At 31.4% G+C, this 288,358-nt stretch overlaps 10 protein-coding genes and 3 long non-coding RNA genes across 16 annotated transcripts; 8 read left to right on the forward strand and 5 right to left on the reverse strand.

Annotated features, from left to right (window-relative positions):
- Positions 1–1,865: 1,865 nt before the first annotated feature.
- LOC121119489 (uncharacterized) lies at positions 1,866–162,825 on the forward strand. Of its 2 annotated transcripts, XR_011781022.1 has the most exons (10): positions 1,926–2,118; positions 62,653–62,972; positions 110,108–110,270; positions 112,150–112,358; positions 131,486–131,646; positions 135,012–135,182; positions 158,821–159,092; positions 159,164–159,284; positions 160,998–162,097; positions 162,396–162,825. XR_011781022.1 is itself a non-coding variant. In XM_040714160.2 (9 exons), exons 2-9 carry the CDS (start codon positions 62,684–62,686, stop codon positions 161,160–161,162), a joined length of 1,551 nt encoding a protein of 516 aa, XP_040570094.1. In that variant the 5' UTR covers positions 1,866–2,118; positions 62,653–62,683; the 3' UTR covers positions 161,163–162,825. The 2 variants fall into 2 exon arrangements, 1 of the variants encoding a protein (XP_040570094.1); XM_040714160.2 differs by having other exon boundaries at positions 1,866–2,118; positions 160,998–162,825.
- A 10,839-nt stretch (positions 162,826–173,664) lies between these two features.
- On the reverse strand, positions 173,665–176,083 carry LOC121120290 (uncharacterized). The gene is made up of 2 exons (XM_040715137.2): positions 174,675–176,083; positions 173,665–174,608 (listed from the first exon to the last, which is right to left on the reverse strand). The coding sequence occupies exons 1-2, from the start codon at positions 176,026–176,028 to the stop codon at positions 173,836–173,838; spliced, it is 2,127 nt and encodes a 708-aa protein (XP_040571071.1). The 5' UTR covers positions 176,029–176,083; the 3' UTR covers positions 173,665–173,835.
- A 2,908-nt stretch (positions 176,084–178,991) lies between these two features.
- On the forward strand, positions 178,992–182,426 carry LOC121119966 (nuclear exosome regulator NRDE2-like). The gene has a single exon (XM_040714820.2). The coding sequence runs from the start codon at positions 179,039–179,041 to the stop codon at positions 182,213–182,215; it is 3,177 nt and encodes a 1,058-aa protein (XP_040570754.1). The 5' UTR covers positions 178,992–179,038; the 3' UTR covers positions 182,216–182,426.
- Positions 182,427–193,743: 11,317 nt separating this feature from the next.
- On the forward strand, positions 193,744–194,521 carry LOC121119920 (uncharacterized protein SYNPCC7002_A0175-like). The gene has a single exon (XM_040714751.2). It carries the CDS (start codon positions 193,842–193,844, stop codon positions 194,337–194,339), a length of 498 nt encoding a protein of 165 aa, XP_040570685.1. The 5' UTR covers positions 193,744–193,841; the 3' UTR covers positions 194,340–194,521.
- Positions 194,522–196,521: 2,000 nt separating this feature from the next.
- Positions 196,522–197,674, reverse strand: LOC139905783 (uncharacterized). The gene is made up of 4 exons (XR_011780832.1): positions 197,408–197,674; positions 196,979–197,360; positions 196,788–196,926; positions 196,522–196,724 (listed from the first exon to the last, which is right to left on the reverse strand). It is a non-coding gene; the product is annotated as an uncharacterized lncRNA (long non-coding RNA).
- A 10,277-nt stretch (positions 197,675–207,951) lies between these two features.
- LOC121120796 (uncharacterized) lies at positions 207,952–221,763 on the forward strand. 2 transcript variants are annotated; one of them, XM_040715672.2, is made up of 7 exons: positions 207,952–208,205; positions 209,252–209,324; positions 209,574–210,035; positions 210,095–210,340; positions 210,436–210,595; positions 220,435–220,733; positions 221,448–221,763. In XM_040715672.2, the coding sequence occupies exons 1-7, from the start codon at positions 208,110–208,112 to the stop codon at positions 221,636–221,638; spliced, it is 1,527 nt and encodes a 508-aa protein (XP_040571606.1). In that variant the 5' UTR covers positions 207,952–208,109; the 3' UTR covers positions 221,639–221,763. The 2 variants fall into 2 exon arrangements, with proteins under 2 accessions (XP_040571606.1, XP_040571605.1); XM_040715671.2 differs by lacking the exon at positions 207,952–208,205 and having other exon boundaries at positions 209,036–209,324.
- A 6,429-nt stretch (positions 221,764–228,192) lies between these two features.
- LOC121119665 (uncharacterized) lies at positions 228,193–234,556 on the forward strand. The gene is made up of 2 exons (XM_040714400.2): positions 228,193–230,365; positions 230,447–234,556. Exon 2 carries the CDS (start codon positions 232,455–232,457, stop codon positions 234,399–234,401), a length of 1,947 nt encoding a protein of 648 aa, XP_040570334.1. The 5' UTR covers positions 228,193–230,365; positions 230,447–232,454; the 3' UTR covers positions 234,402–234,556.
- A 1,647-nt stretch (positions 234,557–236,203) lies between these two features.
- On the reverse strand, positions 236,204–238,865 carry Vps45 (vacuolar protein sorting 45). 2 transcript variants are annotated; one of them, XM_040715888.2, is made up of 3 exons: positions 238,653–238,865; positions 236,827–238,153; positions 236,204–236,758 (listed from the first exon to the last, which is right to left on the reverse strand). In XM_040715888.2, the coding sequence occupies exons 2-3, from the start codon at positions 238,064–238,066 to the stop codon at positions 236,352–236,354; spliced, it is 1,647 nt and encodes a 548-aa protein (XP_040571822.1). In that variant the 5' UTR covers positions 238,067–238,153; positions 238,653–238,865; the 3' UTR covers positions 236,204–236,351. The 2 variants fall into 2 exon arrangements, with proteins under 2 accessions (XP_040571822.1, XP_071745748.1); XM_071889647.1 differs by lacking the exon at positions 238,653–238,865 and having other exon boundaries at positions 236,827–238,169.
- Positions 238,866–238,981: 116 nt separating this feature from the next.
- On the forward strand, positions 238,982–241,669 carry LOC121121022 (eEF1A lysine and N-terminal methyltransferase). Its single transcript, XM_040715887.2, is given in 6 exon segments — positions 238,982–239,096; positions 239,098–239,227; positions 239,230–239,477; positions 239,531–240,577; positions 240,640–240,898; positions 241,358–241,669. Coding segments are annotated over 6 exon segments (1,932 nt in total). The 5' UTR covers positions 238,982–239,039; the 3' UTR covers positions 241,549–241,669.
- On the reverse strand, positions 240,904–242,719 carry LOC121121024 (uncharacterized). The gene is made up of 2 exons (XM_040715890.2): positions 242,197–242,719; positions 240,904–242,126 (listed from the first exon to the last, which is right to left on the reverse strand). Exons 1-2 carry the CDS (start codon positions 242,461–242,463, stop codon positions 241,659–241,661), a joined length of 735 nt encoding a protein of 244 aa, XP_040571824.1. The 5' UTR covers positions 242,464–242,719; the 3' UTR covers positions 240,904–241,658.
- A 691-nt stretch (positions 242,720–243,410) lies between these two features.
- Positions 243,411–249,177, forward strand: LOC139905661 (uncharacterized). Its single transcript, XR_011780617.1, has 2 exons — positions 243,411–246,619; positions 246,860–249,177. It is a non-coding gene; the product is annotated as an uncharacterized lncRNA (long non-coding RNA).
- A 3,291-nt stretch (positions 249,178–252,468) lies between these two features.
- Positions 252,469–253,629, forward strand: LOC121120224 (uncharacterized). Its single transcript, XR_005864962.2, has 3 exons — positions 252,469–252,813; positions 252,886–252,984; positions 253,035–253,629. It is a non-coding gene; the product is annotated as an uncharacterized lncRNA (long non-coding RNA).
- Positions 253,630–260,590: 6,961 nt separating this feature from the next.
- Positions 260,591–261,232, reverse strand: LOC139905634 (general transcription factor II-I repeat domain-containing protein 2-like). The gene has a single exon (XM_071889106.1). The coding sequence runs from the start codon at positions 261,230–261,232 to the stop codon at positions 260,591–260,593; it is 642 nt and encodes a 213-aa protein (XP_071745207.1).
- Positions 261,233–288,358: the final 27,126 nt, after the last annotated feature.

Raw genomic sequence — 288,358 nt, forward strand, 5'->3', positions numbered from 1 at the left:
TTTTACGTAAATTATAATTTATAACGATCTAGTAACATATTTTTTCATAAATATTTTGGTCCAATATATAATAAAGAAATTTGTAAAGAGAAACAAGACACAAAATCAATTTTTCATAACTATGCAATTATTTTCAAAAATTGTTCACAACACCGTAGTAGCATGAGCTAATTTGAATTCAACCAATCAGAGTTCATAATACTGATTATGGAAACAGACAAATGGCAGCTGACAACAACATACTTAATAAATTGTGATGCTTTTTTATCCCTCCATTCGCAGAATTTACTTTGTTATTCAATTCAACTAAAAAGGTAAATTCATTTAAATTTAAATTAATAAGATTTAACTCTCTGAGACATCTATCTCAACATTTTACGCCCAATTATAGCAAATAACAACCATAAAACCAAACATTCAATATTTTAACAACTATGCCAACATCATTGTAATTTAACACTGACGTAGGTATTAGTGATGTATCAGACTTCTCTTGACGTCAACATTTGTCACTTCAATTTATTCAAACTTTATTGATATTTTACCTGGGATTTGGAAAGCCTCCAGGCAAGTTCATGCATCAAGCAATATCATTTTTTCTTCTTATAATCTATTTCAGCATGGAAAAGCTCGTCTCTGTGGAGGAGATTGTAACAAGCAGAGTGTAGGCTATCCTGAGAACTACCCAAAGAATTAGTTAATGATCATATATTATCAAATCTTTTTATATATAATGAGTAAAGATCTAGAGAGTAACGATTTGATTGGTCCCCCACACCTGGACCGTTGATGACTTAATTAAGTAGAAATTATTACTACGTATCTTTGCTTTGACCTTAATAGAAAACTCATCCCCAAGACTCAGTAATTTATGCTCTTGATATATTTTACTTCATCCTCTCTAACGAAAGGGTCTCTCAGATCTGAAGTCAAAGGGTTTAACTTTTAGATGAATATATTTGTTGATCCTTTTTACATCTCCTAATTAGAAATTTATTTCTGATTCGAACTCAGAGGAGTATCATGTACCAAGAACCGCTCTTAGCAACCATAACATTCTTTTAGCCTAACAATTTGAGAAATGTTTATGAGAATATCAGTCACAATCAGATGTGACAAGGGAAGAGGGGGAGAAGGAAACAAAAAGGAAATTGGCAAGAATGAATCCGATGTCAATCTTCCATTCTACTCTGAGTCAACAGAAACTTACAACTATAACTCTGCACCAAATCATCAAGGTTACTCTTCATCTTCTATGAGCACACATGAATATTCAATCTAGGGTTTAATATAATTTGATTTATGTATTTAGGAAAATAATTTCACTACTCAGAAATTAAATAATAATTACAATTGCTACGGAAAAGAACATTCTTCTCCAGATTACCAATTCCTAAAAACCCTCCAGTTAATCACTAATGATTACAAAGAATAGGGGTTTCAGGGTAGATACGGGGGAGGATGTTTTGAGAAGGAAAATGATAGGTTGTAAAACGTAGTCGTACAAGAGGTAGTGGTCCACTTCCTTAGTGATGTAACCACTTGTTACTTAATTAAAAATCTATCATGGACTAACAGTTAATACTGAATATTTCTAATAAATAAATTATGGATATAAATTAATAAATATTTTATCTACTCCTTATATAATTTAATAACTCTATAATCATTTAAAAGAAGAATATGTAGAGAGAGAAGGAAAAAAAGAGCTACGCATAAATAGTATTATTATTTATAAGGAAGAGATCTCGAAGAAGCTGTGTTGTCGTTGAAGTACATGGGATAGACTTCACAGGCGCTTACACGGCAGTGAAGCCGGCTTAAAGAAATAATAATAAATACGACCTCGAATGGAATAATATAATATATATGTATTATAAGTTAAAAAAGAAGGAAAAAAAAACAAAAAACTTGACGCATTTTTTCTGTAGTTCTTGGGCATTTAACGGAATTTATCATTACTTATATTTTATTTGGAAGAGTTCTTACTTTGATTTTCAAGTGTGTTGGATAAAGTTGTTGCTCCAGGGAAATTATAAATAGATACATTTATTATCAAAAAGTGTTTTTAAATCTAATCAAATAAGGTTTATTCTAAACAACTAATATAATAGCAAGGTAAGATTATTTTTTTTCATAACGGTTAAATTTGCATTCTTGCAATTTACATATATTTATTATGCAAAAAATATCTTATTTAAACACACATCTCAATTGATAATTTATAATATTAATAAACGCACATAAATTATCCATCCCCCCGATCAGATTAAGGATGTGCAATCCAAACAGCTACTATTAGAAACAATATTTTGGGGATTTCACCATCATGGGAGCATAAAGAAGGCTTACATTTGTTATTTGTATTTATATACTTGGTATATAATGGTTGTAAACATAAAAGCAATCTTGAACAAAAATCAAGAAATGGTGAAAATCTCAATATATTTTTTCATTTGATATACACGCCAATATTTCATAGACATATTTGAGTCAATTATAGGCTTTACGTACAAATGACTGGGTTGAATGAAGATCCTTCAGAGTTTTAGCTATATCTTAAAACCTTTATTTGATTTATACAACTTGTATTGGACTCGATATGGTTTTTCTAAATAAAATATATCTATTTCTCATTCTATTATTAGAACGATTGATTTTGTATACTTTAAGTGCAATTAGCGGCATAGTCAGATGGTTAACAAGAATAATTTGGGGATTGAAATTAACGACAATTCGTCGCAGAGTACGAAAGTAATCCACACTCAATTTGAAGAAAAAACATTCTAACTTGCTTTTGTGTTAAGGGCCATCCATATATGTATGTTTTTATAAAGAATTTTGACAAACAGGGAGGACATGATCCCCTTGCCCCCTTCCAATTCCACCTATGCAAGGAGGGCCATTTAGCCAAATATCTAAGTATATGCCTTATATAAAAAACTTTTTGATCAGATAGACAGTAGTCCCGTACTTATATATATTTAATTAACTTTTTTTATATATGTATGTTACAAGCAAAAAATTTAAAAATAATATTTTATGACTATTTTTTTATAGAAAATACATTTTTCTTAAAATATATTCATTATAACACTCCTCTCTAGTATCAAAAAAGGGGGGGGGGGCAGATATTTAAAAAAGTAAAAAATTATTTAGCAAAAAAAATAAAGGATGTGTCCAAATTTTTCAGATATAGTAGAATAAAATAAAGTATTTATGCTTCATTTGAAGGCATGGCGTCCTAGTTCAACCACTCTGTAATTAGAACACTATATCCACCAATACCTACTAATTATGATCTAATGACTTTTAACTAAGAAATTAGCATTGAAATGAATCGGTAATTAAACGAAACTTGTGGGGGACCCAATAATGAGTGATGTTTTTTTTCAACCCTTTTATCTAGAGTACCAATAACACAATTTCGTATTTTCTACCAAAAAGTTATTCAATTATTATGAGCAAAGATCAAATCAGAGGAGTTCTAATCTACATTCATAACAATGAAAATTTGCCACCTAGACCTTTATGTTATTCAACTGTATTTACGTCCAAATAATACAGGTGGTCCGGATTTGGACCATAGGTCACCAGTTGATTAGTCTCGTTTTGCAATAATGATAAATTGCAATTTCACTGGAACTCGACAATAATTTTTTCCTGAGGGAGCATCGAGAACCAATACAGCAGTCGAGTTCCGTATCAATTTCCCCCTATAAGGTATTACTGTAAACAGATCAATCTGTTCTAAAACATCAATTTTGAGTGCTAGCGTTGCCTTTTTTTGAAAATAAGTTTTACAGAATGATTCTCAGAGATTTAAAATATAATTAACTAGGAAACACATAATTAAAATAGTAAATTCATCAACTACAGCAAAAGCCTGAAGTTTAAACCCCGCTAAACAACAACGCTATCCTGCATCATGTGACCGAAGCACAAATTGTATGGTGATTATCAAAATTAAAAAATCAAGTCGCATTCTGAAGTTTTGCTTGAGCTCAAAGGCAAATTTGTGTCCTTCTAGGAATATGTTTAGTCCTGAGGTAGTTATTTCTGGGATCCAACTTTATTCTAGTCATTTTCATATGGGCCTCCTGTGGCTATGTAGAAATTAAAATTAGGATATTATGAGTAATGCACTTTGAATTTTAAACTTCAAAAAGATATATTCTATTAATTAACAATAGAACTTCAACAAAGTTAATACTGTAAATAGATGTATGCCTCAGCTCTCTTTTATCAATGTAACCGCCTTAGCGGCAGTGATGGGTTCCAGACGGCAGCAGAAAGGCCTGACATCTGCAGCAGATGTAGTCCTCTGTCATAAAGTTATTTTTTTATTTTTTTTCTGATTAATTATCATCCCATAATAAGTCGTCTATCAAAGTGCTAACGTGTAATTTTCTATTTGATTCATACTCACAGGGATTTATAAAAATTTTTACATCTATCATTCATTATAATATTATCTATTTAGAAATATGAAACAAGTTCTCTCATCCTAAGTGGGTCACTTTGAATAAACAGTTTTGTTTATTGTATATCATGAGTTCCCTTTTTCTTGCATCTTTTGGATGAATATATAATTATTATAATAATACTTAGTATTTATCATCATTATTTAATTTAATTAGAAGAAGATAAGTGAGATCTCGGAAATGAATCGTAAATAACATTGCTTTAACTTTTCCTGCATAGATTGTGTATCTGAAGACTTGAATTGCAGACTTGAATGTTAATGAATTTATGTGACTCTACCGGACCTCAGTTTTGCAAAGGAATGAGTCAATTATTTAAACTCTAAGGAATTGTAGATAGTGCCGTGTTGATGATTGTACGACTAGACTCAAATGCTGAGGCAATTTTCAAATCCCAAAAAAATCCGATGTCACTAAGCCTCATCAAATGTTCTTTCGGATTTCCTGATACTGCTGTCTCTAAGTAATTTTATAATATTGGTCATATGTTTCGTCTAATTTCGGAGGATACAGAGTAGAAATGGGTATACAACTATTTCCTTATGAATTGTTCGATTGACGGAGGAGTGAAGAAGCTTACTGAACAACGTATTTGGTTATTCTGTGCTGTAAACACCTTTCAACAACATTCCCATCCTTAATTGACTTCTCTATGTTGTAAGTGGTCCGGATGGAGATGCCAATGGTGTTTGCAGCCTTCTTGGTGGCGTAGAGGAGTCATTTTATACCTAGATACATGTGATAATAACTAAAAACTTGTTTATTTTTGTTTGAGCTGTAGTATGGCAGCGTAATGAAACATATAAATTGAAATCAACGGGGATAAACGTGTCTTTCGACACAACTGCAAGTTTTGCGTCTCTGCTATGTATATTTAATTGGTGTAACTACATCTAACCAATTAAAGGAGACATTTAAAAAATTGCATGATTTTACAGTTGTTAAAAAGTAATAACTCATTATTGCATGTAAAGCAAAGTAAAATTATCGACAATAATGCACAAAGTACACACAAGTATTTACTTTAATATTCATTTTTAAATTAAGGATAAGTAACTACATGTTGTTCGGTATACCGGTATTATATTCATACGGGGTACAGACGCTTTTAATTTGGTTCTATACTACCTTTATATTGTAACCATTTATTAAAGCGCCATTAAATCATAAACAAATTGTGTCGTCAATAACGTAACCCTCCACCCTTGAGTCGAATAAGTATCAAAAAATATAAAAATATAGATACTTACTTTGCTATGGGAGCTAGTACAAAAATAATTCTATTATGCCAAAAGTACTTAAATTGTTTCTCTTTTTTGTTTCCATATCAAATTTATGAATTTGATTCGGTTTGACTAAAGCCGACACAGCACTAGTTTTGAAACATATTTGAAAACACAGCCTGCGAGGATCTTTACATCTTTTTACACATTAAATTACATTTAATTATATAACTAATGTAGTGTACGAAAGCACAGAGCATTACAGCAAATAAAAAATACAATACAGTCACGACCTTAAGAGTCTGTGCAAATACTCCATGCTTAATTCATTATAAAACATGCCAAAATGTAAAGTAATTATGTAGAGAAGAGCATATCCATTGTAATTAAAAACGTGAGTCTTATTACACCTCTAATTAATTCATTCATTATACGTTTCCTCGCTCCTTCATCATCACTTTGCAACAAATATATTATGTATATTATATTATAGGTACAATTAGTCCTACAAATTAATTGCGGTCCATGGGTTAAAAGGGTCATTGATTACACATGCAGATATAAATAGATCTATTTATAATGCCATTATGATGATGTATGGATGGATGGGTTAACCTTTTACGGCTGGATGATGGAGATTAGATTAATTTTGGGCGTAAATGCGTATATATACTGAGGCCTAGGGTGGCCCACTTCAGAGCATATGATCATAAGCATACCAAATAAAGCAATCATGTATTTATTCGGATTATACACGCGAGTAATAACGTTAACAAATAAATCATCTTGATATCAAAATCCCGACATGATGTCAGAAAATGCTGAGTTCAAGGTTCAATGGCTTTCACACACTTCAAATCACTCTTGATCATTCATAGGGAAAAAAGACGAGTCAAAGCAATGTTTTGTACATCATTTGTCTATACCAGTGATTCCTAAACTTTTCATCACTCCGTGAGCCCTAGGCGTATATATTATTTGGATGGAGCATTTAATTAGAATCGAGGACTTTTTGTCCTTCTAAAAACTTTATTATTACTTTTTTGAAAAGACTATTTGTTTATAATTCTGTAGTGATTGAGAGCTCGATAAAATTTCTTATATTGCAAATCCAAGTCGAGACTCAAGCTCTTGCTTACAAGTCCAAGTTCTCAAACATTTTTTTCGAGTCATAAGATTTATTTTGAGTCCATTTCAAGTCTATAGTTATCATATTTTAGGGTTTTATTAGGTTAAGTATGAACTAGTTTTTGAGTCCAAGTCCAGTCGCGAGTCTTTGATTATGAGATCAAATCGAGTTGCAGTAGTTCAAAATATGGACTCAAGTCTATAGTGAGTCGCAAGTATCGAGTCTTGCAGTCCACTACAATAGATAAGAGATTCAATAATCTTGGTGTCCTGAACATATAGTCCAGAACTTCAAGCCCCCAGCTCTGCAATAAATTGAGCAATGTTTCTCCAATACTATGTTTTTCGCCATTTTGTTTTTGTTTATCTTTGGTTGCCTTAGCCACTATTAACGCGAAGATTATTTAATTAATTATTATTAACGGTAGTATCCAGCATTAACTGGAGTAATTTCGCACCGACTAAGAGATAAACTTTACTTAGATAACAGTGTTTATCACCGTTTTTCATGAGAAGAATGAACTTAATATGATTTAATGAGCCAGGGAGTGCTTTAGTCGCTTGAGCGCTACCTGGCTTAGCTTTAACTAATCATGTTGATTGCTACAAATGAATCATCAACATACAGGTATTTAAGGCACGACACTACATAATAATAAAAAAAAACATACAGAGAACCTTTTTGCTTTTTTAATATAGATACATAAATGAATCATTCACGGAATAACACAAAGATACAAATATCTGCACAACCTCTCACTCTTTGCTAGTTGAGTTTCGTTTTAAAATCCCATAAATTATTATATAAAATAAATAGAATGGAGTAGTCAAACAATAAATTAAGTAGAGATGGGGGTTGTGGTGGCTCTAATAATAATGTATACAAAATTGTTTTCAAAGGGCGTCCCTCTTAATTCTTCTTTATTATTGCTTTGTTGTTGTTTTTCTTGGAGTACATAATATGTATAAGTATAATAATGTAATGGAGGAAGTCACTTGATCCCACTCATGCATCATAATTTATATGTATGTATACAAAATCAGGGCCAAGAAAATCAAATCAGATGGTGTTAATCGAATGAACACAATAGAGAATGAATATTCGACATCCAGTGATGAACATTTTTGAACTCGTCTGGGTTTTTGGAGTTGACAACTTGAAAAGTGAATTTTGATTGTCTAAGCTGCTATCATTATTATTCAAATTATGAGGAGTGAGTTTCTTTCTCTAATACATAGAACATTTTATTGATCTATACGAAACCGCATTGAACATTTGCATTTCCCCATAAAAGATTGAGACTATCCCCGAGTTATAATTGTAAATTTCTGGTTTGAATTGAGGATCAACATTGGAGTCATTCCAATCTATGTCCTTATTAATGTCAATCTCCCCCTCCCCCTGGTCACAGCTGATCTAATGAACGTCATGACACTAAGCTGCTCTCCTCTAAAGATTCTTCCATTTATCAGAGGTACCATGCTGGTTTTTGGCCCAACATGTTCCCAATACACTTGCCACGCAATTATACTTAAGTGTAAAACTATATTGAGCAGAAAATGTGCCCTGTTCATTTTTGAAACCCTGAGAGCCTGAACGGTGTTAATGATTGACAAGAAAAATCTGCGAACGACGTCCATTCATTTCTTCATTACTTTTTATTTTTCTACAAAGACATATTCTATCCAAAGAATAGGGCTAAAACCAAGTGATAAAACGACGGTGACATGATCAATTATCACCCAAATGGAATTGGCGTAAGAATATTTTTCGTCCTATATGGGCCCCGAGGGTATCATGAATAATAATATCATGTGGGTATATGATAAAATGTTGTCATTTGTGAGTTAGTTTGTAGCCAGCTAAATTTCGTATTTTCTTTAAAAAATGAAAGAATCAACAGAGGAACTGATTTTTTTCAAAAATAAACGGCAAAACGAACTAATAGAAAAAGGTTTGAACGTTTCCAAGCCTGTCAATAACACCAATAACAATATGCCCAACTGATTAATATATAAAAACTTAAAACATCCTAATGAAACGTACTTTGTTAATTGTAGTCAACATCGGCGAAGGGAATGAATAGGGTTAATTATTACAAATTATAAATTTGAACAGGGCCCGTCACTACTTCTCCGCTGGAAGTTATATATATGTGAAATACATGTCATTATTCCTTTACATAAAATTCATTTTTAAGGTTTATGTAACCTTGCCAATCTTGCCTGACCTTGTATATTTGAGAGTCTCCATCATGAAAATACAAAAGAAATAGCTCATATCTACCATGCCCACCGACACGAACGTTAAAATGTGTATAATTCATAAAAGTATTCAAATAGCTTTTGATCAAAAAATGGATTCAGATTCAACACTTTCTGTCTTGATACAGCAATCGGCTCAAACTATATATGTACTAATTATACGGTCCTAATAATTGGAACTACATTTTTTTATATTAAAAAAAACCATCAGAGAACGTATAAGCAATATTATCCATTTTTAATTTGAGTTTGTTGCTTAAAGTTCTAGCAGTTCAAAAATCGGAGCCGTTAGAACCTCTAGACCGATATATGTACAACCCCGAATGGTCAAACTTTTTGACGTAACGTTCTAAATTTTAAGAACAGACTTAAAATCAGTCGAATGGAAGGATCTTTGTAAAATGAAGTCATCACAGATTTCATCTTGGGATGTTAACATCAATCCATATTCAATACTTTAATTATGTATAAATTATACAATAATACTGTTATGTTATTTTCGTACATGAACAATACTTAAAGGTACACTAAAGTAATTCAAATGGTAATCTGATAGAGGTACTTTCATATATTATTATTGAAAATTATGTCTTGGCGAGGGCGGTCAAATTTTTAGGACTTTTTCAAGGACTGATAAGAGGGAATGGACGGTGTTTTGGTCCCATATTAAGGACCAAAACAACTCTAGTAAGTATGAACTCCAAACCAGGAAAATCAAATAAGAATGTACACAACACGGAATTGAAATTTGAAACCCTTCCATGGCGGGAATATATACATATGTATGTACATAGGGGTACATACAGACATATATTTATAAATTGTATGTCTGTATGTATTTGCCATCACTTTCATAAAGTTAAATATGCGTCATGGCGTAGATTTACGACTTTTTTTTTTGGGAAGTAATGATGCGGAAGTACTTGGTACATACTATGCACCAACAACACTTTGACACAAAATAATAAGACATTTTTTTCCTGCATATCAATCAATTGTATTAATCGACACATGAAAGTAATAAATATTATCCATGGGGTATGTTTTACTGTCTTACAATGAAAGGATCTTCTTGAAAAGAAGAAAAAGGACTCCTTCCGCTCTTCATTTTCCTTAATTATTCCTACCGTTAGACAACCAGAAAGAATCAGTTGTAAATGCCTATATGTATTGTATATATGATATATTAAATAATGCCATGACTTCAATTTCCTGTGTTGTATTTTTTATGTGAGCAACGCAATTACCTCTGAGCAAAATGTCAAATGTAGTTCACTCAGCAAAAGTGACTTGTGTTTTTTTAACGGGATACAGGATTCTTAAAGCTGTATTGAAGGGCACCTTTTCCGAGTCCAAGCTGGTATAGACTTAGGTGGGAAAATGTCATCATTATAGACCTCAGGCCTAGACCGTCTCACCAAACTGGATGTTCAAGTCGAGTCTCATGTAAATCAAGTATTTCAATGTTTTTATGAAGTTCAAATCAAGTTCTTTCATATTTTTATGGATTCCAATTCGAGTCCTCATATTTCTCATAGTTCTAGGTTTGTTCTTGAGTTCAGTACATCATAGCTTTGGAGTACAATTTAAGTCGAAATTCTTAGTTATTGAGTCTAAGTCAAGTCTTGAGTTTTTGATTGTGCAATCAAATCATGTCAAAAATCTTCAAAGTATGGACTCAAGTCCAGGTTGAGTTGCAAGTCTCGAACCCAAGTCACTATTTGTATTGAGTCAATCTTTGTCTTGTAAAGTATGAGTTCTTACTGTTATAGGTATCATATTAATTGTAATATAGTGTTGCTCTCTGTACCAGTACTATACTGCTCATGTCCGGTAAAACATGTACCAGGAAAAATTTTAATTTTGAATAATATTCTAAAAAAAAATCACTGGATATATGATTTTTTTTTACCGGTAAAACAATCCATCTTAACAGTATTGTCCCCACAATGTCTTAATCTCTGTGGATATGAAAGTTGTCTTTAACAGCATTTTTGTTGTATATACCAATACTAATTTTGATACTGGAAATTGATATCGTGGCAACTTAATCTACTATCCCAGTTTGAAATATTCGAGTTCACCTTTTCCGAATCAGAGGTTTGACCAAGTCAAGTCTTAGTACTGTACATCTCTCTTTAAATATAGCCCTTATCCCCCTCTCTCAGAAAAGAAGACAAACGGTAGTATATGCAGAATTATTTCATCTAAATAACTAAGTTGGACCGTGTATGTATGTAAAAATACTACAATCTAGGAGAACGTAAACTCCTCAAAAAATATCCGTTATTTTGAAACAACTCATGAGAACAAAGGCCAAAAATCTACAAAATATTTCGAGTACAAGTCCATATAGTTCCTTGTTAAAAATGATTTTGAATCTAACTATTAAAAAAACTAATTTTTTCAAAAGACAAATGACTGTCATATTGCTTCGAGTACTTTAGGTACCAAGTTGAAAGTTCCGAGACAATGAAAAAAAGGACTCTAATATGGACCCAAGTACTAAGAATCTGCTTTTATGATGGTATTATAATCAAATACCAGGTGTAGAAAAAGTAACGAGACCTTCTAAAAATACAGTTTTAAATAGGTGTTGTTGATTAAATCTTAAAGTTCCGATTATTTTTGAATAGCTATGATTCTAAACCTTTGATTGATGTAAACAAAAATTCCGGTTATGTCGCAATGGAGGCAAAAAGGGCCGTCATATCCCATTTAATCTGCGCCGGGAAGATCACATTAGACATCATTAAGGCCTTAAACGTCAGCAAGGCCATAGTCTGGCGGGTCAGAAATCATTTGGCTGAGGGAGACAACCTTATGGACAACCCCAAGAGTGGAAGACCCTACAAAGTGAATGGAGGCCTTTAATGTCAGCCCAACGATGAAGATTTCAGAGTACGCCAGGAAGAAAAAGGTGGAGGAAGGTTGCTTAGAAGATTTGAGAAGCAACTCCTGTCCCAACGTCAAACATAACTCCGTTTCCGGGATTTCAACAACTCTTGAATGATCTGAAGCACAATAGAGACCAGGTAATTTTTTTTTTCTGATGAAAATACTTTTACTGCCGTCTACAAAAGCAAAATGATCAGGTGGTATGCTTTGGCCAGGCTGACAAGAGCATCATGACAGTCACCCAGACCAAACATCTGGTATCTGTGATAATGTTGGGGGCTTTGGCATCAACTGGAGAAAAAATGCATCCAATTGGATTTCATGTTGGATACCGATTACCAGTAGCCAACTACTTGCTTGGGTTGAATGAAAATGTGTTCATATAGATCACCAAGACCATGAATGAGTCCAGAAAGGTCACGGACGCATTTTAACAGGAGGGGATCTAGTCCATTCTCCTAATATTGTACAAGAGTGGATGTGCAGCAACATGAACTTCTGGTCCAAGAAACTTTGGATCCCTTAGAGCCCAGATCTGTATCCGCTGGATTACTCCATTTGGTGACAAATAGAGAAGAAGGCCTGCAATGTTTACCATCCGAATATTGATGCTCTAAAGACCCCCATTTACTAGTAGTGGAGGTAAAAGGAAGACGTTGCCAAGGGGTTCCAGAGGCAGATGGTGGCTAGATTCATAATTAATGTGCATTGTTATAGTAAAAAATATTAAAAATAAAATTTTATATCCAGAACATTATCCTGATCAATTATGAGTATTTTAATGAATACTACCAGGCAAGGCTCAGTACTTTTTCTACGCCCGGTATATTATGACAACGTGTGGTCCAAGTGAGGGATTGAATTACAAGGAGTCTTTTATACAATTTCCTAAGATGAATAAATATAAAAACTATACACTTTATGTACATACAAGGTGTGGTCAAGTCCCCTTCCGAGATTTAATTACTTTACTTAGTATGTACTCAAAAAATTCAATTACATTTTTCTATTCCGAAGTAAACATATATAGCAATGAGTTCTATCTACAATAAATCATTGGACCCACATACATACAAATTCCACTAAAAAATACATATAATTAATGGAGTAAAATACCTCACTTCCATGTTTGATAATGGCTATTTGAATTTGTCGTTGAGAAAGGTTCCTATTATTAACCACATACCAACATAAAATCAAAGTTTGTTGTCAAGCTGGAGGGATTTATCTTAAATAAGACTAAGTGGAAATTTGATGCTTATCCTTCATTTTTGAATAGTGTCTGAAAAGAAAAGCCTGCCTTTATGTGGTATCCATTTAGCTTTGTGTTTCTTCACTCCTTTTCTGTGACTCTCCAAAGATATATTTTACCCCATGATCAAAGCTATATCCAATTGACGAAACAACAACCACGAGATCAATTTCTGACAAATTTCATTGTATACTATTTTGTCCTCTAGGGACACTGAGAGTATCATGGATTAATCAATTAAGTTACTCCTTTTAACTAAATATTACGAAGGTAAATTCTATGAACGAAAGAAAAAGTTGACTACTTCAGATGATTAAGTGATATCCTCCGTTATCCTTCCAGATAGACTTAAAGAAAAACGCTTTTTATCCACCAAATAAAAAGGAATCACTTGGTTATGATTTCGTTTAAAAAAACGAACGGATGATTGGAAATAAATTAACGAATATTCACATTTGATAAATGAACATTATAGATCTTTGATACAAGTTTAAAAGACCATGTGACGAAAGAGCTCAATTTTAGTAAAATTAAGAACAAGTTATTGGCTAAAGAGTAAAAAAACGTCGATGAATAAAAACTGATATTGCATTAAGTCCTTCATTTATCAGATGCCTAACGAAGATTATTTCCCTCTTAGACTCTTGATGTCACTCAACAGTTCTTGGAACTGTGGTTCATCTTTCGTGGATATGATGATGAGTCATCATCCCGAACCCACCAGAGTACATGAACTGAATTTTTAAGAAATTGATGTATGAACAGAAAAACTGCGTGACGGCCTGCTCTCATTACATGTAATATGTGGATTCAAGATTTGTTACAAACCGAAAGGATTCATCATAAATGTGACTGCTTAGTGCTTTTATCAATATATAATATCATATTAGAAGGAAACATTTTGTGATTGATGTATTTAATAATATGATGACATTTAACCAATGTAAGTTGTGGTAGGGGTCTAACCTTTTATGGAGACAATGGAAAATACAATATTTTTATTGTTGTTTGTTTTGAAAAGAAGTTACTCATTACTGTGAAGAGGATGAGAAAATAATTTAGTGATGTAATTGAAATTTATTTTTAAACACACAGCGATGTACCAACTAATGTATACAAAGGGCTTTTATTTATAGGACTATGTAATCATAATCACACATCCTTTCTTGCAGCGTCATTGTTCTTCAATGTTGCAGACAAACACTCCAAAGGACAATAGCCTACATAGTCATATGGGAAAGAAACACGTGGAATATATTCCTAAGTTGATCAAATAATTTGCAAGTCATGTGTCATGGGGTATAGCTTTTGGGGGTGCAAATCAATCAGCAGCTAAAATAATAGATTGGGTTTTGCTCTTGAAATTTTATTTGCATTTTTTTCTCAATCGTCGGGTGGAATCCGTTGTTTTTAATTGTTTTATGACGTGTGACCAAATACAATAATAAATATATAGAAATTATAATTGTAAGGCCTTGAATTTTAAATGAGGAGAATTATGAAAAAGCTCCAAGCCTTACTTATAATAATCCAGTACTGACAAATTTTTTTAATAAAACGGTAAATGATAGTTTGTAAAAATTATAGGATTCTTTTTTATGAACCAAAATAGGTAGAAACAAAAATCATCTCTATTTCTTTCTTTGAAGAAACATAAAGTAAAACTCTGCCTTGTTTTGGTTTCTGTATGCCTATATGATATGTATATTATTTATAGCTAATAAAAAATGAGAATTTTTATGACCTGTCTCTATAATGAAGTATTGAACTATTGGCCTCTTATATCAATTAAATTATTACTGTACCTTTTAAGAATCTCATCATCACTCAGAGCATGATGATGTATCCTAATCAGCAATCATCTTAGTATACCTAATAAATATGTAGGAATATAAAATGAATCATCATCATTACCTCCTTGCCTCTCAGTCATCATAACACATGAACTTGTTTTTAATCAATTCTTGAATGTAGGTATGCTCTTAAAATATATCACAGTCCACCCTCGATCATAACTCCAATTGGCTCAAAAGAACCAAGGAATTGCTTCTTATGTATTGTTCGATACTAGTTATATTACATATGTGTATAAGCAGGATTGGACCCCTTAAGACTTTTCCGTTTTTTTAAATGTTTATTCGTTCATTTTTCTTTAAAACCACGTAATTAATTTTGTACGTATTTAGTTGCTTACAAAAAACTTACTTGGAGCCCATGAACAAAGTATGTACTCACATTTTTTTTTTTTTTTTTTTTTTTGCAATTTCTGAATCCTTTTCTCAATGTTCCCATTTGGTATATATTTCTTTGACTGTCTCTCCGTATAAAGATATACAACATGGATTAATGCCTCTTTTCACAATTTCAAAAAGACAAACCCTTTTCATTGCGTACGTACTTTGTACATAGCTCCTTGCAATATCCTTTTGAAGTATCAAGATGAAGTTTCTTAAACTTTTTTTGTGATGTATAGAATTTCTTTATTTCCTTCTCTTGACAAACTCTAATACAAGGTTGAATCCAAAGAGGTTGCGTAGTTACTATGGGGTAATTCATGATACCTTCATTGTCCCTTTCGGATATTATTCCCGGGAACATCGGGAAACCACTGGATTTAGAGCATTGCTTGGAACCATGGAATTATAGACAAATGGATTAATCACTCATACAAATAAGCTTGTTATTCTTTATTTCCCTCATGAAGGAATTGAATAAAAAATGTCATGGACTTTTTTTTCTCGACTAATCACGTCTTTCATATTCTTTGTGATTATTCCAGGTATATAGAATACCATGGTTGGAATCAATTCATAACACAATTGACCATTACTCTATTTTGTTATCATCGGTCGATTTTTCTACTTTGTTTCTCCAATGAGTGTTGAGACTCGGTCTATCATCGATTTTTATTTCAATTCGGTCTTAAGTAATTTTCCAGATCAATTAATAAGCATGGGCCAGACTGTGGGCTCAGACCGTGGAGTAATGGACCGATATTTTTCGGTCTCATATACATATTATATGAAAGACCAAATTTCTTTTTTTTTAATAGATCAACAGTCATTGATGTTTTCATTATATTAAACAAAGATCTTACACAGATTATAAATATCTGGATAACTTTGAAAATCTAATAAGTATACGATCTCAAGAGATGCTTGAATTTGGAGTTCCGTTTTCCAAGAAGGATGAAAGATGAGAGTTTCTCCCAGCTATCTCTGTTTAAACTTCATATGACATCATTGTACTGTGTTTACAATTTGAAAACAGTCATGACGTCATAAATAATTTATATGACCAAACTTTAAATTAGACCCATTTTTTTCGGACTGAACTAGACTGAATTGTTCCTTTGGATCGATTTAGACCGAATTTTTCTAAGAGATAGGTCTACAATTTTTTAAATACCGAATTAGTTCGGCCCAAAAAATATTAGAATGGTCTCAGACTGGTAGTATATTATGTCCGGGCCGAAAACCAACACTATTATCAATGTTCTGAGCGTTAATTGGTTGAATTAGAATGAAATCTTAAACAATGCTATATAATTATTGAACCATAATTCCATACTTGGGAAGATTTATAACTATCAACTTATTTCGGGTTATTTTATTTATCTTTTTTTTTGCATTTTTTGAAGGGCGAGGTTGTCAGTTACAAAAACGTTAACGAGGTGTTCTATGATCCAAACAAATTCATGAGAGGGGGGAGAGGCGGGGAGTAGTTTGATAAAAATAACGTCATACATTGATGACATCATGATGATGTAATTTCTCATTGTTATGCTTTTTCAAAAAGTGAGAAGCCCAATAGTCTCTTGATCCACCCTGCTCCGGCGCCCATGATTACTAAAAACAAACTTTGGTTCAAGATAGGCCTGGAGTTGTTAAAATTGTTACGATAATTATTACTCTAAGTAGGTGCTTTGAGATCTGACAAACACCTTTAAGCAAATAAATTGTTGCCTTGATCCTTTTTCTGTGCATAAAATTAATTAGGACATAAACGTAAACATATGTAAATATTAGAACCTGAAGGGATACGAATCCTTCTCCAATTACAAAGAAACATCATGTTCTAGGATATTACGTGTTAGATTGTTAGTACAACTTTGTGGGTTTTTGTACTCAGTTTGTATATGTATGTGAGGAAAGAAGACATGAACTATTATAGAATGGGCATTGGGTATTTAAGACATACTTACATACATGCATATACACATACAAACATTTTTGATTAGTATACCTAAGGCACACTTAACTTGAAAAAGTACAAGGAGTAAGACAAATAGACTTTATATTTACTTTATCTAAACAATTACATCTGAAAGTAACCACCCTTGGCCTCTACCAAGGCCTACTTCACGTATTCCTCCATTAGATCAGTCCACTTATTCTCAACGGTAGTCTTTAGGGTATCCACATTCCCATGGGAAGTGGTGCATACCTTCTTCTCAATAAATGTCTGGTGAGGACGGGGCCACATTGATCAGTGCCCGAAATTCGTTAAATTGTCTTCACACCACTCTTGAGTTGTTGTTGTTTGTTTTTTAGCCGAGGGCAGTGTCTTGCATCAAAAGATAATTGTACTAGGAACAGTAAGCCTTAACTATGGAAATACCTCCTGATACACGTCCGCCCGGATCTTGAGATCCTTTGGAAACCAGAAAGAAGAGGAAGTCCTCTGGTTTTGTATACCACTTCTAGACTTTCTTTCAAGGTTCTTGTTGTCGTATTCAGCTTTTTAATCTTGATAATGAGACCCATGGAACAGGAGACGAAGGTGAATAACTCGTCATAACTCATTCTTCCGTCAAGCAGTGCTGACAGATGATTTCCTTTGTCATCCAACTCATTTTGACTTGGTGAGATGAATAAGTTTGTTTTACAAGAACTCTTAGTGTTTATTATTATACAATTTGATGTTACGGGGAAAAAAATAAGGTCAATGAAACATTTACAAAGTTTCATCCATGATTCGTTGGGACACGCTGTAGATACCTTCAAACCATTACCCTTGTTTATATGCTACGTCATTTTTGTTTTGTTTTGTTTACCATTAATTACTAATTACATTAGACATACATACATTAACTAAGAAGGTTGATGCTCAAAATGAACTTGAAAGAATGTGTAGTTTTATTTATCTATATAAAAATTGGAATTTAAAATATTTTTTATCACCTATATGTGATTTGTCAACACAAAAGCAAACTAGAATGATTATTATTATTTTTATTTATTTTTTCAAATTCAGTCTGGATTAAATTTGTGTTCATGTATATTGTCAATTTCCATGAACAAAATATTCTGATGGAGCCTTGTCACAGCGGCACGCATTGCCCTTTAAGGAGCAATTGCCCCACTGAAATAATTATAAATTGATATATTTTAAATGAAACTGACTCTATTGGGACTAAATTAAGTCTTATAAATCAAATAAAAGATTTAAACTAAGTTTAATATTTTTGAGTGCCACAACTCAACCCAGAAATTAGAATATGTCTATAAATTATAGGGCTTCCTAGCTTGTGTAATATGTAGAATAATAAATTGGACATTTTTTCCTTGTCGTGTTTTTGTTTAAGATTGTGTTAATGTTCACCACATATTATGTACTTTTCTCATCGTTTCTTGTTCTCAACAAAAGTTAGGAATTATTTAAAAGCGATATATAATTGTTTCCGTAAAAGGATGGAGTTCCTTTACCATTTTAAGAAGAACCCTTGGAATTGGAATCCTCTTAATGGTTTTTCTCCCTCTCCCCCCTCAGCTCCAGCTATTATGATTTATATTATCATCGTACTGGACATTTTATGGTATTAAATATTATGAATAATATATCAATTATTATGTAGGTGGGTAGAGTTCCTACATTAAGGATTGCACCCATAAAAATAAGAACGGATTAATTGAATATTACGTTACCTCACGAGTACACAAATGTCAGGGCCGTCCGCTTGGTTGTGGATTTTTTTTGAAAAAAGAATCTAAATTTTTAAAAAAATTTCAAAAATCCACAGCTATCCTAAAAAAATTAACAAATATTCACAAAAAATTTGAAATGTTATATTTGTGGATAACAATTTGAAAAGTCCAACGCTATTTACAGAAAATTAAATTTTTCGGAAAAAAATTTGAAGAATTAAATTTAATTTCAAATATTTAAATTTTTTGAAAAACATTTAAATATTAAATTATCCAGTAGGTAGAAAAAAATTCCTAAGTTTGGGAGTGGGGCAACACCCTGAATATAAAAGCTGTCAATTTGTATACTTATTTTGACCTTATCAGTGCTCTAAACGTTTATTATTAAATTCGAATTAGCTATTGTTATGCTGTGAACTTTTGTTAACCATTATTGAGAAATAGTTACATAGTTGGAAAGGATTGCCAACTGTTTGGGTCATGGCTATTTTGTAATTTATATTGACCTTATTACGTACATGTTCCATACGGACATGAATACATTTTAAGGTTGATTCTTCGTCGTCTATATTTACAAGGGTGGTCTGAAACGTTTCCTATCTGAACGTGTACAATACTGGCAATACTCGTAAATAAAAGCTAGTAACATCTATTTAGCATCCGTTGACAGTTATGCACCAAAGTTTCAGTCATTTTGGGCGTGCTGTTCTTATGTAACAGTCGTTTGTGTGAGTTTGTGTGAAGTGTGTAGAGTTTCAAGGAGACTATGTTGAAAAAATAATACAAAAATTCGGGAAAAAAAACACAAAATAACTGAAATAACTATTACCTAACAACTGCACTACTAAAATGGCTGAAACTTTCGTCACTACCTGTCAACTGATGCTAGATAGATGTGGCTAGCTTTTATTTATGTGTGCTACAACCTTCATGTTGAGGTGGGAAACTTTTCAGATCCCCCCCCCATAAATTTATCTACCATCTTATTATTTACATAAAGGAATTTTGTCTCGAATTTTCATTAAAGAATATCCCTCAAGTTCTTCATTAATTGCTTTAGGTACATACTTAATAGATAAAGAGTAGTTGGTAAGAATTACTTATTTGTCTAAGTACTTCCCTATGATTTCAAGCCCTTTTCCCCCCTCCTATTATAGTGAAGGCTGTGACATACAATAAAGGTAACGGCGTGGATAGCACAAAAAAGTTATGCATTATTTTTGAATCACTCTCCTCTCTCTCTCTCTTTCTTGAGAGGAGTTCAAATCCCTTTTAAAAAAATACATTGCCTACAAGAAGCAAAATAAATGTATTTGCAAGAGAATTAACGGTGATTCCACCCACGTTCTGATCAAGTATGAAAATTGGAAGCTTCCCTAAAGGTATGAACAAAGTAGATACATAGATGATTTGTCTCTGTAAAACCATCTTTGTATAAAAGGTCATAAATCATTATTTTAAGCCCTTATTTTTCTTGGCACAAACCATTAAGTCATTCGGAAGAAATGGGGAAGATGCTATATTATTAATAAATTGTAAATTGACTGAGGTCACGACTAGTGATGTCATGGATCGGGGATACCGAACTATTGGTCTTTTGGTTCAAGTGGTTCCGGCTGTTGAACTACTAGAACTGGAACCGACAAAGTCGAACTTAAACCGGAACAATTTAAGTATCCGTTACATCACAATTCAATAGTGTAGTGTCCGTTCTTACTTAGGACTGAAGAATGCAGATTAGTCCTGCATATCCTTGACGTCATATAACTTTTTTTTATCAGTCCTAAGTACTGGTTCCGATGACAAATAAGGCCGAATATTCGTAAATATGGACCGACCCAACACTAATTGTGACTACACTTCATTTATTTTTGGCACAAGTTAAAGAATATGCTCATTTCCTTGATTGTTTTGGTTTTTTTTTGTAGCTTTGTAAATGCGATGACTTTTTGACAAATGATTTTTTTTCCTTTTCAAATTTTTTTGGGTTCTTCAAGATTTTATCCATTCATTATTATTCAATTGTTTTTATATATTGTAAAAGAAAAACAAAATAGAACAATGAATATAGGTATCTTGTAATTAATTTTTGGAATGTGAGAATGGGCCTCTTCCTAAATGGTCCTGATAACCATCAATGAAAAGAAACACTAAGTCATACTTATTTGAGTATGACTACAACAACTAATGGATTTTTAATCTCAACTCTATTATTTTAAGTCAACTACTTACTGTATGTATACTTCAATTAAAATGCATGGAAGTTCTGTAGTTATTCATAGAATAATTTGCAAGTATAGAGCGTTTTCACATGACGTCACAATTTTGATATCGGCCATTTTGGGGCCCTCAACAACTTTGTTTTATAACCATGAAACCCTTTTTTTCTTATCAAAGTTAAGAAAAATAGTGAACTATAGGATGCCAAAATAGATCCAAATAATGTAAGGACTTAAACCTTACTGTCTATAGAAAAAATTATGCCTCTATTGCCTAATTTTATTATATATCATATAAAAATATGTTATTACATCGTTCACCAATCTTATTTTTATATTGTTAACAATGAACTCAAAATTCATATGGAAAGAATAAAATATTTTCCTCTTTTCTCGTTCCTAATCGATCCCAAAAAATAGATCAAATTCATATATTTATAGCAAATTTGAATACCTATTATTTTGATTTAATTCAAATATCACAGTTTGTCATTGGCATCAAGTAGTATTCAATGCATGTGTTAAGTCTTTGAATAAGTTTGATCAAAAAATTGGAAAATTGTCCTTTTTATGTTGTAAAAAAATCAACTTTTTAGCCTGTAAGATGGCGTCTCCTTCAATTATGATTAAATTTAATGCATCAGTCAACAACGCTCTATAATCAGTGTGCCTAGCGGACAAAAAAAGTGTGGCGTAGAACATTACTTTGGGCAAATATTAATCACGCGGTCTTCGTTTCCCCTACTTGACTTAAAGCTTTGCCCAGAATTAATTCCTAAATAAAGGGAAGGACAGTTTAAAAAAATGACGTAAAATATTGATTACACTATTATCACTCAACCTAACATTGTTATTATTTTTCAAATAGCTATTCCTTTTGTTTATGGGCGCCCAGGACTTTTAAAACTATTCGTAACATGGGTAATTTGGTTAGAATCATAATGGCATAATACATCATTTTCCCACTAATTTACATATTTATGATGAAATCCCAATTATGTGTATATCCTTGTAACGCAGTTCCATTTTGATGGATGAAGTCTGATTTATTATACATAAGAGGGCTGTCATAATATTATTAATATTGCTAGTAGTTTTTCCAACTAAAGCCAAGACTGAATAAATTAAAATTCTTGATTTTATATATATATATGAGGTACGTTAACACAAAAACAATCTTGAACAAAAAGCCAAAAAAAATGTCTTAACATATTTTTTTACATCATATAATCTGCTCAATATTTCATTGGTACATATTTTGGTCAACTATAGGCTATATATTGTAACCCTAGGGATTAGTTAAGATACTCAAGAGGGTTATCTACAGTATAGATACTTTATTTGATTTATAAGACTTAATTTCAACCATAAAAACTATCAATTTATAATGCTCCAACTTGTGACAATGAATGTTTGCTTAATTTTTGTACAATTTGCAGTGCATACAATAGGTCCTGATATTATGAAGTTTGCCCGTACGTCATGGTTTATATCGGAGACAGTGATAGTAGATAGTTGAAATTCAAATATTGCAACCTTTTAATAATATAAAAATAAGTTTGCAAAATAAAGAATATATTATTGAAGTATGAGGAGAAGTATGCCGACTTTTTCGAGATATTGAAATCATCTGATGGATCATGAAAGTAAATAAAAGGTTTCATTATGTTGAGGATGTTTGTGAGTTTGTCTCTAATGAAGTATTTCTGAAGGGTAGGGGGGACTTGGAGTTTATCCGTGGACTGAGGAATTAAGTAAAGCCCTACGACTTTTGCTTAAATCTACCATGAACTATTATATTATAATTACAGGATGAATGTATGTATCATGGCGAGGAACTTCTATGTCATCAAAAATATTATTTCCTGAAACTAAAAATTAGTATAAATACGCTTAAATAGAAAAAAAACATACAAACTTCAATGATTGTCTAATCCTACGTGGAAACTCATTCGAGCAATTTTGATTGATTAAGTCGAAATTCCTTCCCTCCTTCTCCAATCATATATTCTTTACTTTTTTCATAGGGGGTATTTAATGTATGAACACATGAATATAGAATAGAATAGAATTGAGGATCGATATCGGAATAATTCTTATTTATTTCCATCTCCCCCTCCTCCTTTGTCATAGCTGATTGTAACTGATCTAATGAACCACCATGACAGCTAATGTGTTCCTCTCCAATACATTCTTCCAATTGCCTAGGTTACACACGATTTTCATCACTAGGAATATGGACGAAAACAAGAGAAATAAATATCTATATATAATAATTAGTATTCATATATAATGGACGTCTAATGTTCATTTGATGACATTAGGCAGATCTGAACAGATTTAAAACATGTAAAATAATAGCAAAAAAGTACAATTAAATCTTCAACTAAGGGAAAAAAAAATTATATATTAAAACATGGTAATTGAAGATTATTCCAAATGAATTTTATTTGATTTGGTTTAGGTAGATAGGTGATTAATATTCAACCTACAGTCTAGCATAAGATATATTGTATAAAAAAAAAGGATTGAGTAGGAAAAGGCAATATAAACTAAGAAAGATATAATTGTAAATTGATGAATTTTATAACAGAGACTCATTGATGAATATAAAATATGGGAGTACTCTATAACTGTGTAATAATCGGAAATAGTTCCTCTTATTTTCTATCTTTGTCCTTCTGAAATACAACAGTAAAGACTAAAAGTAAAGGTATAATTTGAAAATCTAAAAAGGCAGGCTGCAAAATCTCCAAGAGGTGAAATTAGCAGAGGCAAAAATGTTGGCCGAAAAGTTATAGGTTACGTTAATTTTGCAGTTAATTTGCTCCAAAATTTGCTTTGGGGCCAAAAATATCTCATGTCATTTATATAGAGTATCAATGATTGAATTAAATCTAACCAATCTGCCAATGATAGCTTCCATGTAATTGGACAATTTCAGTCTCACCAATAAATCCTTTCAAGGGTCTTAATTGTTCGAACACTGCAATTGACTTTCGTAGGGCATGAACTGTAGTGTGCTAAAGGCTTTCAAACTTGCGGAGCATAGAATACCAAATCGATATTGTATAAATTAAAATAAATTCAAATTAACTTGAAAATGAAAAAAAGGAAGCAGAGTATTTAGTATTTACCTGTCCGAAAAGACAGGTAAATACTAAAATTTATCGTAGATGTTTGCCTATCTGTTTCTTTGTAAGCATATCAAAGTGAAACGATTAAGTTTAATTCCTAGGTAATAGTAAATAGCCTTTACAATTATATCTTAGTTAGTGTTGTGCCGGTCCTTATTTAGGACTGAAGACGGCAGTCCCGTTCAGTTCTGTCTTGGTCCAGTACGGTTCAATCCTAAAACTGATAAAGTTCGGTCCTTCATAATGTCACACAACTTTATTTCTCCTTTTGTTAAATCAGTTCTAGTTCTTAAAGTCTGAAGAACCGGTCCCAAGAATTGATAGGACCGGAACTAAGATCGCACTGGACAAAATAAATAAGAACTGACGCAACCATAATCTTAGCTATAGATCAGAACAAGAAGATGAAAGGAAAGTAGTGAGACAATAATGAAGGTGTAGTGTTTATAGGGGCGTCCAAGTTGAGGCTTGAAGAAATGTAAAAATCTTCATCTATAGAAAGATAGGAATGTTTCAATTGTAGAGACTAAAGGTCAAATGTGAACTTATAATATATAAGAATAGGCGAATATGTCCTACGGCAAAATCTTCACGAGTTGAAAATATTTTTATTTTTTGGTTTTCTTTTCAAAAAATACATGTTATTAGATGGAAATCCTTGTTTTAATCACTAAACATACTATTTGGAGCACATTTTAAGGTATTCGAGCTAAGAAAATAGTGGATTTCAAGATCTTTCTGTAGAATGTCATTGAAAACGGCTAAATTACTATAGGCAAAAATGAACTAGAACCCACTATAACAGAAATGAGCAACTGGCAGCCCAGGAGCCACACACGGCCCACCTCCACACTAAGTGCGGCCCGCAAAAAGCTCAATAATAATTTTAAAAATTCAAAAAACGTTTGTAATTATCCAGTTGAACGAAAGGGGGCGCCATACACAAATAATAGCGTCAACCTTTCTCATTAGAGAAGTAAAAAGTCAAAATCCATGGCCACAAAGCAGTATACATATATAATGTGTTCTTATTGAAAATCACTTGTAGCGTCTGTCATATCTAGTTATTTGAAGTGCCTGGTCATGTGGCCCTCCAATGATACTGCTGGAAAAAAATAGCCCTCTATATCTTGGAAGTTGCCCACCCCTGCTCTATAATATCAAGTTAAACCCCAAATTTTGATGTGACATTGATTTAACAAATTGTAAATATACTGTATTCATAGGTTTTTAATCAGTTAAGATACACACTAAAAAACTATCAAACTCTTTAACTTAGTGCTAGATTCATAGACCAAATGACATGTAATATTCCTATACTTAATAAAGGTTACTTCATCATCTTCTCAGAGGAGATATTTTTTGTGTAAACCACAGGATGTCTGACATACCTTTTCCTATATACAATGTACATATTGTCAATTTTTTGAATACAAGTACGACGACTCATTGGTTATCATGTATGATGTGTGTACCATGAATATTGGAGAGAAACAAACTTGTTTTTTTTTTTGGTTGTAAGAAGGACCGTTATTTGTACCATACAAACATATATTATACATAAGTATTATGTATGCTACATACCAGGGTTATTGTAGATCGTCGAGAAGGAATACTAAATAAGAAGTGAACTTGTTTCATTCAAGCATTCAGATCATCATAATATCATATTCAAATATGGCATGAGGGAGAACGTGCTACAATAAGTAGCGGAAGTAATTAACCATAGAACTGTAGGTATGTACAAACTATATCCTTCATAAAGATGCCAGCAGTGGCTTGAAACTCGATTTGGATTTGCAATATAAGGACTTTTCCCACTTCTAGATAGTCCGTACAGAAAATATTTGACTTGATGTTATATTAATAAAGTGAAGTTTTTGTGTCTATCTGTTTATGTATTTGTGTGTCAGATGAGGACACATTTTTAACAAAAGTCATTAATGTGACCAGAGATTCAAATAATATGAAACGCCGTTATGTTAGAAGAAAAAGAAACCAAACATCAGCATGGCCACCCTGACAATTTGAACGATTTTTGGAAGGAGAGCAGCTTAGCCTGTCAAGACATTTCATTAACTTAGCTTCGAGCAGCATAAATTATAGCGATGCCGATATTCAATTCTACTCTTAGGCCAATAAGGGCTTTCATTTATAATTCTACAACAAATCCTCGGGAGTTACTTTTCATATTTCATGCATTTGTGATTACTTTATACTTTTACTCTCTGTTCAAGTATAAAAGTATAGGGATGACAGTTTTGTTAAATAAAAACTTATTTTCAGCTAGCAATTATAGAAAGAGCGCGATCTTTAAATGTCATATTTTTTCAACCTCTGAACCTGACTTTAGATGGAGGTTTAGAAACGAACATGTATATGTAAAGCACAGATAGGTAGCGTCCTAGAGACGAAAGTACTCCCTGGCTCATGAAGTTGAAAAAAATTATCAAATTGTTATTATTATTCTTTAATTCTTGAGGAGAGAACATTGCAATATTGAGTTGCTTCGTATTAGTGTACATAGAAAAACGAAGAGTTACACTGTGGATCTATTGGGGGAGTTATTTTCCGTATTATTATAGCAAAGTGTGTCCCTTAATCGACGTGTGATTACTACAGGCGAACCGCTAGTACAATATATTCAACCACTTAATGGTCTAATTTTGTTTCCTTTTCTCTAAAACTTTAATAAAAGACATACTACCTGCGACAGCTGACTAAAAATCCCCTTCTTCTTCTCCCTTTATCTCCACTTAGTCACTTTATCTTCCTCTATGCTAATTCAGATGGAAGAAACACCTCAATGACGTAATGGGCGATTAAATTTTCCTTTTTTAAGGATTACAAAGTAAGAGTGGACTCGGTTCGACTCTTTTCGGCACATCCCTACATTTTTATGCATGAAGTACTTATGTAGAACTCTTAGTTAGGTAGCTCATTTTAATTACTCTTGAAGAGGAATATGGATATTGTCTTAATTGTATGTACAAGTATGTATGTCTATATAACATTTAATTTTATTGCACAATAGGGAACAACAAAAGACAAAATGGCTGCGTCATTAGTGTCCCTATTATTATTACTATGTTTATCCACACAATCAAAGGAATACATTAAATTATACTGTAAACACACGTTTTTATCAGTTATACACCCAGTGCTGTATAAAATATGTGATGTCGGTTTGTACAACTAAATCAAACCGAAAATGAACGTAGGGATCCTGACAATTTGAAGAATGTTTGGGGGAGTATAAGTTTAGCTGGCATGGCAAGGAGCTATGAGAGTAAGGAAATAAACACAAATTCCCCTCTGCGCATAGGAAGGCCATAATACTCCGATGTCGAGCCTTAGTTCTACGCCGATTTCAGCAAGAACTTAGACTTATTACTTCCGAGCAAAACCTCATGATTACTCTCTTTCTTTCATGATCAGACGACTACTGATTACTTTATACTTAAATGTTCCCTCTTCAAGGATAAAAGAATAATGATAAAACTTTTGAAAAATATAACGTATACCATATATCTATAAATTAAAAAGAAGAGATTTTGAAGGATTCAGAATTCAGATCTGCGAATGGATGTTGTGTCATTTCAGACCCAGTCATTCATTTTCATAGCTATAAAATTATCAATTCTTAATGATTGATACCTAATAAGTATTCTATAAAGAATAATCAACAGTTAGCAACAAGAAAAATACAAGAGGTTTAGTTAACATATGTGCTGTGTAAACATAAAAACAATCTTGAACTGAAAATTTGAATTATTTTTTTTTACTGCAAACAAACATACAAATCAATATTTCATGGACATATTTAAGTCAATTATCGGCTTTGTATTCACATTTGTAGGACGAGTTGAGCTACCCTAGAATTTTAGCTATAGTTTAAAATCTTCATTGGATTTAAGAAACTTATATTGGCCTCCATGAGGCCTTTCATATAAAATCTATTTCTCATTCCTTTATTGGGGAAATCAATTTTGTATTATTTAAGGACCGGGCGTAGAAAAAGTACGGAGAACTTCCTCTAAGTAGTTATTAAAATACTCATAACTTTAACTTATGATATATTTTACTATAACAATAGACATTAAGTATGAATTTTACCACTATCAGCCTAAATTAAAGCCTCCAGCCGCCTCCGAAACCCCTTGCACACATTGGAAACTGTAGTCCTTTTTGAGGATCCACCAGAGCTGGTTATCGGAGGTCTTGAGGGCATCAATATTCGGGTGGCAGATATTGCAGGCATTTTTCTCAATTTGTCACTAAATTGAGTAATTCAGTGGATTCAGACCTTGCCTCTGAGGGGGTCAAAGTTTATTGGACAAGAAGTTCATGTTGCTAAACATTCACTTTAGAACAATATTAGCAGAATGGGCCAGATCCCCTTCCCTGCTGAATTACGCGCGTGGTCTTTAGGACTTCTTCATGGTTTTGGTACTCTGACATCTTCATCATTGGGTTAACCTTAAAGGCCTCCATGACGTCTTCAGGCTTCACGTTGGTGGGACTTCCACTGATGGGCTTGTCCTTAAGGTTGGCCCCATCAGCCAAAAAAATTCTAACCGGCATACTGTGACGTCGCTGACGTTTAAGGCCTTCATGATGTCCTAGGTGGTCCTCCCGGCACATATTAAATAACTTATGATGGCTCTTCTGCCTCATTGACAGAAGTATGTATATTGTTTGTTTACAACTTGTACATCAATCAAAGGCATAGAATTAAAGCTATTTAAAAATAATTGAAAATTGATGATTTAATCAACATCACCAATTCAAAACTGTATTTTTAAAAGGTCTCATTACGTTTTCTACAACAGAAACAATTAACAATACGCCCATAAGGTTACTCAGAATAATTTCCTAATAGAAATGGATAATAATGTGTCGAAGAATACAAATATAATCTACAATTAATTATGTCAAAAATAATCATAATTGCTTTTGTGTTGACGGACCATATTTGGTTTTGTAATCCTTCATTTTTATTTTAACGGTTGAGGTTGCGATTTAATAAAAATCTTGACGAGAATTCCATATTCATTTCCAAATCGGCGGAACAAATCTTAGTTAACTCACAAAACCTATACACATAGTACATTTTTGTACTTGTAGGTTCCATTTAAACTCATTAAAATATCACTGTATTTCTTATTTAAAAAAGAATATATTCTTTTTAAATAATTAAGTGCCGATTTCATGAGAAGATATAGTGTAATTATTTTTTGAGGAAGTAATTATATTCTAAATGAAAGATATTTTATAGCTGGAGGCTAAAATTAACAATTCTATTGATATATCTATCTATCTTTCTATGACTAAATATTTTTAATGAAATAACATTAATTATGATCATTATTTCTTCTATAATTTTTACTCTATTCCAATGTATTGTCTATGTATAGAACCCTGTTTTGATCTTTTCAAATAATTATTATTGAATAATCCCTTAGGATATGCGTATATTGTATTACGCATTTTGCGGATCAGTAATTATATGTAACACAATATATATCATTATTTTTATTAAAACTAGCCTTAGAGGTTTGAAGTATACATCCAAGATAGACCCAATTACTTTGTTTTTGAAAGAACAAAGTAAGCAGGAAAAATCCTTAAAGTATCACTATTTATTACCCAAATGGAAGTTGTTAATTTATTCAAATAGTATTATGTTAAATTCATTCAAAGAAAAGGATTTTTAATGGATTCATTAGTGGGCCTATTTTTTACCCAAATAATTAAGTTTTAAATTGCAAAAAAAATGTTATATGGGAACCGTAAGAAGTAAACAAAAATTTAATTAATTGCATTTTTTAAAGTATTCGCATATTTGTGGTGTATGAACCAATCTACATCTTGTTCACGTGACATCAGCATTGTTGATGTATGCCATTTTGGGGGTTTAAACAACCAAGCTTAAAAAAACTACTCTCCATTACCTAGTTTTATTTCATTGTCTGACTGTAAAATGTATTTAAAATTTGTTATACAGTCTTATTTCTGTGTGTAGATGAAAAGTAAGTATTGCAATAAAAATAATAAGATATTTTCCCTAATTATCTTACTTTTCTTATCCCTAATCGATCAAAAAAAAATTATATATGTATAAATTTTGACATTCCATAGGGATTTTCCGTACACATTACTTTGATTTCATTTTAATATCAATGTTTATCATTAGCTTAGCATAAAGTAGTAGTATTCAATGTAGATATTAAGTCATTTTTGTTAACTCAGTGATTGGACGAAGTTTCATCAAGATTTATCAGAAATTTGTTCATTTAATATAGTGAAAATATAAATTATGAGCACAATAAATGGCGTCTTCCTCAATTATAAGGGAAATTAAAACGTCAGTTCAAACGTTCCACAATAAATACTAGAGATGACAAGGATATTTACTTGGTTGCTTAGCTTAGTCAGACAAATAGATAAATAATATTTTAATCTTGAGAAGTTTAGTATAGTTGTTGTGTTAGGTCTACTTTTAGATATAAATTATCAATGAGCTCTACTAATATTAAGAATGAAACAGGGATTATTCACTCAACCTTATGTGAGTTGCATATCATTATAAAAAGATAAGACCTCACTTCAAGAGGTAAAATTTATTGTCATAGATATGAAGAAAATTGATAAAGGCAATGTCTATAAAAACTTACTTAAAGTAAGTTTTTTTATTCAAAAACATTTATTTTTTCATTTAAAAAGTGTTGTTTAGTTAGAAGATACATTCATTGTAGTATGTGTCTACCAATAGTATGAAGTGTTGATGAATTGAAAAGAGATTGATGGTTGTATATGCTCACTTAGCTTTAGCCAATGAGATTTTAAGCAGAAAAAATGGATTTCTCCTACATGAGGTTGAGTAACTAAACCTTATTCCACTCCAGATAATAGTAGAATTCTTTAATATTATGTGAGAATCCGGAGGAAAAAATATGCTATTAAATTTATGGCTGTTTCAGCAAAATACTGTCCTCTAACCATACCAAAAATGAAGACAATGGAACAGTTTTGCATTCTTGTCACCTTTATATTTTTATTCATCTATCATATGTTCTAAACCACCAAGTTTTTTAATTGACAAAACACTTTTTAAGATTAAGAAAAATGGCGAACTATATACTTATGTGTATTTGGATGTTGTAATGACACCAAAAAGGACTTACTTTACAGTCCATCAAACATCTATCCCTCAAATACCTAGTTATATAATATATATTAAAAATATATTATTATCTCATTAAAACTATTTGATGAATTTTCAACAAGACTTATTTGAAAATTGCCCATTTTCTGTAGTAAAAATATCATTTTTGAGCCCCAAAAATTTATGATATCTTAGTGAAAACGCTCTATCGGTAAAGGTTTGAATGTTGTTCTCTCTTAATGTTCCAACGATTTAAAACATATGAATATTCGTCCTTAAATAACATTACCTTAAAATTGATGTTTGCATTCTCTTTTTTATATTTATTGCACGAGCCTCCTAATCCTAAACACCTTATTCAATCTTAATCCTTTAAAAAACAATTATTTATTATACCATGGAACCATTATGGGATTTACAATGTATTTAATCAATATATATGATCTTTATTGTTGCATTTAAAAGATCAGATAACACTTTTCAATTAAAGAAATACCTACAATTGCTTCGTCATGTTTTTTGTACTTTTATCCATTTGCGATTAAATCTTCATGATATCCCAGATTTTACATTAAACTTTTCTCATATGTGGTGAGTTAGCACAAAAAAAGTCTTTAAAAAAAGAAAAGAAAAAGTCAAGTGTCCAATTTATTGTTGAACATGACGTAAACAAACAACCCAATATTTCGCTGAACGATTTCAATCAATCATATGCTTTGTATCCAAATTTATTGGATAAGTTGAGGGCACTAATAATATTAACAAATATTAAAGCATTCATATGATTTGTGAGACTTATAATGTCCCTAATATGAACCTTTCCAAAGACAATATATCAATTGCTAATTCTTTCATTGTGACGGTACATTTTTACAAATTTAAGTGCAATTTTGTTGCATCTCCAATAGATTAATCAAAAAAAAAATGAATTGATATAAATTGTCCTTAATTATTCATTCAAGAATACAATATATGAAATCCAGACTCCATTTAGAGAAAAAATCATTTTATATTGTTTTAGTGTTGACAAACCACATATATTATAATCAAATAATAGTAGATTCGTGGACATGAGTCTATCAAATAAAGTCAAATTACCTCGAAGTAACATTTTTATACAAAATTTTAAGGGTAGTCAAAACATGAAATTGCGTGAGTTAATGAAATTAAAGTTTCGTCAAATTATATAATCTTAACAAATAATAGGTATTAAAATAGAAGCTATTAACCAGGAAGTGTTACTAATTGACTATTCCTATAATATAATATCATGTCATTTGGTCTAGTCATAAGGATGACGATCCTATAGGCATTTAACTCTTTCTACAATCTCAAATGATTAAGATATATTGAGAAAAATATACATAAAATGGGATGTCAATTCTCAAATAATAAACAAGCAATATTTGACCTTCCTATTATATTCCCTTTGCAAAGATAACAATGTTAGCACGCATGTTATGGTATATAAAGGTTTTAGCATTTTATAAATATATATTAATACATATACGTATATAAATTGATAAATAAATCTACATAAAGTATTTGCATATTCATATATATCCACGTCAAAGTCCAACGTACATCCATTAGGGCTTTGAATATCTTGTAAAACATCTCATGTCAATTCTTCTTGTACTAAAAATGAATAATGCAATATTAGTATTACTATTGGTTCTGGCAGAGATAAATTCTGATATGGAGTGTACCAGGTGCGGTGAAAAAATCTTTACACATAGTTTTTGCTACATAAATCAAGGTTTTTGTGAATACGTTAAAATTGTTCCTGTCAAATACTAAAGATAAACAAAAATTGATATAAACAAAACAAAAAAAACAACAACTAGATCTTCTTAAGTGTCTTAGAAGCCGAGAAATGTCATCTCGAACATGAACAACGAATTTCGGTCCGCGCACTTTTGGACGCTGGCAAGTAAAAAATGGAGATTGCATTGTTACCATGGGTCCAGACCAATTGCCCGGACAGGAACGTAGTGTTTTGGCACGATGATGAGCCTGCACACACGTCCAAAAAGGCCCAGAAATAGCTGGAGGACAACCTGCCTCTCTGGCTAAAGAAAATGTGGTCCCTCTACTCACCAGATGCCAACCCATTAGACTTTACTTTTTTGGGCGCATGTTGAGTCCAAGGCCTGTTTTGGTTCCAAATATTAATTGTCAATAAAAAATCAAAATATTCATTAGGGTAATTCCAATACACTTGCGTCCCCTGAATTTTTGTTTGTGGTGAAGTCTAGATCAAAAATTTGACTATTCTGATTTATTGACAAAAAAAAATTATGTTCATGTGTATTATCTTTTAATTACTGAAACAAAGTGGCACTCTTAAGTATTTATAATACCATTCCTTCAATCTAAAAGGATGCCCCATTAAGGGAATAATGGTATTTCATTATGTATTATACCATGGGGTACAATTTGAGTTTTCACTGAGTTGATACAATTTGTCTGAATTCTTCATTCACTGTATAACATGAATGAAATCTTGGAGGCTTTTAGTTCAACTGATATAAAAAAGAAAAAAGCGGGATAATTTAAATAAATGAACCTGGCTCTAGACGAGATTTATCAACGAGCTAAAGTACTTCCTGCGTCCTGAAATCATATTTATTTTTTCTCTCAATGCCTATCAGTAAATTACGTCATCGGTGGGCAATTTTTTGACTGCAACTACCGTTTTCAATTTATAATAGTATCCTTTAAATGTGTCTGTATTCCGGGGTCTCTATACTATGGTATAGCTAAAAATGTCTGTTAAATTAAACGAGAGATGTTCACGAATAATTTTGTTGCCAGGGGTTTAAAGGTACATCCAGACTATTTGTATGGAGTTCCACTCTCAAAAAGGAGAGAGATTTTGATACTTTTTAATAACTCTTCTGGCTCTTCTCTGAGTATCACGTCGTTGCCTTTATTTTATCTTGCAGTCCTTCCTCCAAAAAGAAACATGAAATAGGCCCAAAATCACTTGGTAGTTAGCCAATTATTCCCAACTATGGAATTATAGTTGATAATTGTTCATAGTACCTTAACAAGAGCAACTTCAAATTTGTTCAATCAACGTTCAAAACACTACAAAAGACGATGTAAATTTTTACGTTAGGGAGGTACCCCCCCCCCACCTTCCTCTCTCTCTCTCTTTCTGTCTCACATTGTTCCTTGTTTTAGTATCTCACAAGGAACAGAAAAAAGACCCAAAATCATATGGTAGTACTTTGAATCCTTTCCAATTATGGAATTATTAATCTATCCGATAACAAAATGCAGTCTAAATTTTTGTGTTAGTGATGTATTAAGTACTGAGAATTTAATCAATATCCGTATATTTTTAATAGTGTGAATTTTCTACGTATAAATGACGTCTAAAAGTACGACTTTCCTGAGTTTTTAAGCATTACTTGTCTGAAATATTTTATGGAATAAAAGATGTTTGCATGAAATAAAGTTACTTTACATACTTATATCTGACGTAGTCTATGAAGTAAAAGATGGATGCCTGAGAAAAACTTTCTTGAAAGTTTTCTTTTAGGTTGTCAAATCAACCAAAAAAAAAAAAAAAAAAATATGTAACCCGAAACTCTCAGATTTCCATGATTTTTGCACATCAAGCTCAAATTTATGAGTGGATCAAGTGTGCCAAATTTCAATGTCTAATTTTTAGTCGTTCATGTGATAAAGACACATGTCCCAGTCCCTTTTGTTTTTTTTTGCATATTTTTGTATTCAAAAGAGCTTACCTCTTGAAGTTTGGTAATTGCACATTTTGAAGTTTGAGAATTTCAAAAATGAAGACAAAAGCAGAATATTTAAATGTCTAATCATCTCAATTTGGGAACATGTTTTACATGTGTAGGGACACATCACTGTGTCAAAAATCAGGTTGCCTTTTTTATCATAGCTCTTAGAGTAAACCCGGATTTTATTACAATATCCAAAAACTTACAAAATAAATATGACTGAAATTGTATTTTTCACTCTTTCAAGGATCCTTTCAGCCACTTCATTTGCCAATGGGACACTGTTTGAATCCCATTCAACCCAATATTGAAAACAGACGGTGGCTTAATACTGGTTGGAAAATACCTTCAACATATACATACATATATCCCAATTTAAACTCCGTGTTACCAACTCCTTTAAAATAAAAATAAAACGAATTATTATATCAGATGTGAAGCAATCATAAAGTGAATTAATAATATTTTTCTGCATTTACAGAGTGTCAAAGAATTAAAAAAAAGAAATGTTTGGGTTATATGTACATATAACTTATAACAAGGGATTTAGGTATATATACCTATGCATGATTTTAGGGGTTATTGAAGGAGCGCAAGTCATGTTGAAAAACCGTTTGGTTTTGATTGTTATTATTATTATCTATAAAACATCGTAAGAGTGCAAAATATATAGACCTTACATATATATTAGTGATCCGACTTGGTCCGATTCTTTTTTCGGTTTGGTCTGGGGGGCTTTTTCTAAAACAATAAATAAGTTCTTTGCAAAACGTTAGGTCCAAAACTAATCTGGGTAGAGATGAGAATATTAATGAGAGTTGTAGAAAATATGATCATAAACAAGCATGAGGTTTTTTGTAGTTGGAAGTAATGTTGCATCTGTTCATATTTAGGACTGCAGTCTCCCTTCCAGTTCACTCGCGGTCCCTGGAGCGTTCGCAGCTATATATTTATAATTTTTTTTTCTGGGGGGGAGGGAAAATAAGTACTTATCAATTTTGATAAGGTTGCATGTGCTACATAAAAACCATTATGACAACAACAAAATTGAAGTTTTCTTGTTACTGACTATATTGATATTTCAGGAATATATTATAAAGAGTTATAACTTATTTAGGAGGAATTAAGGATACAGGGGCGATCCATAGGATTATATTTTAGGCAGGGCTTGGTTTTGGAATTTTTTTTCAAAAAAATTCCAAAAACCAGTTAAATTTTTGGGAAAGGGAATTTTTTCTAGAAAAATTTAAAAATTCCATGGTTATTCATAGAAAATTTAAAAAAATTGAGAAATTAAATTTCATTCATAAAATTATTTAGTAAAAATCAAAAAATTCCATGGGGGGGGGGCTACAACCCCTCTAGCCCACACCTTGTAGACACCCTTAGTATAAGCTAATAAAATCTGGATTGTGAAAAATTCCAATTCAAATATGAAGGGTTAAAAATGAATCGTCACCGTGTTACAATGTTTAAAGTCCGGTCTTGTACTTCCAAACCGAAACACATCACTAATATATTTAATGATTATCTGTTTTCATAGGTGATTATTGCATGACTTAAATAATAGCCAATTATTTGGTATGTTACGGAATAATCCCTAATTAATAATAACAATAATTATTATGCACTTTACTACCCAAGAAATGAAATACATTTTCTTGGTATATGTACTATACAAACACATAATTTATCAGATTTTTCTTCTCTTTTTTTTTTTATCTTTTTTATCAATACCAATAATGGGTGGCCTGAGTCAATATTTATGTTGCTTCTCCAAAGAAGCAGTTTGCAGAGGTGGGCTCAAACTGCAAGCCGATAAATAACATGAAATTGATAATAATTAATTATTACCTATTATTATTATATGAAAATTGTGGTACGTCAAGATTAAAACAATCTTGAACAAAAATCAAAAAAGGAGTAATGTCCCATTTACTTGCATATTTATGCCAATTATAGGTTTTAAATTTCAAATTTTAGGGTCGATTTTTACAGATCATTCATTTTGAAACAATGAATAACTGAGTTTTATAACTATTTGGACAGAATTATTTAAATTGTTTTTATAATAACTCTGTATACGTCGTGATCTATATTGTATCTTGCAATCTTTCCTCCAGAAAGAAACAACAAAAAGTCCTGAAATCATTTGGTAGCTAGCAAACTCCTCCAACTATTGAATTATTATTTAATATTAGTCGAAAAAAAACTTTTTGTAGGAAAATAAGTAAAAACATCGATAGGTCACTAGCAAATACATTGTAAATTTTTGTGTTACTGAGTTAACAACATGTGGAATAACTAGTTGAATGACCTCGCTAACACAAACATAAAGGGCGTGTACAGGAATATATTGGGGGGGGGGCGGGGACTGCTTGGTTATTGGAACTTTATAGGAAATAAATTTCAAATATTAAATTTAAATAAAAAAGGTATTTACAAAAAATTAAACTAAATTTTCTGTAAATTGCTATGGATTTTTAAGATTTCTCAAAAAAAAATTATATAAAATTTTTTGGAAAATAAATTTTGAATAATTAAATTAAGTTCCAACTATTAAGTTTTCTAGTAAAAAGCAAAATTATTTTTTTTTTTTTTTTGGGGTGGGGGAGGGGGCAGAGGTTACAGTCCCTCCAGCGAAACTCTTGCGACGCCCTTGAAAATATACAGAGTATTTGGCTGTAAGCTTCTGATATTTCCCCTTTTTTTCACAGGCAATGTTCTGGACATTGATCGTTCGAATTAGTATCAGTTCCTTCAAAGCTGTTAATAATTTTCAACCTCTATGGAATAATAATTCCATTTGGTTAAGAAGAATTGGCTAACTACCAACTAATTTTGGCCTTGATTTTAGGCGAAAAAAGTTGCGTACAACAATAAATGCATTCGATATGCAATATGTAGTTGTGACTCCAAGCACTAATCAAGATAAATACAGATACTATTGATAATATCTTTTTCTAAAAGTAGGATTAAGCAATACTATTAGCTTTATAAGATTTGATAAATCTCTTGGATCTTTTTTCAGATCTGTAAAATTTTGAGTACCTGAAGCCGTTTTGAGACCCTTTACATTCCATAAAATATATCAATATATAACTATTGTATATTGACGTTGAATTTTTGCTACTTTATTTGCAATTTGTAGTACCTTTAAAGAATTTATTATAATTATTTATCCATAGAAGTTGACGAGAATTGTTTAAGGTTACAGGTGTACTCTAATAGAGAAAATTCGTGTTGACAGGACACTTATGTACATTCCAAAAGGTGGGAGTTGGGAAAAAACTACAACAAATGAGTATTAATGAGGATACTACACGTAGTGAATGGGTCATTTTTGTAAATCTTTTTTGTGCAATTTTACAAAAAAATAAAAATTGGATAATAATTTATGAACGAATTGTTGCATCTAATAATATATGATATGACTCTATAACTCCAGGGGCCCTATAAATCATCTTAAAAAAATGCATTGTATTGGACTTTTTATGAAAAGTAATATTCAATCCTGTCACTCTTGATTTATTCAATATATGTAATAGTGCTCTGTACCTTTGATTGTCTTTTTCAAAGTAAGTGCCGCAGCACATTGGGATACCTACTGGCTGTACCAGTGGTGTATCCAAAAGACTACATATTAGGACATTTATTGTTGATCATAATGCGTGATGGTTGCTTTAAGATTGCAGAAAATCTACATGATTATCGCATTTTATATCAACTGTTGTAGAGGGAACTTTTGAAATGCATTTACACAGGGTCGTTAGAGGCTTTTTTTTTTTAAAGGGGGTTAAATTTACTATTATTATTGAATTTTAATTATTGAATGGGAAAATGCCCTATCATCTCCTCTTCACTTGTGACGTCACTGATATGATAGAAAAATAAATCCAATATTTTTCCAATAAATCGCTTTATTAATGTGTATCTTGCGTTGTATAAGTGCGATCAATTTAGGCAGGATGGTGTTAGAAATTACAGTTTTGTTATTGTTCGACTATCTATTGTTTGAGCGCACGTCAAAGATGTACAACTGCAGAGAGAAAATATGCCGTATTTTACAGTTTTTCTTTGATAAACGCAAAAACGAAAGGTAGGTTCCTGAAATTGTGAATATTTTTTATGGTCTTGATACTGTAACAACAAACTATGCACAATTTTGGTTTCGTTGATTCTGTTCAGGTAATTTTTGATGTCAAAGATGCACAATAGTATAGCAGGCCAATTGTCGAAAATAAAGATAAAATAAGAGAAGCTGTCAAGCTGTTTTGATTTCCATGTAAATGTAGATATTAATGGAAATTTTAAAATAATGGATTTCTTATAGACTTTTTTCATTACACCTAATATAAACTTGATAATCTGACCGTTTTACATGAGTAAAAATAAATAAAAAGAAACATACTTACACCCTGCATCAGCTGGCATCAAACTGAAACAGCGTCATGAATTAAAACTTAATCGCTCAGAATATTATATATGAAACTCACTCTAAAAAGAATGAAAACTTATTTAATATATATATTTATTTGTTAAAAAAAAGGATAACTTTTTGAGAGCTCTTGAAAGATCCTAACTTATTAAAAATGACAAATTAGTCTGTCAAATTGTTTACTCATTAAAGATGCATTGATAAAAATATCTACGAATACATATACGACATTACATAGTTATTGTAAAATATCACTCCTTAGTGATCTTATATAAGTGGGTATTCATTCCATACCTTGTTAAAAAATAAATATATCGTCATAATATGTATATAAATCATAATTTAAATATATATGTGTACATACACAATTAAAGTTGATTTGATTTATGCATCCTACTTACATCATGTCAATGTGTGGTTAAAAGATAACTATTCATTATATATAATAATCAATTTAAATTAAGTTATGTATTTCAATTTGCTCCAAAGTTAGGCTCGACTATGGATTTGACGTTTTTGTTACCTTGACCTTTCAAAATTTAAAGGTCTCTTACTGTGACCATATGTAATCTTCCTATCAAATTTGATTAAAATCGATTTTAAAAACTTTTGGCGTCGTCATAGTCACTAACAAACCTCTTGGGATAGTATCTGAGACTTATTCAGAGAAGAAACATATATTGTTTGAAAGACCTTTATCAAAGGACTCTGATAAGTTATAAATCAAAAATATTAATTACAGTCACTTTAAATAGATTTAACCAAGTTAATCATTATTCATAAAAAGCAAAAAAGATCGCACTATGCACGTTAGAATAATGCTTTGTTCTCCATTTATATCCAATAATCATTTAAGGCGAAAACTGAAAACAAGCTTTTGAAAAATTGTTTATTCATTTAAAATAGTAATTCATTTGAAATTGTTGTATTCTTACTTTTATTGAGGGTACCTATGTTGCAGGGTTGAACAGAGGAGAAAGGAAACAGAGAGATGGATCTAGAAAAAGACTCAGAGAGAAGGGGAGAGATTTGGAAACAGAAAAGTTAATTTAGGTTAAACACACCCTCTTAACAATCTTGAAGGCAAAAACTAATCACAGAAACATACTTAGTTATTTTAACACATGGGCAGAAAAGTCCCGGGATTAACAAAGAAAAACGATATTTCCCCCTTCAAAATTGTTTTTTTAAATTATGATTCTTTTTTATCTGCCTTATAGAAGGGAGTCCTCACGACGCATTTCAAGCCAGTGCATAGCTTGAACGGTATTTTTTAACATCACGAGGCATTGTAAAATTAAAACACAAAATTATTTTTGATACATTATTTTGGAAATAACATGTAGCACAATAAATAAAAAAACAAAAGCTCAGCTTGTCATAAAATTTGGAAACTGTCTTTTGAAAGTTGGTACTCACTAAAAATGAGTTGAATTAACAAATAGCGCCATCTATGTGTGAAACCTGGGACTTTTTTTCAGTCAATGTGTTTTACGTTTTCTTGATAAATTTCATACTGATATGTTAGACTGTTTTGGATTCCATGTGTGATATCAACACCAAAAACAGACATATATATATATGATTTTCAAATGAAAATGGCACTTATCTAAGAATAGTTATTTAATTGCAATCCTTAAGGCGATGCACGCAACCTTTACCATATGCCTTAAATATCGTATTTCTTCATTTTGTAACTAAAAAATTAAGAAAATAAAACCCATTTAAGAACCACTCTAAGGTATTAGGTGGTATCCGTCCTTAATTTGAAACTTGATTTTTATCGATCCCTGAGGAGCGTTCCAAATTTTAGAACGCCCTCTACTATTCATAATTTACTAATTGAATTAGTTATTCAAAAATTTTAAAACGAATCCTTCATTTATCAATAATTTTTCTGTGTGACGAATTTTGTGTTCAATTTGATACCGTTCTTAGAATTTAAGACAAGGCGTCAAAGTTTTGGGACTACTAATGTACATATATGAAGGAACTGTTTCTTTGGATTTTCCATTTAATTGAATTAAAAAAAAGCATCAACCACCATTTGAAAAATGAAATTTAAATTGATATTTTTAATAAATTTTTGTCTCATACAAATAAAAATGACTTTTACGGACAATCTAAATCAATTGATTTGCAAATTATCTTTTTTGTTTGTTTTTAGATTTGAATAAAACATATTATCTGCTTAATCAGTGCTTGAAATCTTGACAAATGATTCGTCTAAAGATGGGCAATACTGATTTGTTTTGTTGACATCAATGGTTCATCAAAAATAAAGTGGCGTTCTTACTAATGACATCATCAATGTTATAATGACAAACGATGCAATCAGAATACATTAAAAATAAAATCTCTTATTAGTGATTGATAAGGGTATTTTTTTCCTCACTCTTATGTGCAATATACATTAATGTACGTAGGTATATTTAATGGACCACTAATTAAATTATGTATTAATTTTTTTGACTCCAAATAGCTACTGTTTTAAGATCATTTTACTGTCTTTGATTTTACATATTGGACCATTCATAAAGAAAAATAAAAGCATTTATTTCGCGAAAAATTTGGCTTTTTACAAAAAAATTAAATTTTCGAATTTTTTTGATATTTCTAATTTAATTTAATTCTTTCCAAAAAATTAATTTTCTGTGAATAGCTATGCAATATTGAAATTTTTTCTCAAAAATATTTAATTTAATTTTTTTTTTAAATTTAATATTTGATTTTTGATTTTTTTTTTAAATTTAATATTTGATTTTTTTTTTTAAAATTTTTAATTTTTGATTTTTTTTTAAATTTAAGCTTTGATTTTTGAAAAATTTTTTTGATTTTTTTTTTTATAATTTTTGAATTTTTTTTCAAAAAATTTTTAAAAATTTGATTTTTGAATTTTTTTGTCAAAATTTTTTTTTTATATTTTGAATTAGTTTTGGATTTTTTTTTTTTTTCAAAAAACGTTTATTTTTAGAGAATAGTATTTAATTTTTTGAATTTTTTCCAACAAATTATTTTTTTTTGTGAATACCCCTTGCTGCCGCCGGTTTTGGAAAAAACTTGATAAAATATTTTAAATTTAAAAAAGATTTTTTTTTATTCTTTCTTTTCCTTCAAAATTTTTGTATCTTAAACAGATGATTGATTGAATTTGATTAGCCCTTATAAAGATGCAGGGAACACTTACCAACTGAATAATAATTATATTGTTGGAAATAATGGGGAGTAACTAACACGATATTTTGGGCCTTTTGCTCTCTATTTGGAAGAAAGGCTGCGAGATACGACAAAAGTAACGACGTGTTCCTTTATCTTTTTGAAGGAAAGGTAGAAAAATACAGTCAAATTTGCCATGTCTGTCTTCCTCGCTCAACAAATCCACAGATATAGTCAATGATGTTAATGCAGTGTGTTATTTAGCTGGCCTCTTTTTTGGAATTGGTTATCTGAAGAATGAATTTTATTTTCCTTAGCAATTTTCATTATTATATTATTTCTGAGTTGTAAACTTCCTTGCCTAAATAGAATACATTATATTCAAAAACTGTCTGAACGTTCATATGTGCTCATAACTGACAGAGTGTACTCGGAAAATTTGTTGAAGAGTCATAACTGTATGTCCCTGTTGGACTAAGAGTCGAATTGGGAATTGACGTCGGAGTAATTCCAGCAAATGTCCTTGTTTATATCATTTTCTCCTTCCTCTCTTGTTACAGCTGATTGTTACGTCATAAGCATTATTATTTATCTCCTCCAAAACATTCTTAAAATTGTCTGGGTTACCATGCTTATTTCCAGTTCATTTTTTTTTAATATGCCCAGTCTGTACTGGATTTTCATCTTTGGATATGGTTAAAGGACTCTACGGAAAGACCGGGAAAGGGAAAAATAATCCATTCATCTAAAACACAGGGAAGAATATGTTCCTAACGTAGTCGCCTAATTCTTTTTTCTTTTCACTAAGAGACTCAATCCTTCACTCCTCCTCCCCCCACATACACAGGCTGTGTGGAGCATGTAGCAACTTCAAATTTTAAGCCAATCAGACTTTAGAACTACTTAATCCTATCTACCTTGCCTTGAGTGTCCACAGTTTTCCTAGAGTCCTATATATATATTTATCTTCCATCAAATTATAATTAACGGAAGATTCTTTAAATCACATAACCTCGAAACAAATAAACAAACACCATAGAGATAAAAAAAAAATAATAGAGTGATGATGTAAAGAAGAAGAAGTTGACGCCGTCATAGTTGACCAAATCATTCAAATGGTAGTAGTAATAAATAAGTAGCAATATTAGCAATATGAATGCCACTTCAAATATGTTATGTTCGATCCTCATTGTATTTTACTCTTGATTATATTTTTCTTAATGGAACTCTCAAGTTTTTATGGAAGTACAGAATGATTCAATACAAGACTTGGAGTTATTCATGTATAAATTACTATATATTCCATTATTTTGGTCAACTAACTTTCGGCTTCAAAAAGTTCCCTTGCTTTTGCTCAGTGTACGACGCACTCTATCTAATTTATCTCTATGACAAACATACATTAACATAAATATTTATATGATTAGCGTATGATTGTTGACTTGAAAGCGAGAGGGAGAGAAAGAGACATGGAGATCATATCATTGATTTTTTTTTGTTTTTGAAATCCTACACCTGTTACCCCTTCCAGTCCATAAATGATATACTATATAATATTTATAAGATTTGTATCGATTAGCCACTACCTAAAATGATAGATGTCACAGAAAACTAGAAGTTCATACGTAGCAAAATATAAACTTATTGTTTGTGAAACGAAGAACAAATATTCGTTATTATGTATGACCAAAAGGCAATGAGTAATATTTATCCAATCTACGAAGCCTTTTCATATAGCTCCTGTATTTTGGAGGCCTAAAATAACCAAGCTTTATAAGAATAAAATGCAATTTTTCTTTAATATTAAGGAAAAAGATGAACTACTGCGCTGAATTGTGATGATCAGCATATAAAAAGACTGAAATATTAACTTATATCAAAAATCCAACTCTTTATCTTTATTGTATCATAGCACCTTTCAAATGTAAAGAAATAGAGAAAACGAGGTCTAGTTGGTAGTACTGGGTTCGGTCTAAAAAAACTGGAGTCCTATCAGTCCAGTCCTAATAAAATTTATCAGTCCTATGACCCGTCCATATCGGTCTTTTGTAGAAACTACAACATCCGAAATCACGTAGTTACTACTAACAACGTCATTTGAGTCGCTGAAGTTACATCATAATTCGTTAAATCTTTCAAAGAGACAAAATACTTGTAGGAGATGTGTGACTAAAACGTATTATTATACGTTTTTAGCTATCATTCATAATTTTAATCCTAGTGAAGAAAATAAAAAGATAGCTGGGACTGTAGGACTGAAAGACCGATGTATCAATCCTTAGGTCCGTTGATAGGATATTTTTTCTAATTTTTTGTGAATAACTATGGATTTTTGAAATTTTTAGAAAAAAATTAAAATATAATTTTTGAAATTTTTCTCTAAAAAAATTTTATATTTGAAATTTTTTTCTAAAAAATTTTATATTTGAATATTTTTTCTCCAGAAATTTCAAAAATCAAGCCCCCTCCCCCCTCCTCAAAAAAAATAATAAATAAATAAAAAATAACCCCATTTTTGCGTTTTTTTTCACCCTAACTTAAAAACAAATTCTATTAAAAACCAAAATTACCTTAATTTTTGGTTTTGGAGCTACATATCCTCCAGTTCATCCCTAGTCGACGCTCCTGAGTAAGAAATATCATCATTGAGCCTCCCGGATGGCGTCATCTTCAATTATGATGCAATTTATGACGTCCGTGAAACTTTATATAGCTAATATTCATCAAAATCAGAATCAGATACGAATCCTTGTCCAAAAATATCTCATATTTTATTGATGTATCATGAAATGTCCCTCAAAGGTATCGAATATAAATATATTGTATGTGTTTTGAGGTGCAAATATAAAATTATGCGTGTTAAAAATATTGGACAGTATTTACTTATTTGCAAAGAAAATAATATTTAACTACTTATTTAACACGTCCCTAACAGCCAAAATATAATGATAATTGCCTTCCAATTACAATAATACTAGATATGTAATAGTGATAATTATAAAAGGGACACTAAAATTACATCAAAGCCATCGAATATGGTTAGGAATGTTTATTCAAGAATACTTATGTAAGAATTAAACCTTTTTACCTTATAATATCTAGGTATTCCATTGTATAAATACATATTTTAAAGCAAATTAAATTCTGTCAAATTCATTGACCATAAATGAAACTACAAAAATGCATCTACCAAAGTTCAAAGGTCGTTTCAAAAGATCCAATACACCAAATAGTTATTATTTTTTTTACTCTTGTAAATGCACATTACAAAAAGAAACTCGTCAAGGTATACAAATATGGAGAACATAATATTATCTTCATTGCATCTCGCAACTTTTCACCCTAAAAGATAAAGAAAAAAGGTACAAAATGTTTATAGTAGTTGGCCAATATTGCAGTCATTTTCTCCAACTTTGAGTTTATTATTTATTTGATGGGCGGGATTAAGTGTTCAGTAAATCATAATTCAGGTCAAAAAGCACATTTTATTTTTATAGAATCTCCTAATCTTTCTTACAAAAAGAAACCAAAAAACCCAAGAAATCATAAAATAGTTCAGGGGCATCTGCAAGGGGTGTCTGGAGGGACTCAAATTAAGGAATTTTTGCTTTTCATTAGAAAATTTAATCTTTCATATTTAATGTATTTTTTTGAGCAACTGTGGATTTTTGATTTTTTTATCCTAAAAATTTCAATTTTTGGATTTATTTAAAAAATATTCCAAAAACTTAGTTTTTCCGAACGTATAATCCTGCGGACGCCCCTGTAGTTAGCTCATTATTTTTTACTATGGAGATATATATGAATAATTGTTGTGAATTGTTTAAATCTTAATCGATTATTTTCACTGACGACATGAATTGCATCATAATTGAAAGAGACAGATTCTTGGGGTCTCATAATTGATATTTGTTCAACATAAAATGCACAAATTTCCTACTAAAATCTTGATAAAACTTCATCAAATGGCTTTAAGAATAAAAAAGACCTAACATCTGCATGGAATACACTACTTGATGCAAATGATCAACGCTGATATTTGAATTAAATCAAAGTAACATATACTAAAAATGCATACAAATGTCTATATTTGCACTTTTTTTTTTTTGATCGATGAAGGACGAGAAAAATAGAAAAGTTAGAGAAATTTATCACAATCTTTCTATTGACAGAGTTAGTTTTTATCTACAAGATGGAAATAAGATTATATAACGATGTAATAGAATATTTTGTATACATTTTACGATCCGATATATAATAAAACTAGGTTCTAGAGGAATAAAATTTTAATAGAACGTAAAGTTTAAGTCCTTTTATTTGTTGATCTCATTTTGACATACAATAGTTCACTTTTTTCATTCATATCAATTAAAAAAGGGTTTTCATTCTTATAATACTTGTTCGTTTAGTCTTCCAAAACGACTAAGGAAAACTCTGTATAAGAGCTCATTCGAGTTCAACCAATTAACGTTCAGAATTTGACAGCTGAGACGAAAATACAGCGTAAGCTTTTGTTTTAACGAGGTAACCCTGGGATAGATCAAGGATAAGGCTATTAATATATAAGAAAAATAGACAAAAAATCAAAGGATCCAAAAAAAGCAAAAAAAAATTGTTGAATCTTTTCAGTTTTCAACTTTCTGACTATTAATGTATCTTCTTAGGATCCTAAACATTGGTGTGTTCAACTACAATTAGCTATTAATAATAATCTAAGAATAGTTTTGCAAAAATAAATAATTGGCTACTTTTCTTCTTTATTAGTAGTCTTATGGTTGATCTATCCTGGCAATATGATTAATGATTATTTCACATCACCTAAGAAAGGTTGTGCAATGCAATAAAGATAACTTCGAGCAGTCTTTTTTTCATCAGTAGATGGCGTTTGTAAATAAAGTGATTAGTTGAACTTTATCAAATAAATGAGCCTTAGATTATGAGAAAGTCATATAAATATGTCTCTAAAGGATCTCAAATTTTTTGAAAAGAGTAATTTATAAATGTTTTTGCCGTTTACTTTGGTGGTGGTCCCTTCGCAGGTCTCACCAGGAGACGGTTTACCTCGTATTATACCTTTTTTTTAATTAAATTAAAAATCTGTCAAAAGAAGCCCTTGCACAAATTGTTTCACATGTATAATGTGCAGTGAACTTTGACTCTCTAATAAAGGGACGGGAGGGTCGTTTGATCTTTGTTCACTTTGGCCTGGGAGTGCCGTAATATAAGTCGGTTGTTTAAGTAGTGATAGAAATACGTATAAGTCTATGGGAGTCGAACTCTAAGGGATTTACACTCTATTCAATTAGCACTTATTAGCAAAGTGTGTTTATGGTAATATAAAAGTTGCAAAAAGGAAAACCAAGCAAATGGCCCTTTTTTATTCCTCTCCTCCTCCTCCAACTATATGAGTAGGTTTTTGTTCGTCAAATGATGATGGCCTTTGGAGTAGATAAAATTAGATTAAATCTTTTTTGTTCCCTTCAAAGAAAGAGATAAAAGGTAAAATAATAATAAAATTTACTTATTTGAAAGATGAAAAATATATCATTCGATTTGAGAAGAAAAGGAGGAGCCCCTCAAAATTATGCATAATACTTAAGTACTTATTTCTTTTCCTTAAAAATATTTTGTGAGCTCTTACTATTTGAACAATTGGAATCAAGTCCAAATCCCCATTTAAAAAAATAAAAAGATTTAACGGTATTTAATAACTTGCTCATAAAATAAACGATTCCAAGTGAAATTCTATACAAATCCTTCCAGAAAAAGAAATGAGAACCTTTACTATTTTATATATATTGTACAAATAATCCAATCCCATTGTTTAAAATATTTTCCCCAATAAATGTACAGTGCGGCCCTCTAGGCTGTTTTGAATGTACTTTCAATGCGTTTCCTCACACGTCAATATCTTTATTCTATATTGTAACCTTTTATGCGAAAATAAAACCCAAAAAAGGCCCAAGATCAGTGAGTAGCCTGCAATTATTCCCAGCTATAGAATTATTAATCAATAATTGATAATAACTCTTCACCCCTTAACAAAAACTAATTGTAATCCTTTCAATCCACGTTCAAAAATACGAAAAGAGGTGGAAAGAAGCAAACACATCGACAATTGCGAATATATAAAAAAATCCCCTAATCAGCGTTCTGAACGTTGATTGGTTAAATTAGAATTAGCTCTTATTAAGCCGTAAACACTTCTTAACAATTATTGAATAGTTATACCATAGTTGGGAAGAATTGGCTAATTAAAAGCCAGTTTTGGACCTTTTTCCTATTTGAATTTGTATGGAAGGTTGCTGGATACTATAACAGTAAGGATAGTTTCATAAAAAGTAAATAATTCCATTGGTTCAAATATAAGGACCTGTACTTGGTTTGAATGTACTTAACAGATACAATCCTTATGACGTCGTTGTATTCCTGTCCTTTTGATTACGGAGCATCAGTTTAATATAACTAATTACTTTGTTTATTTCCCAAAAAGAGTAAATGATGAAATACCAATGACATATCAAGTCAGACGTGGGAATTCACAGCTGACAACAATTTATAAATACCCAGTTACATTGCTTCAAATATTTCCACAAATAAACATATAGTGCTGCTCCCTAGACGTTTCAAATCTACTATTGTAGGAAACTTGATCCGAGAAACTTACTATACAACTACGCAAAGATATGGAATTTGTATGACTATAATAAGACTCTCTAACTCCACTTATGGTCCTATCATCATCATCATTCCGTCAAATATATTTTCAAACTATGTACATATGTAAATGCGTATTTGAATATTATTATTATTATTATTGAGAATAATGGTCTCTGTATCTTCGTAAAGGGGAGAGAGTTACTTTGGGGGATACTACAAAGTCTCTATATACACATATTAGGACCTATAGGGGATACAATAATATGAGCACAGTGCAAAAATATTACATATGTCCGAATATGGAATAAAATCTTTCTTTTTATTATTGATATTCCTCTTATCCACATCAATGGATATTATCATTATGAGAATTGATATCAAACTGCGTAAAACGGGTATCCAATCATAATTTATAGTCATATATGTAGTCTTTTACTAGCAAATATACATTGGATATTGAGCAGAAAATGAGTGCCGTTCATTTTGAACACCTGAGTGTTTGAACGGTTTATCGTTTAATAGGACAAATCTGTGAACAGTGTTCATTTATTCATTCCTTGTATATTGTTCTCAAAAGGCATCCCAAGACCCGAGCTAAAACCAAGTGATCAAACGACGGTTATATTATCAATTGTCGTCCAAATTGAATCGGCTACAAGACTACTACTGGAGTCATAGTAGAATTAAGGATTGACGTAGGAATAATTCTTGCCTATGTCTTTCTCCCCACGTCATAGCTACTTGTAGGTGATATAATGAAACGTCATGACAGCTAAGTTATAGTCCTTCAAAACATTCTTCAAATTATCAGGGTTACCATGTTGATTTCCGTTTTCTTTTTGTTAACATACCCAATACGGGTCCGATTAGAATCACTGCTTATGAATGAGCCTTAAGGGATCATCAAGTACTAAGTAATAATAACTTCTAAGAGACTCCAAGGGATCTTTGGAAACCTTCATAAAACAACTCTCACATGATATAATCACACAAACTTTTGTTATTTCACTTAGAAGAAGAAGGTGCGCAGAAGGTTTTCTACCGCCCACACTATTGACTTTTGTAGACAGGGTGTCTATCACTCCAAAATAAGCAAGAGTCAAGTTAGTTTTTATATACTTATAAATTGTATATCCATTTTTTCATCAACAACAAAGGACCATATTTTAAGCGAGATATGTAATGTTCAATGTTCATCTACTAATATATACATATAAATAAATTAAAGGGTATTGAAAACTCAAACGTCTTAACGATTTGTTTGATTAAAAAAAACTATGATTGTTTTATTTATTTAAATGGGAGGCTCACCAAAAAACAAAGCAAAACAAAAACCAATAGAGCCTATAAATTTAAACTACAAACACGCACACAAGTAAACTCAAATAATACCTCCAGATAATTTGCATATATTTATTAAAACGCCCCGTTGTTTTAGAGGAGGGGAAGAAAAAGTAATTAAGCTTAAATAGTTCACGTAAACATTACACATCATAGGTATTATAATTATAGTGAATATTGAAAGTTTTGTTAATGAAAGAGAAGAATTATATTCTAATTTCTACCTACAGAGCCTCATACCTAGAGCAGATACCTAGATCTATTGGAATTCATAAAAATGAATGTTATATAATATATTTAAATAATGTTGAGGAGAGTCTTTGACAAAATATTTTGAAAATATCCTTGAAAAATGTTCCAAATTATAAAGCACCTCCTACAATCAGCAGGGCTCTTAAGTTTGGAAAACCGTTCGGAGTGAGATTTTTAATCAGACTACGTGATAGTATTGGATCGGTGCTAGGACTGTTGTCTAAATAATTTTTATAGTCTGATCTTCTTGATCATTCAACAGTCCTAAGGAATTATACGTAGATCCTTCAGTCCTACGATTCTAGCTAATTTTATAGCTATTCTTCAATCATAGCTGGAATTGAAAATTAAAAAATGGAGAAAATAATAACTGATAGCTGGAACGTATAATAATATTGTTATAGCCAGACACATCTTACTTCTTGCCTCATTCAAAGGGGTTATGTTGAACAGCTGAAATAACATATTTAAAAAATATTTCATTTTGGTTGGTGCAGTTACTATAATAAGCCCGTTCCAAGGAATTCAAAATTGTATTAGGACCAGACTGATAGAATGGTCTCTTTTTAGCTTTTTTGAGGACGACCCAACACTAGTAATCAATCTCTTTTTCTCCCCTTCTCAGTCTTCTTTACCATTTATCAGTCCTAAGGACCGATAAACGTAATTATACGTATGATACTTGACTATTGAAATTTCTAGCCACACACATCCTACTTAAAACTTCAGGTATCTAAGAATAAAACTTTTTCAACTAAAATGACTTTAGCATAACCGGTTCTAGGTCCTGACAAAGATAATCAGGATCGCACTGATCTGACTGCAGTCATTTTTAATATTTTTAGACCGATCCAACACTAGAACGTGACGTAATAAATTGTAAAAGGACGTCAATCAACTATGTTCTCAAGTTCTAAAATAAGGTATGGTAAATAAGGAGCAATGCTCGCAAGCAAAAGTAAGTATTTATTGACTTGGGATTAAGCATTGAAAGTCGGTTGTGGCTTGTTTTGAGGGCTTTATGACGAGGTTGGATGTCACATTAGAAACATTGTAGTTCTAAATCAGTCATTTTGAACTGTTTTTGATTGACAATTTAGTACCAATCCATGATAAGTGCAAGTTGTACCGTGGGATTAAGTATAAACGCATGAGTTTCTTTCCAATTGCAAGACACTAAGCCAATGCTACACTTTTATTTCTTCTAAATGAGTCCAAAAGTAAATCAAGTTGATGCATCTATTCGTAAATAATAGTGAATGATAAATAAATTATTCTTAGTATTAATTAATCAGATGAACCAAAATTATTACATAATTGTTATTAAATTATCCGCCTTATCGTAGATCATAATTAATTGATTTACAAAATGACAATTTTGTTTCAAACTGTTCTTTTTATGAAATTCCAAGGGACTGTTTTTATGTTCGGTTTGGCGCGTCCTGAAGATTAAGAACTAGGTAGGTTGCAAAGAGTTGTTTATCCACTTGCAATTTTTGACTTTCAAATTTTTTATAAAAACTTATGATAGGTTTTAAGAATTTAAGATATCTTCGAGGAGCGAATCCTTTGAATTCATAAATACGTATAAACAACGTTGACGAAAACAGCTGGAAATAAATTATATGTCATTTTTTTATCTCAAAAGTGAATAGTCTTAACATTGAAATTTATCAGACCGATTGTGACAAACTAAACAAGTTATGAATATCTCAAGTCGTTATTATTATTTTTTTTATGCAAACTTTTTTCATAAAATAAATAGAAAATAGGTCCAAACCCCGTTGGGAGTAGCCGAATCTTCTCAACTATGGAATGAATATTGAATAACTGTTGCCCCTTGCTCATATTTTTTCTTAATTTATTTTGAAACTTTTTAATAACTTTTTCTTTATAAAAACCAAAAATTGGATTATCTTTTTAGAAAGATTATTTTCTCAGTATCTAAGTTATTATTACATCCCAGAGGTATTCACTGGTATAAAGCTCACATTAAATAATAAAGGATTGTTAAGCATATGAATTTATTCTAAATTATGCAGTTTTAGAATTAGTATAATACAAATTCTATGGGGCATGAGCATTATTTACTTAATTAGTTTGTAAAGTAAGCGACAGAGAGTGGCGCCATCTGGTGGCAAAATAATATAACTCCAACCCTAATGATATTATTTAATATAAAATAGAAGTTGAATTGTTAATTACATAGATGGCGCTATGTAAATTACTCTCAGAATGCACTGCGTCCGCAGAGGGTGGGTGGAGGGGCGTAAGCCTTGTTCCATCAAAAAAAAAATCAAGAAAATCTTGTTTTTTGCAAGGAAAAAGATGGCCTTGTAATAGACAATTTGGAAATTTTTGGCAGAAAACTTGAAAAAAATTTGGACCCATTCATGCACGGCCCAAAGTTGATATAAAAATTAACCTTCCCCCCCCCCGTCAAAGCCCTGGCACAGACACAACACCTTGCAAGTAATATAAATATTTTTAGTTTGTTCATATTTCCCTTGGGGCACATGCATAGTTTGTGCGATCAAGTACCTCTGACTTACGTCACTGAACAATTTAAGATCACTATCTATGATTTAATTAGAAAAATATATTTGATCTTACAATATCCAATTCGTTTGATCTATCATTTGTTTTAAGTATATATGTATTAATTAAATAATTATATTCAATATGTATTAATTAGTAGAAACATTGTTGCATTTGTTTTTTTTTTTAGGGGGGGCGGGGGATTTAATCACATCATTTCAAGGTGGCATTGATTGTATAATAATTGCTTATACAAATGTATTTATAATTAGTCTTCCCACGATCTGTGACAATGTTATGTTTTCTTACAACAGAATGGCAGCTTAGTAATATTAATACTTATAAAAGGCCTTGAAACTTACATACTAGAGTTTCTCTGTCAGGGTTCATTTTCCCGGAATTATGGGGTTTTTAAAGAGTAGAGACCTCAAACATGCAGCAGTGCTTAATTTCCATTCCCCCCCCCTTATTTCTAATTGCCTAGTTTCATTAACCGACCAAACGACAGCTGAAACAAAAATAGACAACTTTTTTTGTATCTTTTGTCTCTAAGTGTAAAAATGTCGGACCTATAACAAAAAGGAGACGCGTGTGGCATCTCCTCTACGCTGGTGTCAGTCCTGATAAGTCCTATACAGCCCATACCTCCAAAAAGAACGAAAACATCCAAAATAAAACTGGCTTGTATCCATATAGACCTCCTCTAGGGATGATCTCAACCCCCTGGAATTTGCTATTTGAGATGTATTGGAGTAAAATGTCTGCCGCACCTCTAACCCAAAGTTAAATTCGCTCATGACTAGAGTTGATAAGTTTGTACTGCAAAAACTACTATAAAAAATTGAAAAGGAAAAACGGTTGTTGCGTGTGCTCTTTCTTTTTCCTCCCTCTTAAGTATTCATTAGCATTATTGCTAGTGATGTAAATTGTTTGAATTTATTAGCCCGCCCGTTTTTTTGGAGTTGGTAGTCTGAAGAATGATTTTTCTTCCATAGCAGTTTTCATTATGATTTAATTCCTGAGTAGTGAACTTCCATTCCTAGTGCATTTAATGACATTCCAAACCTGATGGAACATTAGTGTGGGCTCATAAAAGATAAGGAATAACCTTGAAAATTTGTTGTGAAGTTATAATTGTAAGTCCTTGTTGGATTTGGGGATCAATGCAGAAATAAGTTTTGCATTTATCATTCTTTTATTTGTTTCTTCCTAACCTCATTTGCCACAGCTGAATGCAGAGGATCTCCTCCGAAACATTCTTAAAATTGTAAAATTTACCATGTTGATTTTCAGTTGTGTTTTTTTTTTTAACATGCCCATTATACACTCAATTTTCATCAATAATTTCCCCCCTCCTTGCTGGAAATTGCTTTAAAAATATATAATATAATAAATTTGTATGATTGTAAAAATAATTAAAGCATTCTCCCTACACTAATGTTATTTAAAATGTAGAAGGTTCTTCACTTTATAGCAGTAATTCATTTTCTCCCCCATAATCATATATTAGGCAGATGATCTTAACATGGGTCTTAATTCAGGTATACCATACATCTCGCGTTTACCTTCTCCTCACGCCCATTTCATTTTTATACCAATCTACTCAACTTTAATTATACCAGAGTTGTACGCCATGGACATGGGCTTCATCGTCAAGAGCTGCCAATCTTTTGCCCAGCATGTAGAAGCTGTTACTGCTGTTGAAGAAAGACATATTTATAATTAAAAATATAGCTAAATATACGATTTTAACATATCAAAAATGTGTTTTGAGTTATCTTTTCTTGATTCCTAAAAAATCCAATTTTTGTAATTTGGTAATACTATTGCAAGTTTTGGGTCACTGCTCTGTACACCTATAGGGGAATTACCAGGAAATCCTGCAATGAATCATTGCTAAGTGTGAGTTTAATATATTATAATTGCGTGACTACTTGATCTAAGAAATAACTATGCAATCGGACGTCCCATTTAAAAATAATAATAATTGTCTATTATACGACGAATGCGAAAGATTTGATGGTAAAATGGGTTTAAATAACTTAATGTAAGACGGAAGTACTAAAAATATTGATAAAAAAGAAGTCCTTTGGTATCTTTCTTTGCAATTTGTAATATTTTTTTAGAATTTGATATTAATTATTTTTTTGGATCATCATTTTTGAATACATGCCTGAATAAAAACATGCCCAAAATGATTCATAAAAATAAAAAAAATTGATTGGTTTTTGTTTTCCCGGTAAATAATTCATTTAATTATTTCATAGTAAAAGTTTCATTTAATGAAATATTATTCATTAAATTAAATGTTAAATCCTTAAATTTGATGAATAAATGGGTTAAAAGATTATACGATATATCCTTTGAAAATGTTATCGATATACATATCGATAATAAATGATGCCCTAGGATGCGTAAGTTAACTTTTAGCCCGCAGTGCGGGTGGTGTCTTTCACAGTTGTACAACCCTTTCACAACTTACTATTTAAGTAAGTTTTTATGGTGTGTCGGATCGGATTACTAAATTCAAAAAAGTGAAACCGCAAACTCTAAAAAACAACTTACCTCTGCACTATTAGAGATAATAAAGAATATGAAAAATTGAGAATATATTATGTGTAGGGGCTAAGGCCATGGCAGCTATCATCATTGGGGGGGGTGAGGGCTAAGCACCAAAAATTATCAACAACAGTAATATAATTATTTATAAAAATATGTTTATTATATACATATGTTTGTACAAGTTGCAATGTCCGTATCAGTTGTTTATGAGTTATATCAATGTGGGTATTTGAATTTTATAGTGTGCCACAGAATACTTATATTTTAGTAATTTGTACTATAAAAGGTCAAAAATTTAATAAGTCCATAGAATATTCGACTACTTTATTTTTTTCATCCCATGTACTGTAAATCTTTCATTTAAAATTCTTCATCTCATATTTTGTTTGCAACATGTCCACAACATACAGTTTCAAACACTGTGGATTCCGCATGACGTAGTGTTTGGAATTATTTTGACTCCTCACATAGTGTGGTATATTTACCAGTTTTTTATAATATGATAATAAATTAAAGTAAACTATATGTTAAGTTAAACAAGTTTTTATATTGGTTGATGAGTTCGTTCATACAATGGATATATATTCATATAATAGAAGGGGTTGAGGAGAGTGTTCTCTAAGTATTTAATTTGATACTTAGTCCTAAAACTTTTGGTAAATACTTACTTTACAAACTTCCAATAAAAAAAGGTTGCTGAATAAATATGTTTTAAGTTCCGATTATTTAAATTTGAAAGTATTGGAATTACCGTATTAAAAATCAACTAAATACCAAGGTTAATGGAAGTACAAGGTTAGACCATCTTGTAAACGGGCTTGCTAGAATTTTCAATCTGATGTATTGTACCGACTGCTGGTCAAGACAAGCATATTTTGACACAAACACGCAACCACTTATAGTCTATGACGTCACCATTGTTATAACTTTCAATTTAATGTATCGTACCGAATGCTGAGCAAGAAAAACCTATTTTGACAAACGCACAACCACTCATCCACAAGAGCAGTCGCTACGATCATTAAATTGAAAATTTTGGCAAGCCCGATTATATGATAGTCTCACCCTGTATTTCTATCAATCTTGGTAAATATCAACTTAAGATTACATTTTACAAGTATCTTGTCTGGCGTACATAATTTATGATGAATAAAATGTTTTATCACCCTATTCAAACAAAGGAAACATAATCAAAAGTGAGCCCAACCAAAAAGGACCAAGCCACCCTTTTGGGCACGACTAGCTGAAAATGTATTATTAATGATTAAAATATAAAAAGAAATACTAAAATATAATTGGTTTTACTAATGGCCGGAAATACCTGGATTCTGCTGAAACTCAATTTCCCGGGAAATGCGAAACCCTATTACATAATTGTACATTTTATTATATATATATATATATTGAAATGCATTTTAATTTGTGTGTGGTTTCATCGTTTTGGGTTGATTGTTTTTTTATTTTCTTCTCTTTTTTTAATCAAAAAGGTCCAATTTGACATGCTGTAATATCTACATTCATATGAATAACAAAATACCTAGACTGAAGAGCGTCTTTTTGCATTCCAATTTATTTATAAATATACTATACATATAGTTTGTATAATTTACATTCTTTACGAAGAGACTCATTGGCTCCAACTCTCATTTATGATGAAGTACACTTATAGTTCCAAAAAAAGATGTGTGGGGATTAAACACAAAAACAATCTTCAACAGAAATCAAGAAAAATGAGAAATGACTAATTTATTTTTTTCATCATTATATATTTAATATTTATACAGGCCATAAACATATTTTGTTTAAATAATAAGGCCTGCATTCAAGCTTCTCGGATGAGTTGAGACTATTAATAAACAGGGGAACACTCATTTTGTATAAATGAATTCAAGCAAAAAAATAAATTTATTTTTGAGGACCGAATCCAAAACTGATCTCAGTTTTTCTCTTAGTCATCTGAATTCTTAAATATCTGGGATTATAGTAATTCAGTACTATTCTCGTACAGAGTTATTTTTTACTCTTAAAACAATGTCCATACTAAAAGTAGGAAGGGGGCCAAATGCATTTAAATGTCCTTAAGTCCTATAATGCATTGCTTATACGTAAGTATTCATAAAAAAACTTGATTTAAAAAGTAGTACTTATGAATACTTAAATACTTAACTACATGTTTTTAAGTTATTTCGAGAGATAATAATAAAATAAAGATTTTTCTTATTTTGCTTAAAATTTTGTTAAAACATTAAACATTTTTTTTTTTCAATTGTAATAATTACTTGTAAGTAATGTTAAATCGCTAAAAAAAACTGAAAAGACTGTAGTTTATAAATCCTGTCCTAATAAAATATGTCAGTCATAGGCCCGGTCCTTATCGGTCTTTTATGGTATCTTCAAAAGCTTAAATGACATAACTATTTTTCTTTTAGCTGTTCGACATAACTTCTTACAAAATACAATACGGGGGCATCCACAGGGGGAGGGCAGGAAATAAAAGGGGTGTGGAGTCGGTACAGAAAATGCCCGACTCTGATTCCAGTATTTACAATGTCACCTACTCCGACTACAACACATAGATTTAATTTATAGCTAAACGTAGTTATTAGTTTTATATAATAAATAATTGTACCGGGTATAAAGAAAATATTTCAAACATAAGGTATTTAACAAGATGAATAACAAATAAAATGGATCAAAATCTATCTATTTCTAATACAAGTTTCTGAACATTATTTATGCACCTGTAACTGAGGATTGACAAGTCAAACAACCTCTCACTGCAGCGTTAGTCTTTACTCTGATGACATTAACTATTCATAAAACTAAGTAATGAACTATCATGGCTAGTGGCTATGCTTTACTCAACATAACAATTTAGACTTGGTAGATTTTCAGGCATTGTGATTGTATAAACTACAGAATCTGTTTGAAATTTGTGAAGTAAACTTATAAATTAGTTAACTTTGAAGTTTTATGCTTTAATAGTACTTAATACCTATTTGTTTATAAGCATTTATAAAAAAAAACTTTACAAACACTCCATATACAGATTATAAATAAGGTTTATTTACATAAATTATAGTAAATTTTGTAGTTGGAATTGAATTTTCCGACTCCTGACTCTTACACAAAAAGGTACCGACTTTGTCTCCACGACTCCAACTCCCCGGTTAAAACTACATAAATGATTGCTTTTCAGAGAAAAGTTTAAATGTAACAAGCTTCGTAATTTTTTTTTTTTTTTGTTTAAAAAAGGTCATTCTGTCAAATTTAGCCTCTTACAAAAAAAAAAAAAATTAACAATTATTTTGTCTCTTCTAAAAAATAAAAGCCCACCTCAAAATAAAATCCTGGGAACGCTACTGCAATATAACTAAAGTTTTAATCAGGAAGTTTCTGGCTAGAACTTGTTATTATACGTTCTGGATATTATTTATTATTTTCTTCCCTTATATATTATTCTATCCTAGCTATGAGTGAAGAATATTTATAAAGATAGCTAGAACCGTAGGACTGAAGGACCGAGGTATTAAGGTCCTTAAGACAATTGAATGGGGGAAAAATAGACCTTTAAAAAAAGATTGAAAGGGCGGGAGAAAGACTGATTAGGCAATCTGTCCTTGGACTGGTCCAACACTACTTGTAAGTAATATAATGTTAATATTAGGGCGCCCTCTATCCAGTCAAATCCTCACAGTAGCTAAAATTTTAAACATTCAGAGGAAGTCAAATTTATGTCAAAAAAAAAAAAAATACTCATTTGTATCATTTTCTTGTGATATAAGCTTTCCTTTGAGCTTCTATTTGTCACATTTCAATATGTTTTCAGTGAAAATTATCTGCAGACAAGTCGTGCCAGATAGTCTCTATATTGAGCATTTGGCTCTTAACGCATTATCTATTCTTTCGTTTAGAAAATCTGCAATTACTACCGATTTGTTGAAGAATGAAAAACTGCTTTAATCTGACCGTATAACAAGATAGAATACTCAGTTTAAGATGTTTCGATCTGTTTTGTCTATTTCGGATGATAAATTTTCCTTTTGAAAATAATTCCTAAATTAACTCCCTGTAAATTACTTCTTTTAAACTAACTCATAAAATGGGATTGAGACAAAGCAATAAGCAACTTATTCATAGTTATTCATTTAAATACGTGTCAAGTACTTGTCAATTACTTAAATACCCCAAGAAAAGAAGCTGTATACTTTTATTTGTACTTACAAATTCAATGCAGTGCTTGTACTTGGCCCCATCTCTTATATATATCATCATTAATGTTTGGTTGTTCCAAAATGATTGAGACTGCTTCACTAAGACAAGAAATTACATTCAAAAGTTTAAAAAAAGTACTCAATTATGTCACATAGTCTCCTCCAATTCAGATAACATCGTATCAATGGTTCTCCAACTCCCATAACTGCCTGGAGAGCACCTCTGGAGTTCACTAACTTACTCACCCTGCATGTGAGGTCTTCATCACTATCAAAATCGTAATCCCGGAGAAGGTGCTTCAGCTTATAGATGAGAAATTGGTCACAGAGATTGAGATCTGGACTATAGGGGCACTGTTTGATCCTTTCCACCTTTTTACAGCACTTCACTCACTCATCCATTTTGGCCTTTTGGCACGCCAAGGATGTTTTTGATGTTGTTGACTGCCGAGACCTCTCCTTGTCTCACGTGGACGTCCTGATGGATCTCACCAGCCCACCAAAAGATGGCAGCGCGACTAGGGCAGGTATCAGAATAAACAAAAGTGTGGTCCGTGTGGATCTCAACCACTGTTTTGCCTAGTTTGTAGCGTATCAAAAAGTACGAGAGAATATTAAGAGTATCCATGTTCAGCAACGAATGGAGAAACATGTGCAAATATGGCCCGTAGGCATTATCTATTTAGTCTCTAAATAACTATGGAACTTTTTTTTGTACCATAAAATTCGATGCTTGTGGAATTTTGAAGCTAACTCTTCTTCTTTAGCTTAAAAAAACCTGTCTCAATCATTTTGGTACAGGCTAATATATTAATGCAATTTTCCCTATGTGGTGAGTTAACACCAAAAAAACAATAATGATCAAAATTTAAAAGAAGGAAAAATGTACAAATATTTATTTAATCATATAGGTATGCATACATCCCTGATCATTCAAAAGCCAATATCCATGAATTATGCCCTCTATATTTAAATTTCTGGGATGATTTGAAATACTCATAAGAATGTTAACTATATTTTTGAGTTAATATTTTTTCATGAGACTTACTTTGGAAACCATATGTTCGTTCAATTATAATGTATCAATTGTGATCATTCCTTAGTTGTACTTTTTGTGCAATTTTGTAGCGTTTCTAAAGGATAAATATGCAAGGTTGTGTCTGGTTCAGGTTCAGCTGTTCTACCGGTCTCGGGTCAGCTTTATCGGTCTTGGTTTTTTGTTTTCTTTGGTATTGCAGAGACTCAGTTTTGTAACAGGCACTTAAAAACTACGGGTGTCGCTAGAAAATTCAGACCCAAAAAATGAAATTATATACAAACAGGGCCGTAGCTACCCTATACATGGAGGGCGTTGTGCCCCAAGTTCCAGCAGGGCCCCCAAAAACTTGAATAAAGAGATTTAAGTTTAAAATGTATAAGTCTAGGGGAGCTGGGAATACTGAGGTTTGGGAAACTCTGGCGTAAGAAATATTATAGTTATCATACTATAGGGACCGGACAAACTTAGTAGTGGACCTGGATCCATAGTCTACCTCAACCCTTCGCTCTTGTATTTACTCTGTCTGGTCTGTAAAACCACTTTTCCAGATCCATAAGAAGCCCTTAGCAAGTTGGAAGTCAGATATAACTATATCACCCTGGCGACGTAAAAAAAATAATTGGAAAACGCTGTAATTGCACAAAAAAGTCAAATAATTAAATTATTGATTATAGCTAATTTATTTTTTATAATATACCTTTTATTTTATTTGTATTTTCTATAAAGGAACAAAAGCACAAGAAGCCAGACCGATAATCAATATATAGCAGTCTCAGTTCGACTTTGTCGATTCCAGTTCTAGCGGTTTAAGAATCGGAATCACTTGATCTGCAAGAACCGCAATACAGCTAAGGGCACAACCTTTTTAATATGAATAGTTTAATGATATAAATTAACAATAATTATTCAAAAATACAATTATAATACAGATTAAATTTTGATAAAACATATATATATGTATGTATAAAATATTTAATTATGTCTAATTTGCAGGAAAGAAGATTCTTCATACAAAACTCTCAAAATGGCTTCATCCCCTCTCGTAACAGAACTTAAAATGACTCCGACCCGGGACATACGACTTTCTCCCATGAATAGTCCCAAGATTAATCGCTCACGTTTCGCCACTCCATCTGATTCACCAAAGACCAGCCGCTCTGTTACACCTATGGGATCTCCAGCTCTCCATGTACGTGGAGGTACTCCCATCTATGATAGCGAAGCAGAGTTTGGATTTGAAAAAAATCGCCTCATTGGGGAGTTGACATCACGGATGAAGAAGCATGCTAAGGGATCGTATAAAAATCGTAGAGGTAAGGTATCATAGTGAGGGGCAAAAAATTATTACCCCTCATTGACTTAAAGTTTTAGGTTAGAGAATACTTTGATATATGAGCATCCATTCATCAGTTTCAAAAGGATCCTAGTTTCCATTTGTTTTGTGGTGAATTTTGAAACTCTTTCCAGTGTGCGTACTTTTGTGTGGGCAATTTAAATATGATCTCATATTTTTCCCTAAATACCCTTAACTTTACAAATTTGTTTTCCTTTATTTCAAAAATACACATTTTGCAGATATTCGTTTGTCTTTATTATATTTGAAAGTAACTCCCCAACAAATCCTGTGTAACTCACAATTTTACATGATTGCACTCAAACATAGTTTTCACGTTATCTCCCAAATAATAATAACAGCTTCAGAAATTAGATCGTTGCTAAGCCTCATCTACAAAAAAAAAAAAAAAAAAAACATTCATTTATTTAATTTTTTTTTTACACACACACGTTTCATGTGCTATACAATTTTCATGTAGTGTAAATGTATAAGATTTATGATATACATCAGAGAGCATTAATCTACAGTACATTATACTTCCCTTTTTTCGTGATACTGTATAGGTATATGATATAAATGAGGGAACACTATACTCACCTCGATGCTCGATACTACAAAGAAATCGCCTGCAAGATAGAATAAATATGACTACGTATTTATTTTTTTGATAAAAAATCCATTTTGTTCAAATATCCAATCATACATAGAGAAAATGTTTTCTTTATTAATTTAGATTATACATTGCTAATATTTTCTTTTTTTAAAAAGCAATAATTTTTAAAGATATATTCTATTATTCTATGCTAAGAATTAGAAAAATATTTTTTATTTACTTCAATTGTAACAGCTTATATTCAACTTGTACTCAAAAGTAATAATTTACTTTGAAGAGTATTTCTTTTGAGTAGGTATCCAAATAAAGAAGAAAAGAAAAAAACATTATTTACCTATATTTTGGGTTTTCAAATTCAACACAAAAGCAAATATAATGTTGGGCACGTTTGTAAAAAAAAATACATTAATCTATACTTATGTAACTATTGAAGTATTATCCAATCTGTAGTTGTTGGTAAATGACAGGCAATTTTCCTGGAATCCATTTGTATTTTGTATAAATTTACTTTTTGGGTGGATGTTGTTTCTCAATTCATAAATGGTTGTGATTTTTTAAATGATTAATTAATCAAATGTTTTGACATGACGGTTATGGTATAAGAGCTGAAAACTTACATAATAGTAAATTTATTTATGGGTTCTTACTAGTGGATAAAAGTATTAATATTTCCCACTATGCTTCATATCAAGGCCCCTTTCCTCTCTCTGACTCTCCAACATGAGTAAAATCCATAAAATGTATATATGTTTTTTATGCTTTTATCAAATTTTGATGCACTTAATGTGGAAAAGTTGAAAATAAGGTATCCTTTACAAGTTGGTCCATACGTCATACTTTCTATCTCAAAATTGGAGACAGCGCAGAGGATAGTTGAAATTCAATTCTCGCAACCTTTTAATAATAAGGAAATATCTTCAGTGCGTCAAGTGTAGGGACGCGAAGTGAAGAAAAGAATATAATTACAGAGGAAGAGGAGAAGGATCTCAACTTTTTCGTTTTATTCGGTTAATTAGCCCTTTGAAGGGTCACAAAATTAGATGGAAGATCTCATTGTACGGAAGGGGATATAAATAAAGAAAAGAAGCATTCTAAAATAAATCCTTCTCCCCTTTCTGAGTCAATATATTCTTCAATCCGTCTCCCTACGCTTCACGTACAGAAGTTATTTCCTTATTATTAAATGGTTGCGAGAGTAACATTTCAACTATCATCTGTCGCTGTCTCCAACTTTGAGATAAAAAGAAAAAGTATGACGTACGTTCAAACTTATATAGGATACTTAGAAAATAACCTAGGGGTGATTTCTATGTTAAATGACGTTATCTTTACGTCACACGTATTGGTCAAAGTTTTGAAGAACTACAAAGATATTTATTTTGTCAAAAAATATTCAATAGAAATATGGTTCGTTATTTTGTAGACAATCATCTCGTGGAGCAATAAATTGCATATTGTTCTCAGAGCTAAGCGGCGAAACAAAGCCCATATAATGAAAATTTACTTTTGTCTACGCCTCAATTTTTTTATCTACTGGGTGGTGTTAAGTATATTTTAATGCTGGGGTGTCCGCAGGTGTTGGCATGAGAGGCTCCAGCCCTTCCCAAATAAAATAATTTTTGCCTTTTATTATAACTTTTTTTGTCATTCGGCCAAATTATGCAGCAGAGCAAAAAATTGAATATTTGAAATTTTTTGCTATATATTTAATTTTTGTTGAATAGCTATTGATTATTGATACTTTTTTCCAGAAAATTGAATATTTGAAATTCAATTTTTGAATACCACAGCTGTGAATTTTTTTATTTTTTTTCAAAAATAATTCAAAAAAATTTAATTTTTCAATTTTTTTATCCAAAAATTTAATTTTTCAATTTTTATAACCAAAAATTTAATTTTTTATGACAAGCAATGGATTTTTGAAATTACTTTCGAAAAAATTTTATATTTAGAATTTAATTTTCTGTGAACAGCTCTGGATTTTTGATTCTTTTTTATTCGATAAAATTTAATATTTGAAATTTAATTTTTCAATTTTTTTTGTGAATAGCTATGGATGATTGAAAAAAAAATCAAATAAAAATCCAAAAATTAATCCCCCTTCAATATATAATCCTGCAGACACCCTTCCAATGTTACTCTATAAATAGGAAAGAACCTACATCAATGCACTCCATTAATTGAATTAACAAAGATAATTCTGGAAAGGGGAAAAAAGTTACATATACGTAATGAGGGGAAAAGATAAAGTGACGTATATCTTTAGTATTATAAAAATCAACATATTGGGTGGGAAAAAAAGATTTTCCGTAGACCATGATCCTACTAAAGATAAAAGGTGCATTTTGCTACTTGATTTTATAGCTTTGAGTCACCTTCTTTTTCTTTTTTCTTTACATTTTCAGATAGACAAGATAAAAATAAATGTTATGTAAATTGAATTCTAACAAATTGTTCTATGAAAATGACGTCATAGAAGAATGCAATTTTCCATAAAGGGTGGGCAGAAATAAACATAAATGACTTTGATACTAATTTACGACAGCTGGCAACATTTTTCTCATTTTAGCTTAACTAAGCATAGAAAGAAATGTTATTTTCCTTTCTTCCCGCAAAGCTTCGCTTAAAATCGTACAATCATTATCACTTTAATTCAAGCTCAAAAGGGCCCAGAAGTGATTGCAGTATATTGCGTAAAAAGAGAACAAACTCTCTAAAGCTTCAGGATGTGGCAGGAAACGCAAGAAGGGCGGGGAAACTGAAGGACAGGATGAACACTGACACAACGATTTTTCATAAGAGACATTCAATTGAAATGGGTATGTCCAAAGGATCCCCACTTTTTCTAAAAAGGGAGAGTCGGTCACACAGATGCCTACTACAATTATTTGTAGTAGCAGGGTGGACTTTTATCTGGCACACATTGAAGAAGAACGAAACCAAGCATGTTACTATGATATTTTTTGGGGGCTCCGAGGTAATTAAACGCCTGTTTTTGATCGAAAGTCAACCTCCTTTCCCTTTTATTTCGGCTCTTCTCCCCCTGTCTCTTTCTGCATCCCTCTCTCTCTCTCTCTGTCTCTTTTCTCATGCCTTCATTCTTTGTTTCTATTCCCCTCTATTCGCCCTGGAGCGAGGGCACACTCTGCTAGTAAATAATCAAGTTATTTGTGTAAAAAAATTAGTTGATTTTTTTTTAAAGTTTACTTACAACCACCCTGTAGGAGTATTTCTTAAGACATGACAATAACTTCCCCACATCCCTAGTCATAATCAAAATTCGAAAAAAGTTAAAAAACAAACCACCCTAATGTATGTATCATTATTTTGCAGAAGTTGAAAAATTGATAAATTTTCTAGTTTGAAAAACTAAGAATCATTTGAATAATTTTTTATAATACGTATGTAGTATGTAGGAGGCAAACCCATAAAACACACGTTCTGTTAGTGTATTTCAAACTCAAAAGCAGATAAAGAAGGAGAGAGAGAAACCATAAAATGTAATAAACATCACGATTAATCATCCATCAATGAGAAATAGTTTTTTTGTTTTTGTTGTTATTATTTTAAGGCCGCGTTTGGTAATGGAAGGGCCTACTACTAGTACAACTAATACTACTACTACACATCGTGATTGGTTTTATTAATCATGTATATATAGATGACAGTCAAGGAGGGATATGATCAATCAGTTAATGAATTGATTTTTACAATTATTGGACTGACTAATTGGGTACTTGTATGGGAGATTTAGTCATTCCTGAAATGATCTTACAAAGAATAACATTAATAGTATAATCACAGTGTTACCTCACTTACATAAACATGTACACGGTCTCAACTGTCAATTCCTTCGTTTTATACTACTTTATCTCACAACCAGACAAACATACACTACATTTTCTTGCCAGTTGTTCATATTTCTGCATCTTTTCTCCTAACCGTGCACTGAACGTTCTTTGAGCGAATTCGAAGCTTTTTTTTAGTCTATTGGCAGTTTACTACCATTATTATAATATATTTTTGTTATCTCATTATTTACTAGTGGCAGTACCCAGCATTGCTCGGAGTTATTATTCATGGGCACCTTTGGTGCAACAGTTTGGAAGATAATTCCCCTAGAAATCCTAAGTGTTACTGTTGCCATATGACAACGTTAGCAGATGATGAGATCCTTATTTTTGTAGATCAAGTATTCAAGCATTTCTAATACAGGGGCGTCTGCAGGGGCTGGAGGAATAATTTTTTTTACTACAAAATTAAATATTTGATTTTTTTTTTCCAACAAAAAATCACATTTAAAATTGAATTTTTGATTTTTTTTTCCAAAAAATTAAATTTTTTATGACTAACTCTAGATTTGTTAAATTTATGTTCAAAAAAAATTAATTTATGAAAGTTTTTGCCCAAAAACTCCAAAAACCAAGACCAACAAAACCCCCCAACAAAAATATAAATATCAATATGAAGAAATTTGGACACTACATAGTTCCTATTTGTGAATTACGCAGGCTAACAACTAATTTTTCAATTTGAATATCCCTTGGACTTGCTACTTTTGTATACAACAAAGTAAAGCTAGTTGTTGTTGTTGTTTTTTCATTAAAGGATACTTTAAGCTCTTGATTTATTTGATACTTGAGAGATAAACAGCAGTTAGTTGATTGAATTATTTGACGAATTACACACTGATTTAGAGTCTTTTTTCTTTTTAAGGAAAGATTACAAGATGCAATCAAGGTAAAGAGGTGAATATAGTCATAATATACATATGATAAAGCATAGGTATGGAAATCGTTTTAGATTATAATCAAAGTTTGTGGGAGCCAAAAGAAGAAGGATGAATCATTTTTCCTCATTTGACTATGTACGTTTCTAACCATGATTGCTACTACCAATTCAATGAGCCATTGCGTGTCTTGATTTGTGGTACTTACTCTTATCTGTGAGTGCGATTCTAGTTACGCCCTATGCATAAATATAATTTCCTTTTGATTTGATAAAAAAATCCCTCGTGATTTATTGAAATTTTGAATGTATTTAAAATTTATATAGGCTATAATAATAATCGAATATTTTGTTATTATTATTGTTGTGCTTCTTTATTTCGTCACAGTCTTACGTAAGTCTGTTACTCCAGGCCCTAACTCTACATGTTATCTCTTTTCTATCAAGACAACTTATGAAAAAGTCTTGTCAACTTCTTATAAATTATTATCAGGATTAGATTCGGATATTAATTCTTTGTAGTATTTATTTGTATATCATGGGGATATCTCATCATTAACAATAAAATGTGCACTATATTTGTATGTCAGGTATCAACTCTTATAATAATCATACCCTCGCATCTCTTCAAGGAAGGCCCCAAATATGATGAGTCTTACCAACTATGGATTCATCACTAAGTAATTGTTAGGAATTAGTCACAATACATTAAGAAAATTCACGTTTACATTGTGTAGCCAATAAATTTGTTATTATGTATATTCGCAAGGCTCAGATATTTTTCTCCGATTATCCTCCTATTATCCTCTCTAATCTATTCGGACCATAATTAGTTCTATGAATCAATCCCTATCATATTGGTTTCGACCATCTATTGATTTAATTAAATTAATCATCGATACCACAATTAAAATGTATTATATTTTGTGGTAGAATAGTTCGAAATGCGGTCAAAGTTGTAGATTTAATTATTTGACCATGTACTTTGTATTACCAAAACAAAAAATAACAAATTTAATATCCCTTTTTAATTGTTTTCTTCTGAAAAAGCTTAAAATGTACTTTATATCGCTGTCAATTTTTTTAATTATCTAATGTTGGTCATCGCAGAAAATGTTCTATCATTGCGCATTCTAAGTAGTGTTCTAAAGGTTGATTGGCTTAATTCAAATTGAACAATTTATTCTATTTAATGAATAATAGTTGTATACTAGAGAAATACCAATTTATGTTTTGTGGTGGAATAAAACAGGATTCAACTTATATTTAATAAATGACACGATTTCTTTTTATGGATTATTACCAAAACTAATCATCCGATTTTAATAAAAACCGTTGCCAAATAAGATAAGTCTCGATTCAAACTTGGAAACGGGAGTAGGTCTTGATGGGCAGATTTCAGAATTATTTCCGGATCCTGGATATCAGCTCATATTTTGTGTTCCAGGAGGAACTGTTGGTTTATGGCTCAACTGGACCCCACACAAAGAAGTCCGCTGAGTGAAACTCACTACCACATCAACGTTTTATTAGCAGTGTGGCATGAAGCAGAGTCTTGTTGCCAGACTAGACTGGCTTCCCAGCTGGAAATGAATCTCCAGACAATGTACCTCTCCAGGTTTTTTAGAAGTTGTGCAATTTCAAAATTTAGCTTGCCTTGTGCGGATCATAACAAGAACACTCTACCTTTTCCACAGTTTTGGAATAAATACGCTGTTGATGGATTCCATTTTTTTAATTGACGCCAAAAAATTATGGCTAGCCGCCAAAACAATAAACAACCTTCTATCTTCACACGTGCAGCTTTTGCAGGAACTCAAAGTTCGTTGTTAAACAATGGAGCCCCGCTACACATTTATAATTATGACACCAAGATGGGGTCTCCTTCAATTATGATGCAGTTTATGATTTGCGTAAAACACTCCATTAATCCATGTCTATTCAATAGATACTTTCTGTGGATACTTTGATTTTGAGATCGTACAATTTATTACAAAACCGTGATATAACACATGGGCTAAAAAGTCCTGAGTTTCACAAATAGACTGTACTAGTTTTTTGTTTAATTCACCTCATTTTCAGTTAGTACCACCGACTTTCAAAAAACAGGAGTCAAAATTTTATGACAATCTTTTTTTTAGTTTCTGAGTTATTGTAAGGCTACTTTTGTTATTTTTAAAACAATAGATGACAAATAATTTTATGTTTACATCTTAGACTGCTTTTATACTGTTCAAACTAAGTGATGGCTTGAAAAGTGTTATGGGGACTCCCATCCATAAAACGAAATAATAATCATTCAAAAATAGCCAATTTTGAACGAAAAAATATGTTTTTTTTCTTTTTTGAGCCTGGGACTTTTTATCCACTGTCCTTCGTATGTCAACAAGTCTGTCTCGTCAGAGATTAGAAAACTTTATTAGAAATAGAAATTGATTAGAAAATAGTATACGGTGCAACACTCAAGCTATTTGATGAGATTTAGTGCTAAAATTTAAGTCGACTCACTATAGTTTCACTAGTTATTGTGCAATCTGACATGATAAAAATACACCAGAGATTCTACTTCGTTAAAATCCAGAAGCTCAAAATAATACATATGGGTATATAATCAAATCTAAAATACATTTGTTAAAATAAAAAATGAGGATATCTGACATCCAATCTTTAATTGTTTTGTCTTCAATTCTTCTTATTTTTTATTTTTATTTTACGAAATAAATTACTAAAGAGAGTCAATCACGGATGGATGCATTTTTTTTTTTTTTTTTTTTTTTTTGATAAGATGATGATTACTGTCTTAGACTTATGAATAGGACGAACCTTGTAGTACATTCATATTGAGGTGCATTTTGTGGGCATCAGCACGAATTGTTTACATACATTGTGTTTTAAAAATATCATCATAATAAATGGTAGACTGTCATGTGAGTGACAGTGCTCCATGAAGGAGGAGTGTAAAAGGATTCGTTCAAAAGATAATAGTGCAGCTGGGCAATCAAAGAAACAAGATATTCGTTTTTTGTTTTTTTTTCATTTCAATCTTTTTTCTCATGAACAAACGTTGATCTCAGAATAGTATGCATATAATGACGGCCCATATAATGACATTACCTCACTAACATGGAAATGTACACTGCATTTTGTTGTCAGCTGTTGATTTTCTGTTTCTTTTCCCTTTATCCGTGTTATGAACAACGTTGATTGACAAGGTCTAATGGTTGTTCATAATAAAGAACCACTAAAACCGAATCCGACAAACTGGAAGCGATGTCATATTATACTTTTTATCGATTTCGGTTGAATAAATTTCCCATAATTTGTTACCCTCTTAAAAATTGTAATAGAACCAAAATGAAAGTTTAAACAAAGACCGGGAAAAAGCACTTTGTTGATTGGTTGAATTTGAATTGATCTTATTATGCTGTTAACCATTCAGGACCATTGTATTTATATTAATAAAGCAAACTTTGTATGCTTGTTTTCTGTATGTATGTGTGTCCACCACTCTTGCAGGGATTCCGAATTTTTTCATAACTTCGTAGTCCTTAGACATTTTTTTGAGTTAGTATTCAACACTTTTTATGAGCTTTCTTTTGTAAAAATCACGGCCATTTACTTGTCTTTTGTTAGAAATGACAATTCTTCGAAATTATCTAATGACGTAAATGTATAACCTTTACTTACAAAGACTTATTTTGATGGATGCCCTTTATGACCTTATAGATCTCTAGACATTGCACTTCGGAGGCCTGGGAATTACTGCCTTATTGGCTAACTGAACTGATTTGGTGGTTTGTTTATATTTCTTTTAGTATAAAGAAAGGCTGCGAGATACAAAAAAAGGGGAATGATGTGACCATCTAAGAACTTGATGTGGCATCTCTAACCTTTTGCCTTCTTGGAAAGGATTCATAGGGATCCAAAAACACGTTTAAATATATGTATATTAAATAAATGATATTTATAAAGATGACAGATCATATTTATAAGTATATTAAAAAGATGATTTGACTAACATCCAAAGCTCGTTTATTTTTGTATTTCTTTACCATTGCAACTTGTTAAATGTTTTATTTTTTTAATCAGATTTTTTGCAAATATAAAATCAAAATGACATTGGGCTTAATATATATATTGCAAAAAGTCAAAAAAATAAAATCCAATGTATAATTTATTTATTATATATAAATCAGCATCACTACATAATAAATTATAGTATGCCGTGGAGATATATCACTCAAATTGAACAGGCATCAAATTGGAGAATCAATTTATTTTATGATTTGGTCCATTACACATTTTTATTTCGAATATTTTAATTAATAAGGATGAATGGAGATATCTACCTCTTAATACAATACAAGCTTGTTTTTATTTATCTCTCAACTTTTCCTTCAAAAAAAAGGAAAGAAACATGATTAAATTTTTAAAGTTTGAGAATATTATCCGTGATTTGGCACTATTATGCTTACATATTATAATAAACAAATAAGTTAAACAACTACTAATCAACAAAAATAACTTATTGCATGGCTTTTGTTTTTACATCCTTAGCTTCTTTGTATCAAAACACCTTAATTCCAAAAAGAAACAGAAAATAGGCATGAAATCATCAGCTAATTAGCAAAATAAATAAATCACTCCAGCTGTTTTTTTAGCTTCTTATTTGCTATCAGACTATCATTGTTCTATTATTTCTTCACCATTTTTAAAATGAATGACGTATATATCTTTCATACCATTGGGATCCTATTTAGAATTTTATTCGATCCTGTAGCATATTGTTTAGTAATATTATATTAAAAGCATCGCTATACATTTGTGTTTGTGTATGATAGCCAAAATTTCCTCTTCACAATAATAAAATGGGCAATTTATATACTAAATATACGACGATGGATCAACAAGGAATTGTATTCCTGTTCTTTTGGAAACAGAGGTTTAGTATAGAATAACTTATCACTTCGTTTATTTATCAAAAAAAAGAATTACCAAATAGCCAACACGTATCAAGTGATACAAGGGAATCACCAGCTGACAACGAAATAGATAGTGTATTTTTCTATTAGCGAGGTAACGCTGTGTTTTAATCTCTTACGCCACTATTCTTGGCTATGTAACACACCTTGAGGTTTTTATACTCTCACAACCTCAACTTTTAAGAAGAAAGGGATTCATTTGAAGAAAAAAAGATATGGTAGCTAGACTTTTGTAATTATATAACCAAAGTTTCACTACTGAGTCTATATATTAACCTCAACTCTTGCTTCCGTCGATCTAAAAGGATGTTCATTAATGGATTTAGTATATTTCATTATTGTGAACAATTCGAGTACTCAGTTTGTTGACACAATTTGACAGAATAGAGGGAAACATTTGTGTTTTTTTTTTCCAATAAATCTTTCTAATTGCTATGAAAAAGTATTTAAAAAGTAATCATGATTCAACTTAAGAGACATCTAGCAAGGTAGAAATGTTGTTTATATAAATATTTTTTTAAATGATGAAAATATATCATTATTATATTTTTAATTAAAGAAATAACAATGTCATCATATTAATGAATTTCTAGTAAGTTTTGGATGTAGCATTGAGCATGTATATAGGGTGCTATATATATAGTGCTTCCTAATGTATATAATAAACTTTTTTTTTTCTATCTAAAAATATCAATGCAGTGATATTAATTAAATCTCACAGGCGTTTTGTTTGTAGCATCGCGAGTTTCTAGCAACGCCTCAGGCAGATTAATGTATTCCCTGACTCCTCATTCATGACGTCATATTAATTTCATTTTGGATGTCAGAACATATTTGTATTGAGTAACTACTTTTGAGGGTGCGCATGAAAAACAGAGAGTATTAATTAAAAAAATATATATATTTCCTCATTTTTGATTGAGGGTGTGTGAATGAGTGAGTGAATATATTTTATATATTGTGAATTACTATTTCGACCGTCTTCTTCTCTTTCCTTAGAGTACCTTTAGTCGTAGCAAACCATGAGCTATTTATTAAAGAAAGCCCACGTCCTTTTGGTAGCTGGCCAATGTTGTCACTCTCTTCAACTGTACTGTCATTCTTCACTTAATAGTATAAGAATATTATAGTTTAACTAGATCTAATTCGAGTTGGAAAAATCTGTATTTACAGATTACAGAACAATAATAAATTTAATTTTGGAGGAACAACAGTTTTGAATGTGTCTTCTTTTTTGTCAGATCTACCTGACACAGTTGGAAAAATAATGACTACTGATATATAGAGGTGTATAGAACATATCCTAGAAAGCGGAAGAAGCTTTTTTTAGTTGATAATCTGGACATAATTGTTTATTTTCTTAAGCTGTTGTCATTATTATTCTATTCTTAAAGACAGAACACGTAAGATGTATGAGACTAAATATTGCATGTGATCATGATAGGCAAAGAGTAACCCTGAGGATATGCTCAAGAGTTATAGGTGTGAGTCATTGTCGGACTTGGCGTTGAATTGAAGATCTGCAAGGGAATGATTCCAATCTATATTTAGTTTGTATTAATTTCCTTCCTCTCAGGGATGCTTGCAGCTGATCAAATAAATTGTCAAAATAGCTAAGTTGCTCGTCTCCCGAAAAATTGACCACGTTAATTTTCTGTATCTTTAATTTCAAAATACCGGTGGGACATTATATATTATGTATCACTGCTGGTAAGTGTGTAAGGTAAAGCCTTGATCTGTAACCCAATAACCCCCCTCCCTCATTTTTAATTGCACTATAAAAAACATATAAATAAGTCATTTTGATCTCTATAAAGATTTTTTATAGAAAGTAATCCGTGTCAAGGCATTGATTGCTAATCTTCCTTCTGTATATTTTAATTACAAAGTGCATTTTGCAATTAATTATTTATTTAATTATCATTTAGTTAAAAGTATTAAAGACTTCCTTATAAGACGTAGGTAATACGTACAATAATTCTATAATCATAAGTAAATATTATTGACTAACTCAGGTTGGTTGAAGTTTTCTCTTTTTGTCAGTCCTTGATGTATACCTAACTCCCCATTGAAAGCAAAATTTAATTGCATGTCCCATAAAACAAGCCCCATATACCTACCTATAAATACATCTTTTAGATGGGATGTTGATGATTGTAATAATGTGCTATAAATTGGGAAGGTTGTTGTTTTTGTTTTCTCTCCAAAGAACCTGATGTGTGACCTCGCGTTCACACATCAATTTGATGGATGATTATTACTTGTGTCATATTGCAAAAAAAGAAAAAAAGAAATAACCATAATAACTTGAATAAATATTTAATAACTGTGGAGTTACTATTTGTGCATAATTGAGGAATTTAAATCGGTCACGTCCAAATATTAAAATGCTCTCTATGAGGCATCATTTTGACTAATATATTGACAATTTTTGAAAAAATGTCTTGGTTTCTTAAAGAAAAAACAAATTTGAATAAAACCTTTTTCGCCAAAATGTGACAAATAATCTATTTTAGAAAAGAAAGATAGAATTTGACTAAAATTGATGTTGTTAATTTCAAAATTTGACAAAAAAAGGTGTATCTTTGACAAATTTGGCATCAAAATTTGTGTCACGTGAGGGGTGGGTACCCTCCCCTTACCCCCCACAGTGACAAGCTTATTAGAAAGCGATCAGATCGCATCAAAATTTGGTGTGAAGCCTATCTTAGCATTTAAAAAATTTAACATGCTAACATAATTTTGTTTTTCTTTGGAAAATGGAGATTGGGATTTGACAAAAAAGTTCGTGGTAATGGGAACGGCCTTGCATCCTAACAGACATGTCTGCAAGCTTTAGAGTACAACTACATTACTACGTTACTTTAGGAGGTTGGGAGCGTGGGTTTTAATAAATCTTTACAGAATGATTTTATTTTCTTTTTTTAGCAAATACAAATTTGACGTATACCATTTTTAGAAAAGAAAAACATTTATTCTTAATTTCAAAATTTGAACAAAAAAAATGACCAAAAAAATGAGATTTTTGACAAATTTAGCATCAAAATTTGAATAATTAGAGGGGTATATTATCCACTCCACTATGAACCCTGTAGTGCAAGTACCGGCGGCAGAATGTATTTTCATATGTGTGTGTGGGGGGAGGGGGGTAGAAATTTATAATGGTATTCAAATATATAAACGTTTGAAAGATTATTAGGTAGTTTTTTCCTTTTTTGATCATTTTGTTTAAAACTTTTTTTTTTTTTTTTTTACTTATAAATGCAAAATTTGACAAATAATTCATTTACAGGCGACAAACAATTTAAAAAAAAAGGAAATTATTATTTTTTCCTCAAAAATTAAGATATTTTGAGACAAGATGTTTTTTTTTTAAATATTTGGTTACCAGCTAAATTCCGCCAAAGGGAGTTGGAGGGTAATGACCACTATGATTCCAGCACCACTGATGAGGCTGTGAGAACGGGATCGGATCAAAATTTTGGTCACCGCTACATCTCTACTAAAGAGCAATGTCTTTACTTAGTTACAACAATGTGAATACATGTATTTTATCTTAATTATTCGTATTGTGCATGGATGATGTATGTGGAGGTCCATATATAGACGTCTAATTAGATGACTGCTGATACTAAATCTACTGCTACTCATGTTTGAATAACAAATTAATTTGCTTGAAAAACTAAGTAAGCAAGCCATTCACAATGTCTTGTATTATTATCAGTATTATTGATGTATGTTTTACGAGGTGATTTGTCCATTTTTGGGATGAGTCGTACCCTTATATTATATAGTTAGATATGATTGTACATGCATTGCTTAAAAGAGTTGAAGAACGTTTAGTGTAGTCTTTGCGAATGTACACAAATAGGGTGACCTTATTTTTAAATCCCCTCAAAATGTTTATGTCGCTCTAATAAACAAGCTACAATTAAACGAATTGTAGATTATATTACTATTCTTCCACGAATTACCATCAATTTATATTAACAAATTATTATTATTAGCCTTTGACTGCGTCACAAATTGCAATTTAAGTCCCCAAAATTAATCGTCAAAATGAAAGAATGAGCAATGGAGAGATTTTATTTGGAGGACGATTTCGTGGTCAATAAAAGTCTCTTAAATACACTTGAAATATAGCTCCTCCATATACGACTTTGGAGTTCGGCTGGAGTGTGTATTAAGTGAAAATTTTGTTTCAACAATATGGATATTAACAATGCATATATATTCAAGCAATATATGATGAACTAAAAGTCTTGTTATGATATAAGTGACTATAGTTACTCTGCGGTAGGGAAAATGAATCGCAAATTGCCTGAAATTCAATTGATATAGCAATACAAACAAAGCCTGAAGTTTGTGACTAAAAATTTAAAATTTTCACGCTTGCCTAATCTACAGCATCTCAGAGATAAATTGTGTCCTTTGCGAAAATAAATGGTGTGCATAATATGAGCTCAAAAAATAAAAAATTTCAATCCTCAACTTTATATTCGCTTTATATTAATTCAATATGTCTGATTTCGAAAATGTAATGGCTTCAACACACCTCCACCAGGTGTTGTTTTATTATAATCTATATACTACACATCAGGGGTGTCACTAATTTATTTCAACAAGCTATTATCAAAAACAATTATAAATTGCATGATAACTTAGTAATTACCTACACAAAAGAATTATGATGAATCGTAGCTCTCCGCCAATCTGTTTGTTTGTTTACGCAATACATCTAAAGGACTGGACAGATATATACTAAAGTTTGCAAGGACATGTATTTCTTAATTAAATATACCAAAAAGTCTGAATTTTGATGCCTTTGACCTTAATGGTCTTCTCTTTGTCATTACAAACATACCTATCTATATTACCAAAATTTAAATATTAATTAATAAAATAATTTAATAAGAGCTACTATTAGTTTTAAAAAAATGACCAAGGTTATTTGAGGCCGAAGGTAACGAAGGACTATATGCTTAAAGTATCATTTTACTCTTCCTAAGTATTCAAAGCTTATAAAATAACATAAACGTAATTTTAAGACTACTTAAATGTAGGTATTTTTATGGTTTAAATTTAAGTCGAAGTGCTGCAACGTAGACCATGTGTAATTCTTAATGTATATGTATTATTTCAGGACCATTAAGCTACTTTTAAATACCTTTCAAAATAGTTATCTATTTACGGATACTATCAATAGAGCAAAAGGCTCGCCTTATAAAAATACAAGGTTATACCATAATGCTTTTCCGACTGATATTTGACTTCCACCACGCTTTTTAATAGTGACGTCAAATAGTATATATGTTTCCACAAGTCGCTATATATCGACTGTTAATGTTAGATTACTGCTATTATACTCCATGGCGTCAAAATATGTTTGTCTTGGCCAGCAATCGGTACAGTCCGTCAAATTGAAAATTCTGCCAAACCCGATTTCCTGAGGGTATAATCTTGTATTTTTATTAATCTTGAGCAAACAGTACATTTTCAGACACTAAGCTTCCCACATATAGAAATTTAAAAAATAAGCTCACCCTTATATACATACATAGAATATTTTAAAGTAGGTATTATGATGCAACTTCTTGTTAAAAGTCTTGTTATAACAATCGAACTATTTACAGATGTACTTATTTGATCAAATCAATGTCATTTTTTAAATAGCCTCCCTCCGCTCATGAAAATATTCATTAAACGACAAGAAAAAAATAATGATAAAAAAAGACAGATTGTTCAAGCAATCACATTCCTTCAAACCCTTAGGCCTTTTTGCATCATCTTAAGCATATGCATAAATACCGATGGTGTAGAAGAAAAAAAAAGTTACATAAGACACATGAAACTTCCAGAACATTTATTTCAACTATTAGATTTTTTTTTTTTTTACAACTATTTGAAAATAAAAACTTACGGATGAATATTTTTAAAGCCAGAAATACTTGGAACCAGAGATATCTTGATTATTTATGAGAGAAAATATTTTATCCCTGCGCATTTGTACTCGGAGTCATATAGAGTTTTAATAAAATGGGTGTCGTACATGGGATATTACAATGGGTTAGCATCAGTGCTGTACAGGGCCTACATCTTCTTTTCCTACATATCAATACTTTCCTTGAAGAAGGGCTGGGTCTTTTTAGCTATGTCGGCAGCTGTAAAATCCTTAGTGATTTGATGAATTGTTGAAATCCTCACGAGTGTAAATTTAAAAAAAGTATATAATGTCGATAACTTTAAGAGACAATATATTTGAAGCTATAGATCACTTGCTTTCTAATATGCTTGCATTTTCAAAATAGGAAGTATTTAATAATAGGAACACAAATATCTTGGAGGTTACCAAAATAAACATCTTCTTTCTTTAAATTCCCGCTAATCATGATTTCGACCATTTTCACAACTCTAACTAAACTGCTGAGGATCATCCTGTTGCTATAGGGATAGTTAGATAGTTATCTAATAAATTACAACTCGTCAACACATTTATATAGTATGTCGAATTGAATTTATAGCAAGAGAGAATGAAATCTGTGGGATTTCAAATCAACAGATCTATTAAACCAAATCACCACCCATCTCAACCATTTCATTCTTCATAATATTGTTACAGTAGATCTGGGCCCTCTCAAATGCCTAAGAATATCTCTTAATGTCTTGTTTGCTTTCAAAAGAGCAGATTTGAATTTGTTTACCTGGTTTGAAGCCCATTTTCTTTTTATAAGAATGAAGTTGTTTTTTTTACTTTTATATAAATTGTTAATCTATTTATATAAAAGTAAATCATGTACCTAATTCATTTTTTAGTTAGTCTTATAAAGTTTCACTGCACCTGGTAAGTAAATTTTAAACAAAACTTATTTTTACTTGGATCATGTAATAAGACATTTTGTTTTATATATATAAATATAAGATATAAGATCATAAATTATTTATTTTTTTGAAAAGTATCTATTCTGCTTTAGGTGTAGAGGAAATTTTGATTCGCGAGATGTACATAATTCTGATGTTAGATACTGAATCATATGGGTTTGAAATAAGAGCGTCTCTATCGGTATCTCGGTATTTTCTGTTCCCGGGATTTCTTGAGGTCATAGACCCTTGAAAAGATCCTGGGAAATCTTGTATTTAATCATTTCATAATATACAATGCTTCTTTTAAGTAATCCACTCAAAGAAAAGCTCAATATTACATATTGAAGATTCACTTGGGATCAAGTTTTTGATCTTTTATGCTATAATGCCAATAATGGGCATCGACAAAAATGATACCCAAGAACAAAGCAACTAAGTTAAACCAATAAATACATATTTAAATATGACTTTACCTTCTAATTTAGGAAATATGAATGAATTTTGGATCCTTCACCCTTACTTAAAAATTTATGTTTTCTTTTATAAATCTTCGGTAATACAACTGAAGGTTTGTCTTTCTGTCTGTCGAAACTTCCTTTTTGATTGTTTGCTTAATATCTTAGAACTCCGTGACTACTTAAAACTCTAAAAAATAACAATGCAGTAAGGAGAGTTTGTAACTAAAGCTCAGCGTGTCATATTAAAAAAGACAAGAGGGGAGTACATATCTATACATAATTATGAAAATCTAGTGTATAATGGTCAAAATGATAACATGGTAACCCTTACAATTTGAATTATGTTTAGGAGGAGAGAAAGAATAATACTCATGGGGTTTCATTAGATCAGCTACAATCAGCTGTGGCAAGAGAAAAAGAAGTAAAGGATAGAAACAAGGAAATGTGCTAGAATTACACAGATGTTGATCTCTCCAATTCTACTCTGAGTCCAAGAAGGACTTATAATTACAACTCCGCAACAAATCCTCAGGGTTACGCTCCGTCTTTTAAGAGCACACACGAATGTACAATCAAGTTTGAATATAGTTTAATCTATTTAGGAAATGATGTTCACTACTAAGAAATTAAATAATAATGACAACTGCTAAGGAAAAGAAAAATCATTCTTCAGACTTCCAATTCCAGAAAAAAAAAACCGGGCCAGCTAAAAAATACACTGGATTTTGATCCGGATTCAGATATTCATAATTTAATATGTTGCTTATTAAATTTTGTATCTTTTTGTATAAAGTAACTATCCCTCTAAAACTTCTCAATTAAAGTTATTTAAAGAGAAACAGAAAAAATGAAAGAATCAACGGGTATTAAAATACCAAAGTTCGATTTATTCAGTGTATGGGCAATGGGAACACCATTGTTCTGATATAATTTTAAAAACTATAAGTATATTATTAAACAAAAATAAAACATTTCTCATTTAAAAAAATTATTTTATTGCATTTTGAAAAAACGAAGTTATGTTGTGGCACACAGTATATCGTTAAAGTAAATTTGGTGACCGTTTTGTCAACACATATTAACTCTGATCAATGCAGGATACTCGCGCTATTATGTATTAAATTAACTGAATCTGAAAATATTGATTGTGTACAATATCATCTAGGAATTGTCACATACCTCACTGAAGTACAATTTACCGGGACACGAAACACCTTGACTTGATTAAAAGGATGGTTTTTGTTGGGGGCTCTCTATGTTTAAAAAAAACTGCGCACTTCTGGATTATAAATAGTATCTTAAATACCTGCGCATAGACCACCTAAATTATTTCAATTGTAATCCTTTTTATTTTTGTAGGTGGTGTAGATGTCTATAATGCAAATTATCTGTCATAAAAGTGAAGTGGGTAGGCGGCGGAATAATATGTACTTTGAACACTCAGTTCTATATAATATGTATATCCCATATCTTCATAATTGTCTATTTTTTAGGAGAGGTGTAATAAATACCCTTGAGGCACTACGTTACTCCTGATGAATAGTCTTGAGGAAAACATGAATAAATATCAAGGGACTTTCATTGTTTTCTATCCAAGGTCTACCTAAATATAATATGGAAATTAGTGTACTCCATAAGTAGTAAGGAGAAAAAAAAGCTACAACCACAAAATTTAAGTTACAATTCTTTGAATAATGAACTGATTTTTATTCACCTTTCTTTGACCTATTTGAGAAAACTAATACCAAAAATATATAACATATTTTTGAAAGGGCATAATTATTTTAATAATACAATCAGATTCTTTTTTTTTTTTTGTTGTTGTAACTCAGATCACTTGAATTATTAACTAATACCAGTAGTACTCGGCATTGCCCAAAGTTATCAGGCGTCGTCAAACAGACAACCCGCATCCATCACCTAAATCTAGATTCGCTCTAAGCATCGTGACAGCGTGGTACGCCATGAACAGGGCCTTCATCTCCAAGCGCTACCAAACTAGTCGCCGGCGCTTATCGCTTGTGAAGTAAGACATATTGAATAACAAATATAGCTAAATATGGTATCTAAACCGTGCGTGGAAAACTGCTCTGGAGAAAATGGTCAGTATTTTGTTCATACCTTAAAGTGTGAATAATATTATTGTAATATAGGAGAAGAATAGTGGGGAACATGGCTTTGGCGGTGGTTTTTAGTAATCCCACAATACCCCTGGGACACTATCCAAATCCCAGGCCGGAGAGTATTCAACCCTATTCCCCAATCAAGAACAGGGTATATGTTACTTACCCTTAAACCCCTCCTCTCTTCCTCAAGATAAAAAGTATCGCAAACTTCCTTCTTGGTCTCCCCTAGGTACTCATTGTCAACAAAACTACTATTAAATTCCATCTTTTAAAAAGTTTCATATTTAAAATACAAAAAAACAAAACGTGTGTACATTCTGTTCAAAATTATACAACATCAATCATCTTACAAAATGCCTACATTCAACAAAAATAAAATGGGTACCTTGACAATCTGTCATTCAAATGATGTTAATCGTTCTAAGGATACAACTTATCTTACGTCTGTAGACATGATAATATTATTATATTTGCCTGAAATGTAGGGAAGAGAAAAAATAACATAATCCTTGCTTTAAAATAGTGTTGTGTTGACTCGGTTCGACTGGAATCAGGGTCAGTTTTAGGAGGGGGCACTGGAGGGTAAGTGTACCAGGCTCTGCTCTTTAAGGGATCCACACTCTGAGCGAATTTAATAAATAAAAATTAATACTAAATATACTAAGAAGGCACTTTTATAAAAAGAATGTAAAAATAGGAAAAGATTGACCTTTAAAAAAAATACATTGTATAAGTTTGAGCGCACGTCATATTTTTATCTTTCTATCTCAAAATTGGTAATCGACTCCAAATCCCCCCTCTCCCTGATACTGCATGAGAGACGAACTCATAGTCTCTCCAATTAATGAGACGGACGTCTTCCATCTAATTTCATGATCCTCTAAAGTGTTAATTGTCCAAAACTCTCGAAAACTCGAGATCCCTCTCCTCGTATTCCATTAATATATTCTTCACTTTTCAAAGTGAATTAATTGGTTGCGATAATAAAATTTCAACTAACCACTGTCGCTGTCCCCAATTTCCAAATAGAATTAGACAGTCTTATCTTAGATTAAGGAAATCGCTCCCATGGTATTAGTTTACTAACCTGAAAATTTGCTATGTATGTTCCTGTAGGCCGTCAATTTTCATTCTCCTTTTCCACTCTAAGCAGTGTTCCAAACAAATTTGATTGGTTGAATTCTAAGATGTCCTCGTTAAAGTATTGGGAGCAATACCCTAAAAATATTGAATAATAACTCTATAGTTGACAAGAATTAACTAACTGCTGCCAACTATTCTTGGCCCTTTCCCCCCCGTATTTGGAGGAAAGGTTTTCAGGTACAGTCAGCCCAGATCAATACCATTTAAAATTCAGTTCAGATCGATTATATAGATGAATTGTTGATGATGTCATGTGTGTTTCAAAATTATAAACATGTACATCATTTAAAATAATTCAGATCAGATCGATTATATAGATGAATTTGTTGATGATGTCATGTGTGTTTCATATTTATGAACATGTATCAACAACAACGTTATATGAACTTAAATTTGTGTCCATCAATCATACTAGGACAACTCATAAATAAGTATACGGGAGAAAATCGATACATAGATTCAGACCAAATAAATCGGTTCATAGATTGTGACAGAAAAAATCGGCCCACTCTTTGTAAACAATTAACTTACGGTCTACGGTCTGAGATCGTGGTCTGGACATAAATATCGATCCAAATCCATCTAGAAAAAAATCACTGAAGATCGAACCAAAAAAAATTCGGTCTTGGAAAAAGTATCAGCCCAGATAATTATGCATTTAACATGATCTAGTAAGAAAAGGATTTGAGACCATAATATTATGGAGAGAGAAGGGAAAATTAAAAGCCATAAGACTCGTTTTACTTCCCGACTACATTATGTACGCATTTGCATCTCCAAAAACAACACTACGCCCAGGTTTTTTTTTAAATGTATTGCTCTTGAAATTAGACATCATTAACTACATAAGTATCTTTTTTTTTTTTGGATTACTGACAATGTAACTTTGAAGATCTTTAAATGGGCGGAGATTTTTATGATATTTTTTTATTTAAAAATGCTGATCTATTCTAAACATCTTATCTAAGTAAAAAAAATTCATCACAACCATTTGCAAGTCTGAATATATGTATGTTTATGATCTACTAATGGCAGGGAATCCGTGCCTCCCACTGCAAAGTTAGAAGGGCACAAAATTTTAAATGTGATTCCAATTTAAAAAACAAAAAAGTTAAATTTATCGCAGGGATTTTTTTCTAGGATCAAACATAATTATTTTACAAAAAATCCGACGCTTAGAGGGATTAAAATATATTCTAGAAGAGGGTCTGAATTTCACTTCTAATTAAAAGAAGAATTGAAATTTATTTTATAAACAAAAAAATCGAAATTATCCTAAATAAAGTTTAATTTCTATGGTGTTCGTTAATTTTGCATTGAACTATTTTGCCTTAGAATATTTTAACCTAAAGTCATTTTGCCTCAAAGATAATGTAAATAATCGAAGTTTATACGTCGTTATTTTCTATTTTTGGTTGAAATTGATGTTCCCTTTGAATTTTTAAATATTCCTATAAAATGTTTTTTTTTTTTTTGTTGTAGTTGACATTATTATGGAATTATGTTCTTGCCTCATATTATACATGATTGTTAATCCATGAGTATTTCCTAGCATGAATAATCTATCATGTCTAATGATAGTTACTATTGGGGAATTGAATTGGTATCTTCAATTCTAATCGTTGTCCTTTTTATTTATTTTTATTTTCTTATTAAACTAATATTATTACCTATTTTCTCTGGTTCGAATTCATTACATAGTGACGTTTCGTTGGAGTATGCATTCAAAATTTTGGACATAATTCCATCATTTTTCTAAAAATAAATAAAAAAACATTTCATACATTTAATTATAACACATATTTTGATTAGAAAAATTCAATAGAACATCATTTTAACCAAAAATAACAAAAACACCGTCAAAATATCATTTATTTATTTATGATGGTTAAATATCCTGAGGCAAAATTGCCTAGTGCCATATATATAAGTTCTTGCAATGATTGAGAGACAGTAGTTTTAATAAGGTTCTGCCCCTTTCCCCTATAATGAATATTTTAAGAGTACCAAAAGTTAGAGGGCCCGTAAAACTTTCACTGAGCTTAGCGAATATATTTTTTTTTAAACAGATCCCATTTTAAAAAAACACGCACTGATCATTTTTTTTAACAAAATACAAAATTGCAAAAATATATCCATTACAAAAATGAATCAGTCACTTAGTGGAGGAAAAATAAATTTTGAAGAGTAAAATCATAATTTAGAGGGTGTTTATTCGAAGGAAGATGTAAAATTTATTGTCCTAAGGAATAAAAAAAAAAAAGATCCAAAATTTCCCTATAAACTAATAATTTTTACACCATTTTTTTAAAATCTTTATGGTAGATGTGTAAAATTTACACCTTCCAGTAAAAGTTTTGTTATTCTGTAGCTGGATTCTTGGACAATTTATCCATATCTGTTGCAGCGTGGACCGACTTTTTTTACGTTTATTTCTCTAAAGAACATTTCTCAAATAATTTACAAATTTACTTTGACGCCCGTTTGAAAACATTAGGCACAGGGAGCTACAGTCCTTTGTCACACACCTACTTTGGCAAAAAATACTGCAATATGTTAAGTATGATTCCCATTCAGGTTCCTCCGGTTGATAAAGAAAAAATAAATTATAATTAGTCTTTTTTATAGCCATCTATTAATTAATGGTATCATTTTATTTTGATCTATTTATTAAATTGACGCATTTAATATGTTTGAAGAATAATATAACTGTGGGCATTTAAGCTTTATAATGTGCCAAATATGATTTTTTTTCATCAATTAGTCATTTTTTTTTTTTAAAGTCACAAATTAAACAATCAATACCCATCCAAGGAATATTCAATTATGTGCAATATAATTCTTCACTGAATATTATTCATATTTTTTTTTTTTTTTTTTTGAGCAGAGGTGAGAAAAAAAGTCCTAATATTTCAAGTTCAAGTCATGTCTTAAGTCTTTGCCCAAAAGTCAAAATCCTTGAATATTTTTAGTGCTTCTACTCTAAGTCCTCAGAAAATATACAATACTCGAGTCGCGAGTTGTAGCTTTTGTGTCGAATCTTGATTTTGTGGTCAAGTTGAGTCGCAAGTCTTCAAAATATGGATTCAAGTTCAATTCTTGTCGCAAATCTCTAATCCCTGCCTCTGTTTTTAGTTTCAACTTGTACAAAATTTTTAGCCTGTATTAGTATTGTGTTAGCACCGAGGTCTAATCCAGTCATCCAGTTATCGGTCATTAAAGAAGATGAAATCGATTCCTTTTGACATCATTGAGAGGTTTTTTTCCTTTTTTTTATAATATAAAAAAATAAAATATATAACTAATGAATGATTAACAAATCGTATTATATTGCAATATAATGAAAACATGTATATTTTTTCTAATTTTCTGTACAATGCTTTAAATACATATCTAATATATATTATTTGACTTAATAAACCATCAACATTTTTATGAAATATTCCAAGGACCAGCAGTAAAGGACGGATCCTAATACTGGACCGGACTTAATAAATAAAGACCAACACAACATTATCTTGTATGAAACATTATATAATGGATATACGAAAAAGAAATCAGTTAATATTTCCAATAGATGGCTTAAGTAATGTATATCTTACGTTGTATAAGTGTCATCTGTTTACGCTAGATGTTGTTAGAAATATAAAATTTCGTACTAAAGAACCTGATAAACAGTTTTACGGTTGTTTGAGTCAGTATTGTTTGAGAAGTCGTCAAAGCTAAAATATGCCATACTTTACAGTTTTTCTTCGATACATGTGAAAATGCAATCCGAGTAGCGGAAAATTTGAATAATGTTTGCGGTCCTGATACTACAACAGCCAATCAAGTTCAATTTTGGTTTCTTCGATTATGTTCCGCTAATTTTATTTTGATGTCCATGATGCACCACACTCTGGAAGGCCAATTGTCTAAAATGTGGATAAAATAATGGAAGTTGTCGAGTTCGACCCTCATGTCACTCGACCGAATAAGTGTTGATTGCCAAGTAGGTAAAGATTAATGGCAAAAACAATATAATTAAAATCATTGCTTTATTTTAACTACTCCGCATACAAATAATAGCATGTAAAGATTTGTATATCCTTTGTCGTGTTTGAGGTCACAAATCTTATCATTCAAATTCTATCCATAAATGAGTCACATGCAGAAAATTATTTATCAAGGTTAAATGGATCTTATTTTTCATAGGTAGCAATAAAATACTTTTTTATATAATATTTTTTGGTCGAGTTCATTAAGTTATGAGTAAGTTGTTTTTCTATTAAATCCACAATATATATAATGGATTTTCATAGTCCCTTCGGCATATTACAAAGTTATTGAATAAATTTATTCTATTCTGCATTCAGGCGGATTATTATTAAATATGTTTATTTCAAGTTTCATTTACACACTCAAAAATGAAATTCATGATTGACCGTGGAAACGCTTTATGTAAACGAATAATTTTTGATAATATAACATCGCCTTATCTTGTGGTCCGCATATTAATATTTTTGAATGGTATATATGGTTAGAAATTACATGCAGAAGAAAAGGCACAAATCATTAACCACGATTGCATCCAAGATGGAGATCTTTAAAGTTGTATAAAACATGGGCTTGAAAACGGGAGTGCCGTTTTCTAGTTTGTAATTAGAACAGGATTTGTTATATTTAAAAGCTCTTATCATTACGGTTTATTACGGCTTGCTCACGAGCTATAAGTGTAAGCCCTTGTTGGACTCGGAGTAGAATTGAAAATCGACATGTCTGTAAAAAATATAATGACAAAAGCTGCTTCCCCCCCCCCAAAAAAAAAAAAAAAAAAACATTCTTCAAATTGTCAGGTTGACGGCGTTAATTTTCTTTTTCTTTTATCATTATTGATGCTAATTGGGAGCATTTTGGCCATGTAAAAAAAAAGAAAACCGCAAATTAACATGGTAACAGGAGAGGAGAGCAGCTCAGCTGTTATGACGTCTCATTAGATCAGCTACGAGCAGCTGTGATGAGAAGGGAGGGAGACAAGCAAATAAATAAGGAAAAAGGCAAGAATTTCTTCGAAGTGGATCATCAATTCTACTCCGAGTCCCACAAGGAACAAGAATATTCAATGTGTTGTATGTAGTAGAAATGAAAGTTCACTTATTAAAAATTAAATAATATTGACAACAGCTTAGGAAAGGAAAATTCATTATTCAGTATGCTGCTCTAAAAAACGGGCGAGTTAAAAAATGCATCCGATTTTCATTACATTATATTATGCATCATTGGAGATCTTACATTTTATTATTATTTGGTGTGCACTTCTGTCTGGACCGATCTCGCAGTAAAATTTGTGTATGTTTTTTTTATTTATTGAGGAAATAAATTTGAGGGGGAAAATGACGTTTATTTACAGACGGTCCAGATCGGTCTCGAAAAATTATCCCTTAACATAGAAATGCAGGAAAAAGTATGCCTCGGACCAAGTCTCAACACTAATCATTATATTGTTTAAAGTGAATTTTTTATCCACGTAAATATCACATAAAATTCTTCAAACTTCTTCAACTGTGGAGATTGGCTGTAAAAAGGAAACAGGGCAGTTTAAGCAAGAGTGATAATATCCATCTCACAGTTTACAATATAATACGAGTATGTCAACATTAAAGCAAGCTAATATGATTTTTCTCCACATTGAGTTTGGATTATATTTGTTTTCTTCGATAAATGATATTTTATTTGAGTCATAGACCAGGGGTGTCCGCAGGGAGGGGGACTGGAAGGCTTGTAGCCCACCCCCAAATTTTTACTTGCGACAAGAAAATTTAACTAAATTTTTCAAAAAAAAAAATTTTTAATTTTCAAATTTTTTCCACAAAATTTAATTTTCACAGAGTAGCTATAGATTTTTAAAATTTCCGAAAAATTTTCGTCAACTCTAGATGTTTAAAAAAAATTTGAGAATTGCTATGGATACCTGAAATTTTTTTCAAAAAAATTAATATATGAAAGATAATTTTTTTTTCAAAATAGAACTTTAAACCATACCTCTGTAAACTATTCCGATAAATTATTTGACTGCACTGGAAATTAAAGAATCAAAAATTCAACTACACAATGAAAGAGTTAGAAATTGATTTTATTTAAAAGGCGCAAATCAGGCCACATTAAGTCTCCCAAAGCAAATGAAGATTTTAACCAATAGCTAACACTTTTTTATATATCCCCCCATTCCCGGAAGTTTGAATAGAATGCAGATATTTAACCAAAATATTGGACTGCATGTATGTAAAATGATTTTGAGAAAATTAAATGGATATTTCTCATTTTTCTTGATTCTAGTTTGAAATTACTTTTACGTTAACTTAACATATGTATATATATTTTTTTTTTTTTTAAATATCAGTCTTTTTTTGTTACAAAGAACCAATCAAATTTTAAATGATTCTTCATAGACATTTATATTTATAAATAGAAGACATCATTTAATGGAATCATATTTCCAGTATCTTTTTGAAAATGTCTAACAACGTGTCATGGAAATTTTAAAGGGTATGGATTAAGTACTTATTATTCAAATGCTATGCAAAATATCTGATCATGTAAGTAATTGAATAAAATGAGTTTATTCGTCATTCATTTTATTTTTAAACTGACACAAAATTACTAGAAGAATTTTAGTTTTTCCATCTACATCCATAATATTAGTGTTGCGTTAGTAGGCTATAGCACTCCTCCCCAATTAATAATTTTTTGCATTTATTATTTAAAAAAATTTAATTTCTCAAAATGTTCCAATAAATTTAATTTCTCAAACTTTTTCCAAAAAAATTTAATTTTCTGTAAATAACTAAAGAATGTCGAAATTTTTCCCAAAAAAATTTGAATTTATCTTTAAACATTAATTATAGAAATTTTTTTCGAAAAAATTTAATTCTATTTCAACAGATGTAGATTTTAACAAAAAACATTCCGCAAAAAATTTAATTTTTTGAGAAAAGGAATGGATTGTTGGGATTTAATTCTAAAAAATTATAAATCTAATTTTTTTGTGAACAGCTGTAGACAATAGATTTTTTTTTCGAAAAAATTTAATATTTGAAATTTAATTTTTGAAATGTATTGTAAAAAAAATTGATTTTTCAAACATTTCTCCAAAAAATTTAGTTTTCTTTAAATACATAAAGAATTATGAAATTTTCCCCCAAAAATGTAATACTTACAAATTTTGAATTTATCTTTAAAATTTAATTTTTGAAATTTTTTAGAAAAATTGTAATTTTATGTGAAAATAGTAGATTTTTAATTAAAACTACGCAAAAAAATTAATTTTTTGAGATTTGTTCTAGATTTTTGGAATTTAATTGCAAAAAATTATAAATCTTAACTTTTTGTAAAACAGTTTTTTTTGAAAAACTTTAATTTCTGAAAGGTTTGTAATAAAAATTTAATTTTTGATACTTTTTTCCAAAAAATTAATTTTATGTGAACAAATGTAGATTTTTAAAAAAAAAGTCCGAAAAAAATTTAGTTTTTCAGCAAATAGCTTTTGGATTTTTGAAATTTTTTTAAAATAAATTTAATTTATTGAGAATAGGTATGATTTTTTAAATAAAAATTTTAAACAGCTGTAGACGTTCGATTTTTTTTTTGAATATTTTTATATTTGAAACTTTTTTGTTATGCTTGTAAAAAAACCATTTTTGAAATGCTCGTAAAAAAAAATTTTTTTTTGAAATGTTTGTAAAAAAAATTTATTTCCAAAAATACTTAATTTTATGTGAACAAATGTAGATTTAAAAAAAAAAGTCCGAAAAAAATTTAGTTTTTCTGCAAATAGCTTTTGGATTTTTGAAATTTTTTTAAAATAAATTTAATTTTTTGAGAATAGGTATGATTTTTTGAAAAAAATTTGTGAAACACTGTAGACATTTGAATTTTTTTCTGCAAAATTTTCATATATTTAATTTAATTTTTGTTATGCATGTAAAAAAAAATTATTTTTGAAATGCTTGTTAAAAAAAATACTTTTTGAAATGTTTGTAAAAGAAAAATAATTTTTCAAATTTTTTTTTCAAATAAATTTCATTTATGGATTTTATTTTAAATCCAAAAACCAAGCCCTCCCTAAAATACAAGCACGCGGACGCCCCTGAGTCCAGTCTTAGGAATAGTCTTATTGGTCTTTGTGACCGGTCCATAAGACTTTTGATGCTTAAACTGATTAAACGAAGAAAACATTATGTTTTATAACGTCATCACGGACCGAGCTCTACAAGTTTTTAGATCTGATATGCAGGACTGAACTTGACTTGACCAAGACTAATTTTTCTTCAGAAAAGAAGCAGGGGAAAAGGTCAGTTAGCCGATTCTTAACCCTTTGGAATTTTTATTCAATCAATGTTGGAAATTGTTCCCAACACATTAAGTGAAAGGAACTTTAGTGTTCAGTCCTAAATCAGGATTTACACCACACTGGATACTAGTTGTGAGAGAGACACTGATTTAACAAGAAGAAATAAAACTGAGTGACATCATCAATGACTGAACTTTATAGGCTTTAGGACTAATATGGATCGGACTGAGACGAAACTGCCGTTTTCAGTCATGAATAAGGACCGATACATCACTAACTACAAGATAAAACTCACCCCCTACCCCCACAATGTACATACTTCATTAAATTAATTTTGTTAGAAAAGAATACGATCTAAGATTTTCAGACTACAACCCTACATTAGTAAATCTGTCGAACTGAAGGAGGAAAAGGCCCAAAAATAGTAGGCAGCAGTTAGCCAATTCTCCTTAACTTGGGAATGATTATATAATAATTTTCAGGGAATTGTATATAACACATTAACTAGAACATCTTCGTATTAAATCAGTCAAATTTATTCAGAACATTGACAAGAGGGAAAGGGATCGGCATACAACTAAAATGTTACAAAAATCATCCATAATATTCATATTTCCTTTAATCACCTTATTTTATTCGAAAAGAATACGTTCTAGGGTTTTTAGACCGAACCCCAACACCAGTAAATACTAAGTATTAAATAAGTGCATCCAAACTCGTAAAGTATACCAGAACCATGACTAATTTATGATGTAATGTTTTACCATGAAATTCTATACACACATACCTACTATCCTGGAGCAGAGGTTTTTATATAAGCCTACTTGTTTACCATTTTGTTCTCCATCGATTATTTATGCAAAAGATGAAATATTTTTTGATTTTCAGCTATAAAAGTATAAAATAAGTAAATGGTCCAAAAATGCATAATTTTTCTTTTCCCAATTCATCATAAATTAAGCAGAACGGCTACATAAACCTCCTTTTCCATCATCATCATTGAGTAGAAATTAGTTTTGGACTTAATTCAAAATTTTCAAGTTCAATTGTTTGAATTTTGCATCGAAGTTAAGTCAATATAAGTGTTGAGACTCGGTCTTAGACTAACTTTTCCCCGTTTTTAACGATTTTTTTCTTGACTGATCAGGACCAATATTTTGGCCCACAGTGCGGTCTCAAACACAAAAGAAAAAAAGGTAATTAATCAAACTTTAACACAAAAGAAAACATCAATTTTTAACAAAGAACCGATCAAACCCAATTTTTTTGAAAATCGAGCTTTACTTCGAGATTGGTACAGAGCGAACTTACACAAGTTATACCATTTTTCAAATTTGGTGGAGTTCGAGTTTTTGAGGTTTATCATATAATAATGTCTTGTAGTCTCCTTTTGAATACAAAATCGAATCTTTTTTTAATAAGAAAGTTGCACTTGCTGTATTTTTTTACTGCCTTTTTGATTATTGATTCGAGAAATTTGACTAATCAATACTCAAATATCTGGAGCTTTGACTGTAATTGGAGTTCAAATAAAATCAAACTCTCCACCTAAAAAAATATATCCGTCGAGTCTGAGTAATTTTAAGACAATCTATGGCTTTTAGTAATAAAAAAAAATTTGGACTCTAACTAGAAAGAAAATATATTTTTTTTCATTCCCGCATGCCTTAAAATTGTCACCTGTAATATATTCCTATTTAAAATAACTTGAAGGCCCTCTACCTTGTAAATATACACCTTAATTTAATTATTTAGCATTATATTATAAAAATCAATCAGTCTCATCGTCCATAAAATGTTTAGCTTTCCAAAAGACAAGAATAGAAGGAAGTTCTGGATCAATGCCATCAACTGAATTGGACAGCAACCAATCTGGTTATTGATCTCATTTAATTATTTAAATGTATAAAGTTACTTTAAAAGAAGATTATAAATTAAATTGATTATTTGACTAATTGTAAAACGTAATGTATATTTCCGAAATTAAATATATATAAGTAGATTAGATTACTTAATCTGTAATAAATACTAATAAAATACATTGGATATGAAATATATTTAAATTGAGGTTAATCTTCTTGCCTCTAAAGTATTTATTAATTATAAAATATTCTTCTCGTTCCAACATTTGTGAAACATCATATAGATATAAACTAAAAAAATACCCGTAGGATAAAGTTATGAATGAAATCTATGCATATAAAAAATTAAAATAAATTGCTAACATTACCAATAATAATTGAAAGCTTTTTTTAAGTATCAATCATACATGAGAATAGATTGTCATTATTCTTAATTTAGGCTTAATCAATGTATATATTATTTTTTATAAAACATGATGAAGATTGATTGATGATTGCGTCATGGTCTGATATCTATAATGACATCATTTAGTAAAGATTATTCTATAAAACAACTTTTGCGTGCTATTTGGAAGTGTCCTTAACATTTAGGGTGGGAAGTCAAAAGTGTGAGGACACTTGTATATATTTATTATTTTGTAAGATTCGTTCATTGCAAAGGATATAATTTAGATATTGTTTTAACTCATTCGAAATGTCAAAATATGTATAATAATTCGACAAATGTACTCGCAAGGAATGTTAAAACAATGATAACAATCTAAAAATAAAAGATATACTCATCGATACTTTTATTGTATGATATTGCAATCTATTCATCAATAAGAAACAGAAAGGAGGACCAAAATCTGTGCGTAATTAATTACCTTACTAATTTTAAAAATTTAGAATGTTTTTGTCGTTTTTAATTTTTGATTTTCCTGCTTCTTTTCCACGTATCGGTGTTCTAAACGTGGATAAGTTGAATTAGAGTTACTTTTGTCGAGTTCAATATACCTACAAATAGTGATGTAAATCGTGTGAAATTTTTAGCTGGCCACTTTTTTGGGATTAATAATCTGAAGAATTAATTTTTTATTCCTTATAAATTGATATTATTATTTAACTCCTGAATAGATAAATTATTTTACTACTATTTTCTATTTAGTTCAAAACCTGATTGAACATTCGCGTGTCCTCGTTAAAGACGGAGAGTTCCCTTGGGGATTTCTTGCAGATTTTTAATTGCAAGTCCTTTTTGAACTACGAGTAGGATTGACATCGGAGTAATTTTTGGCCATTTTCGTGTTTGTTCACTTCTCCCCCTCCTCCCTCGTCACAGCTGATGTTAGCTGATGTAATGAAACGTCATAACATCTCCAAAAAGTTCTTCAAATTGTCAGGGTTACGATGTTGATTTTCAGTTTCTTTTTTTAACATGTCCAAAATAAACACGATGTTCATCACTACTTATGGACAAGCTATATGATTCATCCTTTTTTCTACCATGCCAGATAGACTTGACGTAAGGAAGATAAATTTAAGCTATCTTCTTCTCTTTGTTGAGTGTCCGTTGAGAGACGATATAGTATGTTGTAGTCTTTCTTTTATATTTGTAAGGCTTATACTTAGTACGTCATAATTTTGGGCGTACTTTACAATCTTTCTTGTCTGACAACAACAGTGTGACTGATATAACTTGTCAATTCCAAAGTTACTAAAAATTTTTTTCTTCTTTTCTTTTTGGAGGAAAGGTTGTGCATGACTTCATACAGATAACGATTTGATGTAATTATAAAAAAAAATATATTTTTTCGTACCTACTACAATATTCAATTTCAATTTTAAATGGGGATTGATTTTAAGCTTATCATCCATTTGTATATTCTTTTCAAGTATTTAAGTAACAAAATAATTTGGTTATGGTTAAGTTGTAAGAACGACAAGCAGATTTGCCCAGTCATGTTTTCTATATTTTATTATTCACAGAATTTTTTTTTTATAAATCGCTTTGACTGAAATATCATTCGTCTAGAGATCCATTCAATTGATATGTGGGACCAGATCTCTTTTAAGCTTTAGAATGCATTACATGAAGAATATTATTATAATGTAAAACAAAAGAAAAATAAAGAGTTGCATAAAGGTACATCATGAAATGGCACAAAACGAATGCAATGTACAGGATGTAAAAAGAAGACAGTTGGTCACCCTAAATAAACAGAGCTTTAAAACAAAGTGATAAAACGCGCCTGCTAGTTTGAGAATGTTACTTTTCTTATTAATAGCATTAATACTGCAAGAAGTTGCTTTTTATGGCACTGTGTATGACGTCATTGTATACATAGAGTAATTTTCCCATGACGTAATTCATTTTTTCTCCCTTTGCAGAATTCCCCTTGTTAATTCATGTAAAAAGGGTGAATCCATGTAGGTTATTAGTTATTGACTAATATTCATTACATTTTCAATTAGAGATAAGACAGGTCGTGGACCGGGATCTGAAATGTCCGGGTACGGTATAAGTAAACTTGTATTATCCGAAAAGATCCTAACCGGGCTCAGTTTCTCAAACTTCTAACGGATTTTAAAAGATGTATATTATATCGATATTGAACGTATCATTTCTATTTATCTTGATAAGTGCTTGGAGCGATATCTACATAACGGTTGCATCAGTTCGTGGTTTTCAACACGGCGTTTCCTCCCGATAAACCCGATACCGATTTAATATTTTAAATAATAGTTAAAAAATACCATTGGCTATAAACTTCTAAGAATTACAATTGATAAAATAAATCGCCTCACTTTATTTAATGTAAATAATATTAACATTAATTAAGGAAGGCGATTCCTCTTTCCAGCGAGCCTTTCCCAAGGCGAATTTTCACAGGGCCAGGAGACCCACGGCAAATTTAATAATATCTGCGCCGACCACATGTGCTTTGAACACTTTTGTTCACGATTGGCTTGTTTTCAATGTGTTTCTTATAAGTTTTCGAGCATTTTTTTATAATTAATTTTTTTATTACAACATTCATAAAAATTTAAGACTCAATTAACAAATTCATATGGTCGCTTTCATATCTTGACAGATATTTTTAATATTTTTTTTTCTTTTTCATAACTTAGAAAGGTAATAAATTTTTAAATACCAGTAATAAATAATAATACAAAAGATTTAGATCGCAAATTAAACATAATTTTCCCTATGCCAATTTCAGCTAAAACACCTGATTCTGATTAATCGTTCTATCACTAATTTTTGATATTAATCGGTTGGATTCGATTTAGTTCTTATTCAGCTTTGAACATTTATCAAAGCTTATTAATTTTAGTTGATAGCTTTGCTATACATTATTTACTTTGAGTAGAATATTTATTCTATAAAAGAATTTGATTTTATCGCAGATCGTATCGAATTAAAAAAAAAAGGAAAATATATAATTCACAATACAAATGCCCTTCTTTCGCATAGGTAATGAGACGTAGACCATTCCATGAATAATAAAATGATTCTTGGTAAGTGTGAACTACTCATCAGTATGCAAAATAGGTATTTAAGAGTAACATATAAAAAATTAACTTCTTGGAAGCAGTTATTCATTTAATATTTTGAACTATTCACAACATGACGTTATTTTATGTATTGATGAAGCTTGATTGGTTACTTGATATTTTGAAGGACTCGTTGGATATGACTTATATATACAATTATTAGTTATAACAACTTTGAAACAGATTAGTTGAGTAAGTTTTCATAGTGTTGTGTCGATCCTTATTGGGATTGAAGACTTCTGTCCCGACCAGTTCAGTCTTAGTCAGGTACGGTTGAGCCCTACATATCAGTTTGGTCCTTGATGACGTTGCTAAGCTTTATCCTCCTTTTTTTATCAGTTCTAGTACTGACAATCTGACGGACTGGTCCCAAGGACTGACATGAACGGTACTGACACAATATTAATATTCAGAGGTGAGTATCCGTATCTGCTAGACATGTATACTGTACACGAGACAATGTGTGTAATTTGGGAATGGGCCTATGAACAATTTATTTCGAAGAAATCTTTCAAATTGAAGAGCTTATGGTATTTTAAATGTTTTTGTTGGTAAAGATGAGCTTCCACATCTATCAGACTTATATGTTACACCTCAAACATATTTGGAAGGGATAACTTTTTTCTAAGAAATCTAATAGATCTGGAAACTCACCTTTAGAGAGAAAATATCACAATTAATTTAATTTAGGTAGCACAACAGTTACTAAATATGAGTTTTTAAACCTATAGAACGTTTTATGTTTAGATATGTATTGTTTTGGAACCAGTTATTTCTAGGAGTATGTCTGTTATTATGCGCCTAAACAACTCCCCTGTTCAAATTGAAGAGATTATGTAATTCTTGTTTGCTGAAGAGAACATTGTTTCTCCTGCAAACAAGAACTGTTTTAAATCACAGAACCTTTTCATTTGAGAAGGAAAATTGTTGAAATTTGAAGAATATAATAGGCAAAATTATTAGAAATAAATTGTTCATTCACAAATTGTTGAATCGTGTACTCGTCCAATGATAAAGTATTCAAAAAGTGTGGACACACATGTAAACAATATCCTCATTAGTGAGCTGTCGCTGGAGTTATGACAATAAAAATCTGATATATCATTCCATTGATAACAATTGAATAATTGTCACAAAAATAAAATTAACCAAAATCAGATGGTGGTTTGTCAATTTTTCCAAACTATGGAATTATAATTCAATAATTGTTAGGAATTATTCACAGTACATTAATATGAGCTAATTATAATTCAAATAATGAATATTAAGATCACTGATTAGGGAAATAAAAGCAGAAACGTTGACAGCTGACACTTAAAAAAGTGTGAGTTTTATATTAGTGATGTAACACAGTAATATACAAATTTAATTATAAGAACTGATTAAATCAAAAGAAACTCTCAATTTTTTAATTAAATATTATTAAAACCTGCTCTGTTCACACAATCATTTAATAATTATTTAATACGTCAAATTCGTGCGACGATAGCTTTATCAATCTGTTTAAAAGCGTAGAAGTTGTCGATGCGTCCGATAATTGTAAAAACTCATTTTTAATTGTCACGGCCGTCCTAATATTTACATATTAAATCACTTACACTACATAAACAAAAAACATTTTTAATTAAAGTATAGAGTTTCTTTAAATAAAAGTACATTAAATATTTGTATTTATAATGCTTGTTTGTTTGATATTACTTTACATGGACAACCAAGAATTATAATGAGTTCCTGGAGGGTCAATTTAATATTATTCCGCCTAGGTTACTTTGTGCAAAAGATAATTATATAAATATATGAACAGAGTTGTAGAAAATATATGATAAAACGTGTGTTAAAAAAAAAATGAAGTTGGCAATCTGAAAATGTTTTTTTGTTGTCCAAACAAAGCTTTAATTATATTATTTCATTGTTGACATTGTTGAGCGTGAGCTCATGAAAGACTTAGAGTAACAATGATGGTTTTATGATGTTAGACCCAGGGGATGAATTGAGTGTGTAGACATCGTAGTAATTCGTAACAATGTGTTAGATACGGTGTGGAATTTGTGTTTATTTCCTTTCTTTTATCATGTAGTCACCTTTATTGTACATTGCTTCCTCTCGTCCGAAAGGAAGAGGGGCCTTTGGGGGGGGGGAGGTCCAAATTCAGTTGGTAGTATTAGGCGAATTACTTCCAATTATTGAATTATCGAGAATTCTTCATAGCACGTTAACAAGATCTAATTCTAATTCCGCCAACCAACGTTCAGGACACTGACAACTTAGGGAACAGAAATATAATATACATTCTTCAATTTGTGAGTGTTACCATGTCATTTTTGGGACTCTTGTGTGTCATTTAACTTAAATCTTTTTGTATACATAAAATATAAATACTATTAAATGAATGATAAATTCGTAGTAAATGCGGTAATCATCTATTTTTGGATCAAAAGGTCACTTTTATATACCTAGACAGTAATATTATAACATATTTTACATTAATCAAAGATAAAATATGTAATTATAATCTTGTTATCTCCACCACACCGCTAGACAGAATAACATTTGCAGTTGGCCAGCATTTCTTTTACTAATTATATATTATTATATTTACATATTATATGCAATTTTCTGAAGATTAATATGATAAGGCATTTCATTCCTTATCTCAATTAATTGAGTAAATTAGACCGTGATTGTAATACAAATAGATAACATAGTCTACAAATATGACCATAGTTGCAAATAATATGATGTACATGTGTACTAAAAAAAATCGAAAATTAATGTGGTAACCCTGATAATTTAAATAATTTTTGGGAGAAGAGTAACTTAGCTGTCATGACGTGTATTAAATTAGCTGCGAGCAGTTTGAGATGAAAGAAATATACATGAATCCCACTTTGTACCTAATAATGATATTGTCCGGAATTACTGCGACGTCGATCCTCAATTATACTCTGAGTCCAACAACAAGGACTTACATTTATAACTCCGGAACAAATCGTCAGCGTTACTGTTAATCCCCCCCCCCTTTCAATCTTTAACAAGTGAACGGTCCTAAGAACCAATACCTCAGACCTTTCAGTTCTACGATAGTAGTTATCTTTATAGCTATTCTCTTAGCTAGGATTAAATAATATAACAATGATAGCTAGAACGTATAATAGTAAGTTCTAGCCAGACACCTCCTTTCTACAACTTCAGCTATATTTTCTCTTGAAAGAGGTTATGTAACTACGTCTTTCAGCTTTAGTAGTTACACGAAAACAGTGATTCTCAAATGGGGGTACGGCTACCCCTTGGTGTACTATGAGGCACTCCAGGGAGTACTTGAGGGTTTGAAAGAATATTTTACATGCGGTACATAACTTAAGGGCGTCCGTTGTAGCCCCCTCATTAAGAAGTTTTTGTCTTTTTACTTGAAAATGTAATTTTTGAATGTATGAAATTTACTTAATTTTCTGTGAATAGCTATGGTTTTTTAAAATTTTCTATAAAAATTTAATATTTGACATTTTTTATACGAAGATTTAATTTTTTGAGAAAAGCTAAGGCTTTTTGAATTTTTTTTCCAATTTTTTTTTTAATTTTTTTGTAAATACCTGTAGATTTTTGACTTTTTTTTCCAAAAAGATTAATTTCTCAATATTTTTTGTGAAAAAATCTAGTTTTATAATTTCTTTTAAAAAAGAATTACCAAAAACCAAGACTGGCTTGATTAATATAATCATGCGTACGCCCTGATCACTGAAGCTAAAAATGGTTGTGCTAGTAAGGGGATACTTGGGTTAAAGAAAATTTTGACAAGTGGTACATCACTAATAAAATGTTGAGAATCCCTGCCATAAAAGACCCATAAGGACCGGTTCGTTCTAGGACTGGACTGATAAGATTGCAATCTCTTTAGTTTTTTTAGACAGATCCAACGATACACACTAGTGATCACTTTATTCTTATTTGTTGTCTCTGGAAGAATAAAGGAATAATGATAATAGCACCTGAAAGAATAGAACATTTATTCAGATAGAAACTACAAAAAGATCTTCCATTATCATATAACTTTCATCTATGTAATTATAAGACCTAATCGGAAGCAAAGTCTGACCCATTGCACGTTGTTACCTTCATTTTTTCTCCCAATATTTCCTTCAAAAAAAAAAAAGAGGGAAAAGGCCCAAAATCAGTTGATCGCAATTATTCAATTTCCCTCAGCTATGGGAGCTATTATTCAATAATTGTTTGGGATTTGTACACAACACTTTAATACGAGCATATTCAAATTAAATCAATCAACGTTCAGAACACTAAATAGTGGGGAAAAAGCAGGAAAATCGATTGCACACAACCAATTACAGTGAGGTAACGACGTGAAAGAACAATATTTGTTAAATGATGTCATCATCAATTAATCTTCACCAAGAATTTTATGAGAATAATAAATACTTTAATTAGACTTAAATTAGGGTGACTAATATCTTTTTTTGCCAGGCCATCCGAGCCTAAATTAAGAATAATAGCTATTAACTATTCTCGTCTATGAGAGATACTTAAAGTTGGTAAATTAAAATACTTAAATATAATATTGGTGAAAATGTTTCTTCCTAGAGGAGATTTGAAGTTTGGTTACTTTTATAATTGGGACTGATTTTAATTACCAAATTAAGGGCGAAAAAACATTTTTAAATGAAAAATATTCAGTACATGAAAAAAAAAAAAATAACACAATAATTGAATATTCCATGAATGTTTGATATATTATTAATGATATAATTCCTGACTTTTTTTATGAATATTAATAATAGATCAGTATTTTGTGGGACATTATAAAGTTCAAATGCCGACGGTCAAATTAATTATAAATTCATAATAAATGCGTTATTTTAATAGATCAAATCTAAAAGATAGCATCAATTCATCGTTTTGACTTAAAATAACTGATGTTACAATTGAATAACATATTTAAGACGAAGAATCTGAAACTTGTGCAATTTACTTGGACAAGTTACAACTTGTAACAAATCGCAACTTGTACACAAAATAGCCAAGTTATTTTAGTGTGCATTAATTTTTTTTTTTTACAACCTATTTGTGTCTTGAAGAATTAAATAAAATAGTTAATTACTATCTGCCCCAAGTGTTTGTCTGTTTTGTTTTTTTGTTTTATGTTTTTATGATATGTATTCAAGTGTGCGATCATAGCAGGGTTTATTATTATTTAACACATACCTTATTGTACCTAAGTATTCCTATATGCCTCATATTACATATTGTGGGTATAAGTCTGAGTTTTGCCAAGGTTTCTACAAATTTCAATTTGTGGAATTGAGAATAAATGGATACCTTTTATGAACAACAATATATTTACTATTACTTGGTTAGTAACTAGAGCAAAGCTATGCACCAAGTGACTAAATGGAGACCAGGTGATCAATAGTTGAATACACAACAACTTTTTTTGTCCGCTAGGGGCGTTGAGTAGAGTTGAGTTAGTTACTTTATAGCTAGGGTTGGGTATTTCTGAGAGCGTATCAAGTGCATGGCCGCATTTTTTTGTTGGTTTGGTAATCTGAAGATTGAATTTTCTATTCCTTAGCTGCAGCCATTATATTTTAACCCCTGACTAGTAAATTTCCATTCCCAATACATTCAATTATCTTCAAATCCTGAATGAAGTTTCTTATAAAAGACGGAGAATAACATTGAGGATTCGTTGTGGAGTTATTCTTGTAAGTCCTCATTGGAATCAGAGTAATTCCTGCCAAAGTCGTTGTTTATTTCCCTCTCCACCTCCTCCCTCGTCAGAGCTGATTGTATCTGATCTCATGAAATGTTATAACAAGTAAGCTGCTCCCCTCTAAAACATTTTTTAAACTGTTGATTTTTTTTTCTTTTTAATATCCCCAAAATACACTCGATTGTTATCTCTACTCATTAACATCAGCCGACTGTCAAATGTTTTGGTGGGGAAAAAAGAAATTGCTGCAATAAAAAGGAGAATCTTCTTCATTTAAATTAGTATTAGTGGAGATAAAGTGTTATAAAATTATATTTAAAGATAAGCAAGAATTCTTGATGCAGAAAGAACACCACGCCGACTTATGTAAGAATGAACAAAAAAGAGAAAAAAAAAAGTATAACACCAAAGGATTCTCCTTTTCTAATCTTGAAACTGTTATTGTTATCTACGTTTTGCCCTATCCCTATTTATAACTAACTATGCAACATTCATGATAGAAAACGATAAAGTAACTTCATTTTTGATATAAAAACGCGCGAGGGAAAACATTTAACATCGAACATTAATCTACTTAAGGTAACAGACATATTTCGGCACTACTTCTTATTGCTTTGAAATTGACTGTTATAATTGACGTCACAAATTGCATCGTAATTGAAGACGACGCCATCTTGGAGTTCATAGTTGATATTTTTACTAAATATAATGGTAAAATGTTCAATAAATATTGATTTAACTCCATTAAATGGCTTTCTTGATATAAATAAGACGTAATATCTTTCCTGAAATATGTACACTTAATTTGTTTTAGGATCAATTAGGAACGATAAAAGTAACTAAAAATATATTACAAATCTAATAGTTAATTTATTGACTGACCTACATAAATTAGAATTTACAATAATGTCACAACATATTTTTAAAACCTGGTTTTTAAACAGCTTTGAAGATGGCCGACAGTCACAATACTAACGTCCAGGAAAACTCTCCTACTTATCATCAGTTATCAGAGCCACTCGTGAGTTGACAAACAGACGCATTTCCTACTCATTTGGTGAATGTAAATAGTTAATTAAGATTAATTTCCGGTGCTTTGCCTCTCTATATCATTACCTATGTATATTTAGAGGAGTCCTCAATTACGATTGAAAAAAGAGTGGTCCATACTACAGTGAGTGAGAATTGTTTCCTTCTTTATTACAAGAACAAATTATTTGTTGGAGGTAGATATTTAATGCATCAGACATATAGTGTTACAAAATTAAATTACAGTAATACCTTGAACTACGAGTTCAATTAGTTCCTGGACGGAGCTCGTTAGTCAAAGCCCCATAAAAAATAACTTACAAAATTAAGTTTCAAACTGCTCTTGCGTCTCTTTGACAACTATCAACAAGCTTGTACCAAAGCACAGCCTTAACAATCGTGGGACTCTAAGTGAAATAGGCCCAAAATTTAGTTTTGGTAGGGATAAATATAATAACTTAGGGCTGGCCCTGCATTAGCGTGATTGGGACCTAGAGAAAAGATAAAGAGGGGGGAGGCTCTTTTCTTTCTTTACTTTTTTTTAATTAGAATTTAATTTTGAACATTTTTTTAGAAAATAGTTTTTTTTTTTTGGAAAAGAAACTTGAAATTTAATTTTCAATCAAGCAATGGACATTATAGAAATTCGACGACATAGCTTGCAATTGCTTCAAGCCAGCCCTGATCGTATATATAAAGAATAAAGAATGTCAATGATAACAAAATTCAGGCCTCAGCTAAACCTCTTTTTATTATTCTTATTTTAGCCACCGAAAACGAAAATGATCTTTCTTTTTGACAGCAAATATTTTGAAGTTGTAATATAAGTTTGAATCTTTGGTTTTACCTATAATATGAGACAATTGAAAACAATATTAGCTTCCAAATATGATACTCTATTTAACTTGATTTTGTGACACATTTTGCAAATAATGTATAGAAGATAAACTTAATAAATATTTAATTTTTTGAATGTTGAATTCTGTTTTCTAGTGAATATTTAATTTTCGTGTTCTATGACTTAAATATCCATAATAAATCTGGATTTTAACCGGCTAACCAGCTAACATGCTGTTGTATAGTCTAATTTTTCAAAGAATTCAGCTCTTATAAAAAAATTAAGAAAAACCTCGTATGTTGAGGTATTACTTTATGCATGTTTGTTGCTCCTTCGATGAAGAAAAGATCCCCTCAATTATCACTAATGTGCTAAAATGAGGGGCCCACCATGTTACTCAATTTTTTTTTATATTATCATAAATTATAAAAAAAAATGTTAATTCGTCTTCCCTTATTCTGTTCTTTTTTTTTTTTTTTTAATTTCAATTTGATGTGCAGTGTAAAAAGGCGAGCTATGGGTAAACAATAGGGTGAAGCGTATTTTTCAAATATTTCATATATGAGGTCCTTAAGGTCTCAAAATGTTCCTTTTAGTCTATAAATATCATTGGCATGTTTTGAAGTATGTTAAAGAATATTTAGAGGTAGCTCGATGGCTCTAAAGTTTAAAAGTTTTACACTTTATTTTGAGAACAAAAATAAAATATTTTATCATATATAGAACACATTTATTTAGAATAACAAATTTATTAATAAACAATACTTTATAATTAATGGAACGACCTAGCTCAATGGACAACGCACTCGAGAGAAAATATTCTCTTGAACTCAATATGTGTATGTTCTTGTCTTAGTGGTTCACAGAGGAGGAAATATACATGATGCATATGAACTTTAAAGACCGTTCCAAAGTCGGAAAGAGTCATTGTAATAATATAATATTTACTTATACTTAATCACTGCAACTCCATATGACCAATAGAAGGAATATTTAAAATAATAATAATAAAGTTCATATAAAGGTCACCCGGGTGATAGTCATCCAAATTTGATTTTATAAGTTTATTTGACTTAACATTAAGTGTACTTGCAAATTTTGGTATATAAAAGTTGAATTATTTGGCTGTGATCCTCTAAAAACAGACGGGTAAATAGAAAGCTACAATTAATTCCATTACATTTTATTTTGGAAACGCAGATAGGGATTTGCCATAAAAATTTATAAAATAGTATTGATAAAAATGTGATGAAACTAAATTTATTATTTTACAAAAAAAAACAAAAAAACAAAAATCTGTATTCTGTACTATATAGAGGATATTGAAACAAAAACATTTTATTTTCTAAAAAAGTGTACAATTTCGAAACTTTAAGTCCGATGAGTAACCTATAAATATTTTTCAAAATGATTAGAAATTCGTGAATGATATCTGCAGATAAAAATGAATTTTTTGAGACCTTCAGGACCTCAAATTTCAAACATTCAAAAAATAAGTTCTACCCTAATATATAGCATAAATATTATTCACTTAAATGTAATATGTACCTATATTAAAATTGGTTGATGAATAATTAATTATTTGGCATCATATGTATATTTCAACTAGTGGAACATGCGTTCTATTCTTTTCACTTCTTATCAATTTGATTTATTTTGAATATCAGGTTCTATAAATCTTATTGGTAGGACATACGAAAAATATTATGTAGATTTGTCAACGGTTCTTAAAATATTTAAGCACAAATCATTGATCGTCCATAACAAACACAAAAAGAAACTGTGATTTTTTTTCTCAAAATAAAGTATGCATTACATTCATTGACGAAATATTCAGGTTAATCATTTGAAGGAGCTGCAAATTGCCCTTATATTAGGAAAAAAATCATCATTGTCACAATGAAAGAATGAAACATAGAGATTAATAGATTTTTATGAAAGGCTATATGGAAAGCAGAGGCATCCGCGGGAGTATATATATATATTTTTTTTTTTTGTGTGTGGGGAGGGGGAGGGGATTTTATTTTTTAAATTCAAAAATAATTTTTTTATAGAAAAATTTCAAATATTCAAAATTTTTTGAAAAAAAAATCAAAAATCGTCAGCCATTCAGAAAAAAAATCAAAAATCCACAGTTAATCATAAAATATAATTTTTGGAATAAAAATTTCAAAAATTATATTAGATAGGATTTGGATTTTTATATGGATTTAAATCAACCAAGGTGCTTCGACTAGAATTTGTGTCATTTGATACTCAGTCGTTGATATTCATGCTGATAAAATTATCAATTCAATAGATATTTGGTGTGGTAAACCCCTTGGGCCTCTTCTTTTGTTTCTGCAAGCCAGGGGATGTTCCAGTGCTTATGGAATTAATAAACAACGAAAATCTTCTTTTCCAAGAAAATTTTCCCAATTGACCCATTTGCCTTGATACATGTGAGGATTTTCTTGCGCCTCTCGAGCCTCCTAGCTTTCATGTCTACTGTCAGAAGGTGACGTGGGTTCCTTATGAATAAAAGTAATCCCAGTGGTGGTTTATAACACTCATGATACTCCTAGGAGCCACAGAGAAGTCGTTCGTAATGCGATTCATGGACTTAGCGGGATCCTCCTTTATAGTTTTCTCTCAACTTAACAAGAACTTTGTATCTTGCTTTAAATTATGCCCTCTACTTCCTGACATCCTGGAAAGGTATTTTCAATATTATTTTCCTTTTGGAAAACTTAAAAACCAGGCTCTTTGAAAACTTAACAATGTCCGTAATCTTTATCCTATCAACTACAGCCTCTAGGAGATCTGAGATGGTCTACCTTTTTGCCTGTTGCTTGCTCATGATGATGAAATGACTGAATGATTAGTATGGTTTGTAAATGCAATAAGGACGGAGGAAACACAGTATCAAAAATAATCACTAAACCTTTTCATAGTAATGAAAACATAAACATTAATTAACCGTCCCCGTTTTCCTGCCCAACTCTGAATACATATAATAATTAATAACTATCATCCAAATAATAATGAACAGTTGGCAACTAGAAAAATACAGAAGAATAGCAATCATATGTTGTTGTTGTTGTCTTTTTACGAAATTTGTCCCTTCCCTTTTGGTATTCGAGGTTGAGTGTGGATCAAGAAGCTGGTCGTGTCTAGGACTGACAAAATTAATGAAGATGACTCTGATGGGAATGCAAGGTCTTTAGTTTTTTTACAACCAATCCAACACTCCATATATATTTTATGAAATAAAATACTTTTATCTTATTTTAATTTATTTAATATTGTTTTTGTGTTGACGTACTGCATAATATTATTACAACTGGGTTGATTATATTTATATGATTATGAGGTTAGAACTATAATGTGTAGTAACAGATAATAATATAATGAAGGCTTTGTTTGTACTTATGTGGTTTATAATAAGGATGATGACATCATTGAGGATCTCAGGCGGAAAATTGGGTTTAGTTAGATAGATAACAGAGAGATCCACCTCTAACAAATTAAAATACGATTAAATTATGAATGTATGTATAAAAGTGTAGGTTAGGGTGAGGTGGATGTTAAAAAAATTTAAAATTTGGATTGATAACAGGGGCGTCCGCAAAAATTTACAATTTGAAATTTTTTTCAAAAAATTGAATATTTGAAATTTAATTTAATTTTTTTACCAAAAACTTAAATTTACTGTGAATAGTTACTGTTATGGAGTTTTGACATTTTTATCGAAGTAATTTAATGTTCCAATTTTCTTTTTTTTTTCCGAAAATGTTGTAATTAATTTTTGTTTCCAAAAAATTTAATATTTTGATAATTCTTATGGATTTTTCAAATATTTTGAGAGTAACTATGGATTTTTCAATTTTTTTAAAATAATATTGAAATTTTCTTCTAAAAAATTTAGTATTTGAAATTTTTTTCCAAAAAATTTAATTTTTTTTAAAGAGCTATGGTTTTCTGAAATTATTTTCTCCTAAAAATATAATTTTTGAGATTAGAGATTTCTCCAAAAAACTTAATTTTTGTGAGTAGTTGTGGATTTTTGAAATTTTCAAAACAAAAAAAATCACCCCCAAAAAAAAAAAAAAAAAAAAAATATATATATATATATATACTATATCTGCATATAATCCTGTGGACGCCCTGGATAACACAGAGCCATTAAGAAAATTTCCAGTCATTTACTAACAAAATCAGAATACTTTGGCCAAAATTAGTTTTTGTTCAATGGCTGGGCCACCTAGCAGGTGAAAAGCCACCACTGTTGCTTCAAAAAGAATATAGCCCCTTTCAAATATTCTAAAATTTATCCCAGGTCTATGGGTTGATTCAGACTACAACAGGGCCCCCAAGCAGGTTAAAACCAACCCCAGCACTTCACAAATAATTTCAACCCTTCAAATAATTCAAAAGGAACCCCAGCCCATGGTTTATAATCAGCTTGGTGTCTTTGCTGTATCCTTAATCAACCAATGGGGCGGCTGGGGTTCCTTTTGAACATATATGTATATAGATTTTCTCCTATCTTGATTTATTTTCAAGAATGTTTTAATATTGACATGGTGCAGATGCGTCGATTAGGTCCATCCACAAAGCCTTAAAAAAGTTAGACATTTGTTGCACAAATTTACCTTCACCCTAATGTACATATATAAGACTATAGTGTAACTTTATAGATCACTTTTAAATATTCACATTTTACCTATTTGATTAGCTATTTTTAGAAGTAGCAATTCACGAAAAGCAGTTGAGCGTGATGAACCATCAGGCCCTTACATGAAACTTTTATTTGCTAAAATAGCTTATATTATAATGTGGCTCAGCAATATGATCTCTTTTATTCAATTACTTGATTAATTTGTTTTAATTATTATTTCCTAGATGATGGAAGCAGTGACGAAGAGGATGATGAATCATGGAGAAAATCCACGAGTCCCCGTCCACCTGTGGCCATTACCACATCAACAGCTCTTCGTGTTAAACCAGGTGGTGGAGGAGCAGCACCCTCAAGAGCTCGATCTAAATCACCAATTGTTCTACATAGGTAAGTTCTTAATGATTAACTGCAGGGCTCTCTAGTCTTACGCAATCGGCGTGATACCGAATCTTACGATTCCAGTCTTTATATGTATTGTATTTCATACGTATTTTATATACAAACATAGTAAAATACTAATTTTCTCCATTAGTTGAAGTAAACAAGATAGAAATAGTTATGTGTTTAATAATACTTCATTTTGAGAGTAAAAATGACTGATGTAGAAAAAGACCAATGCCTCTAATATGAAATAAGCTCTTATAACTCGTTAATATTTATCAGAAGTTAATGAATTATTTTTTACTACTGGGTACATTGTCCTTCAGTTGTCTGTTAATATTTCTAAACTCAAAACCGGTATTAACTATAGCAGGGCCCCATGCCAAACAGTTTGCATGCAGGGGCGTCCGCAGGATTATATTGGGCGGGTGGGAGGAGAGATTAGTTATTGCAATTAAAAAAAAAAACTAAACTCTTGGGGGAAAAAAATAATCAAATATTTGATTTTTTGGACGAAAAATTCAAAAATCCATAGTTATTCACAAAAAACTAAATTTTTGGAAAAAAAATTCAAATACTTTATTTTTTAGAAAAAAAAAATCAAAAACAGGAATTTAAAATTTGAGGTCTTTTACAATATTTTTAAAATAATGTTATACATAGAAAACTGCCCATTGCATTTGCATAGCCAGGTTGTATTAGCCTAAGGCCAACCTTTTCAAGATTACAAATGTACAAAAAAACTACAGAGTAATTTGTTGTCAGCTGTGGATTTTTATGCATTTTCCCCCCACAATCGATGTTCTGAACGTCGATTGGTTTGATTATTATTAGTTCTTGTTAAGCTGTGAATAATTCCAAATAATTATTGAACAATAATTCCATTTTGGGAGGGCATGGGTTATCATTACCAACTGATTTTGGCCCTTTTTATGCATCTTTTAAGAGAAGAGGTTACAAGATGTCACAAAAGTAACTACGTGAGCTTGAAAAAGGTTCGCTTTTTGAAATAAACATCAGTTGCTCCCATTAATTTTCATATGTTGACTCTAGTATGATTTATATCAGCGGACTATACGTATTATCAAATCCAAAAGAAATATATTATATAGGATTTGATTTTTATATTAATCAAGTTCCTCCTTTTAGAATTCATAGTCTGTCATTGATACTTATTTTGATAAAATTATCAATTCGGCGTTATAATAACTAATAACTGCTCTCCAAATAATAATTTACAGTTGACAACTAGAAAATTACAGAAAACTGGCTACCATATGCTTTTTTCCAAATGTTTCCTTTCCCATATCATATGACAGTCGAGGTTGAGAAGGGTAGATAGTCGTGTTTAAAGGACCCAAGAGTCCTTTAGACGTGTTGAATGACATTATACGATTGATGACGTCATAAAAAGTATGACGTCATATAGTAACTAGTAAGAATAAAAATATACCACCGAACAAACTAATTTCCCAACTGGAGAGCCCTGGGATGGATCCGTGATTTTTATTATATTATTATAGTACCTATTTGTTGTTTTTCAACCACTCAGTCCATTATTTATAAAGACACACATCATAATTCTTTGTCTGCTAGCTGCGTCTGTAGTGTTCCTCGTTCCTCCTTTTTTATTTATATATTATTTATACAATACATAGTAAAACATTTCGTACGCGCGTTCTTTTTTCTGCATTTTCTTATGGAAAATAAATTTCTTCTTCATCAGTTGTAAATTGAATAAGTGGCGGAGGAGGGGCACAGCACGGCACTGACAGAGTCAATCAATACATAATTATTTAAATACCTATCTCTACTCAACAAATTAGCTCAATTCTATTTGAACCCATCTAACAACAGTCTCTTTATTATTCATTATGTCTGTTAGACCCAATACTCAACGAAGCCGGTTCCTTACTCCGGGACACACACCCCGTGCATCACCACGAGCTTCTCCTATGAGGAATGCTGCTCCGTCTCGTCAAGTAACCATGAGTAAATTAGCTACGAGTGGAAAGGATTTGAAGGCAAGTTTAGATCCAGAGATACAAGCCAAAATCGGAAATCGAGCCGTCAAAACTGTACAAAAGTCCATTGGTAAGAAGAATTATTTAATTATTGGGTATTTTGTGCAATCATTTCACTTTTAGATATGTAGGTAATTTTGGTGTTAGGTATTCTATTTTTTCAATGGATTGTAATTATGTTTTATGCGTGCAAGTGTATTTAAATTGCAATTTCTGGGTGCAGCGTACCCAAACATGATAAATTGTTTTAGTATTAGTAGATTATGATTTAGTGGTTTCTTTTTTAGGTAATTAATTACTCATAAATTGTTCTAGTAGTAATGAAAATATTCAAAAGTATATTAGATCCTAGTTGGAGGGCAAATTTGCATTATTCTCTAACCATCAAAGAAAATGTTCATTTATGAGCTCATATATAAAGAAAGTTCTAGGCTCATGAATCGCCATCATGATTCATTTATGTGGTTCTTTTGAACGGTTATATTATTATATTACATATATTAAACCTACTGAGAATACGTCTATTTATCCAGCAAATGTGTCATATGGCGTAGTATTTTTATTTTGCAATGTAAACATAGCAAAATGTTTGTAGCACCTTTATTTCATTTTACTAATACGCTTAGAATCAAATCAGCGGTACATTGTATTACATACTTACTACATGCAAGACTTGAGAAAGAGTTTTATATCAAGTTAAAAAGAGTAAAGAGGATTTAAATACATTATGTTTATTCATGTCTTTATAATAGAGTTTATCACTTACCGGGAAATCCCAGGGCTGAATCCCGGGAAACCATTTTTTTAAACGATGTGATCCTTTTATTTAATTATACATACTATAAAATTGAAGCATTTCTTTTTTATTTTAAGAAGACATAATCAGTTTTAAGCATGTATTACACGAATACATCCTTAATTATGATGTTCCTTACTGTTACTATTATCACTAATAGTACGCAGGTTATTTTTTCAGAGCTCACGAGTTGCGCTTTTTGAAATTCTGTAACTCAATCCCACCCGCAAGAATGAAAGTAACTTAAATAGTAAACGATTTACATACTAGCTAATTGTTGATGGAACTGGGATTTGTATAGCTATGAAATACCCTAGGAGTTTTTAGTTGCACAAGAATAACCACTTGAACATCTTCAATCCAGTAGAAACCTGACATGGTCTCAAATGTTAAACACTAAGAGGAAGTCCAAGTTTTGTCGGAAAATTCAAATGACTCTGTGGCATCTTTTTTTTTTTTTTGTGATGTAAACTTTGATATGAGTTTGGATTTTTGGCATTTCATAATGTTTTGAGTCATAATGATCTTTTAAAACCCTATTGAGTTTTGCTGAGATACCGTGTATCTGCAGACAAGTCGTGCCTACGTTAAAAGAGTCCTTATACCCGACCCGGAGGCTTTGCTTGTCACTAAAATCCATGTAACTCTTTTTTTAAATCTGAAATGTTTCTAAAGTACATATTATATTCAAATATTATGTACAAATCATTTACTAGACACATCTTAATGTGTGGATTTTTTGTTTAAATGCACGATAAAACCCTCATAAATCCCGAGATCTCGGAAGAAAACCCCTAATGTGTACACACTTAGTATGTTTATTGGAGGAATGAATCGTTATTCACTCTACTTAGGTACAAAATAGGTACCTACTTAAAACAAAATGAATGGAGTCAGTGTAAAGATTTCACTAACTGAATAGTATGTTGTACCTATTACTTTTCAAACTCATTTTCCAAGGCAATCTCATCTCTCCTATTATTTGTTTTTATAAAAAAAAAAAAGAAGAATAAATATTAAGAGTTCCATTTGTTATTTTGTAAGGGATTTTTGGGCGTATTCAGGGTTGTTAAAAATATACAAAAAATATCGATGACTGATGAAGGAACAATATACTAGTAGAGCCTTTTTACTTTTTAAGTCACAAATAGCGTCATAACTGAAGGTGACGCCATCTTGAGCCCGCTCATAATTGATATTCCTATTAACAAGTCAAATGAAGACATTTCCAGTAAATAAATACCGTAAAACTAGACAGTTATTACCAATGATAAACAGTGATATTTGAATTAAATTAAAGTAGTATGTATTAAAAATCCATATGAAATAGTTATATTTTTATAATTAATTTCATTTTGGATCGATTGGGAACGAAAACAGATGGAAAATTAATGAGAGAAAAATATCTGATACTTGTTGAGTTATTGTCTAAAATATGAAAATAAGAATATATAATTAGGTAATAATATGTATTAACAACAACAGTAGTTCCTAACCGGGGCTTATCAGATCCCTTGTACTCCGCGGGAAAGTGTTAAGGGCGCCGTTAGAGGTTACATAAATAAAATAATAAACATTTTGATTGAGCCTATTGAGCCTCCAGGATATTAAAAAATCATATAGGGCTCCACATTGATGAAAAGGTTGCTAATTACTGTGTTAGATAGAGAGTAAAGTTTAAGTCATTTTATTTGTTAGTCCCATTTTGACATCCAAATACATGGCAATAGTTCACTAGTTTTACTCAGATAAAATTTGACTTTTAAGCTCTTAAAATGGCCGACTCCAACTACTCTGACGTCAAATAAAAACGCTGTATTATACATATATGTAGATATAATAATTGTCTCTTCAGGATTGGAAAAATACTCCAGTTCACTTCTTCCCTATATATATATTTTTTTTTTAAATAACAATTTAAGAAACACATTCATCATAAATACATGAACCCATCACTGCCTTAAAAAGTCCAATGAATCAAAACATAACACATAGTTTTACTGATATTTAATCCGATAAGGGATTGCAAAATAATATAAAGACGATTTTTCTATTATTATAAGGGATTTTTTTTTGTATTTTCAAGAAAGAGATAAGAGGAAAGAAGGGAATATTTTGATGAGGTTCACCTTTTACTGGGTGTCGCGTGGAAATATGGACACTTGCAACTTTCAACTCATAGATTTAAAAACTTGAGTTGAGTACTAAACTTTATTAGTTTTTTATGTAATAAAACATACATGAGCAATTACTATTTTAAATTACATTATCTCTATATGGCCGTTTGGCCTTAGTGCGCTTGAAGAAGCCTGCGCCGACGTTGACCAGACAGGGTCGTGACTAAAATCTTGTCAAATTGGTCCGAAAGACAATTTCTTATTTTATTTTATTTTCAATTTTAAAATTAGTAATGGTAATTGTTGGCATTTTTTTTTTTATAAATAAAGGTTATTTGTCAAATTTTGCACTTTCTGAAAAAAGATCATTTGTTCCTTCTCTTGAATAAATTACTCAAATTTGGCTTTTCTAAAATTAAAAATAACTAAAATCTGTCAAAACTGTTACGGATTTGTCAAAAAAACCAACACAGTCTCAAAGAAAAGTCATGTAACCACAAAATCGGCAGACATGTTATTCTACTGCTGGTCAACCTGTGCTGTTAGGGCGGCAGTGTTACGGTGATGGGACAATAAATGCCTTGCTGGAAATGTGCGGATAGAATTTATAATCCAAAAGGATGCCTCCGGACTGTATAGAGACCACAGCTTCTTGGGCAAGCAGTCCATGGTATCAATGTTCTATGCGGTGAACTTTTGGGTGGTCTATAACAAGTTATATGATAAAATATAAACTTCTTATTAATTCAAAGAATGACTGTTCAGATTTCCATGTTACACCCGGTACTATTTTCAACTATTTTTGGAAGAAATGCGTTGGTTTCTCTCACTCACAATATGTTTATATGTTTCTTATCTTGTAAGTTAAATACATATGTCCTTTTAAGAGGAGAAGAAAATATTCAACGCCATTGAGCATTTATAGAGTACAATACATGATCCTCTGTGTAATTAAAATCGTCTACATACATTTAAGACATAATTATATTTATACTCTTTAAATCTGTGTTCCTGGATCAATAGCAGGGAAAGGTATACTTATTTTTTAGATTGCATGATGTCTATCTATTTATTTGCCGTGGTCTGTTATTGTTAGACTGGCAAACAAAACCACTTTTTTTTAGAAAGCTCGAACATCGCAATGGGGGAAATGAGTCATCCATTCCTCCCCTATTGATTTTCGACCGAAATTTTTTTCTTTATTGTCTGGATTACTAAATTACATTGTATGTAATGTAATGGACCCGTGCACACCGTCAACACAAAAGCAACCTGTTATGATTTTTATAAAAATTAAGCCTGCATTACAATTGTATTCATCGACTAAGTATCGTCAATTTCTATCTACAAATTAGACTTCGATTGTCAAAATTTAATTAGAAATGGATAGGTATATTTTATTGTTTGGACCATATCGGAACCAAATTAATTGCAATTAATCAAATGAAGGGTTTAAACTATCGTAAGCATTCTTGGGGGGGACTCTTAACGTATCCCAGCAATTTGAATATATGCCTATGATTAATTATGTAAATCCGGTGTGTTTTTTAGCTGCCCTGGTTTTTTTTTGTAATTGGTAGAATAAAAAAGGAATTTATTTTTCTGCATTTGTCATTATTATTTAATTCCTGAGTAGTGAACACCCTTCCCTGAATAGATTCAATTATATCCAAACCCTGATTGAACATTCGTGTTTGCTCATAAAAGACGGAGCGTAACCCTGAGGATTTGTTGCGGAGTTGTAATTATGAGGCCTTGTTGGACCCTGAGTAAAATTGGAGAGATCGTCATCGGTGTAATTTTAGTAAATTTCCTTGCTTATATCAGGAATGCGTCAATAAAAATTTGGGTTGTATGTAATGAATTGGACATTTTACATTTTTATATCAATGCCCAACTTCTCCATATACTCTGTTTTCAAAATTCGAAAAAGTTGTTCAAACTCCCTCAAAACAACCCACCCTAATATGTAATGTATCAAAAGGACAGCTTGCGAGGAGACAAGTTATCTTGTTGTATCCAAGAAAATCTTCTCAACCTAACCAGCGCGCTTGACCTCATTAAAACCCTCCATTGACGAGGAAGGACAGGAAATATGTGACCATTCTACAGAACAGTAATCTAGAATTATTTTTTTCATAATTGATTGTAAATTTGTATCCGCTGATCTTCAATTTATATCAACAAGTAATTCTTATTAAACCTTTGAAGAAGCTGCAAATTGCACTTAAATTAACGAAAAATGAACGTCACAATAAAATAATGTTAAATTGATAGATTCGATTTGAAAGGCCATATCGGGACAAATTAAGTATCTGAAATCAAATACAGATTCTAAAATATAATTATGATACTTGAGTATCCTAACTCACCCTACAAAATTGAATATAGAGCCAATAATTGACTCAAATATGTAAATGAAATATTGGGCTTATGTACATGGTATATTTTTAATAAGTAAACTGGGATTTTTTCTTTTTGTTTTTTGCTTTTAAATTGTTTTTATATTAACTCACTGCACAAGTTATTTTTATGCTTCTATAACTATGAAGAACTAAGAAACTTTTTATGGAAACGTCATAGCTGAGGAAAACACAATATTTATATAGGTAAACGTTCTTCATAAATAAATGAAGGACCTGTGAACTAATGAGGCATGTTTTATTTATTTAACATCATTTTATCATAACATTTTCACTCTATGCATACTAGAGTTGAAACAATATTGATTATTTGGAACGGATAGCAATTTATTTTTTTACTGAAAAAAGCAACCTATTAATCGGCTGATTTATTTATTAACTATTTTTATATTTTAAATAGTTTCAGTCAACTTTTTAGTGAATTTTCAAAATGATTTTACTAGATTTAAAAGTTAATAAACTTTATTCATAAGCGTTCTCAGCCTGGTGCCTTAGTGATAGGCCCTCAACTTTTTTTGCCTAAATATATAATAAAATTGTAAGGTTGCCTGACTTTAACGTGACCATTATATAATCCCCTCCCCCCCACGCACACACTTAAAATTCATTCCAGCACCGCTGGTTTGCAGGATTTTTGTTTGAGGGTGTAGTAAAAAAAATTCAAAGTTTTTTTTTATTATTATTGACTTAAGCCCGTATATTCACAGTGCATATATTTGTACAGTACCGGCTGTAGTACCACAATTATTATCGGTACTTACTTACTATTTCTACTAAAAAAATAACACTAAAAGTATTTTAAATAAACGAGCTTGTTTGATGCACACCATTTTGAAAAAAATAAAATAAAGTAAAAACTATTAAAACCACTAACGTAGCGATCAATACTAAAAATAAAAATAAATATTTTACAACAGTGTTAATAAATAAATAAAAAAGTCATAAAATTTAAATCTTGACGAGAAGGAATATCTGAAAGGAACATTTAACCGGGAACTTTATGATTATTTAGGAGTGGACTGAACGTGGCCTGTTGTTTTTTGTGTCAATATTTCCACGATGCTTATATTTCAATGGAATATGCAGGAATTAAAGCGCTGTTGTTCCTCAATTATATTTCGAGTCCAACAAGGACTTACACTTATGACTATGCAAGAAATCCTCAGATTTCTCTTCGTCTTTTATGCGCTAGTGATTATTTTATACATATTGTTCTCTCTTCAAGAATAACGATGTCAGTTTTCCTACTTACGGATATACATTCAGATAGCAACTACAAAAATATCCATTATATATGTTAATGAAACTACAAGTTTTAATCTTTATATAATCCATAGAACTGTTTTAACCCTTTATTGACCGACGTACCCAATTTGGTAGGTTAATTTTAAATACATTTAATGGTAATACAAAAATTGGGTCAATAATAAATGACAATAATTATTTGATTCAGATTATAAACCTGTATATATGTCTATAGCTGCCATTAAGGTTAATTACGACGGCCTTAAATCGTCAAAGCTAAATATATGTTTAGTAAAATACTCACTTTTTTTTTGTGAATGGGTTCAGGTGAGAAAAATATGTCAATTAAAATTGATTTTTATAACAACCTAATTCATACATGATGCAACGGAATTGGGCAAATAATTTTTTTCTAAAAAATATATTTCTTTAAATCATTTGGCAATGTCACAAATCCAAGTCCTTGAATATTTTCATGGGGCCCACTTTGAGTCCTCAGATTTGTTTTTAACTTATTTTAAGTCTCCTTAATTAAATGTAATATATAGTGATGTACATCGGGTGTATTTTTCAGCTGCCCCGTTTGTTTTTTTTGTAATTGTTAGTCTGAAGAATGATTTATTTATTTTCCATTATTGTGGAGTTATATTTACAAGTAATTGTTGGAAACATGCCCTTTTTTATTTCCTTTTCCCCCTTCTCTTTTATCACAGCTGATTGTAAAAAAATTCTTCAAATTGTCGGAATTGCAATGTTGATTTTTGAGTTTCTTTTTTTTAAGCATACCCATTATACACAAGATTTGCATCACTAGTAATATATGACACTTATGGTAAACATGTTTTTCTTGATATCGGTATAAAATAGCTGTCGAGTCCTAGTCAAGTCATTAGTCATTTATTTTGAGATGAAGTCTAGTCGCAAGTCTTCAAAAAATAGGGTCTTGAATCCAAGTTACCATCTCTCCCTGGTTCACATTTATAACACTTCATATAAGCAATTTTGCGGTCCACATATGATCTGTGGATCATTGTTTCTCTTACTCTTGCTTTTAAACGTCAATCATAGAGTCAAAATGTTACAAATCTCTTGATTTTGTCAGCATCTGTCATTCCAAATGACTGAATCTTCTATCTTAAAAAAAAACCACCATTAATTCTTTGTTTTTGTAATGTCTACATTATTGAGTAGTAATATTATTCATGTAAATTATGACATCTGAGATGTAACATACGACATAGGTAATACATATGCAGGCAATATTATTATGCAGATTGAAATATATACGCAAAGATGCAGGATTTGATTTTTTGATCTATATTTTTTCAATATACATAACATTATGTGGAAAAGAATATTAAAATTGTCAAAACACGTTACCATTTAATGACAAAGAAAGAGAGAGAGGTTTTTTTGTTTTTTTTTTACAATTATAGGGAGATGACAATGATCCCATTAAAATCTTTGGTCAAATGAGTTCGAGTGCACTACATCCAATCATATATTTAATTGTCCCTTGTTATTATCCACGACGAATGAATTGTAAAATTGATTAATACTAAAATGATTTTAATTTGATGATTGAACACGACATTCCTACGCCCAAATAGGGAGTTATGTTCTAAAGAAAATGAATTACTCAAAATGTCATCGTAAAAATATAATGGAAGAAGAGCTAAAAGTGCATTTCTTTTTTTCCTATGTGGTATGTCATCATAAAAACAATCTACAACAAAAGTAAATCCCAATTTTCTTTTTTGCTTCATTTATACATACAGGCAAATATTTTATATACATATATTGGCTCTATATTCCAATTACTGGGATAAGCTACGATATTAATTGATTTTAAATATATTTTAGAATCTTTATTTGATTTATGAGACTTAAGTTGGCCCCGATAGGGCCTTTGAAATAAAATCCATCAATTTCTTCTTCATTTATTATAACGATCAAATTTGGCCACTCCAAGGGATTAATAAGAATAACTTGTTGATAGAAATTGAAGATCAAAGAATAAAGATTTACAATCAAGTATGAGAAAAATCATTCTAGGTTACTGTTGTGTTGAATGGCCGCATATTTCCTTTGTTACTTGCTTTGTTAGCTTGAAGAGATTTTTTCTACTACAAAATAAACTTGTTTCCTCGCAAGATGGCCTTCCAGTGGGGATCACATTCTGCCTTTTGCATAAGCAATAACAAAATTGAATGTTTCCTTTATTTAATCAACGGTCATGGGACGATCACTTATTGCTCTCCATAATCAAGGGAAATAGATGCGATAATCGTATTTTGTTTGTGTACATATTTTATTGGAATACATATTTTTATATATAACGCACAACAAAAAAGTTTTGTTTCATATGAGTTGAGAAATTGTAATTGTGCTAGATGTAAATGTTAACCAAATTTGCTATAATTGTTTATTGGTGTTACGCTTATCTAGTTGCTGTACCAAAATCAGATTCTTCGGATTCTGATGCATAATATATTTTCCCCCGGTATGTAAAGATAAAAAAATCAGAAAATGAACGTGAGTACCCTAATAATTTAAAGAATGTTTGGAAGGAGAGCAGCTTAGGTGTCAACGCGTTTTATTAGATCAGCTGCAAGTATCGGTAAAAGGAAAGAAATGCCACTCATCCGTATATATCCTGAAATTACGCCGATGTGGATCCTCAATTCTAGTCCGAGTCCGACAAGGACTTCAACTTATAAGACCCGACCAAACCCTCAGCGTTACTCTTTGTTTTTAATGAGTAGTTATTACTGTACACTTCGATGTTCCCTTCTCAAAAATTAAATCATAATGATGGCAGCTTTAAAAAATAAAAAAAGGCAGTTCAAATTGATAAGTAGAAAAAAACCATTCCTCCTTTCTAGGACATATTTTATACACCTCTACTCCCCAATACATATATACTTAAAGTAATAATATAATTTATTTATTTTTACTAACTCCATTCACTATGTTCTATAATTTATTAGGTATTGAGGATGATTAATAAACATTATTGTAGAAAAAATGGAAATACTATGGTTCGCTCATGATGCATAAAGATGGAAATAAAACAAAATTTAACAGAAAATATAGATTTTGATTAATAGAACCCATTTTCTTCTTTTTTTTTTTTTTTTAATATGAACAAAACTTGAACAATTTTGATTATAATAGGGTAAAAATACCAGTCAATTTTCTCTCGGAATCCAATTTCTGACCATAATTGGTAATAATAGAAGAAAAAGATGCTTACAATAACATACCTTCTTAAAATGATGTAGAACAGGGATTTTAAAACTTGTTGATGTGATGTACTAGTTCCAAAATATTTATTTAGCTCAAGTACCCCTTACCAGCATAAATCATTTTTAGTTTCAGTTATAGGGGCGTACGCATGACTATATCTTGGAAGGGGGCTTGGTTTTTTGATTAATTTTTTTGAAAAGAAATCAATAAATTAAAATTTAAAGGAAAAAATATCATATATTTAAATTTTAAATTTTTTTGGAAAAAAAAATTCAAGTATTAAATCTTTTGGAGAAAAATTTAAATTCCATAGCTATTCACAGAAAATTAAATTACATTTTAAATATTAAATTTTCTAGTCAAAGTCAAAAATTCCTTAATTTGGGGTGCTACAACCCCTTAGTTATTTAACACTTGCAAAATATTCTTTCCAAATTTCAAGTAACCCCTGGAGTGCCTACAAGTACCCCAAGGATTACGCGTACCCCCATTTGAGAACCACTCATGTACACAATCAAATTAATTTACTATATAAATATGAATCTTACTCCTAAATAAACAACATATACTCTCAAATAATATTATTGTTTACTAACTCATGAGAATAATTAATTGACTTCTCAAAGAGTAAGGAGCAGAAATAGTTAAAAAATCCACAAAATATGTATAAATAAAGTTTCAACTGAATTGGGGAACCTTCCAAAATACGTTTAATCGTCCTGTTATTTGGCATGGAATAGTCTTTCAGGATATTACAAACTTCACTATACCCACATCAATGATATATCTCATTCTGGTTTTCGAGCACTCTATATAGAATGAACTTATTGAATCTTTTTTACTTATGACGTCGCCATTTTCAAAAATTGAATTTTTTTGAAAATCTCCTGCAGACGTCCCTCTCAGGTGGTCCATTATAAAATTCAAATGGGCACAGTTATATTTATCATGAAAACATAATAACCATTTAACTAGAACAAATTAAAATGGCTATACATAGTATCAATGTATAGTTGATAATTTAGAATTATCCATGTGTACTCAAATAATTCATTTAAAAAATGAAGGAATTACAATTTGTACAAGCACTTTGTACAATTTGTAACTAACTTGCACGCAATATTTAAATAGTTTATAATAAACATAGCAATTTCTGCAGTTTAATTTTGGAAACTTTTCATTGTATTAAAAAAAAATACTTTATCTACGCGGTCGTAATTACCGGATATATTTGATGATTAGTTAAAGCTGTAATCATCATATTTTTACTCAACCCCCCTCCTCCTCCGTTTATTTTTTCTCTTCATTATCGTAGATGATACTATTTTATTTTTTTAAATGATACACATAGGTAATATATTAGTGTTAGATTCGAGTATTACTCAAACTCGACTCAAATCGTAGACAATTTTCCGAAATTAACTCAAATTCGCCGGAAAATTTTAGTTTTGTTCGTTGTTTTTTGTTTTTTAAATCAGCTGTACTCAAATAATCAAAACCGGTAATATTCGAGTATATATTTCGAGTTTTTTTATATATTTTGATTCAGTCATTAATATCTAGTTTTTTGATTCAGGTGGTCAAACCAACATAGATTTTATCAACTCATTTTTTCTCCAGGGGTGGTGTCTGTAGGATTTCATTTTGGAGGGGGGTTAAAAAAATATTTACCTGTTGTCCTGTTTACATTTTTGCTACAAGCTGAAAATTTTGGATGAGTAAGGACAACAACTTTTCATTTAGCGGAGGGGGTTCAAGCCCTCCAGCCTACCCCCTCCTGTATAATCCATATATTCGAAAATGGACACGACTTCACTCAATGCTCAAAAACTTCAGCTTGACTCAATGCTCAGATACTCAAACTTAGCACGATATTCAATTATTCGAACTTTAGATTTAAAACTCAAGTATAACACTACTAGTATTTATTAATGATTCAACATCGTTAATATTTCCTTGTTTTTATAAATATAAAATCATGGACTGATTTTGCCATCTTTTGTTTTTTGATCATATCTCAGTGAAGCTCCCACGCCACAGAATTATATATAAAGGGGGCTCACAGTCATGGGTGTACTCTGTACTGCCTTGAATCACGTACTACAGCAATAGATAGAGTTGTTCAATTCTTTTTTACATTATTATCTGTATTTAAAAATAAATATATTTATCGAAAATTTATGATATTTTATAGTGTGAGACATTCGATTTGTGAATATTCTTCGGATTCGAGTCTCTTATTAATTGGAATAATGTACTTGATTGCTAGCATTTAAAAAAAAAAGTTAATAAAGTATGATTTTGAGCGGGTTCTTGCTACAATCATAGTTTTAATTTCGTCCGAATTTTTCAAGTCGTCTCATTTATTAATTATTGTATTTTTTTTCATTTTTTATAAAAATCAACTTTACCATTGGTATTCAGTTAACACAAATACAGTCTTAAACAAAAATTAATTGAAGTAGAAATGCCAAATTTATTTTTTAATATTATAGATATTTACATACAACCCAATCGTTCATCAGGAGAGTGTACAAGATTATATAAATATATATATTTTCAATATTTTGATTCAAAATTCCTCCACAGTATAATTTGATCGAATGATCTTTTTATAGAAAATAAATCTTAAAAAAACTTTTTTTTTTATCCTCTGCTTTTTCATTAAATTTTTTCCTCCTGGATGATCTAGATCAGAGATTCTCTACCTTTTTTTAGTAATGTACCACTTATAAAATGTTTATTTAGCATTTTTAGCTTCAGTTACAGGGACGTCTGCGGGATTATATTTTGGAAGGAGGAGGGGGGGATGGTTGGTTTTATAAACATTTTTGAGAAAAAAATCCAAAAATGAAAACTTTGAAAAAAAAAAATCCAAAAATTAGATTTTTTCAAAAAAAAAATAGAAAAATCCATATCCTGTCACAAAAAAAAATATTTGTAGAAACAAAAATTCAAAAGTCCCTAGCTGTTCACCAAAAATTAATTTTTTTGGGCAAAAAAAATCAAAAATCCATATATATTCTCAAAAAATTATTTAAAAAAAAAGAAATTCAAAATCCACAGTCGTTCACTAAAAATTAAATTTTTTGGAGAAAAATTAAACTAAATTAAATTTCAAAAAAGAAAAAACCACATATTAATTTTTTTTTTTTTTAATTCCTTCATTTGGGGGCTACAACTCCTTGAGTTATGTACCATTTGTAAAATATTCTTTCAAAATCTCGAGATCCCCAAGGGGTACGTTTACCTCCCCCAATTGAGAACCACTTAATATTATACACCGGCCCTGAGGTCAAATATATTAGTATCCTGACAACGCTATTCCCACCCATCCTTAAGCACATATTACATTGAGTCCCTTTCTCCCTCATGATGACCTAAGACCCAACATCATCATCATCTACTCCCTACGACAATCCTACTCATTCTTGTATCCCTAATCAAATTAATTGTCTATACCTATACTATCTACTTGCATAACTGAAATGACTTAAAAGTGTATACGTATTGTTAATGAATTTGTGTCTTGTCATCTGTCTTCGCCCACAAAGTTTTTTGTTTTTCCTTACATACATACAAAAGAGAATGAGAACTTCTTCCTTTATTTATTTGTAATGACTTAAGTTAAATATATATTGCTTATCTGCATTTATGAGGAGGGGGAAAAATACACACAGAGTTACCGAGTGGTTCCATTGAAATATGAAAATTCACTCATTCAATCATTAATGAAGGTTGAGTGATTTAAATTCATTCATATTTCGATAAATTTATGTATAAAGGATTAGTACCAAAACAAAACAGCCCTGAGCTTCCTAGCTTACATATAAGTCGAGAAAAGGGGACTTGAACGTGACAAACTGGACATGGAGGAGTGAAAGAAAACAGTCCAGATCAATCCCTTCAAGTCTATGATGACCCATGCAAGAGCTATTGGGGTTTCACAAACAAACTGTCCAGTGGGCTATCAAAATTTCTTGTGAAAGAGCCTTGGAAGATGGAGATGCCACCATTAACACTAGCAATGAAAGAACCATATCTCCTCCGTTGCAAGACTCTTATGAACTTTTAGCCCCCTTACAGGCTTGATGCCAACCCCTCGACTACCCCTTTTGGGTGCATGTTGAGCGTAAGGCCTACAGTGCCCGTCATCCAAACACCGAGGCCTTCAAAACCACTGCCAGCCAGCACTGGGACACTATGAAAGTTTACTACATCTGCAGTTGGTGCCAGGACTTCTGCCGTCGACTGGAAGCCATCTTTTCGGCTAAGGGAACCCATATGAATGATTAAGAGATTTGAAATTTATAATTCAATGTGTTCAGATTTTAATGGACCACTCAGTAGAACAAGAAAAAAACCACTCACAAAATATGCTTGATGTTGAATCGTTATGTATGTACATTCCTACGCGTGTATCTCAAAGAAAAAGTTGTATACTATGTATTGTAAATTTGTATATATAGATTAAGAGTTTTGAGCTCTCATTTATCAATCAGCAGTCATCGTCAAATGCAAACTACAAATGTGGTGCGCGTCATCATAAGAACAATCTACAACAAAAATAAGATAATCCCATTTTTTTCTCTATTAATACATATATACATAGAGGCAATGGCCCCAAACCATAGGTAAAGATGAGGTTTTTGAAAGATTTCGAGGAGAAACCATATATTATTCCTGCATGAAGACCCTTGTTACTTGATTAAATCCATCTTATATGATTTTGGAAGGAAAAAAATAATACTACTAAAAAGAGGAAAATCTTCTACATTTAAAACAGCAATAGTGGCGGGAAAATATTGTAATGATATTTAAATTCATATACATTTATTTGATTATGCATTTTTAAATCAATTTAGACCAAAGATAGACGATAATTCTTCTTTTAGAGGGAGATGTTAACACACCTCGACTTATTAAATAATGAACAAAAAAGAAGAAAAAGCACACGCAAGAACCGTTTTTCTCTTTCTAATCGCTATACTTGTTTTTTTTCTTTACACAAATCCCTCCAATAACCATACACTTTTGCGGAATTTTTACAGTTATCACAATAATTAAAAAAATCATATTCTCTAAAATTAAAAAAAAAAGTTTATAGTTTTTTCTAAAAAATAATCATTTGTCTAATTTGGCATTGACAAAAAAAACTTTAGTCAAAAATCATTCGGTCGCCTCTGATGAGTCCGCCGCTGGTGCATACAGCCCAATAATTTATTGACATATTTGAGTCAACTGTAGACTTGGTATTTAATTTACTGGGATGAGTTAAAATGCTCCAGAACTTAACCTATAGCTAAAAACCTTTATTTAATTTGAAAGCATTATATTGATCATTCAAACACAATATTTTCATTACTCATTTTTTATTGTCACGTTGAATTTTGGCTACGTTAAGTCCAATTTGTAACACACCCAAAGGGTTAGTACAAATAATCTACTGAAATAAATTGGAGTAAAATAATATGTCAAAAAAAAAATACATATGTAATCAACGCTCAATTTTAAGTAAAATAATTCTAGCTTCCGTTTGTCTTGATGGGCCATAAATCCACTTATTTCGAAATATTATGTAGTACATATTACTATTATCTATATTTTTTGACTGTCATGGTTTTAAATTGACTTGACAAATTCTTCAACCTGTTTATTATTGATGCGTGTTTAACTTAATTTTTACTAAACATATATTATATACATATTAGGGGTGGGTTGAAGTTCAAGACCATTATCATTTTCTGTCGGGCCGAACTATGTACTTTGATCATTTCATTAAGTACGGTCTTCAACGGTTGCATAGCTCTTGGCGATATTTCATAATCACAAAAAGTGACATTGGTTTTTGATTGTCAGCTGTGGATTTTATGGTTATAACCCCCTCCCTCATTCACGGTTCTGAACAACGGTGATTGGTTGAATTCCAGTGATCTAAGATGTTGTGAGCGATTCTCAACAATTATTGAAGGTACTCCCTTGGGAGATTGAATATGTTTAGATATTTGTCATAAATAATAGCAAGCGAATTTATAATGTGTTATTATTCATCTTGAAGTTTGAACAAAATACGTGCAATTATCCTCGGTGGCAGTTTTCTGCGCTCGATTCTTCACATCTAACTCTTAACAATTGGTTTGGCGACAAAATCGGTCCATTGAGTTAGACAGGGAAAATCGGACAGAAAAAGGGATTTTTAAAAAAATTCCTTACCTTTTCTACAGTTTGATAAGTTGTTGTTTACGCAAATGGGAACATCATAAGGAGGAAATAATGGCTGTTGATGTAAATTGGTTAACATAAAGCAGAATCCCATGATGATACTAAAATACCAGGGCGCTCGCTGGATTATATTTGTGGGAGGGGGAGGGTCCTTCCCTTGCGGATGCTTCTATGATACAACTGTGTTATAGAGAAAACTGAACTTAGTTTGCATTAATTGGGGCCACTTGTCCGTGAAAACTGCATATATACTCTATTAACCTGTCCGACAGAAGGATATTCCTGTTCAGTAGGGTCAGACAAGTGTTCATGTAAAGACCTGTGAGACCCTGGTTTGGATGGAAATTTCCATCCAAATCACTCTAGACAAAATGGATACACATCCGTCTTGGACCATGTCTCATCACGAATATCTCCATATGTACATACATCATTTGAAATGTCATGATTTTTTTTTTCTATTGAAGGAATCATAGAAGGTTTTTGCCACAATTTGAGAGTCCTATATTTCTATTGAGCATTATTCACGCCTGATCTTTGTTCTCCTTATCACTCAATCCATCAATTTATTTGAGAGTGTATAGAGTGTGTTTGTATAGATTCCTACATACTTACATTTGTATATGTATGAATGAGGAAAACCTGATTCAAATTATGATAAACTTTGAGTCTTGGATTGCAAATCTTGAAAAAGGAGAAAATAAGTTTATACAATGCATGTTTGTACCTTGGGCGTCATTTTTAGCAATCTGCTATTTTTTGCCTATTCTTTTCTTTTTTATATATATATTTCAATCCTTCCACATGCTGGGAGAAATTTTGACTACCTCATATTAATATAATATTTAATAGTGTTGGGTTTCGATCTGATATCGTTATGAGATTAACTGATACGGTCCAAATTCTGTTTGGACCGTTCTTGAAGTAAAATTTTCTCTACTAAAATAAATAAAAATGGAAAATTAATTTTCGGTCTGGACCGAAACATCGGTACAGACCTGTTAAGAATAAATCACTTTAGACCGAACTGGGGAAAAAATCTGTCCCAAGTCTCAATACTAATGTTTTATTGTTTAGGAATTAACATGAGATGGGGATTCATCGGTCTCAAAAGACGTCCTATATATAGATGTTTAATAGATAATGAATATTTGAATACTTGTCTTTCTAAAATTATTTTATTCGATCCAGAGATACGAAATTTAATATTTGAAATAGTCATAAATAAATACTTTATTATTTAAAAAAAAAAGTCGTTTAAAAAAATCATGTTATAATAGGTGCATTAAAAAAAAAAGAAATACATTAATTTTAGTGGATTATATTTTAAATTTATTTTCCCCTAATGTCAATCTCATTGGCAGTCAAAACAGCGCTTGCATGACGTTCAGACTCGACTTTTTCCATTATTTTACCTACATTTTCGACAATTGACCTTCCAAAGCCGTGTGCATCCTTGACATCAAAATTACCGCAACAAAATCCACAATAACAAAATACTGCGTGATTGGCTGTTGTAGTATCCAAACCATAAACTCTTCTCAAATTTTTAGAAGCCCGGCTTGCGTTTTTGCCTTTATCGAAGAAAAACTGTAAAATAGGGCATGTTTTTTTAAGTATGAACTCCTATCTTTGTAATGCCATTTAGTGTAAACGGGTTGCACTTATACAACGTGAGATACACATTATTAGAGGCATCTATTGGAAAAACAATGGTTTTCTTTTAATTACACCTAGTATAAACCCTATAAAAAAGGGCCCACTTTTATTTTTTAAACTAGGATTCAAAGTTACCTGCTAATCTAAGAATGATAAATTCACTTTAATCAATTCATAATTAAGAATACTGAAAAACTGTTATCCTGAATAAAATAACCTACTTTAGGCTGTATAGAAGGAATTCAATTAGTAAACTAACGTAGGTAGGTACTTAAATCAAATATTTGTGATAACGATCCCATAAACTAGAGGGGGTGTTTTAAAATATTATGAAATGTTTTTAAAGGAACGACAATAGGGACATGATCGAATTTTAAATTTTATTTTAAGGACTGGTACAATTCTAGTATGAGATATACGGATGCCTTAAAGTAAAAAGTGTTTGACTTCCCAATAATTGAAATTTTATAAGGATGTATCGGTCCTTAACATGAGACTTAAGATCGGTCCCGTCACGTCCCACTCATTCGTCCTTATAAATTTATTACATTATAAATATCCCTCTATAAGGCATTGTTTTGACTCTGTATAATATTTGAATCAGTTTAGTAAAACTTTATGTATCTTCCAAGCACGAAAATATTTTGCCATTATTTTTAATTTATACCTATTTAAAGTCACTGGTAGATATCTATGATTACTAAGGTTCTAAGGCTATTGGCTGAAAACATTTTAGCCGAAGGACCCTTTGCAGTATGTACATTTTGCTGAAGGACAATTGTCTGAACGTGTGAGTTTATAATTTTGATTAATTAGGTTCCGAATACAACAAATGTAAAGATTCGAACCACATCCTAAAGTGTTGTTGTGTTTATATAATGATCATTAATTAATATGAAAAATATTTTTCTGCAAAATAACACTCATTAATTCACCTATATGACAGTATATGCACAATATCTATTTATCATTTTAAACTGAATGAAAATATGTATGCAATCGCATATATCTATAAATTAATTTATCATTTTTCGAACAAATGCCCTTTTGGGAAAAAATGTTTTCACCCACTGATGACTTCATTTATGAAAGATTATTTTATGAGACGGTTTTTGCGTCCAATTATAAGACCTGTTCTTAAAATTAGGGAAGAGTCTTCATAATTTTGAGACCGATCACTAAAATTGTGTAAAAAGAAAATTTTACTTAGCATTTTTTTTTTTTTTCAAGAAAAAAAAAGCTTCCAACAGCCCCCATAAGAGACTACAATCACCACTAAATCCTTCAAACTCTATTTATGTACCCATAACTACAACATAGTATATATAAGCACGCATATAAATCTTTATTTTATATACAAGAAAAGTGATTTATTCTCCGGCCCATGATGTCAAAATCATATTTCTTGATTTATGATGCTCCTTGCCTTTCTTCATTTCATTTTCTACCGTCTTTTAATTATGATTTTATATATTTATTTATTTAGGAACATGCGGTATATGTAATAAGGTTGTTACACTCGAGGGATGTACTGCCTTTGGAAAGGTTTTCCACAAGGACTGCTTCAAATGCTGCGTTTGTAAGAAGAAGATAGATGGAAAATTTTTCGAGAGGGATGGAAAACCATACTGTTCCAAGGATTTCCAGGTAAAGTGTATTATCTAAATTTTCAATAACGTCACAAATTGGCATTATTATTAAAGGTAATGACATATTTGGGGGAGGGACCCATAGCTGATATTGTTATAAAAGACAAAGATATCATCAAAATCTGTATGTAACTTCATCAAATGGCTTTATATAAAAATATATTTAAAAAAAGACTTAATAAATGTATTGAGTACAACTTGATGCCAATGATAACCTTCGATGAAAATCGTGAGTATTTTGAGTATGTAAAAAAGAATAGAAGCCAAAAACCATCATCGATATTTTGAAGGCATTACAGTTTATCTGTAATGAAATTTCTTTAGATCAGTTACAATCAGCTGTGGCAAGGGAAGAGGGGAAGAAGGAAATAAAAAAGGACATTAGCAAGAATGACTCAGATATCGATCCCAATTCTACTCTGAGTCTAACAAGGCCTTACAACAACTCCGCAACAAATCCTCAAGTTAATTCCTTAATAAGGAGAAATAATTAATAAAATCACTAATATATTTAGAGGTGTATATAGAGCAGCTTTTTCGAATGATAGATAGTAAAACTGATGATTTGTTGAGGAGTTATTATAACTAGGGATAAAATCGTGTAAATTTTGGGCATGTCGCAAAAAAATAAGAAACCGAAAATCAACATGGTACCCCTGACAATTGAAAAAAAGTTTTGGAAGAGAGTAGCTAAGCTGTCATGACGTTTCATTAGATCAGCTACAATCAGTTGTGACAAGGGAGGAGGGAGAGAAAGAAATATTGGTATTGGGAAGAATAACTTCGATGCTAATCCTCAATTCTACTCTGAGTCCAACAAAGGACGTACAACTTATATCTTTGCAACAGATCCATAATGTTATTCTGCGTATTTTATGAGTGCACACAAATGGTCAATCATGTTTTGTATATAATTAAATGAAGTAGAAAATAAAGTTGACTATTAAGGAGTTAAATAATAATGACAAGAGTTTAGGAAAAGACAATTCATTCTTCAGAACACCTATTCCAAAAAAACGGGCCACCTAAATAATACACATGATTTACATCACTAATGATAATAATATGCAATAGCATTATGGTCCACTGGCTAAAGCCCCTATTTATTGAAACACAGTAAGGACCATTAAAAACATCAATGAACGTAGGTTTTTCAAAAATCACGTTTTTAGAGCGTCATTTCAATTCGAAGCCATACTTTGAAGAACTATATAGACGAAAATAGAAGTTAAAAGCAATTGGATGAAAACACTGCAGCAATTGAAAGATTAATTATTTATTATTCATTCAAAATGTGTCCAATCTTACAAAAATCAAGTAAAATGAGGGATACTATTGGAAGGTAATGTTTATTTCAATTGCTTTACGTTATAGCTCAAACCAATGAGTAAGTCTCATATTTAATTTTCTAAGCAAATATTTAGTAAATAAAAAACTTTTTTAACGCAACTTTTGATTGTTTATTTATTAAACATACTATAAGAAAATTAAATTTCAAAATAAATCAATTTAAAAAATAATCCATCGTTGATTTGAGACACAAAAACGTCGTCCGACCTTGGAGAGCGCGAGGAAAAGGCAGGAGCGAGAATTTAACTATTGTTTGGAAAAAAAATTCAAAAAAGGAAAATTGACAAAACATAAAAAAATTTTAAAAAGAGATAAAATTGCCTTGATAGAAGGCTCTTGAAATTGTTTTTTAAGTGTCCTTTTTTTTACTTTGATATTTATATTGAATAACAATTGGAACAAATATTATCGTCCAAATAAGACTCATTATTTGTATGATAAAAATCATTTTCTAAGGAGTTTTAATCAAGATAGCATAATAAATCATTCATATTTGATGTTATGCAATGTCTTAATCAAATGATTTTAATCTTTTATTTTCCTCTATATAGTTATAGTTATTCACGTCAAAATGTGAGTCTGAATCGAAATTATATTCAAAGGCTTCTAGAGACAAGATTTTAAAGTTTTTTTTGTTGTTTTTTTAAAAATAAAGTCGGTCATTTTAATACTACGTTCGAGGTTTGCCATCGAAAATAAATATTCCAAAAAATTGTCTGACATAATATTTTATAAAATTAAAATAATTGCAATTTAGTTCTGTAGGTTTAATTGGTGGGATTAATGAAAATCAGTAAATTATTTCAATCATTTGCATTTGCAAAATTCTTTAAACGTGAATTATTCTACGAATAATTACGCTACAGAGCTAAAATTGGTGTCATTCAAGTATTGGATTTATTTAGAAAAAACCAACATTTTAAAGACATTTTTAGATTCACTACTTACTATTTATTTATCAACTAATTATCCACAGCTATAAATTCAGATATGTTGGGAATTAAATCATGCATCTTTTTGTAAAAAATAACTATTCCTATAAAACTTCTCAATAAAAAGTTATTTTTAGAGAATTCAAAAATATGAAAAGAAATCACAGGGTATTGAAAAACTAAAATTCGGTGTATAGGCAAGTGTTATTGCCTTTTGGAAAAAGGAAGTTATGTTGCCTCACACTATATAATGAAACAATCTAGAGAGAGAAATGAATTTTTGATTGACGATAATGGTTTAAGTCCTTCTATTTGTTGTCTCCATTTGGAAATACAATCACACGGCTATAGGTTACAATTTTCCAACATAAATTAAAAAAGGTTTTACTTTTATAAAATTTGAAAGTTTAGGCTCCCAACATGCTGAACATGAAAACGCTTTATGGTATGTAGTTAGATGGTGAATTATCATTATTCATACAAATTACTGACTACTTGTGAGAGCGTAGGTACACCTCTTCAGTAGTTTTTTGTTATTGTTGAAAGCTTGCCAAATACCTCATACCTACCTTGTGCAATATAACAATCGAGTAAAGTGTGATGTCATAAATCATGGAACTTATTAGTAGTCTGTATTAATTATGAGTCGTCAATGGAATGTTGTACATTGATTCTTATCGGTCTTTCCTTTGATCTCTTTTCCTCTATTCTGTCAAAGGGATTCACGAACGAATCACAAGACTGACTTTCGCCCACGCTAAATGATAAAAGACCTTTTAATAAATATTATTTATAATTCATATTGCTCTGTGTTCAATTTTTTTTTTTTTTTTATAAAATATATTATCTTTTTACGAAAAATGAGCAGACTAATGATGTTCGAAAATGCATTTAATGGTCCTAAGGCTACCACTTAGAGGCTCGTTTTACCTTTTTCTTTTTTCTTACTTCTAAGAGGGGTATTTAATAATAATAATAATAAATATAATTAAAGTGCCTGTATAATGACGACGTTTTAAAAGCACATGATTGATCATTTCCCTCAATTTTATATATATATATTATTTTTTTTCCTTTTCAGAAAATAACTGAAACCTGCTGTGTCTGCAATCAGCCCATCAAAGGAGATTCTGTTGCCTCAAACAAAAAAGTATATCATCCTGGATGCATGACATGCTTCATGTGCGGAGAGGTCCTACGTGGATCCTACCTCTTCTATGAGGAGAAACCCATATGTGAAAGAGATTATAAGGTAAGAAGATGTTGTTGTTTTTTTAACTCTGTGTGTAGGATACCGGGTGTAAATTTTATTCTTATTCTAATACACAATAGATTATATTGACCCCCCCTCAATTAAGTAATTTGTGCTTCTTTCTAGAATTTTTTTAATATTGGAAATTTCATTTTTCAAATTTTCTAAAAAAAAAAAATCCCAAAACCAAGCCCCCCTCCACAAAAATTATATATATAATCCTGTGGACGCCGCTGTAGATTAATATATTTATTACTTGATAATATTTTCACATATTGTATTAAGAACATACCGCTGTTGCCATTTTATTCTATACGAGCTGAGGACTGAATAGAGGGAATAGAAACAAAGAATGAAGGTAGGAGAAAAAAGCTAAAAGGGAAGGATATACAAAGAAACAGAAGAAGAAGAAAGGAGAGGAAAGATAGATAGATATATAGAAAGAGTGAAGGGGAAAAAAGTTTTATTTCGGTCAAAATCGGTAAATTTTTAACTATAAGATAAAGCCCTTTACCCTAAGAGTGTTGTGCGGCCTCTGATAATAAAGCTAGGATCAAATATTGTCTATGGCTTATTTATTATTAATTCTTTTAGAACACTCAAATTTGATACATGTTTACCATAGATCATGTTCTGGTCTCAATACGCCACTATATGCTGTAATCATGGGACTGATTGAGGTCAGGTGAGCAAGGATGAAGGCCAAAAGTGCTTTGTTCATTAAGAAGCATTTTTACCCTTTAAAAAATTGGGAGATATTATCTATATGAAAAAAGTAGGCAGGGGTTTTCCTCTCTTAAGACGTCATTTTATTAGATGTACAGTTGACGGATAAACCGTTTAATTCTAACGAAATTTCGCAAATTTAAGCATTGGCTTTCCGCATAAATAATTTTGGGATATTTACAAACCTTTTTTATGTAAATACAGAAATGCTGAATGTAGTTATAATTATATTGAAAACTTTTGGATTTTTGATTCCTCATATCTTTACAAAAAAAAAATATTTAAAAAAGTGTGTCACAATTAAATTTATGTACACCCAGTATTTGAGTCGACATATATAATGTGTATCTTTCTAAGACAAAGGTTATTTCTAGTACCGGTTTATTTATTATTTGTTGAGGTTGTTTTTTTAGCACGGAGGGGATTCCATTGGGGGGTCATGAAAAGAGGCGTTAGAGAAACAAGCACAATGTAACAATAATATCATAAGACTTGATGCATACAAACTCTGAAGATTAAAGCAGGGATTTTTGTATCAACCCTTGTATATTCTTTATAGAAGAGAACTTAATCACTGAATCTGTTATACGTATCTTATGGTACCATGAGTTCCTTCTATGTAGACAATGAAATTGTTCTATTTATTTAAAAATACCCACGTATCTATCACATGTTTTTATTTATATGTGGTATCATTGGACCACCTAGGCCCGAACCACAATTTTAACCAAGTACCACGTACATTAATTAGACTGTCCTAACTTTAAGTTAACAATTTTTCCCTCTACTCAAAAATCCTGCTGAGAGCAGTTAAAAAAAAAACTGACTTGGCCAAAGTTTGAGGCCTCTATGACCTTTTTTGACGAAGGCAAAACTTGTCAAACTCTATTGCTTAATATTTGGTGTATTAGTAAAAATATTGTACGTCAACGATAATAGCGATAAAACATAACGATATTCAACAACTATCACTTCAAATAAGGGTAAATTTTCTTTTGTTATCTTCTATATTAATAAAGCAATGTTTGTCTGTCTGTAGAGAACTCATTTTTAGGAACAAGCGTGTGTAGCTATAACTAGAGAAGTTTTGTTTTTTTTGTAAGAAGGCAAAAAGAAGGCAGAAGCAAGACTAAATTTTTAAGATTTTGTTAAGAAGGCTGAGAAAAGAATTACTGCTATGAAGAAAAAGACTAAATTTAAAATAACATTAATGTTGGGAAAATGTTATTATAATTTTTAAATTCATTTATATTTATTTTATAATGCATTTTTAAAACAATTTACAGCAAAGATAGGTTATTAATGCATACTTTAGAAGTAGAAGTTAACACCAATTACGGCCTATTGAATAATGAGCACAAAAAAAGAAAGAGCACAAAGATATATTGTTTAGCTATGGCTTAGCGTGTCATATTAAAAAAAAAAACTTGAGTAAAATATCTATAATTACAAAGCAAAGTTGATTTGTCTGTGGAAAACTCTTTTTTGAGTGTGTTTTATGTCTTGGAACTGTATGATTTATGAAATAACAATAAAGCAACGAAATGCAAAATACTGAATGTGAAATTTAATGAGGTTTAGGAAGGAGCGGGTGTAGGTAAAGCACATACAGTGATCGCTCTAAAGACTAAAGTACTCGTTGGCTCATCCTATAATTTAAAAAAAAAAAATCAATCTCTAATTATTATTATTTTATTCTTGAGGAGAGAACATCTAAGTGTTGAGTAACTACGTGTGAGTGTGCTCATGAAAAACGGAGAGTACGACTAAGAATTAGAAACGAAGTTATTCTCTATATTATTACAACAAATTTTGTATGTTCGTGGACACTTAATAACTCCGAGCAATGCCGGGTACTACCGTTAGGTATAAATAAAGGGCAAAAAACAAACAAACATGTGCTTGCTTTACGTGGTACAACAGGGTTTTCTCGTTTTTTTATATATAAATAATCTCTTTTAGGGAAAACTGTATTTTTAAGTTTTAAAAGATTAACTATTCTTTTAAAATAGTTGTTTTGTATAAAATGCTTTATTTTGACTGATCTTGCTTATTTTCATAGTAATTATAACTTCAAGGGCCTTACTTGCAACCTTTAGACATTAATCAATATTGTCCAAATGTTATATTTCCTCATGTTTTACCATAAGAAACATTTTTGGACTACGTCTCCCAACATTGCCAAATAATATATTTTAAGAGCCACTCTTGTGTATCTATATTCCTAATTTTTATTTATTTTTATGAGAACAATTAAGTTATTCCTTTCATCAAGGTTTCTAATTGATCCAAAGGTGGATTATTTTATTGACTCCTCCATAGATTTTCCTTCTCATTAAGTAAGATTAGTAAATATTTTGTAATTTATTTATTTAATGCATTGCCACAACTTCTCACACCCCTTTTGATTACGTTCCATGCAAGGGCAAGCAACTATTAATTGGGCTTGTGTCGACTCTAACTATGGACTCAAATGGGGAGTCGATTTCCAAATTATAAAAAAGACAACTAGTGGATTTTATATTTTTTTGAGTCGTCTTAGTGATTATTATCACTTCAACATCGACATTTTTTGTGAAAATTATATAGGATCCACAATCCAGAAGCGGTCTCAAAGACCTGTCCTAGCGCTGAACTGGACCAAATTAATAAGGACCAACACAATACTAATAATATTTACTACTAGTGATGTGCTGCGAGCTGAATTTTGCTGCATGAGGCCACGCCAAATCGATCAAAAAAGGGACATTTTTTACGGCACCACCTCCAATTTTTTTGAAATTTTGCATATAGTTTAATATTCAATAGATACTCAAAAATCAAACATTTTAGTTTTGTTTGACCTCCATATCAGGAGTTAGAGGCTCCTAAAGTTCCACCCTCGAGGCCAGCACCCCTGTTTTTAAATAGCTATATCTCTTGTGTTTTTAAGGATATCGATCTACTTTAAACGAGGTTGGATAGATATTTACAAATTGATTATTCTATATTTTATACTTTTACCCAATAAAATGTATCTTTGACCTTAAAAATTTCAAACGGTGTACTTCATTTTTTATCAACATATATTAGTTTATTTCAAAGAAGTTTTGGGGCAGCTTTCAAATTTGGGTCAACGCTATCAGCGAAATACTAAGAATGGAAGGTACAAATCTTGGGTACAATATTAGAAAAGATGATTAATTTAGAATTGTGGCAAGACAAATTTACAATCCTTCATATATTTTTTTAAATCCAAATGACATAGATTTATTATACTACAATGGCCTTAAGTGTTTGTAAATATATAGGGTATTGTAAACCTAAAGTACTGCAAATTTTACTACTTAGTTCAAAAATAAAACTTATTAAACTCATATTTACCCAACCAAATTTACAATTTCAATGAAATACTGACTAATGAAAAGATCAAAAGATAAATTTCTAGCTTTATTTCTGTTATCAAGAATTCACAAATAATTTATAATGGCACACAATAATATTTTTTTTTCTTACAGCCGCTGTATTTTATATATAATTTATAAATCAATACTTAACTTTTTTTTTTGCTGAAGTGATAACTCTTTTAACTATCGATATCTGATGTAAAATGTTTCACCTGTAAGGAAAATGTCGACACAGGGGATAATGAGTGAACCTTCCTGAGTTCCAGGTATTGTGGTGGCACTTTTTTTGCCTATCGCTTTAGACAGCTTGATTATATTCACTACATTTGGAATATGCAAAATTTATATTCTTAATATTTTCTTCACAAAATTTATAAAATTCCATTGGAGTTAAAAATGGTTCCGAGTTTTTTTTCCTTCTGAACAACGCTGTAGACTTGCTTTACTCACTATCTGTTTAATTGTACAACTTAAACCATCACATAGTACTTTTCCGTGACTTGTTCCAAAATAAATTCCATTCTGCTGAGATTCCAAAATCTTCTTTGTGGTAGCAAAGTTTTAAGAAGTTCTTACAATTCTTATGTACATCCGTCAGAAAAGTATTTTATGTTTTTAATGTATGGCAGTTTCTTGAAGAAAGGGGATAATTTTTTTGATATATAAATGGATGCTCACAGTATCGTGAGTGTTACACAAAGATATCACTACAAAGTTAACATGTTTTAAGCTGGTGTTTTGCTTGAAATATCCAACGAAAGGTTGAAGTGTTTCCAATGAATTTTTCGAATGAAAACTATGCACCTCTTCAAGAACAACGAAAGACAAATTCTCAGAAAAGTCACTAACCACTACTATTTCTTCATCTTTTATCTCTTTCTTCGCTCTTTTAAAGCTGGAGGGTTGCATTTTGGTTATAAAAGCATGCGGTTGATATTTTTGTAGACCTTTCGTAAAATCTTCCACGAAATCATGACTAGATTTAACTAATGTTTCCAGTTGTGACCAATCTGTATGCGTCCATCTTCTATAAGTTATTTCATCAATCATATTTTCCTCCAAAATCTGGGACAATATATTTTTAATTTTAATTTCGTCACCACACATTCCACATTGACGGAGACAGCATTCTATAGAGGGAGGATCGCATTACAGAATAATGAGGAAATCATCGAGTGATTGAAGTCTAACATTATTATATTCTGAATTTTCCATCCAACACAATTAATTAAAATCAGCTCCATGGGCTTCATATTTTTGTGAATTATGCAAACGCATACAGAATGTGTTCCAGAACTTCCGACTAACACACATTCCTTGGGCCTAAGCTCTGCAAACTTCGAAAAACTAATTTTGTATCCTGGATATGTTTGTTTGAAGAGGTGATGAGCTTCTCGTAAGTTACATAATATGAGGTGATTTTGCTCTTTGATCTTGGCTCCATTCTTATAAACACTCACGTTATCTTTTTGTCCTGACATTATCCTGCTCACATTTTTAGATTTATAAAAGTTGATCATATCTTGAGCAACATGTTCATCAATTCTAGAGCCCCTTTTTGGATTTGGATCCACCAAAATTCCTTTGTCCATGGTCAACCTCTTGGCAAATTGGCAAAATGATATGTTGTTTTGAAAGTATTTTGGATTTTCCTTATAGGCCAAATATGCGAAACGATAGTCAAGACCTTAATTTTCTCGCTTTTTTTTTTGTTGAGTTATTAAATTTATCCAGTAAATCTTTGATGAGTTGATCAAACTCTTGAGCTTTTAATGCGTTTGTAGTTTCTTCGTCAACATTTATATCCGAAACTAAATCCAACCCTCCATAAATATTTATTAATTTGTTTTGAATGGCTTTCCATGTTTTGTGCCTTTTCTTTGGCATATTTTGGAGGCATATGACTAAACCTTTTTGTAGGACTTTCTCCTAATGCAGATAAACATTTATTAAAGTCCGAAACTGTAAGTTTGGTATTGCTAGGTTCGTCCGAACCACTTTCGGTAGAAGAATTTAAGACCATTGTGTCGTTTTCCATGGCAGTATCGATTTGAGGAGGTTTATCGTTATTTAGCTTCTTCTCACATGGGCTGCATATATTTTTTGACAAAGTTCTCGGGAACTAATTGCTATGTTGAAACTAAATAATTAACTTTCCAGTTGTTTGCTAATGTACGTGATTAAAGTATTCCAAATCATTAGTTTCAATAAAGTACTTGCTCATTTTTATATTCCTAACTTATTCCAGCTTTTTAAACTCATACAGTATATTTGAATGTAAAAATTCTTTTATACATATATAACCAATGCATTAGTGAGCGGCGCTCAAAATTAAAATCTCGACAGAGAGTGGGAGCGCGCTTGTAATATTAGAAGAGTGAAAAAATCGACAAATCAAAATTTCTTAAAATACCTATTTCAATTAAACTAAGTATTTGGATTATTATAAGCTATTGCAAATAATGTATGGTTGTCAGAAATCGTGTGGTACACTTGAACTTGTCTCAATACACACTGTTTGGGAACTATATTTGAATATTTGGCAGAATTGCCGTTCGATTTAATCAAGCCCAAATGTTACCTTCTGATTGATAGACTCGTACAATTAAGTAAATTTGTCTTGCCACAATTCTAAATTAATCATCTTTTCTAATATTGTACCAAAGTTTTGTACACCCCATTCTTAGTATTTCACTTATAGCATTGACCCAAATTTGAAAACAGCCCCAAAACTTCTTTGAAATAAATTAATATATGTTGATGGTCATTTCATGAAAATTTGATAAAAATTGAAGTATACTATGTTTGAAATTTTTAAGGTCAAAGATTTGACCTCGTGACCTCAAGGTAAAAGAGACATCTTATTGGGTAAAAGTATAAATATAGAATAATCAATGTGTAAATATATATCCTACCACGTTTAAAGTAGATCGATATAATTAAAAACACAAGAGATATAGCTGTTTCAAAACATAGATGCTGGCCGCCTCAAGGTTTGAACTTTAGAAGCATTTAACTCCTGATATGGATGTCGAAGAAAACTTAAAATTAAAGATTTTTGAGTTTGTATTAGTTTTCAGTATTTTCAAGTTTTTTTTTTTTTAAATACACTCAAGAAATTACGAGCTATACTCGTTACTCGTATGAATACTCGATATTCGTCTGAATCCCTCGTTAAACACTTTTTGGTCGCTAAAAAACCCCTAACACAAAAAAATAGTATCTTTTAGAGATTATTGAAACAATGGTTCAATTTTCTAGATCCTTGATCAGAATCCTGGCCGAACAATGGAATGTATGTCTATTTGTCTGAGGAATACTTTTGTGTGCGTAATTCCAAGCAATATTGAGTACTCCTGCTAGACTTAAAACATTCAAACAAAGATTTCCTTTAAAACGAACCAGATTGCCTCTGGGAAAACAGTAATTCTAAATTTAACAAAGAAAGGAAGTCAGTCAAAAGAAGACATACATGTTATAATGGGTCCAAAAAAACCAGAATCCTTAGTTTTGCCGAGTTCACAGTAACACTCGGCTTTTTTTGCCCACGAGTCGAGTTTTTTGTGTATCGAGTACCAATTTACGAGTTTAACTCGGTGTACATCACTACTTACTACAATTAAAAGGAGAGATACTCATCTTTCTCTATTATACGAGGATTTTTTTGTGGACATATCCGTCACTTATTTTTGACAGATTCAAATAAAAAAAATTATTTCCTTTACATTGTTGAAAAGAAAAATAAATTTAATATTTTGTACATACAATTTGCAATTTCGCTCCATATGTATATACTTGTATTATTTGAATGGATAAATTCGAGGCCTTGAATGAAACTTTTGATCCTTTTTCAACTATGTCATATATTAGACAAAACTTATATATATATATATATACGAGTATGTACAGGTTGCAACCTTTATTTAACAAACAACACGACTTTTTTTTATGGACTTTATCGTAAACTAATCTTTTGGCGTCAATAATGCCCTGGACTTGACCTCAGGAAACGAGAAAAGGTCTCCTTTGTCAAATTCCGAAATGTTTTCCAGATGCTGGCTAGCTGCTCGGATTTTGTGTTGCAGGAGGATCGTTGATGTGATGCTCAACTGCTGATGTTATCCGGTTGACTTTGAGAGCAAACACCAGGTCCAACAATCTAAAAAAAACGTTCTGACAACCGGGTCAACGTTTGTCAGAAGTTGAGCTCTTTACATCTTGTATGATTTGTATCGCAAATAATCTATCACACGCATCCTGATCACCCTTTCAGAATAGTTGAGATCCCTTATCGATTTGGATAACTCGTTATCAATATTTTTCTTTTAGATTTGCAATGAATTCCGTATCCCTCTAGCAGTCTGACTTCATCTATTGATCTCGTCGGGCGTGTATCGCAAGAAAGACACTCTGCCTTTTTGTTGATCAATGCCATTTTCTTAAAACTGACGCCAAACGCTTCTGGCTAGCCGTAAAACAATTGTATGTGCAGCTGTCCCAGGCGTTCTAAGTTTGTTTGGCTGTATTTAATAGTTTTAGTATAAAAATCTTATAGCGGTCTATGAGCTTTGTAATTAAGTGATTCGGTCCTTTCATGAAATTCTGTTTGGATCGAATACTAAGAGACACCACCTTCTTGATGTTATCATATTTGTCTTAAATTTAAATGACAAATTTAAAAAAAAATCCTGATTTAGTATCTTCTTATGGCTTTAATAATAAAAAAGCCTAACACATGCATTGACTTCTACTGGGAATACCATTGATACATAGTGATATTGAATTAAAATAAAATATTAGGTACTACGAATCCCCATGAAATGGTTAAGTTTTAAAAATTAATTTTGTTTCGATCGATTAGGGACGAAAAAGTAGTATAATTTCTTAAAATATCTTATTCTAGCAATAAGTTACTATTTTCCTTAATCTGAAAGAAAAAAAAATGCATATTCTCATAAAGTTTGAATGTTTTCGCTCCCCTTGATGATAATGCGCTATAGATGAAGAAGACTTGATAATGTCATGTCTGTTTCCAAATTAAGAGCATTGCTACAATGACGACATCTAACATTTTAAATGTTTCATACGTCTATAATTCGTTCAACAACTGGAATTGGAAGAAAATCCGCCCATAGAGTGAGTATGAAAATTGAGCCACAATTTTAAAACTGTTTAGTTTCTACTAAAATATCATTGCAAATCAGTAGGGAAAAAATCACTTAATTACGAGGTTCAATTATGTAACCAAACGACAGCTGAAACAAAAATATAAAAGTTTCGTTTTTATCCCGTGTCTCTATGTATTAAAATGCAGGAGAGTAACAGAAAAGGCACCGCGTATGCGATCTCCTACAACTCGGTTTCAGTGTCATCAACCCCCTGGACTTTTCAGTTTGATGTGTTTTGGAGAACAATGTCTGCTGCATCTCTCGCTCTGAGCTGTCATCACGACAGCAGAGTGGTACACCATGGACACAGCTGTCAATCTGTGTGACAATTTTGTTAAGGCAGTCATTGCTTTTGAAGTAGGACTTATTGCATAAAAGATATAGGTAAATATAGTATTTTAACATATCAATAATTGGTTTAGTTGTTTTTTTCTAAATTCAATAAAAATCCCATAAAATTTGGGAAACTAAAATTGAGGAAAAATATGAAATCCATATCAGTCTTGAAAAAATTTACCTGAGACGGAGCCGGACAAAAACTCTGGCTCAGCCGAGTCTCGACGCTAATATATTTATAAATATTTTGATTTATTTTAATTTATGTTCCTACCTATACATGTATGTATGTACGAATAATAATGGACATCCAGTTTTAAGGATCTTCCAGTGGTTTTATAGATTATTACTTTTTATTATTACTAATATCATCGTTTCTTTTTTTTAAATCTTCATTAATGTTAGTTTTATTTTGCAAACGAGTTTATTTTTTTATGATTTGCTTTGAAATTTATGATTTGATCTACTCAAAATGTATTCATAATTAAAAAATAATGTTAATCAATGCGATTCATAATTATTTTGAATTATAAATATAAAATAATTTTTAGTCTGATTAGTTTTTTATGAGCACTGCCTCTATGTATGTATGTAGAATATTCGGAACTTTTTAGTGTGTATGTGATTATTCAAGTAGTGCCGCCGCATATCCACCGTGAAATCTCTCTCAAAAAATATTCTATACTTGCAAGTCATTTATTCCTTACTTGAGGGCTTAAACGAATTGCATTTTTCCTTTGTAAATTGCGATACTTTCTTAGAATTAAAAAAATAAGTAAATAAAAGGTACTTGATTATTTTCAACAATATATATTTACATATATATACAGGATATAACAAAGAAATCCAGCGCTTTTGATCTATCTTTTTTAAATTAGCATAAAATTGTCATTTTTTAAAAATTGATTCAAGAAAAAAAACTGAGGAGCAGATATAATCATTGAGAATATATTTCACTCAATATATCCCCTGTTGGTTTCAATAACTACCTCAATTCGGGTCTTGAACAGTGCGGAGGGATTGACACTAAAAACTTGCATTCCATGTCGATGAGGGACTTGTTGATGGTATGATGACCTTTGTCGAACTTTGTCTCAATTTAGCTTGAGACAAAATGAGCAATCGAATTAAGGTTGGGGAGCTTTGAGGCCAAATATCGTTGGACACCAAATCTTAAAATTTGCTCATGAAACCAATCCTGAGTCACTTTGGAGGTGTGGTAGAGTCATGTAGTCAGACCAATGAACGTTTTCCGGCAACCTCCTAGTCTAGGGGAGTACCTCAGGCTCAAAAATTATCACAACAACGCACGAACGTTCTGGCTCTGTAATGTAAGCATGGCTGTGTTTTTGGCTACTAAGTAAAACGTTTATTTGTTTATTTTACCACTAAAAAAAAGCATTACGGTATTTTGTCATCATATATGCCGGAAAAATCTGGATTTCGTTTTTACACTCTGTACTTGCATTTTTGTATCTGGTCATAGTTATTGGAGACCGAGATAAAACCAGAATCTCCAAAAAATGTGTATTGAGTCCAATAACTAAGGATGTAGCGCTCCCAACATTTTGATGTCCTAAATCTTAAGGACGCGTCACAATTCAGGAAGTTGTTCTTTGCTAAATGATCATCAATCTTCATCAATTTTTATTGAAATCATAAATATTTGATTATGTAAAAATAAATAATATTCTCCTTTATAAGGCGTGAGCCTCGTTCACTTAGATTAGTTTCTAAACAAAGCGACAGATTATAAAAGTGCAAAATAATATGATAATATTATTCAATATAAATATAGATGTTACTCACATAGAGGGCGCCCTGAATATTATTCTCAGCATGCGCCATTTTTTTTTTTAAATAAGTAGCTCAGAACTAGCGACAGACTGTCACAACACCTTGCAGATAATATATATTTATAGTTTGTTCATCCCCTATTGGTAAACTCAGATACTTTAAACTATAGTATTATTAAAAATGATGCTTTTTAGAGAGTGCTTTAAAATTTGGAACTTTTTCTAGGGGGATAACAGTGATGAAACCGATTTTAAGTCTCATATTAAGGACCGATACAACCTTAGATGGTGACTCTTTTGCATAAATGAAAATTCCTTCAGTTCATCTTTGTTCATAATTTCCAAGCAGCATTTTTACCCATAAGTGGCCTATGTCCCAATTACGAACAAGTTGTGTAACTCCATTACCACCTGAAGTAAGTGTTTTTCTTGAATAACATCATCCTGTCGTTAAATGTTCCTCTATGTCAATGAACATTCCGTTAAATCACACTTTTAACTTGCAATTACATACAATAATCTTAGTTCCATCAATAAATTATTTAGTTGGCATGGAAACATTAAAATTACTATTTATCCAATATTAATCTATTTTATGAATAATGGCTATCATTTGATGATTTAATGTTATATAAATTATCAATCATAATTAATTTATCTATTTTGTTTACATGTTTAGAAATATTACCTAATGGAGTATGCCCATATCTTTTTCTTTTTTTTAAATGGAAAAGTATTTGAGTCTTGGTTGTTTATAGTTAAAAACAAGGCTGTTGTAAATATATTATTAGAAGAATAAAGTGCTCTGAATGTAGTTAGTAATAACCGGAGGTTATGTTTTACCTATGTTTGTGTATTGGCCACCAGGATTACAGCAAAAGTTACTAATCGATTTTGATCTAATTTTGTACGAATATTATATACGGTCACAATAAGAGGTCATTAAACTTTGAGAGGTCAAGGTAGCACAGAAAGTTGAAAATATATACTCCTCATAACTATGTAACATATTGATGTATAAGAGATCAAATTGATGTCCATATGTAGGTTTAATTAATATGCTTCATATAGAAAAACATCCAAATTAAGAACAATAACTATAGGTGTAGGTTTAGGCTTTAATATTATTGCAAAAGGAGGCCAATGTCCCCCTCCCCCAAGGATGGAAGGATAAGATTGGTTAGATTGATAATAACCAATATATTACTGAATATTTAATCTATAATTACTGAATATTACTGATTGATAATAACTAAAATAATTTCTGAATATATGTTTTTGGTGTATGTGGCTATTGTTTTCATTTTAGAGCATGATATATTTCAGAAAATATATATGATAGCGAGACAAATGGTGGCTTGAGAGACCAGAGGACAGGAAGTGGGGACTGTATGTTTCTTTTTAAACTAATTTCACATCGCTTTTCAATCAATACGGATACATAGCATGAGTGCCCCCTGAAAAACACTTTTGCCGAAAGATATGAAGGACCTGTTAAAAACAGGATCTAATCAAATACTGGTTGCCTCGAAATGTGGAGTTTCAAAATAACTTATCAACATAAGTTTCCAAAATCTCTGGATTTTTTAAAATTACTTTGGATATAATAAAATTCTGGTTATAGTCAACTTTTCATCTGAACAACAGGAGTTTCCTTTATCTTGATTTGACTGTATTCCTATCAAATGAGATGACGCGAAGGAGATGGGGATTCCCCACTTATGTCAAAAGGGACGACTTAGCCTCGAATATCATAGTGCAAAGGAGGCCAATGTCCCCCTCCCCGAAGGTAGAAGGATAAGATTGCTTAGATAACCTCGCCACAGAAGGTGAAATTATTTAGAAATAATAAAATTGCTGCGGCTGCTACTGTTCTTGAAGCTGCTTGAAGGCCTCCTCTTTCAAATCTCTTAACTATGAAGTACTAAAAATTACAATGGAAAGTATGAAAAAAAACTGTAGATAGCAAAAATTCACGTGGGAAGACAATTCTGTCATAAAATTAATCCAAATGAATTAAAAAAAATTATATTCATCAAATAAATACATTGGAGTAATTCCGGGTTTTAATTACTAAATTTATGATTATAAAATGGGGAGCAGGACTTTTTTATCTTCCCTCCTCATCACAGCTGCTTGTAGCTGATATAATTAAACATCATGACACTTAAGGTGCTCTCTTCCAAAAAAATCTTCAAATTGTCAGGGTTTCCATGTTTTTTTTTTAAGCCAAAAATATTATCAAATAGTATCACTGTACATATAACTAAAGAAGGGATATTTGTAAAGAAAAAACTAAGTTTAGTGATTAGAAAGAAAAAAAAAGTTAATGTTTTTGCTATTTCTTCTTTTTGTTATTTATTTAACATGTCATCGTGTTGTTAACTTTTCCTTCTGAAGGAAGAATTTTCGTCTACCTTTGGTGTACATGGTTTTAATAATGCATAATGAAATATAAATATAAGGATTTAAATACAATTATAATATTACCCTTGCACTAATGATATTTTGAATGTAGAAGTTAGCTCATTTTCTCCTTCCCAAATCATATTACAGCCAGCTGATATTAACAATGGTCTTAATTTAGTAGTACCATGTCTTGCTCCCGTGTTCTCCTCGCACACTTCAAAAATCCCATCTCTATATATAACATAAACTATATAAAAAATAAATCATTATGTTGCTTCTACTGGTAAATTGTGAAATGGCCAGATAGGAGATTTTCATTAAAATGTGAATTATTTACTTAAATTTTACAAATAATCCTTTGCCTATAGACGCCTCTCTCTCTCGTAACTAAGATCTCTTTTTTCTATTTGGCACAAAAAAGTACGAAGGTATTTATATCATATTTTTACAATAGATTGAATGAATGCATTTATGCATCATCAGAGGACGTATTTTCTTTCTAATGATTTAAAAGGTGTAACAAATAGATCATTCAACGTGGGAAGTTTAACTTTTGATACTTGTAAGTTGTACATCTACACCATAAGTATGTATATGTATACTTAAGAAATCCAATATCTTTGCTAGATAGTATACATGATAAGTATTCAGGGGTGCCCGTAGGATTTTTTTTCTTCAAAATCCATAGCTATTAAAAATAATTTAAAAAAATCACTGTTCACAAAAATATTTAATTTATTGGGGAAAAAAATTTCATAAAATTAAACTTTTTGGATAAAAAATTTAATTTCAAATATTAAATTTTCTGAAAAAACTTAAAATATCCACAGATATTCACAGAAAGTTAAATTTTGTTGAAAAAATTATCAAAAATTCTCAGCTATGCACAAAAAAAAATTTAAACATCCATAGCTATTCACAAAAAATTAAATGTTTTGCAAAAAAATTCAAAAACTCGCACAAAATTTAATTTGCATAATTTTTTGAAAAAAAATCAAAAGTCCTGGGATATTAACAGAAAGTTGAATTTTTTGGAATTTTTTTACATAAACGTACAAAAAATTAAATTTTCTGTAAAGAAATTTAAAAAATCGATAGCTATTCACAAAAAATTAAATGTTTTGCAAAAAAATTCAAAAAATCACACTTCACAAAAAATTTAATTTATCGGGGAAAAAAAAAAATTAATTTCCATAATTATTTTGAAAGAAAATCAAAAATCCCGAGCTATTCACAGAAAGTTGAATTTTTTGGAATTTTTTTACATAAACGTACAAAAAATTAAATTTTCTGCAAAAAAATTTAAAAAATCTATAGCTATTTACAAAAAATTAAATGTTTTGCAAAAAAATTCAAAAAAGCACACTTTACAAAAAAATTAATTTATCGGGAAAAAATTTAAAAAAAATTAATTTCCATAATTTTTTTGAAAGAAAATCAAAATCTGCAGTTGTTAGTAAAAATTTAAAGAATTGGAATAAAATCAAAAAATTATATCTATTCACAGAAAATCAAATTTTTTCGATAATGGGGGTTCTACAACCCCTTCAGCCTACCCCTTGAGGACGCTCCTGGTATTCTTGTATTATTCACAATCAAATGAACTCTAATTTTATAATAAATCAAATATAATATTTATCAAAAATATTATATATAAATAATGCATATATTTTAATATTAAAACATGTATTTTTACCTGTGTTGGATTCAAGTTACAACTATCAAGTTCGAGTTTTTGAGGTTGGAGTAAAGATGGGTTAAGTAGCGAACGATTCTTAATAATGATTGAATAATAATTCTGTAGTCGAGAAGGATTGGCTATTTACTACCAACTGATTTTGGGCATCTTTTTTCTTTCTTGGTTTCTTATGGATTGAGAAGTTGCGTGATACGATATAATTATTAGGCCATATTTGTATACGAGAGGGAGTACCCAGCATTGGTCTGAGTTATTAGGCTCGACAAAAAGACAAACTAACTTTATTTTAATAATATACATATGTACTAACCCTTTCTTTTTTAATATGACGCTCGTTACTACAATATTATGTCTTAGATGTAGTAGAATACAGTTCTAATATTTGCATTGGCAGAACCTTGCTTTATTAATATATAGATGACTACAACTTATTATTTCTGTGCCATCTTGTGGATAATTATGTTTTTATAAAATCAATTTCACTACATCAATAAGTCAGTAAGAAAATTAGGCGCCAATTAGACTAAAGAAAAAATATGCCAACGGAATGTACAGGGAATAAGTCCCAAAAAATGTAACTAGAGATGAGATTATTCGAGACTCGAATAATTCGATTTGTTTAATCATTTCTAGTTGGACTTTAATCTAGTTTTTTAAATCATATCTAGGGCCAATTGGAGTCATTTTCCGAAAATTGTCGTCGACTTTAGTAAAGTCGAGTTTTTTTCAAGTTCAAAGCCAACACTAATTTTTATATATAAGTCATTGTACTATTTGTATATTTATTTCTTCATAAAAAGTAGGAGAGAATGCATGAATTCTTAGTTTTGTTATTGTTATTTATGATAAAAAAGACATCAACCTTCATCATTTTTGTCCTAATAAATATCTATATTTATTTAGGAATAAATATAGATAAATATTCTGCAATTGTTTTTCACCCCAAAAATGTCCATGACTATATTTGAGTGATGAATCAATGCATTCGACCTACATACATAGGGCTGAGACAATCCCACGATTAATAAGATTCTGGATTGTGTAGCAAATTTTCAACACAAGACTTGTGAATCGATTTTGATGTCTAAGGAATCAATTTCACAAATATTTTGAGATACGAACGCTCCAACATTTAAGATACAAGCAAGATTCTGAACAAGTAGTTATGTATTATGAAGTAGTTCTTATAAATAAAATGTGTGGTGGGCTTCTCTCTCGTCCATACATAGAGCCCTTTGACGTGTTTTTTTATAAAAGTTTTATCTACGCAATGAATGTTTGATTTTCACTTCAATTTGGTTAGTTTGTCTCCATCACATAAATGAATTATCTTTGAAGGACTTTTTCAGGTATTTAGTTGGAGAACAGAAAGGACCAAGGACCTTACATGGGTAAAGAGGTTATCTGTATAAAAAAAAAAAAAAAAAACTAAGTGTAAATTGATTGAAAATGCATAATAAATTATCTAAGTATATATTTATTTAAATATAATTACAGCATTTTCTCTGCACTAATGTTATTTTAAATGTAGAAGGTTCTCCTCTTTACAGCAGTAACCCAATATATCTCCCTCAAATCATATAACAGGCATTAGAAATTAACAAGGGTATTAATTCAGGTGTACCTTATGGATCGCTCCTGCCTTCTCCTCGCGCTCTTATACTAATCCCGTCTCTGTAGATTGGTCCAATAAAAAATATATTAATATAAACTAAATAATAAGGAATTTTTGTCATTTGAGTAGGAAATTTTATCTCACGTACCCGTTGCAATGAGGGTCGCTGATACCCCTCCACGGATACAAACACGGATGTTATGGGGACTCTCCTACATCAAGTCATTAAAAAAAAAAAATATATATATATTTTTTAAATTGAACGAAAAAAAAGTGTTTTCTTTGTCAGTACATGTGTTAGATTATGACATTACCGTCAAGAAAAACGTCATTTGATTTGAAAATGAACGAAATTAGTATTTACTATTTTTACACTTACTATGTTGTCCCAATATTACTTTTTTCAAAAAAGATCATCTCAAAGTGTAGTAGTAAAAAAATGAGTCACCCCGGTGCACATATGTTGAACGTGAATGTTAAAATTTAAGCTCAATTCGTCACGAATCAGCCTTGTTCTAAAGCAGTCAGTTCTAACCTTTTTATCACTGAATATCCCCTGGAAGTAATTTATTTGGGAGAGGAGTCTTGGAATATTTTTATAATGGCCTTTATCTAGAAATGAAATCTATTGATGACCTCATGAAGCTCTAGACGACAACGCAAAAAATAACGAGAATGTAGAATGCATTTTTTAGATTACAAAAGAAAACACGGCTGGTGATTTTTTTTTTTTTTCCTATTTTGTTTATTCTTTAATAGATCGTCGTGGTGTTCACATCTCACACTGGATGATGAATCCCCTCCTATTTTTGATGTTATTTTAAAAAAATGCATAATAATATGTATAATTTTACACATATTCTCACATCTACCTTCAACTCAGGATCTACGAAATACCCACCCCTAATTATGGCCCATTAAGATATATTAGGTAAATAAAAAGTTCTATACATTTTTCGCTAGACGTCTTTAGTGAGCTATATCTCACGATGAATACATTGCATCAAAAAAAGCTAAAAGTATATTTAAAGGTTAAGCGTACACTTTGCAAAAAGTTCAATTACAGTTTTTTTGTTTCGCGAAGCCAGTTATACATATGTTACAGCGTTCCAAAATGGAAGTAAAAAAAGAGTAAATTCGATAGATTCTTCTGGTAAAAAAGAGGAACAGTGCCCAAAAAAATATGTGCTGTTTATGGACCCAATACAGTATGGGATGCAAAAGCAAAGCGGTGGTTCCAACGATTCCATTCTGGTAAATTGGATATCAAAAATGTAGATAAAATAATGTAAATTGTCGAGTTGGACCGGCCTGTGAACACTTATTCAATTTTTTAGGAACTTGGAAGATTTGCCAGAAAACCATTTAGAACAATCTAAATCGGATAATCATTAACTATGTTAATTTAATGTTCAAAATATAGAGAAAAAACGCTCAAACCTTTTTGCTTCACAAAATATTTTATGTGACTGAGGTCTCACTCTCCCATAGTCATCTTTAAGGCCTTGTTCTAGCTATGTACATTTTGTATTCTAATGAAGGGTAAATATATGTCATAATGATGGCAAATAAAGCATATAAGGGCAGTTGCAATTTGCACTTTGCTCTGAGTGTAACAATACCCCCAAATTTATACTGTATGAGTGATTTTGATCTTGTATAAATTAATGATAACAAGTTTTTGGAGTTGCAACCTGAACATTGTTTTTGTTTTCTAAATATAAATTAATTACGAGGACTCATGAAAGACGGAGAGTAACGCTTAGTATGTGTTAGGGGGTGATTAGTGTAAGTACTTGTTGGACTGAGAGTAGAATTGAGGATCAAAGTACAAGGGTGTCCGCCGGATTATATTTTGGGGGACTTGGTTCTTGGATTTTTTTTTTTTTTTTTTTTTTTTAAATCCAAAAATTCAAATTTCAAAAATTGAAAGCTATTCACAAAAAATAGTTTTGTTTAGTTCATTCACATCACACCTGCTCGCAGATAATTTAATCAAACATCATGTCAGCTACGCTGATCTCCTCAAACATTTAATAAATTGTCATAGTTACAATATGATTTTTTGTTCTTTTTTCTCATACCGAAAATGCTAACAATTTATAACCCTAGATAATCCTGGATGCAAAAAAAAAGTATTTTATTTTCTTGGGGGGAGACACACCTTTAATGTACCTATGTGAAGATAATCTTTTAGGAAGTCGAAAGGTAATCCTTACGAGAATTCTCAGTTATATCATATTCCTATTATTATAATTTTATTTTTACTTTTGAAGAATGGGAAGAGATACTCAAAAAAAAAAAAAGTATACGTACATACACAAGAATGATAATAATATAACAACAACCACTCACAAAACCCGTTTTCTTTTCTCCATAAATTAGATTGATTCCAGTGCTGATGTAATTACTAAGAGCTCGCTACAAACATATACTATAGTATATACATACAACGACGACGCACCCACGTATGAAAATGTATACGTCTTTGGAATTCGATATCTAATACGTTATGTTTTGTTGTGTTATTTCATTCCCTGGGATTTTTGATTGTTACATATGCATAATAGCTAAGTCAACCGGAAGTGAAAGGGGCATGGATCTATTCTCATCATTTGAACTATATATTCAGTGATGTATAAAACATATCCTGAGGGTTTTAAAAATAGTAAAAACAACCGAAAATGAATGTGGTAATTCTTACAATTTGAAGTAGAGCAGCTTAGTTGTTTCATTAAATCAGCTGCAAGCAGCTGTTAAAGGAAGGAAATAATAAAAATCTCACTCTGTTTATAGCAATGATATATAGGTTTTCAGGGGCGTCTGCAGGGATGGGAGGGGGGAATTAGCTCCCCCTCCCAAAAAATAATAAAAAAATAATGTATTTTCTAAAAAAAAGGTATTAAAAAAAAAATAATAATGTCTTTTTTTTAAAAAAAAGGTAATTAAAAAACAAAAATTATGATTTCTTTAATTTAAAAAAAAAAAATTAGATTTTCTTTCTAAAAAGGTTATCGAAGAAAAAATTTATTTTTTAAGGGATTTTCATTACTAAAAAAAGTTCATAATCTAGCTTCCTTGCCTTCATGACCTCTTTCAGAACGTAACGTTGGGTTCTCGTGTATGAGGGCAATTCCAATTCGTCCCTCACGGCCCTCTTGATAGTCCTCGCAGTCATCTCCTGTCCTCTAGCTGGACAGGTAATCCGGTTTCCTCTTTGTGCCCTTCCACTTCCTGCTTTTCTGGAGAGGTATTCTTCATTTTGGCTCCTGGAGCACTTTACAATCTCCATAATCTTCGCCACCTGAAGTTCAGAATCTAGGAGATCTGAAATGCGCTGACTTTTACGTTTTTGCTCACTCATGATGACGAGATGACGAAAAGCTTATTATAGCTTGTTTATGCACAAAGAATGGCTGAACCAGAATGTCGAAAATAATCACTAAACCTTCCTATATTAATGAGAAAAAGTTTTCTCTCCCAACCCTGCAACTCCAGAACAAACCCAAATTACTGTTCTCCATCTTACATGAACACACCATGATCTAAAAGGTTATAAAAATAAAAGAAACCGAAAATGAATGTCGTAATCCTAACTATTTGAGGAATGTTTGGGAGGGGTATTTGGCTATGAGTAAAGATAGGACGGATATACTTGTTCTCGAAGCGAAATCGGATCTTTAAACGTAAATATTTGAGGAGATTTTGGAACTATCAAATAAAAATCCGAAACCAAAATTAGACTGATACTTGTTTCTAATTTTATGAGCATTTTGCCAGAGTTTGGATCTTAATGAAATAGGTTCCAACTATGGAATTATTATTCAATAATAGTTGATAATTATTCACATCTTAATACGAATTCGAATCCAAACAATCAATATTGAGAACAGTGAAAAAGAAGAAGAAAAATTCACACCTGACAACTAAATAATGTGTAAAATTTTGTGTTGTGAGACAAAGACGATTGGAATAACCACAAAAAACTTGTTACCTGACTAACATATGAGTATTGCGTCTATTTTATTGTCAGCTGTCAATGTTTCTGCTTATTTTCCTATAATTAGTGTTTTTAATATTGATTGGTTGACTTCGAGTTAGTTCTTATTCAGGTGTGAATAATTATCAGCAATGATAATGGTAATGGCAAGAATTACTTTCCAATGGCTATCCTCAATTTTACTCTGGGTCCAACAAGGACTTACATCTATAACTCCCGAACAAACCCTCATTGTTACTCTTCGTCTGTCATGAGGACACGCAATAGTTAGTAGTATATACTTGCTGCATGTTCTGTCTTCAAGAATTAAGTAATAATGATAACAACAGCTTTAGAAAATAAAAAACCATGTTCAGGTGGCTACTTAAAAAGTCGCTGCCATTTTCTAGGACATATTTTATATACGTCTATATATATATATATAGGGATAGTTGTAGAACATTTGAACATTATTGCACTTAGCTGGTTCAGTCCTGAAATATCGTGCTTGTCATTTCCGAAGCGGATTGTGACTGGCCTTGAAAAATGGATCCCTTACATCAATGTCAAGCGATAGAGATCCGGATCGAAAACAAAAGATCCGGCCCAGACCATGGTCAAGCCAGGATTGACCACCAGGAAGGTGTTGCTTTATTTTTTGTGCTATTGGAAAGGAATAATCTACAATGCACTGCTCCCCTATGGTCAAACGCTCAATTATTCCATCTATTGTGGACAAATTGACCGTTAGAAACTGGCGATGGAACATAATCGGCCAGCCTGGGTGAATTTGAGAGGAATCGTGTTTAATCAAGACAACGTGAGGTCGCACATACCTTTGATGACGCGTCAAAAGCTCCGAGAGCTCGAATGGGAAGTTCTTATACATCCAAGCTGTAGTCCGTACCTGGCAGTAAGTGACTACCACCTGTTCCTGTATATGGCTAACGCGCTTTAGCGTACAAATTTGGTCTCAATAGAGGCCTGTGAAAATAATTGGTTGTCTGAGTTTTTTACCAATAAGGACTAGGACTTCTACGAGAAGGGCATTATGAGGTTGGATTTTCCTTGACAACAAGTTACCAAATAGAACAGGGCAGGGCTTTCTTTAAATCTTACTTCTTATACAGCATTGAAATAAAGTACATTTTCCCCAACCTTATCATAAGGTTTGCTTCTGGCACTGAGAATCGAAAAATGATGCAAATTACACGAATATTATTTGACAAGAACCAAAACTACCTGAATCAAAAAATTAGAATCCGATATCCATCAAGTGTTATCAAAAAAAAAAACAATCATGAACAAAAATCAAGAAAAGGGGGAATGTCCAATGAATTTCTTGACATCATATACATATACATACATACAGCAAAATACTTAGTAGACTTCTTTTGGTCAAACATAGGCTTTATATTTAAATTTCAGGGATAAATTGAGACACCCAAGAGTATTAAATACAGTTTAAATCCTTCGTTTGACTTTACTACTTAATTTGGCTCTGGTAATAATTTTTAATTATTCTGCAATAATTAAATGCAATTCATGCGGGTTCTTCAAAGGATTAATCAGTCATTTTTAAATAGAGTTAAAAAATAATTAATTTGTTGAACAAGTACAAAATATGTGAAGCGTTAATACAAAAACCGTTTGGAACAAAAATCATTAAAATGAAAAGTATCCAATGAATATTTTTGTACATCATAGAAACATACAGCCCAATGTTTCATAGACATATGTATTTCGATTAGGCTTTTTATTCAACAATTTTTGCTATGTGTTGCGATACACAAGAATGCTAACTTTAGTTCGGCTCCTTCATTTGATCTATGAGACTTTAGTTTGCTCTGATATGGCCCCTTCAAATAAGATATACTAGAGTAGGTTTCCCTGGCGTTTCCCGGGACATTAAAAATTATTTTGCTTAAAATAAAACAAAAAAATATATAAGCTTTAAGGTTTAGAGAAGAAAAAATACATATACGTGTTCAACTATCATCTTTCACATTATTGTCAAAAATCCTTTGTCTTATTCCCTCTTCTTTTTTGTTCTCTAAACCTAGGAATATTACCAACATACAGCAAAAATCATTTTTATAATTTTATAGTCTTTATTTTATATGAAAGAGTCGTTTGTTAGTCCAGAAATTTGTTTTAAAAAATGGTATTTTAAGGCCGACTTGAGCCTTAAAAACCTTATTCAAAAATTTCAAGAGAATCCATATGCTGGTTTGGCCGTGATTCCAGGACTCTCTCTCTCTCACACAGACATTCGCATTTAATATATCCATATCAATTTCTAAGTCTTTAATTATGACGATGAATTTTAGCTACTCTAAATGCAATCTACGGTATCTCCAAAAGATTAATGATAAATAATTTGCGGAAAGTAGTGATAGACGATAATATAATCTGTCGAAGAAGAGAAATGTAATCCGGGCTCAATTTTGAGAAAAATCATATATATATATATTGTATATACCTTTATTATTATTTCATATTGTTTTTGTTTTTTTTTTCATAGAAAATGGCTGAAACATGTTGTGAATGTGGTGAGACGATCACGGGAAAATGTTATAGCCTTGAAGGGAAATTCTACTGCGAAAAAGACTACAAAGGAGGCTGTGAGTCCTGCCCCAGATGTGAAAAAGATGTCATTGGGAATTTAGTACGCATCAAAGGAGGCGTTTTCCACCCCAAGTGTTTCACCTGTGTTGTTTGTGGGAAAAACATGGAGCATGATCCCTTCAGCAAGGATGACAAGCTCAATATTTATTGTCCAGAAGACTATACCAAGTAAGTGTAAATCATCAAACTTGTTACATAATATTGACTAACATATATATTTATTTAAATTATCTCCTTAGAAAATTCGCAAACAAATGCTCCTTTTGTAAGAATCCCATTGTTCCTGAAAAGGGACAAAAATCCGCACCACGAATTCGAGCTCTTAATCGGGATTTCCACCCAAAATGCTTTCAATGCGAGGTAAATATTTATATAGCTCATGAAGTGGCCAAAAGAAATGCACCATTATAAATATTTACGTGCTGGTGGTGGGATAAGAAGTGGGGAAAACAAATGACTTGCTAAAATATTTTCTATTTAGAAAAAAAAAACCTTTTTAAGTTTTGGTATATTTCATAAGTCATGAAGTGGAATTTTTATTTATTTATTTCTTTTCTTTTTCCTGCGTATGTTCCTTTTGTGTTGAGGTTCGCCCTGGAAATACGTGACGGATTACAAATTCAACTCATTTTGCCCTTTAATAGTTGAAAAAATTCGATCCATATCGGTCCATCAAAAAAATAGTTTGATCGATCTAATTTAAAATTCATTCTAGACTGGGGTGAAGAAGTGGTAGTAGCTTAATTGTTTTACCAATATATTTTTCCCCGCGTCGGATGACGTCATTTCATCATTCTCCCTCATGACATCTGTAATTTTGTCTTCCCTTCGAAGAATTCACCTTGCCCATTCAGTTAAAATTCAATTCATGGACCTTGCATAGTTAATTAATTATAGAGTTATATTCAAGTATACAGTACGCCCCTAGCGTACAAAAAAGTTATTGCACGGTTAACCTGGTTTATAGCTTTGAAGTGACCATATTCTCATATCCAAAAAAAGGATTTGTGGTCCAATTAGTTTTAGGATCTAACTGTTTGTTCAAAAATTTACTTGTTGAAGTATTTTCAAAGTGGTTCAGATGTTTATAAACTCTTTGGTATCAAATATCAATTGAGACTTTAAAAAAATGAATCCACTATTTGAAAACAATTTGAGTTTATTCCTCGGTCTGAGAACACAATATTGTTCGAAATGTTGGTCCAAATCGATTCATAAAAAATTATTTAAACCAAGAAGTGTGAAAAAGTGGCAAAATTAGGGTTTTTATTATTACAATCAGGTTAGGCACTAAACAAGATGTTGTTGAGGAGAATAAACTCATTTTGTTATTCGTTTTGACCATTTATGTGGCCACAAATGTGAGATTTAGACATTGTCATTGATTTTATAGAATATTACGACACGTTTGGAGGTCAAGGATACAAACATTTTAGGAGAGAGGTTGCTAAAATTTCCTAATTTTAATTATTTAAAAAAATAAAAATTTCCCTAATTAATTTTATTTTTTTTAATTTTATATGGGGCATTATTTTTTTAAAGTAACCGTTTGTTTCACAAAAAAAAAACCTAATTTTTTTGATTATCAAGATGCTTCAAATGTTCATAAACTCTTTGTTATTAAAAAAAAAATGAAAGCATCAAATTTAGTTCTTCTAAGAAATAAGCAATTCGTAACAGACATGAGACCAAAAAAAATTGGTCCAACATTTAAGACCAAAAGAATCTATTTACAATTTCAAAAGTAACCCTTTTGGAAAGAAATTTCATATAGTAAATTTTTTGGAAAAAATTGCAAACATTAAATTTTATGGGGAAAAAAATGCAGACATTAAATGTTTTGAGAAAATTTGTAAACATTTAAAAAAATTTAAAATCCACAGTTATTCACAAAAAAAAATAATTTTTGTAACAAAAATTAATATTATTAAATTTTTTGATCTGCTGCAAATTTTGCCGAATTACCTTTTCTTTAAAAAATCATCCAAAACCCCTATTTTAGCGGGGAAAAATTCATCCTGACCGAAAAAAGTTTAATTTCCCTAATAATAATGTTTACATAATTTTTTCTAGGACTGTGGATTAGTGCTCGATTCCAAGATCAAGGGAAAGGAATGTTATCCCTTCAAGGGACATATCCTCTGTATTAAGTGCAATCGCAAGAAGCTGAGTAGTGAAGAGGAGGACTCCTCTTCAGACGAAGAAGAAGAAAAAGAAGATAAAACTACTAATGCTTGATCAATCATAAAAGATTTAACATTAAGCTTAAAAATGATTCTCACTCCCCTACTAATTTAGATATGTTTTGTAAGACCAGCCACCTAAACAGAGAGAGAGACATGTTATGTTTAAATTAGGGCGGTTTGTTTTGTAACTTTTTTTCGAATTTCGATTACCTGCTTGTATGGAAAAGTTGTCATGTGGTAAGAACAACAACCTATTTTTTTAGTGATTACATCACGGTCTAAGTTAGAAAAAATGCAAAATATTATTTATTTAGTCCCGTGGTTCTTTACTCTTTACCCCTATAACACAATTTCTGAATCTCTAAATGATGAAGCCATTTCCTCCCAGACTTTTTACTCAGAAATGTAATAAACATTTTTTTTTAAAATAAAGACAAATAATTAAATGTCTACTTTTTACAAGTATATTTTTTTTCAATAAAATAAAAATAAATGCCCTTTATTTTTCATAAAATAGATTATTACTATTTTTTATAAAATATATCATTAGTATTTTCTTTTTTACATAAATAGAGTTTTATATGAGACTTGAATACCCTTTCAGACTGTTTAAATTCTTACTCCGTTCAGAACCACTGATTTAGTCAATCAGAATGTAAATAGCACATTATTCGATATTCTGCATAAAACAATGTTAATAAAACAATGTTATCAAGAAATAACATCAGGAATTTATGTATAAAAAAATATTACCAAAAATAGTTGTTTCTTCAAATAAAAAACTATACCTAGGGGTTTTGCAGTGATAAAAAAAAAAGGCTTAAAAATTACTTCTGTAGAACAGAAAACTTTTCTAGGGGATATGACAACTTTTCCATACAGCTGTAATCGAAATTTGATAAAAATAGTTGAAAAACAAACCTCTATAATCTATACATTAACATTAGTCTACCTATCAACAACACTATCCAATGTTATTAGAACAAGGTTCGTCAACAAGGAAATTGTAGAACAAACACAGCAGATCTATTAAATAATTCGTTCTGAGTACGTCATTGGGATCCTTTCTTTGGGTAAATGTAATATGTAAAAAGTAAAATATATAGGATTTTTTTTGATTTGATTTCCATTGATTCCTTATTTATTAACGCTAAAATTTGGTTTTTCAATTTTTCATTTTAGTTAGATTCCTGTATTTGGGGCTGCCAATGACGTGGTCCGTTATAATTGTAGTAAATTTTCAGTAAGAATTGAAAAAGATTGCTGACTAACCTTGTTATAATAGCATTGGGTCTATCAACGTCTTTCAAAACGACTAGTATTCAATTTATATACTTCATACACGTTGCTGTTCTTTCCCTCTCTTTTTTAAAAAAAGCATTCATGGTGCCTTTTTATTGGATATTATCCCTGTGCCGGTGTTCAGGGAGGCAAGAGAGAGGGTGGTTGGTTGGTTGGAATCTCTACGATTCTCTATATTATTTTCTATATCATAATTATTACTATATATTTCATCACTCATACAAGTAACAAGTACATACATACATGCTCCATTGCATTTTCCGTATTGGATACGCTACACATGACATTATTAAATTATTATTGTTCATTAATATAGTTTCATAAATATATATTTACATAGATTTATTATATACACAAGCATAATTTTATATCGTGTTTAAATAATACTTAGGTGAATAAATTTGAGCCTACCATCTGTTGTGTGTCTTTACTCTTATTACTAACTGTAGTCTGTCTCCAATTATTGGCCCTCCTCCAGCCCTGACGTCAAACCCTTGGGCTTTGTACTTTGGGGCGGCTTCGACACCTCTTATCCAATTTGGATTCGTTTTGAGCAGCATGGTACGCCATGGACATAGATTTCATTGTAAAGAGCTACCAATCTGTTCGCCGGCGTGTCGAGGATGTTATTGTTTGATAAGGAGAAAATATGGAAGAAAAGATATAGCTAAATATAGTATTTAAACATATCAGAAGTTGATTTTGAGTTGTCCTTTCTCTATACGATAAAAATTACGTTTTTCGTAATGTATTCATGCTAATGCAACTTTTGGGAACCCACTCTCTATTTACCAATAAGTGCTGGGTTTTGTTCTGGAAATCTTTGACCAGTCTCATAAAATTAACTAATTCGGTTTGATCCAGTCTTGTCGTAAAATTTATTCTTTAAAAAAAGTCAGTTTTGAAAAAAATTAAGAAAAAAGTTTAAATTATTGATCCAAATCGGTCTAAAAAAAATTATCTGACCGACCCTCAACCCCAATATATTTATAATTATTTTAACTTATGTTCCTACCCTATACATGTATCTACGTCCAACAATGGACATCCAATTTTGGGGATCTTCCCGATTATTAATTTTTATTCTTACTAATATCAATGTGTTTTTTTTGTTTTGTTTTTTTAAATCTTCATTAATGTTAATTAATTTGGCAAAACGAGTTATTATTTGAGTTTTTTCGTTTTTGTTCTAGCTTTGAAATATATGATTTAATCTACTCAAAATGTATTAATAATTAAAAAATAACGTTAATCAATGTTATTCATAATTATTTTGAATTATGAATATAAAATGATATTTAATCTTATTAGATTTTTTAATAGCGCTCCCTCTTTGTATATAGAATATTCGGACCTTTGTGTGTGTGTATAATTATTCAAATAATGCTGACGCCGATTCACCAAGAAATTTTTCTTTAAAAAAATTGCATATCTGCACGTAATTTATTCCATAGTTTGAGGCTTAAACGAATTGTATTTGAGTGACTTATTCAATATTTATTTTTGAAATGCAATGGCCCTCTGCAAATCAAAGATGAGTTGGATTCAGCTGCCCATAATTTCAATGTGGTTAATGGTGGTGCTAAGTCCCTATACACAGAATGCAGAAATACACATTTTTTATTTGCGTTGTCTCAGACAAAAAATAATAATAACTCATGTACACATTGAGGTAGGAAACGTTTCAGACCACCTTTGTAAATATAGACGACGAAGAATCTACCGTCAAGTGTATTCATGTCCCTATGGAAATAGAACATAACAAGGTCAATATAAATTATTAAATAGCCATTTCGTTAAACCAAAACAGTTGGCAATCCTTCTCATCTATGAAATCATTCACCAATAAGCTTAACAAGAGCTAATTCGAATTCAACTAATCGACGTTCAGAACACTGATAAGGAGAAAATAAGTTTACACATCGACAGCTGACCGCAAAATACGATATATATTTTTGTGTTTTTATTCATGAGTGCTGCCATCTTCATGTCGAGGTCAGATACTTTTCAGACCACCCTCAAACATAAGGGACCAATAAACAAACAGAAAAAGTGTTTTTGGTTTTCATGCACACGTCTTATTAAAACTTCTACATTATTATTTCTTATATAAACAATATTGATATAATTTACATATCAGGGATACCTATATCAGGGGGCAGTTATACAATTAAGATTTTTGTAACCGGTTTTTCTTGGAACCCCTTCGTCGTAGAGCTTTAAAGACCAGTTTATCAGATGCAGCAGACAATTTTGTATAAGTTCTGTTTACAAAACGTTGAAAATGTCCTCCGAGTACAACCGTCGTGCAGTGATCATTGTCGCCCTCCGTGCAGGCCCTGGCCCTAAAGAGATCGTCGACTTTCTCATGTTGTCCTCTGCCACCGTGTACAAACCTGCAAAGGAGTTCAAGGAGTCTGGAGGGATGAGAACACCAGCACGGAAGAAGGCAGTTCGGTTTGTGTACAAAAATGGCTTTTGGACAATTTGGAGATGTTCTGGTCTAAGGAAATGTGGCCCCCTAGATCCCCGGACTGCAATCCTTTGGACTATTTTGTGTGGGGCGTCTTGGAGAGGGAGTCCAACAAGCGTGCTCACAACAATTGGGCTTCTCTGAGAGCTTCCATTATTAAGGCTATGAACAATATGAATAAAAATCACCTGATCAAGGCGTGCAGCAGGTTCTGCAACAGGTTGCAGGCCGTGGTTGAGGCTGAGGGTGGTTGGATTGAATAATTAGGTTCATGGAGGGTCCTTACGTTTGTATATAAATGGATTTGTATACATATCTACTAATTCCAGAAATAAAAAGGTTTATGTCCTGGTCTCGAAAATTCTTAATTGTAAAACCGCACCCTGTATGCATATTATACAGTGCACCCTGTATGCATGTTATACAGTTTACCCGCTCATATATTCCCAATGAGAGAGAGACACCCAAGTCTCCCTCCTTAAAAGATGCTCCATTCATAGCAGACTGTAAGTTCATTAGGGTTTAGGATGTTTAGATCAAATTTCTACCCGTCTACCACGAATAAAGAGACTATTTAACGTTTGGCACGACTTGTCTGCAGATGCACGAAGCTAGTATCGCAGCAAAACTCTCTAGGATTTTAAACGATCATTACAGTGTTGGCTTGTGGCTGTAGTAATTCCTTGATTCCTTCCAAATGTTTTGAAACATACGTATTAAAGTTTGAACAATTGAGAATTTTGTTGTCGACATTTTTTGGTTTTTAATTTCTCAAAGCTGGAACACAATGGTTAAGATTCCAATAAAAAACCTAATATTAGTGTACAAGGCGGACATGTCAGAAGGCAAAAATGTTCAAGGCGAATGCTCATTGAACCAATTTTTAGATATATTAATTATTATATATTTTAAGTCTGTAAATTATTTTATAGAAAAAAAGTGTATGTTCATTAAGATTTGCCGATTTTTTACTCGTGCAAAAGTTGGTTCAAACATATAAACCTAGGTAGAAATACTCAAATAAGTCCGAAAATGAGATAAAAAAATTACAAATTTATTGATCAACGTGTCAATTACTACAAGAACTTAATCACTTAGTCATTTCAAAATTACGCTTCTGTTTATTTTAAATTTATGACATCACATGTTACAGTAGAACCTTGGAACTTGGCCGCCTCAGTACTCAAAATATTTGAAATCTGATCCGACTAACTTGGTATTTGGTAACAAAAAACATTTCGTGCTTGAATGACATCCCTCTTGTTGCTAATAGATGGAAAGTTGATTTAGAACCGAACTGTATCCCTTATCAGAGCTCCTTCCCAAACAGATTAAGGTCAAGTTCTGGGAGTTTATTGTTTTTATTCACCCAGAATAGTAATCATAAGTCCAAGAGTTAACTAAAATTATTCTGATTGAGTTTTCTCTCTTAACCAGATACAATATTTGAGGGAAATCAAGACAATAGCTTAAGCCTCTAGGTGAAATATAATTAATAAACAATGATTATCAACAAAAAAAAAATCTTTTATGTTGACACCCACGTTTAACTCCTCCGATCATTAATTCTGTTCTTGGATTCACGGCCATACCTAAAAAGTGTGCATCCTCTAAGTATGTGAATGTTCTTTAATAAAAAGTGGTTCTTAAATTATTATTTTATTTTCCGAAAGGTTGTGGAGGATGCAGAGGGAGGTTCGGAGTTATTTATAAAATATCGATAGGGTTGGCTGATTTTAATCAAGTTGATTTAAATCATTTGATTTTTTTAAATAAATCATTGATTTAATTCAACTTCATAAATATTTTCACTTGAATGCAAATTGATCATGAATTACATATATAAAATATTCAAGTTATTATTCAACTAATTTTGACCATGACTTCCCTGTCAACTTCACATATCCTCATAAGAATGGGCCAGTTATTTGTTTATGATTCAAACAATCAGGGATTGTGTTTTTCTTGTTGAATAATGAGGAATTGACCACCTTCCTATCAATATCGTCTTCCGGCGTGGTGATTATTCCGAAAATATTTAAAGACATGGACTACCTTACTTTTCACATCTTCAGTTAAGAGGTCACGAGCTAAAAGATTTAATAAGGGAGCTGTGTATCCATATGTAAGGACAAAGCTCCCAGGCTCTTTTGATTTTCTGAGCAAATTTATCATCTTATATACATTAGCTGCAATGTCCAAGTAGTTCATGGTTACAGTCCCTACATTTAGCAAGGAGTCATTTTCCAGATGTTGTTGGTAATTTTTGAAATAGTTCCAAACAGGCTTCTTTTTTCTACCAAGTCGAGAACATAGAAGACATATTTTACTAGTCAATACAAATTGCAACTAGATATTCAACCAAAAACTACTTTACAAAACTGAATAAATTATATACTATATACGTAGTACCTACAATAAAAACTACACATTATATTGGCTCTTAATAATGTCTCCTGCAAATAGCCTCAACTTAGAACAAAAGAAAAAAGTACCAGAACATAAACATAAAAATGGCTATGAAGTGAGCTTATCCTCACTTCATAGCCATTTTATTTTTTTGACACTTCTTATTCTTGTTCTTCATTGCATTCTCGATTAATTTTCAATTGAAAAATATAAATTTTAATCTCATTTCGCCACTTTTATGCAAAATACTTTACTTCACCACTTCAAAACCGACTCCACGCATTGGATTTCTGAATGACTTATAATTTTGAAAAACTTTTTTTCCATAAGTAATTTTATTGAAAATTTAAATTAATTAAAAAATTAGGTAAAATCAAATTGAAGTCTTAATGCGACTATTTTTAATTCTGCGACTCACGACTATATATAATTTTGTAACTCCACAATCCAGCAATATTATAACATCAACTTAGTCAATACGAATCTTCTCAGAATTATATTTGTTTTCATTTAACCGTTATTTTTGTTATAAACTTAATGATTTAAAGTAACTAATTCAAAATATGGAAATTATTTACACTTTGATGTTATGCTATTAGGACCTATGATTATTTTGAATAAAAAATCTTATTTAAATAAAAAAATCGATTTTTTCGCAAAAAGTAACAAAAAAATCACCAAACCTTTGAATTGGTATGTAAAAAGAAAACCAAAAATTACGTGATAATCCTGTCAATTAGAGGAGTGTTTGGTAGGAGAGCAGCTTAGCTGCCTTGACTTATTATTAGATCAGCTGCATGGAGCTGTGAGAAGAAGGAAATAAATACAACTCCCACACCGTATATAGTAAGGCCATATAGGCTGGAACTACTCTGATGTTGAGCCTCAATTCTATTATAGTTGAATAAGGATTTAAATATACAACTTCCGAGGAAACCTTTATAATTGGTTTCCCTCATTCATGACCATACACACTAGCATCTACATTATACTTAAATGTTCTCTTCTCAAGAATAAAATAACAATGATAACAGCTTCTGAAAATAACAAACTTTGTTCAGATTCACCATTGATAAAAGTCGCCTATCTCCATTATCTAAGATATATTTTATTCGCCTCTTGGACTTGGAGTCGAGACTTGCAACTCAACTTAGACACGAACCCATAGCTTAATAACTTACACCTTGATTTGGACTCGAAAGATAACACTCGATACTTTATGTGATATTATACCATGCAGTGGCGTCCGCAGGGGGAGGGCTGGAGGAGCGGTAGTACCCAAAAAAAAAAAAAAAAAAAAAAAAAAATAGAAATTTTTGATTCTTACTAGAATATTTAATATTTGAATTTCTAATTTAATTTTAACATTGAATATTCTATCAATAGCAATGGATTTTTGAAATTTTACTCGGAAAAATGTATTATTTGAAAAAAATTTGCAAAAAATTTAAATTTTTAAACAAAATTTCCAAAATATTTAAGTTTTTTCAAAACATATCTGGTTTTTTGAAATTTTTTTAAAGAAAATTTAATTTTTTGAGAATACATATAGATTTTTGTGATTTTGTGAACAGCTTTGTATTTTTGAAATTTTTTGAAAAAATTTAATATTTTAAGAATAGCTATAAATTTTTGAATTTTTTTTGCAAATTGTTTTATTTTTTGTAAATAGCTATAGATTTTTGAAATTTCTCTCCAAAAAATTTAATATTTGAAATTTTTCTTCTAAAAAATTTCATTTTTTCTAAACAGCCCTGGGTTTTTGAAATAATTTTTTTTGTGAATAGCTGAAGATTTTTGAATTTTGGTTTCCAAAAAATTTTACATTTGAATTTTTTTTAAAGAAAAATTTAATTTGAAATTTTTTTTACAAAAAATTGTAATTTTTCTTATTAAAATTGTAAATACTTTGAATATATTTTCTAGATAAAGATTGTATTTTGATAGACTGGATAACTCAATTCCAGTCACATTTATGGACTTGAAATGATCTCGAATGAAATTTATTGAAATGATAAAAATATTCAAGAACTTGGACTTATAAGGAAACACTCGAGACTTGACTAGAGCTTACAGTAAATTGACTTTTTCCCTACCTCTGAGGCATAGTCCAAAAAAAATAATTTGGTAAAAAATAGTGATGTGCCATGAGCTGAATTCTGCTGCTCGAGTATTTTCGAGTTTCCCCAAAAAAATATTATAGGATTTACGAGCTACACTCGTTACTCCCCCCCTAACACTTTTTGAACGTTAAAAAATTATCGGCCAAAAAATCATATTTTTATAGAGTTATTGACAATTTGCTATTAAAAAAATGTTTTCCCCGTCTCTTATATATTATTTCTTTTGGGATGAGTTGCTTTGACCTGACGAGCTCCATTAAGAAACAAATTAAACTCGAATGTCAAGCTATTCAGATATACATATATATTTATTTATTATAATTTCAACGACAGGTAAAGAAAGGAAGTTCATTGGCTAACTTTTCTTAGACCATCGGGACCAATCAGAGTTCAATATCCTTTCTTTAGCTGTAAATATGTGACGTCATATTATACTTTTTTCAGATGATATCTTTCCTCAATCATTCACGTATCTTGTCGCCTCTACGTATTTATTTCTCTATTACGGTGATAACTCGCTAGCACGAAAATCTTTTTTAAGTAAATGGTTTAGGTTAAAAACTGGTACCTAATTGTACAAAAAGTATTTAAGAATAGTTTTGAAATTTTTTTTAGAAGTAGCTCAACGGACGTAAAATTTTGAAAATTTACATTTTTAAAGAAAAAACTAAGATTTTGCTAGAATACTGCCCATATACTTCAAATGAAAGCTTTTTTTGTAAAAAAATTATATTGAGATTACTAAATTTACAATCAAATATATTTAATAATGATATCAAAAATGTATAGATATATGTAAATATGTTCTAAATAACGTCAATTGAAGTTGATTGAAATTAAGCTCATGGCCTTTTTTTATTTATTTAACATATCACAACCTAAGTATTGGACTGATAAAAATATGAAAATTTACAATTAAATTTCATCTCCATTAAATTCAACAAAAAAATTTAGAATTTGAATTACCATGGCTTTAGTGACCTTTTACGGAAAGTGACCATTTTAATTCAATTTTAACACATAAAAACCAAGAATAAAAATCTAGGACATCCTAGTCGAAGATGGTACCTACAATTTTGGATACATTTTTGTTCTTTTTTCTCCTCTATGATGTATCAAATAAATGATGAGTGAGTTTTAAATTGAAAAAAGAGTGCATACATATTTAAGAAAACACATGAAACTATATATGTATACATTGTATTTTTGAGAAACAAAAATACTTTTGAATTGAACCATTATATCTATCAGTTTCAAACAACAATAATGGCTACGTCTACATGACCCATATCTGCATTTTATCTAATTACATCTTGGAATTAGTTATTACAAATGTTTTCCAAGAGTGCATGGGTACTACGTTGTCACCAGACGTTCCTTTGTTCAAAAGATTCAAAGAAAGCAATAAAACTTACTATAAACTTGGAACTTCAGATGATGAGGTGGCCATTCCTTTGGAAGGCATACGAGATGGTACTATTGAATTTGCAAAAGATAATCTTCAGACAAAAATGAAGCATTATTAAAACAATTAATTATATTTCTTGGTGATGCCTCTGAGTGTTAAGTTCATGTCACCTGGTGCAATGCACCCTGCCCGTTGCTTTCAAAAGTGATATATCGTTTCATATTTAGGATATTTAGATTATAATTAAAATTGACTCCAAGGAAAAAATGAGGATTACGTGATGTTTGTGTTTTCATTGTGAGAGTATATATCAAAACTTTGGTCCATGCATCGCAGGCCTCCAATGTTCCTTTGAACAACCTCATTCTAATGAAGTTGTAAATCGAATATTCTTGAGTTAATAGACATAGTTCCAAATTCGCCCCATACAAATTTTTCAAACATTTAAGGTACCTTTCAGAGGAACTCGTTGGACTCGCTTTCTTTGATGATAGAGTAAGTTCAACTACAAAAAGAAAAATGCTTAGCTCACTCAGGAGGCCAAAAAACTTGACCAATCATTGTATAGATAAAAATATTCAATACTTTGTCAATAAGAAGTCAAAAACAATTCTGAAAATGTAAGAGCTCCCTGATAGTTTTTTAGAAGTTGACAAAACACTTTGGAATGATAGGGTGAAGACTACATAAAGACATGAGAAAAAATTGTTTCGCTATACGTATGCAATGATCTTGCTGAAAGAGGAATGGCGTTTATCAAAGAATATAGTGGATGAATAACAAATGATGAGTCACAACTTTTCATTTCTTCTACAAGTCCTGGAAGATCGTCGAAGGATCTACCCCAACACCAACAAGGTCATTCATACCAAAAGTCATTAGAATTTGTTTAAAACTTAATCATTTGAACTGAATAAATTTTGTGTCTAAATATTTAAATATTAAGAAAGTAAGTTCATTAATTTGATAACTCACCAAGAGAAGAGAATAAAAATGTATCCAGATGATTTTTTTTTGTAGGTACCATCTTTGACTAGGATTACTTGCATTTTTAATGCTGGTTTTATCTTTTTAAATTGAATTAAAATGGACATTTCCGTAAAAAGGTCATAAAAAGGTCACTAAGGTCATCAAAATGAAAAGTAATAAATTTTTTCGCTTCATTTAATCTGAATTAAAAGTAATTGCAAATTTTAATATCTATGTGTTGTAATATTCTAAAGAAATAAAAGAAGAGTCATGAGCTAAATTTGAATCAAATTCAATTGACGTTATTTTGAACATATATATATTTTTTTTTTGAGATAACTATAAAATGTATTTTATTGTAAATTTTATAAGCTCAATTTATTATTTTTATAAATAAAGCTTTAATCTGAAATATATGGACTGTATTTTGGCAAATACTCCATTTTTTCTTTAAAAATGCTACCTCTAAATATTTTTCAAAACTGTTTAAACTTTTCTTAAATGTTTTTTTGTACAATTATTTTTTAACATAAGGCATTTACTGTTCAAAAAAAATATATATATGTATATCTATTGTCTCCCTAATATAGAGTGTATTCGGTTGTGAGATGTCGTTGTGTCTTCTTCTTTTGTCCTAATCATTTGGAAAGTTGATTGGTTGAAGTAGAATTTGCATTTGTTAAGCTGTTAAAAAATTTTATATTTGAATTTTTTTTTAAGAAAAATTTAATTTGAAATTTTTTAAAGAATTTTCTAACTACCAACTGATTTGTGGCCTTTTCTTCTGTTTTTTTTTCGGTTGAACGGTTGTGTGATACAATAGAGATAACTACATACTATGGAATTGCCTATAATATGTGCTACACGTCGTAGGGAAAAGTACTACAATTCATTACATTAATTTCTATTGAATATATATAATTTGATAAAAATATACACTTTTTCACATTTTACCAAAATAAATATTTTGGTAAAATGTTCCCCAACATTTCGAAAAAAATAAGAGTACATTGTGTATGTTTGCCCGCTCGTCATACTTTCTCTTTCTATATCGAAATTGGAGACAGCGGATAGTTGAAATTTGAATATTGCAACCTTTCAAAATTGACCAAATAACTTTGCAATGCGAAGAATATATTATTCAATTAGGAGGAAAGGGATCTGAGCTTTTTCGAGATATTCGGAACATTAGTACTTTGGGATATCATGAGAAAAAATGGAAGGGCTCATTTTGTGGAGGAATTTTTAAGTTTTTCGCTTATAAAGTAGTCAAGGTGGAAACTCATTGGAGCAGAAGTCGAGATCTCTCTCCTTCTCCTCCAATAATACATTATGTGTTTTGCAAAGGGACGCTTGATTGACCTTAGCGTCCCTATTTTCTTATTATCAAAAGGTTACGATAATTGAATTTTAATTATCTGCTCTCACTGTCAACCAATTTCGAGATAGAAAGCAAACTTATACAATATATCCAAAATAATGATAATTCACTATATTTTATCAGTAGTCGATATTTCTTTTTTCCTTCATAAGTTTTTTTGTACCTTCATTGGTTGAATTTAAATTAGCTCCTTATGAGTTGTGATCGATTCCCAACAGTTATAAAATAATAATTCCATAGTTTGGAATTATGGAATATGAGCGTTGTTCACTTATATTAGTTTATAAACAATGCGACATAAAGTGTTGCCATCTTACGGCCAAATAGTTCAACTCCTCCAATAATGATATTATTTAATGTAAAATATAGTTATACTTTTTAGTTTGCTATTAGCTAACTACCGCCTGATTTTAAGCCTATTTTTCTGATTGTTTTCGGGTGAAAGGTTGTGTGGTACAATAATGGCGACGACGTGTCTAATTCTCAAAATATAGGTAATTTAATACATAAATGTATCTATGTGTAATTCCGTATAATGTGAAGACTTAATGTAATTGTTGAATATGTGGCAAAAGAAATATTATTTTGTGTTAGTAAAATCTAATAGTATATAAATAAATGACAACATGAATTCTACAATTTTATGATTCCTTTATGCGTTTAATAAGAACGAGGTGAGCCACTTGGAAATGTATTGCAGTATTTGTGCTTGGGTATACATATATCCTGATGAGGACAGCCCGTCATTTTATTATATCCTCCAGAACAGGCCTTTTGAATGCTCCAATCACAAGCAGCTGGACAAAAAGTTGCACAGCTCATATTGGGCATAAAATTATAGTGTGCATCGGCAGGGATGCAAAATTCGCCCATGGAAATGGAGTTGAAAGTCCCTCGGGAACAACTCAACTCATTTTGCTGACAAACCACTGGACAGTGAAAGGGGTGTCCCTCAGGTGTTAGTGTTGGTTCACAAGTATTCAAACGAGGACAGCCATGAGAGTCTGTTCCTCCAGAACAGAGTTGATATGAGCCTTCGTAGTCTCCGGTTTCGTAGTATGAGCAATTTTGGAGTTGTTTGATCTTTTTACAACCTTTTAAATTGAATGTAGATGGAGCACATTGATCCAGGTCCGTGGTACATACTGCAGGTCCAGTTGGACAACCCTCCCCATTGTAAATCGGTGGGCAGGTGAGAAGACCTATTTTTGTGCAGTGATTTGAACAAAATTGTGTACAGCCTTTGGAGTCATACAAGTCCACGCATTCGTAGCCCTCTGTTGTAGAGCAGTTGGCATAAGCTCCAGTATGGGGTGAAATAATGGGGCAAGCCTGTTTATTTTCATCGCAATGGGGTGAACAGTGATTTGGACAGCCATCAATGATGGAAAGGGAGCAATCAAAGCCCAGATCACAACCCTTAGCAGATTTACCTGAAAATAAAGAACAAATATATATAAAAAGATTAAAACGTTAAGATCCTTAATGATCATGCATACCTCTTGAACATTGGATTTCTGTGGAATTGCAAATCGGTTCTGATACTTCCAATAAGCAACCATTATGATCAAATTCTTCTTTTGGACAGCTACAATCTCCATGTTTGGGCACACAAGATTCTCGTCCAATACATCCTCTTTGATCTCGTACTCCCGGGCAAGAGATTTCATATTCTGGATCACAATTAATAGCACCATGAACGAAGCAACCATCTAAATCATACTGGCTTATTGGACAAGATTCTGCAATAGATACGCACATCCCTTGACCCAAGCATCCGTCGTCATCCAAGACACCGGGACAACTCTTTTGTGTATTATTGTTACAATAAACAGGACAATGAATTGGACAACCTTCGTCTGAGTCCGAACGATCCACACAAAAATGTCCCATATCACAGATTGGATCATCTATAGTCAGAGTTTGGTTTAAGAAGATTGTCAAGTACTCGGAATAGCCATACTCATCTCGAAACTCGGTTATGATTATACTCTTATGCATGGGTTCATTATGACATGTTTGTTTATTAGTAGTTGTGCAGTTTTTAGAAGGAACCACAGGACACCCAGTCCCTGGTTCAAATGAAGAGTCAGGACAATGAGCTAAAAATTTACTGCAAGACGCAGGAAGAGGACATCCATCTTCATCGTAGGTTTCAGGGCATTCTGTCTCAATACCTGGAATGCATGTTGCTGGACAAAATGTTGGACAACCATCAATGCCATTTACACCATGTTGATGCTCTGTTTTATTCTTTAATTCCTTACAGAAGGATCGTTTTCGACAACCCCTTGAATTGTAACCACCATGGCAATGAGTTTCGGGATACACACAACTGGGTGAATCAATGATGGGACAAGCAAATTCATCAAAAATCTCACTTGGACATTGTGTACCAATGGGTACACAGGTATCTGGACCTCTGCATCCATCATCTTTTCGGATTCCAGGACATATGTGTTGACCTTTTTCACAAGTAATTGGACAATAATTTGGACACTTGTTATTTTCATCAATTTTGGCAACGCAATTATCTTCTGTAGGACATTCATCAACCATGGATCCGGGACAAAACATTTCATGTTCCTCACAGAGAGGTGGGCATACGAGTGGACATTTCATTAGATTATGATAAATCCATCGGGGAAGGCAGTAGTATCCATGAAAACATCCTGTGATATCTCTGTCCTTTGGGCATTCCTGTTGAGTCTCTTGTTCACAGAGAGAGGCCATGGGGGACTCAGGACAAAAGGTCGGATGGGATCCTGTAATATAGGTGCCAAATCCAGAAGAAAGAGTCATTAAGAAGTAAACGAATGAAGGGAAAAGGATATAATGTATGTTTCCTGCCATGTTGTTGAAGCTTTTACTAAACACAACAGTAAACTGTTAAATGATGTAAGCTAGCTCAGGGTTTTTATACAAACAAACTTTAGTCTTAATTGTTATTCATAATCACATTATTAACATTTTCACGGCAATTAAATCCTCATTTCCAAATATTTCTTCTACAAAATGTTTCAAAATGCGATTGTCAAATAAGGATATTTTATCATCTATAATGTGGACAACAAAATCCTAATTTTCAAATTGTTGGGATTGAAAACAAAATTGTACTAAGGTAGTAGAATCTTTCAATAATCCAAAAACAATATTAAAGGCCCCTTGGGTATCATTTAGGAGAGCTTTTTGGAGAAAGTACCACCCAGTAATACTTATGTTTATTAAGTTAATGAATATTATAGTCATAAAAAATAATGAGACACGAATATTATCGATGAAAAATAAAATACTATTTAATTCAAATTTGTTGACGTTTCGTCTTTGATAAGTAGAAGAATTACAAGCAATTAATTTTGACATTCAAAATGTAATTTTATTTGTTTGGAGGAGATCAAGATCTTCCATTTCACCGCCTATTTGCATATTCTTACCAACAATTGTATTCAAAAATGCGACGTATTACTGAATATACCAGCTTACTTCAGTTCCTTATTGTGCTTTTAAATTTTATATTGAATGATTCAAATTTTTTTATTGAGGATATTGATCATGTAAAAACATCTTCACATATCAAGGGGAAAAAATTGATGTAAATTTCTTTAAATATGAAAGTGATGAAGAAAGACAGACTCTTTCCCGTCAAATAGGGTGGGGTTTACTTACTCGTCCATCTCATATGATTTTTTTTTTTATTTGCACTTATGCATTTGAAATATTTTTGGAAATTAAAAAAATAAGCCAATTTTATAAGACATCATTTCTTCAAAATATTTAAAAAAAAATTTATTACTTTTTTTTTTGAAAATGTTATCAGATGACCCTTATGCTTTTGACATTCTGGAATGAGAATGTAATGATGAGCATCGCTTTCACTAATGTTTCCCAAAGTCGGTGATACCACCACCCTGGGAACAGTACTATTATGTAGGGGCGGTAATGCAATAATCCTTTATTTCTTTAGTTATTTAAACCAAAAAGCCCCTGAGAGTCATGAAACCTATTTGTCTGCTCCTTCGAGAAATGTTCAAGGCACGAAAATCGATTGGAAATATGGTTTTAATCATTTCACAACAATCCACTAACGGTTTGCGTGCTTCATAGAACATATCTTTGTTGATTACTAGATTTGGTAAGGCTTACATGATTTGGCAGTAAGAAAGATTATGGCCACAGTTGTACATAAGTCACAAGGCCAAATTATAAAGTGTATACTTCTCATTTATAACTCAGTTTAAGGAAGAATAGATTAAGTGGCTGAAAACATAGAAGATAAATTGTGCAGGATTCTTGCTGTAACATAATTTAGCTTGCAGTTAAATGAGTTTATTTTACAAGGAAATTAATATGTGCTCCTTACTTATGTTTGTTTTTGTCAAAGATGAAAAGTTGTTTCAAGAAATGATAAATGTGAGAAATATTATAATAAATAATGATGGAGAGTCATTATTTGATATCATTGATAATTTTTTCCAAGAGAAAAATACCCCATTTCTGCAACCCATAAGATTTGTTGCCAATTAAATGTTACATCTTTTGAACTATTCCTCTGAAAAATTATATCAAGAGAAACAAAAAATGAAAAAATCATGGGTTATTAAAATTCCAAAGTTTGGTTTATTGCGCGTATGAACAATGGGGGACGTTACCTATCTGATTTGATTTTCTTATCTATGTAAAACAAAACTTTAAATGATATAGTTTAAATGAGTTAACTCTCTAGTTTTCTCCTAAAAAAATTGTTTTATCATTATGAATATGCGAGAATTTACAAACCTTTCATATCATATATTGAAAGCCTTTTGAGTTGTAAAAATACAGACAGTTCATCACTTTTCCCTTAATAATAATGTTTAGGGATTTTATATCTTACCCTTAAATGAAAAAATTTCTTAAAATACAACGTGATATTGATATAAAATTACAACTACGACAAATATCATTGCTTTATAATTGTACCAAGTTTATATGAGTTTATCAACAGGAATTTCCAAGGTAATTCCTATTATAGGTCTTGTATAGCGGTACAAGCGATTCCAGTTCTTGAACTTCTACATGAAACATGTGTACTATGTATGTGTAGACTGAAAGCAATCCTCAATTTTCCATCTATTAAAAGTATTATGAGTATTAAAAATCATTAAAACAAGCAATGTTTTATAACATTGAAACCCGTGTTTCATAAATATTAAGGAAAATAGTGAACTAATCATTAATTGGATGTCAAAATGGACCAACAAATAACAAGAATTAAATCTGACTGTCTATCGAAAATATATCCCTCTATTGCCTAAGTCTAATATATATCTAATCATAAAATGTATTCAAGATATTTTCCCCTATTTATTCTACATTTTTCATCCAAATCTATCAAAAGAATAGTAATGATAGGACAAATCTAGGTATTCTTAGTATATTTTACTTTGATTATATACAATTATCAGTGTTTATTATTGGTATCAAGTAGTATACAATCCACGTATCAAGTTTTTTTGTATCGTTAAAGCCATATATGAAGTTTCCTAAAAATTTATTGGAATTTTATCTATTTTATGGAGTACAAATATCCATTTTGAGCCCCCAAGATAGCGTCTCCTTCAATTATGATGCAATTTATGACAAAAGTGAAAAAATTCTATTCACTGCATATTTAGCTAAAAAAATGACATATTTTTCCGACCCCTTGTAATAATCTATTAATGATTAATTATTGATACAAGTTAAACAATCTTAAAATAAATTCTACTCATTTTAAAGGATGAAAGTTGAGGTTTAGTGAGATTTATTAGTATAAGTTCCGTTTTTAAAGATATGACGTCATTACTAGCAATATTTTGAAGATCATTTGAACATTTCTATTGGAATGAGTTTGTTCCCTGCATATGATAATAATGTCATTGACAAGGATCCGAAAGAACCAGAGGGATCATCAACAACATCTTGGTTGTCAAATCCAAGTTTTTCAGGTGCGGTTCCATCCTCAAAAGTAAGGCCAGCTCCGTCGCCATCGTCTAACTCATCGAACGAAGATGATCGATCTTCTTCATATCATCGATCCAGGAATAAGGACAAAAAGAGAAGGAAGAAGAAGAAGTCAAGACGTCGACGATCTTCAAGCAGTGATTCCTCCGTGATATCCATTTCTAAAGAAGAAATAATTGCAGAATGTAATAAAAATAAGACGTTTCTCGAAGAAACGGGTCTGAGTCCTGAATATGCATTTCGCTTAGACACTTCAGCAACAAAGTCATTAATTAAAGTAAAAGAACTCCCCATTAAATCCCTATATCATTGCTCTCATCCATATAAAAAGAAAAAGAGGCTGGAGTCCCCTCGTTTTTACGAGAAGAAATATCTAATGAAATTTATCAAAACTGTCCCTCCATTGATTAAACCCTCGAAAACCTTTGGTACTGCTGAATATCTACGATTTGATACATCCATCAAACCTGGTACTAAAAGTGCAGATAACCCTCTCGGCATATATGATCTATCTACTGTTATGTACCTGACCAAAAGTGGACATGCTGAGGCCCAGGAAGATGAGCCTCAAGACATTGTCTTGAATGAAGCTCAGAAAAAAATCAAGGGGTTTAATGAACATTTAAGAGGTCATCCGGATGATATAGAATCATGGATTGCGTATGTGGACTTTCAAGATGAAGCATTTGAAGCCTCATCTCATACTGAGGAGTTTACTAATAAAAAGGACAAGAAAAAAAATCAAAATAAAGTCATACGTCAAAAGGCCATTGTGGAAAAAAAGTTATCTATCCTTCAAGCCGCTCTGGATAAGAATCCAAAATCATCTCGCTTAGCTGTTAAACGTCTCGAAATATCTAGAGAAATCCTGGAAACCTCTACTTTGAATCGACAGTGGAAGGAATTACTCTATCTATTTCCTCGAAATTTTGATTTATGGAAGGAGTATTTAAATTTCAAGATCTCTCATTTTACCTCATTCAAAGTTAGTTCAACTCTGGAGGTGTTTCAAAGCATTTTTGAAAAAATAAAAAGTATCTCGGAGGATATGAATCGTCCAGCGAATCTTGAAGATATTTTTTTGGAATTCTTCACATATTTAATTTACTTTTTACGCTTATCGGGATATGGAGAAAAGTCTATGTCCCTCTGTCAGGCTTTAATTGAATTTAATTGGTTCACGCCACCCATTCCTGGATCCTACTCAATCATTGATAGATTGGCCCTCTTTGAACCCTTTTGGGAATCTGGCCTTCCTAGATTTGGAGAAAATAGTGCAAATGGATGGTCGACTATTTGCAAGGAAAAAGTTTTTTCATACAACGAATTTCATAATCCCCCGGCAGATTGGGAGGATGATCTCTTGGCCAAGGCAGGGGACTTGGCTAGACGACCCAACATGTGGTTAGCAATAGAGTTAGGTCGAACTCAAAAGAACTGGATTCCGTGGCGACGTATAAATGAGATGGATGATGACGATGATGATGTGGAGGATCCGGACCGAAAGGTTTTGTTTGACGATATTTCTCCCTTTCTGTATAATTTAGTGTCTCCGGAATCAAAAGTGAAGCTTTTATTTATTTTTATTGAATATTTAATTGGAGTGGAAAATGTTTCCCATTTTGTCCGTGAAGAAACATTTCTGAGCACAGGCTTTACTCCTCAAACACTTAAAATTGATTTTCCTTTTTTACCCATTCAAAAAATGGATCCTGAAGTAAAAGACTCTGTTTTTTATTCCTTTGTGCGAAATGTATTCACTCAAATTTTAAAAGTGATAGAAGACAAGTCTGTAAAAAGTCAATTTGCTGTTTTATGGATCAACTTTGAAGCAAAGGCAATCGAAGATTCGCCTAATAGCAATGCAACTTCCTTCAGTAATGTCAAGACTTTAATTCAAAAGTTTTTGGCTGAAAACCCTACTAATGTTAATTTGTATTTGGCATATGCTGATTTTGTTCTTCGAGCAGGTGGGGGTTACAAAAGTGCTCATAAAGTGCTGAAAAAGTGTTTAGACGCATCTGAGGGATTTGATTCATACTTGTATCACTCTGCAATTGAGTTCGAACTCTCACACCTTCACACTCATGGTGATACTAATCGTATCCTATGGCTCCTAATGTTAAGTGCCTCGGAAGAGAAATACAGAAATAAAGAAGAGCAAGAGAATATATCAGATTTGGCGCTCAGCTCCAAAGTTAAAATAATTCAAACTATTTACAAAGAAACCTCCAAGTATGACCGTCTTCCAATTCATACAGAATATAAAGGGGTCTTAGATAGGATCTATATTTATTTGTGGCTGGTGTACTTTTTAGAAGGAATAGACAACTTTGAAAAGGCAGTTGAGCTTTGTAAATCCGTGAATAAAGAGGTTCATCGAAATGAATATATTATCAAGTTCCGAATACGAATCTATAGCTTAGAATCAGAAAGAAATGACAATAAAGTCATTCTGAAAAGATTAAGAAATACTCTATTAAGTTCCCTTCAAGATTTTTCCAAAAATACATTTTTCCTTCAATGCATCCTAGAGCATGAGGATGTAGTGCACTCATGCTCCACCCTCTGGCAGTTCATTCTCTCTTCCGACTCCTCCTCACTTATTATCACAACGGCTCAATGTCTCATACTCAAATTCAAAGAAGCCATAGACAATGATACTACTGCCTCTGGTTATTTAAACAAAGCCTTTAATCTTTTAATTCATTCCATTGAGATGTCACAGAAAATTCGGACATCACCCTCCATTTGGAGACTGCTATTTTGGATTGGACATACGCAAAACACTCTTGGTGCCCAAATAGACATTTACACTCTCTTTTATCGAAGTGTACAGGAATGTCCTGGAGCTAAAGCACTTTATTTGGATGTTATATACTACTCTATATGTTCCAATTTTGATGCTGGAACTGAGGAGGAGTCCAATGAGCGACTCAGGAGTATATTGAATTTAATGTCAGAAAAAGAGATTCGTGTGAGGATGCCGTATGAAGAATTGGACGTTTTACTTGAAGCTGAGCCGGATGAAGGTGACTTGAGATGTGATGATAATTAATTCAAATTACCTTAAAATGTTATGATTTTATGTAATGTGCTATTCACACGGTATTTGTTGAGTTGTTGATTTGTTTAAATTTTTGTGTGAGTTTTTTTTTCTTCTTCTTTTTTTGTGAAGATGTTGTTCGTATGTGATTATTATATTATATTCAAGTTGTATTTAAAGTATGAAGGATATTTGTAGAAAACAAGCAATAAATCTTTCAAAATTGTGTTAGTTATTCGATTTACGATTAGTATATATAGATTCAAATCTCGTTACCCTCCCCCTTCCTTATCAATCTATATTTATTATACTTCATTCCCATATACGAGTATGTACATATGTATATTAAATGATATATGGCCTTTAATGATGAATTGCTACGATTCGGTGTTCGTACATGGTTTTTTTTCGTACTACTCTAGAATATTTGTAACCTGATCCGTACGTTTAGTTTTACAACACGAATATCTATGTTCCTTGGATGAAGTTGACGATTGAAATAGTTGTATTATTATATTCTAATTTCTATACCTAATGCACATCAACACACAACAAATGTGAGAACATTTTTCAAATCCTAATAGAGGAGGGAACATCAAGAGTTTGTTACTAGATGAAAGAAACTTTCAAATCTTTCCTATGCTTATTTTTAAGACCTCGTATGTTTGATCTGTTAGAAGCCAATTTTGTTTTTGACTCATTGATTACCCCTTGTTATAATTTATTATAAAATAGGGTGACCATATGTGGTGCGTCAATACCGAACAATTTTGAACAAAAATTAAGGAAAGAAAAATTCCAATGGATTATTTGACTTTATATGAAAACTAGACATTTTGAATCTGGATTTTTAATAAGTTTAATTTTGGAAACTATGGGGCATACATCAACTAAACTTTGTATAGATTAAGGCACATGTGATTGCATTTCTAATCTTCAATATACCCTCCACCGACTTTGATAATTGCCTTGATGCGCCGCTGGAAGCTCTACTAGATGGTAATAACGTAATTGGGCTCATGAAGTTCCAATGTTCCTCGAAGCATAGAGCTTCGTGGTTTGGTGCCCTTTTCCGGTAGGCCCTGCCCTCAACATGCAGCCAGAAGGAAAATCAGAGAAGTTTGACATCAAGCAAGTATGGTGGCCTGAATGCAATGTTGGTCTCCGAAAAGGGCTATGTGTCCCGGTGCACCGCCTTGTTGAAGCTCGTCTCAATGCAAATACTGTCATTAATGGCCTTCTTGAGGTTCGAAATAGTAATAGTCTGCCTGCTTGTCTATGTCAAGGATCAATGAAGCCCCTTTATTAATTAACAAAATACACTTGAACGGAAACTTTATTAATCGTTCTTTCATTGGTAAAAATATTAATAAATTCTTCCCTTGTTTTAGACCTCAAATCGGATATTGGGACCAGCGCCTGACAGGAACTAGGATATAGTTTTATGCCAATCCACATAGCTTTCGCATAAGTTAAATATCACTAAATATCATTATTATTTATTCAAAACGTAGTTACATATTCAAATTATCCAGAAAAATACATATAAAAATTCGTATTAGAAGAGCCTATAAGTCACTTGTTATGGTTCTCATGACTTGGCTTGATACATTGGTAGTATGAATTCACAGTCCTAGATTAACAACTTTGAGAATTCGAGTCCTCCAGGTAATTACGTAATGCAACCGGTTTCGTTCTCTTTGGACAAGAAAGAAGGTTTCTGAAAGACGAAGATTTTTTCTCCCCCATTTTTTCATTTATATTTTCTCCTTAACCCCTCTTTGTGAGATCATTTTTCGATGATTCATTGCGTTTATTTTTTGGTGGGAGATGTCGAACACACAAAATTTATCAGCTGTTGAGAGGGATAGCAATAAATTCCTCTAATTCTTATTTCTCTGTTTTATATATTGTGTCCAAATTTCAACTATGTACTCGGTATAGAAAGAGTCCAACATTTATATAGAAATTTTTGAGTCATTCATATTTTTTGGATGAGTTAAGAATAAGAAACCAAATAATTTTAGGTATTGTTTTGAACCTTTATTTAATTAAAAACCTTCTATTTGGTATAACAATCAATTTTAGCTACTTTTAGTGCAATTTGCAAGGCTCCAAAAGCTTCATAAGTAAAATTTGTAGATAAAAAATAGCGATAATTCGTTAAAGAGTACAAACGTAGTCCAACTCAATTTGAAGAAAAATCATTCTAGCTTGATTTTAGGCTGACAGGGCACATAAATTTGATTTCCAAAACAAGAGGACATTGTGTATAGGAGGGAAACTTATTAATATTTTCAATTTAACAAATGCAAGAATAAAATATTTTGGATTTTATTTTTATGTTTTTACGTTAAAATATTTAAATCTTTCTTTCTTTACAAAAGATATTTTGGAATTTTACATTTTTGTTGTTTAATGAAAATATTTAGTATTTTTGTTATTCCATAATCTAATTTTTTTTATGTCGATTTTTAACATACGACATTCAAAAACTAGACATTTCAAAAAATTATCAAAAAGTCCGCGGAAAAGAAGAAGACTGTCTTACACCTCCAATATCTTACTAACACAAAGATTTATATTGCATTAGGATGATCATATTTTGATTTACAAAAAAGAAAACTTTTGTCTTAATATTTTGAAATTAATAAATTTTTATTTTTAATTAGAAATTATATATTTTGTGTTTTGTTCTGTGTTTTTTTGAGAATTTTTATTTCATTTTTGTATTTTACATTTGTAGAGTATTTTCATGTGACGTTAACATTGATAATGTCGGCCATTTTAGGGGCCTAAACAACCATGTTTTATAACAATGAACACCCTTTTTTCATTTATATAAAACTATATTATGAAATATTGTATGTCATAATTTGACCAAGAAATTAAAAGACTTAAACCTTACTTTCAATTAAAAAATTATATATCTATTGCAAATTTTATTAAATAAATTAATAATTACAATGGAAAGAAATTGGTTTTTTTTTCTAATTATCTCACCTTTATCATCCCTAAGTGATCTGTCAAAAAAAAAATATTGTAGACATTTAATCATGTTATAGGGATTTTTTAGCACATATCACATTTCATCTTTGGTATGATGTAGTATTTAATGCGGCTCTTAAGTCTTTTTTTATTATTAATGCCATTTGATGGAGTTTGATCAGATTTATAGAAAATTTGTTCATTTGATATGACAAAAAATATCAAATTTTAGCCCAAAAAAAGACGTTTCCTTCAATTATAATGCGATTTAAGACGTGAGTGAAAATGGTCGATTGTTTGTCCTACACAACAAACTAGACATTTCATGGGTATACCTTAAAAAAGTCCCAGGAAAGCTTCAAACAGTTGAAAAATAGTTGAAGGATTACCAACTGATTTTGTGGCTTTTTTTTTCTTTAATTTTTTTGTGCACAGGTTAAGAGATACTATAGTCATCGCATCATGACTATGAAATTAATTTTGCCAAATTTTAAATACATTTAGGAAAAAAGTGATATTATATAAGGATACTAATCAGTTCTCGAAAATAATATTTTAACAAAGAGATTATATCCCATCATTAAATATGTGTGGCGATAACATAAAAGCAAGCTGGGTTACTTTTTCTTAATATTGCGACCGTATGATAAACATATCTGTTACAATAATTTATATTAATTTAAAAAAGTGATAAAGTTCTTAGGAGCCGCGGTTCTTAAGGTTAACTTAACATGATGAAAATTGGTTATTTGGTAACAATGATCATAAAATATACTGAGACGTCGTGATGTAAAAATTATTTTAATGAAGAGTGTATAAGCATTCACATTGCAAGAATAACGAAAGAAAAAAGAGATGCCTCACCAACTGAAATGGATTGTATTAATGATATCAAAATTTGATTTAAGTTCAAATACCGGATGATCAAATAGACTGAACTTGTATATAATATGTTCAACTAAAAATTGAATAAAATGCCTATAATATTAATAACTTGTTGGACAGCCTTCTAATGGTTTAATATTGTATTTGACACATTAAAAAAATCCACTTCGGTTTTTCATTACAGTAAAAAACTTATAATGCATTTGTTTCATCAAAAAAAATCCCAGGTTGCTTCTATGTTATCGCCAAACATCTATGCTCAATAGGTATAAATAAAAATAACTTTTAATCGTAAAAAAAAACAAAAAAAAACAATAAAAACTTATGTTAATTTTTCATTTCATGTTTTTATGTATATATGTACCCTCAACATGGGCGTCCGCAGGATCATATTTTGGGGAGGGTTTGGTTTTTGGCATTTTTGGAATAAATGGTACAAAAGTTAAAAAATTTTGAAAAAACAATTCAAAAATCCCTAGCTGTTTAAAAAAAAACTATATATTTTTTAAAGTATTTAAAATATCCTTAAGAAATTAAATGATTAAAAAAAAAAGTTAAAACATCCACAGCTATTTAAATAAAGTTAAATTTTTTAGAAAAAAAAAATTAAAAATTAAATTTTTCGGAATTTTTTTTCAAAAATCCACAGCTATTCTCAAGAAATTATATGTTATTCATTCAATTGTAATATTTAATTTTTATCTACACTATTTTATAAATTATTGTATGGAATTGTATAACAATGTAATAACATATTCTTAATACATTTTAGTTTAAGATTTATAATAAAACTAGGGATTAGAGGGATAAAATTTTGAAAAGCAGTAAAATTTAAATCCTTCTATTTGTTGTTTCCATTTTGACATCCAATTAGTTCACTATTGTCCTTAATATTAACGAAAAAAGGATGTTCATTCTCTTTGTTATAAAGATTTAGTTGTTAAAACTCCAAAATCGACGACATCAAAATCGTGAAGTCATGTGAAAATGCTCTATTCCAAAATATTAACTCTTCCGTCTCTAAGAGCGACATTGGTTCATGTCCGTGACTACGTTAGTAAAAAGGAAAAAAAAGTCTCCTGACTAATTTTTATTGTCAAATTTTGAGTAAAATACAATGTTTGTTGTCAAAAAAGGAAATGAGGTTATCAAAATGTTGACTTTTTGCCATTATTAGAAAGAATTCATAGTTGTCTAAAAAATTATTGACAAAATAATAAAGTATGGTTGCCATATCACAATTTTTTTCTTTTTTTCAAAAAGTACCCTCCCCACGAATAAAATCCATATTCATGGCTTTGTATTCTTTCGTCCTGGTGTCAAATTTTTAAATGGGAAATATTTTGTGTAAAAAGCGAAATTATATTGTAAAATTTTGACACTTATTAGTCATTACTATGAACAATTCATTGTTGTATATATATTCATTCTATCGAAAATGATTGCCACATTTAAAACGTTTGTCAAAAAGTACCCCAAAGAAAGATTTTAGTAGCTACTCTGCTGCTATTTATTAGAACAGAGACCATATTATTTGGATTTCGAAAAAAGAGAACAATTGGCACACTTTTTTCGAAATCAAAATAAAATGGTTTCCATTTTAATACATATCTATAGTTAGAAAACGGAGATTATATCACATTGACTCATGGGATAATAAAACATATGACCTAATTATCGTTATAACAAATAATAATTTGTTAAAATATATATATTTTTTTAAATGCAATTTATTGTTTAATTTTGAAGTACAAATATACAATATAAGTACACTTATCCATTTATGACTTGATAGGAGTTGTCCTTAAAAGCATGTGTATAATTTTATGTGAGCGTGCAATAATAGGCATTTCTCATACTTGAGGAAGCAAGCAATTGTAAAAAGAAAAAAAACAATAACTCATAACAATATTTCCCCTCTCTTTCCCTTCTTCGAACCTATTGTCTTCTTTCTTTTAAGTAGTTATTAGTGTTAGGGTCGAATGGTTATTTCCAAACTTTCGGTCTCAATATATACAGGGTGCGTAAATTAATATTAAAAAAATGCATTTTGAATCTAGATTTAGATAAAACGAAAGCTCTACCAGATGGTAATACTGTAATTGGGCTGATTTAGTTCAAATGCTAATTTATAAGAGCCTCTTCGAGATTCGGTCCCCTTGTCCGACAGGCCCTGACCTCGTCATGCGACGATAAAGAAAATACGAGTATGCAGACATCTTGTGAGTATGGTGGCTATATTTTTTCGGCTAGAATTTAATGTTGGTCTCCAAAAAGGACTGTGTAACTGTGTGTGCCGGCGCACCATTTTGTTAGAGATCCTCTCGATGTTAATACTCTCATTAAGGACCTTCTTGACGCCGGAAATAGTATGACTACTTACCTTAGTCGAGTTTCAGATGTCTGTTGGTAGATGTTTCGCGCGAAGTAGAGCAGTAAGACTGATTATTTTGTCTCTTTCTGAGCCCATTTTTGAATTAATTGTGTTCATTTGTCTGAAAACACACAGGGTGTTAGTTGATGGAAGGAATTATCAATTACTCTCTTTTATAGGTATCCAGATTTCAACTATGTACCTGGTAGATCTATTTTTTTTTGTTTTTGGTGTCAATTATTCTCCTATCCAGGTTTATCAGTTGTACAAATATGATTTATGCAACATACTTCATATGACGTTATGGTGCTGCACAAGTTCATTATTTTAATACACACATGACGTCATCAACCATTCATCCATAAAATCAGTCTAGACCGAATTTTAAATGAGACCGATCTCGACCGAATTAGTTTGTTCCAGTAAAAATCATAACGGTCTCAAACCGGTCTAAGATTTTCAGACCAAGAGCCAACACTAGTACGTAGTTATGTATTCCAAGTGAGTTAAAAGCATCCCACTTGAGATTTCAAACACTTCCTCTCTTGCGCATTTTTATTCTTTTTATTCCTTTTATTTTTTTTTTTTTTTTTTGAGTGCTCAACTGTTTCTTTCCCCCTCCTTCACACTGACTAATATACTGTAAAAAATAACTTTACATTAAGAGGTCAATATACATAATATATATATATATACTAAATTACTTACATTTTAAAGGCTAATTGGTTTCATTTCACACTCAATTACGTCTATTTTCTCTCTTGGAAGTCAATTTATAATGATTAAAATACTACCATAGCAAAATGAAGGCTTTATCCCCTCATCTATTGATTTATAATCTTATTTGAATATTATTTTGTAGTATATAATATTTTCACTGACGTCATAAATTGCATCATAATTGAAGGATCGCATTTTGGTGATCAAAGTTGATATTTTTACTATATAAAATGAACTAATTTCGATTAAAGTCATTGAATATTACTTGATACAAATGATAAACAGGGATATTTGAATTGAATCAAAGTACTAAGTACTTAAAATACCTAAAAATGGCTAAATTTCTACCTTTTTTTTTATAGATTAGGAACGAGAGAAGTATATAATTAGGGATAAATATCTCATTTTAGATTCGGATTTAAAATAAAACTAGGCAATAGATAAATTTATTTTTAATAGACAGTAGCGTTTAAGTCCTTTCATTTGTTGGTCCCATTTTGGCATTCAAAGGTTGATTATTTTCTTTAATATTGATGAAAAAAGGGTTATCATTGTTATTAAACTTAATTTTTTAGGTCCTCAAAAGGCTAACATCAGCAATGTTGACGTCATGTGTAAATATCTCTATAGTGATGATATAAAGAAGTAGGTGACGCCGTCAAAAATAAAGAAATAGTTGGCAAAAATATTCGAAATGGATTGTTATTGAGGGCTAGGGTTGTGACTATAATATTTCTTTGGGTTCAATACCTTGAAATGACAATATATTTATGAATTCTTGAAAATAATATACATTTACAAATGAACTTAATATATGCGAGCCCAAAATTTGTTATAATTTTTTTTTTTTTTAAAGACAATAAATTTTTCTCTATTATTTCACAGGTTTGGAGGCCAATTTAAAAATAAATTATCATTGAATATTTATAAATTTTGACCTTTAAAAAAAACCTAAAATACTCTCGTTAGGAGGGAGTCCAGGAATTAGCGCCAGAGGGAGTGGGTTGGAGGGGATGTAGCCCTCTCCAAATTAAGGAATTTTTGCTTTTTACTAAAAAATTTAAATTTGAAATTTAGTTTCGGAATTTTTAAAAATTGTAGTTTTTATTTTTTGTGAATAATCTGGATTTTTGAATTTTTTTGTGAATAACAGTAGATTTTTATTTTTGTCCCCAAAAATAATATTTGAAATTTTTTTTCAAGAAATTTAACTTTTTGAAATTTTTTCCTTAAAAAAAGCTCCCTTCTTCCCCCCAAAAATATAGTCCTGTGGATGCCCTTGGAGTCAATACCCCCCCCCCCCCAAAAAAAAAACCCCATTTTTTTTATCGATAAATATATATTATATATTTTGATGAATTTTTAATTACTATTTGCAAAAAATGAAACAAAATATTGTGTTTGTTCTTATTTGTTTAAGGATTGCATTAATTTATTAAAGTATATAAAATAATATTTTATGCCCCAGGGAAATCGATCTTGAGATAACTCTGAGAAATGATAATTATTCGGTTAAAATGTTTTGTAAATAAACTTATTACTACTCAACGAATTTTTAACGATAAATATTTGTTATTATCATTCAATGATTATGTTGATTGGCAGTGTTGGTTTATTAGGAGTTCATGGCAGATAATAAAAAACACTGCACTTAATTGTAAAAATATGGTACTCCACCCTCAATTGTAAATTGCCTAAACATATTTTCTAATTTATAGTTAAACAATAATTAGAATCCATAAAATTATTGAGCTAATATTTGTGAATTGAGATTTTTTCCAAAAGTTGGCTTCTTTATTAATAAATTGCTTAAATAATAAAAAAGTCCTGCACATCTAGCACTTGCCAGGCTCTGCATATTCTAAATGATAAAAGCACTAGTAAATTATAAAGATTTATGAGTAGATATGGTGTTGTTGTTTTTTAAGAGCGCGATGAGAAGGCCGGAGCGAGACATATTGTAAGCCTGAATTAAGACCTTTGTCAATAACAGCTGCCTGTTTTATGATTTTGGGAGAAGAAAATGAATTAAATTCAGATATATTTATTTTACTATAGATTTTTAAATCCATTTACCCCAGAGATAGGCGAGAATTCTTCTTTATAAGGGAGATGTCTTATTAAATAATAAACAATAAAGAAAAAAGAGCTCACGGATCGACCATTTTTCCTTTTCTAATCTCTATACTTAGTTTTTTATTTACACACATCCCCTCTTTACTTATGAGCAATTTCATCCCCCCACTAATTGCACCACTCCGTTACCTCATAAACAGTGTATTTTGTTGTCAGCTGTCGATTTTCTACTTCTTTTACACTGATCAGTGTTCTGAATGTTAATTGGTTGAATTCAAATTAGCTCTTGTTAAGGTGTTGTGAGCAATTATCAATAATGATTAAATTATAATTCCATAGTCGGTAAGAATTGACTATGTACTATCAACTGATTTTGAACCTTATACCCTGTTTCCTTTATGAGAAAAATCAGCAAGATACAATACAGGTCATTGATTTTTTTTTCATTCCAATTGGGTAATAAATATTTAAAAAATGATTTAATCAGACTTTTGTGAATATGTATATTCCTGATGGTACATTGTTTGAAGGCTTTAGGAATCATTCTGAAATATATAGAGTGAGGACCACAAACTTCCAGGAGCATGAATTAATTACAAATGACTTTATTTTTATGTAATCCAGAAAATACTACTCAACCCCAATTTTGTGATATATTTAAGTACCATATATATGTATGTATATTTTTTATACAATATGTTCTCCTTCACAAGCACGCCGGCGAACAGATAGGCAGATCTTGATGATGAAGGTCGTGTCCATGATGGTATTTGAATGAGTGGTGCAGAAAACATTCTTCTCCAAGACACCTCAAACTACAAAATCCAGGAGCTTAAGGTGAGGGCTGTAGGAGAGCCACATGGAGGCAGGCCAGAAGTTAGCCATATTGATACTGCGGAATTTTTATTTCTTCTCGGCTCTATAGGGCCGTATTTGACTTTGTGATGTTGTAGGTAGTGTTTTGTCAGTCTTTATTTAGGACTGAAGACTATGATATCCGTCAATTCCAGTTCAGTCTTATATATCAGTCATAAAAACTTATGAAGTTTACCCCTTGATGACGTAACTCAACCTTTTTTTTTTTTCAATACAATTACTGACAGTCTGAAGGACCGAAAATCTTAAGGACCAGTCCTGAGAACTGATAAGGCCGGCCCTTACAACAAGCAGTAAGCAGTTCGGATGGAGATGCCAACGATCTGCAGCCTTCCCTGAACCGGGGCGAAGGATATCGCACATGCGTTGCCTTTTTTTTTTTTTTTTTTTTTTTTTGCTCTGACCTTTTACATTAACAGATATGGTATAAAACAAACTTATTTGTGTTTCAACTGAGCCCCACCCAAATATCCAAATTATTTAATTCTTAAAATATATCTTCCAAACAATTTAATTTTTCAATATTATTTCCAAAAAGCTTAATTTTCTGTAAAAAGCTACGGATTTTTAAAAATTTAATATTAGAACATTTTTTTCAAACAAATTCACTATTTATAATTTAAGCTTTGGAATTTTTTTTCTGAACAGCTGTGAATTTTTGAAATTTTTCCCCAAAAATTAAACTATTTGTAAATAATTATGGATTTCTGACATTTTTTTCCAAAAAATTACATTTTTTGTGAGTAGATGTGGATTTTTGAAACTATTTTCGAAATAATTGAATATTTGATAATTTATTTCTGAATTTCCATTTCAAAAAATTGAATATTTGAAATATAAATTTTGCAACTTTTCTCACAAAAATTTAATATTGAAAAATAATTTTTGCAATTTTTTCCCAAAAATTAAATTTTTTCCCAAAAATTAAATTTTTTATGAACAGCTGTAGAATTTTTTCATTTTTTAAAAAAAATTAAATTATTCGTAAATAATTATGGATTTCTGACATTTTTTTCCACAAAATTCCATTTTTTTGAGTAGATGTGGATTTTTGAAACTATTTTTGAAAAAATTAAATATTTGAAAATTTATTTCTGAATTTCTATTTCAAAAAATTGAATATTTAAAAATAAATTTTGCAATTTTTTCACCAAAAATTAAATTTTTTGCGAACAGCTGTAGACTTTTTTTCAAAAAAATTTAGTGTTTGAATTTAATAAAAAAAAGTGTAACACCCCTGCCCTCAAATATAGTCCTACGGACGCCCTTGCTAATTTGTATATATGTATATTCGTAAATTCTATATATATATTATATAAAGTATATTTATTCATAATATACATTGAAATAAAAATTAGCCTTAAATTTTTTTTTTGCTTAAATGTCTTCTTTTTTTTTTTAAATGTATTTACAAAAACCATGGGGTTATATAAAATCTATATTATAAAACCTCTTTATAAAGAGGTGAAGCCCATTCATTGCATAGTGCCTACAAAATGTTGGGGTGAAGGTATGCATTGCAAGCAAGAAAATAAATAATGAGCGCACTTGAATTCTATACCTTGCAAAGTTATCAAATCCACAAAAGTTGTATAATATTAACGACATTTATATAACAACATTTAATGAAAGATTTCCTATAAAACAGAGCAAGGAGTCTTTATCAACCATCATTTGATCTGCAACCACCAACCAATAACAAGTACAGTGCCATCCACCATGAAATCCTATATCCCTCTTCTACTCCTTGCCTCCATCCTCTCTTCCAGAGTTGAGGCGTGTGGCGGAAAATGCAAAAAGGACTGCAACATTGTCAACGTTCTTGCAAATTATAAAGGATTCACAGGATTAGTAGCAGCTGTCCAAGCTGCCGGACTTGTGGATACACTCAAGAGTGAAGGACCTTTCACTGTTTTTGCTCCAGCAGATAGAGAGTTCAAGAAATTACCACTCACCGCTTTAATTGCTATTGTCTCGGATGAGACAGTTCTTAAGGATCTCCTTCTTCGCCACGTCATTCCTGGACAAAAGATCCTGGCTCAAGATATCCCAGAAGGTACAACCACACTTCCATCTGCGTCACCATCCGAGAGCATTACCATTGTGAACCAAGGCGGTAAAATAACTGTCTCTACCTCTGCCGGTACTGCCAGTGTTTATCACCCCAATGTCGATGCTGAAAATGGTGTGATTCATACCATCAATGGATTTCTATAAGAGATCCTCAAGGCTATGAATGTTGTATTTATTCATTCTGATTAATTAATTATTTGTTGTTTTACATATTCTTTCATGTTATGCTATGTACAAACACAGTGATTGAAACATCTACCTTCTATTACTCCATGTCTCTCATCTATCAAATAAATATCTTTTTTTTTATTATTTTTATAATTAAATGCTCTTTTTCTTTACAAAAATATAATGTAGTACTATTTCTACCGGGTGTCACATAACTAGCCCGATAACAAAACTTAAATATTCTCATGATCAATTTAAAGTATCATACGAGAAAAAAAATAGAATTTTGCCTTTTTTAAGTATATGTACACAGGCGGCTACAAGCAACGCTTTGAAAATGAAGGGACAATAACTGTAATTTAGATCAAAAAAAAAAAAATTCCTGATATATACCTCACGTTCTCAATTTTTTATAAAATAGCTAAAAATGTATTATAAAAAAATTCCAAAAAAAATAATTTTTTGTGAATTACTGTGGATTTTGGACATTTAATTTTATTAAAAAAATATCCAAAAAAATTAATTTTTTGTAAATAAAATTTAAATTTTAGGAATTTTTTTTTACTAAAAAATTCCAACAATCAAGCCCCCTCCAAAAAAAAAATATATATATATAATCCAACGGACGGCCCTGATAATTTATTGACAAAAAATAGTTACGTGACACCCAGTATAATATAATATCACAACTTTCATGTACTTGTCATCAAGTGTAGAAATTGATGATCAAAATTAAAAACAAAATCTTGAAACTGATGAATTCTACATAGTAAACATGCACCCAAACATTCGGGAACATATCATCATCTTCCCTTTTTTCAAAGGAAGATGTGGAGAGAGTGAATAAAGGAATTGTTAATTATTACATTACTTTACTCCAAGAAATGCGGCTTTAAAGACTTCAAAGACTTAAATGTAAATAATATGTATTTTTTAATATTTGAACGATATAAGAAACTCACTTCATAAGCATATTTTGATACGTTTATATCAATGTATTTGTGACTCATAGGTAGAGATGGGATTCGTTTAAGAGCACGAGTAGAGGGCGTGTGTGAGACAGACCTGAATTATGAACTTTGTTAGTGTCAGCTGTCTCTTTTATGATTTTGGGGAGATCCAATAAATTACACCTAGAAGGAGAAGAAACTCCTACATTTAAAACAGCATAAGTGGACGGAAAATATTATATTTATTAGATTTAACAATAAGCGAAATTCTTTCTTTTAGAGAGAGATGTTAACACCTCCACGACCTATAAAATAATGAAAAAAGGAAGAAGAAGGAGCACACGCATCAACTTTTTTTTCCTTTTATAATGGGTATACTTAGTTTCTCCTTGCACAAATTTCTTCTTTACTCATAACTATAGTTGATAATATTGTAGAGAAAAACGCGTGCAAGGAGAAGGGGGAAAAAATACATATGGTATCATTGTTTAAAATACTGATGTGATTATCATCTGCCTGCTTTATTATGATTTTTGAGGGTATAACGAAAGTATTTATTACAAAAATGTTTCATGAAGATATACTACGTATAATTGACTTAGACCTTTTTTTCCCGTTACAGTAGATTTGAAAACGTCACACTCCATGAAATTGTAATTCATTATGAACCTTATTCTCAGAATAATAGCTAATGAAACGACAAAGTAGAGTATTTCGAAATATATTTGAAGTTCCAGGTTTAAAAAGAAGGCTTTAATTAAATATAATCTACATAATAAAAATATACCATCATACATTTATGTTAAATATACAAAATTAAACAATTGGAATCAAATAACTAATAACAATAAATTATAAATACAGAATATTGAAATTATAGATTGATCCAAATAATATTTTCTTGTTCTGACACCGGAATCCAGTTAAATATGTCATAACTTTAGGTTGCAAAACACAAGCGAGACGTGGAGTTTAATCAAAACGATAATCACCCCTCTTCTTCATGTGGAAGTTGTTATATACAATTGTGCACAGGATAGATATATCTCTACCGATGAGATCTAACTAATTATTAATAATAAAGTAAATGTCAAAATCATAAAAGTAGACAATAAATATACTAATAAAAAAATGTTAGAAATAAATCCATCTTAAAGATTTAGAGCAAAAGCTAATTATGTAGTAATGTCCGGCGATATTACTCCTTATTAAGAGCATCAAAAAGATATTTTCCCCGTTATTTATGCTTATATAACAACATACTATTATCATGAAGGATATACACAATTGCTAATTATAATGATACACCCAATGTAACTATCCCCGTTGTTGTTACCATTTAAGTAGTTGTTTTTGCCTTTTATGAGTTTTCTGAACACCATTTCTTGGAGCCTATCAACCATAGCTAAGCCTTAAGTGATAAAAAGAGTAATATTTATTAGCTATGTAATATTGGCAAACCTAATTATCATACCCAAGTCTTTAAGTGAAGAAACTAGTCTCAGAAAAACTAGTTGCAAACCATCCAAAGCTACTACCCCGTTGTTGTGACCATTTAAGCAGTTGTTTTTACTATTTAATGAGTTGTGTATCATAATTCTTGATAAGTTTGGCTAAAATAGAATCATATTTTAGGGTTAGATTTAAAAAAAATTGAATACTTACTGTTAGATAGTACAAAATTCAGAGTTCTCTTTCGAAATTAGTAAATATAACTAATATATAGTAACTTTTTACTGATAACTTGATCGTCATTTGGTGTGGATGACTCAAAATTTTTTTTTATATGTATTTCTATAAATGACATCAGTACCAACATCCTCCATTAATTTAATGATGGTTCCTCGGGAAGGGATAGGTTTAGCCATGTATTTCTCCACAAATTTTTTGAACGTAGATGATTAGCAATGGATAAGATATTACATGCAATAAGCATCTTTGTGAGATCAGAGTTAAAGTCTGACTTGATGTATTCATCATTAACTTGATTTTTATATGAATATCCAAGCTCTTGATATGAGATGAGGATAATGAGTGGCGTGTAATTCTAGACAGGAGATTAAAGGCACATTTATATCGACAAATCCGACAAACCATCTGTTTCTCATCCGGTAAGTATTTCCCAAATTCCTGGGCCTCCATTTTCAGAAATCCAGACAGAAGGCGACGTTATTTTAGGAAATTTATTCTGTTCTTTATCGAATATCACCATCTAATATTATATTAATATTGAATAATAAAGGCGGGAATGATAACGTTCTTGATTAATAGAAGAAGATGTATATTATTTAATCAATGATGCCATGCGTATTTATTCTTTTCTCCTCGCACACTTTTCTATTCTTACCAAAATTATCACCCATACTCATAACTAAAGTTGATAATTCTGTAGAGAAAAACGCGTGCTAGGAGAAGAAGAGGGGGGGGGAGAGAAAGACTTATGGTATCATTGCTTAAAATACTGATGTGATTATCACCTGCCTGCTTTATCATGATTTTTGAGGGTATAAAGAAAGTATTTATTAGCAAAATGTTTAAAGATATACTACGTATACGTTTATACGACTTAGACTATACTATTTTGTGAACCTTTGATCATGGACTTCTAGCACCGGTCCTGACTATAGGGGATGGTTTAACATTGGATTTATGTACAGAGCAGAATATGTTGTTTACAGTAGATTTGAAAACGTCACACTCCATGAAATTGTATTTAATTATGAACCATATTCTCAGAATAATAACTAATGAAACGACAGAGTAGAGTATTTCGAAATATATTTGAAGTTCCAAGTTTAAAAAAGAAGGCTTAAATAAAATATAATATACATACTAAAAAATAAACCATCATACATTTATGTTAAATATACAAAATTAAACAATTGTAATCATATAACTAATAATAACAATAAATTATAAATACAGAAATTGAAATAATAGATTGATCCAAATAATATTTTCTTGTTCTGACATCAGAATCCAGTTAAATATGTCATAACTTTAAGTTGCAAAACACAAGCGAGACGTGGAGTTTAATCAAAAAGATAAATCACCCCTCTTCTTCATGTGGAAGTTGCTATATACAATTGTGCACAGGATAGATATATCTCCACCGATGAGATCTAACTAATTATTAATAATAAGGTAAATGTCAAAATCATAAAATTAGACAATAAATATACTAATAAAAAAATGTTAGAATTAAATCCATCATACAGATTTAGTGCAAAAGCTAATTATGTAGTAATGTCCGGCGATATTAATCCTTCTTAAGGACATCAAAAAAGATTTCCCCCCGTTATTTATGATTGTAAAACAACGTACTATTATCATGAAGGATACGCGCAATTACTAATTATAATGCTACACCCGTTGTTGTGACCATTTAAGCAGTTGTTTTTGCCTTTTATGAGTTTTCTGAACACCATTCCTTGGGACCTATCAACCATAGCTAATCCTTAAGTGATAAAAGAGTAATATTTATTGACTATGTAATATTGGAAAACCTAATGATCATACTCAGGTCTTTAAGTGAAGAAACTAATGTCAGACAAACTAGTTGCGAATCATCCAAAGCTACTACTCCCGTTGTTGTGAACATTTAAGCACTTGTTTTTGCCATATAATGAGTTGTGTATCATAATTATTGATATTTTCAGCTAAAATAAAATCATATTTTATGGTTAGATTTAAAAAAAAATGAATACTTACTGTTAGATGGTACAAAATTCTGAGTTCCATTTCTTAATTTAGTGTGGATGCCTCTAAACAGGCTGAAAATTATCTTAATTTCACAATTGACAATGGGGGTGTTTCAATAAATTACATCATTACCAACATCCTTCATTAATTAATGTTGGTTCTTCGGGAAGGGAAGAATTTACCCGTGTATTTCTCCATAAATTTTTTGAACGTAGGATGATTAGCAATGGATAGGGTGATATTACATGCAATAAACATCTTTGTGAGATCAAAGTTAAAGTCTGACTTGATGTATTCATCGTTAACTTGATTTTATAGATGAATATTCATACTCTTGTTATGAGATGAGGATAATGAGTGGCGGGTAATTCTAGACATGGGACTAAACGCACATTTATATCGACAAATCCCAAAAGACATCTGTTTCTCATCCGGTAAGTATTATCCAAATTCCTGGGCCTCAATTTCCAGAAATCCAGACAGAAGGCGACGTTATTTTAGGTATTTTATTCAGTTCTCTATCGACTATCAGCATCTAATATTATATTAATATTGAATAATAAAGGCGGGAATGATAACGTTCTTGATAGAAGATGCATATTATTTAATCAATGATGCAATAAGTATTTCTTCTCTTCTCCTCGCACGCTTTTGTATTCTTACCAAAATTATCACCCTTACTCACAACCCATAGGCAGAGTTGATATTTTTGTAATGAAAAAACAACCTTTAAAAATTAAAAAAGGATTTATTTTTATTTTTGTTCTTTATTTAAAAAGAATTCTCGTCTATCTTTGGTGTGAAATGTTTTAAAGTACATAACAGAATAAATACATTCATATTACGGGTAGCTGAAATTAACAAATGTCTCACTCCATCCTTTCCCTCGCCCTCTTTTTTTCCTTAGAATCTACTTAACTCTACCCATAGATTATATTAAGGGATTCAGGGATTTAATTGTTATCACAGTAGATCCAAGGGGGTGAATAGGAGAGGAATAACTGTTGACAAACTTTTAATAAATTATCAAGCCCACTATATAAGTTTGCCCGCACGTCATACTTTCTCTTTCCATCTCCAATTCGGAGACAGTGTAAATCGGTGAACTGAGAGATGAGGCCAGAGGAAATTACGTCTCATTATGTAAGACATTACGACTTCTTCTAGTCTCTTGGCATCATCCTTCATTCCACAGATCAACTCCAGGTCCCTCTCCTCCCCCTCCCGAATTCTCCAAAGGAGACAAACTCACAATCTCCTCCAAGGTTACGATAATTGAAATCAAACTTTCGGCTTATGCAGTCTCCCACTTCGAAAAAGAAAGATAAAATAGGACTTGTGGGCAAACTTATACAATGTATCCAAAATTGATCCTAAGAAACAAATCAAAATTGTCATTTTGATAAAGACAAAAATTCTGAGCTAGTCAATCTCCCTACTCTGAGAAATAATCTTAGTCACGCTCTTGACGACAAAGAGGGCTAATACTTTTATGCTTTAGTAAGCCCCCTTTCCATATCATATAAGCGATATACCATACTCGTAAAGTCCAGGGATTTTCAACCTTATGAGGCAGAAGGCAACGTTGCGATTTTTTGAAAATATTTCCGAAACACCCCTTCCCAAATAATTTTGCACAATAATAATGGAGCATGGGCGTAGTTTACTTATATTAGTTTGTAAACAAAACAACAGAAAGGGATGCCGTCTTGCGGCAAAATAATACAACAAGCTCTATGATAATATTACAGGGGCGTCACCAAATGATGGGCTGGAGGGGTTGTAACACTCCCTAAAATAAGGAACATTTTCTTTTTACTATAAAATTTGAAATTTTATTCCTGAAATTTTTTCTGAAAAATTTTATTTCTCAAAAATTTTCGAAAAAAGTTTAATTTTTCATTTTTTTCTCCAATTTTTTTTACGTGTCTAGTGCTTACAACTGTATCACCATGGTGACGTAAAAAACAATGGAAAACGCTGCAATGGAAAAAAAAATCAGAAAATTGACTTATTGATAAAAGCGAATTTATTTTCTATATATATTATATATAGGAACAAAAGCAAAAGAATTGAGATCGATAAGCCATATATTGCAGTCTCAGTTTGACTTTGTCGATTTCGGTTCTAACGATTCAAGCGGTTCCGTTTCTTGAGCCTACTGATAAGGGAAAAACCTTTCTAACAAAACAAAAACATAAACTATGTATTTTATAATGAAGATCATATAAAAAAGTCCTCAAAAGTTTTTTTTTTTTTTCCTTTCCTTGATCATAGGGTGTACGAAATATACTGTGCCATTTTTGTAATGACTGCATTAACTTTTTGATTGTCTGTCCCTCTAAAAGATATCAAACAATAGGGACATCGGCAGGAGGTGGTCTGTAGGGGCTCTCGCTCCCGCTAAAAAAAAAAAGAATAGTAAGGATTTTTTACTTCTACTAGAAATAAATTCCGTCTTTTGTGCAAATTTTTCATTAGATCAAAAAATTTAGTTATTTGATTTTCTTTTCCATTAAATTTGATTTTTTGTGAATAGCTATGGATTTTAGAATTTTTTTCCCACAAATTTAAATTATCATTTTTTTTTTCCAAACAATTTAACTTTCGGTGAGTAGCTATTGATTTTTGATAATTTTTGTCAATAGTAATAGATATTTGAAATTATTTATCTTAAAAATTTAATATTTTTTTCTAAAACTTTAATATTTCAAAAAAATTTCTTGAAAATTTAATATTTGAAATCTTTTTCTTGAAAATTTGATTTTGAATATTTAAAAAAAAAAGATAACTTCATATAGCTATAGTAATAGCTATTGGTTTTTGAAATTTTTTTACAAAAAAATTAATTTTTCAAATTTTTTTCATACAAAATTTAATTTTCTGTGAGTAGCTATGGGTTTTTGAAAGTTTTTGTAAATAACTATAGATTTTAGAAATTTTTTTACAAAAAATTTAATTTTTAATTTTTTTTTCAAAAACTTTAATTTTCTATAAATAGCTATGGGTTTTTGAAATTTTTTTACAAAATATTTAATTTTTCAAACTTTTTGATAAAAAATCCAAAAATTTAATTTTTCAAACATTTTTATAAAAAAATTTATTTTTAATTGAAAGTGCTTTTATATAGGTATATTATATTCCACTAAGAAATGGTCAGTAGTTTCCATTATAGAGTCAAAAGGGCGTTCTCCACGTTTGTCTTTATAGAATTTACTGCCAACAAATACGCCATCGAATAATCTAAAACAAGTAAACCATTTCTCTGCTGAATTTTGAAGTTTACTAGTGAAAGCTCCGATTACTTGACTTTTTTTCTTTTTAAATATCCAGTAAAAGGCTTTTAGTCTGGGGAATTGACTACAATTTCTAAATATTGATACAGAAATCGTCGATAACCTCAATCTGAGTGGCATAATTGGGCGTTGGACTTTAATTTTCTTGTTAAATAGTGAAAAATATTGTCGTAATGCTAAATTTTTTAACCAAATATTGGTTTATTGCAGCATCGGTATTGATATATACATATCAAGGGGCCTGTCCTTTATTTGATTTATGCACTTAAAAATCAGTCATTTTAATATTAATATTACCAAATACCAGGCACTTAATTAATACTAGCATTTGATTTTGATCTATTAAAATCACGTATTTATAACTGCGGACATTTGAACTTCATAATCTCCCACAGCCCATAAAATACTTATAAATTTTCATACTAAGAAAAAATTAACAAACGTTGACAATTAAAGAAATATTCAATTAATGACCTATCCTCATCAAAAGATTCTAATTTATTCATCTATTTTTTTATTACAACTTATACAATTTACTTAAATGCAAGTTACAGGATCCGCAGGATTTTATATCTAAATATTTGTTACCTGGTCCAGAAGAAACATTCTTCCCTCCAGTCTATCCCTTGTGGACACCTCTAAGTTTTTTTCTTAAACATTTTTAAAATTTCCAGGGCTACCATATTGATTTTCATTTTTTTTTTTTACAAGTCCAAATGCTCTAAATTAGCATCATTGTCCATGCTCCTCCTCATCTTTTTGATTTTTTTAAATAGTGGTGTCGTCTGGATATTTACTTTTAACAATCGGCCTTCTTGAATTAACATCTTCACTCCAATTTGATCATGTGATATCACATTTGAAAACTGAGAGCCTAAGAAATTTAATGATACTATTAGAATTTTTTTATAAATAAGCGTTAAATTTAAACTTATAAAAACACGAAAATGAATACTTTATTTTATAAAAATATGTTCTTCCCTGTAGATATAATAAAAGACTAAAAAATATCCCTTTTGATAGTGGAGGTCTTAAAAGTCGCTATCTCTCATCTCCTATCTCCCATTAGCCCCGCTAAATTATGCATGGAAATGGGGAAAATCGGTAATGCTTTATGAAGTGTAAGGGATAAGTAATTAATTGACGGTTGAGAACTCTTGCTTTAACCAATATTTCACTGTAATTTAGTATAGCAACGTCTTATTTAAAAATTTTATAATGCGTTTTATGATGTTGTTTGAACAAAAATAATTTTCCTTCTTAAGTCAAGAGAAATTTGATGGACTTCCGTCCATCATCTTATTTTAAAGTAATATACCTATATATATTGCTTTGTTTGTCATTTCAAGTGTCAAAAAGGAGGAGAGGAAATAAGTTAATTATTCCTGGAATGAAGAGGTGCATTTTAAACAGCTGAGAAAACAATTTGGTTCTGGAGGGAAAGTGGTATTTAGTCATTAATGAGATAGAATTTAACTTCAATAAAGAACAAATGCATGGTAATACTTGATACATCATTCTCCTTTCAGAAAATAACTGTACCTACTATCACGACACCTTCCCTACAAATAGGAACAGAAAAAATTACCCAAAATCCGTTAGAGGTTTCTACATCTCTTCTTCCTATTGATGCTGTGAAAGTTGATTGGTTAAACTCAAATTAGTTGTTTTTTTTCAGCAGTAAACAATTCCCATCTTTTAACACGTTGTTACTTGAATTATATATCGCAACTTTTTATCTTAAAAGAAGCTACATATTCGCTAAAAATCAGTTGGTAGCAATTAGGCAATTCTTCCCACCTACGAAAAAATTATCATTCAATAATTGTATAAAGCACTTTAAGAAGAGGGAATTCAAATACAAACAATAAATGCTCAGAATACTGATGAGTGGATAAGAAGTAAAAAAATCGACAGCTGATAACAAAATATAGTTTTTATTCTACATGGAGTAACGCCCTGTAGAATAAAAGATATTTCATTATCATTAGAGGCCGTTCAGTCCTTTGTTATTTCTATTGTATCTCGCAACCTTTCCTTTAAAAAATACAGAAAAATGTCAATTTTGACTAATTAATATTGAAGAAATGGGTGGGGGAGAAAAATAGGCAGTTGACAATTTAATAAAGTTTAAATTTTTATATTAGTGAAGTTACGATATGTTGCTACTATCATCTATAAAGTAAGATGATAATTGCATTATTTTTATAAACGACTTAATGCACTTAACAAGTGACGACATGATTTATTTTAGTGGAATTTGAGGCAAACACTTTTATTCAATATTAAAAGCTACTTTACATTACGTTTGTCGAAAATAAATAAATAAATCTTTGGGTCAGGAAGAGACTAAGCAAATTATTTGATAATTTGTGTAGTTTGTTTTTAGAAAAAATTGATTGTACAAAATTGCAAATATTGAATGCAGTATTTCTTTTATTTCAAGAGAATTAGGGCATACCCAATGTTCATACTCTTTTGGAGTTCCCTCTTATAACTAACTGGCTCTGAGACGTCACAAGTCTTCATTTGAAGGAGATTTTTGCCAAGCTCTCCCAATATAATTCACTAAGAAAAATTCAAAAAGTTTTTGGTTTGTTCTTAAAAAAGACCACCTCCAAATATGGATGCCCCTGGTTTTATTTTCTATGTAAACACAGGGATATATAAGTATTGCATCCCTATTTGTTATAACCGCAGGATTAGCTTAAGGTGTCGATATAATATAGAATTGTAGGGATGTCTGCAAGTTTATATATATATTTGAAAAACAAATTGAAAAATTAAAATTTTTGGGAAAAAAAATTCTAAATTCTAAATTGCAAATCTAGCCTTACGCATTGGTATAATAACAGTTCATGATCTGTTTAAACAACCCTTCGCAGTCTTTGTACGAGGTAAATTTAGTTTTCCTTTAAAAAAATACGCAAAATACCACATTCCTCCGTCTCCCTGGCATTTCAAAATGTATTATGAGCAACAGTTTGGAAGTAGGCTTAATAAATAAGCCATGCAACTATTATATGAATCTTTTAGACTTACCTAAACCCGTGCACAAGAAAATTCAAGGCTCATCCACATAAACGATGACCACTTCAAACATCTGCAAATCTTATTTTTACGAATCTCCATGCAAAGACTCTGGGATAACTTTTAATTCTACCATTCATGCATTTGTTGATTGTCTTCATACTTGGATTTTAAAGGAAGCCATATCATTGAATGTCAACGGACAAGAAAACATCGAATCGAATTTAACAAAAGCGTTGATATTGTTTATAGTATCAAATAGTAGGACTTTCACTGATAATATACAGGCTTTAGATTTTGCTTTGTCTAATGTTAAAGCCCTTATTGCAAACAAGTTATGCAACTATCAACCACGGGAAGCTGCTGAATTACAAACGATTTTTATATCTGCTGAAGTACGATACTACCTTACTCTTTAAGGATTCCAAATGTGTCTGGTTATGGATGTCAATATGGAGCGGGTTTGGAACGATACTACTCAAAATATCAGCAAGATATTTGAACACTTTGAAAAGAATTATTAGCTTTTATGAAACTTTTGGAAAGTAATTGTTTTAAATGTGAATTTTAGACTCTTGACTCGGGGGTTAGCTGTGTTCTTTTCCAATGTTTTACTATGTAGGTTCGTTTTACTCGTCATATTCAATTTTTATTTTATGTTTGTACATCTGATCATGTTTTATTAATTGTTCAAATTTTTGTATTGCTGTATATAAGCACGTACTGAAAGGTTCTTCGGGAGGGGAATCATTTTTAACTAAAATGTTTATTTATGTTATGTAAAACTCAATTCCTCTACCTACATATTTTATATTATGTAATATATATGTTTTTGAGCCTTAATAAATATATAAATTGCAAATCCAAAGCGTTTCACTATAAATTAAATTTATGGTAAAAAAATTCAAAAATTAAATTTCCTTGTAAAGAGCAAAAATTACTTCTTTTTCGGAGAACTAAAGAGAGTAAAAGTAAAATAGCAGAAATTAGCACAGATCACGGGAATATAGGGATCTGTCCAACTAAAAGGCATGGACACTGCAAATTGGTAATTGTACTAAACAAAATTACAGCCCCTAACAAAGAGGATACTCCAACTAAATACAAAGAAAAAGTAGTGAAATCCACAGTAGTCCCAGAATGAAATACACAAAGGGTTGTAAACTGTCCAAACAGTTCTAGCCCACCCCCTGATGATGCCCCTAAATAGTGGTTTCTTATAACCCACGTCACCCTCAAAGAATTGTACCACTTTTTATATGATGTTAATTTGTCATTTTTTCCTGATATGATTGCATATATGTAACATAAAGGAGGCTGCCTTAAAAAGCTCTTCGTAATGAAGGAATAAATCAAATCAAATTCAAAATTCCTTATTATTTTATGGAAACATAAATAGCTCATAAAAACATGTCATTCCCATGTAATCGTTAAAGTAAAGATTAAACAAAATACACTCGTGTTTATAAACATTTAATATATACCTATGAAGAGGTCAAAATGTAATAGACAGTACATAGAACAGGATTGATTTCATAATTTTTTTTTTTTTTTCACATACTTTTTGAATCTTACATAATAGTTCCTACTCTTTCCCAAGACGCATTGTTCCTCTAAAAACAAAGCTATTGGAAATTACAATACATGTGACATAGGCTGCTTCAATGCAAAGACTAACATGGACTGAAACCCAGGGGCCTATCAAGCTTAGAACCCAACTGATGAACTGAACATTTGTATTTTTTTGTTTTTTGTCCTCTAGTAGGCATACATATTTTTGTAGACTCCAGACCTCGCAAGTAGCCCATTACTCTAAAGCAACCTATAAATTTTTGTATCGTATTTCTTTTAATAAAGCAGCCTAATTAGTCCATTGGATATATCACAAATTACACTTAAAATCACATTCTACATATTTGAATGACCATATCAGGCCCAAATAAAGTATCATTAATCAAATAAATATTTTAAAGAATAGCAAACATTATTGAGTGCTTAAAATCATACCAGAAATTTGAAAATAAAGGCCATAAGTGACCCAAATATGTTCATAAAATATTGACGCTGTATGTACATATAAAATGAAGTACAAAAATAAAAAGGGAATTTATCCTTTGTTTGATATTTGCTCAATAATGTTTTTGTGTTGACGCACAAAAAACATATGTATGTCCTTCATTGATGAAATAAATCACTCAAGCTTGATTTTTAATAAATATATATTGAGTATTGAAAATTATGGGGGTTGTGAGGTACTCAAGTCATTTGATGTATTTTACTATAATAATGATTATAATTAAATACATATTAATTCTGCGAATATTTTAGGTCTATGGATGTGTAAGCCATAAAAATGATTTATCTCTTTCTGAAGTAACTGACTACAATTAAGACTCCTCCTTTTTAGCGCTAAGACGTCGATCAATCCAAAGAAAGAAAGCTACGGGGGGAAAAAGCGAGTCTGGGGGGAAAGAAACACTCTTCTTGAGTAGGAAGCGTCTTGAAACGAGGATTTTTATTATTTCAGAGCTCTCTTTTTCGTTTTCGATATATCTATGTACGTAATAAGAAGGGGAAATAAATGACCACGCTTTTGAGCAACAGCAACCCACAAAAAATTATAGGCAAAATTCAGAGTACATCTCTTTACTCCTGTGGATCGCTTCTTAAGTCAAAAAATGCGAGTCAACCTTCTACTTGTGTAGAATTCTTATTGTTATTATTTATTAATACTAAACATAGTTGAACCAGTGATAATTTATTTTTGAATGTTTCCAATCATGTTATCCTCATCCTCCTTTTATCATCCTCCCCGTGATTCCTCCTCATCCGTGTTCCCAAATCACCCAATCACTCACGAACAAGTAATGAATATATTTTACTATTGACTTATTTTGATAAATATTTGAATCCGAACTTTAGTTGACAAAAGGATATTTTAAATATACTTGATACCAAAATTGTTGTAGTGTCAATCTAAAAACAATGTTAAACAAAAATCAAGAAATGACAAAATCTCAATATTATTTTTTTTTACTTTATATATAAGCCAAATATTTCATAGACAATTATAGGTTTTCTATTCAAATTTGTGGTATGAGTTAAGATGTCCAAGAGTTTTAACTATAGTTTTAAATCCTTATTTGATTTAAGAGACTTAGATTGCCCCCTTTCAAACAGAATATATCAATTTCCCCTTTTTTTTTATTGTTACGATCAATTTGGGTTAATTTAATTACAATTTGTGTTGGCTCTTAAGAGTTAATTAGAATAATTTGTTGATAGAAGTGAACGATAATTTGTCTAAGTATACAAATGTTATCCACACTCAATTTTTAGAAAAATAATTCTAGCTACTTTTTGTCTGGAGGGGCCACAAATATTGATTTCGAATTCCAAAAATTATAATATTTTTTCTCTTTATCGGAATAATGATTAATAGTTCCGTACAAAGAACCCACAATCTTTGACCAATTATCTCATAAGTTAGCCCATTCATAAATTTGTAAATTTTAGTTCTAATTTTCTACATCAGGGTATTATAATGATTTATTCTGCAATCTGTATAGTATTAATACTACAAAAATCAATTTAAACTATTGGGGGGGGGGGATACATATTTCATTAAATAAAAGTAAAAAGTACTTCTTCATCAACAAGCAAATGATGATTGATGAATGAGCATATGTACCACTGACATCATATTTAGCTCTTGGATCAGGAATGAAATTGATTTGTCATGCTCCAGTATTGCGACAGACATATTAATACAGACTAGAAAGGAAGAGGGAGTGCTGCTGCCTGTGATATGTTAATAAAATGGCGCCGTTTTATTAGAGGAAATTCTCCCGTTTTTGAATATAATTTAATAATGTACTTGTACTCTTATCTTTTTCATTTCTTTCGCCAGAAATTTAGTCGATTGGAAGCTGAACCAGGGAAATTCGAACTAGGAAACATGTCATCTTTACATCCTAGTCTAGGTAAGGATATTTCTTTATTATACATCTTTTTGTTTTGACGATTTTCATATTATTTAAATGCATGGCGCTCGATTTTGAATTGACGTAGGGTAGTAAAGTCTTGAACATGATAAAATGATAATTAATCACCTTTTCCTAAACGATTATAATGTGAGTTTATTTTTTGCAATCAGAGAAGTGCTAATATTTGTTGTTATTATTATTAACAATTTAATTTAATTTTAATATCAACAATGAATCCATCCGCAGATAACTATTCCTCATTTCTCAACGAAGCAACATCCACCCCACCCATGATGCATCACAATAATATGCCGGATCTGGTACCTGCACTCTATCATCATCATCATCACCACCATCATCATCATCAACAGCAGCAGCAGCAACAACAACAAGCGCAGCATGGGAGTACTCCTCATGGAGCCTCGGCCCCACTACTTCAAAACTCTCCTCATTTGAGTAGGAGGAAAAGACATTTTTCAAGGGATGATGAAGACTCGGGGAAGTTTAGTGACTCTAAAGATGATGATGAAGAGGACTACGATGAAGAAGAAGAGGACTACGTAGATGAGGATCATGGGGAAGAAGATGAAGAGGAAGAGAATGAGGCTGGAAGGGAAATTGGGAAACCGTCGCCTAAAGAAGATAAAAGAGAAGCTTCGAAAAAATCCCTTTTAAGTGCTTATAAAAATGATCAAAAAGCAAATACAGGTAAGTTTTACGTCTTTATTTGAATTAGTAACGTTCAAATCACTTTTCTCTTGTTACAGATATAACAAATAAGCCACCATTCAGCTATGTCGCCATGATTACAATGAGCATACAAGACAGTAAGGAAGGGAAATTGAAATTGTGTCATATTTATGATTACATCAAAGAAAAGTTTCCCTATTACAAACATCTCAAGTCCAAGGGATGGCAAAACTCAATTCGTCACAATTTGAGCTTAAACGAATGCTTCCTCAAACTACCCAGTGAGGGAGGACAGGAGAGAAAGGGAAATTTTTGGGCCTTAGGTGTGTACATAATAAGTTATTAACCTAAAGGATATCTCTCCTTTAATATTATAAAATGATTCAGGACTCTAAAAATGTATTTATTTATCTATCAGATCCACAGTGTTTTGACATGTTTGAGCCAGGGAATTATAGGAGGCGAAAGAGGATGAGACGTCATGCTTGTAAAGCACCAGGACTAGGTTTGAAATCCTGGGTAGATCCTCATCTTTTCTATGGAAACCACCCATATTCATTTTCTCCATATGGACCGGGGTAAGGGACATTCAAATGTTTTAATATTGAAAATATAAAGAACTCTTATATAAGACTCAAGCCTTCAACTATTATTATTAAAATATTGTATGTTTAACGAATTACGATTATAAAAAACAAATGTTATAAGTTGTAACCAAAAAATTAGATGAAGCATTTTAAATGAGTTATTTAGAGTAGTATTTGTGATAGTAGGTACTCTCATTTCCTTTGGATATATGATTTATAAATATGTCGTGTTCAAGTAGTAATTTGTATTTGTGATTGAACAAAATGCAACCACAAAAATAAATGAAGAGTTCTGAGTATTTGTGACGAGGGATGTATAATAATTAAATATTCCAATAAATAAATTATGTAATTTTTGACTTTTACGATGCAAATTACAAGTTGATAAGTATTATGCCCCATATTTTAAAGTTCAAAAGCCCATAGTTATATTACTCATAAATACTCACAAATCCGTAATTAATTTAGCTTAAAATAAAATGATAGCATCAGTTAAATTCACGGATGTGTTAATTAAATAAGACATCGTGGGTTAAGAGCCAAATTCCCATAATTCAAATATTTATTTTATAGAATGAACATTGAAACTCCCTTCTTTCATTATGAATACTCGTGTTTTCCAATAAAATAGATATGAAAAATTCATTTCAACAGTCTAACTTTCTCTGTTTTTAAGTATTACGATTGAATATTATACTTCTAGGATGACATAAAGACAATAACACTAATATTTGTATATTTTAAATTACGACAATTTGGCCCTCAACATTATATGCCAAAGAAATTGTAACTTGTACAAAATCCTTGCACCAGTTGTAACTGTAATATAAATACAATATATTCATCTTTTTAAGATATATTTTATGGCAAGTTATATAGATGATCCAGGGGTCAACGGATCTCTCATGTAATAAATAAGTGATTTTCATGGATCAAAATTGAATAATAAAATCGATTAATAGTCGATAATTAGAATGATTAGTACTATACTTAATTTTAACTTGTACTAAATTTCCAACTTGGTCGCAATATAGTCTTGGAATCGAGCATTGTTCGAATTTGGGGGAAAAAATCGACTAAAAACTAAAACTGACGACTTTCTGAAAATGATTCGTACGTGATCTAAATATATTTATTATTTCTATTGGAAAATTCGACTTTACTTGAGCTCGAATTATTATCAAAACTTGAAACATTCGAGTAATGGTTAGTCAAATTCCTAGTATCATTACTCAAAATACCTTTAAAAACCACTACATTCTGTTTAAAGTCTTATTAGAGGAAGGGTTACATATTATATGGAAAATTTAAAAAACTCAAACTCGACCGAACTTTTAATTTTTAACTCGAATCCAATACTAATATATATTCATATGTATAGGTTTTTTTAAAGCAATATGTAACCTTTTGATTCCTTCTGCGAGCAAGGATTTGACCTTCTTTAATTTATAACTTACATTTTCCTTCGTCTACGATATGCTAATTAAGGGGTGGTTCTATTTTTAGACTAGCTAAGTACAATACATGATGTTCATTCTCTGTTTTGTAAAAATCAAATAGTGAGCTTTCACAAGTATATATGCATGTATTTACGTATATATCCTGGATTTCATGACTTTATTACTCGATTTATTGCTGTGGATATCGTGAAAATCCTAACAACATCCCTTGAGAAAATTGCATGATCCACAGCCCCTCTCTTTCTTTTAACAAATAACTTCCAACTACCATAACTCATAGCATAATATTAATGCCTGAAACATATATATATTTACTAAAGATCAATGGGGTCACGCCATTTATAACTTTTATATCTCTTCTATCCACTCCATTATATGAGGAGGGATTATTATGTGAGTCTAGGAGAAGTACAACATATTAAATATAGTAGTTAAAAATTTGTGAAATGTTCATTCAAGCCTACTACTATTATATATTAATTCCCAAGTGAGTCTTATTCCTTATAATAAAAGTGCTTTAAAATAAGTACATTTTAGAGCATCTGATGCCTTTCTTCCTCAGTATAATCATCATTAGTTTAATAACTATGAGTATGTGCACTTCTTATGGAGTGAACAAATAAACAATCTCTCGAAGCTGGAGGAAAGATGAATGCGCGAAGAATGAATGAAGATAAATAAATAAATGCTAATTAATGATGTTACCCGGAAAGTTATCCGTCACACTTACTCACACCTTTATGTTAGTAGTGGTGAAAAATACATCCCTTTTGTGGTGTAGTTGTGGCAAGTGTTGTAATTGCTTTTGTTGTTATTATTTCAAGAAGACCCAGGTCCTGATGGCTACTATTTATCTCTCTTTCTCTCTAAAATCATTCAATGAGGGGGGAATGAAATAAATCTCCGTGGAAAATGAGAAACAAGGTATATAACAAATCCACGCTTAGCGCACATATGGTTAAATTGTAAGCACTTTCTCAGATTCATGTCTCTCTTATCTAACCTTCTCTCCTATTATGTGACAAAAACAAGGGATTAAAGGAAATTTATGTTTTGTTTGAGAGACTCTTGTAGGTACCGAATGTCGAGGCTTCTTCCTCTTCTTATTTCCTTTATTTTTTGGGGAGAATGATTGTTCGGAAAAGAAAAATATACGGGGTGGTTATTTTAAATACGGAGCAAATGTAGACCTCAATATCTCGGCAACCCTAAGATCTATGTTAATAAAAGGGTACTCACCAAATTCAGCTGACAAAATTGTTTAAGAACATATACAAAATCTGTTACATCTCCTCCAAATACGAACGCTGTGGGGTCATGATTGGGTACTTCCGTGACAAGCGAATGCTAAAGGACACAAATAACTCCATAGATAATTATGCTACAGAGCTTAAATTGATTTTAACAGATCTGGAGTCATGCTAGAATTTTTAATTAGTGCGATTTTTCCAAATTTGGTAATTGGAACGGGATTTCTTCCGGAAAAACCAACAGTTTTAAGACTTTTATGTTTTGGGCAAAGGAAGTGAGGCCACCTAGCACGCCGGATCTGAACCCCTTTGACTTCTACTGCAGTGAGAGAGTCCCATAAACGTGCACATACCAATGTTGATCCCTTTGGGCTTCCATTCTCGAGGAAGTGGCCAACATGAGGAATGAATTCCTCAACAAGGTCTGTGTCAGGTTCAGCGCTAGGTTGGAGGTTATTTTTGAAACTGGAGGTGGTTATCTTGAGTAATTAAATTCATTATGGGCCCCTACATGTAAGAGGAAAAGATTTGTGAATTGCTGAATTGATTTTGGGAAATATATTGTAATATACATTATCCTTTTTGGCTTTAGAAACCTCACCCTCTATATGTATATTAGTGTTGAGACTTGGTCTAAGAGCAAATTTTATTTTCGGTTCGGTCTGAAGTTATTTTTTCTAGGGTGATATTTCGTTCCAGAGACTGCAGTTTGAAACCCTGGACCGAAATTAAGATAAAAGACTGAAATTTCCCTTTAAAAAAAAATGACACTTAAGAATTTTTTTCTCATTTTTGTGTGGGACCAGATCAAGACCGAACTTAACTACGATACCACTCCTACCCAAATTAGTTAAAATGATAATAGTCGCAGATTGAACCCCCACACTAATGTTGTGTACAAGTTGCGATTTATATACAAGTTGTAACTTGTAGATTGAAGAAGGTACCATTTCTACGTCTTACCTATAATACATTATTTAATCACACCATCCGTCATTTCAATTACCAACCATTCATTGATGCTGTCATTAATTTTCATTTATTAAAATTTTGTATATATTACTTATTTACGAATAATATATCTAAATCTGAGCATTGGAACTTTATAATGACCCACATAATACTTATCAATGGGGATTATTTAATAATATATATATATACATCATTAATATATCTGCTATCTATGGAATCAGTACGATAACTACAGGGGCATTAGGGGGGAGGGGGGGGCAATGATTGTGCTCTCTCACTGATATAAAAACGTGATTTAAACTTGACATAAAGAATAAATGATTAAAAATGTCATCTCAAGTTAATCAATCCGCAGAGACAAAAAATTAAAATGTCATAATTTTAGGGGGCAAAAAAGGTTATTACTTCAATTTGAGTCTCTTCCCAAAAAATAATTCAACTCTAAAAAGTTTTTTGTCTCTTCGAAAAAAAATTATTTGTCGAATTTGGTATTTATGAAGAAAAAAAACATTATGTCGAAGTTGTCAAAAAGGCCCAACGGCCCTGCCCCCCTCTCAAAAAAAATCATGCGGGCTCCCCTAATGACTCCACTATTATTTGGTCCCCTCATCCCAGAAATTAGAGTATCGAGGACCTAAAAAGTCTTATAGGTATGGTTATTGGACTGTAGGGAGTATTCAATTTTTGCAAGTAGTGTTATACACTATTATGTTTGGTCCTTGATGACGTCACTGATCAAAATTTCTCTTTTTTTTAATCAGTTTAATATTGACAGCCCAAAGGATCCGTCCTAAGACTGAACTCGAACGGATTGAATAAATAAAGACTGATCAGGCGCGTCTGCAGGATTGTATATATATATTAGGGGTGGATGGGTCATTCTGTATAGGCCCCCTGCTCACACAACAGTAATCACAAGTACTCTAAGTTTTTACAATTTAAACAAGGTTAGGCCATCATGTAATTGGGCTTGCTATAATTTTAAATTTGATGTACCGTGTCGATTGCTAGGCAAAACAGACAGATTTTGACGTCATAGAGTATATCAGCGGTAGGAAGGCAATATATAGCTACTCTTGATAACAGTTATACTCCATCACGTCACTATTAAAAAGAATGGTGAAAGTCAAACATCAGTCGGAAAAGCGTTAGGGTATAATCTTGTATTTTTATTAATCTTGATTTTAAATTATTCATCTCCCTTTTTGGATGCAAGTTCCAACTTGTATACGACAATTGTGTATGTATTTATATAGAAAATGATTGAGAGTGATGCATTTCAATTGTTTCATCTGTTGTTGACTCCTTACACAAATATTTGTTTTTTCATTATTCTCTTGCGGAGTAAATAAAAATATTATTGTTTGACTTTGGATATATATATACATACGTATATCGGCATGAACTTCTCATGAAAAAATAAAACCCTCTTCTTTTCATCAAGTCAGCCACAAACTATTTTAAACTTATTTTTCTTTTTTGAGAAAATGACATTCATATTTAATTTTGAAAGAAATATCTTTAAAGAAGGAGAGCTGTTGTAATGGATACATTTAAGAAGAAAAAAATAAATATTCTTCACCTTGCTCTTAAGTGCATTTGCTATCCCTAAATGACAGAGATTTTATACATATTCAAGCATTTAAAATATTGATTTGACTACCTTTCTCGACATATGTATGTTACTCACAAGGAAGGGGCCTTGAAAATGATTCTCATTGAGGGACATTAAGTTAATTATATATTTTTTAATCTTTAAAATATTGCCTTTAATTTAATTTAAACCGTCTACTTCATCATTGACAATTCTTGTGGTTAGTTAATCACCATTGAGTGTTAACACAATACACAATAAAATCAATGTAATCTTTAACTTATAAAGTTACTTTCCTACAATGTCTTAAAATTTCATTAAATTTTATCTAATATTAACGGAGTTGTAGGGTTGTATTGATCAGTGAAGTAATAGAATATAAAATTAAGGTTGTATCTCTTTGATACAATTATTTTTCTGTCAAATGTGGAAAAATTATTAATATTTATTGACTAAAACCATTACCATTTACATAAATATCAATAGAGAAAGAAAAAAGTCGACGATTGCTCTCCAAGAAGGGACGATTTTTCTGTTAGTATCTGACGGATATGTCTATTTTGTGATATCATTTGAAAACTGTAAGGAAAATACATACTGTAACTGTAATTACTGACATCTAATTAAGTTTTTGACAGATTTTTTTAATATAAAATTTGACAAATATAATTAGAAAAGGGACAAAAATTGAAAAATAACTTTTTTTATAAAATTTGACATAATTTTTATTATTTTTTTTTTTTGTTTGGAAGAGACAAAAAAAAATATATTTCGAAAATATGCCTGTTATAGTTCTTTTTAAAAAGACAGTCTAGTCCAGTCAAGTCCAGTAGAGCACTTGTCAGACCTTAAAGAAGATAAATTAATCCCTCGTGACGTCATTTAGGGTATTTTTCAATTATTCCGTTATTTAATAGATTAAATCATATTAGTTAGTAAATATTCGTTTTAAATTGCATTATTATAAAAAACATAAATATTTTTCGTAATATACGCGTGATGCTATTTATACATATCATATTCGGCTTAATGCACCTTCGACATTTTAAGAAAACATTCCAAATACCAACACTGGGGCGTCTGTAGGATGTGGGGTAGAGAAGATTATTTATATTTTTGTCAATAGCTGTAGATTTAAGAAAAAAAAAATACAAAAATTATAATATTTGGAATTTTATTTAAAAAAAATTCCGAAAAAGTTTATTTTAAATTTTTTTGTGAATAACTATGAATTTTGGGATTTTTTTAAATCCCCCCCGCCAGAAAAAAGTATATATATATATATAATCCTTTGAACGCTCTGCAACAGTTCTAATGAGTGGGCCCCAAACAAATAATGACGACATCAACACGAAATATAACGTTTTTTAAGAAAGGCAAATAAAGTGCTAACAAATCACAAAATTATAAATATAGAAAATTCAAATTAACACATTTCTAAACTGTGACAACAAATAAACATTGTTTTTTTTTTTTTGCCAAATAAAGTTTTCTTTTCGACTAATTTGACAACAAGTACCACCATTTCAGAGTTACGGGTCTGCATGTGTTGTGAGTTATTTTTTCTCCTTCCTGATATATGTATATATTATATGAGTTCAAACGATCATATAATACTAACAATTATTATTATTAAATAGAGTCATGATCATAAAATAAAAAAAGTTGTATTTTCTAAAGTGATAAATGTTAAAGAGTTTTTAAATATGTCATAAAGCTCTTTGTTTTATTGGATTTTAATAGTTAGATAGATGAAAGAAAAAGGAAGAAGTTTCTCTTCATTTTGTCCTTAAGACTATTATTTGCATGCCATTCTCAAAATATTGTATATTACCGCCCTCATGATAGCCAAGATACTTGGTTTTTGGAATTTTTTTGAGAAAAAAATTCAAAAAATGAAATTTCTTCGGAAAAAAATTCAAAAATCCACAGCTGTTGACAAAAAATCCATATTGAATTAAATTTTTGAAAAAAATCTTTTAAAAAGCAAAAGTTCTTTAATTTGGTAGGGGGCGCCCCTGACCAAGTATATCAGAGACGCTGTTTTCATGAGAAAAAAGAATAAGATATAAAAACACTCCCAATGTTGCGACGTATTTCCGTGTAAAACTAAGTGTAGCGCAACATTTGTATTCTCAATCAAATTATCTTACATTTCTAGAAATAGTTTATTTTGATAAATATTTTAGAGGCGTCACAAATTTAACATAGGGGCTGTAAAAATTATCTGAAGAGCTATAGATAATATAGCTATATATAATAGATTCAATTTTATTTAAAATGTTATATCGGGGTATGGCCATTGACAAAGGAGGGGGGGGGGGCTACACTCCTGAGTGGTTGCGTGTTTTGTCAAAATTACAGATTGATTTTGGTCTAACCTCGTACTAAGATTATATATGGTCACAGTAAAAGGCCCTCAATTTTGAGAGGTTGATGTAGCACAACATGTTAAAAATACATACTCCACCACAACTTTGGAACATATTGAGGTACAGAGATTAAATTGGTGCCTTTATGTAGGTTTAATAAAGATGCTTTATATAGCAAAAAAAAATCCAATTTAGAAAAAATGAGATAGATGGAGGTTGGTGCTCAACCAAGAGCCCATTCTAGTTTAAATAATACTGTAGGTACTACAATTTGATTGTCACAATTAAATAATAATAAATTGATGGATTTTACCTATTTAAAAGGTCATATTTGACCTAAATTAAGTATTATACATCAAATACAAGATCTACACTATGGTTATTATTCTTGGGTATATCAACTAATCTCAGAAATTTCAGTACAAAGCCTATAACTGAGCAAAATATATCTATAAAATATTGGGATGGATTAACAGGGCTGATCTTATCAAGAGGTATACATTTTAGTATTTTCAATTCAGAATGATATTGATACAGAATAACGGAGGAGGAGAACAGGACATTTTATCTCTGAACAATGCAAGCTGAGACGGGTGGAAAGAGTAAAAATCCATTGGCCAGCACAGGTGAAGTCTGTCATCCCATTTTTGTGGAGAGAGGAAGGAGCACAATGCAAATGCTTGCATCGAACTTCTTTTGAAGAAAGTGCTACCTTGGGCCAGAGAAAAATCGTGGGCAACTTTGTTTTCACTCAATACGAAGCTCCGTGTCATCACACCGTTAAGACGCAGACCTTCCTAAGAGACAACTTTCCTGCCTTTAGAGACCTTAACGTGTAGCCGCCCTCCTCTCCAGACGCGAAGCCCCTGGATAACTATATTTAGGCGCGTCTGAAGGAGAAGGTGTGTACTTCTTCTCACAGGAGAGTCCAATCGCTAAAGGCTTCCATCAAGAAGGAATTGACCAAGCTCAAATCTGACTATATAGTCAAGGTATTCAAAGGATTTAGGCATTGTATTGAGGCAATTATTAGAACTGAGGGCCCTCATACTGAATAAAAGTTGTACGAGCACTATTATCAGATGGCTTTCTTGTATAAATGTCCTCACAAAACCTCCCCTTTAAATTTTATTTTTTTAAATATTAAAATATGTACCTATGATGTAGAAAAATAAGTTGACCTTTATTCATGATTGTTTTTGTGTTAACTCGCCACATATTATCATTTATGTTTGTATGTGCTTGTTCAGGGTTCAGTTCTTATTTCTGAGGGCATGACTCATATTATTAGTATATAAATAATATACATTAACGCTATAAATCATAGATAGATGTTATCGCAAAAGGTCATTAAGCATATATCTATCTGATTACGAAGGTTTTAATTAATATTCTAAATTGCGGCGTTAAATTTCATTATGTAAAAAAAAAAAAAAAAAAAAACGAATAGTGCTTATTCATCTCTATTCTCAAGATTTATTGCATGAATTCGTCCATCAAATGCATAAAAGAAAGAAATTATTAATAACTATGCAATAATTATTTATGTTAAGGTGACCGGCCAAACCTTCCTATTTTCACGCAAAATTGCCTTCTTTTGACATCTTGTCTGCGAACTGTTTTATAGATTCATAAAATGTCCAGTTTTATGAAGGACAAATCACTTATGTTAAAATCAACTTTATTCTAAACTAATATTTAAATTAAAGAGTGACCAAAATATTTAAAGAACAAGACTCAAAAATAATTAATTTCAAAATATTAAGCTTCTCCCCCAAGCCATATTTTATCTTTTTTGGAAATCAAAATATGATCATCCTAATATATGTGGATACCAGTGAGTCTTTGGTTTCAGTTTGGAAATTGTACACACTATGAGTCCTATCTTATTTTTGTTGGACATAAATAATTTTTTCTTTAAAGTTCGATCACATAGAAAAATTTGACTTAGTCGGTTCCACAAAAAAAACTTAAAAACGGACATTTCATTAATTTATAAAAAGAGAACGTGTCCCGGAAAAGAGGAAGGTTGGTCATCCTAACGTAACGTGTACTTCTAAATTGTAAACATGGGTACAATGACGTCATATGAAGTTTAAAGTATTTCATATGTGTTCAATTTTTAGCTTTTGGAACAATAATAAAAATATATTAATAAATCTACTTATTTCGCTTTTTATAGGAACCCATGGGCTGCGACAATCCACGCCCCCGCCGCTTCGGCGACCTCAGCCAGTTCTATTAAAGATCATCCTTATGGAGGAGCTGTGGGAGTTGGTAATTGTGGCTTCATTCCACCTTCGATGCCAAGTAATTTAGTAGGGAATCCATCTTCTTCAGGAGCAGATTCATCCAATAATGCAATGTCTTCATCTTCCTCCTCTGACCCCTACCTTCATCATCATCATCACCATCCCAACAAGTCCGATTTACTCATGTATAATCAGTATTCACCGCCCCCACCGCCTCACCATCAAATCGGTAAGTAAATCAATGTTGGATCGTTAAGGTTATGATTCACTTCCAGTTAGTAACTGAGTCATTTCAGCTACTGTAGTTGCCATAAAATGCCGATAAGGATCAGTTCTAGGACTGACAAATTTTTATTAAGACTGCGGTCTATGTCCTTTTTTTTTTTTTTAGATCAATCTATCACTACTCTCAATTAGTCTTAACTTCATATGATAACAATAAAGGTATAATGAAGATATTTCCATCCCAGGATGTAAATGTTCTCTTATGATCAGAATACCATCAGTATTTTGCAAAATATTTAAATTCAGATCAATCTGTATTGATATATTAACATTTTGATTACTACTGAATTCCTATGAATTATATATAATAATTATATAATTAATTTCAATTCATGACATATCTAGTAAAATAAGAAATAACGATGACGTCATTATTCATTCTTAGCTCTAACATCATGCATTTTTTCCAGTCCCCCCCCGTCTTCTTTGTAAAATATTTCTTAATAATCATAATTCCGGGGCATAATATCGTTGCTTCACAAAACATAGAATAAAAATTGAAAAGATCGAGATCTTAATTCCCCTAAAATTTGAAGACAGGAATTTACATAAAAAAATAATGCATAATAACTTTTTTGTAAATGGAGGGATGCAAAAAACCCCATAAGACTTACGGAGGCTCTAGAATATTTATAATGATTAATATATTTTTCCTTAGGAATAGTTGGAAATCAGAGTACTAATCCTGGATTTAGTTCACCATCATCTGCTTTTTGCACACATCCATCTTCAAGAATTGATGGAAGTGGCTCTTCGTCTCTCTCCGGTGTGGCTGCTGCCATATCAAGTTATTCAGCTTATGCACCAGCAAATCATCATTGGTCAAGCTCTGAGTACAAAATATCTTAATTTTTCATTTCAATAGTTTGATTTTATTATTATTTTCTTCTTTTTTTTCTCTCTCTTATTATATACACTGATTTTTATGATGACTACTATTTGATATATACATTAAAGTTTTGTCTAAAAGATAATTATAATTACTATTATTAGTTAATTAAATTAGTGGTCAAAGCCAGAATATCAACATTTCATCGACAATCACATAATAGATACACATCAAATATTAAAATATATGTACTGTGAGAAATGAAACAAAACCTCTATTCGTATATAAAGTATTTTAATTTACATCCCTGAAAAATAAGTAGTGTTGTATCGACTCCAATTGACTCGACTCAAATAATGAGTCTACATTTTTTTTTAAATACGCATGAAAACTAGTGTTTGATCAGTCTAATTGACTAATCAATCTTTTTTTCTTTCAACCTTTTTTTTTTTTTTTCGGTCCGATCTTTTTTACATTTTAGGGTTGAATAATAAATGATAGATAGAACGTATAATAATAAGTTAAACCCACACAACTTTTACTTTACACTTTAAATTCAGATTACCAATTCCTAAAAATCGAACCACCTAAAAAATTCACTGGATTTACATCACTGATCATGATTCAATTAATACTAGAGATGTGCTAGCATCAAAGCTCGTCAATTGATAGATGAGTTTTATATAGTAAACATAAAAGCCACTAAAAACATGGTTCGGGTAACATGATGCAGAATTCTGTAATTTAGATATAGTTAAAATTTGACAATTACTAATTCTTAATTCATGAAGACCGGAAGGAGTGGATTTTTACTATCTCCAAGAGTAAGGGCCAAAGGAAGATACTTTTAGCTTGATCATCCATCTCAAAAGATGCTCGAATTCGGAGTTCCCATATTCCAGGAGGGAAAACGAGCTATATCTGTTTAAAATTCGTATGATGTCTTTGTGCCGTGTTAACAATTTGAAAACCCACATGCAGTTATGAATAATTTTTATGTAAAATTGGTCTACACCGAATTTTAATTACAGGGGCGTCCGTAGGGGGTAGGCTGGATGGGATGTAGCCTCTTCCCCCCAAATGAATAATTTTTTGTTTATGGACTAGAAATACTTATCGTTCTGGAAAAAAAATTTAATGAGAATGCAAGAGGAATTTTTTTTGAAAGGATTTCCTTTTCTAACATATAAGAAGAAAAAATATATATATGAATAATCCTGCGGGGGTCCCTGAAATAAGACCGATTTTTTTTTTTTTTTTTTTTTTGGAGTGACCGAATTCTTCCTTTGGACAGATCTAGTCCGTTTTTTTTTTTTTTTTTTTTTGGGGGGTTATCGAAAGTGACCGGATTGTTCCTTTGGACCGACCGATCTAGACCTAGACCATTTTTTCCCTGTGAACCGGTCCAGACGGATTTTTTCTATGAGGCCGGTTTATGGTATTTTCAGACTGAAATACTTGGTTTTTCTCTTTCTTCTTCAATTTATCGAGTGGATATAAGACTAAAAAAAATCAACCTCCTTCATCTTACTTCTCTCCCCAATACAACTTCCCCACAAGAAGGAAATTAATATACGTTCTCTCCTCTTGTTTTCAATACGACTTACTTGTCAAATGTCAACGGTTTAATCCCCAGTTGTCTATATATTTTTAAAACTCAACCATTTTTCAAATCCCTGATTTCACACATCCGGATCTATTTAATAATAATAAGTTGTTCCTCTCTCAGCCTGTAGCTCTCTGCCTTTTCTAAATAATAATAAAATAAAATATGTATCCCCCAAGGGAGGAGATTTCAGCCGCCTAACTTTTTTTTCGTAACGTTTGTTTGGCGCCTCGTTTCATAATAAGTGCAGTTGTTTCTAATTTGTCACGTGTCCTAATAACTAAATAACGGGTAATATATTACACGTTATGAAAAAAGGAAGGAAATCATCTTAAAATTGGGTAGGTAACAACGCTACGCCTGCTTGGAAAGGAGGTGATAATAAAGTGTATACTATAAGTATAATATGTAATTATTTCATAGTGCTTCCTCAGTTGCCAACTCCTGGAACTCACATGGGTTTTTTTTTTTTTTTTGTAATAGTAAAGGCAAGCTATAAATTATCTCAAAAAATTTTCAACATGTATATGTTGTGTGCAAGTTGTAACTTTTATAAGCTAGTTGTACAAGTTGGAAGTTTTTCATCTTAACATGCGACATTGTTCATTCTAATTACCAAATATTAATTGATACTATAATTTCATTTATTTTTCTGTGAATAGCTTTGGGTTTTTGAAAAAAAAAAAAATCCAAAACTTTATTTTTTTTGTGAATAGCTGTGGATTTTTGAACTTTTTTCCCAAAAAAATTAATACGATGTGGTAATTGCTATTTTAATTTTCAGGTGTTTTTTTAATATACCGAAAATGCTTATGATTTACAGCCCTACTGATCAATAAGACCTGCTATGCCCTGAAAGTGGGGACATTTCCAGGCTCTACATATTGCAAATTTATAGAGTATTATATGGTATAATTGGTAACACAATAACGTTAATCTGAATGCTTTGTCATTCCTGTTTGGAAATCTATTAAATTCAAATTTCAAGTATATAAATATATCTTTTAATTTTCCATAAAATATTGAAATAGTATTTATTTAATACTTTCTCATATTATATTATTATATGTAAATATTTTATTATAACTTGGTAATAATTCAATAGCAAATAAAGGGCTTAATAATATCAATATTATACAATCATTACATGTTTCTCTAAAATAATTCATTCATGAACCTTTTCGTTTCAACCACTATAGGCTAACTACTTTTTTAAATAAGCGAAAAATGTTCTATAAGAAAATGTTATATTTGTTATCAGCTCATTATTACTTTCCTCGCTTCCAGAATTTCTCCTTTTCATAGTATTTAGATATGTTGACACTACATAGACAACATTACATTAAGGCAAGATTGTAGGTGGAATATTTTTAGCCACTGAGGGTGTTAGTGGCTTCATGAACAAATAAAATATCTACCCTTTGTAGAAATTATGAAATATTTTACTCTAATTTATAGTCAAAAACAATTAGACGCCGACACATTTTAATATTAGGTAATTATATTATTTATTCATATAACACTATAAAATTTCAACATTAAAAGTAACAATTAATATATAGGCAATAAATAAAATTAAGTTAGGAAATGAATATTTTCCCTTAGATGTTCGCCATTGCTACGGGTTAACATTCGGCGAGACTACTAATTCCTGAAAATATTCATTCAATTCTCCTTGGAGATAATTATTAATTGATGCCAAAAATAAAGAAGAATTTTCTCTTCTGGCTGTTGTATAGGAGATGGCTTTCCAGAAATCTATTGCGTCATCATCAACAGGCTCTTCTACTATACTAGAAGACTCTTCACGACTTAATTTAGCTTCTACAGCCTTAGAAATTAGTCCATTTTTAGAATGATATTGTAACTTATAAGCTTCCTAAGACCAGTAATAATTATGCATTATAAATTTATAGATATTGTAATGTAAAAAATATGTACGTCCTTACCGTCTGAATATTGGCTAGCAACTGAGTATTTAAAAAGGATAAAACGTTATTTATAACGTCACAAAGGAACATTTTTTGCTTCTTGTAAGGACCGACAAAAGGAACTGGACTGTGGTCCTCGGTCCTAGATAAGGACCTTTTACAAGTACCTCAAACCAGATGTAGTACCATCCCTATGGCCAAACTGCCGCAACTACTTCTCAACTCCTAAAACGTCATTAAGGTCAACTGAAGCTGCGACCCTGTCGCGTAGGGCTCAACAATTCAATGACCTACAACAACATCTGGAATTTGAACTCTTGAATAAGGTCCTCTCTGTGGAAGAACTTGGTGACAAACTGGCCAAGGAGACACTCGCATCGGACTCCATCCTCATCTCAAAACCAAGTGTTGTCCTTTTGAAGCTATACCATGATGATAAATTGGGACCCCAAGTAGTAGCCAGCATCTAGTTTGAGATAGATATGTCATTCAAAATGTACCACTCTGGTGTGTTGACAAAAAGCCAGTGTCACACATCACCTCAGAAAGCAAGGTCAACATTGTGATTCAAGCCATCAATTTGGCTTCCTTTCTGGGAGCAAAAGAAGAATTGAATCAAACAGAGACCAGGGAAGACATTCTCGACAAATTAGTGAAGTTTCTCAACTCCTCAGAGATTGAACCTACACAAGCTTCTAAGCGTATTCTGAGGCTTGTCAAATTCTGAGGTAAATAAGATATTTGTTAATAGTAAGCTTCTTTATTTAGGTATTACTTTTTTTTAAAATATAATAATATCAGTAAAATATTTTACTTTTTTAAATTTTCAGGTATGACTACTTCATAAATTCAAGCTCTGCTGGATGAAGACCTGTGTAAAAGCTGAGCTCATTTTAATTAACTGGCAACCAGATGACCTCCAGGAACTAGCTTCCAAGGGAGAGAGTAATGCTCTCTACTTTGTTACTGGCTATATTAGTTTTTCTTTGAAGAAGATAAGCTTTACATCATGCCAAGAGTTAATGGTCATCAGAGACTCAATAACCTTCGATAACCCAACCAATCAGCATGTAGACCTTAAAGAGTTCATCCACATAATGAGCAGAGTGGGGTTGTCGACTCCATCCGACCTTCTCTACCTCTCCTGTCTTTATGGTCACACCATGTTCTCTTACATCACAGCTACTCCTGAAGAGAAAGACAGTTTACTTGCCATCCCAAATCCTAGTGATTCATTTGTTGCCACATTCATTGACAAGATGCAGGACAGTTTAAACTCTGACATTATTGACGTTGTGGGGGTAAATTGCGAGGAAGGACACTCCTGGTCAGATTTTCTTCAAAGAATTTCATTCGCTTTGTTTCATGTCATGGGTAAAAATTTAAGTGCTAAACTGAATGATGACATCCAATTTTTAACAAAAAAAGAGAATGGCAGCTATTAAGTCAGAAGTTATTAGAAAAAAAGCTAAATTTCAATCAAAATCTTCTGACTTGTAGACTTGGACCAACTTTGTACTGTTTGGTAGTGCCTTTTCTTTTTTATATATTTTTATTGTTTATTTTGATTAAAGTACTAATAAAATACCACTTCTATTAGAAATATATAGCATCATTTTTATTATTTTGATGATTTTCCCTTGCAAAATACTTTTAAAAGCTCTTTATTTTGTAGCAAAACACTTTAAGAGAGAGATTCCATATAGAATAAGCAAAGAAACGCATGAGTGCAGTGTCCTGTCCTGCTTATAGGAGTCCTTGATTGTACCGACTGCTGGGCAAGACAGGCCGATTTTTACAAAACACGCAACCACTCATCTACTATGACGTCAATATTAAAAGCGTGGTGGAAGTCAAATATCAGTCGTACACATGTTATGGTAAACCCTTCCACTTCTATTAACCTTGATATAAATAGATAAAATGAATCTGAATTTAAGTTTAGATGAGGTTTATCAACGAGCTAAAATCATCCTTGGGTCATCAATTCATTTTTTTTTTTCAAAATCAGTTATTTTATAATTACTCAAGAGGGAATGTCCTATTATTGATTTGAGCTGGATTCGATTTATGCCCGAGACCGAAAATACAGAGTCAAAATCCCATGGTCAGAACTTTCCAGCCTGAAATTTATTTATGATTTAAAATAATTCTTTTAAAACTAAACGATGACGTCATCTTTTATTTGACACCTTATTAAAAATAAGTTGAGGATAACGTTATTGATTATTTGTAAGAGTTGCACTTACAAATATCTTTTTACAACGATTGGTAAGATTGATTTTGTACAAACACATGTTAAAAACTAAAATGTCTTATCAACCAACCTCTTATATTAGAAATGGAAAAATTGGCATGTTTGTAAGATCAAAAAGTCATAAACACATTGATATAAGTTTATCAATATTTATAACTTCAAAATTAATGCTTTTTTATTAAATTGATCGGGATTTGACTGTGATATTTGACTTCATGAATTAGTTATTACATGCTGATGTTTTAGATATATTTAGGTCTCATGAGTATATACCTTTAATCTATAGATTATCATATTTTAGCCCGAAAGCCCGCAATATGACCCGAAAACTTATTGTCCGACTAAGCCCAATATTTTCTAGCCCGATCCACCTCTAGAATTGAGTGAGTAGCTACGTGCAAGTGTACTCACGAAAAACTGAGAGTAACACCCAGGATTTGTTGGGGAGTTATTTTCTATATTATTATAGTAAAATTTGAATGTTCATGACGCCTAATAACTCCAGACATTGCCGGGTACTACCACTAGTAAATTATAACGCTCTATAATAAACATATGATAGAGTATTCGAACTCATTATATAAGTGAGATTTGATAGTATTCATTATTTATTTAGATATTGACTGATGTTAACAAAAAGTCTTAATACAGTAGTACCATAAGACTTGATCCTACCTTCTCCTCGCACTCTATAAAATTCCCATCCTTGCGAATAACTAACCTTTACAACTTACTATACTAATATAAAAGGTTGCGTGAACAATACACTAAACTTCCACCACAATTGTTTTGACAACAAACAATAGTCATCATGGAACAAACAAGGAGAGACGCCATCCTCGAATTGGCTCGCGCGGGACACAAGCCCTCTGCTATCTACAAGCTTCTTAACTACCCCAAGACCACTGTGTACCGGGTCTTCAATGCCTGGGAGGTTGAGGGGAAGGCCTGCCGCAAGGCCTACAACATAAGAAGTGACCGAGTCCGCACTCCCCGCTTCCTTGAAGGCCTCTGGAAGTCCATCAAGGCTTCGCCGGGGACTTCCTTGTCCAGGTTGTCCAAGAACCGTGGAGTGAGCAAGTAGCTGGTCTCCAAGGCTGTGAATGAGGACCTCGAGTACAGGTCATACCGACTGGCCAAATAACACATCCTCACGGCCACCCAGCTCACCAACGGTGTCTCCTCAATGACCTGAAGAGCCATGGAGGAAGAATCATCTTCTTCTCCGACGAGAAAAACTGGACTGTCGACAGAAGCTACAACGTCCAGAATGACAGGTGGCTTGCCAAGGAGAGAGAAGAGGTCCCTGCGGTCTTCACCACAAAGTTCCCGACCTCCGTGATGACCCTGGGTGTCATCTGCAGCACCGGTGAGGTGATGCCTCCTTTCTTCTTCAATCCCAAGGGAAGGGGTAACGCGATAAGGTACTGCGAAGTCATGGAGGAGTTCGTCATCCCCTGGATGAAGGATACGGCCGCTGGGAGGGAGTTCATATTCCAACAAAACTCAGCGCCCGCGCACATCGCCATGAGGACCACTAACCTCTTCAACTCCCACGACATCACTTTCTGGGATCGCAACACCTAGCCCTTCAACTCACCCGACCTCTATCCGAGTGATTACTACTGGTAGGGGAAGTTGGAGAGGGAGGTGTGGAAGGTCAGCCACAAGAGCATCGTGGGAGTGGAATGCTGTCGATTCCGCGGAAGTCATCAGGGCATGCAAATCCTTTAGGGCAGGATGGAGAAGATGGTGGCTGCTGAGGGAGGACATGTTGAATAAATTTATTGTTTAATATCATGTCTAACTTTTTCATATTAACAAATACACTCCGAATCTACTCTGCCAATATTTTCCAGTGCAACGGTACTGTAGTCGAATTGGTGATCGTTTTTTTAAAATTTGAATAATTCTTCACTTATCATCATACTTGATATCCAGAAAGTTTTACGATATACAAATCTATATGTATGAAAAAGAACAGGAAATAATGTTCGTGCGTTCACATAGCTTCAAGATTCAAGTTGACGTGACTATGGTTTTTACGCGCGTCCTGAATTTGATGACATCTCAGTACACTTTGCGCCGCGACGCCTTTTCTTAGTCGTAATGTACACCATGAATTTCTAAACTTTAATTTAAAATTTTAAGCTTTCTCATTTCTAAATTGAGATATCTATGTGTAAACCCATATTTACACTCCCACTCTCCGTCATTTATCAGTATACGCAACGTACATTAAGATGTTTCCTCCTCAAGAATACTCATAATAGCTTTGGAAAATTAAAAAAAAACATTCTGGTTCCAACTACAAATAATCTTGCGCTAAACCTATGTCCTAAATACATTATTATTTATTACATTAAAAAACATCAAAAAACAAAATCCTCAAAATAATACTAGAAATAAATCAAGTGGATTTTATTTTTACGTATTTATAGTTAAAAAGCATAGGGTGCATTATGTTTACAGAAGTATTACTTCTTAAAAATGAGGCACTAGCTAGTTAGCTACCTGTCTATTATATGCGTATAGCTAGTTAGTTTGGCTATTTGACGCAAAGTGCTGCCACCTCCTGAATTTTCCTTTCTTTATTTGAAAAGTACATATTTTTGGAGGGATAATATAATTCCAAGTACAAACGCCCTTAGAAAAGTGAAGGAGGGGATCGGATATTTGAACTTTTGGAGGACCTACCTGTCTTCATGGAGCGGTCTAAAAAGCGTCGTTCTTCGATTTTGAAGTCCAACAACAATGATCAAACTCTGAGATCTGAAAACACAGTAACCTCTCGCCGTGTTAGTTTTTCGAGATCTAAAAATGTTCAGGAATATATCATTGGGAAATCCTCCGGCGGAATCCACTTATGTGGAACCCTATACTCATGACATTTCTTCACTAAGGCATACAGAAGACGAGGACTCCAAGGCTCTTTCATTACCTTCATCCATAGGTATTGTATTCATTAGTCATTGATCTGAGAGTTTCAAAGTCCCGTTTTAATGTTGAATAAATCTCCACTCTCTCATTCCAGATGACGAACAGAGCTTCTGCAACAAATCCATTATTTACTCTCCTTCCCACTCTGATGAGCCCCACGGGAATGGGACTCTCCATCAAACTGCGGATATGGATATGACCGTTTTTATGAGCGACACATCCGACGATCAGAATGACATTGAAAACCTCATTGAACAAAAAGCAAATGAAAGTTTTTATAAACTATTCAAGGAAGACTCTAATAATACCATGTGTCATAGTACACGCATGGATATGACTGTCTTCCAAAGTAATGAATCCAAGGAGAGGAGAATATCGAAAGTCTTATTCAAGAAAAAGCAGAGGAAAGCTTTGCGCTCATCAACTCTGAGAAGGAAGTTCATTTTAATATTGGTAATGAGGTAACGGTGACGGAGCCTTATGAAATGGATATAACTAAAATGAGTAAAAATCATGGAAACATTTGTAATAAAGAAAATATTCATTTAAAATATCAAGAAGAAACAAAAGAAAAGAAAACATCAAGTAATAATAAAACTTTAAGACAGTCCATAGATATGGATTTCACTGTTTTGAAGGGAAATGGAGACAGAGGCGGAAAGAGAAATTATAATAAGCCCAACAATAAAAATTGTACCATTAACGTGGGCGTTGAAATGGATTTGACGAATAATGAATGTGTTATGTTCGAGGACCCCATTGAAAAAGATATTCGTTTATATTCTGAACAAGAAGTTGTTGATCCCTTGATTGAAAGAATAGCACAAAGAAAGTTACCAGAATCGCATTTTCATCATAAAACGGATCAAAATGAATCTACTTTGAAAAAGAAGAGTAAAAGCATATCACAAGTTATGATTGACAAAGAAGAAAATTTAGAGAATGGATCAGCAAAGAAATATGCAAATCCGCATAAAAAGAGATGTTTGGATTATGAAGTTTATGATAAAGAAAATCTACATAGAACAACTCAAAAAGAAGGAAATGTATACAAAAAAATCAATTGATAAAACTATAAGACAATCTATGGACATGGAATTTACTGTTACTAATATAAAAGACAATTTTTCTTTCAAAAAGAATGATGATTTGGGGGACCAAAATAATTTTAAAAAATCTGAAAGGAAAAACTGTACAGTAGTTGAAGCTGTTGAAATGGATTTGAGTGCAGACGAAGATTCAGTGTTTCTATCGACTTCCAAATCTGACATGGGCCTGTACTCCAAGCAAGAAGGAGTTAATGTTTCTAAGAAATCCGATTCTCTGCGACAGTTACCAGAACAATTACTCAATCAAGTTGCACCCATTGAGAGCAAAGGAACAATGGATATTAAAAATGAAACAAAGAATTCAGCTAACGATCAATCCATTATTGGACATAAGGATGGCTTAACGAAAATCAATAAAAGTTGTGTTGGAGACAAAGAAGATATCCACAAAAAATCAATTAATAAAACTATTAGGCAATCTATGGACATGGAGTTTACTGTTACTAATCGAAAAGAGCAATTTCCTTTGAAAAATCATGCTGATTTGGGGGACCAAAATAATTTTAAAAAATCTGAAAGGAAAAACTGTACAGTAGTTGAAACTGTTGAAATGGATTTGAGTGCAGACGAAGATTCAGTGTTTCTATCGACTTCCAAATCTGACATGGGCCTGTGCTCCAAGCAAGAAAGAGTTAATGTTCCTAAAAAATCCGATTCGCTGCGACAGTTACCCGAACCATTACTCAATCAAGTTGTACCCATTGAGAGCAAAGGAACAATGGATATTAAAAATGAAACAAAGAATTCGGCTAACGATCAATCCATTATTGGACATGAGGATGGCTTAACGAAAATCAATAAAAGTTGTGTTGGAGACAAAGAAGATATCCACAAAAAATCAATTAATAAAACTATTAGGCAATCTATGGACATGGAGTTTACTGTTACTAATCGAAAAGAGCAATTTCCTTTGAAAAATCATGCTGATTTGGGGACCAAAATAATTTTAAAAAATCTGAAAGGAAAAACTGTACAGTAGTTGAAGCTGTTGAAATGGACTTGAGTGCAGACGAAGATTCAGTGTTTCTATCGACTTCCAAATCTGACATGGGCTTGTGCTCCAAGCAAGAAGGAGTTAATGTTTCTAAGAAAACTGATTCTCTGCGACAGTTACCCGAATCATTTCATTATAAAAATAATCTAGCTGAAAGTGAATTGAAGACAAGTGTTAAGTCTAAAATACACGGACAAGAAAAACATTCAGGAGATTATGATTTAATGGGTTTAAATGCTAAAAAGATTAGAATGATGCCCTCAGGGAATGATTTAATTAAAACACATCTGCATAATGAACTTGAAATTGTAAACAGTGGTAGTCACGTTCGCAATGAAGATGACTATAAAAAAGAATGCGAACGTCCTAAAAACTTAGAAGTGCCCTTAGGCTTGAATGAAAAAAGTAAGGATATTCAGCAATCGAAAAAAGTGGAAGAGGGTATCACAAATAAAGCTACAGACCTTATTGTTGACGGAACTAATAGAAAAATGAATAATACTTCTAGTCATGATCTGGATGACAAAAAGAAATATGCAACAATACAAAAAACTCATATAAACCATATTCATTCAGAAATAAGTATACCACAAGAAGTTGATGTAGAAGTAAACCCAAGTAGTAAAACTTTTCATAAAGAAAGAAATTATAGTTCTGGATCCACTCTAGAAAGTAAAAACGACAATATCAATTCATATTCAACAAATGAAAGGGAATATGAAAATATACATATTTCTGGTAGTTCTTTGACTATCAATTCGGAGTCGCAAGAGGAAAATCAGACAGCAAATAGAAATACTATTTTAAATCCTAGTCAGTCTGATCGATCTACCCCACAAAAATTAATGCCTTCGACTGCACTAACACCTGTTTTCAAAACAATAAGCAAGGAAAAAGATGTGGAATCCATGAAATTATCCCCTTCCTCCTTCTTTGAGAGTAGTAAATCTAAAATGACGAAGAGCAATGCCCATGAACTTCATTCCAAGAATGAAAATACTCGATGTAGTCAGGATACGACATCTGATCTGAACGCCTTCATCAATGGAAGTAATTTAGAAAGAGAAAATTGGTTGCCGCAAATAGAGACTCCTCCTATGTCAAATAAGAGGATGCTCAATGACAGTGACCATGTTCCTAGCAATAATTCGTCCTATAGTGAAACGTATAATTCGTTCAGAGTGGACGTTTCAGGAGAAGATTCTGTTCAAGAGAAGAACAATCCCTGTATGAAGCCTATTATCAATATTTTTAATTACTATGAAAAGGAACAACTCTCTTTTGAAGATGGATACAAATATACAGACTTCCATATAGAACACATGTCAGATCATTTGGTCACTCTGTCTTTCATGGAAGGAAAGTTTAAATTAGATTTCTACATAGAAAAATTGTGTTCGGTTGAAGAAAAAGAAAACATACTCATTCAGCATTGTAAAATCAATGATGTGGTAGGACTCGTTCAGTATACTCAAAGTGACGCATTTGTAAATATGGTACTGGGTCTAGTCGACACCATTTTATTGAAAAGTAATATGCTTAAGGGAATAATGCGTATTACAAATAGATTTAAGGATTTTCTTGGTTTGATCCGCTCACATTTGTCAAGTGCCTGTAAAATGATAATTGCGGAAACTAAAATATTTCACAATCATCCTGGCTCAGGTCTAGATAAAAAGAATCCGAAAGTCTATCGCGTCCTTTTTTCAGGTTTTTATTTTTATTTTCGCATGAATATTAACTTTGAAAGTGGATTAGACTATATTCGGAAATCAGTGTCTTGTTCCTTGTCGGAAGGTGGATGCAACATCGATTTCATTTTAGATTTAGCACAAAAATCCAAACAGTCATGGCTATTTTTTGAGGACTATATAAAGAAGATTGATTTATACGTTAAGTATATGGATGCACTCTATGTTAAATCTCTAGATATTAAGTCCAGCTAATGGTAATATTAATAGTAGTGTTGTTACTGTGGCCCATGAATTATGTCTGGTTTTCCTTTTCAATATTTTAAAATATGTATTGTTTTATTCTTCATATAATAATATTTTTTATTTGTATCCTTTAAATAATATAACCATTAATCGCAAGAACTGGATTTGAGTTGAATTACTTAATAGAAACAGCATGCTAATATGCAGTGTGGTCTTGAATTATTATCCTATCAGAAAAAATTAATCGCAGATTTAAAGTTGTACTAGAATTAGAGCTATAAAGAGGTGGAAAGTTACCATAGAAGTTTTGATTTGATAATTTTCAAATGAGTAGTTTATGTTATTTTGAAATTAGTAGACTGAAAACTCCTTAGCCTTCCACCACTCCCTTTCCTCCATCACATATATATCTTAATTATAGAAAAATATTAATTTTCTTACTACCGTTACTTTCATTATAACTTCAGCCCAATAAATCATTGTCTTTTGTGCATTGCCTCTGATCGAAAACGTTAGGGGCCAAGGAAGAGGGGTGGAAGGGTCATAAATTTCACTTAAATACATATATAACAGTGGGTTATCAGCGGGCTAATATTCTAGGCCCACAATTTAGGAAGACTACTTATTTATAAATGTTGGATTTATTTCTTTAAAAAATCTACTTTGAAGCTCATGTATGAATTTTTACATAACTGTAACAAAATACTTTTTTATAAATTTAGGGTAATGGAAATTTATCTCAATATCAAAATATGTCATTTTTTTAATATACAGATTTTGAATTTGACACAATTTCTGGTGGTATAGCTAGTTTTTTGTAATGAACTTCCGAAATTAAATCAGGAAGCTCTTTATTTTTTCTCTTTCGTAGTTCCAGGTTTTTAACTCAATTCTAAATATTTTTATCTGTTCGTATTTGAGACTGAGAATAACTAATATCAGGCAGCACAAGTTAAAATATTAAAGGAGCCTATAACGAAGGGCATTCAATATCGATTCAATGAACTTTCAATAGCATCAACCCGATAATATTTACACATATTCGACGATGCAACTTTTTTGGCAATTTTTTTATATTTTGCGATTAATTTGTTTATTTTACGCACTAATATGTTGAAAAATATATATTGTTCACCTAGAATATAGGTGTGAGGGCTATAGGGGCTCTACCTTCCTCCTCCAAAAAAGTTTTTTACAAAAATATTTAATTTTTGGATATTTTCCTGCCGAACCCCCCTGGATCCAGTCTGTAAATTCCAGTTTTACAATGTTTTTACCCAAAAAATTTCCATTAATTCCCCTTTATTCTCATGGAAATTTTGCATATTTGAAAATTCCCAGAATTTTGCAACCCTAATCTATTATTACTTTTTTAGAGGATTAATATTGTCCTATTTCAATTTACCAATATCTCTTTCAATGTGCTTGCCCTTGTTTTGAACAACTAAGCAAAGATCCCTGAATTGCAGCCAGTACGCACGCCTTCTGGAATTTTTGCCTACGCGGCAGCCATTAGCGAATCCTTGCTGAGCATGGAAAATGCATTGGCCTCCTCCTTGACCATACTCTACATTGCAAAGCCAAGGTGGTTAAGATCAAATGAAAAGGGAGGCCAAAAGTGCTCAAAATTGTCCGTACCATTTTTGCACTTCATTTTGAAGATGGGCCCCTGTCCACACTTAATTTTTTTTTCTGTCGAAACGTTGTTGTAATATTTATTACTTGGGTAACGAAATACTCTGAATTTAATAACGTTTGAGTGAATCCTAGACTACCCTCTATACTTATTGAGTAAAGGAAGGGCAACAACGTTTAGTTATCTATGAATTGTAGTATTCTAATTTTTTGTAAACAAAATCATAATTAAGTGCATATAATAAATATTTATGGTAACAATTCATTGTTCAATAAATAAACTCTCAATTTAAAATTAGGAAAATAAATATATACATAATTAAATCATTTCGGAACGGTAGCACGTGCAGTCTGTATAATGTCCTTCATAAAGCACTCCGAGTTCAGTAGTGAAGTGCCACCGACAACGATTCTAGCTCTTTGTTCTTTATTCAAATCATGAACAAGTGCAATTTCTGAGCAAGTCAGCCCACCCACAACAAACACTAATATTTTTTTTGATGGGGAGTAATTGCCATAGCGGTTAAGGTTTAAGTGATGAATATCTCCATTTATGACTGCATTTAAAACGTCTTTAAGGCGCGGTTGATATCGAGTATATACATTTTCAACCGTTTTAAACTCATTGATAATGTTGGAGCTCACTGGATATATTCTGTTATCCTTTTGAAAAAGCTCAAAATTTCTCCCTATATATTCGTTTATACAGGATATATCGGCGGTGTTCACATCTAAAAAAATAAAAAAATTATAATAATCGGAGAAAGGATTAAAGTACTTTAAAAAAAACATAAATTACCAGATGCTTGAATCTGACTTAAAAATGAGATGTCCTTTAACTTCAGAGCAGTAATTAGGAGCATCCGAAAGAGATCAGATCTCTGGATGTTGGTATTTTCCGCTTGGGACGGAGGAGGGAATAAATCTCTTTTGAGTTTATTGACTATACTACTCTGATTAGAGGAGACTAGAATCTCTTGTTCTAGAAGGGAAATATTCAATAAGTCACGCATTTGAACTTTTTTAGCAATTTCATCAACAATTGATACATGTTTATCGACGATTCCAGATAACTTTTTAAACTCTGGATATCGGGATATGAAATCCTTGATATCACCCAAGGAATCCATATTATCATGTTCATTTCTTCTCTTTTGAAAATCATCAACCAGTCTTTTGATGGATGAACAGAATTTGCCATAGTCTGCATAGATATTTTGTTTGTAAAATTCATCACCGTCAGTGGAGAAAGAGGTTTGCGTCGTCTTAGAACTGGAATCAGTGAAGGTGACTTTGTTATTATTAAATCCTAATAATTCATGAATCAAATTGAAATATGTCCAATTGAAAACAAGTGGAGTGATGGGATCAAATCGCCGATCCAAAATGAGTATCACTCCTTCATCACTAAAACCATTAGAGGACTCTAGTGAAGAGGAAAGAGAATGTGCAATACGATCCGTCTCAAGGGACGTTGACTGATAAAGTATGCTTGAACTCGTCATTCGTAGCAATTTTGTGGCTGCAGAGAGTCCTTCAGAGAATCTCTTTATATCAGCAGATTTATAATTAAACTTAGTTACTCCCTCAAGAGGTTTAAGCATGAATACATTATTTAATAGAGGCTCAATATCCATGTAAATCTCTTTAACCCCTTTCACCACTTCATTCATATCTGCTTCAGCCAATCTTTTAATCGTCATTGAGTCAATTCGATTAGTAAAAAACAAATGATAAGAGTTGTAACTATTATTGGAAAGCTCGTAGATGAGAGCCTCTATGTTTTCATTCACATTACGAATCACGACGATGGCTTTTAGGTGACTCAATTTTGGATCTTTATATCTCTTGCGTCCTTGTCGAAATTTAGTCACGTCTTCAAAGAGAAACACCTCCTTCTTCATAATCAAGCTCTTTGAGCAAGCCAAGTCAATGATGCCCATGGTCACAGAATCCATGATCAGGGTTTTCATTCCCTTGATCGCATCTAGTTCATCAAACAAACTTTGCCGGATCAAATCAGGAAGATTTAAGGTCATTTTGGAATCTACTAAAATATTTACCACTGCTTGCTTACTAGACAATAGGCATACAATTGTAATTTAATAAATATGCAAGTAGGAATCCTAATATTAAATGAAATAATCAGTTCAAGATATCGATATTCAAGTAGGGGAGACTAGAGAAAGTTAGCAAAACTTATCTGCAAAGTACAACCTGTTTTAACTTTTCTTTTAAATAATGTAAAAATAACACTCATTCAGAGTAATTAAATACTTATAAATAGATAATATAATGTATTCCGTCTCACTTGTGAATAATTTCATATTAAAAAAAGGTATTTTTATTTTCTATAAAAATGACAATTCTTTCCCTAAAAAGGCAGAAAATAATTGACCCAGAATCAAAATAAGGAAGATTTACGGTAGATCCAAAGTATTAATAATCAGTTTATAAATATTCTATCAAACAACGTCATTAATAATAGAAAAAAATATTAAAACCGTGGTTTTTGTAAGAAAAAAATAAATAAAGTGTAACTAAATACCGTCTTCCCTATCTATTATGATCATTACTGTGCAATGCCTTGAAGTTGACGTCATATTATGAAATTATTATAGTTACCTTAAAAAATAAGCAAATCGACGTATGCAACGAAATGAATGAAACGAATGTGAACGAAAACTTTACGATAAATGCCTATATGCCTGTACTCAATATTATATTGTTATGATAAAACTCCATTTTGAAGGATAATATTATTATTAATGAATCAAGCACATAAGTAAGAATGAATTATGGATGTTTATGAAGTTCTTTGACGTCACTGAATTCATCGAGGTTTTATCTAAGAGTAAAATAGGAGTAACAAATGTAAATTCTTGATTGTTTTCTCTCCTCAAAACCTCTTTTAAATCAAAACAAATGAAATAAACGATAACGTGTTTGATGCGTTAAATTTAGTGAGTGGTTTAATATTTAATAATAATATAAATATTGAATATTATTAATATGGAATTGCTCCCTGGACATCACCGGGAATTCGGTCAAAAGGACTATTGGGAGTCTTTTTTTCAAGAAGCGTGGATCAAAAGCATTTGAGTGGTACGGAGAGTACACAGAGTTATGCGGTGTCTTTCACAAATATATCAAACCCACAGATTCTATTTTGGTTGTGGGTTGCGGTAATTCGGAGCTCTCGGGGATCTTGTTCGTACAGGTGGATTCAAATCCGTTTTCTCCATTGATACCTCGTCTCATGCCATCAAAGCAATGAGTGATAAATATGCTCAATTCAGTGAACATCTCAAATTCATTGAAATGGATGCCACAGAAATGAAGTTCCCTGATGAGCATTTTGGGGTCGTCGTTGACAAAGGTACTCTGGACGCTTTATTTGTCGATGGAGAAGACCCCGCTGTCCTCTCAACGATTACAAACATGATCAATGTATAATTATTTCTAAAACCATAATACGTTTACTTATTCAGTTTTTTGCTCAGGAAATCGATCGAACGTTAAAGAACAATGGTCGCTATATCTGTATTTCCCTCTTACAACCTCATATTCTCAAATGGATTGTCCCTACCTTTGCTGAACGAGGGTGGCCTATACGCATCATTCGATGTCGTGAAGTGGACTCCAACAAATCTCCAGAAGAGTGTGTCTTCCCCGTCTTTGCCTTCATTGCGACCAAGTTCAAGAAAATTAGTGTCCCCAATAAAAAAATTATATTCCCTTCTGTTTTGGAACTTGCATTATCTACGGACGGGAAACTAACGCGTCTGAAAGAGCCGAAAGAGCTCATAGATTCTGTTAGAGGGGTTCAACAATTTGCTGCAATAAGAGCTCGGAAACGAGATGCTGCAGATGTGTCCCTGGATCTCCGGGTTCCAGGATCTGAGGCTCCAAGATATTCTATATTTGTGGTTGACCGCTCACAAGATAAAAAAGGAATATCCAGCAAGGAGGTTAAGTTTGCTGTTTTTGTCGTTCCTGAAGGGCGTGAATCAGAGTGGTTATTTGTTACGGAAGAGGGCCGAAGACAGTTGGCAGAATCTGCAGGATGTTTGCGAATGATTGTCGTGCATCTTCATCGAGAGCACACTTATAGTTCTATAGATGCTATTCAGGATGAACTCTCTAGCTACGCTTTAGAGTTTGCTCCTGATGATCTTCCTTCAAATTATCAAATCCCATTTATGTCCTGGGGGGATGATAATATAGGGAAAAGAGTTGAACGGAGTCGAGGAAAAAGCAAATTGTCCGGTGAGTTTGTTGTAGAGGATGTATCTCTGGATGATGGTCACGACTATCGACGACTCATTTTTCTCTCGAGCCCCAATCTTACTCAATCGGAGGCAAAGTTGATTTATAAGGGAAACGGTAAGAAAAAGAAGCAAGTGATTGATCACTCATTTTTAGCTTGTGCCCACCATTCCGTGATGATCAGCTCGCTGGATGCCTACTCTAAAGAAAAATGTACCTGTTTAATCGTTGGACTCGGTGGAGGAGCTCTCGCTTCACACGTTTCCAATTCATTTTCCAAGGTATATTATATGACTTAATTAACTATCAACATATTGTACCAATAACGAGTATGCCTTTATAGCTGAAGGTGGACGTAGTCGAGCTGGATCCTGCTATCAGTCGTGTAGCGCAGGATCACTTTGAGTTCAGAGAAAATGAGAGGCTAAAGGTGATAAACGATGATGGAATACATTACATCAATGGTCTGTCACCCTCCGTTTATGATGTGATCATGTTGGACGTTGATAACAAGGACAGAGCTCTGGGAATGAGCTGCCCACCAAAACCCTTCATCGAGATAGACTTTATGAATAATATTAAAAAAAGCCTGCGAGACAACGGTAAGTAACACATTTTTTTCTTTATTATAAGTTTGAGAAATCACAAATCATAATAAAACATATTTATTACATCAAATAAATGCATCGTGCATCCTACGCAGCTATGCATATAAAAAATAATTTTTGGCGATGATATTTATTTTCTCTTAAGAGTGTACGATGTGCAATTCGGTTTCATAACATTAATATAATGAAGACAATAAATTTGTTATTACTCTTTTACACTTAATAGAGTACGAATAAGAGGAAGGGGTACGGGAGAGGACAAAAGAAATTCATAAAATATATTTCTTTAAAACGAATGCTAAGACAACACACGGCATACTATCTTTTCTTTTTCATCTATCTGTAACTCTCTGTGAAATCTAAAACACAATGCTCATAATTAATTTATTGTATAATGCTAATATATAATCAACATGCCCTCATGAAATAACTCATTTAATTGATGCATTCTAGGAATGTTGGTCCTGAATCTGGTCTGTCGAGATCCTTTACTTCGAGAAGCTGCAATAAAAGACTTGCAATCAGTTTTTAAGAAAGTTCGATCCTACAAAATCCCTGAAGAAGTAAACGAAATTCTCTATTGCCAAGATAATTGCACAACGATTCTTGTAGATGATCCAAAATTGTTGATAACTCTAGTATGAATAATGATAGTAATGTCTGGATTTGATTTTTTTTTTTTTTGCTCCTTAATCTCCTGTTGCTGTTGGTGTATTGTTTTGACTAGTCTTAATTTGAAATAAACTCAAATTCACTAACTGAGAATAGCATTGGTATTATGAGCCTTTTTAACATGTTGATTCATAGAGCTTCGATTCGTAAAGATCCTTTCACAAATGGAGCATGGGAATTTTTTACCGTAGTGGAGACTCTCTCGATGAGCTTTTAGATTGGACTTTCTCCCAAAAGACTTGCCGCATTCAGGACATACGTGTACTTCAGTCACACCAGAGTGTTTTTCCTTTCGGTGCCCAAAGAGAGACCTTTTGCTCTTGAATATCTTTGCACAGTCCACACAAGTAAGTTCTTTGAGGGAGCTGTGATGCAGGGAATTGTGTTCTGTGATATCATTGATGGGAACAAACTGATGACACACACGACACACGTTGAACTCTCCTCCATTGGACTCCTTGACCTTGACTGGTGAATTGGGGTTTCCATCACTCACCTCAACCTCCACAAACTCTGTGTTGTCATCGTCCAAAACGACTTCTTCATAGACCTGCCAAGAGAAATGATGCATGAAATTATCTTAGAAAACAAGAGACAAAGAGTGAGCCTCGCGCGCAAACCTGAAGAACTTCTCCCGAGCCTCCGCGTGAGAGCTGTTCCAGAGCAGAGACGGTTTCGTAGACAGCTACATCCTGAACTACTTCCTCCTCTTCTTCCGTCGTCTCAATTATGTAAATTTGCTGTCCATCGTCCTGGACGACCTCTTCTGTCGTCACAACCACGGAGCCTCCGTCATCAGGATTATCCTCCCCATCATCGATAGAGACTCCACCTGACGTTGACACAATTTTAATTGTTGTTGTTCCGCTGTCGCCGCCGCCACTCATTTCAGCTGAATTCAGCTATTTCATAGAAGGGGAAATTAGGAGATTCGTCAATTTCTTCCTCTTCTCTCTCTTCTTCCTTCTCTCTGTCTTTCTTTTGTCTCTCCGCTGCCTTCTCCCTCTCTCTGATTTTCAGCTCCCTCTCTCTTTCCCTCTCTTTCTCTCTCTCTCTCTATGTCTCCCCAACTCCCTCCTCAATCCACATCACCGATCCTATTAGCCACCTTCTCAATCTCCCTCCTTTTTTATTAAGAACAACTACAAAAACTCACAACAGCGTCACTTGACAACAGCGTCCTCTTTTTATTAACTCAAGCAAACACAGTCTTGCCTTCTCAGCCTCAATATTCTTATCATCATCATAACCTAAGTAGCAGCATGTTAAGAAAAATTAGTTTTAACGTTCCTCTATATGGGAGACGGGCAGGTTACTTACTTACTAGTTACAGTTACACACGTTTTCCTCATGATATTTCTTATTGTTGGGACCAGCTGAAACTTGGTTCATAGGTGGTTCACGGAGGAATACCATTCAGTATTCATTATTTTCAAAAAAATATTAAGAGTAAATCCTGGCGCTGGCTCTCGCAGATGTTATAGAATCATTTTAATTATATAATTCATCAGTTAGATAGTGTAAATTATATATGAAAACATTCATAACTCGAGGCCTGTTCTATATTTATCTTTTCATTGAAAAATTTAAAATTGGAACTATTTCCAATCAAAATTCGGTTTTCTATATAGTAATGATACAATCAAATGCATACACAAGCCTATAGGTATTCAAAGGTTTTAATTTCATAAGTATGAAAGTTGTATAATCTACAACTATGCAGCTACACCTCAAGCTTAGTATTGATAAATTGTCACATCTTATCTGACATCCGATAGAATGATAGTTTTTCTTCAACTAGATACATAATATTTACTAAGATAAAAGGAATTATCCTGAGCCAAGAATGTCATGGAATTTATTTTTCATAATTTATAATTTCGGATTTGTAATAATTGAAAGACATGCTGCTAAGTCAATCATCTCGTTACCCTGATGATTAATGTTTGTTATGGAAAAAAAAAGGATGACTCGTGAGAGACAAATTTATTAAATGAATTTTTTTTTGAGTTACTTATAAACAGGGCTCCACGGTTTTTAAGACTAGCCATTAGCCAAGAGGCTTGCCATTTTTTTTTACCAGATCTGTGTTAGTGAAAAATCAACTAGCCATGAATACCAGAAATATTGGATCATTTTTAGACTATTATAGAGGCACTTTTGTTTTAAAATATGGTTAGATTTAGAAGTAAGAAACTATACACTATATTGCAAAATTTCTCTTTTAAAAATCATCCATATTAATATTTGTTTTCAATGTATATTCAACTTATGAGACGTTGACAAAAGGTGTACTAATGATTTCAATACAAAATTGTGTATGCTATATTTAAGATATATCAAAACATGGTAGACATAGGCCACCCTGCACTAGTTCCAATTGTTTTTTAACTTGCCATGAGCTAGCGTGACTGTCGAATATTTTTATAAATAGCTTTGAAAACAGTTGCTAATTACAAAATAGCGACTATGTCTACTTTTTATAATATATTTTTGGTATTTACCTAATAAAATCTGAATATTTATTAACCATTGAAAAATAAATATTTTTATATTTAATAAGTAATTTAATTATTTAGGAACTATGTAGAATGTATTTATTATTTTCCATTTTATTTAATTTGAAAAGTGGGTGCTTGGGAAGGTTAATAGAAATACAAGGTTATACCATAACGCGTGTACGACTGATGCGTGACTTCCCCCACGCTTTTAATATTGACGTCATACTATACGAGTGGTTGTGTGTTTTATCAAAATCTGTTTTTCTTGTCGAGCAGTCTGTACGATACATTAAATTGAAAATTCCAGCAATAGTGATGTCATTTACTATAAGTGGTTGCGTGTTTTGTCAAAATCTGCCTGTCTTGCTCAGCAGTCGGTACAGACATCAGATTGAAAATTTTAGGAAGCCCGATTACATGATGGTGTAACCTTGTATTTATATTGACCTTGGGAATACCCAACAGTAAATTTTCAAAATAATATGGTACAACCGTGCGCAGAAAACTGCCCGTATATCTTTGAAACTTATTGATGAATAATAACTAATTATAAATTTGCTTAATATTATTTTGACAAATATCCAAGCATATTTGTGTGTTCCATCCTCCAAGGGAGTACCTTCAAGTGTGAGTAATATTATTGTAATACAATTTCCTTGAAATCCAATCCAATCTTCTAAGATATGGATTGATAGTGTTGTGTCTTGACAAGGTTGATGATACAAACTATTAATTACCAGAGATCCAGGAACGACCGAAGAGAAAGAGACGTGGAGGAATAATACAGATTTAGGAAAGCTCGCGTAGGGAAAATTTGTATAGGGAAAGTTTGTAGTAGGATTACTCGCCTTGGGAATATTCGTATAGGATAGACTCGCCTCCTTTTATTCATTCTAAATAATACCCGTCGTTATCTTTATTGTATAACGCAACCTTTCTTCCAAAAAGAAATAGAAAAGAGGCACGAAATCATCTGGCAGTTAGCTAAATAAGTCAATCATACCAATTGATATAAATCTCGTATGTACTCCTAGACTATCACCATCATATATTATTTCTTCACCATTTTAAAATATATTTTTTTTAATATCTAAATCTACATTGTATTTTATTCGTTAGATTATTATTGTACTGCTTAATAATATAATGACACAACATTTGAGTAGGGAAAATGTCCTTATACTGCAAGTCCTCGTCGAATCTCAAGTCATGTACAAGTCCTTGAATATTTTCATCGAGTCCTCAGATGCCATTCAAGCTCATTTCAAGTCCATTATTATAATACAGAGTTCATAGTGTTTAGGCTTTTTCTGAGTCCGCGATAAACTAACTTTGGAGTCCAAGTCGAGTCACAAGCCTCGAGTCTATGTTCCCACTTCTGGCAATAATTGACTATTGTATCTTAAATTATACATTTATTATTATAATGACAATTAATGAATCATAAATGTATAATTGGTAACTCCTCTTCTCTTTGAAGGGAGATTTAAAACAGGAAAAATCAAACAACAAAATAGTTCTTCTTTCCCTAAAGCAATTTTATTTTTTAGAGTTTGAGGCGTGCTGCAACGCAATTTATTAGGTCCCAGCTTATTCAAAGGATATTGTGTATTAATTATTAGTTATTACTGTTGTGATACTTAGAACTTTTAATAATGTCATTAATTATATGTGTGTGACTCGTAAAAAGTAAAGGAATCAGTTCCTGAACAGCAGCAAGTCTTCGGGAGTCCTTATTTCTTGTTTCTAATCACAAGACGGACTTTTATTTACTTCATTGTCGTCATATGGGATTAAAGATGTTTAATTTTATTCCGAAACAGCAAGTTTATTTCCTTATAGTGGTGGAGGATATCCCCCTCCTTAGGGAATGACTTTAATTAGAGGAAGACGAAACACACCAATCTGACCCCTCATTAATTGGGATGGGCCTTTTTGACCTTAAAATTTATCAAGGAGGGTTTATTAACCTTGAAAAATTTGTGACATACTGTATATAAATATTCAAAGCAAACAATAAAAACCAGCACACGCCCTTGAGCTATCAGCATCACTTTGCATGCGTTGCTTGAAATCACTCAATTTTCTTTTAGGTGCACACGAACTTATTAAGAGTACTTGAAATGATCAGAAATGAACTTGTAATGTTCGCTAATGTAGATTATATAATGAATAATGCAATATTATAATAAAATGATAGATTTGCCGTGACACTCCGCCCCATGATGCATTTAGCAATCTTATAATTCATATATCATAATTCATAAGTTATGAATTATGATATATGAAGGTTCATAATGAAAGGAAAATTCATTTTAGGGAATTTGATTGTCAAGAAAACGTGTATAACGTGTAAACGTAACAAATGCGGGATCATGCATCATTTGTACTTTTTTTGACACCCCTTGTTTTAAGTGCCTGTTACCAAACTGATCCTGTATTACAAAGAACCGAGACCGAAACCGTTGAAATGAAAGAACCGGGACAAGGACCGATGAACCTGAGCCAGATGATAGAGTCATCTTGTGTATTTACTCACAGGGTAGGTTTGGAACACAGAAAATATGTATATTTTTATTTTCTATGATTTTGAGTTGCCAATTTTAAAATAGATGCAAATTTGCAGCTAGGATCTCTAAATATTATAATTATAACCTAAAAAAATATTCGAATCATACTCTAGAAATTAAATTTAAATTCTCAGTTCCTAAAATAATAAATACAAATAAACAATTTTACTAAAACTACTCACATATGAATATAAACTATTCTTAATTTATAGTTTGGAATAATATTTTGTAATCTTGGGTCTAAATCCAACCATTTGAATTATGGAACTCCAAATCCATTTGAATAATTGTGCAAATACACTCTGGTATACCAAATTTATGAAGTAATCACATTAGTATCCGAAGATCAATATAATAAGAATAATATTTCATATTAATTAATTATTCAAGAATGAAACTTACTACATAATGGTCTGGAACAAATACTAACTGAAGTTGATACTTTACTTTTGAAGGACAAATTCATCGATTTAAATAATTATTTTAATAATATTATGAACATTTACGTTAGAGAACCTTTTAATATAAATGTAGTTTGATTTTGAATTGTATACATTCAGTCAAGCTATCATTTTTTGCTATTACGAACCAATTTTTGGGATTTCAAATATTATCTCAAAATGAAAGAGTTGCTTAAAATACCAAATTATGTTGAGTTAAAACTGGGATATAATAAAGATTATTATCATTATTATATCCCATGATAAAATTACAACTACAACAAATATTATAATTGTACAAAGTTCACAAGAGCTCACCATTTGGAATTTATCATCAAAAATTATGTTTATCACCACAATAGGTTTCGTGAGTGGAACTTGTGTTCCTCCAGAGAGTATTAGAAATCATAGCATAAGAATCGTGCCAACAAAAAATAATATAACTAATAATAATATTGGTAAGAAGAGGTAGACAAAATCTCTGTTGAAAACTTCAAATTACTCCATTTCGATCGAATAAATATTGGCATTGAATGAGTACTACTGCAAGGTCATCCACAAAACAGGAAAATTTAACGTTGTGGGTGACACGGTATCATTAATCAAGGCTTTTAGCTCCCGTACGCCCTCAAGCATTCCTATTTCTCGACGATGTCGTCAAAGATCTACAATCAAGAGATCCCCTTTGTTTGGAATACAAATCAAAGCATTTTACTTCTAAGGGTTTTAGGGAGGTGACACTTATAGGTGTTGGAAATCAAAGTAGTTATACTTTTTAGAGATATCGTTTTATCGGAAAAGCTTTGCAAGATAATTTTCGATATGACTCACGGATTGTCAATTCCTGGCTTTAAAATAAATCTCCGCGAGATTTCTAACACGTTGGTTGGGCTAAACTTGATAGCAAATATCCAATTATGGGGCGGAGGGATATTTATCATGCCTGAAAAACAATCCTGGACTTCATACCAGACACACAGGATTAACTCCTTTTGACCAAAACTATAGTCGATACTACAATCCACTTCGAAATCATTGGACCGTCTAAAGTTTTCCGATTCCTTCTGACTATCACCTATTGGGTATATGGGTGGACTAATGGCGCTCCTAAATTAATTATATCACGGCTGAGACAGCCACTAACACCTTTGCTGGATGGGTTTCGAAATTTAAGATACTACATTCAGCCCATTCTTATAGAGGAGCTCTATTTACGGGAACATTGTGGAGACGCTTGAGACAACACCTTAGGTCAAACAATTTATTTACACGTACCATATGGAATCCTCAAATGTTTTAATCGAACGCTGAAGACATCGATTGCCACCAGGATGAATATGGAGGGAGTGTCTTTGATTGAGTTTTTGTGACCCTTTGTTCTTCTTGATCTTAGAAATTCAGTACGTGCAATCCCAGGGCCATGTTTCTCCCCCATGGATAATGTGCAAGGATCGGCTCAAAGGCTTTCCTTGCCATTAACAGAATCTCAAGGTAGTCCTAACGACAGACACCTATTCGAAAAACTCATAAAAATTGAACATAGACCATCTGGAATGGTCGTAGAGCTTCTGAGAAGAGTGGAATCTGCTATCCAGTCTCTGGGACAAGCTTCTTAAGTATTTATTGAGAACTAGCCGATAAAGCCTACCGTGGTGCCTACTAACCCTGACCCTTCAAAGTTTTTAGTCAAAGCATGGTCAGATTTTTAGACTCAGTTACAATTGATAGATTGAAAATAGCTTACGGAATGGAGGATATACTCCCGAATTTTAGAACTAGTAACGAAGCATCTTAGGTTAGAATCTGCATCTAAGTGTCCTATATTATTATGGAATACAGTTTATTTTATTCTTTTATCACTACTAATTTTATTTAGATATTTTCTGTATTTTATTTCATATTGGTACATATTTTATTTTTATGACTCATTCACATTTTCAGATAATATGTCATTTAACATTTTATTGCATTCCCTTAGACTTAAATTCTAGGGCCAGTATTATGGGATCTAGTATGAGCTATTAGAACGGGATAGTTTATGTTCTAGATTATCATTAATGAACTCTCAATAAAGTCATTCTATGTTTAAACCTTCTACAGTTAAATCCCTACATATATATATATATAAAAGTATCAATACTTAATTATCCCGGTATTTTGTTAGAATAGTTGTTGAATCTAGTGTGATTGTTAAGAGTGAAAAAGCTGATGACTTTAATTACAAACAAGTCTTCTTAAATCTTAAAGGCTCTTAGTAGAATAATATACAACATTTGTGTAAGAATAAATTTAGTACCGATTCAGTTATGAATATAAATATTTAATTATTATGAAATAAATTACTTTATTTTAAATATAATTATACTTTGCTATTTCTGCTAAATTGCACACAATGGGAACATCCACTGTGAACTTTGGTCTAATCAAAAAGTCATTGAAGTGAAAAAGAAAATATAAATGTATTTTAATTAATAAATAGATGTGAATTAGAATTTTTCCTTCTCAGTCGTTAAGATTAATATATTTTAATATCTTGGGAAAAGTTGCACTTTTATATGTCTACTTATGATGAATCTTATGATGTGTCTTCAAGCTTCCTAATCGAGTAAAAGAAATAAAGCAGGAACCACAGTGGAATTTTTTAATCTTCTCATGAAGAGCTTTAGTATGCCTCTTCAAGTCTCCTGATTGTGTAAAAGAACTGCAGCAGTAGGTACATTTGAATTTTTTAATCTTCTCATGAACACCTTCAATATGCCTCTTCAAGTCTCCAGAGCTTATAAAAGAACTAGAGCAGTCACTACATTGGAATTTTTTTATCTTCATATGAACTCCCTCAATATGCATTTTCAAGCTTCCATGTTGTGTGAAAGAACTAGAGCACAAAGTGCATTTGAATTTTTTTATCTTCTCATGAACAGTTTCAGTATGCCTCTTCATGTGTCCAGAGTTTCTAAAAGAACTAGGGCAGTGAAGACATTTAAATTTTTTGATCTTCTCATGAACACCTTCAATATGTATTTTCAAGCTTCCAGAGTGTGTAAAAGAACTAGAGCAGTCACTACATTGAAATTTTTTTATCTTCTCATGAACACCTTGAATATGCCTTTTCAAGTCTCCAGAGCTTGTAAATGCACTAGAGCAGTAAGTACATTGGAAATTTTTCTTCTTCTCATGAACACCTTCTATATGTCTCTTCAAGTGTCCAGAGCGTGTAAATGAACTAGAGCAGTCAGTACATTGGAAATTTTTCTTCTTCTCATGAACACCTTCTATATGTCTCTTCAAGTCTCCAGAGCGTGTAAAAGAACTAGAGCAGTGACTACATTGGAATTTTTTTAACTTTACATGGATATTGTGATTCATTAGATCAGTAAAACCCCGCTGTGACGATGGGGTAGAAGATAAGAAAATAGGCAAGAATCACTTGAATGTCGATCCTCAATCCTTCTCCGAATCCAACGAGGACTTACAATTATAACTCCACAACAAATATTCAGGGTTACTCTCCGTCTTCTATGTAGACGAGCTTGCAAATGTTCAATCTAGTTTCGTTTATATTAATGATGATAACTTCACCTTGTATACACCTTACGATAAGCATTTACTAATTAGCATCACTGACAAGGGCTATATAGAGGGAACCATGAATAATAACAGAGCGACGAAGCTTTATTGTGGAGGTTATGGTTGTTATTGACTCGAGAAGACGTCAGCTGTTGTCCTAGTATTTATGCTATAATAATCAATGTTATTCACGGCAAACGTTCATATAACAGATACTAAGAGACAAGTCAGGGAACAGTTTACAGTATCAAGGAAGACCAGAACCACAAGTCTTCCTTGACCGTATATATGTATTTGGAGAGTAACAGATTATATATTCTATTCTATTATTGTTCAGGGAACACTGAAATGAACATGGAACGCATTCTTTTTTTTCTTTTTTACATGACTGCAAAGAAGAAATGAATAATTCATTTTTTATATATTCATTCCTAATGATTATTCTAGTTTTTTGTGAACTTGGTTAAAGTTATAAACGTATTTTTGTTTTCAACAATTTTTAATTGTTATATATCTACTTTTATTTGGTAATAATAAATCTTAACATATACATATAGTGTGTAGGGACCTTAATTATAAATATATATATAATATATATCCATCACATATATATATTACATTTTCACAGGAATGATTTAATAAATTTATTAACAATTTCATCTAATAAATTGATATTTTGCATTTATTCTTTTAGACAGAATGATTTGCAGTTATCCAGGTATAGGATTGAAACTCATTAAAATCATAGTGAGGAAAAAATTGTTGAAGAAAAATATTATCTTCATAAGTTTCAAAAAGATCCTACAATTACTAAAGTATGGGTCAATTCCATCAGAAGAAAAAACTAAAAGCCAAATCAATATTCAAGATTATGTAGCAAGCACTTTCCTATATGAGCTTTTATTCATGTAAGAACGGATACAAATTCAACTCGGCAAAAAATATATAATCCACTTAAACGATATAAGTTAAAATCTGATGCTGTACCAATAGTACTTCCGGATTTTCCAAAAAAAACATGGGAAAACAAACTTTGCCTGAAAGGACAACAACTTTATCTACTTCTACTAAAAGATTATTCTTTAGAAAAGGCATATTTATATTTCAAAGTAGTTAAAAGTGCATTGTTATTTTTTTCAGATTTGAGCAAGATAGACTTCGTCTCAATTCTCAAATTGAACGTTTATTTCAAGAAGATGAATTAAAAAATTTCACGGATATAAAAAAAACCTGGATAAATCGTGTTTAGCCAAAGGCATTAATGTAATATATAATGAAGATTTCGTCATGTTTTATGCCTTATCATAACAGGATCGTGTTCCTTACATTTTGTTTGCTTTAAAAGTGAATAATGACCTCTCTTTCTCAATTTTTTCAAGAGGACTTCCTATACCTATTGTCGAAGTGAATCGTATATGTTCATCAAAGAGTCTGATATCAATAACATTTTAGCATATTTAAAAAATAAACAGAATGAACTTAAACTATAATTCAAGCATAAAGTATGCCATTTGAGATATTGGAAGAAGCAGTACATCATCAAGACTTTAATGAGAAAAATCATATACGAAGATACTCTCCTGAATTTTTAGGAATTTCAATACTTTGGCACAATACAAGACCAGTTTTATATAATCAAATTAAAGAATATGGAATTATTTACTTGCCATCTGAATCGCACATAAAAAGAATAACAAGTATGTTCTCCGTTGAAGGAGTTCCAGTTTCAACATTTGATAATTTAAAATCTAGAGTTAAATTATTGGAAGAAAAATACAATTATGTTTCTATAATAATTGGCAATGTTTATTCCTCACAAAGAGTTGAATTTAGTGGTAGCATTTTTTTTTGGATGTGATAGGAATGGAAACTATTCTAAAACCATACTTTGTTTTATGGTGAAGAGTGTACTTGGGAAATACAGTGACATGGTAGCTATGGTAACAATCACAAATATTAAATCTTCCATAATAAAACAATATTATATGGAAGTTCTTGAAGAAGTTACCAAAGTTTACCTACAATCCGTTGCAAGATTACGGATACGCATACCTCAAACAGAAAGTTCTATCTGGATGAACTAGGAAATTGAATTTTTCCTAGATATATACTGAACCCTTTTTCTACTTCCGAAAGAAAAATATTTGTTATTCGATTCGGTAAATATCTTCAAAAAAATTTATAACAATTTTACTAGCAGACGAAAATTATCATGTCCATCTTTTGAAAAGGAGGATGTTATTCTTGAAGCCGAATTTGGGAGTGTGAGCCAAATCTTCTACATGGAGCTAGGCCAGGGATTTAAATTAGCTCACAAGCTTAATCATAAAGTAAGTGCTCCTCAACCAATTGAAAAGTCTAATGTTGATCTTTCTCTAAGGTTTTTTCACGAGTCTTTCTCAATGGATGAATTGGGAAAATATTAAGAATTAGACTCCTTTGTTAATGAAATTAATAGAGGTGGTCTAAAAAAGCTCAGTGATGTAATCTGTCTTCTTGGAGGACATCTCTATGAAGTGTTACAACATATTTTTTTCATATAATGAATGGCGAAATGTTATTTTATCTATGGCTACTCCAAGAAATGTTTTGTAAAAGGCGCATGAAGATTTTTTACTTCTGATCAAACTACATCATGGTTTGAAAAATCTTCATGCAGTAATAATCATCTTCTTAGCACTACTTTCTTTAATATAATTGCATCAAAAATGTTTAATATGTTTGCAAAAAATTTTGTGTCTGAAGCAAACAGCCATCTTCAAGTAATATAAAAAAGGAGAAGTACTTGGAAAAATGATTCCAATACTAAAAAAATTCCAAAGCTGAAATCAGATTGAATTGTGAATTAGCTCCTTTTTTCTTCAATGTCGTTTGTATTTTGCACATATTGTATTTGTTTCATTGTAAAATTAAGTTGAATCAAAATTATTTGTTAATTTTTTATTTAAAAAAATAAATATTTAGTAGTTTAAAAAGGGTAAGTTATGGGTTTTGAGATGTTAAAGTTTCAATTTACTGTATTTAATTTATTAATGTGATTTATCATATGAATAATTCCATTTGCACTCTAGTAAAAAACCGCACGCCAAAAGAAGATATCGTTCAATTTTCATTTCAGTGTTCCCTGTGGTATACAGTTGATAATATTGTAGAGAAAAACGCGTGCAAGGAGAAGGGGGAAAAAAAGACATATGGTATCATTGTTTAAAATACTGATGTGATTATCATCTGCCTGCTTTATTATGATTTTTGAGGGTATAACGAAAGTATTTATTAGCAAAATGTTTAATAAAGATATACTACTTCCGGATATTACCGGTAAAATACGGATATGATCTAGTATACCTTAGGTTTTTCTCCATCAAATAGCAAAATTTTATGAAAATCTTTCAACTGACATAGACATTATTGTACTTGTAAAATGTGTTTCGTAATCACAAATTTAGTAGGCTACAAGGTATATAAAATAGATTTTTATATAAAGTTACAGATACATTTTTATGTCAGCTGCAACTTCGTGTAAAAAAAGTAATAGTTTAAACAGTTCACATTCAAAATTACCTTTTTAAAATTCGTCTTTTAAAAAAGGTTAATTTTCGTCGACTTTCAGACATATCCGGTAAATTACAGATATGATCTGGATAACTCTAGGGGTTTGTCTATAAACTATCAAAGTTTTATTTAAAAAAATCTGCTGATATCGACATTAGACCACTAGCAAAAATTTGATGTTTAGTAACATTCATTTTGTTGGCTACGAGACATAGGGAATACATTTGTCTATTGCCATAAATAAATTGTTTTATCATTTACAACTCTCACTGAGAAAAGTTTCATTTTAAATAGTTCTAGTACATTCAAAATTCATTATTTAAATTTGTGTTTTAAAAAAGATTAATTTTTGTCAATTTCCGTACATTTTCGGTGAACTACGGGCAGAATGAAGCAAACTTTAGACTTTTATCAATCAAGTGACATAATTTCATAAAATTATATTCACTAATATAGCCATTATTGGACTGGTAAAATTTTGTTTAAAGTACTCCCTTAAGGACTCTTGCCAAAGAGTGGACACTCAAGCCAAGGAAGGTAGGATTTAGAAGTTCTCAATTCTGATTGGCTTAAGATTAGAAGCTGCAACATGTTCCTCCAGCTAGGCACTCAGCCGTTGGTGGTAGTGGGGGGAGTGAAGGAGTGAGTCTCCCCCTAGTGAAAAGAGAAGAATAAGGGGGCTATGTTGGGAACATATTCTTCCCTGTGTTTAGATTGAATTGTTCATTTTTCCCTTGACCGCTCTTTTCCAAGAGTTGTTTAGTGTACTCTTCAGAGCCCTGTAATAATTGTTATATAATTTATTATTATAATTCTTAAACTGAAACTGAACTAAAAACATTCAATCGAAAGTCATATTATAAGGAAGTGTGTTCGTATGTTATATTTTTTAAATTATAATCGAAATTGTTATTACCAAATGTATTTATGTTAAATAAAATAATATTTTTTTATTAACATTTAATTTGGATTATAACCTTTTAATTTAATATAAAGTTTAGTGTAAACTACAAAGATTCTTCTTTTCCTTCCGTCTTCTTATTCTTATTCAATATGTGTATATGTAAAGTACTGTTTTAGCTCCTATCTTAATAGTATACATAGCTGTAACTCTCATGTATTTATCAGAGTAGTGTCGAGTAACAATGATGTCTATAATATACTTGTTTATACATAACTCCTTTTAGTCTCATTCCTCAACGCATTCTTCTTGTTTCTCTTGGTCGTCCTGGATTCCCAGTAATGATAGTTTGTACCTTTCAACTCTCGGTCAAGACACAACAAAAAGTTGCGCTGGGATATAAATAATCAAATAAAGGTAAACAGATGTGCCTGAGTATAGGATATGTCAATGTGGCATCTAACTATATAAACATTAAAATTCAATAAAACAAATGACATCATTTTTTAAGGAGGTATGAGAAGAAAATTCAATTTTCGGATTAGAAAAAGTGTAATAACTCAGTGTTTATTCAACAAGTAGTGGCCATTTTGGTGTCAACAAAATTCTACACTCAATACAAATTGCATGAACCAATTTAAAGTGATTGATTAAGTTAATTTTGATTTTTGTAAGGAACATAAGTATTCAATTAAACATTTATGATTTATTAATTGCTATTATAATAGTTAATAGTATAATAATAAATGAATAATTTCAGATATAATGATCAATTATTGTCGGAGGTGGGAACTTGAACTCGAGAATTGACTTGAATTCTATAGCTAAGTCTTGTATAGCCAAGCTAAGTCCGTCTTCCGTACTTTAAATGAGTATCTTATAAAAAGTAAAATAGATTACATAATGTTATAGCCAAAGAACATATATAAAGGGAGCGGGGATCAAATTGTTGCCAAAATATTTTTCTACAAAATATACATTTTTTAATTTTTTATTGAAAATCAAAACTATGACGAGTATATAGGTATAGAGTAGCCATTCATTCGATATAATCACCGTTAGCATCAATAACGGCCTCTTAAACCGGCCGCAGGCTCTTCTGACCATCTCATTGTCCATGTTGACGAATACCTCCTTGATGGAGTCCATCAGGCTGGCCTTGGTGCTATGAGGATGTCTGGGGCTATGTCGAGAGACATAGAGTCGGGAGAGTTAGGAGGTCATGTTTTACGACGTCATAACAGTTCTCGGTTAACCACTGCATGGAGATTTTGGACACATGGCAGGGTGCTGAGTCCTGTTGCCACACCCAGGGCCTGTCTCCGACCTTCATGGACCTGGTAGGGTCATCTTCAACCATCTTCTTCACCTTGCCGACAAAGTCGGTGTCAAGTTCATTTTTTTGCACCTGAAATAACTCTTTTGATTTGAATAAATTTAGAAATTTATATAGATGTTTTGGAAACGCTAATCACTTATTCATAAATAATCTTTTAACCCCTATCTAGTCTCCTTCAACTGTAAAAAAACGATTTGGGTATAGCATAAGCTTTATATCATCATAAAGAAGACACAAGATACATAGCAGTAGTTTTTGTACAGCACATCCTTCCGGTAAAATCCACCGAAATCCGTCGGCTCAATAAAATAAGGCTCCCTAAATGAAATAGCTCAGTTTAGCAATTTCAAATCAGTTTTTCTTTTTTCTCCCTTTTTTTCCACTACAAAAAAAACATTCCCGATTTTTTTAATTTTACGATACAGGTTAACGACAGTTCAATTTACAGCAGCATGTCAAATGGTAGCTGCCTAAAACTCTTTGGAAAACAGCTGAAAATTATTGACAATCGCAATAAAAAACACCAACCAAATCAAGGAGGCCTAAGAAACAGTACAAGCTATTTGAGAAGGAGATGCTACCTGAGCTTGACAAGCTAGAGGAGAAGAAGAGGCCAGCAGAGCAGGAGAGGTCAGCGAAATTAGAGAGCAGTTAAGTATCCCTGTCCTCAATGGGTCTATCTTCGGCAGAGGTGGATACCTCCGTGGCAATATCCATCATCAGCCAGAACAGCACACTAAGGATCAAATATATCGAGAGGAATTTATCCAGTATGGATTTACATATTTTATAATTAACGAACAACAACATCAACAATATTTGATATGCATCGGTGTGTCTATGAATGGGGATGGTGCGATGATGGAGAAAAATAAACTACCAAGAGCAAGAGTATTACAATTAGCGCCGCACATCAGTTTCACACACAAGGAATCGCTTGAACCAGATCTTAAACATGTTTTTGACACTTTAGTAAAATTTTTAAACTAAATAATGAAAGGTTCACTTAATATTAGAAAGTTTGCCATTATCTCTGTGTAATGAATTGGGATCAGAACACGAAATACTGCTATTTAATACCGAAGTCCAATGGCTCTCGTGGGGAAATTGTTCAGATGCTTGTATAAACTGTGGGACGTGGTGCGGAACGGAACGAGCTCTGATCTAACTGTGTGCCGGTCGAGTGAGCATGGGGGTACCTTCAACGATATTTTAAGAGCCACTAAGCTATTGATTCCCCCCTCCTACTATATTGTTTAATATTACGCAAACTTGAAGGCCCTTATCAATTTATCCCCCCTTCGTATATGCTATTATTCCTCCACATCTCTTTCTCTTCGTTCGTTCCTCGATCCCTGGTAATAAATTGTTTGTGTCAATCAACCATGTTATTGTCACAACAGTGTTTGGGTAAAGAAGCGATCATGTGAGCCGATGGCTCTTGGTCATCCAAAGTTGGATGATGGTGCTTCTCTGGAGAATGTTCTATTCTCTCCCGTTGTCAAACTGAGGGCTCGTGATCATCCAGAGTATCTAAAAACATCATTATACCCTGAAACATTAATGATGGATTTTGAGAAGATAATTCTGAATGCCTCTGGTATGTTTATTCCAAATGTCTAAAAATATCTACAGACAATTCCAAACTTAGATTTATAATTGTGATATTCCGACGACGTCGATTTTAATGTAAAAATTAAATGTCTCACAACGTTAGCTTTTTTGCTGATTGCCGAGATAATTACATGAAGTGTTGAAAAAAAAAAAATTAGGGCCGTTTCAGTAGTGTTTAAATTAGATTTATTAAAACAAATAAAATAATTAATGAAATTAAACATTGACATAGGAATGGACATTAATATTAGTTATAAACATTTAAAGTGGGAGCCGGATTCTGAATTGGAATAAATGAATATATAAAGGTGAATTAAACATATTGTTTAGTAAATATCACTGAAGTTTACTACTACAGTGCCACTGCTGGTACGCGGAGGCATATTCACACCCAAATTAAAACATATTCCTGTAGACGGTGTATGTCTTTTACCATCATTGTTGATAGTGGCACACTCATTGATTAGAAATGTTAAAGTTGGGACTCCATGTCTCAAAGGTTGCCTTCCCCTGTTCTATACTGATGCTCCGTTTCCAAAAGAATAGCAATTCAATTTCTTGTTGATCCCTCATCGTTGATTTGATATTCCTGTTCAAAATGGAGTAGTCCAATTCAAAATGAAATCAGTCAAATTAAAAATGAGAATAGTTAAATGAAAATAAAAAAATTAGTATTACTCCTTTAATATATTATTATCTAATCCAATTATTGTATCATCTTTTTCATAAGTACTAAAAATTTTATCTGTATATCATAAATTTAAAGTGTTGCATCTCATTTTATGGTTGCAGCATTTTCAATATGACGTCCAAAGAAGGAAGGGGGGGGGCTACGAAATTGACAAAATCTAAGATGTTTCATGATGGAGGGATTAAAATGATATAATGTTGATCATGAATAGGTTCAAGATTCACCACAATTGCTGTAGGATCCAAAAAAGCAAGTATACATAGAATTGGAGGAATCAGCAATTGGGGTGGATACATAGTAAAATAAGGAGATGCTCGTTGAAGAAAGGAGAGGCTCTTAACTTTGTCTAAGGAACGCAATGCAAAAGCATGGTGATCCTGTGGCACTTGTAAGCGATAATGCTCCTTTTCATTCGAAAGTGAAAGATATTTTAACGGGAGGGGGGAATTCGCTTTATAATTAGATTTGACCCCTATTGTCCTACGCTCAATCCCCCAAATAAATGGTCAATTATAAAGAGTCACATGAAAAATGAACTTACCAAGAAGCTATTAAATATTTTAAACTCCAAACCCCAAAATCTAACCATTCAAGAGAATAAGAGCTGCTTGTCTAAAAAGTAACATAACAAATTACTCCAGAAACCTGTACAAGATGTATAGTCAAGTTTGTGAAAATGGAAAGTCACTTGATCCTGAATTAGATCGTCCAATATTGGAATTTCCTACTCTTTAGGCTATTCCTCAAGTCAAATAATTGTCGGGACATGTTCAATTTTATGTGAGCTTCGAGGATAACTTATCCTCAATAGCCTCTCCATTATACGATTTTATATAGTCAAGTTTGGATTTTGTGTTGTCCAACGAGGCTGACGAAAGTCAAGGAAATTATTTCTAAGACTCATGTTCGTATCCACAACGATCCATAGTTGCCATTGTTCCTCTCTACCGACGTGTCTCTGCTGGGACTTGGAACCGTCCTATTCCATCTCATTAATATCTTGGATCGTCCTTTTGCGTCTCAGAAACTCTCTGCTGCGGGAAAAACTACTCCCAGATAGATGGAGTAGCAATTTGTATTTTTTTCGGACTGAATCGTTTTGAACGTTAACTTCTGGGTAGGCCTATTAAAACTATTAAAACGTACCACAAACCATTCCAATATATTTTGAGTCCACAGAAAGAACTCCCTACTGGTATCACAGCTCTGTTATCCTCTTTTGCTTTACGTCTTTATATGTTCAACTTTAAGATTGTGCATGTGAAATACCCTATGAGTCTTCATGAGGACACTCTCTCGCGAAGTCCACTCCAAAATCCTATTCCTGACGAAGACACAACCAACAAACTTATGTGCCTTTCTATCTCTTCCTTCAAGAGTAGTGAAACAGAGTTGCGTGAGGTCATGTCATGAGATGATCGCCTTGTTGTTGAGGCTGCAAGAACGAACGACTGAAAGTTGTTGACAATATGTACAAGTACATACTTCATGCATTTTCCTTGAAAAATGGTCTTCTGTTTTGGGGAATCCGTCTGGTCGTCCCTTCCTCCCTCGTCTTTCTTCGCACACATTTCTCAGGCATGGAAAATGATTAGTGTCGCCACTCTCCATTTGTGTCTCCCACAAAGCCAGGCTACAATTTAAATGCGTTTATTTTGTCATGAAACTCTGTGACAACTTTTTTGCGTCCTTGCAACATTTTGTTAAGGCTATTCAAGTGTCCAACCAAAAATGCAAGAACCTGTAGCCATTCCTGGGATTGTAATTCCAGAACCGTTTTTCCTTTTTTCTCCACGTAATCATAGAAATGCATTAACATAGCGCCTCAGTTTAGCCATCTCACTTCACTCTGAAATGACAGGCTGTGTGTAATGTTCCTGTCATGAAGAAGGTGCCAAACATACGATGGTTTAGCCCTCTGGCTCGGATAAAATTTATAGTTCGAACAACCCCCTGCATAACGTGGTCCATTTTCAAGGACTTAAAACAAAATGCATCCTGGTGCAAAAACCAATGGAATTCCCAGAAGCGATCTCCTTCATTGTGAACTTGCACTTTCGTTTTGAACTTTGTCACAACCCCTGCCTTTTTTCCGATCATGGATGGTGCGTCATCTGTAGCAATACTACAGCGCGTGACAAGTCCACTTACACTCAGTTTAGTGTAGCTACGACAGACACAAAAATGTCTTCTGCTGTTAATGTATCCATTATGGGGACCAAACTCAACAAATTCTTCAGTAACTGTTAATTTATTATGAACACCACGGATAAATATCGCCAATTGAGCCACATCCGTGATGTCAGTGCTCTCGTCAATTGCAACAGAAAATGCAATGAAACACCTAACCCTTTGCTTCAATTGACTATTCAAATCTTCCAATAGTTCTGAAATCCTCTCTGCTATCGTGTTCTTCATCAGGCTGATATCGGCAAAGGCTTGTTGCTTCTCGGGACATACGAGTTCAGACACCTTTATCATGCATCTGTTAACAAAATCACCGTCAGTGTACGGCTTTGATGCTAATACTATTTCATGGGGAATTAGGTAGCTGGCCTTTACAGAAGCTTCACTTACTTCTCAAATCTGGGCAAAGGCTGACTGCTGTTTCCTCAGACCCGCAAAAAAATTCATTGACCTTATCTGTTCTCAATTTTCCTTTTAATGTGTCATATTTCGCGCTGTGGTGACTTTCATAGTGGCGCCAAATATTATATTCCTTGTATACCGAAACATGTTGCAAACACAACAAGCACAGTGGTTTACCTTGCTTTTCCGTGAAAAAATTTGATGTGGTCCATTTTTGTAGAAAAATTCTACACTCCTTATACCCCTCTTTATAGAAAATAAAGAGAAAAGTTTGATTTACCATCGGATTAGTCAGAAATATATTCGAAAAACTTGCCAAAAGGGGAATATAAAATAGAAAAGAAAATTTACTAAAAAAAGGAATGGGACAAAGATAAAGGATATTGTTTCAATTTTGTAAATAAGAATATAAAAATAATTAGAATTTTTTTTGAAAAGTCTTTGTGTTAAATTATATTCTTTGTAGTTCGTTAGTCGCATGTTAATAAAGAACCTGAATACACCTTTGCACTCATTCGGTACTACCCTATTGTCGAATCTTTTAGTCGATTCTGCCTGGATATTTAATTACTATTAGCATCTATTAACTTGTTTTAATTCTCTTACATATAAATTATGTAATTATATGGACTCATAAGTAATTAATTTTTTTCCGTTAGAATATTATTGTAATATATATTCACGCAACCTAACCGGCGTATTATATTGAAATTTTTTTATAAATATTAAAAACTTAATTGACCATAAATCAATCAAAATCGACCTTTTTTCCAAGCAATTTTTTTAAAATTGAAATATAAGATCTATTTTCTAAGTTAAGCTATGATATAAATCATTTGAAGAAAAAATAAAAAGATATTAGCATCTAAGTAAGGTCTTTCATTTTACTCAATTTTTTGGTGGTTATATACATTTTTTATTAAATATAATCAAGATAACGTAATAAATTATTCATTTTTCAATGATTGAAATGTTTTTATCCATTTATTATTTACTTTGATTTTCATATATATATATTACTTTTCATGTCGAAATATGGCACTGAATCTTAGTTATACCCTAAAAACTTGATTTAGAAAAAAAGGTTTTAAAGGGTACACCTTCATGAGTTTAAAGTTTTTATGCCCATATTCGTGTTCTACAGCTTAAATAACAGTAATAAATGTGGGTTTCAGCCTGCAGGCAAAAATGTTTTACATTTTGTAAGTATTTCAATATATTAAAACGAGGAGTTCGTCTCGGGTTAGTCGGAGATTTAGGTAGATCTGAAATTGGTTCCATTTGTACATAATCTCGCTTTATATGAACCGCACTTCTTCGTTTTCTGGACCCGTCTTCCATTTAGACCTCATAGGAATTTCCATGCCAATGCTTAGATATATTGTAGGCCTTGCATTTCCATCTCTTTGATTTTTTATCTTGCAAACTAAAGCATTAAACCAAGGAGCGTATCGAGCACTGTTAGCCTGAATAAATAGTCTGCTCAATATTTGTCATAATATTTTTGCAGGATGTCACTTTTCTATGACGTCACTCATTTATTTATCTTATGTACTACGTAGTATTAACAAGTTTGAATAAGTAATAATACGTTTATAATTTATTATAATCTTATAGTTATTATATTTTCGTATGATTATAAAGCAAATTTGGAACAAATTACTCCATGGGTCATTGTAGTGTCCGAGGATGCAAAAATAGAAATGAGTCAAATTTCCAAAAGCTTTAAGAAAATGTTTGCTTTTTTAAATTTCCCATTCCCAAAAATCAAAAAAAAAAAAAAAAAAAAGTTGCCAGAAGAAAAAAATGGATATCAAAGCTTCCTTATCGGAAATCTGCTGACCATTCTGTATGTGTGAAAATAATCATTTTGAATCATAATTCCTTCTCCATAATTGTTCAAGCAAAAAGTGTATGAACAATGAAATGATGAAGTAAATAAAAGTAGAAACAGTAGATTAACAGGAAATTATTCTTCTAAATAATTATAAATAATAGAGTAATTATAAATTACCTCTTCACATTTATCACAGATGGAATGTATTTTTACAACTACACTACTAATTATGCTAATATTATATATAGCAAAATGAGTAATAATTTTCAGTTATGAAATGAAAAAAGCACGGACACAATACTGTCTAATATAATATTAGGATTATTAATCAATTAATCATCATTCAACCCTTTGATCTTCTCTCTCTTTCTTAATTCTCTATTAAGATTTACGTTATATATGTTGGTCATCCTTTGCCAAATAATTACTCCTAACTTTGACGGATAAAATGTTCAATCTAAACTTAACTTTTGGTAATTTATTTCTAATTGTCTTGTGGAAAAATGTTAAAGGTAATGTCTGTAGCAATTTCAGGCTGAAAAAATACAAGTATTTTTAATCAAAAACCTTTTTATTTCAGTTTAAAAATGTAGTCATGGTGAAAGATATATTAATTGTAGCATGTGACTGAACAATGATTTTCTGATGCCATTGAAATAAAAATGGAGTTATATTATACAAAGTCAATGATATTTTGCCATTTGATTTTAACCATACAAAATACACCTCCCACTACACGAGGTTAAGTGATTGATCCTTGGTTCACTCCAGATATTAGTACGTAGAACTCATTTACTTAAGATTCCAACTAAAAGTTGTATTATTATTTTAAACGAACGCACCAGGATACCATTAATTTACGTTTCTAATCAAGACCTTTCCTTTATATAAAGCACACAACCTCAATGACAATTATAGATAAGCAATTCATATCTTTTTGAACCAGTACCTAAGTAAAGCAATGAGAATACTAATACCTAATTTTCATAATTACCCCTTACTTAGAAATGACAAACTTTTTCATCAACAAAAGTGATTAAATTAAAGTAATAGATAGTATTAATTAAATCTAATCAGTACATATTATGAATCTCTTCAGATACTTAATTGTTATTTATGCTTGATTTTACTTCATTTTTCTAATATTAGTAGACTTTGTATCCTTCATATTTGTATAATCATTAATCTACATAAAAGAGGTTACGTACTTCATATATTGCTTCGTCCCATATCAATATCCATAAGTCTCGCTCCCGCCTTCTCCTCGTGTTTTAAAACGTTTGATCCCTATAAAATAATCAGTTGTTTAATATTACATTTTAGTTATGAATAATGCTATATATTTTATTACTAAGGGTGATAATTTTGGTAAGAATAGAAAAGCGTGCGAGGAGAAGAGAAGAAATACTTATGCCATCATTGATTAAATAATATACATCTTCTTCTATCAATCAGGAACGTTATAATTCCCGCCTTTATTATTCAATATTAATATAATATTAGATGGTGATAGTCGCTAGAGAACTTAATAAAATGCCTAAAATAAAGTCGCATTCTGTCTGGATTCCTGAAAATGGAGGCCCAGGAATTTGGAAAATACTTACCGGATGAGAAACAGATGGTTTGTCGGATTTGTCGATATAAATGTTCCTTTAGTCCCCTGTCTAGAATTCCACGCCACTCATTATCCTCATCTCATAACAAGAGTATGGATATTCATCTAAAAAATCAAGTTAATGATGAATACATCAAGTCAGACTTTAACTCTGATCTCACAAAGATGCTTATTGCATGTAATATAACCTTATCCATTGCTAATCATCTATGTTCAAAAAATTTATGGAGAAATACACGGGTAAACCTATCCCTTCCCGAGGAACCATCATTAAATTAATGGAGGATGTTGGTACTGATGTCATTCATAGAAATACATATAAAAATGCTTTGAGTCATCCACGCCAAGTGAAGATCAAGTTATCAGTAAAAAGTATAAAATATTTACTAATTTCGAAATGGAGCTCTGAATTTTGTAATATCTAACATTAAGTATTCAATTTTTTTAAAATCTAACCCTAAAATATGATTCTATTTTAGATAAACATATCAAGAATTATGATAAACTACTCATTAAATGGCAAAAACAACTGCTTAAATGGTCACAACAACGGGGGTAGTAGCTTTGGATGGTTCGCAACTAGTTTGTCTGAGACTAGTTTCTTCACTTAAAGACTTGAGTATGATAATTAGGTTTTCCAATATTACATAGTCAATAAATATTACTTTTTATCACTAAAGGCTTAGCTATGGTTGATGGGCTCCAAGAAATGGTGTTCAGAAAACTCATAAAAGGCAAAAACAACCGGTTTAAATGGTCACAACAACGAGGGTAGTTACATTGGGTGTTGCATTATAATTAACAATTGTGTATGTCCATCATGATAATAGTATGTTGTTATATAAGCATACCTAAATAACGGGGGAAAATCTTTTTTGATGCTCTTAATAGGGAGTAAATCGCCGGACATTACTACATAATTAGCTTTTGCTCTAAATCTTTACGATGAATTTATTTATAAAATTTTTCTATTAGTATATTTATTGTCTAATTTTATGATTTTGACATTTACTTTATTATTAATAATTAGTTAGATCTCATCGGTAGAGATATATCTATCCTGTGCACAATTGTATATAGCAACTTCCACATGAAGAAGAGGGGTGATTATCTTTTTGATTAAACTCCACGTCTCGCTTGTGTATTGCAACCTAAAGTTATGACATATTTAACTGAATTCCGATGTTAAAACAAGAAAAAATTATCTGGATCAATCTATTATTTCAATATTCTGTATTTATTATTATTAATAGTTATATGATTTTAATTGTTTAATTTTGTATATTTAACTTAAATGTTTAATGGTTTATTTTTTAGTATGTAGATTATATTTAATTAAAGCCTTCTTTTTTAAACTTTGAGCTTCAAATATATTTCAAATACTCTACTTTGTCGTTTCATTAGCTATTATTCTGAGAATAAGGTTCATAATGAATTACAATTTCATGGAGTGTGACGTTTTCAAATCTACTGTAACGGATAAAAAATGTCGAAGTCAATTATACGTAGTATATCTTCATTAAACATTTTGCTAATAAATACATTCGTTATACCCTCAAAAATCATAATAAAGCAGGCAGATCTAAAGAGAGTCGTTCAAAAGAACGAATCGTTCACGAATGACACATCACTGAATGAAAGACCAAATGAAGGATCGAATTTTTGTAAGTAATCCATGTTTTCTAAACCAAAATTCTATGTAGACTTCAAATTTAGGTCAAAAATACATAATATGCAATAGTTTTTTTGTTTTTTTTTATATACTCATTTTTGTAATGGTATGTCTAATCTGACGGAAATAAAAATATATCTTCATTATTTTCAAATTTTACAAATGAATGAGTCTAATAACTGAGGTTTTGAGAACCTATAGATGTTTTGTGAACAAATGGACCTTGATTTAGTGAATTTCAATTATCTGCTGGTCATATGATTACCAAAACACGGATATTTTGCTAAAAAATCGAGTTTCTGTTGCTTCTTATTTTTTTTCTCCTAAAGTATTAAGTAATCTGACTCAAATTGGTTATCATTTTCATAAGTAACTATATCCTGGGCACAATCGCTTAAGTTTTCACGAATATTCCGTATATTGGTTAAAAAAAAAAAAAAATCTGAAATATTGGAGCTGGCTGGGGAAAAATAAACACATCAGCCTAAAATATACTTTTTCAAATACAAACGATCCAATTTTCAAGTATCTTGCTCCCAACATTTTTATGTACCATCTGTTTCAATGACCGACGCCATTTTTTTTTTCACACGCCAATAAAGTTAGGGAGTAGGTGTAATAGTTTTATTTTTTTATTGTTCTTGTACAAGAAATGTTATAAATTAGATATCAATTTAAAGCTTATTAAATTTCCAATAAAAAGATGTGGAAATCAAGTCCTTTTCTATCAGTAGATATGGCTACTTAAAGTCAGAAATTTATCTAAAAGTTTGAATTTCCGATTCCAATTTGATCCTCAGCTTCAAATTAATGTTCTAGAGATCCTCACTTGACTTTAGTCCTTGAATTGCAACCAGGACAGCACCAATGCATTTTGTAAGATCTAAAAAGTAAAAATTGATAATATTATATGTCATGAATAATAATAATTTAGAGTGAGTTATAAAAACATTATAAGACTCCACAACCATGTAATAACTAGTCAAGTGTGACTCAATCATCAAAATTTTACAATTGCAAACATTCGATGATACTTCGTAACTGTAGTACTAGAATTAAATAAAAGGACAGGGTGGATTTATCGTAATGACTGAAGGGGCTGAAACCATAGAGCCCCGCAACGTACACTATGGACACCCCACACGCTCTTGATCCGGCCCTGGAGCTTGAAGTTCACCAACTGTCGGATGCAGAAATAACTTTACTTAATAATTCAAATCTTACCCCTCTCCTTCAATTATAAACGAATAATCTCTAGTAGGAACCTCAGAATACTTTTAATGACTAAATATAAAGGAAAAACAACGTGTATCTACTAAGAAAGAAAATAAAAAACAGTACGTTCTCCATTTCTATAGTTATGGACGTCTCGAGCACTTGGACCACATACTAGAAAACATATGCTCCAAGGCCTGGCTTCGAAGAAGTTCAAGAATATTTTATTTAATTAATAAAAATATATTAATACGGTTTTTCAATACAGATTTAAAGAGTTTTACACGTTAAAATCTATAAATATTTATTCATAAGAGGACAATTAATAAGAATTCAAGACTAAATAAGCTGCAATATATCACCAATATAATTTACAATAATTATTTCAAAATGGATGCACACACCAGTAAAATTAATGTTCATAACTTAAACATTATCAGATTAAATTTTGGCAACCTTTCTAGATTTGAGCTTGTTTTCAGATTATCTTTTTCTGTCTTTCTGTCGGATGTTGTCAATGAGTTGAGAATCCAAATTTTTACCCATCACGTTGAAGAGGATTTGGGAAATCTTAACAAGAGTGCTTGCCCATTTGTGACTTTGATCACACACAGTGTCAACTATTCTAGACAGTTATCTGACAAAGAAAAAGACATGATTCTAGAATTTGATTGAAATTTGGCACCACTCATCTTCGACTACTTTAGAACAGAGATACATCAAGGCGAATGTGAAGAGATATATTTTCAAAGCTGAAACACTTCCTCCTAAAATATCAAATTCAAAAAGAAAAAAGATGAAGAGTGGATTAAAAGGATGTCAAATTCATTCAACAATGTGTTTGATTGTTACAAATGCCGGTGTTTTAAGGATATAGTAAAGTTTGAAGACATTTGTTTTGTTAATTGTATCGGTAAAGAAGATCAAACGATTTCAAATTCAATGTCCTTACATGGATATAGTTATGTAGAGTTTTATATTGATCAGAAGACAACTAAAAAGTTAAAGATAAGTTGGGAAGAAGACAGCGATTTCAATGGAAATTAATGCGATTCAGAAAAAACAAAATGAAAACAAAGAAAGTTGCTACATGAGTCCGACCGTCAAAAAGATTAAGATCTCTGCAGTCCTATGATGATACCAAATTGAATTGGACTCCAAATATTTATTAGAATGCAATTCAATTTATCAGCATTGTAGACGAGGAAATTATAATGAAACGCATGAAGAACTTTGTAATAAAAGAAATAGGTATGACTTTAATGAGTGATTGTAACAAGCTGGAGATTCGATTTGAGCTATGGAACAACAGCAGCCATGATTAACTCTACAATAAATGACTTATGTAAAATAATTTGATTTAATAACCCTGAAAATTACCATGTTAGGATAGGAAAAGTTGATAATTTCAGAAGAAAATATGGGGATAAATTAATAAATGAACATGAAGACTCTTTAGAAAATGTTGAATGTTTTGGCTTTGATGAAAAGAAGAGTTAGTGCAGAGTTATTCATTCTGATAAAAACACTGGACAAATACACAATAGTAAAGTATCCCGGAGCCACTTATGTCGACCATTTTCTGCCTACAAATAGAAAGGCAAACAAAATCATGAGTATAGCTGAAAAAGTTAAATCTAAAAATCGTTAAACACAATATTAGCTGATGGTTGTGGAGTGAACACTCGTCCTGAGAAAGGGGATATTAGATTTGTCGAATTAGAATTACAACAAGCCCTACGAATCATTATTTGCTTATTACACGAAAATGAGTTGCCCTTCAGGCACTTATTCGAAGAAATTGATGGTAAAACTGAAGGACCAGGAAATTATACAGGATTCATTGGCAAAACAATTTCTTCAAAAGATGGACTCAATCTAAAACCACCTGAAGAAGGTGAAATGTTTGAAGCAGCTGATGGAAAAGTACATATGATTGATTATGAGATAAAAACAATGACATAGATTACTTATATCCTACGTGTGATTTGGTCCAGGATGGACCAATTAAAGGAGATTTATCCATTTTGACTCGCAATCTTTGAAAACTGAGCTTAGCTTTTTAAAACACTACTACAGCAAATATTCTTAGGCTTTATTGTCAATCTAAACTACCAAAGGAATATAGTTAAAGACCTACTCGTAATTACCCTTGTTGGTACTTCAATTTGAAACTTCTTCCAAAAATATAAAAAATTATTAGAAAATTTAAAGTACCAAAGGTTAATATTAACTGGATGGTATCAAATTATTTTGACATGTTGGATTGGGAAAAACTTTTAAACGCAGAGAAATTTCGTCACCTCCTCTTCTAAGAAAATATTCAAATGAAGAACTAATACTTACAGCTCAAGGAAAGCGAGATTTAGAATTAAATCAAATCCTTAATCATTCTCAAAGTGTGGGAAGACTTGTTGCCCTGACTTCAAGGGTTCAAAACATGAAATTGAACCGAAGAAAAGGCATTCTAGTATTCTGAATAAGGTGAAATCGTTCAATAAACTTCCATGTAAATTCAGAAATTGTAATTTTGATGACAAATGTACAAGGAAATAGTCGATTATCAATAAATTATTTTGTATACATATGATTTTGATTAAATATTACATTAATAATCTTTGGAAGGCTGTTGTGGTAAGATTATTTATTCGGGGCATATCAAAAAATATATATCCTTGCAACCTCATACTAAAATTAGAGCAAATCTCTAAAATGACCGTAGTGAGTTTTGAAAAGACTTAGAGGGAAACTATAACTATTTTCGTAACCCTTAGGTATACCAAATTCACCCTTTAAATGCGCACCTTCATATTATTTCATTTTAAAAATAGTGGGGGCTCTAAAGTACATATGTCAATCCTTGAATTATTTGTATATATTCATTTTAAAGTAACTTAGCCTTTTACCCAAAGCTAAAACATGTTTTTGAGCTTTGTGCCCATGAGAGCCCTAACTTCATTCCTGTTGCCGATTAAGTTGCCGACCATTGCCCTGTCATTGATCTATGGAATGGGTAATATTATCCGATTTTGTATAAGATCTTAGGAGAACCGGGAAATTCGGGAACCAATTTTTGAGAAGATCAAACTTGGCCTCTCTTTCTTGATAGATTTTGTCGACTTTCTCATTGAGTAGCAAAACAGTAAAGCACCTGGACTCAGAAACCTTCCTAGTATCAAAGCAGACGTGTCTTGCTGCAGCAAATCTGGCAGAGTATCTTCTCCTATGTACTCCTCGGCATGTTCCAGTCTGATCCCATTGAATGAAGATTCGGCTGGTACAGACAACTAAGTGGAGGTATCTACTATATCAGTGTGAGACAGATCCTGGAAGCATAGAAAAAGATTCGTATTCAGAGTCTTGTCAAATTCTCAGGTAAGTAAGATATTTGTTAATAGTAAGCTTCTTTATTTAGGTATTACTTATTTTTACAATATAATAATATCTCTACAATATTTTACTTTTTTAAATTTTCAGGTATGACTACTTCAGAAATTAAAGCTCTGCTGGATGAAGACCTTTGTAAAAGCTGAGCTCATTTTAACTCATTGGCAAGCAAATGACCTCCAGGAACTAGCTTCCAAGGGAGACAGTAATGTTCTCTACTTTGTTGCCGGCTATATTAGTTTTTTTTTTTGCAGAAGATAAGCTGTACATTATGCCATGAGTTAATGGCCATCAGAGACACGCCTCCGGACTCAATAACCTTCGATAACCCAACCAATCAGCATGTAGACCTGAAAGAATTCATCGACATAATGAGCAGAGGGGGGTTGTAAACTCCATCCGACCTTCTCTACCTCTCCTGTCTTTATGCTCACGCCATGTTCTCTTACATCACAGCTACTGCTGAAGAGAAAGACAGTTTACTTAGCACTCCAAATCCTGGAGCTTAATTTGTTGCCACATTCATTGACAGGATGCAGGACAGTTTCAACTCTGACATTATCGCCATTGTGGGAGTAAAGTACGAGGAAGGACACTCCTGGTCAGCTTTTCTTCAAAGAATTTCATTCGCTTTGTTTAATGTCATGGGTAAAAATTTAAGTGCTAAACTGAATGATGACATCCGATTTTTAACAAAAAGAGAATGGCAGCTAAGAATTCAAAAGCTAATAGAAAAAAAACTAAGTTTCAATCAAAATCTTCTGATTTGTAGACTTGGACCAACTTTGTACTTTTTGATAGTGCCTTTTCTTTTTATGTTTTTAATGTTTATTTTGATTAAAGTACTAATAAAATACCACTTCTATTAGAAATATATAGCCTCATTTTTATTATTTTGATGATTTTCCCTAGCAAAATACTTTTAAAAACTCTTTATTTTGTAGCAAAACACTTTAAGAGAGACATTCCATATAGAATAAGCAAAGAACCATATTGGAAACGCGTGAGCGCAGTGTCTTGTCCTGCTTAGAGGAGTCCTTGTCCCTGTCTAATACTACTTGTAACATTTTCGCCTTCTGCCGTTTTTGCCTTGGATAATAAAAAAAGGGAAGGTTACTTCTTATTAGTTATATAGGCAAGGAGACTAGCTAAATTTAGTCACCTTTTATATAGGTTTGCTAGTGGAATTTTTACCCTTGTATTATCCCATCTTTGAGAAATATGAAACAAAAGAGTAAAGAAACTAGACAATCACAATTAATAATTATTCTGTCAGACCATAATACATAGGTTTAAAAGGATTTGGAAGGAATCACGAATTTTCAACTGCTACGGTCCGTTGCAGAGAATAATTGGCATTCAATTGTAGTCCTTTTCTTCTTCAAAAGGTCATCAGTATATATTGAAATCTCTACTTACATCAAGGATTGTACTAGAATTGAGTTATAGATCAGGATCAAGGATCAGGTACCTCGTCCATGAAAATTGAAAATCTACATAAATTTGTGAAAATGATATATAAATATATTATATCTACATACTTTATTAATTTATCACAATTATAGAATGCGGGGGGCTCGCCTCGACCCTTCACGTGTGCTTCCCTCCCTGTACTTCGGGAGTAAATGATCTTGTAATCTTGTCTGTTTATATCTTATGCGTATTTTGTGACTCTATGTGTAAACCAACTCGTTTCTTTGTGAGAATTAACCATCTTCCTATTACTGTGAGGATTTTGAATCCTAACAAATGAAACATAAATATAGTTTCAAGACCCTTCCAAAATAAAGTATCCTCTTTAGTGGTTGATAAATACAATCACCCGATTGATCTATAAAGTAGTCGATCTTTGAGGGTTTGAATAGGAAAATAGGATCTTCACAGTTTGAAGTTGAAAGTTGGAATATCATTTATTAATATAATTATTATTTCACAGTCAATTTCAAACTTATCAAAATTCAGAAAGTCCATTCCTAGGATGGAATATTGAACATCGGCAACAATGAAATTTCAAGGGAACAATCTTCTCAAAGAGCGAATATTTTTTGGCTTTTTTTTTTTTGATAATATAAATTATAAAAATATAATACAATCAATTTTTTTAAGGATGGATTGTTAATTAGATTTTCTGTAATATTTATAAAAAGTTCCATGCCTTAAAAACCGTATTTGTGACCTATCAGGTCATTTAAAAATGACGTTTTTAAATTGAATTTATCTATTTGTATTGTTTTATCTTCTGGTAAATCAATTTAAAAAAATCAAAACTCACAAATTATTTTACAATGCAAACTAGACTTTTTGTGCCATGAACATTTTTTGAGTGAAATGATCAAATATAGATGTAAAGGTACAGAATCACCCCCTCCCCTCCAACATTCAATTCCTATGAATTGGTCAATGACTTTTAGTTAATATTAGGATCAAAGTATTGGTGAAGCAATATATAAACTCTTTTGTAATGTTAAGTTGTTGGCTCTTGGCAGTCATCAAGGCTTGATATATATATATTTTTTGAGCCTAAGTCTGAGCCAGATTAAGATATATGTATTACTATTAGCTATTTCCAAAAGGATTGACCTTACTATATAAATTGGAAGGAGGTGAGGGGCCTACTTCACTATGACCCACTGGTGGCATGGACCCTGTAGTAAAAATTACTTTATGAGTTAATTTTCAATGTACAATAACGAGGGTTCTTGTTGCTCAGGGAAGCGGCAGTGGTTGTTTTTACCCAGGTTTTGCACCAGCAGTTCGCTTGCACAACCTTCTAGCCGAGGTGTATTATAAAATATTAGAAGGGATCCTTAATGCTCAAGGAAGCGATACTGTTGGTTAATGGTCCACCTTGTGGACAAGTGATCCACTTGCATAACCCCTTGGCTTGGGTGACTTATATTATATTAGTAAGGCTCTTGATATTCGGGATAGTGGCGACGATAGGTTTTGATCCTCCCTTAAAGAACAGCTGTCCATCTGCACAGCCTGTTGTTTGCCGAGGTATATTTTGCAAAATAAAGTGGGATGTCTCTTGAAAATTTCTTATCATACAATAGTTTGATTGTCTGAATACAATAAAATTTTTGAGCAAAGTATACACGATTATCAAATTGTTTGTAATGAAGTTTTATCATAATCAAATCCTTAATGGTCAAATTGCTTGCAATAAATTGTTTAACAATGAAGTTACTTACAATCATTTTACCTGACAATGTAAATGAACGTAAAATGACCTCTCTATTGGAACTTTTAAAGATTGTCTCGGCATTTTCCAGATTGCCCGTAACATATATACATAAATAATTGTGTTTGTGTAGCTTGTTAAAAGTAGTTAAAAGTTCAACTAACAGACTTATATAACTAAGAAAAAGTAGAAGGATAATTTTTTTTATCTATTATCTTTCTGCCAATTTTCTGGAATAGTTGTAGCAGTATTCATAATTTTTGATACTAATTTTGTATTGTAAATATCTACCCTCTTCTCAAGATTGAAATTTCACCATTCGCGACACCAAATGTTGGCAAGAGAGTTTAACGATGTCCAATTTGAGTCATAAGGGCGTTTATTTGTTCATTTAATTCCTAAAATATTTACACTATCCTTTATACAACATCCATCCACAGTTAAGATCCCTGGTTACCTCATGTACATAGCGAGTATAGTTGTTCATAATTAGGCCTTATATATTGCTAAGTTAAAAAAACCAAACATAAACATTCGATCCTTTTTATAAGTTGAATTTCAGAGTTTCCTTCCACCATTATTGTGAGGTCATCTGAATATAAATCTAACAAATGTTTTTCATTTCCAAAGTCCACACTAAAGCCTTTATATTTGCGAAGTATAAAACAATTTATGATCTCCATAGCATACCTTGAATCACAAGTAAATGTACGTAAGATTAAAGATCATCCTATCATTATCTCTTCAATATCCTTTCCGATTTTTTTATATTTTTTTCCTCTTTTATCGATATAAGAAAGATTGGTCCCTCAAATGTTATCAAACAGTTAATTACAGTGTTTTGTACTTAAAAGGTTTGGATTATATGAGTTTACTTTTAAGAGAAGTCTTAAAATAATAATCGAAAAGCAACAACAATTTGGGGATTTTGAAAATTTTCATCGAAGGATGAGAAAATAATTTTAACGCAACAGGTTTATAATCTGAAGAAGGCTCGTAGCTATACCACAAAATTTTTACAGCCGAGAACATTATACTCGATATTAACGCATAGTCAATTCTAGAAGACCGTGTTCCCTTTCTCCAAGAGAATAATTCCTTATCCCTGTTTAAAAATCTGCATGTATCTACCAATTCCAATTCATTGATGAGCTTTACGATAATTTCATAGTTTGGGTGGGATTTTCCAACTTTATCTAAATTAATATTCAGATCACCTATTCAAATCAGGGGGAGTGAGTTAAATTTACAACTATTAATTTCAATGAATAGTTTAAAAATGTAAAAAAAGCTACCCTCAACGAGAGATCAATTTTGCATTGTTAAAGGATTAACACTATTAGTAGACTGCACTGCACCCCGGTTCAGGTAATTGCTCCGACGTCAATCCTCAATTTTACTCCGAGTCCAATAAGGACTTACAATTATAAGCCGTGATGCTGATCGGGATCATTTTGGGCAATGTTAAACATTAAGTTCCCGAAAATTAACAGTACAATTTGATGAATGTTTTGGAGGAAAGTAGTTTACCTGTTACGACGTTTCATTAGATCAACTTCAAGCCCCTGTGACGAGGGAAGAGGGGGGGGAAACCAATAACAACAAGGACACAGCAAAGAATGACTATGATGTTGATCCTTAATTATACTCTGAGTCTAACAAGGACTTACAATTATAACTCAACAACACATCTCCAAGGTTAGTCTCCATCATTTATGAGCAAGTTTTGAATATAATTGAATGTAGTTGAAAATGGAGTTCAAGCCTCAGGACTTAAATAATAATGACGACTGCAAAGGAAAAAAAATCCTTCTTCAGTTTACCAACTCAGAAAAAACAGGCCAGCTAAAAAATAAACCCGATTTTCATAATTACTTATAACTACTCTCCAAGAAATCCTCAGTGTTAATCTTCGTCATTAATTAGTGCTTACACTCCAGGCTACAGCTTATATTCCGATTTTCTCTCCTCAAGGACGAAATAATAATACCAAATGCTTTAGAAAATAAATAAAAAAACACTGTTTAGATTACCAACTACAAAAAAAATCGCTCGCTTGAAAATGCTTACATTTACAAGTCTTTATTTAAAGACCGATATACCTTTAATAATTTCCAACTCAATAAGCAACATTTATATTCATTTTGATTCTTGATAAAATGTTTTTATACATGGTTAAATTACCTAATTCCCGTTCTTTAGATTAATATATTTATATGTATTAAATAACCTTTTATTAAAAAAAATTTGATTATCTTAAATAATTATATATCTTTTATGGTATTACTTTGATGATTTTTTATTAATAATGGTATCATTGCAGTAAATCATATGAACAATGAGATTACAATTCAATTAAATAATTGCTAACCTACATTCACTTTAATGTAAAAACTAGTGATTAGACGATTAAAAAAAAATCGCAATGCCGATGAGATTCTAGTAAAAAATCTCAATATTTATAAAATAACCATATTTAAAATAATAGTTAAAAAATAGTCCCATCCACCTAGCTGTAGACCCACTATTATTAATTGTCTGAAGAGCATGAAAAGATATTCATATACTCGAATTTGATTTTATACTCGTAGCGAGTCTAAGCTAGTTTTTACATCGCTCTGCATATTCTACAAAGTTAATATAAATATGAAAGATAACATTTGGAAAAACGACCTTTTTAATACTAACTTAGAATGGAAGTCAGTTTTTTTGATATCCACAGGATTATATTTTTTTTTTTTTTGAACTTTTTTCAAATATTACATTTTTTGCAAAAGAAAAAAAAATCAAATATACCATTTGATATTTACATTTTTTTTCAAAAGTCCACAACTATTTGCAAAAATCCACAGTTGTTTACAAAAAATAATTTTTATGGTTTTTATGGTTAATTGAACCTGATAAAAATCATTTATTTGGTAGCATTAATAATAATAGGTACTGAGACGTCATGATGTGAAAATTATTTTAATTAAGAGTGTATAGGTATTCACATTGCAAGATAAACGAAAAGAAAAAAGGGATTAGCTGGTTAAGAATGTGCTGAAATGGATTGATTATATTAATGATATCAAAATTCAAATTAAAGTTCAAATATCGCAATATCAAACTGACTGAATTTGTATGTAATATGTTCATATAAAAATTTAAACAAATATCATTCATATTAATAACAGTTTGATGGACAGTTTTTCAGTGTTGTAATATTGTATATGTCTTTTTAATATTTCTGGAAGTAAAAAAAATTACGTATATATTGCGTTTTTCTCTGTTTCATCTAAAAAATCTCAACCTTCTATTATGCTATTGCGACTATTTGTTTACTCATTTAATGCGTAAGCAAATCGTACCGTTTTTGGTAATAAGGCTTAAATCAACTTCATCAAAAACAACATTTACATAGATTTTTATTATTATTATTTATATTAATAAAGCAAAATTTGTCTTTCTGTCTGTATAAATGTCTGAATAAATGACAACAGTTACTAGGTGCACTGTCTATAGTGGTCCATGATTGGGGGTGATCATCGAGCAAGTGTGTGTAAAAAGCAGGAGCGAGACATATGGTACTATTGATTAATAGTTACGGATTTGGAGGTTAGAATATCACGTGATGCTGGTATAAAAATGAGAATCTTCTATATTTCATATTACGCAAGAAGAGTAAATTTAAAAAAGTAGTTGAAATTTTCAAATTCAGAAATACCCCATTTACTTTGTGAAAATCGTGAAAAAACTTCCAAATTTCTATATTATTGAATTTATTAATAAATACTCATGCAGTGAGTAGTCAAAACTTATGATTCTCACTTAACCCGTAGCAGTAGATTCCTTGTAAATTGAGACGTTGGTGTTTTTTCATTAAGGTTGTTTAAATATTACCTGATTACTTCGAAGTTATTGAAATAGTAATCAACTGCTTTCAACCAAGTTCCCAAGTGTATGACGATATGTGCTGGAGGTAAGGAAATTTGGCAATAAGTAGTAAAGTTATGTATTCTTAGCCCGGCATTCAAAAATATTTTTCTTATTTCTGAAATGAGCTCCTTTGTCTTAGGGAATTCTTTACGTGCAACTTCAGCCACGTTATAGAGTCCATGAGCTACACAAATCATATGTTTCAATTGGGGTAGCTTCTTGGGATGTCTTCAACCGCTTTTTTACAGTAGAACTTCATTGGTGATGAAAACTTTTAACTTATTTTTATCAAAGTCCAAACCAAGAGTTGGTTGAATACTCTGAACGACAAAATTTGCAACATTAACGGCATTAGCAACTTTTATGTCTATCATGTTGATTAGATAAGGACGACCCAAGAAACGGCTATCCAAAGGACCCATCAATATAGCTGTCACTGATTGTTCCCGGTTATCTTTAGTGTCGTCAAAAGTTATGAAAACATCCTTATCTTCAATTTTCCCTTTAATTTTGGAGATTACATCCTTGCTGACAACCTCCATTAATCTATGTAGAGTCCTTCTATTAGGGACGATTCTATCGGCATATTTCTTGATAAACTTTGAGAAAATGGGGTTTTCTACTGTGAAAAAAGTTATATTACAGGAAACTAGTATCTTTAAGAGATCGGTGTTAAAGTTGTAAGAATTATCATGAGTCAAATTTTGTTCGTATGCATTCATACTCTTGATGTAGGTCGAGGACATTAAGTGTCGTTTGACTCTGGAACGGGGTCTGTAACAGTTCTTACATATTCGACAACATATTTTCTTGTCGTCCAGTAGGCATCTACAAATTTCATGGCCTCCATTAATTTCAATCTAGATGTAGGGAGACATTTTTTTTCGGCATTTCACTAATTTTATTGTACAAACTCAAAGGTACTCGGCGAACATTAAATTCTTAGAGGAGATGTTAGCACAACAATAATTCGAGAAAGAATGAATAAATAAGAAAAGAGGGAAATTCTAGCAACTGTTTTCTTTTTTTAATATCCAAAAAGCAATTTATTCAACTACCTAACAGTCCAGCTTTATCACAGATGTATATTATAAAACATATTTTTATTTAAGAAATAACAATACAGTCGTATTTATGAAATATTCCAGGCGTGTGAATATAACATGAAACGTATATGCACGTTATACTGTATATAATCTTCAGGAGTGTCCACAGGGGGTTGGCTGGAGAGGCTGTAGCCCCCTCCAAAATTATGGAATTTTTGCATTCTACTAGAATTTTTTTTTATTCAAAATGAAAAAAAATACAAACCTTATTATGTTATGACATGACCTTGTATTTTTATTATATATGGGTTAAGAACCGCCAATAAAAGTATTCTCATTATTTACTCTTTCAGGCTGTTTAAAAATAGGATTTGATCTATTTTAAGACACAAGTAACGTTTCTCAAACACTCACACAATATGTTTGAGTCTTCTCAAGTACCTAAAATCATGTAATAATTAAAAAAAAGCCAATTCACAATTTTTGTAGAGTGCTTCTTTGTCTAGAAAGACTCAAAGTATTATTTTCAAGAGTAGTTTTAGTGTTGATTTTGATCATGAATTCTTCAAGGACTCAATATAAATTTGTGTAAATAAGAAAAAACAAAAAGTAGAAGTTTTGGGCGTGTATTTGAGGACACATAATATTTATTCATTCATTTCATTTAATCCATTAAATTTGATTAAAATAAATGTCGTTTCACAAACTGTTGTTTACTTGGAAATTTTAATTAAGTAATAGTGATATTAGTCATACACTGAACTTCATACTCTTAATTATCTAAATTTAATATATGTGTAACATTATTTTTACAATGATTTTTTTCACCCTCCATTCTGATGATTGTTGGCATGTTTGTATGTCAAACTCATTGACCACGTCTCATTACCAGTTATGATGCGTTCCATAAACGTTGGGTCGGAATTTGCACGATCAAAATTTCTGACGAGACTTCCTTACGGCACTATTTTTGCAGAGAATTCAGCTCTTTTGTAACTAGCCGTGCAACGATACGTCTCATATTCAAATTTTCAGTCAGAATGGTACGAACTGATCCTGAGAGCTGGTATGACGATTTTTTTATTCAATAATTTTGGTCATTGAAAAAATCGTGCAGCACTAGTGTGGTAGACTGAGTTATCCAGATGTTACAAGCAAACTGGTATACAGATCGCGCTCAAACTTGGCATCATAATGAACGACAGTGCTGCCGCCCAAGAATTTTTTTTTCTTAAATCCTTTCATACACCTTCTTCTATCAAGAACGTTATCATTCCCGCCTTGATTATTCAATATTAATATAATATTAGATGCTGATAGTCGAAAGAGAACTGAATAAAATGCCTAAAATAACACCTCCTTCTGTCTGGATTTCTGAAAATGGAGGCCCAGGAATTTGGAGAATACTTAACGGATGAGAAACAGATGGTTTGTCGGATTTGTCGATATAAATGTGCCTTTAGTCCCCTATCTAGAATTACACGCCACTCATTATCCTCATCTCATAACAAGAGTATGGATATTCATCAATAAAATTAAGTTAACGATGAATACATCAAGTCAGACTTTAACTTTGATCTCACAAAGATGCTTATTCCATTTAATATAACCTTATACATTGCTTGTCATCATACGCTAAAAAAAATTAAAGGATAAACACACGGGTAAATTCTTCCCTTCCCGAGGAACCATCATTAATTAATGGACGATGTTGGTAATGACGACATTTCTAGAAATACCCCCATTATAAATTGTGAAGTTAAGATAATTTTCAGCATGTTTAGAGTCATCCACAACAAATTACGAAATATAAACCTGAATTTTGTACCATCTCACATTAAGTATTCATTTTTTTAAAATCTAATCATAAAATATGATTCTATTATAGCGAAAATTATCAAGAACTATGATACACAACTCATTAAATGGCAAAAAAAAGTGCTTAAATGTTCACAACAACGGGAGTAGTAGCTTTGGATGATTCGCAACTAGTTTGTCTGACATTAGTTTCTTCACTTAAGGACTTGAGAATGATAATTAGGTTTTCCAATATTACATAGTCAATAAATATTACTCTTTTATCACTTAAGGATTAGCTATGGTTGATAGGTCCCAAGGAATGGTGTTCAGAAAACTCAAAAAAGGCAAAAACAACTGCTTAAATGGTCACAACAACGGGTGTAGCATTATAATTAGTAGTTGCGCGTATCCTTCATGATAATAGTATGTTGTTTTACAATCATAAATAACGGGGGGAAATCTTTTTTGATGTCCTTAAGAAGGATTAATATCGCCGGACATTACTACATAATTAGCTTTTGCACTAAATCTGTATGATGGATTAATTTCTAACATTTTTTTATTAGTATATTTATTGTCTAATTTTATGATTTTGACATTTACCTTATTATTAATAATTAGTTAGATCTCATCGGTGGAGATATATCTATCCTGTGCACAATTGTATATAGCAACTTCCACATGAAGATGGGGGTTGATTATCTTTTTGATTAAACTCCCCGTCTCGCTTGTGTTTTGCAACTTAAAGTTATGAAATATTTAACTGGATTCTAATGTCAGAACAAGAAAATATTATTTGGATCAATCTATTATTTCAATTTCTGTATTTATAATTTATTGTTATTATTAGTTATATGATTACAATTGTTTAAATTTGTATATTTTACATAAATGTATGATGGTTTATTTTTTATTATGTAGATTATATTTTATTTAAGCCTTCTTTTTTAAACTTAGTTTTGTTCTGAAAATCCTAGACCGTTCTGAGACCCTTATAATTTTTAGTAGACTGAAATAATTCGGTTTGGACCGGTGTCAACGAAAATTTTTGAACATTATTTTATACAACTCTGCTACAAATCCTCTATGTTACTCTCCCGTCTTTAATGGGCACACTTAAATGTTCAATCAAGTTTAGAATATACATAATTGAATGTATTAGAAAAGTAAATTAATTATTCAGGTAACCAATTCCAAAAAATGAGGGCCAGCTAAGAAATACAAATCCTTCACATCACTACTGATATCTCTTATTTGGCTATATAAACCAAGGACATTTTTAAGAATAATTAAAAGACCGGCAATCCTAAGGCTGGTCTCAACCAAAATAATGAAAAAATCAGTTGTGGTCACCTTCAATGAAATGTTTTGTGCTGAAGAAATAATGAAAACTGAGTTGTTTTTCATCCCTAAATAAAACATTTAACATTCTATTTTCTCGGAATGAAATTATTTCTCGTTTTATATATACCCATTAACATAAAATATTGCAGAAAAAAGGTACATTTAAAATTGTATTTTTGTACCTTAAAAATTATATCAAACTTACAAAAAGGATAATAGTAGTTAAAAAAAATGGAAATCAAAATTTTTCAAAACCTGACGTGGTACAAAAACTAGATTTGAAATTAAATCTTTAAGAAAACTATTAGAATTGGATATATTGAATCTTATGAGCTTTTGAAAAAGTAATTCTTTTTTGACATAATTTAGGATTTGATTCAGATGGGATGTTCTCAAAATTACATTGAATAAATTATATGTTTATGAAATGTACACACTGTTTGATCTATTTCACGGTGTTACCTCGCTAACAACAAAATACCATATGTATTTTATTGTCAGCTGTCAATTACCTCTTCATGTGGCGTTGGATTGGATAACAGATTATACGTCTATATACTAAAAATGATTGTTTATGTCAACCTATGGATTTTCTGAAAGGAAGTGCACTCTTCCTTGTACTTAGTAGTTCCTGTATAATATTTATTGGACATTTTAGTATTTTTATGAGGAAATTTTGGCTATCGTACATAAATACAAATTTATAACTTCTCTTTTAATAAAATATTAACTAAACAATATTATAATAAAGTATCGAATAAAATACTATGTAGATTTTTATAATATGTAATTCATAGAAAAGGTGAAGAATTAATTATAACTTTAATTGTCTGTGAGTACATCGGATATAAATGGCAATAAATATGATTGACTTATTTGGCTAACTACCAGATGATTTTGGCCTATTGTTTGTTTCTTTTTTGAGGAAAGGTTGCATGATACAATAAAAGTAACGATGTGATTTTATTTTGACTAACTTAAGGACTATTATTCTCTATTACTATTTATAGGGTAGATATGAAACGAAGGAGGAAATTGAATATCTACTTAATTGTGTAATGAATGTCTTAATGAATTAATAGTACGTTATTTATTCATAATAATCTTTTTGAATTAAACCCTGTTCAACCCTATGTCAATAAACTAACCTACTCCTAATTTGCCTAAAGAAATATTGCTTAATACATGCACCAACAATATAGTAACTTTAAAATTACTTTACCTCCAAATAAATTAGTTTCTTGCATAATATTTAATGCTTCAATAGAATGATTATGGGCCTTAGGTACTTCAAAATATTATCAAAGTAATGTGTCAAATTAGTTATACAATGTCACTATTTGGGTTAATTGAACGGATTAAATTATCATAAGTGTTCATTTGAATTGCAGCAATAAGTGTTCATTTGAATTGCAGCAATCACCTTCAAGACTAATGAAATTAACTGTTCATCCAAGACTAATTAACTGGCTAATGCACTCTCCCCTTCCCTTTCAATTTTTAATAGTGGAATGAAGAATAAAAACTGTTATCTAGGCAGGGGAAAAATGGGGGAAGAGGAGGATGATTCAAAAGTATTTTTGTATATACAAGATTATTGCATATATCTTGGAATTTTATTTATTTAATTATTATAATACAATATAATACGAAGATATTGTATTGTTACATTGTTATATTATGTATTATTTTATATAACGGAATAATTTAAAACAAGAAACAGACCCTCATTGACATCAAGACATTAAGAACCTGTCAAATGGGACTGGAATGGACCGCGGTCCTTGTTCCCAAATAAGAACCGACACAACACTAGCTGAAGCCCCCAAATCTCCAAATTAAAAAAATCAAAAAAAAAATCCCAAAAGTTAAAATTTGGGAGAATATGTGTTGATTTTTTTAATTTTTTTCGAAAAAATTAAATTTTTTATAAATAACTATGGATTTTTTTAAAGTTTATTGAAAAAATTGAATGTTTAAAATTTTTGAGAATAGCTGTTGAATTTTTTAATTTTTGTCAAAAAAAATAGATTTTTTGAATAGCTATGGATTTTCGAAAGTTTTTTCGAAAAAGTTAAATGGTTATAATTTATTATAAAAAATTTAATCATTGAAAAGAATTTATTAATTGTAAACAGCTGTGGATTTTTAAAATATTTTCCATCAAAAAATTTAATATTTGAAATTCAAAAAATAAAATAAAATAAATTCAAAAAATAAAATAAAATAAATTCAAAAAATAAAATAAAATAAATTCAAAAAAAAAATAAAATAAAATAAATTAAAAAAAATAGAATAAAATAAATTCAAAAAATAAAATAAAATAAATTCAAAAATAAAATAAAATAAATTCAAAAAAAAATAAATAAATTCAAAAAAAAATAAATTCAAAAAATAAACTAAATTCAAAAATAAATAAATATATATAATGGGCGTCGTCAGGATTATATATATATTTTTTAATATCTAAATATTCATTCACCTTATATATAGATGTTCTCTCCTTGAGGCATCAAAAAATAATTGTCAACAAATCGTTTTGTCACCAATTGACAAAACAGAGACCATGCGATCAATAAATGTAGAAAGTAGTCGTCGTAGCTACACATTTTTGTCCACTAGGAGCGTTCAGTAATGCCCTACAACGAACTACAGAGCCCCCATGAATTCACCCTCTTAAACTAATTAAGAAGATATATTATACGAAGGGAAGAGAAAGTTGCATACAATATATGACAAAAATGATATAGGGACGTTATCCGTGGTATCATTAAATGCAACATCTTACATGGGGAAATTGCTAATTTGTTTTAATTACTGTTAGAAAATAAAAACACTGCTCAGATTGACTACCACAAAAAACTCACACGCGTTTTAGGTCATATTTTCTATAGTTCCAATAAGAAAAGAGGAAAGAGTCAATCTGATTCTCTTTTCTCATAACTCTGCTTCATATCGTCGAATCTCTAAGGCTCTCAGTCTGCATATAAGCAACAATTAAGACCGTCTTCGAAAATAATGAAAATTCGTATAACTCATAACGAATTTTTGCAATGCTACAAACTATACAAGTGTTTAGATTCAAAAGATAAAATTAAGTGTACGGTCTAACACATTGGAAAACACCCTTTTCATTGGTCGATATTATACATTGCACTTAACAGCAATATACTTTGCTTTGCTTACGATTACAAAATAAAGTTAGGAGTTGAATAATATTTTCAAGGACAAATGATTTAATCTGCAAGAAAATAATTAAATGTCTGGGAGGTTGCTTTTACACTGTAATTTTTCTAAATATATTATGAGGAGTAAAAATAAATCCATTATCTTTAATTTTTTATTTTTCATCTATGATTATCTCCTTGGCAATGAAAAAAGTGTTTACATAAAGGCCTGACTCAACGATGTCCTCTATTTTATCCGTATTTTCAACAATTTGCATCTTTGACATTAAAATTACCGAAATAGAATCGATGAAACCAAAATTGCGTGTAATTGACTGCTACAGTATCAGGGCCATTAAGACTAGTCACATTTTCAGCCGCTAGGCTTACGTTTTCACCTTTATCAAAGAAAAACTGTAAAATAAGGTTTTTACAATTTTTCCTGGTGTCCGTCTTTGACTCGCACTCAAACATTACAAACAAAACAATCACAAAACTGTTTAAACAAAAATTATTACAAAATTTTATCTTTTCTATCACCATCTAGCGTACACTGATCAAACTTATGCAGCGCGAAATACACATTACAAGAACCATCAATCGGAAATTTTTTACTACACCTATTATAATGTAAATATTAAATGGCTTTAGACTTACATTAATTATTAATGTCAGGTTTGGAAATTGACTGGAAAATGAACGCTTTTTATTTATTTTGACCTCTAAAAGGTAAAAAAACTAAATGATTATCGGAAAAAATCTTTGAACGGCTTTCATTTCGTCATTCCTTTTAGATGTATTATCCATTGACATCTCTTACACCATAGATCCGTAAGAGGGTGGCCATCCCTACAAAAGTTCAATAATATTGAATAATATACATCATGCCTATAGTCATACCTCGGTCAAAAAGATAATTTAGTTGCTTTAAGGTTATTATGAACTAACTACGTAACTTCCATGAAATTGCAAGGGAAAGTGTGATTAAGGAAGAAAAAATTTCATTCGTTACGAAAAAAAATGATGAAGTGACTTCCTTTTTGATCCATCAAAAGTGACATTAACGAGGGGAAAAGGTACACAAATTAATCATGCGATAATCATTTCTTTTAAAAAAATTACAAATTGAAATAAATGAACAATAAAGAAAATTTGATGATTAATGAACGGAAAAACGGAAAAAGTTCAAACGATCCAAATCTGATTATTGCCTATTGTTAGATTTAGAAAGACTTAGGTATCCGGGATGTCAAAGATATATATATTGGTGGGAATTTGGGAAGTGAAAATGAAACGGAGATTACACATGGAGGAGTGGAAGTTCAGAGGAGCTCAGAAGTGAAAGATGAGAGAAAGGAAGATGATAAAATTGTAAGTGAAACGATGGATTTATTAACGATGGAAGAAGTGGATCTGGCCAGGGTCAAACTTAATGAAATAAATTGTGAAAATGATATAAGTACCTCAGAAATGGTCACATGTGAAGACAATACTTAGACAACTAATACTGAATATGATGTCTATCCCGAATTCAGAAGAAACCCCCGAGGTTTAAGGGGTTCAGTTTAACTCAAGCTCGAATAATGGATTGAGGGATGAGGGTAATTTAAACTCCACTAGAAAAATATCAGGTGAATATATTACTGTAAAGATTTCAGTATGTAAACTTTTTGTAAATCCTGATCTTATTCTGTAAACACGGACAAGATCAGGGTCGTCTCGAAAAGAGCTTCTCCGAATTCAGACTTATCTCTGCAAAGACATCAAGTACCTAATAAAATGCAGAGGAATTATTTTCGTTAAATCTAATTGCTTATCATTTAAGTTTATTTCGTGATAAACCTGAAATTAAGTACCTTCAAGATGTTAAGAATCCTACCTCAGTATTTTGTACATTGAAATTCTCTATTTGTATTCCTCATAATTGTCATTACTTTTTCACAGGCTCTAGTATGGATAGGGAAATACTTTATTTACTTTCAAAATCAATTGAAGAACCTAAATGAGTTAAGGAATTATCAAGGGTTGGAGATTGACATAAACTTTTTATTCCAACAAAAAGTGGTGGTTTTTATATTATAAAAGCATATGGGCCTAATGTGAAATGCCCTACCTTCTTTCAATCTATTATAAATATTTGTAAGAATGAATTTGATCCTCTATTGATCATACTAAATTTAAATGTTGACTTATAAAATACGAATCGTCAGTACCCCAATCATTTTTTTTGTAAACTCATAATAGAACTGAGGTTGAATGACATATTTAGAATTTTGAGCCCAGAAGACATTGTGTCCTGGAGAAGTGGCCAGAAGACTTCCCAAATCAATCTGGCCCTTGCCTCTTCATCTATCTTATGCAAAACTGCAAATGCTTTATTTTTTTGATCGAACGCACATTGATTCCACAGTATTTTACGTCTTTAAAAAAACCAAAATAAATATTCATGGTGCTGGTTAGGAGTACTTTGCTGGAAAAATATTTTGCAAGTGGTACATGAAGGAAAACGTTTGAAAATACTTGCTGTAAGGTGTACATATCATTGTAATTATACCGCGTGGTGCGAATAATTGTTTACCCTTCGTTTTTGCTACATAAATCAAGGTTTTTGTGAATGCGGTAAAATTGTTCCGGTCAAATACAAAAACTAAACAAATAATGAAAGTCTACCAAAAAAAAAAAAAGCTAGATCTTCCTAAGTGTCTTATATCGATCCGCTCACTTTTGGACGCACATTAAGGAACCACCTATAGTGTATTTTGTGTTGTTACAAGGGTTTTTTGATGATGAAGAAAGGGGTAACGAAGGAATTTAACCTGTCCTGGGACCCAGT

The sequence above is a fragment of the Lepeophtheirus salmonis genome, chromosome 6, assembly GCF_016086655.4.
Source record: "Lepeophtheirus salmonis chromosome 6, UVic_Lsal_1.4, whole genome shotgun sequence".
Lineage (NCBI taxonomy): Eukaryota > Metazoa > Arthropoda > Copepoda > Siphonostomatoida > Caligidae > Lepeophtheirus > Lepeophtheirus salmonis.

Excerpts from the sequence above, each read along its gene's own strand:
- LOC121121024 (XM_040715890.2), bottom strand. The coding sequence starts at position 242,463 with ATGAGTGGCGGCGGCGACAGCGGAACAACAACAATTAAAATTGTGTCA. Across the intron at positions 242,127-242,196 it reads GCTCGGGAGAAGTTCTTCAG|GTCTATGAAGAAGTCGTTTT; the intron begins GTTTGCGCGCGA and ends TTCTCTTGGCAG.
- LOC121119665 (XM_040714400.2), top strand. The coding sequence starts at position 232,455 with ATGGACTTGAGTGCAGACGAAGATTCAGTGTTTCTATCGACTTCCAAA.
- LOC121119966 (XM_040714820.2), top strand. The coding sequence starts at position 179,039 with ATGAGTTTGTTCCCTGCATATGATAATAATGTCATTGACAAGGATCCG.
- LOC121120796 (XM_040715671.2), top strand. The coding sequence starts at position 209,150 with ATGTTAATAAAATGGCGCCGTTTTATTAGAGGAAATTCTCCCGTTTTT. Across the intron at positions 209,325-209,573 it reads ATCTTTACATCCTAGTCTAG|ATAACTATTCCTCATTTCTC; the intron begins GTAAGGATATTT and ends ATCCATCCGCAG. Across the intron at positions 220,734-221,447 it reads ACCGCCTCACCATCAAATCG|GAATAGTTGGAAATCAGAGT; the intron begins GTAAGTAAATCA and ends ATTTTTCCTTAG.
- LOC121120290 (XM_040715137.2), bottom strand. The coding sequence starts at position 176,028 with ATGGCAGGAAACATACATTATATCCTTTTCCCTTCATTCGTTTACTTC. Across the intron at positions 174,609-174,674 it reads AGAAATCCAATGTTCAAGAG|GTAAATCTGCTAAGGGTTGT; the intron begins GTATGCATGATC and ends CTTTATTTTCAG.
- LOC121119920 (XM_040714751.2), top strand. The coding sequence starts at position 193,842 with ATGAAATCCTATATCCCTCTTCTACTCCTTGCCTCCATCCTCTCTTCC.
- Vps45 (XM_040715888.2), bottom strand. The coding sequence starts at position 238,066 with ATGACCTTAAATCTTCCTGATTTGATCCGGCAAAGTTTGTTTGATGAA. Across the intron at positions 236,759-236,826 it reads AAGTCAGATTCAAGCATCTG|ATGTGAACACCGCCGATATA; the intron begins GTAATTTATGTT and ends TTATTTTTTTAG.
- LOC139905634 (XM_071889106.1), bottom strand. The coding sequence starts at position 261,232 with ATGATAAAGGTGTCTGAACTCGTATGTCCCGAGAAGCAACAAGCCTTT.
- LOC121119489 (XM_040714160.2), top strand. The coding sequence starts at position 62,684 with ATGGCTTCATCCCCTCTCGTAACAGAACTTAAAATGACTCCGACCCGG. Across the intron at positions 62,973-110,107 it reads ATCGTATAAAAATCGTAGAG|ATGATGGAAGCAGTGACGAA; the intron begins GTAAGGTATCAT and ends ATTATTTCCTAG. Across the intron at positions 159,285-160,997 it reads CAAAATGCTTTCAATGCGAG|GACTGTGGATTAGTGCTCGA; the intron begins GTAAATATTTAT and ends AATTTTTTCTAG.